Source organism: Lygodium microphyllum, chromosome 18 (genome assembly GCF_053477565.2).
Source record: "Lygodium microphyllum isolate KBCC chromosome 18, Lygodium_microphyllum_v1.1.10, whole genome shotgun sequence".
Classification (NCBI taxonomy): domain Eukaryota; kingdom Viridiplantae; phylum Streptophyta; class Polypodiopsida; order Schizaeales; family Lygodiaceae; genus Lygodium; species Lygodium microphyllum.
In genome coordinates, this window is record NC_141152.1 from 105,184,045 (window position 1) to 105,472,402 (window position 288,358).

A 288,358-nucleotide genomic window follows, 5' to 3' on the forward strand; every position below is an offset into this window, starting at 1 on the left:
GCAGCGTTCACATTATCATAGCTGCGCGACCTCATCACTGTCTGCAGCGCCACTAGTAGACATATCCGTAACCAAGTCCAAGGAGAGTGGTAATGCACGGCCGCCACCTCCTAGATTTCATGAATCATAGCCCACAACAGTAAAACCTAAGGCCCAACAACCTAGATTTCAATGGCAGCCTAAACAGCCGCAACCGCTGCCTAGGAGGCAACGCACTCTTATCCTCATAAAACCAAAAACTCTAAACCTAGGAGGCCAAGAAGCAGCCACAGAAAGTGCCGCATGATCAAGAAAAGATGGGTCTCTAAAGCCCTCTTGCATGTGCAAGGCTACTACGTGGGCAACACCTGGCTGTGGATCCCTAAGGCCCACACGGCCAAAGGCACTACTCATACGCCGCCCTCAAGCTTTATCAACCCAAGTCCCATAAACCCTCCAAACCATAAGCTGCAGTGCTCTCCAAAACCATAGCCATCCGACTCATCCACGCCTAAACCCAAGAGAGTCACACAAGCCTATCGCCCCAAACAACAGACTCTGTCACAAGAGTCATCACCCGACCAAGTCAATCCGACTCCCCAAATCCAACCTGAATGCAACAGTCCGTCCATTGTGGCTGCTCCTAATCCACCCATAATCCAAGCAGCCCAACTCGCAGACTCAAGAACACTCCAACCGCAACTCTTCGTTGTCATAGGCTCTAGTTCTAGCAAACCTCGACCACCCGTCGGCCTTACGCCCTCCTGTGAACGCTAATCTTTTTTAGCAGTGGACGTCGACCTCGATGAGGACATCGAGGATGACGTGGTGGAATGCATTAAATGACTAGACACCACCTTCATGTCGCTAGCACTAAGCTATGACCGCTTGGACTTAGGGCTATTGGAGGAACCCTTTGCAAGTGAAGTTAAAACGATGCCATGCTCTTGGGAGACCTTTGAATTCGCATTCGCAAAAGCTTCTCGCTCCGCTGTTGAATTGCTCAACAACGAGATCTCCAAGGAGCAAGCCATCAAACAGCGCCTCATCACGTCATATGATCAGCGGACCACTTTTGGTATCACTGATCAAGAAATCACAGCATTATCAAAGCTCGCTGATACTAACTCCCCGTTCTTGAGGCATTGGTACACTCTTAGGCTGCAATGGGAAGTTGAAGGGTGCCGCATAATGACCAATGCTGAGCAGCACCGCACTATCAAAACAGCGGAATACGATCCCATATATGTCGCGCCAACCTCGTATAGAGTGTTAACCACTCTTCAGGGCCGACCCATGGAAGAACACATCAAAGGATATCCCTACCTCCACCGCTTGTTGACTGAGGAGGAGTTATACATTGCTAGCCGTATCAACTCTAGTGACTTCCTAACAGATGTTCTTACATACATTACGCAAGTGGGGATTCCACCTTTTGATCTGGACCGCGAAGCTCACTTAGAATGCAACCCCCAGTTCTATGATTGGCTCCTTCACAAGTAACTCCTACACCACCATGCAGAACGCCCTTGCCCTTCTGACCCTAAATCCTAGGAAGGATTCTTCTCAAGCTGGAAGGGGAGGGGGTAAGGTGAATCAAATCAGGTGAATCAAATCAAAATTAGTGAAACACATAAACATATATTATGAAAAACGGATGGGGTAGGAAAAAGGACATGGAAACTTTGAAGTAAAGGGCAAAAAGTCAAAGTTTGAAAAGGAAAATCTACATTGGTTCTTAATGAATTCATTCAAAAAGCATAGAGTTTTTCTTTTTCAGCAATCAGTAAATTACTATGTGGGAAGCACTAATGAAAATTACGGTTTATGACAGGAACATAAAATGTCGCAACAAGATCGTGCTCACCGACTCCCGTTCATGGAGGAGGAAAGAGCGCACTATGGCATATCCCTAGAAAACCGCGCATACAATCAATTGAAGTTTCCAACCATCCGGAACATCAAAGGAGTAGTGTCGAAGGAGGAAGCAGCCAAGAGAGTCGTCGAGCAGTGCAACCTCACCAAGTACCTGGAGAAATTTGCGCAAGAGCCTGACCACATGAAGTGTGTGGAGTTTCTCAGGACATACGACCCTGATCAGGAGTGCGGCACTGTGAAGGTGGGAAGGGGAGAAAATGCTAAACAAGTACAGGTGCACTTGAACCCAGCCTTGGTGGAGAAGGTGTTGGGATTGCAATCGAAGATAGAGAAAAAACAGAAAAGGAATGTCTACACCATGCTGAAAATGAAAAGAGAGGAGGTGCTAACCAATGACAGTATCAGCATCCATGACATCCCTGATGCTGAAGCCACAGGCTACAGGCAAAGCTAGTGCACACGCTCTTCTCCAGCCAGCGCTATAATGCCTTAATGCATCGAATCAGCGTGCCTATGCTAGAGAATGTAGTGGCCCACACCTTAGATGAAGTTGACTGAAATGGGTATGTTCACAAAACCATCGACCAGGCGGCTAAAGCACTGGCTTTGAAAAGTATGCTAGCAAGTGGAGCATTTTTGACCGACTGAAAGAGCATCTTCAAAAGGGGAGCCCCATTGGCCCTTCCTGTGCCTAATAACATTAAGCCAGTTATTCCTAGCTGGACATAAGCCCTACTGGCACACCCAGACCACCTGGTCCTTACGTGACTCATCCACCGAGCGATGCTCTAGTCCACTACGTGGAAGAACCAAACGAGGAAGAAACTTATATATGCCCTTATGTCTCGCATGATGATGAGGGCAACACTGTCCTCATGGATTATCACCCCGTGCCCGTGATGGAATTAGGAAGAGGGTGAGGTAGAGGCCTAGGAGGGCAGATGGAGGATCCAATCACCTGTTGGACTTGTGGTCACCCAGGTCATGTCTCATCATGCTGCCCTGAAAGGGAGCAGTAAAACAGAGACAAGGCTGACCAAAGGTGTGCTGAGTGTTGAGATATCGAGCTCCACTCATGATACGCCAGGGTGACCGTTGTGTATTTATGTCACCGACTTGTCAGTTGCAGACGCGGTTGGTATACCGCCCATGAATAATAGCTACATGATAGCTATCCTTATCTACTCTAGTTCGTGGCTCAGTTAGTATGCCACCTTAGTTAGTTGAGTTTGGTTTGAGACCCATATATAGGGTTCTTCTATTTCTTTGTATAAGAGTTCTTTTGGCTTACACAATTAAGAAGAGGAAAACTGTTTTCAGCCTCCACCCTTGTGTGTATTCCCCCATTGTGCAAGCAAGAAAGCTTCAAGTGAGACTCCTTCCTTCTCTCCCACAATCTTGACATGGTATCAGAGCCTTGTTCGTGGTAAGGAGCTCAAGAAAGCAAGCCAAGCTCACGGTGGTCTGGTAAGAGGAACAATGTTGCTTTCATTTTCTATTTTGGGAGCAGATCTCTGCAGCAGGTAGCACAGCCGGAAATTGCAGGAGTGCATTGTCTCAGGTTGAGACGCCCTTCGCGGTGAAGCAAGAGGGCAGTATATGCTGCGGGAAAGGGCTTTAGCCCTTGGCGACCTTGTTTTTTTGGTTTGAGGCCATTTTGGGGCCTGTTTTGGAGGCGGAAGTTTTCTGCACGCACTCAGGAAAAGGCCCAGTTTTATGCTGTGCAGCCACTGTTCTACAGGTCGGTGAAAAGTTGTTGTAGAAATAGCATCGTATGCTTGTGCGCAGAGACATTGGGAGTTTCAGAATCATCCTTGGTTCCTGTTTATGCAAAATCGTCACTAGGAAGTGACTGTGTGGTCAAATACCACTTTCGCCAATTTTGCAGATTTGCCCTTGTGAGGGTGAAGCTGAGTTTTTGCAGTGACAGAATTTTTTGCAGTGTTCTGTAATGGCGTCTGATTCTCTTTCACAGATTGTAACTGAAAAACTTGACAAGAACAACTTCCAGGCATGGAAGTTTAGAATGACGAATTTCCTTATGGGAAAAGGATATTGGGAATTTGTTGCAGGAAATGAAGAAGAACCAGTTCTTCCTGATGTTCCCAATAAACAGCAAATGCAGGCATTCAAAGCATGGCATGAGAGAGCTAGGAAAGTTATGTACTAGCTGTCTATCAGCATTTCAGACTCTATGATTGTGCATATTCAGGATGCAAGTACGCCAAAGGAGGCATGGGATACTCTGTCAAAGATGTATAGCACAAATACGCAAGCCAGGAAAATGTAGCTCAAGCAAGAGTTGCACAATGTGCAAAGAGAAAATATGAGCATCAATGACTACCACATGAAGGTGAAGAAGATTGCAGATGCACTTGCTTCCATTGGGTCGCCAGTGGAAGATGATGATTTAGTTTCTGTGACCTTGAATGGTCTAGGAAAGGATTATGCACAGTTTCGGACATCCATTTCAGTTCGTGAAAGATTTCCTGATTTTGAGGAGTTGATTGCTCTTCTAATTTCTGAGGAGCAGAGAAATGGTGGTGCATCTTCTTCAGGAGGAACTTCAAAAGAAACTGTCTTCTACTCAAATGCTGGAAGAGGTAGAGACAGAGGTAGAGGAGGCCGATTTGGAGGCCGTGGTAGAAATCAGAATATGCAGCAAACTCAAGAAAACCAGTCCTATGGAGGAGGATGTGGTAACTCTAGAGGCAGGGGGAGCCAAAGAGGTCGTGGTGGATGGCAAAGAGGCCAAAATGCAAACAGTAATGTTGAATGCTACTACTGTGGTAAAATGGGTCATATGGCTAAAGACTGCTATAAAAAGTAGAATGACATCATGAATGGAAAACTGCAACAAGGGAATTATGCATGTTCTAGTAGACAGGGTGATGACAAAAATGAGCACTTGTTTATGGTGCAGCACATGAACAATTCTGTGACAAGTGCAGAAGAAAGCAATGATGTATGGTATGTTGACTCAGGTGCATCAAACCACATGACAGGTCATGCAGAATGGATGGAGGATGCAAGAAAAATGGAAAAACCAGGATTTGTGGAGACTGGTGATGATACTGCACATCCTATTGTGCAGATTGGAAAAATTCCTTTGTCTATGCAGGATGGGAAAAAGAAATACCTCTCCGATGTATTTCATGTCCCGAATATCACCAAGAATCTGGTTTCTGTTGGTCAAATGGTTGAGCAGGGCTTGCAGGTCAGATTTAATCCTCATGGATGCTTTGTTGAGGATATGAAAAATAAAGGTCGCTTGATAGCAAAAGGAAAGAAGAAGGGCAGAATGTTTACATTGGATGCAGACATGTCTGAATTGAGTGCAGCAATGTTTGCACATGGGACCGGTGTAGTTGCAGATATTGATATCTGGGATAAACGCATTGGTCATGTTAATGTACAGCGACTTAAATCAATGCAGGCCCAAAATATTGTTGCAGGATTGCCTAGATTCAAGGTTGCAGAAATGCATAAGGTATGTGAAGCCTGTCAGTTTGGAAAACAGGCAAGGAAACCATTTCCTAGACATGTTCAAGAGAGTAAGAAGCCATTGGAATTAATCCACTCTGATGTGTGGACTACTAAAGCTGCATCTCTTGGAGGCTGTCATTATTTTGTTACTTTTATTGATGACTATAGCAAAAAAGTTTGGGTGTATTTTATGAAAAAGAAAAGTGAAGTTTTTGGGCATTTCAAAACTCTTAAAGCTATGGTTGAAAAAGAAACATGCCTACAAATAAAATGCCTAAGGTCAGATGGAGGGGGAGAGTACCTCTCAAATGAGTTTGCAAGGTTCTTGCAGGAGCATGGCATAAAGCAGCAATATTCATGCAGTCATACCCCATAGCAAAATGGAATTGTAGAAAGAAAAAACAGACATATTGGAGAGGTGTCTCGTGCCATGCTCAATGAAAAAGACCTGCCAGATTTTTATTGGGCTGAAGCAGTTGCTACGGCAGTCTACATAATGAACATGACTCCCACTGCAGCAATACATGGAATGACTCCAGAGGAGAGGTATACTGGTAGGAAACCAGATATTTCTCATTTGAAAATTTTTGGTTGCATTGCCTATGTACATGTGCCAGATGAGTTGAGATCCAAGTTGGATCCAAAAGCTGAGAAGTGCATCTTTATTGGTTACTCTCTGCAGCAAAAAGGGTATAGATGCTATAACCCTTCTACTCGTAAGTTTATAGTGAGCAGAGATGTTGTTTTTGATGAGATGAGTAGCTGGTATAAACCAGTAAATGTGATTGATGATGTAGATGCACAAAATGGTAATGCTGCACAGAATTCACAGTAGCAGTCACAAAATATTAGTGGACCTGGAGCGTCCTCTAGCAGTGGTTCACATTCTTCGCCATGGACAGGCAGATTGAGATCAGGAGAATCTTCTCAAAGTAATGCAGATAGTGGTATGCAGGTATCACGAAAAGGAAAAGAGAAGATTGATCAGCCCATGTTTGATGTGAATGCAGGTCACTCTTATGTGGATGGTGAATCCAGTGGCTCAGAACAAAGCATTGATGATGAGTTGGGTATTCCTTCTATTGTTACACCTGGAGTAAGGAAGACCAGGGATGTTTTGAGAGCACCTGGGAGTGAATCCACTTTGCGCAGGTCTACCAGAGTTAGGTATCCTGTGGATAGGCTGAAATATGATGGATTTACAGCCATTCACTATGCATATATGGTTAAAGTGATACAGGAACCAGAACCGACTTCTTTTGAGGAAGCCATGGGAAAAGAAAAATGGGAGAAAGCCATGGATGAAGAAATGGATGCCTTGGAAGCAAATGCTACATGGGAATTGGTACCTTTGCCTAAAGGTAAGAATGCAATTGGCTGTAAGTGGGTTTATAAGGTGAAGCACAATGCAGATGGTTCTGTGAACAGATACAAGGCAAGATTAGTAGTCAAGGGGTATGCACAAACATATGGCATTGACTATGAAGAAACATTCAGTCCGGTTGCAAGGATGGCAACCGTAAGAGCAGTCATTGCTATGGCTGCATCAAAGGGATGGTCTTTACATCAGATGGATGTAAAGAATGCCTTCTTGCATGGTGATTTGCAAGAAAAGGTCTATATGGAGCAGCCACCAGGTTATGTGCATGCTGTTCATCCTGAGTTTGTTTGCAGGTTGAAGAAAGCCTTGTATGGCTTGAAGCAAGCACCTAGAGCATGGTCTGACAAGATAGGACAGTATCTTGTCACTATTGGCTTTCAGATTTCCAAGGCAGATTTCTCACTCTATGTGAGAAAAACAGAGAAAGGTATTATGCCACTTGTCATTTATGTTGATGATTTGATTATGACAGGTGACAGTGATGAAGATATCCTTCATGTGAAAATGCTATTGAAGCAGAAGTTTGAGATGAAGGATTTGGGAGAGCTGCGTTATTTCTTGGGCATTGAGGTGATTAGATCACCAAGTGGGATACAGCTCTTGCAGAGGCAGTATGGATTGGACATGCTGTCCAAATATGGGATGACAGGCTGTAAGCCTATTTCAGTTCCTTTGGAGCAGAATGTGAAGCTGAGCGCAGATGCAGGTGAGCTTCTGGAAGATCCTACTGTGTACAGACGCATAGTAGGAAGCTTGATTTATATGTCTATTACCAGGCCAGATTTGAGCTATGCTGTTGGATTGGTAAGTCAGTTTATGCAGGCTCCAAGGAAATCGCATTTGGATGCGGCTAGACGCATACTTAGGTATGTGAAGTCCACATTGCAGTATGGACTATTTTATGAGACTGGGGTTCAGATACAGTTGCATGGATACACTGATGCTGATTGGGCTGGTAGCATTTCTGATAGACGATCTACCAGTGGATATGTGTTCTCTTTTGGGAGTGCTGCAGTCACTTGGAGCAGCAAGAAATAGCCTACAGTTGCCTTGTCGAGTACAAAGGCTGAGTACAGGGGTGCAGCAATGGCTGCATGTGAGGTAGCTTGGTTGCATAAGCTACTTTATGATATGCATCAGGTTACAGATGGGCCAGTTGTCATTTATTGTGACAACATGAGTAGTATACACTTGGCAAATAACCCAGTCTATCATGCTAGAACAAAGCACATTGAGGTGCATTATCACTATGTGCGGGAGAGGGTTTTACTAGGTCTTATTGATCTAGTTTATGTTAGCACAGAGGATCAGGTAGCTGACATATTTACGAAGGCATTGGGCGCAGAGAAGCTGCGCAAGTTCAGAGACCTGCTTGGTGTGCAGGAATTGGGATTGAGCTCGAGGGGGAGTGTTGAGATATCGAGCTCCACTCGTGATACGCCAGGGTGACCGTTGTGTATTTATGTCACCGACTTGACAATTGCAGACGCGGTTGGTACACCGCCTATGAATAATAGCTACATGATAGCTATCCTTATCTACTCTAGTTCGTGGCTCAGTTAGTATGCCACCTTAGTTAGTTGAGTTTGGTTTGAGACCCATATATAGGGTTCTTCTATTTCTTTGTATAAGAGTTCTTTTGGCTTACACAATTAAGAAGAGGAAAACTGTTTTCAGCCTCCACCCTTGTGTGTATTCCCCCATTGTGCAAGCAAGAAAGCTTCAAGTGAGACTCCTTCCTTCTCTCCCACAATCTTGACACTGAGTGTGGAATCACTAATCTCTTTGTCGATTGCCCAAAGCGAAAGCCGTCTTCTAGCTCAGCCAACGTACCATCTGTCCCATTGGGACTGTTTGGTGTTGAGAACCTCAATGGGGAGGCTACACCTATCCCATTGTGGATCATGACCCATGCCCATACAAAGTAGGCCGGCATATCAATGCCAGGACCTAGCAACCTTGACGCAGCTTCGATAGGGAAGAAAAGTCGCAGGTGGAAGAAGAAGAGGTCGGAAGCTAAAATCGCACTAAAAACGGAGAGTGCTACAACTTTGCCTTCTGGAAAGAAGGTCTCTGACGTAGAGGCAGAGACTTCAGCCCCTAAGATGGCCAAAAAGGGAAGTGCTAAGGTAGGGGAATACCCGCATCCGAAGCGACAGTTAGAGGCCATAGAAAAAGTGAAGGAATGGGTGAAGGAGGCTCAAGAGCATCTAAAAGACGTTGAGCCCATTATAGAGGACGAGATCGATGATCTCTCCAGCATAAGCATGCCAATCTCACCTCCTCAACCAAGGTCGGGAGAAGCAACTGCACCACAAGCAGTGCCGCTAAGGCCAAGACTTGATGCTACAGGGTCGCAAATCAGTCACGGCCATTGGCCAGGACAATCTAGATTAGGAGAAAGACGAGCACCCAATGATCTCCTGACCAAGTTGGTGACTACCCCTGTAACACTTAGCCTAGGAGATCTGCTTAGGCAGCATCCCACCCTATGGCAAGATCTTAAGTAGTGGGTTGAAGGGTCATGAGAGCAGGTCACGGCAGACCTTCATGACCATGATGTAGAGACGCAAATACTGAGTTTGACGCTGCACTCTATGCCTAAATCCTTACACGTCAATGCCTTCTAGGAAGGTTCCGAGATGCATGCGGTTTTACTGGTTCTAGCCCTAGGCGATACAATGAGAAAGGGAATCGTGGAAATGGGAGCTGGGGTTAGTGTGCTTAGCCACGCGGTGCTTCAGACTTGGGGAAACCCGCCTGTCGAAACTGCTAGGTTTAATGTCACATTGCAAACAGTATGAGAGTCAAGCCATTCGGGGTGCTTAAGAATTGGCCAGTGAAGATCGCAGGTGTCCAATTCTCTATGGACTTTATAATCATGAAGGGAGTGGACTACGATATCCTATTAGGCCGACCATGGATGCGCAATGCTAGAGTCATCGAAGATTGGGGTAACGGCTTGATATTCCTTGGCAATAGAATGGATGCCGTGAGAATAGAGATGGACACTTGGAAGACCTCACCAATCGACTTAGATGCCATCTTTGCTATGCTCAAGGGTAACACCCAGGTCAAGAAGTCCTATGGGCCCTTGACCAAGTATATCCCATGCCCAGAGGACGAGTGGGATTGGATGCACGTCCTTGCTACAATCGACCTGCCGTTCTCAGATCATGAGGCATATGAGCAAGCCATCAAATTAATCGGCAAGTCTAATGACACACCCTCCGTACTAGTCTGCATGATGGAAGGAACCCTTCATGGGAAACCTAAGCCTGTCAACTTCCAAGTCCCAACCAATAAAAGGGAACTCTAGGAGATACTGGAATACTTAACAGACAAGCTAGCTAACAATCTAGCTGCAAACTTCAAACCACTCTAGGATCTCTTAGATGAATCCAAGTGGCAATGGACCAGAGTGCATGACTTAAACCTCATGTATAACTGGGACCTAGTTCCTGACCAACGACAAGAGATATACCAAGCCCTAGGAGACGACGAGCAATCTGATGAAGAGGATTCTAACAACAAATACAAAGACTGCCAATCCTTCAGTGATGAAAGTGAGGGTGAGGTAGATACCATGGAATACGACACTGAAGGACAAGAAATAGAGCAAATACGAGCAGCCTCCAAGCCGCAAAAAAAGAGTATCTTCAGGATAGAGCGAGGAGTCATGCACATGGAATGTGATCGTGCCTGGTTGGAACACGTAGGAGCCATAGACCTTGAGCAAGCAGGCCTAGCCCAGCTAGGAACGACATCAGTGCTTAGGACAGAGTCGCCGTCCAAACTACGCCCACCAGGGGAGACCACCTCTTCTAGCTAGGACAGGGAGTTCGACTTTGAGTTAGAGGTTAGTTCGGATAGTGATCCAGAAGTCCCTAGGCCGCCCATGGCCAGACGAACCAAGGGGAACCCACCCGTCCACATGAGGCGCAGACGATTAAGAAAGAAAAATGCAAAACAACCCAGGGATACACGAACGGAAAAACAACGAAAACCGCAGGACCTCCCTAAATGATTTATGAAATTCAAAGAAGGGGATAGGGTAGTAGTTCTGTTAGGTGCCAAGCATCAATGGCAAACGAGCGAACCGATCGAGGGACCAGCCAAGGTCAAGGAGGTGAACCTAGCCCAGGAAGGGGAAACACCCCCACCAGTCTTCATTGCCGATGACTTGACTGAGAAAGAAAAAACGAGTCTTGTCGCTCTCTTGCGAGAGTACATAGACGTGCCTTAGAAGAGCTTAAGGGGGTAGGTCCAAGTGTCGTGACTCACAACATACCCATGACGCCAGACGCAACACCGGTCAAGCAGCAATCGTACCCTATGAATCCAAAACACGCTCATGCTGTTAAAGAGGAGATTGATAAGCTGATGAGAGCGGGATTCATTTACGAAATTGAACACACAGACTGGGTATTTCCCATAGTCATCGTGATGAAGAAGAATGGAAAAATCCGAGCGTGCATCAATTACAAGAAGGTGAACGCTGGTACTAAGAGGGACAACTATCCATTGCCATACACCAAGCATATACTTGAGAGAGTGGCAGGTAAGGAAGCCTACAGTTTTCTAGACGGCTTCTCAAGGTACAACCAGGTGCAAGTGCATCCTGCGGACATGCACAAGACTGCCTTCGCCACTGAGTGGGGCGTCTTTCCTTACATAATCATGCCCTTCGGGTTGACTAATGCCCCTGCCACCTTCCAATGCCTCATGTGCACCATCTTTAAAGACATGCTTCGCAAGGAGTTGGAAGTATTTGTCGACGACCTCTGTGTCCACTCAACCTAGATTGAACACTTAGACAAACTCCGCGCAGTCTTTGAGCGGTGTCGCTTATATCGTCTCTCCTTGAGCCCCTCAAAGTGCCAGTTTTGGGTAAAGCATGGATGCATCTTAGGGCACGTGGTGTCGAAGAACAACATTGCCACTGACTTCTCGAAAGTTAGGGTTATTGTTGACCTTCCACCCCCAATCAACTACAAGGGAGTTCAATGCTTCCTAGGCCATACGGGGTACTATCAGCGGTTTGTACTGAACTATGCATTGATCGGCAGACCTTTGTACAAGCTGCTGATCGTCTTCGAATGGACTGAGGCATGCCAACGAGCATATGAAGAGTTGAAAAAGGCTCTAACCACAGCACCAATTCTACGAGCCCCAGATTGGACCATTACTTTCCATGTGCTTATCGATGCTTCTAAGTTTCTCGTGGGGGCAGTGTTGTGCCAACCTGGCGAACACAACTTAGACTATCTAGTGAGCTTTGCTAGCAAACAACTCATTGAGATGGAAATGAACTACTCGACGACAGAAAGAGAAGGATTAGCCATGGTGTTTGCTGTGAAAAAATTCCGGCACTATCTATTGGCCACACCTTTTACCTTTTTTGTGGATCATCAAGCCCTGCTCTAACTAGTAAACAAACCTTGCGCTATAGGAGGATGCATAGCTCGGTGGCTCCTTCTACTCTTGGAATTTGACTTCTCCGTGGTTGTACGAAAAGGAAAACATCACTACATGGCTGACCATATGTCATGCATTCCCACGGGAGAAGCCGTTGGACAAGGCATTGTTGACAAATAACCCGATGCCCATCTATTTAACATGTCCAAGAGAGATTTATTCAAGGCTAATCTAATATATTGGGTGGATGACATAGTCCAAGTGCTTGAACACGGACTGCCTGATCGACCAATAGAAAAAGCCCGACTTAGGCGATTAATCCTTAAGATCCAGCTCTATTAGCTGATCGCAGGGCAACTCTATAGGCTGGGGCAAGACGGATTGCTGTGCAGATACGTATGCGAACATGAGATGCATGATGTGCTCTCAGAGGCACATAGCGGCATTGCTGGAGGGCACTTTAGTGGAGATACGACAACACAAAAGGTGTTGCAATCTCAACTGTGGTGGCCCATGCTTTCCCACGATGTAGTGCAATTCGTCAAGCATTGTGACAAGTGCCAACGGACAAAAGTCCCGATTCACAAGGATCAGATGGAGTTGAACCCAGTTATTGCACGAAAACCCTTCAAAAAATGGGGGATTGACTTCATAGGACCCATCAATCCTGCGGCACAGTATTCACAAGCCAAGTACATCATTGTGGCCATGGACTACCTCACGAAATGGGTAGAGGCAAGAGGGACACAAAAAAAGATGCTAGGATGATTGCCAAGTACTTATGGGAGCAAGTGATCTCGCGATTCAGCTGCCCCATCGAACTAGTCAGTGACCAAGGCACACACTTCATCAATGAAGTGATAGCGCATCTCCTATCCACATTTCTCATCATCCATCGAAAATCCTCACCATACTACCCTGAGGCAAACGGTCCGGCTGAATCGACGAATAAGATTCTATCAATGTCCTGACCAAGGTGGTCTCAGCCTCATGCAGCGACTGGAACAACAAGATGATGGCATCTTTGTGGGCTTACCGCACAACTTATAAAACGACTGTCGGTCAAACCCCCTTCAGGCTGACCTATGGAACTGAAGCAGTTCTATCATTAGAATTCTTCATTCCTAGCCTTAGAATAGCACTTCAAGAACGATGGAAAGGGAAGGAGGCATGGATGCAATGCCTGGTCGAACTCGAACGCCTCTCAGAGACTCGCCTTCTAGCCACCCATGCGCTTATATGTGAGAAGGCCCGACGCAAGAGTTGGTTTGACAAGCATGTCAAGTAGCGTGACTTTGAACAGGGTGACTTAGTGCTCCTCTACTAAGTTAAGGGGCATAAGCAGAAAATGAAATTTAGAGGTCTTGGACCTTTCAAAGTTCGTGCGATCATCCCCACAGGCAATGTCGAGCTCGAGACCTTAGACGGTGAGGGCATAGGCTTCTTCAATGGCAGTCATGTCAAGAAGTACTACCCTCCCACCCATCCTTTGCACGAGCCCCCAATGTTAGAACCGCTTGTCAAGATACGAGTGGGCACAATCACTGAGATCGACGATGAGGATGAGGAAGTCCTAGAGCCCGTATACCTCCATATCACGGTCACTGCAAAACAAACATGCGCTTTCAATGCTTTGATCGACGAGGGAGCAGACTTCAATGTCTTAACTCACGATCATTGGACTCAACTTGGCAGACCACCACTTCAATCCACTAATGCAAAATTAAGCTCATATGGGGCCCATTCCTACGCACTTCTCGGCAAGTGCAGAGCCACCATTTCTATCACGAGTCTGAGACCATCCCAATGATTTTTTACGTGTTGCCAAATGCTAAAAACACAAGCACGGAGTTGCTGCTGGGGCAAACTTTCAAAAAGCAGATTCACTGCAATGTTGATTATGAGTCATAGTGCATCCACCTCGCAATAGGCAGCGTTCACATTGTCATAGCTGTGCAACCTCATCACTGTCTGCAACGCCACCGGTAGACATATCCGTAACCAAGTCCAAGGAGGGTGGTAATGCACGGCCGCTACCTCCTAGATTTCATGAATCATAGCCCACAACAGTAAAACCTAAGGCCCAATAGCCTAGATTTCAATGGCAGTCTAAGCAGCCGCAACCGCTGCCTAGGAGGCAACGCACTCTTATCCTCATAAAACCAAAAACTCTAAACCTAGGAGGCCAAGAAGCAGCCACAGAAAGTGCCGCATGATCAAGAAAAGATGGGTCTCTAAAGCCCTCTTGCATGTGCAAGGCTACTACGTGGGCAACACCTGGCTATGGATCCCTAAGGCCCACACGGCCAAAGGCACTACTCATACGCCGCCCTCAAGCTTTATCAACCCAAGTCCCATAAACCCTCCAAACCATAAGCTGCAGTGCTCTCCAAAACCATAGCCATCCGACTCATCCACGCCTAAACCCAAGAGAGTCACACAAGCCTATCGCCCCAAACAACAGACTCTGTCACAAGAGTCATCACCCGACCAAGTCAATCCGACTCCCCAAATCCAACCTGAATGCAACAGTCCGTCCATTGTGGCTGCTCCTAATCCACCCATAATCCAAGCAGCCCAACTCGCAGACTCAAGAACACTCCCAACCGCAACTCTTCGTTGTCACAGGCTCTAGTTCTAGCAAACCTTGACCACCCGTCGGCCTTACGCCCTCCTGTGAACGCTAATCCTTTTTAGCAGTGGCCGTCCACCTCGATGAGGACATCGAGGATGACATGGTGGAATGCATTAAATGACTAGACACCACCTTCATGTCGCTAGCACTAAGCTATGACCGCTTGGACTTAGGACTATTGGAGGAACCCTTTGCAAGTGAAGTTAAAATGATGCCATGCTCTTGGGAGACCTTTGAATTCGCATTCGCAAAAGCTTCTCGCTCCGCTGTTGAATTGCTCAACAACGAGATCTCCAAGGAGCAAGCCATCAAACAACGCCTCATCACGTCATATGATCAGCGGACCACTTTTGGTATCACTGATCAAGAAATCACAGCATTATCAAAGCTCGCTGATATTGACTCCCCGTTCTTGAGGCATTGGTACACTCTTAGGCTGCAATGGGAAGTTGAAGGGTGCCGCATAATGACCAATGCTGAGTAACACCGCACTATCATAACAGCGGAATACGATCCCACATATGTCACGCCAACCTCGTATAGAGTGTTAACCACTCTTCAGGGCCGACCCATGGAAGAACACATCAAAGGACATCCCTACCTCGACCGCTTGTTGACTGAGGAAGAGTTATACATTGCTAGCCGTATCAACTCTAGTGACTTCCTAACAGATGTTCTTACATACATTACGCAAGTAGGGATTCCACCTTTTGATCTGGACCGCGAAGCTCACTTAGAATGCAACCCCCAGTTCTATGATTGGCTCCTTCACGAGTAACTCCTACACCACCATGCAGAATGCCCTTGCCCTTCTGACCCTAAATCCTAGGAAGGATTCTTCTCAAGCTGGAAGGGGAGGGGGTAAGGTGAATCAAATCAGGTGAATCAAATCAAAATTAGTGAAACACATAAACATATATTATGAAAAACGGATGAGGTAGGAAAAAGGACATGGAAACTTTGAAGTAAAGGGCAAAAAGTCAAAGTTTGAAAAGGAAAATCTACATTGGTTCTTAATGAATTCATTCAAAAAGCATAGAGTTTTTCTTTTTCAGCAATCAGCAAATTACTATGTGGGAAGCACTAATGAAATTTACGGTTTATGACAGGAACATAAAATGTCGCAACAAGATCGTGCCCACCGACTCCCGTTCATGGAGGAGGAAAGAGCGCACTATGGCATATCCCTAGAAAACCGCGCCTACAATCAACTGAAGTTTCCAACCATCCGGAACATCGAAGGAGTAGTGTCGAAGGAGGAAGCAGCCAAGAGAGTCGTCGAGCAGTGCAACCTCACCAAGTACCTAGAGAAATTTGCGCAAGAGCCTGACCACACGAAGTGTGTGGAGTTTCTCAGGACATACGACCCTGATCAGGAGTGCGGCACTGTGAAGGTGGGAAGGGGAGAAAATGCTAAACAGGTACAGGTGCACTTGAACCCAGCCTTGGTGGAGAAGGCGTTGGGATTGCAATCGAAAATAGAGAAAAAACAGAAAAGGGATGTCTACACCATGCTGAAAATGAAAAGAGAGGAGGTGCTAACCAATGACGGTATCAGCATCCATGACATCCCTGATGCTGAAGCCACAGGCTACAGGCAAAGCTAGTGCACGCGCTCTTCTCCAGCCAGCGCTACAATGCCTTAATGCATCAAATCAGCGTGCCTGTGCTGGAGAATGTAGTGGCCCACACCTTAGATGAAGTTGACTGAAATGGGTATGTTCACAAAACCATCGACCAGGCGGCTAAAGCACTGGCTTTGGAAAGTATGCTAGCAAGTGGAGAGTCTCCAGTTTCCAATGCCACAGAAAGGACGAAGGCCTCGTCCAAGGCCTCATTTATTGGCTACGGAAGCATTGTGACTACGCTCATCTAGGAGGCAGTAAAGGAGACACAGAATGTAGAAGAAGGAGAAACACCGGATAGGTCACCCCCTCACTAGGACAAAGAAGGGTCCATCGACAGAACCGAGACCAAGGAAGAAGGGGAAGAACAGAAAAGTAAGAAGACGACCAAGAAACCCAAGAAGAAAACAGCCCAAAGGAAGAAAAAGGATGACGAAGGCCGCAAGAAGGAGAAAGAGGACTTGGAAAGGGCGAAAAAAAATCCCTTAAGGAGACCAAGGAGAGGGAGAAGAAGAAGAAACATGAAGAAGAAAAGGAAAAGGAGGAATTATAGAAGGCAAAGAAGGCATCAAAACAGGAGGCTGAGGAGAGAAAAAAGAAGGAAAAGGAAGAAAAAGACAAAAAGGAGAAAGAACATCGAAAAATAGAAGCGGAAAGGCAAAGAAAAGCTGCTGAGGAAGAAGAGGAACTAAGAAGAAAGGAGGAAGAAGACCTGGCTGAGGCTACACATCGGTCTATCGAACAACAAAGCAGGGTAGATGAATTGGGGAATCTGAGCCTGCAAAGAGAAGAAGGGCCTGGTTCTAGCACAAAGGCACCAGAAATCGTGCCGGCCACTGTCATTGAGGGCACGGGCAAAGCCCTAGTTCACCCGATTCCTCCCCTTATGGTGCCTCCCACCGAACCAACCACCATCACCCCCAGCATCCCGACCAGTGCCGATGTTTCGAATTTCATGGCATGGATGCAATACTTCATCAACAAAGAAATGGCCCAGGGACAAAGCACCAAAACTACGGCCATAGGGCAAAAGAGGCCAGCCACTGATGCAGAATCAAGGCAAGACCCTAAATGGCAAAAGGTGGAGGACTCGGCATCACAAATTCACACAAGGATGACACCATCAGCTAACAATGACGAGTACATCGCCAAGCTACTCTCCCAATTGGAGAAAGCTAAGGAGGAACAAAAGATAGCTGTGGCTGAGTTGGCGGCTGAAAAGGAGTCAGTAGTAGCTGCCTTCCAACTCGACAAAACTAGAATGATAGCCATGCAGCAAAGGGAGATCTTGGATCTCAAGCAAGAAGTGAAGGCTAAGGACGATATGGAAGAGCACTAGAGGCAGCTACTAGACAATGAAACATAGGAACTTGTGAAATGCAAAGATAACACAAGCTCCTGATCATGCAGTATGAGGAGCTCATTGCAAAAACTGCCAAAGTCAAAGTGCTTACGAGGCTGAGCTCAATGCCAGGGACGAGGAAAGAAAACAGAACATGGAATAGTAGCAGAACGAGATCGACCGATCAGTTGAACTCCAAAAAAGAAGAACAGAAGAAACTGGTTAGAGAATGGGAAGACCAAGAACAAAGGCTCACGACCCTAGCTCTAAGGCAAGAAGAGAGCCTAGAAGAGATGAACAAGAGAGCAGAGGAGTGGGCCACACAGAATGAAAGAAGGGTGAAGACACTGGCACGGTGCCTTGCTCTGGTGGAAAAAGAGAAGATCATCACTGAGAACAAGGCAGAAGCCGCCCAGGTGGCCTTCACTGTCCAACAAAAGGCCTTCCTCAACACAATCATCGACACCACCCGCCTAGAGGAGGGAGGATCGTTGGAGGTGGCACAAAAGAAGCTTAACATTACACGCAAAGCCCTGTATATAGGACTGCAGATGCCACCCCAACCTGCGGAGGTTAGACTGAGCCTCGAAGAGCAAAGGAAATACCTACTGCTGGCCGGCCTAACCCCCCCAGGAAATAAATGCCATAGGATTTGAAGAGGGAGCATAACAAGGAGATTGGTAGGGGGAGGAAGCAGTGGATTTTGATGCCACCCTCCACGGGCATTACGACTTTCCCATTATCTATAATTCCAATGCCTAGCCCTCCTAGAAGACATGAATGACAGCCAGTCGTCTAAAAGCCAATCAAAAGGCATAGGCCTGATCACACTGAGTAAGTAAGTTGTAGGAAAATAAGATGACAAGAGTACATGCTCTACTGCATCATCATGGGTAACCACATGTACCTCACCACTAGAAAGAGTAGTAACACCTGCGGCATTGCTGACTCTCTGCTCATGTGGAGTTTGTCTTTGTCTCTGCTGCTCTCTAATCCATCTAAAACATTTTCTTTTAACATGCAATCACCCTTTCCTCTCCATCACCTCTCTCCACATCCGCATGAATATGAAAGGATACATGCAAAGCTACCAATTTTTGAGCAAATCCATCCGACCCCCTTCCCCTCCTCATTTAGATGAAGAGAATTAGGCCCTGGCTGTCATTCCAGTACTGTAACTTCAAAAAAGAAAAGAAAAGAAAAGAAAAGTAAAAGCGAAGAAAAGAACAGCATGAAAGGAAAAGCAAGAAAAACACTCTCCACTGACTGGACAACATAGCCCACTTGCAGAAGCACTTACCACCACATAAAGCATGATCACTGCACCTAGGGGTTCTCAAGTTAGGCATGCCCGGTGGCTTTGGTTGGCCGGCTCCACTCCTAACCTCCTAGCCCTTTTGCTCCCCCACTTCACCCTTAGGGCATATCAAGGGTAGGACATACTTAGGGAGGTAACACTCACCTATGGTTAGATGTGTTACCCTAAGCCACTTGCACCGCACCTCCCTTGGCACAAATGGGGTCCTCAAGTGTGGGACATCACCCAGGCTTGCCTGTGGTTAGACCCACCTCCCCATTCCACTAGCACGAGCATAATGCACTGACACAATGAGGTAGGCACTCCCCTTAGGAACAGCACCGCACCTTCTCCTTTCAGGCATCACAAAAAGCAACAAACCACTAACTTCAGAGGCCCCCATCAACCACACAATATCCATTTGGCTTCTCTGACAAAAATCATTTCACAGCTTCCACAAGCACCTGATCTCCAAGTGGCCCTCATCTTTACACCACTTGGCCAATTGCCTGCCAACCTACAACAATACAGAAGTGCCATGGGACTGGCACCTGTCTAGGAGGGGGTAATGTAAACCCCAAGTCCAGATGGTAGAAAAAGGAAGGAAAAAGCAGAAAAAAAACATGGAAAAAGAGCAAAGACACGCAAGCGACCTCCAAAGCTAAGCCGGGGCAAAAAGCGCAATTTTAAATGAAAGGCACCTCAAAAAAGAGGGAGGGAGAGGTTGTTGTTATTGTTGTTTCTTCTTTTCTTTTTTTATTGTTTGTTGTTGTTGTGGTAGTGGTAGTGGTAGTGGTAGTGGTAGTGGTAGTGGTAGTGGTAGTGGTAGTGGTAGTAGTAGTTGTTGTTTAATTTCTTATTTTCTTATTTGTTGTTTTTGTGGTGATAGTGGTAGTGCTAGTGGTAGCGGTAGCGGTAGTGCTAGCGGTAGGGGTAACGGTAGTTGTTGTTTAATTTCTTATTTTCTTGTTTGTTGTTTTTGTGGTAGTGGGGACAACACCTGAAAGCAAGGAGCACAACTAAAGATGATTGTAAAACTGAGGCCAATAAATAGGCTAGCCAAAAAGACCCAAAAATAGGTCGACTCTGCATTAAATGCAACTGATTGGTCAGCAAATTGTCCAACCAACTCTATGACCTACAATCTACCATCACTTGGGACGTGGCACTCCTGTTCAAATCACTGCTTGAGATAACTATTGTACTTACTGATTTTTCGAGGAATGTCTAACTCTAACAACCCCTCTTAGATTCTAGACATGGAAAAAGGGTAAGGGATCTAGAGAGCTATTGAAGTAAAGCTTAAGAAAGTGCCCTGGTAAACAAGTTTGTAAGATTGTCCTCTATCTTGCAATAGATCGGGAAAATGGTCTCATGCAGAATATTCTCCCAAATGAAATGGTATTGGATATCAATATGCTTTTTCTGAGCATGAAGGACAAGATTCCTAGACAAGGCAATGCAACTCTCATTGTTGCACTCAATAACATTAGAATCTCTCTATGGTCAGTCAAGCTTCTCCAAGAGCTTTGCGAAATAGTGCCAACACCCAAGGTAAAGCAAAAACCTATCATGAATATTTGATGATCCACATCGCTAGCCTAATCTAAATCACTCCATGTGGTAAATACCAAGTCTATAGCATCGGTACGAGCTGGATATAGATCCTAAGATTAGGAGTCCCTAGAAAGAATCGCAAAATCCTTTGAGCAGCCTACCAATGCACCAACTTGGGTGCACTAATGAACCTGGCCAATACACCTATAGCATAATATAGGTTAATATGGGTATTAAAAATCTAGATCAAGGCATTAGGAAAAAAATGAACTCACAAATGGGCCCTTAAAAATAATATAGTTTAAGATGTGGGCCTTTTGGATTGTCTAATAGGAATGCTAGATGTTGACATCCATGGAGGATGAATCTTCTCTCTCCAAATCTTGGGTTTTCTATTAAAAAAAGGGATAGTGGGGGATTTAAAAAAAGGGAGAATAAATAGTATACAAATTTTGAGTTTCTCTCACCTCGTATTTTTCCCCTTTTCTTGGAGAATTTTCCATTTCAGTTTTTTTCCTCTCACGAAATCAGTTTGACCCAAAAGTTGAGCTCCCTAATAAGAGTAATTAGGGTTTTGAGTGTTTTGCTTACCTCTACACTTTCTTGTCCATGCAGCTCTAGATTTTGGGAAAAAAACAGGTGCCCATCTCTCTTTGCATTTTCTCTTGTTTACTATTTTTTCAATAGGGTTTGATGTCATTTCTTACCGTTATTGTTGTTTCATTGCAGAGGTTCTTTTGGGCGCGAGAGAGGTGATCATCTCTCTCTCTCTCTCTCTCTCTCTCTCTATTTCTCTCTCCTTTCTTTCCCCCCTGTCTCTATGTGTTGTTTCTCTTTTATGTTGTGTTTTGAATAGAATTTGATGTTGGTTCTAATTGTTGTTTTCTTGCGGAGTTTATTTGGAGCAAGAGGCAAATGTGTTAATTTCTCTCTCTCTCTTTGGTTTTTTTTGCTGATATCTTTTCAATACAACATAATGTTAATTCTAACCCTTTTTGTTTTATTACACAGATTATTTTGGGTGGCATTGCATAAGTGCTCATATCTCTCTCCTTCTCTCTTTCTCTCTCTATGTTTCCTCTTTTCTACTATTTTTTAAGTATACCTTCATGTAAATACTAACTCTTGCTATTATCTTTTTGCAGAGATCAATTTGGGCAAGATTGGATAGGTGCTCATTTCTTTCTCTCTCCTGTGTACTCACACACTCTCTCTTTCTTCCTCTGCATTATCCCTTTTCTATTATGTTTACAATCGGGTTTGATGCTAGTTCTAACTTAAGGGTCAATTGTTGTTGCATCACTTAACACAAGATAGAGCAAATATTCTATAGCTCAATTTATAGGTAAATTTGTCATATTTTGTGGTGCCAAAATTTATTCATTTAATTAGTGACTTTTATGTTTGATAGAATTGATGTTTTCTTATGTCCATCATTTGCATTGGGTTTTGATCAGCAACGATTCAATATTATCTTCAACAGATCAGTAAATTGGCCTTGTTTTGTATTGCTTCTATTCATACAATTATCTAGATATTTTTTGTTAAAAGGGATTCATGCATGTATGTTTTTGTACATGCAGTATTGTACAAGGTTTAGGTGAAGCACATAATTCTTGATCAACTATTTTGATATAGTGAGTGATTCCTTTGTGCTGGATGATATGGATCTACTAGAAGTCGATGGTTCAAAAATCCTCTATTTTATTGGTCCTATGTGTCCAATCGGATCTCCATGCCAATTGGCAATGATCCATGAAACTCTTGTATCATATCATCCATATAACACACAATGTGTTGAGTCTTAGAATATCTCAGGTGTCAATCCAATCTGCATATTAAGATTTGCATGCCATGTGGCTACTATTCTTGTAACAATGAGGGCTGAAATGATGAACGCGTTGCCTCTTACCCATCCAACCTCCAATCCTCACTAAGAGAACTAAAGAGGGGCACCACCTAGCCAAAGGGAGGATGGGCTAGGACATCCCTTTTCTCAAAGAGAATCAAGAGAACCAAGACACAAATTTACAAGAGAGAATATATGTGCTAGACACCATATTGAAATATAAGAGAGAGAGAGATGAGAGGAGAGGGAGACAAGAGGAGAAGAGGTAGAAGAAGCTTGCCATTATGCTACATGGAATGAGAAGATGAGAAGAGAGGGAGATAATAGGAGAAGAGGTAGAGGAAGCTTGCCATTATGCTACATAATAAAAGAACTCACTCATAGCTTACCTCAAAGAGATGAGGATATTCTAGAGTGCTCTCATGGACTTGTCATTGTCCTTCTTCTCCCTTTTCTTCATTCTCCATGGGCTCTTTATATAGCCTCCATGAGGGATTAGATTAAGCTAATCTTCTTGATTAACATAATCCTAGATGATGTATGGCATCTTTGAAAATATGGAGAATAGTGGATGGGACAAGTCCCCACTTGGTCATCATGCAAGAAGCCAAGGGTGGTGGTAGAAAAAATAGAGAAATGGAGCTAGATTACAAGAGGTGGGTGCCCAAAGCACATTATTATAATATATTTACAAGAAGAATAGAGTGGAAAGTTGGTATGGTGAAAGAGAGAAGCAAATTGCATGTAGCCAGCAGTCTGTGCCTTCGTAACTTCAAATCCGTGAGGAATTTGAAAAAAGTTTCTTCTGTAACTTTGTAGACCAGGTCAAACCGATCGGCCATCGCGGGAATTTTCTTGAAATTCACTTTTTCTTGGGAGTTATTGAGATTATAAAAAACGGTTTCCAAAAGCTGCTTTGACTTTAGTCCCCCATATATATATAAATACATATAAGCATGTGACAAAAGGGGTCCATGCTTGTAAGCTTTTGTGCAAGATCCAAGTGACACCATGATGTGGATATTGACTTGTGTGCTAGGGTGAGGTGTCCTCTAATGATGGTGATAGATTCCAAATCTTAGTGATGCAGACGGAGCCCATGTGTAGTTGGAGGCTAGTCCTTTGAAAAATCTATGCATTCACTCAACTCCTAGGTGTAATCCATTTTCATCTTCACTAAGATAACCATCCCTTTTACCCTTTACATTGACATGCCTCCTAAGAACTTGTTCCCCCCATTTGCTAGAGTTATCATAATTGAGAAGCAATGTAGCATACCTAGTGCCTGAAGAGTAAACCCAAAGTGATATGGTAAGCTCTTGATAGGGGCTTTGGCCAAATTTTGTGGTTACAATCCGGGTTGGAAAAAACCCGGATCATTAGCCCTCCCCTTAGGCTAGAGGTATTCATGCCTCTAGCTTGATAATGATGGTTCAATAGAGCAAGGAGAACTGCACCCCCTCATTGGTGGCTCTTCATTGAATGACTGCTCCAAAGTGTTCATATTTCTTTGAAAATAAGGCTTCAGTCGCCATCCATTTACCCTTGTCTTGTGAACCTTCCCATCCATGTCACCTAGCTTATAGCTACCATTTGGATATCTCCTTATGACCATGAATGGCCCTTCCCACTTGAACACAAGTTTAGCATCCTTTCTGTTATCAAAGCGGTTATCATAGCGTAGCACAAGTGATCCTTCCCTTATGTGTTTGCTAGCCAGCTTCTTATTAAAGGTCTTCCTCCTCTCTTCAGCTTGCATGGAATAGTGTTGGACTGCTACTTCTCTATCTAACTCCAGTCTCTCTAGATCCAAGATCCTTTCCTCTAACTTCTTATCTTGATTCTTCTCTTGACTGGCTACTAAAACACGCAAACTGGCCAGTTCCACCTCTATAGGAAGCAAAGCTTCTTGGCCATAGATGAGGTGAAATGGAGTATATCCAAGCGAGGTTCTAAATGAAGTCCTGCAGGCCCAAAGAGCTGCATTCAATTTTTTATCCCAGTGCTTGGGGTGCATGTGTACCTGCTTGGTAATTATCTTACAAATCAGCCCATTCACTTTTTCGACCAAACCATTACACTGTGGATAGTAGGGGGTAGAATGCCTGTGCTTGATTTTTAGCATTTCCATTAGCTCCCCTACTAGGTTTGCCCTAAAACCAGGACCCCGATCAGAGATAATTTCCAAAGGTGTGCCAAACCTGCAACAAATATGTTCAAACACAAATTTTCCCACTTCTTGGGCTGTGATCCTACTAGTTGCTGAAGCCTCTGCCCACCTCGTCATGTAGTCCACACCCATTATGATGTATTCCTTGCCAGATTGAGTTCGTGGGAGTGGCCCTATTGCATCAATCCCCCATTTCTCAAATGGGCCATATGTAGTTATGGGATTTTGTTCCTCATGCACTAGCTTCCTTGGTCCGGCCTTTTGGCAATCGTCACAAGTGCGGCACCAATGTTGCACATCTCGATGTAGACTAGGCCACACAAAACAGGCTTGGAGAATCTTCCTGCTGGTTATTTCTTGAGCAAAATGTCCGCCACAAACCCCTTCATGGCAGCTCTTAATCACATCTATAATCTCCTTTGCTGTTGGCACCCTTCTAAGCACTGCATCCTTTTCTTTGCAATATAACACATCATTTATCAAGCGGTATTTAGTGGCCTTAGTAGCTAGCCACCTTTTCTCACTTTTACTCATATGTGTAGGTGCCTCACCTTGCTCAAGAAAATAAAGCACATCTTGTAGTTGAAACTTACTCTGAAACAAGGGAAGCTTTACTGTAATGATTCCCACCATTACCTCTTTCAATTTTTCAGCTGCTAGAGCATCTGCGTTGCCATTTGTGCGCCTTGGCACAAAATAGATTTGGGCTTTCTGTAGCTTTCTCATGAGAGTTTTAGCTTCCCTCATTTTCACTGCTAAGTTATCATTTTTACAAGCCCAGATTCCTTTCATTTGCTTAACAATTAGCATAGAATCCCCAAAAACATTAAGTCGAGTGACACCATGTGAAAGACACCACCTCAAACCTAAAAGCAAGGCTTGATATTCTGCCTCATTATTAGAATGGACATCCTCCAAGCTAATACCTTCTCCATAAAGTTTGTCACCTTCGGGACTGAACACCACTATTCTTGCTGCCGCTCTGTCTTTAATACGCTTGTAGGCTCCATCAAAGTAGAGGGCATGGGCATTCTCCACCTGTGGCGGCTCCTCAAGAGGAGGAGTCTCCTCTTTTATCTTTCCCTTCTCCTTTTCCTTCTTTTGATGGCATCTATGGGTCAACAAATCAGCTAGGCAAGCTCGAGTAGAATCCTCCACCTTGAAGGTGTAGTCAAACTCTTGGAGTTGTATCACCCACTTAGCGATTCTAGCTGAAACATCCATGTGCTATAAGGCATAGGGAAAATGCTCTTCTGTCGTGATCACTGTGAATGGCCTAGGGAGAAGATAAGGACGAAACTTTCTTATAGCAAACATTAGAGACAAAACCATCACCTCGACCATCTTGTACCCTCGTTCTGATGCTGTCATTACTCTACTAGAAAAGTAAACCGGTCTCATTAGTCCAGTTTTAGCATCCTTTTGTATTAGTGCTGCCCCTAAAGTATCTTTCCCAAAACTCGGATTGACAAAAAACTCCTGATCCCAACAAGGCTGTAAAATTATAGGAAGGGTGCTAAGAGCCTTCTTCACCTCGTGAAAGCACCTTTCGCTTTCGTCACTCCACAGGAGCTCCTCAGAGTGGGTTAACTGTTGCAGTGGAAATATTAATTGGGAGAGGAGATGAATGAACCGCCCCATATATCGCACCTTCTGAATGAAAGAGGTTAGTTGCTTCACAGAAGATGGTGATGGCACCGCCAATAGGGCCTTAACTTTGTTTGGATCTGCTTCAATGCCCCTCTCACTTACGACATGCCCTAACAAAGTTACACTGCTTTCGCCAATGTGACACTTCTCATGGTTTAATTGCCCCCCCATTTATGCAAGGCGGTTGAAAGCTTCATCCACCTTTCCTAGATGTAAAGCCTTAGAACTATAAATACAAAAATCATCAATAAAAACCCTGATGGATTTCCCAAAATATGGCTGGAAGACATAATTCATGAATCGCTGGAAGGTAGCTGGGGCATCTGTTAACCCAAATGGAATTACTTTGTAAGCAAAACAACCCCAAGGTGTAATGAAGGTGGTCTTCTGTTGATCCTCCTCAGCTATTCGGATCTGGAAATAACCTGAATACCCATCACAAACAGTGTATCTCTCATGCCCGGCCACCTCGTTGAGTATTTCATCCTGAAAGGGAAGAGGAAAGTGATCTCTCTTTGTTGCAACATTTAGCGGCTTGTAATCCACACAAATCCTCCATTTTCCATTCTTCTTGGGTATCACCACCACAGCTGAAACCCACTCTGAGTCCCCTATTGGATAGATGAAGCCTGCCTTTAAAAGTCGTTGCACCTCACTGAGTAGAGCGTTTTGTTGAACTACTCCCAATCGTCGTAGTCGTTGCACCACTGGCCGTGCTCCCTCTTTTAGATTAATGTGATGTTGTACTGCTGTCACACCTGTGATGTGTTCATAATCAGAAATAAAAAGTGTAGAGTGTTTTATCACCACTTCCATGTAGGCTGCCTTCTCCTCAACTGATAGATCCTTAGCCAACATTTTTTCTAACCCCTCCTTCTCGACCTTTGGAAGCTGCTGCGGAATTTCACTACTAGAAGGCCCTTTTAATGTAATCCCCATCACTTCTAGAGAGCTTTCTTCCTCCTCATTAGAAGACTCTCCCTCTGTCATAGATGACCAACCCTTGCTGGAACTCCATTCATCAGCGGTGGTCTCTAACACAAGTTCCTCCTGTCGGCCCTCCTTCATGTTGTAGATAGTGCTCTTCCATTTTTTATGCAGCCCCTTTTGTGGCCTTAGCTCTAAAGCCCCTGTCTCCCAATCTTGTCTGGCTTTCATTCCCATTAGCCATGGTCGCCCAAGAATGAGTGGATAGCCATCCCCCTTCACTGGCATCACATACATGTCAAGCTCCAATTGCACTCCACACACCTTTACCTTGACTTTCTTTATAACTCCCAAACAATTTACTACTACATTGTTAGTCATTTTGGCCCCAAATTTAGTAGTTTCATTTACCTCTAATCCCAAACGATGCATCAACTTTTCCGTCATGACACAAATCTCTGCACCTCCATCCACATATGTCTTTGACACTCTCTGTCCATTGATTTCAGCTTCCACTAGAGGCACAATATCTTTCATCTTTCTAGCCTGGATTGCATTCACATGTCTATTCTTCATGGATCTAATGCTTACCATCTTGGACCATTGTCGTCGCACTGTTGGAGATAGATGTAGTAATTGGGGCCATGAAATTTTTGGCCCTTGATTCCTCACATCGGCAAGCAAATCATAAGCTCTAGTACCTTTACCCAGGGAAAAATCATCTTGCTCAATGTGTCGGCGTGAGTGAGCCCTCCTCTTTTTACTGTTGCGTGTCTTTGCAGCCATTGATGACTCTGCCTCCTCTTCCATATTTTCAACCTCCTTTGGTGGTGTAGGTTCCATTCTCTCAATTCTCCGGGCTTTCTTCACCGGCATTGCTTCAACCTCTACTACTTTGGCCTTCCCTTTGACATCACTCTCATCTAAACTAATTATCCTAACATCATGATTCTCTGGCAGTTGGACAGGCAAGGGCGGCACCTCTGCAAGTGGTCGAGGATGCTGGAGAACTTGAACCGGTGGTGGAGGCCTTGGATTTGGTGGAACAAACCTTTCCCTAGGTGGTGTCACTTGTTGTCCCCTCCTTCTTGGTTGGAACCCGTTTCCTGGAAAATGCCTAGGATGAGGGCAAAAGTACATACCATGGCCAGTCTCCCCACAATTATAGCAAACATACTCTCTTTCTTGTCTCCTTGGACCTCGATTACCTTCATTTATGAGGGGAGGGGGCCGCACTCCTTGCACCAAATTTAATGAAAGGCTTTCAAGTTGATTAGTAATGCGTTGTAGGAGCTCTTGCTGTGGTATCTCCGGTTCAGATGGGGCCTCTACTATTTCTCTAGGCCTTGGCATGGTTGGTAAAACCTGTATGGGCTCAACTCCCCCCTTCAACTGGGCTTGATACTTCAATTTTCTATCTTTCTCCCTTGCATAAGTGACTGATTCTTCATAGGATGTGGAAAACTTTCCTTTGACCTTCTCCCTTAGTAGAGGATGGAGTCCGGCTAGAAAACAATCTTTCTTAAGGCAATCAGGTACTCTTTCTCCCTCGACTAAAGAGGCTGTCCATTTATCCCACAATTTTATAAACATGCCTTCATATGCTTGGTACTCCCCTGGTAAGGTTTGGCGAAGATCTAAGAGTTGTCTCCAAATATCTTCAGGTGGCTCTGTATCTTGGTACTTGTGCATGAATGCGGTCTTGAGATCCTCCCAATTATCCCTTGTAGCCTCCGGGAGAGCTTGATACCACACTCGAGCATCACCTTTTAGAACTAAAGAGAAGTCCCGTACTTTGGTTGCTTCATCATCCCGGCCTGTGACTAGGAAGGCCATTTCTAAGTCATCCAAAAAGTCTAGAGCTTTCTCCCCTTTGTGCCCAAAAAAACTTGGAAATGCCATGTTGCCTTAGTAGAGTATGAAGATGAAAACGTCTAGACTTAAGTTGTATTTTATAAGGGGAAGGATGAATGGGTTCACAGATGCATTGATTTCAGCAAGACGTCTAGGCCCCAGTATGCTCCTAATAATGCCTTGGAATCTAAGTTTTGTGCTAGCTACAATATGCACAGTTTGCATAGCAAGTGGATGGATAGGTCCATACAACTCGTTCTGATTCATGAGAAACTATTATAATAGGATAAATACATGTACATTGAAGGATGCATTGTAGTCTAGCATTGGGAAGATTATAGGTTCTGGTGATACAAGAATCTCCCTTAATCTTTCAGCCCCAAAGTACATGACAAGATGCTGCTGGAAGAAAATCTTCCTACTGATGCATACATTAACTCGGATGTTTTGTACAGAGTGGAAGGTGTAGAAATTCGGGCCATTATTATTATTCATGAGTGGAGACTACTTAAGGGAGTAGAGGGAATGCACTTTCTTGAATTATGAAGGATTTTTCCCAGAGTGTTTCTTTTTGGAACCCACCAACTTTGCTATACGGAGAATTTTCTCACCAGTGATTGTTCTTGCCTTGGTGTGTCCATCCTCGGCGACATATATTTCATAAGGTGTGATGGCCACCTTTTCAACCACACCCAACCTTCGAGCTAACAACAGTTGAAGGTAGTCTCCATACTTTGCACTTCTACAAAACTCCACACCGTTCATGCATAGTTGTCCTCCTTTGATATGGATTAGGCCAAAGAGAGAGAGGGATTTGATGATTTGGAGACGAGGACCTCTCGGAAGGGCTTTCACTTTGTTTGCAAAATACTCACCACAATTATGAGAACCTAGCAATTGATGGCAACATAATTTTTTCCGTTGTGAGATAATGGAATTTCTAAAGTGAACACCTTTTACCCGCATGCGTGCCGTCATCCGATAGGCATACTTTCTTTCTTGAGCTTCTTTAGGAGACAATTCTGGGAGTCGTGGACTTCGACCAGCTTCAAAAATAGTTGGTGAAGGCGTTGAGGAAGAGCCACTTGGGCAACTTGTTGTAGAGGATGCACCACCATGTGTTGTATCATTCCACATAAGGAGGTAGAGAATTGTGGTTGAGAATGTCCTCAGTGGGGGCACAAAAAATGAGAGCTGAAATGATGAACGGGTTGCCTCTTACCCATCCAACCTCCAATCCTCACTAAGAGAACTAAAGAGGGGCACCACCTAGCCAAAGGGAGGATGGGCTAGGACATCCCTTTTCTCAAAGAGAATCAAGAAAACCAAGACACAAATTTACAAGAGAGAATATATGTGCTAGACACCATATTGAAATATAAGAGAGAGAGAGATGAGAGGAGAGGCAGACAACAGGAGAAGAGGTAGAAGAAGCTTGCCATTATGCTACATGGAATGAGAAGATGAGAAGAGAGGGAGATAATAGGAGAAGAGGTAGAGGAAGCTTGCCATTATGCTACACAATAAAAGAACTCACTCATAGCTTACCTCAAAGAGATGAGGATATTTTAGAGTGCTCTCATGGACTTGTCATTGTCCTTCTTCTCCCTTTTCTTCATTCTCCATGGGCTCTTTATATAGCCTCCATGAGGTAGCTAATCTTCTTGATTAACATAATCCTAGATGATGTATGGCATCTTTGAAAATATGGAGAATAGTGGATGGGACAAGTCCCCACTTGGTCATCATGCAAGAAGCCAAGGGTGGTGGTAGACAAAATAGAGAAATGGAGCTAGATTACAAGAGGTGGGTGCCCAAAGCACATTATTATAATATATTTACAAGAAGAATAGAGTGGAAAGTTGGTATGGTGAAAGAGAGAAGCAAATTGCATGTAGCCAGCAGTCTGCGCCTTCGTAACTTCAAATCCATGAGGAATTTGAAAAAAGTTTCTTTTGCAACTTTGTAGACCAGGTCAAAACCGATCGGCTATCGCGGGAATTTTCTTGAAATTCGCTTTTTCTTGGGAGTTATTGAGATTATAAAAAACGGTTTCCAAAAGCTGCTTTGACTTTAGTCCCCCATATATATATAAATACATATAAGCATGTGACAAAAGGGGTCCATGCTTGTAAGCTTTTGTGCAAGATCCAAGTGACACCATGATGTGGATATTGACTTGTGTGCTAGGGTGAGGTGTCCTCTAATGATGGTGATAGATTCCAAATCTTAGTGATACAGACGGAGCCCATGTGTAGTTGGAGGCTAGTCCTTTGAAAAATCTATGCATTCACTCAACTCCTAGGTGTAATCCATTTTCATCTTCACTAAGATAACCATCCCTTTTACCCTTTACATTGACATGCCTCCTAAGAACTTGTTCCCCCCATTTGCTAGAGTTATCATAATTGAGAAGCAATGTAGCATACCTAGTGCCTGAAGAGTAAACCCAAAGTGATATGGTAAGCTCTTGATAGGGGCTTTGGCCAAATTTTGTGGTTATAATCCGGGTTGGAAAAAACCCGGATCAACAACTACTCTATAATACCCACGTTTCATACAATGTATTAAGTGAAATCAGACTCCCATTCATTATAATAAAAATTATGTTGGCAAAATTCTCTGTGCATTCTTGTGCTATTCTTTTCATTATATTTCATGTAAATGATATGATTAAAGTGATGCCTTGAAATTGACTCTATACTTTCTATTGATGTCCATATCCACATGTGTTTTGATATTGATGTGCAGACGGTAGGTATCTTCTTTACACGGCTTTCTTCAGCTTCTCCCAGGTAACGGATCCCTCCGCGATCCCTTGGTCCCTGCACCATTGCTTCCACCAAAGCCTGGCTTCGCCGGTGACTTTAGTTTGGCGAGCATAGCCTGATTGTCGGGTCCAGTACCGGCTGCTTCGAAGTAATCCTCCATGGATTCAATCCAAATTTCAGCATCTGCTTGGACGGACCTGCCTCTCCCGTCAAACTCGGGCGGCTTAATCTGCTTGAGAAGAAACTTTTTCTCCTGGATTACAGCAATAATTGAGATAGGAGGCGAATTGGGAACTTGTACTTGGCTCTGTGCCTGGATAAAGGTTTCTTAATGTTATTACACAATAATCGTTATTGATTTATATTATATCTTCAATTCTGCTATCACGTAAGCAATGTAGCTACTTAACTTTTTATCAATTCTCATGCACAATCAGACATTGATAAAAAGAAGTCTTATTGTATTTTTATATGGGCATAGCCCTTTCGAAATACAACATTTCTTGCGATGATAAGCCAACTGTTACATTTAGTTTGGGAAGAACAACGTTGTATTACATTTATCTACAGGAACTGTATAATAGTATGGTTTCGGGTCATGGATCTTCAGGAATCGGTAAGTCATTGGAAGTTCAGGGTATCCTTTTCTTTGGAACTCATTCTTCTCATGGCGCCCCAACACTTTAATCCTGTTGGCGGGGATCACACGGGTTACTTCCGCATATACATATGACTTCATCTCAACCCTCCGACCTCAGATATGTAAAGTTGAGTTTACGTGAGCTTCCACAAAAATGAATAGCTTCACGACTTTCAGGTCTTCCAACCACTTGATCCTCTTTAGGTTGGTTTGTAGATAAGCAAACCGGTGGGTGGCTATATAGTAGATTCCTGAGGCACCCGTCCATCTTCGTTCCATGTACAAAGGTGATGGATTATAGATTTGCTCCAAGATGTTCATCATCTCAACCCTTTGTCGATAATGGGGAGAATGCATTGCAGTCATAAACATGACTCAAAATACTAAGAACTTGTTCCACACTTCGTAATTCTGCAAGACAGCATTGGAAGTAAGAAAATGTTTGAAACATCAACATTTGCTTTACTCCCTCTTATTAAGATTTCATAAAAATAATTCCGTTGTTGGTTGGCTCTGATACCAACTGTAACATGTCCACTTGTATCTTCAGGACACGTCTTAACAGTCCATCAGAAAGGAGGTCTAGAAAGCTCCACCCGGCACTCCCATGGAATGTTATGGGGTTTGCGATCTAGGGCTTTCCACGTCTGCCACATAGCGGAAGTATTCTGGCTGTTCCCACTTAGGAGCGACTTGAATTAGGGTTTTCCTTATTGGTCATTTCCTAACGGCAACTAGCGTTGGACCCAAGCGAACTACTTTACGCAGAAACGCCAAGTCTGAAGCGGATTCACGCTGCACTTGGTTCAAGGAGAATGGGAAACGAGAGAGATGCAAAGCTCAACCTCTCTGCCATAAGGCATAGTCCCATTCCGTTCTCCTAAAACAATGTAAATCGGGCTCAATCATAACTCTAGGTCAACGCTTTTGTTGTTCGTGTTCTTTGACAATCTTCCTGCTATCCACTGTGATTTGAGAAAAGTTCCCAGCCAACCGGGACCACCCATCCATAGGACGGACCTATGGCCCATCCTCCACACTTTCCTCGGGTTGTTTTAGTTATTTAATTACCTAACACGTTAGTTGGACATGTAGCAATCAGCTTCTTTAATTAGCCTGTTAGGCACTGGTTCTTTCACGTAATCATATCACTTGACATAGAAAAACAATATCAGACAAATTCCTTATTAACAGTTATCATATTTATCTTTGAAATAAAAAAATTCCAGCCCGTAGGCTTATCCACAATCTGCCCGAAGGCTATCCAGCAATCCACAGGGATCACTAATCCAAGTTTTCGCCCGTAGACTAGTATGCGGGCCTCGAGATCCAATCCCGAGTCACGTTAGTCTCTTGTGCAGGGCCCGGAAGGTGAGAGATTTATGGCTAGAACCCCCCCGGTACCCAAGCGTCCTCTTGCTCCAAGTAGCGCTCAACGCAGAGACCTCTCACGGCGGGTTCGGTCCACTTTTTCGGCGCGGTCAACAACCCCCTTGGTTAGGGTTAGGCAGGCAGTCGAGGGTAACTGAAGCTGCCGCTCCCTTCAAGCCTTCTACTTGAAGTATAGATATCCATTTATCTTTTAATTCATTGATTAAACAAAGCCAAACAGTGCTCTAAAATCTGTAGCAAGCATAAACATTTCCATTGATCGTATTTGTTGGCAAACCGCTAAGAAATGAATCCTTCCTTTTGAATGCATCCAGCACTAGATCCGAGATGACTTGCAACTTGGCAAGATCCCCTATATCTTGGGTTAGGGCGTACCCTATTAACCCGACTTGGTCAAACCTTAAGTTCATTGGTTATTTCAGTTTATCGGTTGGTCTATTGCTTCCAAGCAATCTTCTTTACTCCAGAAAGATACTAAATTAGGATGATTACTCATCCTCTTGCAAGATAACTTGCGTAAGGGTCTGCCAACCTTATTACGAGAATTTGGCCATTCCCTTGTGATCCAATCACAAGATCATATGACCCCACACTTGTTGCACAAGTGTCGCATTGAATGGAGTCATGAAACAATTTGTTCCTCATTACATTAGGTTGACGTCATTAGACCTAGGGTTCCAAGTTCCATGTTGTAAGATTCTTAGGGACAAACCCTAGTTCACCTTCCAAATATGTTGCACTATCCCTACATTTCGATGAAAGTGGGCAAGTATTTAAGATATAGGAGTTTCAGTTTTAGCAATACGTACAATTAGGTCACGTATTAATTTCCTAGTGAATTTCTTGGAATTTAACTCGTTCTAAACGAGTACTCCGCGGTTTAGGTGTTTTATATTTATGCCAATTTGTTTAACTCTAGAAGATAATTTCTAGATCATTTCCACATGACTCGTTGTCTATGCGTAAATTGATTTTTCAACCCTAATTTATCGATTTGAGGTTTAGGTTAAATTCCAACTAATCTTCCTATAACTTTGCGAACAAAAATTCATGCTAAACAAGCAATCTTTTACTTGATAATTTATGCAATTGACAAACGATAATTTCCTAGAGTTATGCATCGTAAGAATCATTTCATGCCTTGCACTTTCCACGATGATTTGTTGCGAAGAGGATATGGGTTAATAGTGCGATATGCAGTTTATACTTCTAGGCTTAAATGGAGTATACTATTTTAATGGACAATAATCTAATTTTTAATTCATTTAAATGCCTAAAGCTATTTGCTAGAAATGCATTTATACTTTCTTTATTTTGCATGTTTCATTGAAAGTATTAATGACTAAGTTCCTCCGTTGTGAGCATTTAGGACAAAAATATATCATATTTCCAACAATTAACCTTGCATGATTGAATTACAACAATACCAAATAAAAATTAGGAAGGAAAACCTGGGCTTGGGGTGAGATATCCACGTGGATGCCTAGAGACGACCCTCCCGCGGCTGCGCCTTGGACTTTCTTAGGAGGCATCGCAATTGTAGTCTTTCCGTCGTGGAAGTAGCTTTACAACTCCTCTTTGGAATTCCGCCGTCGCTCCCTTTTTGCAATAACTTGCACCGTCCATCGAAAGTAGTTTTAGAAGGCTCCCTCCTTGAAGTAGGGATTTCGGAAGAAGGGGTGTTTCAAAATCTTTTGCGGATAAGACCCATTAAAGCCATGGGAAGGGCTTAATGACCTTGTAAAGACTCGCACAAACGGGGAATAAAAAGATGTGGAATCCCTTACGAGGGCTTTTGGGTGGGAAAGGGAGGTGTCAAAAGGCCCTCAACACTCTCTTTTTCTTTTACGAGTGGGGGGAAAAACAAAGCTCCAAGGGGGTATTTAGCATGGGGAAAGAAAAAGGCTAAAAGGGCCCTTAGGGGGGGATCTATAATCACGGGGAGGCAAAGGACCCTTAAGGTCAAGCTTTTTGAGGGGGGAAAAACCCTAAGGAAGCCTTAAAGAGGAATTTTAAGGGGGGTTTCAATATGCCACAAAGGAAGGGGGCTAAGTAAGGTTTAAACATAGGGGGGGGGTTTCAAGCCCAAAGGAAGGGCTAAGGGGGAGAAGGGGGCTTATGAGGCCCCTTGGAAGCTTCCCCCCAGGAAGCTTCTGAAGCTTCAACGCCATGTGGGAGGGGGGAAGAAGGTATAGCCGACGGGCTTCGTGGCCAGCTGGCGCAGGTTCAGGCCGTGGTGATCAGGCGGACTGGAGCCTGAACGGCGGCGGCTGCTAGCATGGCAGCTCACGGCTCCCCCAGGGCGGACTGGCGGCGACCAACTTGACCTCCCTCCCTCTCTGCAGTGTGACGGCGCACATCGTCTCTACCCGACCTCTCATTTTCCCTTTCAGCCTGCGGCCCCTCAATTATATAGGTAAGGGGGAGGGAATCCTTCCTCCCCTATGTGTCTGCACCATGGCGACTAGTAGCAGCGAGCTCCACCGAGGAGCTTTTTCATGCATTCTATTCCCCTCCCCCTCCAGCACGACATTCGGCTGGGGAGGGGAATAAGGAAAAAAGCCTTGCCATTATCCTAGTAATTTATCAAAATGCTATATTATTATCCCCACTACTTAAAAAAGGGGGGTTCATGTGTGTAGTGTTCGGCATATTACACAAGATGATCTGGAGAAGGTGAGATTTCTAACTATCATATATTTTTATACAACGAAACTTGACGATAGGGTGTGTCGGGTCCCCGGGAGTCTATCAGTGAAATCTTGGCAAAAAATGATGCAGGCAATTGCCTTGTCCGAAGTCTTGCATCTAGGGCCACTTTTTGGGCTTGAAGTCTAGTGTCTCGGGCCACTTTCTGCCTAGAAAGTGGCCCCAGATGCCAGACTTTGAACACGACAGTTGCATTCATCATTTTTGGCCAAGATTTCACCGGTGGACTCTAGGGGAACTGACACACCCTATCGTCAAGTTTCATTTCTTTCTAATAACTCTAAGTTAGTCACAAATATATTGTTTGATTTGACTTTTTCATTCAGTACATATTGTATATAGATGAGTTTGCATCAAGGCAAGGAGAAGCTCAACATGCAGATCGATGAAAGGATTTAGCTCTGAAGGAGTATATTGGCAACCTTGTTGCAGACTTGGTGGTCTTTCATATAAAGTGCTCATGAGGGCAATAAATGATCATGAAAATTCGATCTTTGACCAATTTTGGACCTTTTTGAGTGATACCTGTGACATCTAGCTTGGAGAAGGTGGTGCTAATCAAGCAATGAAAACTTCTTTACTTATTTTGACCAAATGCGTGGTGGAGCAATGTGTGTGCTTGCTACATTATGTGACCTTGCTAAAGTGTCAGATTCGCTTCTCCTAGAGAAAGAGTTGAAGGGGAAGCGCATCATTCTTGAAGCAAAGAAGAAACTTATATTTTCATCAGAAGCTGGCCCCTTCTCTCCACTGATGAAAAAGCCAAGGAACAATTGAGAGTTCTTATTGGCTATCGGCTTTTTGTATGTACCATCACTATTAGCCATCGCATGCATTTTTCTTGATGAATATAAGATATTTTACTTTGTTCCTATAAATAAATATTTATTGAATAAATGTATGGTTCGTGTAGGTGTGACGATAATGTGTGGTACGTGAATGATGCATTCACATACATTAACATAATTCAACATGTAGTACTGCACTTGTGATTATGTAAGTGTGACGATAATGTGCAGTACATGAATGACACATTCATACACGTTAACATAATTTTGCGCGTAGTACTACACTTGTGATTTTGCATAAGCAATAATATAACTTGTATCCATACATATTACTACTTTCAATGTGTTTGTACATTAAATAAAAATTAAGAGTCGTGAGTTTCAAGAAACAAAAAAAACAGCTTTACTCAATTATTTGAATTCAGTACACATATACATTAACATAATTTAACGTGTAGTACTACACTTGTGATTGTGCATAAGCAATAACGTAACTTGTATCCATACGTATTACTACTTTGAATGTGTTTGTATATTAAATAAAAATTAAGAGTCATGCGTTTCAAGAAACAAAACAAAACAAATTTACTCAATTATTAGAATTCAGTACACGTTGCATGAGATATTATGTATATATAAATAAATATTCCAATGTGGTAGAGTATACAAAAATTTTTGGCCTTCCAAGATGCTATGGTGCTATAACACTCATTACAAAACCTTGCATCATTAATCTCATAAGCTATGGAGGAGTCCCCTTTCCGTGTCGAAGCTGAATGATAAAGTTCATGTCTTTATATGTGATTGTGATACGCTTTGCATGGATGGCCGCAAGCTGTGTATCATCAAACAAGTCGATGAGAAACCCCTTTGTAGCTATTTGTAGGGCCTCCATGGTTGAGCAGTCCACCTTCCTTCTCTTCCTACATAAAAATATACTTAGCTTTAGCATAAGAAAGACATCAACATGTACAAGACTTTAAATTATTTTGGGTAGAGAGTCAATAAATTATACCAAATGAAATATTTTGTTCCATATAATTCATTTTGAAAGAAAGTGCCACACTATGGTGTATATCCTGGATGATAACAAATCTAAATAATAAGAAAATTGTTATGTTTTGGAAGTTTTTAATCATTTGTAAGACTTCTTTGAATGTGAAAGCCTTATCATCATTAGTAGATCTTGACATGTTGAATCCATATGGTATTTGTAACGGTGAAGTAATGTGGATCTACCAATTCATTTAAGTCATTCACATCACTATGAATAACTTTGTAATCTATCTCCTATAGTGGAAATTGTGTAATCCATATCCTATAGTGGACATTGTGGATGATAAAAAGAACATATCTCTACATGATTAGGTTGTGCGACATATTGCTCCTTTAGTAATCTACATGATCTCTCTTGTTTTGACCTCTTCAAATGAATCAAGAAATGTAGCTTGTCCTTCATCATTTCTTTTATCTTTGGCTTATTTCTTTAATAAAAAAGAAAAATATTACTCTCTATACACTTTAAATCAATTATATTTCAAGATAAAAAGTATCAATGCTTACTCAATAATGTTAGGAAGAAATCTTTTCACACATTCATAGAATTAGACTCAGGATATTCATGAGTGAATTTATCCCATGAAGAACAACTAAGGTAGTTTGTCATTATCTCTTATATTTTTATAATATCAACTTTATGTCTACAAATAAATGTTTTTTTTTAGTATTTGAAAGAGTAGACTATAAAATAAGATAAATATATTGAAAAGAAAACTTTGTGAGTTTGATTCATTAACCATCTCCTCTAAGGAGTGTTTATTTGCTTTTATCCTAGATAAGGTGGATATAAGTGCCCTCTATGCCTTGAAGAGAGTGCCACTGTAACAACTTCATATCATTAGCCAGCTCTTCAAAGGACATGTCTATCTTCTTAGACTTTCCCTTCAAAATTACATTTGCATCATCTCGAGCCTTCTTTAACTTTTGACCTTTAGTTGCTTATCTTTTCACATGTGAAAGATTTGATGTTGTGCCTATTGTTGATGTGTTGTGTGCTCGATGGTTGGATGACATGGGGTCTCGTGAAGGAGGTACAACAAGGTAGGAGATGGTAGCTTAGAACTTTGAATAGCTTTCTTGAAACTAATCCTCCTCATTCCAATGAAGATCCATATTCAAAAAGCATTGCTTTTCATTAAAAAGTATCATTTTCATGGATGCTTCTTTCTTTCCTTACTTTAGTTAGTTTTCACCAACACTCCACAAGAAGAAAATACATGATACTTCTATCAGATGCAACTTGGACTTGGGTTATAAAGAGGCTAATCTGCGCCCTCGATAGCAATGCACTATACTAGTTATTTGTAGTTATAGCATCATGTGCATTTAGAACATTGACTTTGGGCAAGTAAAGCATAGAACTCCCTATTATGTGGCTTCAGTAGACCAACAAGCACATCTAAATCCATTAGGAATGCCCTGTTGCATAACCTTCGGTGTAAAGGTTCCATCTCTAGTGCATCCTCAAAAGGTCAAAGCTTCAGGAGTTGAAAGTCATGGCATTCACAAGAAACTTTAGAAAGCTTCCCATATAGAAAAAAAAGAGAAATTTTCTAGATACTTATCAAAGTATCTAGAAAAAGTCTCAACTAGTAAATGTGGAACATTTTACAAGACAGTGATATAGTAAAACATTCCTATATAGGAATTTAAAAATTTCCTAGTTTTTGATATAGTAAAATTTTACTATACAAGTAAACTAGTTAGAATGAGTGATATAGTAAATTTTATCTATATAAAAAAACTAGTTACAATCATGCATATAGTGAAAAATTATTCCTATATAGTAAAAAGTTCAAATCAAAATAATTGAAAGAATTAAAGGATATTGTCTTCAGTAATAAAAAGATCAATCTAGGATACAAATATCTTCAATACTCAAAGGTTTATTGTGACTTTTTGTGACAATAATTTTCTCTCTACAAAGTAACCAATCCACAATAGACTTTCTCATGGCTAGCAATGTTTGTTCATTGAAACCTCCTAAAAAACTAGGGTCTCTCTTGATAAGATTATATGTAGACTTTAATGATGTATATAGCTCATCAATGGATCAATATGCTTGAGAGCCTATAGTGCAAGCAAAAAATTAAACTTAAAAAAATAAAATTATATCAAATTACTTTTAAAAAATACAAAGAAGTACCTTAGATTTTTTATTCTTTTTCCCCTTACTATCTTTTTGGTGTTTCTTACTCTGCTTCATTTTCTCACTCATATTATCATAACAAGTTTTTAATTAGATATAATTAATTAATTGCATCTATTAAAACAAATGATTGAGGGATGGTTAAGCATACCTTTTGTACACAAACACTTTTCCGTGTAGTTTCAATCTCCTCAAGATCTTCCAATGTATCTTGAGGAATAGACCGTTCACTACTATATGAACTCTACAATACAAGAAAAATAAAATTCAAAAACAAAATATATTTTCATATATAAGTACACAAAATCAAGAATATTATATAAACAAAATACTCATACATTTGGGATTCCTTGTAGAAGCTCTAAAAAAGTATGATTAGAGTTCAAATAGTCTTGAAACATAGGTTAAGTATTAGAGGAAATAAAATGGAAAAAAAATATAAATCAAATTATACCAACCATTTCATCATCCTTTTTATGTTTGTTGGAAGTAGAGGACTAAATCAAGGGGTGTGCCATCAGTTTGTGATTCCAATTAATACAAGTAGGAAAATTAAAGTTAATATCCAAATTTTATAATTTCAAATATCAAACTATATTAATAAGTAAATGGTGTACATACATGCACTGTGCTATTCTCTAAAAGATACATTGATCTTCCACCATAAGTTGTGGATAGTATATTTTACCATTTGTATCCTAAAATTTTAGAGAAAGTATACTTAATAAAAGGTAAATATATATAAGTAACTTAAACATAAACGATTATAATAATTAATAATAATAATAATTACATTAAAAGATAACACTTAAGATAAAAATTTATAAATCTTACCAAATTTCCTTTCATATCTTGCTCAAAGCTACGATTCTCCTCCTATAAAAAAAACATAATTGTGTCCATTAGTGCTAACTCCATCTATATATAATCTACACTGAGAAAAATTTTGATAATAAATAACTTACCAAAGATATATTCATCTATGGCAACAAATGTTGTCCTTGCTACCATCTCTTCCAACCTCTTCTGCATGCTACCCATTTCCAAAATTTGGCTCTATTTGGAATTTTTGTTGCATGTATTTTGCCATCTTTCCAAAAGACTAACATTTTCGCTTCCACTTCACGGTAGGTTGTACAGTCTTGCTTTTCATGTTGTAAACTATCACACCAAATGCATCTCTTCTTGTATCCTTCTTTGTACGGTCTTTGGGCTGTTGCCCGACCCTTCTCTTCTACCTTAACATCCAACTTTTTAATCTTTGCATAGATTTCTATCAAATTCAGCATCAAATCACATATGCCTTAAGATGATATTTTCCTCTTGAGATGCTTTCTGAGATTTTGAGCAACAGAAAGATAGTACAGATATACATCATCCTTCTTTCAAAGGCAAGTAGCAGTAGGAAACTCAAGGGGTAAAATTTGATCATAGTTTTGATCTATGATCTCTAGAATTCTTTGTTTGTCATCTCTATTATCATGAAACCGCAGATCCTTGCCAAACTCATGGTTCTTGACCCAATTGTACACTTTTCTGTAATTGGCACAATATCTAACATTTTGCGTATCTCTATAGTACTTCAGTAAAAATGGTTTCCCAAACTCATCTTTATATTCTTGCCTAATCTTTTTAGGTGGTCTACAAATTTGGTCATACGTAGGAGTCTTCATCAAAGACACATCTCTTAATTGTATATTATTGATTTGGTTCTGAGGTGATAATTGGACTCATTTACTTTGCATTGAAATTGATTTACCCATGCGTTTGCTCAAAACTATCATTCTTCGATTTCAATTCCTCAATTGTTTTTTGCAAAGTGATAATGGTATGCATAATTGAATTTAGAGTTTGCTGACTTAGGGAGGCCATGAGACAAGCTAAAATTAAATTGAAAAAAAATGTGTCAATATTCAACCAATAAAAATCATTTCATTCTTTATAAAAGGATACAACAAAATCTCTCTCTCTCTCTCTCTCTCTCTCTCTCTCTCTCTCTCTCTCTCATTTCTTTTAATCAACAAGTTTTTAAGTTTTAAAGAAAAATAACGTATAGCAATATAAAATACAATTATACAAACCATAACTTGGGAAGGCAATGAGACGATCTAAAATAAAATTTAAAATTTTATACATTAGTATTAATCAAACAAGAAATTATATCTATATGTTAGTATTCATCAAATAAGAAATCACCTCATCTTTTATAAAAGGATACAACAACTCTCTCTCTCTCTCTCTCTCTCTCTCTCTCTCTCTCTCTCTCTCTCTCTCTCTCTCTCTCTCTCTCTCTCTCTCTCTCTCTCTCTCTCTCTCTCTCTCTCTCTCTCTCTCATATCCACAACCTACACATAATGAAACACAATATGAGCTATAACTACGCAATACTATCCTAATGTACAAAAACAACCATAGATAAAGCATAATAATATGTACAATAGAGTGGTGATCAAACAATTATGTCCACAATGACCAATGCTACCAACATCCATTTGGATGTCAAAGAAAACACGCACAGACTCTCTAAAGCACTCAAGATACTTCATGTGATCTCCACACTACTGGAACATCTATAGAATCTCCAATCGATGATATTACTCTCCTTCCCTTTGTAACAAAGTTTGATAGTAGCATGCTACACAGGTTCCAATCCCTCCATATATCTTCATCAATATCAATCCTCCATATATATCTACTATGATCACACTTCAACCATGACAATTTGCAACTTTTCTCTTCATAATGTACCTCTCTTATCATTGCATGCATGTACTCTCCATCCATTTCATTGTTATTTTTTCTTGCGAACACAATATCATGTTTTTCTAACCAAGGAGGTATGCAACAGACTGCTCCTATTTGTAATAATCTTGTTCTTTGAATTAGATATTTTACCTCATATGCAACAAGTCTATTATCTAAAGGTACAGGAATAAACTTATGCAATAATGAACTCAATGGTCTTATGCAATCCCAAGTAAATGGGAGTCGTTAAGTTTGTAGCACACTCATTCCCATGATGGGATCTACAAGTAAGCACTCTTTGTTTTCTTTTATAGTTATGCATTGCTTGTAATACTCCCCACTAAAAAATGTATGATACTCTCCATCCCATTGAATGGAAAAAAAGGTTGTGAGCCTTGCTTTCCAATGGCCTACACTTTCTAATGTGCTATGAAAAGTGTCTGTTTTTACCACTACATCATCTCCGATCTTGTATATTTCTCCGTTATAAAGAATTCTTCTATATATGGTATCTAGACATCCTTCTAGTGAACACTCTTCAATACAAAGAAATTGTGCAATATATTTTTGTTCTTCTGATGAAAGAGGCCTACGATCTCTTTTCTTTTTTGTGATTAAAACGCCCTTTTCACGTATCATTGTGTGACAAGGATATTTGAAATCATCTCTTTCAAGAAATTTCCATATCTCCTTTGCCTTCTCAATTGAAGAAACCTCTACAATCCCATTATCATGAAATGGATAACAGCAAGGTGACTGGTAATTAGTGAAAGCATAACCATCAGGTAAGACAAGCGATGAGTGTACGTGGATAAGCATTCTTTCATGTGGCAAAAGCCCATCTACTTCCATTTTTAGTAACTTAAATATTGAAGTGAAAAATGTCCTCTTATAATAATTTACGTAAGAGATTTCATTAAAACGATTATTGGTCTTCACTCGTATATATAATGCTACCATTCGCTCAAAGTCACAACACTAGTAGACATCATGTAAACCATGTCTTAATATGTTATCTAATAGTTCTCCATGTCCTGCAACATGTTCTAAGGGAGAAGAAGTAGCACCAAAGGCTTCTTCCTTTTGACTCTCCAAGCAGAAAACAAACTACGTACAACACCCAAACTTTCTTTTGACCAACCAATACCACGACTATAATTATAGAAGGCATGTGCAATAGCAATAAGCAACAAACCTAAATTAGTGATTGTATTTGGTATCTTATCAACTATACTTAAAACAAATGGTAAGCACCATTGGATAAACTTTTGGTTCTCTTCAGCCTTAAAGCTTTCATAGTACTTACTTGGATTGCAAGGCCACCGTCCATGATGAATCAAGGGTGGAGAAAGCTTATAAGACTTCTCACAACAAAAATCTATCACCTTTTTCTTTTCATTGGACATGGCTCCCATGAGTGCTCATATATATTTTTGAAACATATTTAGAGATAACACATGCATCGCATCCTACACTAAGTCTATTGACAAGTTGAAACCATAAAAACCATATAGTTTCCATAGAATAGACTCTCCAAATAACCGTGCGACCTTTATTTTTCATTCCTTTTCAGCTTGTGTAAAAGCCCTCTTTGAACTTGTTAAGGCGTCAATCATTTCACCTATGGACCATTGGGGTGGAGGATATCTTGCTTGATATCAACTACCATCATATAGATAGCATCCTTGGAATGAGGGATTACTAGTATTTAGAGTTGCTTGGGCTTTTTCCCTACGACAAAAGAATTGCCCGCCATCTTTGAAGGATCCTATTTTACATTGTGCGGGATGATCACTCGTGACCATCATCAACATCGATCTAACAACACAAAAGCTTGATTTTCCCATTGGATTATCAAAAATATTTCCTACATGGTAGTTATATGATACTTGTCTACCATTTATGTAAAGATCTTGCAGCTTGCTAATAAGCAGTCTTAAAAAATTTATGTAAAGATCTTGCAGCTCGCTAATAAGTGGTCTTAAAAATTTTTGAAACACATCAGGAGTGTTACAAATAAGTTTAGAGCAACTAAAAGGTATGAACAAAATAGGAAGAAGGCCTAACATAGAACCCTTTCCACCATTAAGGACCTTGATTTCAACCACACCACAATCCTTTTCTGTGGTGCGAGAGGCTTGGAAACGATCCCAGTGTAAAAGAAGTGCTAAGTTTCGAGGATCACCTCTACAGATTTTCTTTTTACATTGGTTAAAATATTGACATTGCTTACAAACAAAATTGTACTCTTGTGTCTCATGGTTAAAACCTTATTCTAGAACTATTTCATTTTTTACACTTGTCACAACATTCAATACATTCATGCTTTAATTTTTTTTTTCGCATCTTTTGTTTGAAAGAACAAAAGACTACATCTTTGGCATAAGAATCTTCCTTGCTAGGTGAAAGAAGCTCAATTTCATGATCATTGTTTTTACTTCCTATGCAATAACTATAGCATTCAGGTTGGACCATGCCAAGACCCTGATACATATAGTCTAGTTGCTCCCAAGATGTAGGGACTCTGACTCCATCAAGGTCTCCATCCCATGTATCAGGTAGTTGCACTAATAGCTTACTTAAACTTGGCTTGCACTCTTCAACTCTTCGATTCCTAACCCTTGGATTACCCATGTCTCCAAATAATAGTTGGAGCATCTTCTCTTGTGTAGTAATTGAGATTTGGTTCTCATCCTAAAGAGCTTCAAGCTTAATTATTTTTTTAATGGTTTGTTGATGTGATGATGACTCATCTATATAAGGATCTATTTGAGGAGACTGGACATGGTCAATAGAAGTACTAGTTGAGTTATTTTCATAACCTAAGGGGGAACTTACACAAGTATTGATAGTTTGATCATTGATTTGTGCTTCTTGCCCTTCATTAGACTCCATGGTATTGGCTTGAAGAAAACTAGTAAGACCAATTTGCATACTTAGTGCATCATATTTGGCCTTTAATTCTTTGTGCCTAAGAAAATTTTGTGGGCCAACACTCCTCCCAACATTACAATATGCACGACAATCACACCACATGCATCATCTATTTGAATCAACTATGCTAGCTTTGTGTTGGACTTGAGATGTTTCTTCATGCCTTTGGCTCTCAAGATGGTCTCCTTGCACATTTGAATCACCTAGTTCACTAGGATGGGATATCCTTAGAGAAGAATGCATAATTCCAAGCATGTCATTTTTCATGTGTCTAAAATAAGTACTACGGTTCACCAATTGCCAACCTTCAGGACTATGTGCACACTTATAATTACATACACACTTTCTTAATGTGCTTGAAGAAAAAGACATATTTGTTGTTTAGGGTAGATGTATTAAGATAATTATCTGATTTTATAGACCAAATGGCGTCCCTCACTTGCGTATCTTGAGTCTTCAATCCAATGTCGATAAAAAAATGAACCCCACAATTATGGCATAAGCGACTGTAAAAAATCCTGCCACGAACATAATTTCATGTTAATAACATAATTTTGAACAGAATACTTAAAAGATTGAACATAACCACAAGAATATGATGTGTCTAAAGATGTCCTGAGCCTAACATTTATATCTTGGACATAAAAGGTGCAAACTGGTGGGCCCCCCAATCTGCCCCTTTTTGTAGGCCAACCTGCACTTTTTTGTGCCTCCGATTTCAGCCTACAAATAGGCTGCCCTTTGATCAATGTGATAGTTAGTTTTCTACTCTCCTGCTAGTTTGAACAAATGTAGTTGTGAGTAGGGAATGCAACAGTATTGATCATGTACAATGAAAAGTAATGTGTGTGAAAGTAAGCTGTAATGTTTTAAGGTTCTACGAGACAGTAATGTTGTAATGCTCTCTGATTGATGGGAGAGCTTATGTCTGAGGGGGATGTACCTGCAGTGACACGAATGTATGTAGTGTGAAAGGCAAGAATACTGCCATGATACTCTGAATGATGGAGTGATTACTTATGTCACAGTGACAGTTTAGGCTACGGCCACATTTTGTGCCTCCGATTTCAGCCTACAAATAGGCTACCCTTTGATCAATCTGATACTCAGTTTTATACTCTCCTACTAGTCTGAACAAATGCAGTCGTGAGCAGGGAATGCAATATGTAGTTAATACTGTAGTGATTGCTTATGTCATAGTGACCGTTTATGCTACAGCCACATTTTGTGTTGCAGACACATTGGCATGTTATGCTACAATGACAGTTTAGTGACGGCTTACTGACTAATCAACAGTGAGTCTATTCCCAGCACAACAGTGAGTTTATTCCCAACAAGGGGGTTGCTAATCAGTCAAATAGGTAGGGGGCTTGCTTGCCTGGCATTGAGTGGATGTCTTAGATTGCTAGATGGAAGAGACTACTGAGAGAGAAACCAGTGGACATGAAAGAAAACAACATCAGATGAATTGGTCGTACGCACTAATTGCCTATAATAGGCTTGATCAAGTTGTTGAGGTTTTAGATTAGGAAACTGCAGGGGCATATTGGTACTATGGAGCTACTTGCATAATTGTTGACTTGGCCTTTCAAGAAATTACTCAAGTATTCTAACAAAGAGTCAAAAAGGCTATGGCACCATAGCATCATGCTATTTGGACTGTAACAAATGAGAGCAACAACTTCCCCAATGTTAATGACAGTTTGGATGGGAGAAAGACACCTATGCAGCAAGTTCATATGCCACCTGACCTTTCAAGAAATCTATTTATAGACAAACATCTACAGAGCATTCATCCCAAACATAAACAAATGAAGGATGTATTTGGGTATCATATGTATCTGCAGTGCTTGCAACTTTGCACTAAACACAGTTTGTATAAGCTTAGCAATGTGCATTTGCAACGAAGGTACACTATGTATGGATATTATTGAGGATGCTAATGTTTACAGCAGTGTTCCATCAGGATGCTAAAGTTTGTATAGGCTCAGTAGTGTTCCATCCTAATGTTCACAGCAAAGATACACTGTGTATGGATATTATTTAGGATGCTTGGTCTCCCTGTCATAATGTCTCCAACATTCTACCTTCTATTCAGTCTCTCCTGGGACAGATCCAAATCCTGCAAGCCCTTCAAATCTAGAAGTTATGGACTATGTTCTTGATAAGCATGTTCTGAAACATGTTTATGGATTCTACTACTCAAGTTTTCTAACAATGAGTCACAAAGGCTATGGCACCATAGAATCATGCTTCTTGGACTGTAACAGATGAGGGCAGCAACTTCCCCAATGCCAATGACTGTCTAGATGGGAGAAAGACACCTATGCAACAAGTTCATATCCCACCTGGCCTTTCAAGAAATCTATTTATAGACAAACATATACAGAACATTCATCCCAAACATAAAAAAATTCAAGGATACATTTGGGGTATCATCTGTAACTGCAGTGCTTGCCACTTTGCACTAAACACAGTTTGTATAGGCTCAGCAGTGTGCATTTATAGCAATGTGCACTCTCCTTGTCATAATGTCTCGAACATTCTCACTTCTATTCAGTCTCTCCTAACAGATCCGAATCCTGCAAGCCCTACAAATCCAAAAGTTGTCTGATTCTACCAGAATGACATTGCCTCCGACAAAAAGAAAGTCAAACATTGTGTTTGTAGGTCATTGGAGTCATAACAAGTCTACAACCTGTAATTCCATTACAGAGATCATGGGGTGCTTGGGAATCATCTTGTGGGAAGCTTTGCCTTAAGCTTTGGAGACTCATGAGGTGCTTGGGAATCATCTTATTCTTGTTTTTGTGGATTCGGGAGGCATGTATGATGCACAACAGTTATTTTGTAGATCAGTTTACCAGAATGATGTAGTATCTTGAAAGCTTGTTACCTACTTGTTCACCTTGAAAGTTTGTAGCAGGTGTCTCTCCAGATGCTGTTACCTACTTGTGCACCTTGAAAGTTTGCAACAACATGAAAGCTTTAGAAATAGGCTGGAGTATGCATACTGAAATGATCAAATTTCAGTATGCATACTGAAATTATAAATTGTGGTAGTCTAGAGCAATTATTTAGCTAGAAGAGTGGTTCCCATCACTAACTATACTGGTGATATTGCTTATTCTTCTAATTTTGATGTGGCCACAATTGATATGAGCATGTGTGGATCATTATTATTTGCTCAATCAAAAAGCAATCCTACATTGGGGCTCACCAAGTCCAGAACTATCAAGAATGTGAAAAATAAAAGATTTTTCAGAATATACACCTAGGCTGCATACTCTAAAAAACAATTTTCCCTCCTCCTACTGCACCTGCTCTAAAAATAGTAGGCAAGTTGCCTACTTTGAGATTTTCTACTCTAAACATCTACTTATCATCACACCCATGCTGCCTCCTCTAAAAATAGTTGTCTGTCCTCCTACTACACCTACTTTGAAAACAATAGGAAGGTTGTCTGCTCTGAACTACTTTGAGGATTTCTTTTCTTTCTGTTCTCTACTCATTCAAATCTATTTTAAACATAAGTATTGGACTACACCTCCTCCTATTGTTAGGATACTTGCTCTAGTACCAATTGGAGCTCTATTGTCTCCATTGTCGCATGGTTCAAGTTGAAGTATCTTCTCCTAATCAAGTCACTATGGGGCAAACATGATTTAGAAACCCATTGGTGTAGCAACCCATGACAATGCCACATCTCAAGATTTCATACCTAACAACTAAGTTTTAGTAGATTCACAAGTGAGGCTTGGTGGATCACAAATAAGAACTCTGATTCTTGTGATAAGATGGAGCTCAACAATTAAGACATTGTATGTACCACCTAGCTTGATCATGATTGTCTTATGTAGGGAAGGCTCTCATAGCATAACAAGGATAATAAGGGATAATAGGTGTGTCCCCCTATAGGTGGTCTGGATCAACTCAAGCTGGAATTGACCATCCCTCTCTCATTGTTGGCCATTACCCTGGTTACAATGCGGGAAACAAGAGTCCTACTTCACTTCTAGTGTCTTATATGATAATCTAGGCTATGGATCTTCAGCCTTCATTAATCTCATTAGATTCACGATGCCAAAATTAGGCCTATCCTGTGCATGCAATTGGTCACTATTGCATGTTTCTTGACTCACAACATACAGAATGTACAAGATAATCAAATAAATAAGGTTTGATGCTAGAAATCTTGAAATCACCCAAATTCTTTAGAATCAAGCAACTACAAAGCTAGATAATAGGAAAAGGTGAAAGAGATAACTTTGATGTAGAAATCCAAAAGCATGGAACCAAACATCACTTACAATCTTTGATCAAATACACTTGATCTTCTAGGAGTGCCACAAAAACTTGAAACGAATGTTGCAGAATTGCACTCGTGTTGTAGCTTTCAGAGAAAAAAATGATATGAATGATTGATTATTTGTTGATTATCGGAGCATTGCCTCAAAAAGTGTCCTTCAATGCTTGATAACAATACTTATACTGAGTAGTTGATGACTACAACACATGCATTCATCCCAGGCAATTGGCGAACAAGGATGAGATTGTGTGCATGCGAGAAGATGGACCTAGTTGTGCGAGGGAGAATGGACAATCAAAATGCATGATGAGATTGTGTGAATATGAGAAGCTGGGACCTGGTTGTGTGCGAGAGAATGGACCTTTCTTGAATCTAATAAAAATTTTCTATTTTCTTGAATCTTGGAGGAACGTTGAGCTCCCATTTAAGAAAATGGCTAATTTTATCTACATATTTCTTTTTTTTCTCTTACATTGCCCAAGGTTTAATGACCTTTTACATGTGTCTTATTAGCTATGCCCAATGCGCATCCTATGTACCTAATCTCTTGCTCCAATTCTGCTACTTGGAAGCCTGGCTCCCTTAGCAACTTTGCTAACTCATTCAATCCTAGGAAAATAAGCTTGCTCATTAGTTTATAAAATCAATTGGTCGAAGCACTAGCCCCATAAGATACCATTTCCCTTAGACTAAATTTTGGCAACTTCATCTTTACGTTTTTGCAAATCTTCTATTCACTAAATATGAGACCAGTTGTATGCCTTGTAACATATGCAAATTCATTAAATCCAAATCAGTAATATAGGGAGAATTTTTCATTATTCCTCTATTCTCACTGCATTTCTTTCAAGCCTAAAAATCATCATGCAATAACAAACATTATAGCATATATACTAGTAGAATCTATTGCTACCTCCGCATAGTACGCCCCCAATAAAAATTTCCCAAAGGAACCTCAATTAGATGATTTTAGACTTGACTACTTAAAGTACTACTCGCCCCTACCAATGCCCATTGACCTTTGAGTTCATGCTTCTATACTACACATCAGTAGCATTTTCTAACATTCCTATATTGCACATCAAAAAATGCAGGTTTGCTTGGGGAGAACTAATAGATACTTGGGCCGCACATATAGCCTGTCTTGCAATCATCAACAGTGCACCATCTCTTCTTCTTACTTTCATTACACCTATGAGGCCATGGGAGAAAGAGAGTCTTGTGATTAGGATGCACACTTGTAGATGGATACATTTAAATTGGAAATTTTACAAATTCATCTCAAGATTTTGAATTTGCAAACCTCAAAGAATCCATCAAGATATATTTTGGACATGCTGTAAGCAAAACATTAAATCAAATCGAGTCAAATTGATATAATCCCTTGATCAATTAAAATGGGATGGTTTCAAAAGAGGTTTAGTACCCCCTACTGAAGATTAAGATACAATACCTAAAATCTTCCTTCTCCTTGTAAAATTGGGACTTGAACAGAACATAGAGGAGGATCTATTGGTAGAATGCATGTCAAGAGATGGAGAGCATTTGTTCTTGCCATACAAAGGATACATGTATTCCCTATTTGCTCTTTTATACCTGGTATCAGCACATGTTTGTCATATTTTAGACATTCCAAGCTCCATTTGCATGGAGCTTATAAATATTTGTTGACTATGAAGCCTAAAGCACAAGAGCCAGTGTGCTAGCATGCCACCCACTTGTGAGCCTATGCTCAAGGAGGACACCTAGCCAACCCTAATCCTAATTGCCCTTCCACATGCACCAAGGGGTCACATGACAATCAAGGTCACAATGCAATTGGCCATACCATCAAGCACCCATATGATTGTCACTTCCCTCAAAATTATAAGAGGTAATTGCACTCTTCCACTTTAACTAAGAGTAGGTGCATATCAATGACATTTGGCCCCCCTCCAATCAATTCGCTAACCTACTTCCTAACTCACATGAAGGAACACCTACTCACTACAACCTTCCAAACTAAATTGGCAATAGTTAAGTGAGTTAGCAGCAATTTAATATTATAAGACGAGGCCCAAACTCCTTACCCTCAAATTTGGACCTACACTTCTAATGATCATTGAAGGTACAAAGTGCAAGCATGTCAAAGTAGAGGTACAACACTAAACATAGTCTTAGCACAAGAAAGATAGGCAAGATGAGCATAGAAGGAAGATTTGAAAAAGAAAGAATGTTGATTAAAAGAGAAATCCAAGAAAAGAGCACACTCTCGGCGTACATGTTGCAAAAGGTTGTCCAAGATGAGCTTATCAAGTACCTTGGTACCAAGCTTTCTGTGAGAAAGGAGAAGCTTGAAGGGAGATGTACAAAGAGGGAAAGCATGCTCGATGAAGTTATTGCCTTGCACTATGGTTCAATACATTTTTAAGATTTGCATGGTGCAAAGAGATGAGAAAGAAATCCAACAAAGGACCAATATCAATGATTGCTATAGAGACATTGTTGATGTACATGTCATATGAGAAATATGACATTGAATAAGATAGTTCTAGTCCCATTTCTAGTCATCAAGCTCAAGTGGCTCTTACACTATCTCCATGGCTTGATATAGGGTAGTTGCAATAGTTGTTGGGTTCTATCTCCATGGCTTGATATAAGGTAGGTGCAAGAATTGTTGGCTCCTATCTCATCAGGTCATACAATTGTCATCTCAAGGCTCCTTTTCACATGCACATCATTGCTATGATTCAACATTATATTAATAATGCATGTATTAATATATGTTGAGATGATCCTTGCTTGATAGGATCATGACTTCTTCCTCAAACAACTTGCTTTCTACTCAAAAGTCTACAACAATAGGCATAATTACTAAGAGACATTGTTTGTATGCATGATCAATTTTGGCAAAGAGAAAAATTTTAAAGTTAGTAATAGTGTACTTACCAATACGAATGATGTACCACACATCCATGATAGTTGTGTGATTTCGCAGTGCTTTAACAAATTTTTAGCTTGGTCGAGCTAAATGAGTTTTCATCTCATCTTGTGAGCTCTACTACCTCTAGGTATAGAAAAATGAGTTCTTATCTCATCTTATGATATTTTCCTAAAGGAGAAGGTTCATCTATATTGTTAGAATATTAAGTAATTCAAAATGTTTTCAACCTCTTGTGATAGACCTTGGAAGGAAGTTATCCAAACCTCCTATCTTGTAAAGCTAAAATTGTTGGTCAATCTAAGTGCCATTGTGATAGTTTTGTGCCATTTCTCTAAATGATATAGCAGTTGAAGAAATATGCAAGACATGAACCTTTTATAAGAACCCAAAATAGTCACACAAAAAAAGGGCAATGTTGCATGTGCACCCTCGTTCCTCTAGAAGTTTTTTATTAACACACACACACATATTTTTAAATGATATACCATTACATAAATTAGTAAGTTTTCCTTTTCTATATGCCTTAACAAAAATACAAAATTTTAAAGGGTAGTCCATTACATAAATTAGTGAGTTTTCCATTGCTTTTGTCTTCACACTTTGATGGTTCATAAAGGAAAGTCATAATACCTAATCTACTAAGATTGTGGTATGAGAAGTTCTAACATGAGCATCGCAAAGCAAGATGGATCAAGAATGGCTTCAAATTGTATGATAGCATGGAGAAATTCAAGACAAAACTTGATTTGCATAAGAAAATCCTCCTTAATTGATATTGAGCTCCACTTACACATGAGTACTATGACAATTATTGAAGTCTACTTGACAACAATTGACATTGATTTAAAAAAAATGTTTGAACATTTCATTTCTAATGTATTTTGATTATGTTGAGAGAGAGAGAGAGAGAGAGAGAGAGAGAGAGAGAGAGAGAGAGAGAGAGAGAGAGTGTGTGTGTGTGTGTGTGTGTGTGTGTGGGTAAATCTATTACATTTGATAGCATTGAATAGGCTCACTTATGAGGTTAACTTAAGTTTTACACAAGCATGAAAATGTTCAAGTGTCATAAAAGAAGGATAACATGCATGCACATGCATATTTAATCATCCACATGCAAAGAAATGAAGGACTGAGATGATGTGCATGTGTGTGTCTTGCATTTAAAAGTTTATGCCTTCTTGCAATGATCAAGATTCTCACCTAAGTTTTACATTTTTCAATTCATATAAAATATATCTCTCTTGCAATACATACAATGTGCATGCACAATTTTTATAAATGACAGTACATACAAATGCATGATTATCAAGATATTAGACATAAACCATGCATGAGAATATGAATAGATGGATATGCAAGAATTGAATTGACAAGTTTGTGTTCTAATAATTTTGCATGTTTCTTATGTTGCTGTAATAAAATCTCCATACTTATTACATCACTCTACAATTCTATACATCCTCCCTTTTGCATTGCAAAATTATGTTTGGTGCAAACAATGGCTACAAGGAAAGATTATTCCATAATTGCCTCTACATGAAATAGCATGTTCTAGATGAAAAACCTGCAAGAGGAGATTGAGAACATAAGCTACACTAATAACTCTCCTATAATTGGCGACATCATAGGTTGAGGTACAATATACTAGCATAACATGCTTGCAACAACTTCTTAGCTTGGTTATATAAACATTATTATTTACTATGACTAAAATTTTATTTGTTTGCTTTGCTATATAGACATTTATTTTACTTTTTAGCTTTATATACATTTATCTAGTAAAATTAAAACCTAGTTTAAATCTAAAATTTCTTACATGGTAACTAGAAAATTTTCATACATTTACTAGCTAAGAGTAACTTTACTAGTTATCGCTTCATTTCTATATAGTAAAATTAAAAACCTAGTTTGAATATGAAAATTCCTACTTGCTAACTGGGAAAATTAGTTCATTTACTAGATGTTTGTCTTTTTACTATCTAGTCTTGTGTCTAAAGTTCCTTGTGATTGATGCTATCAGCAACTCATTGTCTTTTTACTATCTAGTCTTGTGTCTAAAGTTCCTTGTGATATTGATGCTACCATCAGAGTTGCTGATGATGAAGATAATATGCACTACAAGATATAGACCTTATAGCGACGAAAATACAAACAACAAAATTTGCCCCCGTCATCGCAAAAAGCGTCGTTATTGACGACGCCATAGAATCGTCGCTATATGCGTCGGTATATGCGTCGCTATTTACGTCGCAAATGCGACGCATATAGCGACGCAAATAACGACGCATATAGCGACGGTTGCAGACAATTTGCGACGCTGATAGCGACGACAATAGCGACGCGTGCAGTAAATTTGCGACGCAAATAGCGACGATAACAGAGAAAAAAAAAATTTTGTGGCAGGGCAGCTTGAGCCATACAAAATAGTTTCTGCACTGCTGCATACAAAGCGTTTGCAAACAAAAAGAATGTATACTGAAATCATAAAACTGATAGATGAAATAAATACATGATATCGCATAAAATGCGATTTTTACAATCATAAAACAATATCACTAATACATAGAAAATGTCTACATAGATCGGGCGACTAAAAACTAAAGGTATGTGAGCGCTAAGGATCCAAGGGCGAGCTACAAATCGTCGTCCCCCGAAAGCTCTTCCCGCTGTAAAGGAGCATCAAACGGATTCTGCAGAAAAAGAAACAACATATTAATCCACCATACAATAATGCATTCAAATATCTCATGGTAACTACGGACATGAAAGATGAGTGACTTACTGGGCCGCCGCATCTGTACAATCGGTTGATCAATGATCTGAGACCGTGCCTCTCTGCATATCGAGTCTCAAGGCCTTGCGGATCGCGATTTGTAATGGAGTGCTGCAAAGAAAACAAAATGCTAACTGTTAGAAACATGATTGTCAGTACAAATAATATCTCAAAAAAACAAATAAGCAAAACAAAAGAGAAACTTACAAAGTCCTCCAAATATGTCTTGTGGCCGCCACTCCCAAGATGATGTACCGATCCGGCCTCGATTCGTGCCCTCGCCGCCTCCCGCTGCTGACTCCAACGTCCTGGCGAATTTGTAGCCTCCTCCCTCAGTCGGCGCCAGTCATCTGCATCTAACCACTCGGGCTTTGGAGCCCCACTCTTGATTGCCTTGCATGCGTCGGATCGTCTATGTGACATATATGCACGCATGCAATCCATCATCCAGCCCGTAGAGAATCTATCCACTGCGGCTGGCACCGGGAACTCCTCGTGCAAGGATGCTACTATGTACTCCTTGCTCCCCTCCGGTATGTTCCTCCAATGATCCAGGACGTTGTGCCGAAAAACTTGTTGGCACAACTCCCTCATGCGAGCCATCACCCTCCTCCCCTCATCATTCATGATGATGGCTCCTGACCTGCCATCCACTAGGTATCCATAATCCCTAGGAGTGTGCCTCGTATGGGCCCTCTCCCATCTCCGTCCACGCTCCTGGGCATATCCAGGAGACCCCTGAACATCCGGTGTACCGACGGGGGTACCCTCTCCCGGAGTGCCACCCAAAGGGGTGCCACCAAAAGGAGTGCCACCAGAGGGGGTGCCACCAAAAGGAGTGCCACCAAAAGGCGTGACATCTGCCGACGGCTGCGCAAAAGCCGGAGTAACTGGAGTGGACGTCCCCACAGGTGTGACAAATCCTGGAGGTGACCGAGCTCCAACTGAATGACGAGATGGAGACACCGCGTCCGTGTCTCCACAGCAGCACCACCCTGATCCTCCTGCAGTCGCAGTCCCTCCCTCTGGCCCAAGTCGCGAGCGTCGAGATCGTCTGCTCGAAGCTGAAGCATCTGATCGCACTGAAGCATCTGACCGCCGCGAAGATACACGTCCATATTTTTTACTTTGTAGCGGCCCGGGACGAGCAAGCTAAGGATAAGATGTCCTTTCTTCGTAGAAAGCCATGGAGGAATATTGTAGTTGACAAGCACTATAGGCCACACACTGTAAGAAGTCGAGCGCAGACCGAATGGGTTCACACCATCCATGGCGAGACCGAGCCGAAGATTCCTTGGCTCTCGCGCAAAGCTTGGGAAGGTAGAGTCAATGTGGCTCCATGCACACGAATCTGCTGATATTCGTTGCACTCCATCCGTAGACCTATTCTGCACATGCCACGTTGTCAAGCTTGCCATGGCAGACGTGCGAAACATGTGGTTTATGCGGGGGATGAGCGGAAAGTGTCTGAGGACTTTTTGAGGGATGGTCTGCCCTTGCAAGTCCTGTCGATACCTGTGAGCACCACACTTTGGACATGTCTCCATAGTCTCGTATTCATCTCGAAACAATATGCAGTCGTTGATACATGCATGGATGTTATTGTAGTCCATGCCAAGCTTCCGTAAAACATGTCGTGCATCATCACGAGACTCAGGCATGGTGTTTGCAGGTGGCAATATATGATATTTCAATAACCTGAAAAAATCATAAAACACCTTGAAAAATCCAACCATGTTTGCAATAATACTGTTTAAATAAAAAACAATGAAGTCTGTGTGCAAGGTACTTGAATAACTCAGTCACACTCGTATCGCTCCAACCGTATTTTGCTTGCACACTTAAGAGTGCAAGCAATGTCTTCAACCGAGATACTCGGCACCCATCATATAATGGTATGGATGCTTCCTCTCTAAGCGGGTCAGATGTCTCAACATCCATGGGAATCAATGCATCGATCATTGCCTCCATCTCAGGCTCCAAGATTGTAGGCAAGTCGGGAAGGTTGTCTGTCTCCTCTGGCATTGACGATATAGATGGGCCTTGCGAGTGGTCGATTGGCTCCTGCCATTCATCCATCGCACGTCCACGAACTCTTCTAATTGGCCGCAAAGGGTGCACTCCCCCTTGGGTCGAGACATCACCCCCCTGGATACAAAATTTGCCAACAAGACCCAATCTTATTGTGTATGGTTTTCAATTAGCTTGAGAGTACAATGCATGAAAAATGCTAACTTCAAATTACCGTTTGCTGAAAATCTGCAATCGCCTGATCAATGATCTCAGATTGAAACTCGCCAAATCGTCGTACGTGTTCTATAGACAATCAGCGTTTTCGTCTAATTGCCAACTTGCATTGAGAGCAAGGACATGGGACACGCTGATTAAGATACGACTCGCGGTCTTGAACAATAGGACCTTCTTCGTTTGCCATCTTATCTATATTACAGCAAACGAGGCTTAAATGGATAGCTTTATGGAGATGTACGTCAAGTTGCAAGTTGACCATAAACCTTGCATTGTATATAGTAGTCGAGAGATTTTCCGATGTTATATCTCGGCCTTGTATCATGCTCAACGATTTGTTTGTCCCGGTAGATAATTTTTTGTTATATCTCGGCTTTGAGTATAAGTAATCCATTTTAAAATTAATATGCGCCATCTATGAAATTTTATAACTATAGTAATAAAATTTATTTCAACCAATTTTACTCATAGTCATAAGACCTGAGAGAAATTATCCTATACTCAATTTAAGGGTTTCTTCTTCTATAACAATAATTTTGGGTTAATTTTGATGAAGTACGTGGCCGTATGCAAAGCACATTGCATACCATTATCAATACGTATATTATCTTAAATTTCCTTCCCTTCCCTCTCCCTCTCTTTCTCTCCCTCTCCCTCTCTTCCTCTCTTTCTCTCACCCTCTCCCTCACCCTCTCGTTCTCTTTCTCTCCCTCTCTCATTTCCTCCCTCCTCCTCCCTCTCCCTCTCCCTCCCTCTTTCTCCCTCTTTCTCCCTCTCCCTCTCCCTCGCTCCCTCTCCCTCCCCCTCCCTCTTTCTCTCCCTCTCTCATTTCCTTCCCCTCCCCCTCCCTCTCCCTCTCCCTCTCCCTCTCTTTCTCTTTTTCTCCCTCTCCCTCTCTATCTCTCTTTCTCTCTCATTTCCTAAACAAGCAAAAAATAAAGTGATTTAAACATCCTCCAAGCAAAAGGGAGAGGGAGAGATACAATGCACTCTCCCTCTCTTTCTCTTTCTATCCCTCTCTCATTTCCTTCCCCTTCCTCTCCCTCTCACTCTCTTTCTCTCTCATTTCCTCTCCTAAACAAGCAAAAAATAAAGTGATTCAAACATTAAACAAGCAAAAGGGAGAGGGAGGGAGAGAGAGAATGCACTCTCCCTCCTTCTCCCTCTCTTTCTCTCTCTCTCCCTCTCCTATTTCCTCCCCCTCCCTCTCCCTCTCCCTCTATTTCTCTTTCTCTTTCTTTCTCTTTCTTTCCCTCTCCCTCTCTTTCTCTCTTACTCTCTCGTTTCCTCTCCTAAACAAGCAAAGAAGAAAGTAATTTAAACATTAAACAAGCAAAAGGGAGAGAGAGAGAGAGAATGCACTCTCACTCTCTTTCTCTCCCTCTCTCTCCCTCTCCCTCTCCTTCTCTTTCTTTTCCTCTCCTAAACAAACAAAAATAAACGATTAAAACCTTCAACAAGTAAAAGAAAGAGAGAGGGAGACTCACCAATGAGATATGGCGAGCGTGGGCGGCTTCTCTTTGCAACGAGGGCTCCTCCTCTCCTTCGCGAACAACGACGGTGGCGGTGGCGGCGGCGGCGGCAGCAGCAAGTCTCTTCCTCCTCTTCTCTCACAAAGCCTTGGCTCTCTCCCTCGCTGTCGCTCTCGAAAGGCAAAGAAAAGAAAATGAAAACGGCGCTCTGGTTTCGGCCGCGCTTTTTTTCTCTGCGGCGTCGCAATTGGCGTCGCTATATGCGACGCAAATAGCGACGCCAATTGCGTCGCCAATAGCGACGCCTATAGCGACGCCGATATCCGCCGTCGCTAATCGGCGTCCACTACAACACAATGCCGCCATACACGCGTCCATTACACGCGAAAAGTTACGGGCGCGTGTATGGTCGTTTATACTTACAGCAATATCGGGCGCGTGTATACATGCATGTAACAGCGCGTGTATAATTGCATGTGTGGGCGCGTGTATTTGCGCGTTAAGTCTGTCATAATACACGCTCTGTTACACGCGACACAGAGCCTAACTACAGAAATCCATTTCTTTTCAAAACAGAAAACCATTAAGATTTAAAAATGTCATTGTGCATTGCAGTGTTTACAAACCATTACAAAATCCCACTACATGCACTTACAACAACGTAATATATTGAAAAATATATCTTCATATGGTTATTGAAAGACAAAGTATACAATAGAAATGTCATGAATTTGAAACAATACAGTGATGGATTGGTTAGGGTTCGATCTCATCTTCAATAAGATCCATCCTTGCCAAACGATCAACATCAATATCCATTTGATCAATTTGTAAGGCTACGATTAAATTTATTCTACTATCGCTATTTTGCCCATTGATAATGGTACCGATGCCTTGATCATTCTCATCATCATCACCATCATCCTCAATGGAAGGGTCATCCTCATGATCATGAGAAATGGCACGCTCATCCTCATTATCATGATCATCTACATTGGCATGTTCGACATCATCTTCTTTGCGGCTTGCCACATCCTCCATATGCTCCATATCAGTGAATGTATTATACATTACTTTGGAACGTGGTGCAATAGGGATGACATACCACCATTTACTGTCATGCACCATTGGCAGATAGATAACCTGCTCAAATACACATAATTCATTAATTAATTAGCATATCAAAAGTCAAGGGGTGCGTGAGCTTAGATATATATGTACATGAAACACATTTGTAAAAAAATGCATACCTGCTCACATTGTTGTGGCAATACGAGCCTATCTTTCTTTGTTTGCCAAAACTTTGTAGAGTCAATAGTTACATAGCCACTTGCATGGCGTTTTATCGTTGCGTTAGGCCCTTTTTCCACCACGTTCATTTGCCATTTGACATCCAAAACATACACAAAGAAGCGGCGAAAGTCAAGTCTGTATATGTCTTGGATTGTGCCACAATAATCATCAATTTTTCCATTGGCTCCCTCAAAGCTACTAATGACACCGCAATCTTGTGTATTCCTCTTTTCATCTATTCTTTGTGTTCGAAAATGCTTGCCTTCACACCATATAGCATTGAACATAGTGCACTGGACCAAAATATAAGCAATATCTATGTAAGCAATTAATGTGAATAAATATGAAAAGCCAATCACTTACAAAGAATGCAAATTTACATTTGTTCTATGTACCTTTAACATGCATCCTCGTGCATACTCCCATTCTTCCGCCGTGATATGCAGCCCCTCATCTCTCTCTGCTCTCTCCATTTCCTCATGCAACCAATCAACATGAATATCATTCGGAAGTGTTGCTAGATGCTTAGGGTACGCCTTACGAGAGCCATGTTGCCTCCGAAAGAGAGCTCTGTCTGCTTGCCTTTTTGTCTTTGCATCCTCGTATCTTGTAACCCATCTGCTCATCACATCACTATTAAGGATGCAAGTGAAATTAAGATCATCAATCAATGTTCTCTCAATTACTTTGCTCTGTCCTTTTCCTTGAGGCACAATAGACGTCATCCTCAAGTCCTCTTCATTGCTCCATAGTCGCGGCAAAGAGCTATCCACCTGATCAAGAAATTCTGATATATATACAAGAGACTCTTGTATCAACCAACCCTCAGCCATGCTTCCTTCGGGCCTTGCACTTTGCCTCACAAAGTCTTTTAAGGTCTTCATGAAGCACTCTAGGAAGAACATCCAACGGGCATGCACAGTGCCACATAAAGCAATTTCATCCACTAAATGCACAATGAGATGTAGTTGACTTGTGAGAATGGTTCGCGGAAAAGTCTCCTCTACCATACAAACCACCTCCACTGCCATAACACGCGCATCATCCAATGTGGCTGGATCAATTGCTTTGGAACTAACATATCTGAAAAATAAATGCACAGTACGTTATACCTCATGCACATTCATTTTGCAAGGTATAATGAAGGGTGATCTTACATGGGATTTACATACCTCACAAGCTCGCCCATCTTATAAATACATCTTTTCAAACTCCTGTCTGCACAATGGTCGATGCTAGTAGGTAGTATGAACTGCGCACATAAGAGCACATGTATATTTGGGTTAGGGCATTACAAAATTTAATTTCAACCTACAATAATTGGAAAACACTTACTTGGAGCATCTTGTGCCAATCGTGGGACTTCAACCCATGTAGTTGCTCAACCCCTCTTTTCTTAGTGGTTGTAAACGCTCCCTTCAACGATCTCATGCATCCAGTGGGAGTACGCAAAGTGGTGATGGCTTGCTTTACCTGCTTCTCCTCCTTCTTTGATATAATCCAGGGAGCAGGCGGAAGACGAACGTGCCCACCCTCCTCTCGTGGCCAAGCTTGACGCATACGTCCTGCGACCTGCAAGTCCTCCCGTACGCTAACATTGTCTCTTTTACCAATAACATGTTCCCAAATACTAGATCCCACATTCTTGAAGATGTGCATGGGATCAAGAAGATGGTTGATCTTGAGATGGGTCCAATATGGTAGCCGGAAAAAAATGGAGTACCTACACAAGGGATTGCAGACTGTCATCTTTATTCCAACTTTAGAGACTACACAAAACAAGATTGAAAACAATGGAGATGTACCTGTTCATGCCATCTGGAGGAAGAACATTTGAAGACTCCCAAATACGCTTCCAATCTTTTGCACGAAGTGTCTGTGGATGAATGTTCCTCTTACTAGGAGCATATTTAGGGTGATCTGATGGGAGAAATCGATGATGATTATCGAATATGGTCTTACACAAACCATCAGCATACTCATGTACCAATGAAGGGCCACATATAGGACATGCATGTTTACCCGATGTCCTCAAACCTGTTAAAATAAAAAAAAAGTTAGAATAATAAAGTCAATAGTTATAATTGATATAGCTAGTAGTATTAGAGTCGGGAGGTAGTTAGAATTCTTACCAGAACAATCGCTGTATCCTGGAAAGTCATGCATTGTCCACATCAACACTGCTTTTAAGTCGAAGTGTCGAGAGGAGGGAGGCCTACTAATGTCCACTACCGCAACACCTCTCCATAGTTCCTCCAACTCATCAATCAACGGTTCAAGATAAACATCCATATGCTTGACTTTATGTTTCCCTGGAATCAGAAGGGATAACATAAGATGTCCCTTCTTGATCGCCATTGATGGTGGAAGGTTGTAATTCACCAACACAACCGGCCACACGCTGTATGCGGTGCTCTTGAAACCAAACGGATTCACTCCATCCATACCTAGGCCAAGTCTCAAGTTTCTGGGCTCTGTTTTAAAGCTGGGCCACTCATCTTCAATATGCTTCCAAGCAGGAGTGTCTGCAGGAATTCTCCACATGCCATCATCCGATCGATGCGAGGAATGCCATGACATGAGCTCTGCTATGGATTTGCACTTGAACATGTGTTTGATGCGAGGAATTATAGGAAAGTGTCGCAAGACTTTACGAGGTACATCAAAACTCTTCACATCTGTTCTATACCTTGCTTCACCACAAGTGGGACACTGTCGAGCCTCCTTATGCGTCCCACGAAAGAGAATGCAATCATTGATGCATGCATGTATGCGATCATAATCCAATCCTCCAAGAGATGTCACATAGCGCCTCGCTTTGTCTCTTGAGGTGGGTAGTCTATTCCCCTTTGGAAGCATGTTTGATAATAGCCTGCATCCAATATCATCAATTAGCCCATAACCCTAAACCCTATACTGTAAACCAAAAACCACTAACTGAAATTTGCAAGTTACAATGCTTACTTCAATAATGCGTCAAGACTTGCATTGCTCCATCCATAAACTGTTTGTATATTGAGCAGTTCAAGTGAAGCACGTAAAATAGAGAATGTGCACCCTTCAAAAACCGGTGTCGATGAAGCGTTGTAGAGATGCTCTTGTTCCATATCATTGTCGTCCACACCTTTGCGATCATCCCTAAAAAGATTCCGCACCATGTCATCAAACACTTCCTCTTCCACAACTTCGTGGGGTGCAGGGCTATTGTCATCCCTTTCCCACTCATCTCCGACAACAGATCCCGAAGCTCCAGCATCATCTCGTCGACGCTTTGCATGCTCTCGCCGTGCGTATGGCACCATGTTAGGGTGTGGTACTGCATCCTGCTTCAATCACAGTATATATATTACAACGCGCTCCATTAATTTGCACACCATGAGTTATTTTAATACTTTCAATTCACATCTTCTCACCTCTAAACCTGTTTGAATCCATTCTCCATACATCGAGATGTGATTCAATGTAATTCGACGCGCTCGTACAATGCACCCTTGACATCGATTACACGTACACTTGATCCTTTGTGCCAGCCACACGTCGCGATCACGATGACGCATTGTCTCATCCTCACCAGAACTGCTTGAAGAGGATGATGACATGCTATGTCCAAAATAACCAATACAGAAGTAGGATCAGTTTTTAGTGAAATCATACACATCCTATGCACAAAACAATGGATACACAAGAACAATCAGTTTTTAAAAAAAGTATAAACAGGCTCTGTGTCGCGTGTACAGGCGCGTCTACAATGTATTCTACTGCGCTTTTACACGCGCTTTTACACGCACTTTTACACGCGTGCTTTTCGCGTTTACCTACCGTGCGCGCCGCTTTCTTTCTTTCAAAAGCCCTCTTTCAAAACACTTCTTCTTCTTCTTTCTGCGTCGCTTTCTTTCTTTCAAAAGCCCTCTTTCTCCCTCTTGGACTACCCAAAAGAAGCAAAGGGTGCAGACAACACAGAAAGGGAGAGAGAAGCAAGAATCAACGAACTCACTTTTCAAAGACTTTTCAAAGAGGTTGGTTGTCGTTTGTTTGTTTTGGCAAATCTGTCGCTTTCTTTCTTTCCACCCGTGCTATGTGTACTTGAAAGCGACAGAGGATAGAATTCACACACATTGTATATGTGCTTAACTATTTATTTCTTGACAAACGACATCCGTCAAGATAGAGGAAAGAGAGAAGAAGGAACCCTTGTGTATGTGTTTAGTCATTTCTCCCTTGATGGACAATGTCCGTCAAGATAGAGGAAAGAGTTTTTGTTTTTCATGAATTTCGTCACTAATTCGAAATTCTACTAATTCGATGTTTGCTATTGTAAGAGATATGTTTATTTTCTAGAATGGTAGATATATGTTGTAGGTTATATATTGTAGGAGATATATTGAGGAGATATATTGTAGGAGATATGTTTATTTTTTATATGCATGTTTTGCTTGGTTCATTGAGGCGGAATTTCGACGCTTTGCAGATTCTTCATGGATCCAGGCTCTTCCTCCGATCCGTGGGCATACGCCACTTGGATGATGGAGATGATAAACCATTTTGGGCGCCATCCTAATCCAGTGGAGCTGACAGAGTATATGTATGCCCATCCTCCTCCTAGACTCCCAGGTCACACCGCGCCCCCAAGTACACAAGCCTCTCCACTGCCGTCTACGCCTATGAGTCCGGCGAGACGTACCCCTGCGCATACACGCTCACCGAGGAGACACACCCCTGCACGGACACACTCACGCACACCCTCCTCTGTACCGTCACGTGAGGGCTCACGGCCACCATCACGTGCTCCCTCACAGCCACAGTCACGTACACAGTCACGTGCAGCCACCCCTAGTCATGGCTACTCCCGCAGTACAGATGAGAGCCGACGCCGCAGTAGGGAGAGCGGGAGTGGAGGATTATGCGGCGGGTGCTTTGGTGGGGGGGGTAGTAGGGCACGCGGTGAGAGAGGGCATGGAGGGAGGCATGTACGAGGAGACAGTGAGGAGTCGGAGGAGGCGAGAGAGGTGGAGGGAGAGATTTTCTACGATGTTACGGATAGGGGCGGGGTAGTCATGGATGCGAGAGGGAAAGAGGTGATGGAGTATATGCGGGGGGTAGTTTCAAACATGTATAGAAACTGTTTTGTAAAATTTAAAGATCGGGATAGCCGGTTAGTTAGGGAGGTCCTAGATAGTGTACATAGTCGGTACCCCAATCCCCCACGAGCGACATTCTCGGATGTATGGGGAAGGACGCGAATAAGGGAGATCTTAAGTAATAAAAGATCTCACCTTAAGAAACTCACGTACGATGATGGGGTGAATGTAGCTGCGGGTGGCTATCCTTGTGAGAAACCTGCCACTGCCCACAAACGCGAGTGGAAGGAGGCAAAGAAGCGCGCAGAGGGAGGCGTGAAGAGCAGGCAGCATGTGGAGGCACGACGGATCCAGATGGAGACCATTGGATCGTCGCATTTCGGATCTGGCGGCGTCGAGTCGTGGGAGGCAGAGTTCGTAAGTAACTTGCCTCTTTATTTGATTGTTTGCCAAATTCATTGATTCTATGATTGTTTTGATCTTACAAACTATCTTGATTATGTTACAGCGACGGGTTATGGGGAGAGGGCCCACAGCCCACGAGACTGGGTATGCTCGCCGCAATAGCAGACGTGACACGTGGGCCATCTTCAGAAACGAGGGACGTATTACGGATGCGCAGTTTGACGCGGCCATGAGACCATACGGTCGACAGGTACTTGAAAACTCTAAATGAATGATTTCGGTTTATTTAATTGCATATATATGTATACTTACATACGGTATATTTCTTGAACAGGCACAAGCTGCTGATGCTCCTGCCCCTGATGATCCAGCCGCCACTGCTGATGTTCGTGCCACTGCTCCTGGTGGAGGCGAGCACCACTCATCGGAAAATACCGATGCGAGCTCCTCTGATCATGGAGAGAGCACAGGGTCCTCATCATCCTCTGATTAGCTTTCAGAATACTGTAGGATGTGGTTGTACAAAAAAATTTTGTAACTGAAGCCATGGGCTTTTTTGCACCTAGCTCCCTATTTGACTTTGTATATATTTGTTCCTAATTAAAGCCATGGGCTATTTTGACATATGGACTCCCTTGTACACAAATGTATCATGTATTGACAATGTATTGAATCGTGAGTCTTGAGTCGTGTATTAAGTTTTAGATAGTAATATTGAATCGTGTATTCATAGAGAGTGAGTCTTGAAATCTAAATCGCTCTTTTTTTATGGTGCAATGCACCAAAAAAAAAATCCAGAGAGTGCCTTTGGGTGGCTGGATGCTGGAACAGCATCCAGGCACCCAAAAGCACTCTCTGGATTTTTTTTTTCCCTCTGCGATCGCGTGTATAAGCGCGTGTCATCTGTCAAAATCGCGTATATTTGCGCGGATAGTCTGTTAGATTCGCGTGTAAATTCGCAGCAAAACTGCGCAGAACGCGTGTATGGGGTCGTGTATTCGCGCGACTGGCTGTCACTGTACACGCGCTTTTACACGCATGTCTCTGGCCGCGATGATACACGCGCTATTACACGGGCCCGACACTTTTTTTCCCAAGTCATTTTGTGCGGCTAGGAGCGCGGGTATGAGCCCGATCCCTTGTAGTGGTCGCTATTGCCCCATTCCCTTGTAGTGATGACTGGTACGAAGTCGAAACATGAGGCTTCGATGCTTCAATTACTGGTCTGATTCACCTTCTAGACTACTTGCGCTACAGCTCGGTTTGTATAACACATTCGTTCCTGCTAGTTTCTTCTCTGAAGATGGTCTATGACTATTTATAATGACGACTTCTTAGGCTTGATGATGGCCTGTGATTATGCTTCTTCATCAATGTGCGATGTGGGAAAGATCCAGCATCAGCCTTCTTAGTCATCAAGACGCGTGCAATAGTGATATTGACTAGCTGAGTCACAACACAAACAGGTCGTCACCTTGTATAGTGATATCGTTGGCATAACTCCTTAGGAATATTCATTACATTGTCGCCTCCACATCCTAGTACTGGAAAGCCACTATCTATCCTACCCTCATCATCTGCTGTATCTTCAGGCAGCTCGCGCAGCTTGCTAATCGTCATGTAGATAACAGTGGTCGAGGCTGACAGCAGAAGGAGCGTGGAATGTGGTTCGTACAAGAATAATATCAGACCGGAGCTGGAGTGTTTCCTGTATCAAGCATAAATGCGTGGCTATGGATACTTTATCGTGTGTTCTAAACATACGACTGAAATCATCTGTCCGGTGGCACACACGAGTCCATCTGAGCTAAATAATATTTCGATTATTACTATGTGATGTGATGTGATGTTTTGTTGTCTTGTAGGTAGAGCACGGGCGATGGAACAACTTGCCGGCAATTTTGCTACGGTTCTGACTTTTATACAATATCCAGGTTCTGCAACTGTCCTCAAGCCATTCGCCAGGGCCCGGGTGATAGTAGATACCAAAGTCGTAACTGGTGACTCGTGTCTTGGTGCGAGAAAATTTGACACTCGAGACAAATACAAAGGCCGTCGATCCATCTACGTCCAACTTCGATCCAAGCCTAAATTTTCAAGGTTAATATTTCCAACTTAGGGCTGGGTCGCACGAAGGTCAAGCAGGGGGAGTGGGACACTATTTCCTCTGCTACCCCTTGGTCGTGCTGGGGAGATGCAGGGTGAGTGGGGTGTATATCACTCCACACTTACCCTGCCGGGACCTTCAAGGAATAGGGTCCCTAAGATGATACTAGCTGGGTGAAGGCTACTCATGTTTAGCGATTGGATTTTGTGCAGCACCTTGACCCACCTTTCTAGCAACCGAATTAGCAGAACCAATCAGAAATTATGAAAAAATAGAATCGCACCCTGAATGATCCTTAGCAGAGCTATTATTAATTTTGTCGTCCAACAAAATGGCCCTCCAAAAGTGAGGTGCGACCTTCAAAATAGCATGTACGATAGTTAACTCGGTCGCCCCATTGACCCTAGGGCAATGTTCACGAAAAACATTTTTTGTAGCAGACACAAAAACCTTTAACTCAAAATTTTGCAGGGATTTTTGAGTCAAATTACATATACTTTCCATTTTTATAACTAAAAATTTTCAAAAGTTTAAGGTTTTTAACCTTCTTCTTTAAATTTTTAAGGTTTTTAAAAAAATTTGTAATTCAATTTACATTAAACCTTGGTTTTTCATGAATACTGCCCTGGGGCGACCCAACTCTTACAAACAAGGAGAAATTTTATGCAATGAAGGACTAGAGAAGCCGTCTACACATGGTATGTCTTTGCCTTTAAGGCTTTTTACTCACATTAAAGGCATTGAACCTTTAAGGCTCTTTAATCCCATTAAAAGGATTAGTATCACACTAGAAAGGCCACTTGGCTAATCTCCTCCCATGCTAGCCTCAAGGTCCACACAACCACTTGAGGATGACAATGCTTAGGGCATGGCTGCGAGGCTTGGGAGGAATGCAGAGACTATAGAGCTTGATCAGATGTCTATGGGCTAACGGAAAAATTGATCAATAGGAAGGACATTCAAAAGGAGGTGTGTGGAGAGCTCAAGGCATTATCAGAGAGGAACAAGAGTCTGATTCAAGATTAAAAGAAAGTCCTTTATGTCCTTGTTGCCTTCTACCTACAATGATTCAAGAATACTAGGCACATTTGAGCACTTCTACTGTATTCTCCTTTTTCATGGGCTAGATTCATATGGAAAATTAGTTCAGTTGTTGGTTTCTCTCAACATACTCAACAAGGGCTTCATAGTAGCAACACCCTTTCATTGGAAGGGGCTTCTTTCTTTCTCTTCTTTGTTGGTAGAAATGTTAAAATATATCGATAAGAATTACAAAAAAAAGTATGAGGTACAAAGTTGAAGCTTAGAATTTACAAGGTCTCCCAATACATACTGTTTAGTGTTGAGGAGATCTAAGAGGACATTGCTGAGGACATGCTTGTGCTATCTAGTTACAAAATGAGTCCCTTGGTAGGTAAGCTCTATTCACAATTCAACCCAAGTGATAAGCATTTTCTTTCATTCTTTGAACGATCTAGGACATGGAGGAAGTGTGGGATCCACTACCACCTTCACTTTGAGCTCTTCCATTAGGAATCATGGCTTTATTAATCAGCTACATCACTTTTTTCTTTTCATTTTAGCTTGCACTTCTTAAGTCAATTTTCGTGTTAATGTAGTAGGGAGTCTTTCTCTTCCTTAATTTGCATCCACAATTCAAACTGGAAAGAATTTAGAGGTTCTTCTTATATATTCTCAAATTGAGTCTTCCTAGCATTTCAAATGCTTCATAGATATAATCCTTGAACTAGTTCCAAATTACTAATGGTATCCCATAGATTTTTACCAGGAGTACTTCTTTCCAATTAAATCTAGTGGGGTGAACTTTATGAAAAGTTACCTGCAAAAAATCCAATATCCTATTATTAGCCATGTAAATATAAACAGGTGGGGAATATTTTCAGTATCTCATCCACATCTAGAACACAATCCATTCCCAAAACCTATTTAATGTGCTCTGTCATAAGTCCATAACACTTTATGGATTATTAACAATTCTACACAGGGAACTTTTTCTTGATTAGATTTAAGCCATAAGTTTTTGAATCGATAGTCCCATTGTTTACTAGACCAGTCAAGGTGCCATCCTTTATTGAGCTTCTGGTAGAGTATACCACTGGGTAACTCTAGGTTGGGTATGGACAGTAGTGGTTTGTTTGGATACCAACAAAAGCCTCTGAGGCTAAAGCTTAGCTAGAGATTTATTGTTAGTTTCATATGTTGATTCCACTTGTCCATCCTTCCTTTTAGGACCTCAATCTCATGGTCTTTTAGATTAAATATTTCTTTAAGACTAGTGTTGTCCATCCAATCTTTCATGAATATTATTTCATATGTTTTTTGAGTTTTCAATACCCTTTTCAAACATCGTATGGGCAATTTTGTGTTGTGCAAGCTCCACATGTGATACAAAGTTATTGAATCATATTGAGTCTTTCCGGTTCCAGTGAAGAGTGAAGTTTAGATGAGGTGAGAGAGTGAGTAGTTGAGTGAACCTAAACCATGAATGCCAAAGGTTTGATAAGCTAGGAGTAGTCCTTTATTCTTACATTGGCTTTGCTAAAGGCTACAACCAAGGGGCTCAATCCTTTCCACCTAGTGGTCCCTTCAACTTTGAAATGGTTCACACTACTATGAATTAAGAGAGTCCAACTCTCTTCTAGAATATGAAAGCCTCTTACAATCCATTTTGTAGTTATTCTAGTTGCTATCGAATCTAAATTGGATAGGCCTAATCTACCTTTTTGTTTATTCAGAGTGCAAACACTCCATGCAACCTTTGGGTTAATCCTAAATTTTATACTTTCTCCTGATCATAGAAAGTTCCCAGATAGACTGTCTAATTGCTTAAGTCTAGTTATAGAAGGTTTGCAACAAAAGAGGAAGTACAAGGTGGTAGGAATAGTTATCTATATTAATACTACCCTTGGGGGGGAGGGAGGTCCACCTTATAGAACATGTAAGATACCACGTGAGTTCAAAAGAAAGGATACTATGTTTAGTAAAATTTATAGGATTATATTTACAAAATAGGTTTTTTAATTACAATTTGAAAAAGATGTTTAAGCTTAATAAGGAAAAATGGGCCATTTTAAGGCCTTATAGTAGGTAAAGAAATGGTATTTCTTAATATATTTTGAATGTACATTGTATACATGATTTCTTACAAGCGGACCCCTCAGGATACTATCACCCTCTATGCCATGTTGAATTTTTGTCCTTTCTATCTATCTAATTTTTTCTTTTGTTTTTCTAAGACCCATTTCCACCTTTGTTTCAATGTGAGTCCAAATTCCATAGTCATACCGAGTAATGTAAATACATTACCTTCTTCAAGAATTTTACATCCTTCCCTATGTAGCCAATTCAAGAGGGTCCTTTAACTAAGTTTTGATATGTGTCTTGGTTGGCTTAATAATAGAATCAGAAGCAAGAAATAAGATTTTAAGACAATTCCAAAAAGTTTGTATTGAGACTAGTTCATTTTTTACTCTTCCATTTGTATCATCCACAAACTGATTAAGAATCATTTTCTTATTACCTAGTAATTGGATTCTATGAATAATAATTTTGTTCATCTCAGTGTCCATCAACCATCCTAGTGTATCTGTAGTAGTGGCAAACAAAAGAGAGGCTAGAGGGTAGCCTTGTTTGATAGATCTCCTTAATGGAAAGGAGTTTGATAGGTCTTCATGAATCGCAACCCTAGCTAGTAGTGCCATTTCCAAATTGTATGCTATTTGATAAACTTCTTACCTAATGCCATGTGTAAACAAGAGATTGTAAAATAAAATTCCATTCTAATCTATAATAAGATTTATGGATGTCAATTTTAAAGAAGAAAAAGTATTGTTTTGTTCTTTGGGCATGTTTAAATTCTTCCCATAAGTTTATTATCGAATCTAAAATATAACTACCTTTGATGAATCCCTTTTGGTCCATTTTTATCCATTCGTTTAAGTGATTTCATAGTCATCTAGGTAGAGCTTTTGCAAAGACCTTGTATGCTGAGGTCATGCATGTTGAACAGTGCACGAGAAAGACGAGGAACAGAGGAAGAGAGAGGTGAAGAGAGACACAAGACACTGAAAGTGGAACCTCAGAAGTGTGTCAATTGAGCACACATGATAGGAATATATAGAGGGGACCTGGGGCGCTATATATAGACAGACTATATATAGCTAACACCCCCGCTAGCCTATTCATAGGCATCAAAGGAGATGTATAATTACAACATCAACAGAGAAGGAGCTACATCACTCCTGAATTACAACAGCCTATTCAGAGGCATCAAAAGAGCTTTATCACTCCTAAATATACAACATGTAAAATAAGGATAAGCGACGTCACTGCAAAAGATAAAATCTGATCCAAGAAATTCCTTCAACTGAACTTGGATGTAAGCAGTATATCTATCACATCAAAACTTAAAGAAAAACGTTATAGTGACATTAGAACAACACAAGGTCTATAGAGACGGTTCGTGATGCCGCTCTATAGACAACATAACACATGTGGGGCCCCATTAACAGAATATAAATAAAACAATTTGTCATCAGCTGGAATATAGACACTCATCAGCTGGAAATAATATAAACGAAATAATGTGTCATCAGCTGGAATATAGACCCTCATCAACTGGAAAGAATATAAGCAGGTTAATGTGTCATCAGCTGGAATATAGACCCTCATCAGCTGGAAAGAATATAAACGAAATAATGTGTCATCAGTTGGAATATAGACCCTCATCAACTGGAAAGAATATAAACGAAATAATGTGTCATCAGCTGGAATATAGACCCTCATCAGCTGGAAAGAATATAAACAGATCAGGGTAGTCAAAGAGAAGGCACCAAGAATACACTACCTTGTGGCACCAGCAATACCATAGGCCTTTAAGATAGATGAAAAGGTAGCTTGATCCCCCTTTACATCCTTCTTTTGGAATGAGCCAGAAAACCCTGTCCATGTTCAGCATACCCAGCAAGCATCGTGTTCCATGACACTATGTCTTGATAGACCAAATTGTCAAACACATTTCGTGCCTCGTTAAGACACCCACATTTAGCATACATGTCGACTAAGGCATTTCCAGCAATTATAGCATTCCAAGACAAAAGATCTCAAACTTTTAACCTGTCACATGCTTTCAAGGTGCTTGAAAATGTACAAGCACCTCGAGGTACTTGAAAATGTACAAGCACCTGGAAAAACTCCCTTCTCTTGCATTTTGTGAAAGAGTTTAAGAGCAAGCAAGCCATGGCCATGCTTGGCATACCCTGCCAACATTGCATTCCAAGCCAATACATTTTTGTTTGGCAAATACTCGAGCAATCTGTGGGCATCCTCTAAAGCTTCACATTTAGCCAATAAACGTTAGTCAATGAAGAAACATCATACAAATCCACTAGTGAAGATACATACTGAGAGATTCACCGGCAGTCTCAGAGATTTAATCATCCGTTGTCTTCCCTGCAAGAAATCTTCAAGGTGCTTCATGTCCAGAACTGAAGCTTTACGCAGGGTGACCTTAAACTGAATGTTAAAGTCACAACCTACGAGAAGTGCAATGCAATCAGGTGCTCTTGGTAAAGTCCCAGAGTTAAGCAGGATGCGGGGGACGCAGTACCTCCCACGGAGCACAAGATGGTGATGAAGCGCTTGCACCTCAAGTGCACCTAACAGAGGACAGCACTCTTCCTAATGAAAATGACGTCTGTAATTCTGAGCAGAAGGCTGAAAAGCCTGAAAAGATCTTCCACCCGTGTCTTCTTCGCTTACTTCTGAGATTGAAGGCTGAAAAGCCTGAACAAGATCTTCCACCCGTGTCTTCTTCGCTTGCTTCTGAGATTGTGGAACATCAGGAGCCAGAAAAGCTGGATGTTTAGATCAGCACATAGAGCTTCTGCTTCATGTTTAGCCCTGTCAAGTCGCATTTGTCTCTTCAATACCGGCGATTCTCCATCTTGGCAACCAGATGGATGCTGTGAAAGAACAGCAGGCGTATGTGAGAAGGAGAGGTCGATAGCCAACACCTTTCCTCGAAGAAAATCCAAGCTCTCCATGCGAGCCACGGGTCTCAGGATCTCCCAGAACCCTCGCATCTAATTCGAATGTAGACTGTTGAGAGGCTGAACAAGCTAAAGACGACAAGGCGACAATGAAATTTCTGCGCAGCTGGTCGACTGAGGCCACCGACCAGATGGAAGCTAAAGACGAAGCTGTCCTCATGCGTATTGAAGAGCAAACAAATAAAAGCGAAGAAGAAGAGGCTCAACCCCCACAGACCCGGTAAGAAGCGATGCCCTTGGAGGAAACTGGCTGATTTTCTCATAGCCGTCCGGAGGGAACGTGCATCTCTCCGTTTCTGCGAAGCCCCCGACTCGTTCCTGCGAAGAGGAGATTGTACGGGCATCTGTCTGTTTCTGCGAAGCCCCCGACTCATTCCTGTGAAGAGAAGATCGTTTCTTGGATCCTCCAAGCCTGATTTCAGGAACCGGATCAGTCGTCGACTTGTTGGAGGGGTCCTGATCGTTGATGTCCCTCACATAATTTTGGGAACTAGCAACGCTAGTGCTATGGCCGCAGAAGGAGAAGTGCTTGAGCTTCAACTTGAGCTCGACGCAGATATCGATCCCTCCTTCATGTGAGCTCCGTCAGAGAGAAGCGTGGCCTCGGGAGCGTCGGCAGCCCACTGTTGCGTGAGGAACTGCCGGCTGCACGCTTCTCACAACAACGGCGTCATCCGTTAAATCCAGCATTACCTCCATAAACTGCGGATCTCCATCGCTTACCTGCTTCTGGCTTTGGGTGTCACGCTGAATTCCTCCCATCGTCCAAATATAGCGCTTCAGACAGAAGGATTCGTTGTTGCTGCTGTTGCCATGAAGATGGAGGGGGAGGAGTCGTGGCAACAACCTCGTCACGGGGAACGGCATCACGGCTCGGGGAATAATGGCCATAGGAGCATACTGAGGGGTTGGTGATATGCTCTGATACCATGTTGAACAGTGCACGAGGGAGACGAGGAACGGAGGAAGAAAACAGTGCACGAGGGAGACAAGGAACGGAGGAAGAGAGAGGCGAAGAGAGACACAAGACACCGAAAGTGGAACCTCAGAAGTGTGTCAACTGAGCACACATGATAGGAATATATAGAGGGGACCTGGGGCGCTATATATAGACAGACTATATACAGCTAACAATGCATGTTATGGGACTTTAGTTATTGAAGTAGTCTTTGTTATCTCTTTTATGGATTAGTTGTCAAGGAAAGGCCAATATTTCGTAGAATCTTCCCAATTTTCCAATAAAGGTTGAACTTCTTTAAATTCCTTGTAAATTTTGTTTGAAAGACTATCCAGCCCTGGGCTCTTCCTTGTGGCTAGAGAATCTATGGTGTCTGATAATTCCATCAATGTGATCTCACCATCTAGAATTTTTGCTAAGGTCTGAGGTACTTGAGAGCAGAATTTAAACACCCAAGAAGTGCCAAAAGGAGTGGAATGATGCAAATTTTATGCGGGAATTCAAAGCTGATGGAAGCGAAACACGCGGACTCGACAAATTTAAGAGACCATGGAAGACACGAATATAAATTTTGACCGTTACAGTGCTTGGAAATTTCTCATAATTTTTCTAATTGCCGAATTGAAGAAGAGGACTTCTGGGTTGTTCGAGACCTCAAGCTAGATGCGTAGGATTTTTTGGATTGACAATTGGAAAGCTAGACAGTGATGAAGTGGAGATGATATCTAACACTACAAGGATATTACCCAATAGCGACAGGCAGTTTCGATGCAAATTAGTGGTGTCATTAGCGATAGAAATAGTGACAGTACTCAGACAAAAAAAAGAGCCGAAACTCGAGCACGAAATTTTTTCGTGCCGCAAAGAGTGAAAGAGATTGAAATAGATCATGTGTTTGGGAGGGAGAGGGAGGGAAAGAGAGAAAGAGAGAAAAGAAGAGCTTCTCACAATCGTTGCAACTGCCATTCGTGAAGAAGAGGAGGAAGTTCACGAAGAGCAAAGAGGAGCCGCCATCGCGAGAAGAGAAGACGAAAGATCCATCCTCAAGTCTTTGCGCTGAGTGCATTGCTCCCTCTTAGTTTATTCTTGTTCTTTCTCCTTTTCTTTGTTTGTTTTTGTTTTGAGAATGAGGTGCATTGAGGAAGAAAGAGAGGAAATGAGAGAGGGAAAAGAAAAAAGAAAAAGAAAGAAAGAACGAGCGAGAAAGAGAGAGAGAGAGAGAGAGAGAGAGAATAAACATGAAACATAAATAAAGAAAGAGATATCAAATAGAGAGAGAGGGAGGGAGAGAGGAGAATGAATAAGACAACACGAGGGGGTAATGAAAAACAAAGAGAGGGTTTGTTCTTGTTCTTAAATGTTTTCTTTTTTATTTGTTTTTTTACAATGATGTGCATTGAGGGAGAAAGAGAGGAAATGAGAGAGGGAGAAGAAGAAAGAAAAAGGAAGAAAGAATGAGAGTGAGAGGGAATAAACATGAAACATAATAACGAAATAGAGAAATAGAGAGAGAGAGAGGGAGGGAGAGAGAAGAATAAATGAGAAAACACGAGGGAGTGGTGAAAAAAAGAGAGGGTTTGTTCTTGTTCTTTAATTTCTTCTTTTCTTGTTTGTTTTTTCTTTAATGATGTGCATTGAGGGAGAAAGAGAGGAAATGAGATAATAAATGAGAGAGGGCAGAGAATGTGGTGCATTGAGGGAGAACGATAGGAAACGAGAGAGGGAGAAGAAGAAAGGAAAATGAAGAGAGAACGAGAGAGAGAGAGAAAAAAAAAATAAACATGAAAGATAACAAAGAGATGGGAAAAGAGAGAGAGAGGGAGGGAGGGAGAGAGGAGAATGAGTGAGAAAACATCAAGGGGTGGAGAGAAACAAAGAGAGAGGTAACAAAGAGAGAGAGAGAGAGAGAGAGAGAGAGAGAGAGAGAGAGAGAAAGATAGGAAATAAGAGAGGGAGAAGAAGGAAGCGGAAGAGAGAAATGGTCGTCGCGACTGTTGTTCTAAAAGTGTTAAGCAATATATGAAAGGCCGGACGGTGGCAGTAGTAGTAGTAGTAGTAGTAGTAGTAGTAGTAGTAGTAGTAGTAGTAGTAGTAGTAGTAGTAGTAGTAGTAGAGACAGAGAGAGAGAGGTTTTATTAAAGGTACACCTTGGGTGTGTTCGATGCTTCAAAAAGGCGTGGAAGGCTTATGTCTCTAGGCCCGGTAAAGTGAAAGAGGGATTGGACTTGGAGGTGAATGAATGGTTTTGTTGATATGCTTTGTGCTACCTTCTTCTATACTCTGCATATCGAGTCACACACAAAGGAAAAAAGGTGGCGAGGTTTGGTGCAATACCATAGGACCGGGAACACTGCAACATAGAGTAGCTAGTCCCTCGCCCCCATGCATAGCATATTAGACTTTACATACTATAGGCTTGCCCGTAAGGGTGTGGAGAGAAACAAAGAGAGGGGCAACAAAGAAAGAGAGAGAGAGAGAGAGAGAAAATAAGAGAGGGAGAAGAAGAAAGGAAGAGGAAGAGAGAACGAGAAAGAGAGAATAAACATGAAAGACAAAGAAAACATGAAAGAGAAAGGGGAGAGAACATAAAATGAAGAGCGCAAAGAAAGGTGCAAAGAGAGGGCGAGAAACAAAGAAAGGGGAAGAAAACCAAGACTTTAATTGACGTTAATTTTGTTGAGTTACATGAGAAGAAATCCCTTCTCAAACAATTTAAGAAAGAAAAAGAGAATGAGAACAAAAACCAATTGTTTATCATGACGTAGACCAAATGGAAAACGATGAAAGTTGTGATGTTCAAGATTGGGAGGTTTATCTTAATCAACGTGTCCCGTGTCCTTGCTCTTAATGCAAGCTAGCAATTAGACGAAAATGTTAATAGTTGTCCCATGTTCTATACACAATCGACGAAAATGTTGATTGTCTATAGAACATGTATGATTCTTCTGTGAGTTTCAATCGGAGATAATTAATGAGGCGATCTCAAACTTCGAGTAAATTTCAAGAAAAGTGTATATCAATCATGCATTGTATACACAAACTAATTGAATATCATATACAAAAACATTGGATGTGGATGTAAAATTTATTATAGCGAGGTGACGTCTCATCCCAAGGAGGAGTGCACCTATTCCAGCCAGTTAGAAGAGTCGTGGGCATCTAATAGATGGAGTGCCTGAGCCAATCCACCACTTGGAAGGCACTACCCAATCTATACCATCAATACCAGAGGAGACATGCATCCTTTCAGACTTTCCTGCAATCTTGGAGTCTAAGATGGAGGCAATGATTGATACATTGATGCCCATGGATGTCGAGACATCTGATCCGCTTAAAGAGGAAGCATCTATACCATTATATGATGGGTTGTAAGTATCTCGCCTGAAGTGCTGCTTGCATTCCTAAGTGTGCAAGCTAAATATGGGTGGAGCGATGAGAGTATGACTGAGTTGTTCAAGTACGTTCTACATACGCTTCCTTGATTTCTTTTCGGCACCATTATGTAAAAAATCGTGCTTTTTCAAGGGGTTTTATGATTTCTTTTCAGGTTGCTAAAGTATCATACATTATAACTTGGAAATACCATGCTTGAGTCTCCTGATGATGCTCGACATTGGCATGGACTACAATAGCATCCATGCACATGTCAACGATTGCATGCTATTTCGAGGAGAGTATGAGACTATGGAGACATGTCCAAGGTGTGGTGGTCACAGGTATCGACAGGACTTGCAAGGGAAAACCATCCCTCAGAAATTCCTTAGACACTTTCCCTTATCCCCCATATATATCACATGTTTTGTACGTCGGGCTTGGTGAGCTTGACAATGTGGCATCCATAGAATAGATCCACAGATGGAGTTCAAGGAATATCGATGAATTCACACCATGCATGGAGCCACATTGCCTCTACCTTTCCAAGCTTTGCATGAGAGCCAAGGAATCTGCGGCTCGATCTAGCTATGGATGTCTTGAACCCATTCGGTCTCCGCTCAACTTCTTACAATGTGTGGCCTATAGTACTTGTTAACTACAACATCCCACCATGGATTTCTACGAAGAAAGGACACCTGATCCTTAGCTTGCTCGTTCCTGACTGCTATAAAGTTAAGAACATGAATGTCTATCGCCGTCCATTAGTCAATGAGCTTAAGATCTTGTGGGAGGAGGGGGTCACCATGGAGGATATGAGCAAGCACGATGGTCAAGGCCTGTCAATATATGAGTCATTCTCATGTGGACCATGCATGACTTTCCGAGATTCAAGGAGTGCTCAAATAAGTAGGCTTCTATTCTTGTTGTTGGTAATATCTATCATAGCTCGTTCAATTTTTTATTGACAGGATAAAGGGTTGGGACATGTCTGGTTTCCTCGGGTTATCATGCATGTCCATTGTGTAGGCCATGACTGCCGACAGTCAGGAACCATGAAGAATTTGGTATATCAAGGATACACCACTTTCTTGCTGGAAGGTCATGAACTGAGGTCATGAATTGAGGTAAGGTTTTCTTGGATGACCTCCGGCACGAATGAACACCCAAAGCTTGTACAAGCTAAAAATGGTCCATACGGAATCGCATCCAAACCGAATGTGATGGTTCTTAGTTTTTGGTCGCAGCCGAGTGCTGATGCTCACTTGCAACTACCTCATGCTCCTTGGGTTTCTGTCCACTAAGGAAGAGTGTTGATAGTCTCTATTGAGCAGTGAGAATTCTCGAGGGGATGTAGTCCAAAGGTGACCATATGTTTTATAAGTTGCCATATCTAGATTTTATATGTGACAACCAATTAACCGTTTTAATGTACAATAAAAAATATACAATGCTGTGTGGTCACGTGAACAACATTTCCACGTGGAGCGTATCAACAAAATGCGCTCCACAACGGATTGTGATATCATGGAAAAGTTCGAGCAAGAGAGCTGTCGATGATAGCATGGATCCAAACACCATTATAGAAGAGATGGAGTATTTTCGGAACTTACAAAGTATTATCACAGTGCATTACCATAGCTTCTCCATGATCCTATTCGATGAGCAGTGGTTCAAAGTGGTACTAGAAGGAGTTGGGGCAATTGTATACGAGGTCCATTTGGATTTCTCGAAATAGATTCTGAAAAAATATGGATAGATTTGCGTGACACATTTGTATTGCCGGACCATTGTGAACAGGTGCATGAACTCATATTTTTTTTAATTTTATTAGGACATGGTATATATCACAAATGTTAAATCTCTCTTGTATGTGATTTTGAATAGGTAATTTTCTATCCGAACCCGCGACAACCTCAATGGTGGTATGTTGTATCTTCAACTCCCTGAAGTGCGAGACTATATGATGAAAGCAATGTTTCCAGCATAGATGAGGACAATATGCAGATAGAGGGGTCGATATTGTAAGGAGTGGAGACTGCCCAAATCTTGGAGCATATGGAGAAGATAGAATCAGGTAACAATGATGGAAAGATAAGAGGCCAAGAATTCTTTGAGAACGAGGTGGACTTATCCTTTTGTGGTGACCTTTCTATTGACCTTCCAGTGTATGCGGAGTTGTGTCAAGAGATTGACATGGGACCATAGGCTACATCATACTTCGAGCATCCACCTACTCAATTCATTGATGAATCACTTATAAAGGTACTCTAGAATATGCATTTTAAGTAAGATTATTTTTTTAAGAGTTATATTACCGTGCTTTGCTTGAATCTTTATATTGATTATACTAACATCAATTCTTGTTTGTACATGTGACCTTTGTGGATATTTGAACGACACGATGAGTCAAGGGATGAGGGACGAGGAGCTACACGAGATCTTCACGCATATGTCTCTAGATCAGATGACTCAATTCAAAGATATGGTGGACTATGAGCTGTCTTGGACACCATCAAGCTGTTCCATTAGATCTACTTCGGCACGCTTTGATACTTCAGTTTCCAATAGACGAGATCGATGCTCTAGACTTGGGCCAGACGGAGGAGTGGTTTTGGGGGATGCTATGGAGATGTGGATGTTGTGAGCCCGTGATCGCAGCTCGAGATACAGGTGCTACTCCTCACTCTCGTGCAGGTTTGAGAGAGGGTGGCTCATGTTGTTGTTGTGTGAGGTACCAACACGGTGTCTCCATCTCGTCATTCAACTGGAGTTGCATCACCTGTGAGATCTGTCACACCTATGGGTAGGTCTACTCTAGTCACTCCAGCTTTTGCTTAGCCATCCACAGGTGATACTCCTATGGGTGCTACTCCGAGAGATGCCATTCCCGTGGGTACACCAAATGTACAGGGGTCTCCTAGATATGCCAAAGAGTGCGGTCGCAGGTGGGAGAGGACTCATATCCCAGAGGGGTATGGATACCTTATAGATGATAAGCCAGGAGCCATCATCATGAATGATGAGGGGAGGAGGGTGATGGCTTCAAGGAAAAATTTAAGAATTTTTGGAATGTGTGGACTGCTTGAAGCAAAAGTTTTCGTGCTAAACTTAAGCATTTCACCTTTCCATCTCTTGCATTCATTATCTACTTATCTTGTTAAGATTTGTCTCAAGAAAACAAATGATGAGTTGTATTTTCATAACAATAATCTGATATGATAGGTCAAGACAAAGGTAGCAAGCTTCTGTTCACGAAAGAAGAGTAGGTAAAGTACGACCTAATGGTTGAAATAAGGGCCTTCAACCAATTCAAGTTTAGAAACATCATGAACTTGGAAGACGTGATCATGGAAGAATAGGCACTGAAGCAGATTGTCAACCAATGCAACTTGAGTAAGTACATAGAGAAGGTTAGACAAGCTGTGGATTACAGCAAGTACACAATAATCCTACAAACGCTTGATCCTGACAGGAACTCTAGCACTCTAATGGTGAGACAAGGAGAAGAAACCCACATGGTTGAAGTTGAATTGAGCCCTGAAAACTGGTGGAAAGAGCATTGGGCTTGGTCAACAAAATTGACATGCGACCCAAAAGGGATGTCTACAACGTACTGGGAATGGAAAAGGCCCTAGTCTGCTGCACCAAGAACAAGGTCAACATAGCGGACATCCCAGACCCTGAGGTCAAAGGAGGCTACAGGTGAAGATGATCCATGCTCTATTCTCCAATCAAAGGTATAATGCTTTAATGAGACGGATTGGAGTACCATTGTTGGAGAGCCTCGCAGCCACATCCTTAGATGAAGTAAATTTGAATGGCTATGTGCAAAAAACCATTGAAGCATTAGCAAAGGCACTAGCCACATATGCAAGACCAACAGGTGGGGAGTCCCCAACTTCCACAATAGGGAAAGCATGGAAGAAACCATTAGTCATGGCCTCCAACATAGGATTTGGAGGTGTGCTCACTATGATCATTTAGGAGGCCATTAGAAACCTAGAAAACCCCAAAGTAGTGGAAGAGACTCGAGAGCACTCCCCTGCACATGAATCACTAGCTCATTCACCACTAGAGGTGTAGACTCGACTATCCTTCTCCCCACAACAAACCTAGTATATGAGGAAGCAGCAAGGGTGCAAAGAGAAAAAGCTGTGCAAGATACAAGGAAGAGGAAGTAGCTAGAAGAGTTAAAGAAGCTAGAGGATGAGCGAAGGAAGATGTAGGAGGAAGAGAACGAGCAGCTAAAGAAGATTGAAGAAGAATTGTGAAAAGTAGAGGAGGAAAGAGAGAGGAAACAGCTAGAGGAGGAGGAGAGGTTGAAAAAAGAAGATGATAAACAGTTGACCCTAGCCATGAGGCCTTGCCCCCAGTGACTTATTATGATAAATATATATAGGATCTCCAAGGAGAGTTAGAGAATATTAAAGAGAAAAGAAAGGATGCCATGGCTGAGCTCGAGATTGCAAAAGAGTCGTTTGCTGCCTATCAACTCGAGAAGATGAAATAAGTGATTATGTATCAAAGGCAGCTAAATGACCTGAAGAAGGAGTTAGAACCAAAGAAGGAGGTGGAGTTGAGAAAACAAGAAGAAGCCATACAAGAACTCTAGTCCCATTGGAGAAGGTAGAGGATGAAACTAGCTTGGGTAAAGACTTTTCAAGCCTCATGAAAGGACAAAAGGACATGAAAGAGGTCCTTTAGCAACTAAAGAGGATCGCGGATGAGCTCACGAAGGAGCTAAAAAGAGTGAAGAATCAATCTCATGCACAAAACCATGGATAGAGAAGCCAAAAAGAACTACTACTCACAAGGACTTGTAGGAGGTTAAGGCCGAAAAGGAGGAGTCGACCAAAAAGTTGCTACATATAGAGAACCAACTTCTAGAGACTCTCCAAGAGAAAAAAAGACTACAAAAAGAATTGGCCCGCCATAAGTAATACAAAGAAAAAATGCTTGACACCTAGAAAGAAAAAGAACAAGCGATGGCAATGTTATCAAGAGAGCAGGGCAATAGTGAAGAAAGGATGGAGGAGAAGGCCAAAGCCTAGGAAGACAGAAATATTGAAAGGGTTAGAGACATGGCCAAACGCCTAGCTCTAGCTGAAAGTGGACAAATCTTGGTAGAGACATGGCCAGACGCCTAGCTCTAGCTAAAAGTGGACAGATCTTGGTAGAGAGGCAAGGGCCAAAGCAATAGAGGCGGGGCTAGAAGTCCAACAACATGCCTTCCCATTAGGGCCATAAACGCTTCAAAAAATGCACTTTCATTAATCACGAGATTAACGAAAGGACCAAAGAGATTTTTCTACGTGTGAAAGAATATAGTATTCTAGTTTCCTCGTTTTTCGAAAATAGTAGAGTCCACTTCGTGATTCTCTGCTCCTTTTTAGCCAAAATCTCTAAAGTCTGACATGGTTTGGTGGTCCTTTCTGAAATCCTTATTTACTTACAAAATTTGACAAAAGGCATGATAAAGATGTTGTGAAGTTAATAATGACTTTTTTGAAAATCGAGAGCTTTTGACACTCAATATATTTTCATTAGACTTCTTAATATTCCTTTTTAGTTCATTCGCCTTTCTTGATGAGCTTCTTTCTCTACTCATTTTCCTTTCTCAGTGAGCTTTTTTCTCTATGAATTCAATCTAAGTATGCATCTAGAAGGTGCCCTTCTTGTTTAGTAAACTTTTGCATTGTCTATAGCTAAGAAGCTGATAGAATTGAGAGCCCAAAACATTTTGCATGAATGATTAGGTTATCATGATGCAGGCCCTCTCACAAGGGCTCTTACAAGGTGAAAAGAAAAAAACAAGAGGATATAAAATATCCTTGGAAGAGACTTATCATTGCTTTCAAAATTACTCATGAAGGTGGTTTGTCGAAGTGTAACATGTTGACATGGCCAAGGGTATGCACTTGCCTCCAAAAACAAACGTATTTGCCAACAAACACATTCTAAGTCTTCAGTTGATAACATATGTGATAATTTTTTCATTTAAGTAAGTACTAACATTGAATTCTTGGTTGTAGATATATTTTCATCAACAAGTACTAAATGGCAACCTATGGAGAGCTTAAGTGAAACCTTCCATGTGATTTATAATGTGTTTGCAAACATTATCTATGCTGATGACATCGTTAGTTCTTTTAGTGAGAGAAGGGTTTTTATATATTATACATAGTATTTGATTTCCTCTAGAGAAGATACATATGGATATATGAAGGATTTGCCATTGCCAAGTCTTTCATCTCTAAATCGAGAGATTCTTCATAAGGTAACGATGCACAATGTTAAATTCAAAATATGTCAAGATATTCAAAAGTCCATGATAGTTGGAACGATCTCAAGAAGAATACACCTATCATGGTTTATACCCTTGCATATCTTTGTGGCATGCTTCAAAATAGCACATTTACAAAGGACAAAGGTATCTTGGCTAAGTAGAAATTTTGCAAAAGAAGAACTAGATAGTATTATAGGAAGGCTTTGAAAATCTAGAGAGTATGATCGTAAGGGCAATACAATTAGGTGTGTTGTATGTCCCCAATCCTTGTCATTGTGTTATAACATCACACAACAAACTCTTGCTTTGGGCTTTGAATATAGGAGATACAAACTTAAACTAGGCATTTGGATTCCCTTGGATTCTGATATATATTGTATGCCCTTCAAACTTAAGGTGCAAGTTATAGTATATGAAGAAGAAAAGGAGGTAAATGGAGTCTTAAAGATGTAAGCAATATCTTGGAGTTGCTAGTAGATAGTACATCCCCTAGATATAAGTTCAAAGTCAATTGTAAAAAATTTGGAAAAAGAGTTGAACACACACTCTCTCTTGTATGAGTTGCTTTCCTCCCACAATTGTAAGTTTTGAGTCATGAATATGAAAAAATCAATTACATTTACATAGAATTAAAAAAATTTCATTGAATAAAGAGTTACAAAATTGAAGTGATACAAGGGTGCAAAATAACAATGGGGATTCCTTCTAGTTTCCATTTGCATCTATTTATCTTATTTTTCCCTTGTAACTTCTTCGTCACTTTTTTTGCAAAGATATCTACTCTCCTTACAATGGCTTTTCTCTTTGGTTTTTGGAAGAATTTGACTTGGACAAGGGGCCTCTTCTCTTCAAGCTAACAAGGAGATGGATGAGACTCCATAGGTGAAAGTGTTGGCATTTCTTTCTTTTTGGATTTCACCTTACTAGTCTTTTGAGATGAATTTCCCTTGCCCTTACCCTTACTCTTACGTGAGGATTTTTGTGGAGGGGAGTCGGGGTCGATTGGTATGATTACGCTATCCAAAATCAACTTAATACATCGCTCCCTTATCCATTACATATATGAATTGGGGTAATCTTGGCACTGTGAGAAATATTATAATAAGTGGAAAACTCAAAGACAGGTTCCTCAAAAAACAAACAATGTGAAAATTTTTATATTAACTCCATCTATCTTGAGTGTCTTTGAATCTATTGTCCTGCAAACATTTGACATCACTCTCCATCCCAAGAATGCACATCACTTTGCAAGGGTACTTCTTGTTGGAGAAAGCTATATGGTTTTTTAGGATCAGCAATATCCTCATATGTGGTGTCCCAAAAGGTAGCCACAACCCTACTAGCACTACAAATGGAACATGTTACTAAAATAGACAATCAAATAAAATAAACAATAGAGCAAAAAGCAAGCACTGTTATATTCAACGCGCATTTTTGCTTGGCCATGGATACCACTAAGAGAGTTCATGAGGATAATTTCTCTGGTGACTATATTAATATATATGAGGCTCCAATGTCCTCTACAAAGTGAAATGTTAGTAATAAATGAATACAACAAAGAAGTATACATTAACTCATTTGTAAAATTTCATAGCTTTCAACATAAGAAATAAAAAAGTAGTTTGTGATTGAATCAACTGTTTTGAAAAATATTTCTATGTTTGAAACCACATCTTCAAAACAAAGGAGCACTATTGCAACAATGAACAACACCATCATTCCATATACTAAAAATTTTGAGAGCCAAAAAGCCTTACCTTATGCAACAAAAGACTACAGAATCACACAATTGAATATCTTTTTCAACAAGCATGGACTTGTTCTCGTGAGATATACTAAGATAGTACTCTTCCGCAAAAGTGCACGAAACATTGACAACCATTTTCCCATATACCTCCCCCATTCTCTTTAGATTGACAGGGCCAAGGATAGTGATTTCCTCTTGCAAATTTCATCCTCAGACTCTATAACCTTTTGTGGTTTTTCTTACTGGACAAACACTTGTTGGGATGTGGTCTTTGTTGGGTATAAATGTGTCACCTCCTCAATCATTGCCCCTTTTGCTCTCCTGGACAATTTTGATGGAAGGTTAAGGATCTCAAAGATTTTTTTATTTAGTAGTGGGCAAGGGCCTCGATACCTTGTCCAACCAAATTCTACTAACCATACTAGAGTCTTTGTTCATCAAAGTCACCCTATGAGCATGAGAAACAAGAATCTAACAATCATTTATCAATTCAATAACAAATTCTTTATCTATCTCTTGAAAAAAAATAATGGTTGCTAGGTGCCATCTCTTTTGCATGCCAGTGTCAATGGTGGATACCCTTGATAATTTATCAGAAATGTCCTTGACAACTCTAATAAAAGTTGTCTTTGAAATGACATACTGTGTAACTCTTTGTGCCTTCCTTATCTCAGTAAAAAACTTCTGAACATAATAAAATCTGGACCTTCTCTTTCTCTTAGGGTTCTTTGAAGGCTCTCCTCCATGAGGAGAAGAGAATAAACGTTTCCACTTTCAATAAGTTTCTAAAGAAGGCAAGATGAACCATCATAGGCATTATAGAGCTTCAATATCACCCTTATTATGATGAGTACATTAAAATCATTCCAATCTTATGTATGATAGAAGAACACATATTTTAACATTTTTATGATAAAAGATAAAAATGATTTGACTCTTGTAGTAAAAGAGTAATGGTCTAACATGCTCTCAAAATAAATGTTATGGTCTATAGGTGTTAAGACTTGAAATTGATTCTCTCTTCTAGGCTTGAGTCTCAAGAGTTGTCTTCTCTGGTCTCTCATGTGCCTGTTCTTGCATTTCAAATTTGGATGCTCTCTAAGTGGTCCACTCTTCCATGAATACAAGGCAACTCCTCCAAATGATTATAGTTTCCTTCAAACTCATTAGCACTCTTGTAGCTTTATCTTTGCTTCTTTAAACTCGGCTATGTTGCTAAAAAGCTAAGTTTACATATAATACTAAGTAGAATTTCTAATTACAATGTCCACAAAGAAGGATGGCACCATGAATAGATATCAGTCTGCTACTGTGACGTGAGCAAGTCAGGCTGCTGGACTAATCGCAATAATAAAAGCTGAGCCAAAAGCTATCGAGAGAAGAGTGGTTATAGAGGCTTCTACAGGTTACTGAGCAGGGTAACGGTGGTAGAGGAGATTGACTACGCTGATGAAGGGTTGTAGCATGGTGGAGTTTTCCAAGGCTGCTCCATAAACTACAGTCATTGCTGCAGCTGATCTATACAACCCAAGGTTGCGATATTAAGGAGGCTATGTGAGATAGAGAGAGAGTGTGTGTGTGAGATATGGAAAATTCAAAAGAGAAAGGAGGAGGGGGAGGGAGCAATTAAATGATCAGCATGGACGGCTAAATGGAATGTATACATTGACCGTGGTGGAGCTGGAGGTGAAAGCATCGTTTCAATGGTGGGGTTGGAGGTGAAAGCTAATAAGAAAGGTGAAAACATCAATCCATCTCATGCATTTGGTTCAATATTCCCCCCCCTTCCACGTCGATCAAAGAAGAGGGGCCCATACTAATTTTTATCCCTTACCATATATAAATAGAGTTACCCATGTACTCGTGCTTTGGACCTTAACGCCATCAGAGAGCACACAACAATGAATTTTGAAGGAAACAAAAAGATAGTTCATGAGAAAGAATTGAGAGTGAACTGAGAGTAATGGCTAGTTAGCTACTCGCTAGCTATCCCCTCGAGGAGGTTTTCCCTTTGGGGGGGGGAGTCTCCCTTGAGGATGTCACATCATCCCCATCACTTTGAGTGAATAATCATGCATGGATTTAGAGAATGGGGTAGTAAAGATGCCATCAACATCTCTGCCTCTGTTGGATTTAGAGAATGGGGTAGTAAAGATGCTATGGAGACAATGGTTTTTTGCATGCGATAAAGTTTGTAACGTGTCCACTTGTATTTTCAGGACATGTCTTAGCAGTCCATCGGATAGGATGTCTAGAAAGATCCGCCCGGCACTCCCATGGAATGTTACGGGGTTTGCGATCTAGGGATTTTTGCATCTACCACATAGCGGAAGTATTCCGGCCGTTCCCACTTAGGATCGACCTGAATTAGAGCTTTCCTAATTAGTCATTTCCTAATAGCAACTAGCGTTAGACCCAAGCGAGCTACTTTACGCAGAAACACCAGGTCCAAAGCTGATTCACGCTGCACTTGGTTCAAGGAGAATGGGAAATGAGAGGATGCAAAGCTCAACCTCTCTGCCATAAGGCATAGTCCCATTCCGTTCCCCTAAAACAACGTAAATCGGGTTTAAATATAACTCTAGGTCAACGCTCTTGTTGTTCGTGTTCTTTGACGATCTTCCAGCTATCCATCGTGATTTGAGAAAAGTTCCAGGCCAACCGGGACCACCCAACCGTAGGACAGACCTATGGCCCATCCTCCGCACTTTCCTCAGTTGTTTTAGTTATTTAATTACCTAACACATTAGTTGGACATGTAACAACCAGCTTCTTTAATTAACCCATTAGGCATTGGTTTCTTCACGTAATCTTATCACTTGACATAGAAAAACAATATCAGACAAGTTCCTTATTAATAGGTTATCATATTTATCTTTGAAATACAAAGAGTCCAGCCTGTAGGCTTATCCACAATCTGCCCGAAGGCTATACAGCAATCCACAGGGATCACTAATCCAAGATTCCGCTCGTAGACTAGTATGCGGGCCTCAAGATCCAATCCCGAGTCACGTTAGCCTCTTGTGCAGGACTCGGAAGGCGAGGGATTTACGGCCAAAGCCCCCCTGGCACCCAAGCGTCCTCCTGCTCCAAGTAGCGCTCAACGGAGAGACCTCTCGCGGCGGGTCCGGTCCACTTTCCCGGCGCGGTCAACAACCCCCTTGGTTAGGGTCAGGCAAGCAGTCGGGGGTAACTGAAGCTACCTCTCCCTTCAGGACTTCAACCTGAAGTATAGATCTCCATTTATCTTTTAATTGATCATTAACCAAATAAACCCAAACAGTGCTCTAAAATCTATAGCAAGCACAAACATTTCCATTGTTCGTTTTTGTTGGCAAACTGCTAAGGAATGAATCCTTCCTTTCGAATGCATCCAACACTCGATCTAGGATGACTTGCAACTTGGCAAGATTCCCTATATCCTGGGTTAGGGCGTACCCTATTAACCCAACTTGGTCGAACCTTAAGTTCATTGGTTACTTCAGTTTATCGACTGGTCTTTAGTTTCCAATCACTCTTCTTTACTCAAGAAAGACCACTAAATTAGAATGATTATTCATCCTCTTGCAAGATAACTTGCGTAAGGACATGCCAACTTCATTGCGAGAACTTGGCCATCCCCTTGTGATCCAATCAGAAGATCATATAACTCCGCACTTGTTGTGCAAGTGCTGCATCGAACTATGAGACTATGGAGTCACGAAACAATCTGTTTCAGGTTCTTTAGGCTGACGTCATTAGACCTAGGGTTTCCAAGTTTCATCTTTGTAAGATTCTCAGGGACAAACCCTAGTTCACTTTACGATTACAATTCACTGTCCCTACATTTAGTGAATGTGGGCAAGTATTTAAGGTATAGGCATTTCCTGGAATTTAATTTATTCCGAACAAGTATTCTGCGGCTTAGGTGTTTTAGGTTTTATGCCAATTTGGTTAACTCTAGAAGATAATTTTGAGATTACTTCCACATGATTCATTGACTATGTGTAAATTGATTTTTCAACCTTAACTTATCGCTTTGAGGTCAGGCATAGGTTAGGTTAATTTCAACTAATCTTCCCTTTTCTTTGCGAACAAAATTCATGCTAAATAAGTAACCTTTTTCTTGCTAATTTATGCAGTTGACAATGATAATTTCATAGAGTTTATGCATCGTAAGAATCGTTTCATGCTTTGCACTTTCCATGATGATTCATTGCGATATGGATTAATAGTGCAAGATGTAGTTTATACTTCTAGGCTTAACCGAAGTATACTATTTTAATGGATAATAATCTAGTCTTATAATTCATTTCAATGCATAAGCTATTTGCTAGAAATGCGTTTATACTTTCTTAATTTGCATGTTTCATTTAAAAGCATTGATGACTAAGTTCCTTTGTCATGAATAACTAGGACGAAAATATATCCTATTTCTAATAATTAACATTGCATATTTGAATTACAACAATATCAAATAAAAATTAAGAAGGAAAACCTGGGCTTGGGGTGAGATATCCACATGGATGCTGGGAAACGACCCTCCCGCGACTGTGCCTTGGACTTTCTTCGGAGGCATCGCAATTGTAGTCTTTCGGATGTGGAAGTAGCTTTACAACTCCTCTTTGGAATTCCATCGTCGCTCCCTTGCACCGTTCATCAAAAGTAGTTTTAGAAGGCCCCCTCCCTGAAGTAGGGATTTCGGAAGGGGGTGCTTCAAAATTTCTCATGACTAAGACCCATTGAAGCCATGGGGAAGGCTTAATGGCCTTTGTAAACTCGCATGAACGGGGAATAGAAAGGTGTGGAAAAGAAACAAGGTGCGAGAGAGCTCCAAGGGGTATTTTTGCACATCCTTCAAAGCCCAAAGAAAGGGCTTAAGAGATATTAAAAGCACGAGGGGGGTAATAATAGGACCTCTAAATTATTGGGGGGAAAAGGGCCTTAGTTCTCTTGGGGGGGGGAGGGTTTTATAAAGCCCAAGGAAAAAAAGGTGGCTTATAGGGGGTTAAAACCGGGGGGGTGACTCCAAAGTGATGGGAAAAGGGTTTTAGCACAGGGGGTGAGGGTTTTAAAGCCAGGAGAACGGGGGCTAAGAAGCCCCCCCCTTTGGAAGCTTCTATGCTTCTAGAAGATTACGTGGGGGGAGGGGTGATTCCGACAGCGACGACGGCGTGTAGTCAGGCGGCGAGGCCTGCGGGCTGCAGGTAGTGGCACTGGGAGGACAGCCCTCGTCTGGGAAGAATGCTCCTCAAGCCCCCCTCTCTCTCTCACCCACTGCATAGAGTGGTATCGTGGCGGCCTCTCGTTTCATCTTATCCCCCCACAGTAGCAGCATGCGCAGCCTTTCCATCCCTTCGTCCTCCTTTCCTCATGGCAGCAGCGCAGGGTATTTGGTAGCCCTCATTCCTCTCTACCTCCACTTCATGCCAGCGCCCTTCTGGTTAAATAGGGGGGGAGGGAGGATCCTCCCTCTCCTTCGTGTCAGCGTGCATGGTCGTGTTACTCCGCGAGCTCCACCGAGGAGCTTCTGTGTCCTTTCTATTCCCCTCCCCTTCCAACACAACAGTTGGCTGGGGAGGGGAATAATAAAAAAATTTGCATTATCCTTAGGCAATTATCAAAATTGATATATCATTATCCCCATTACCTAAAAGGGGGTTCATGCGGGTAGTGTTTTGGTATATATTACATTCTCTCCCCCTTAGAGGAGTCGAGATGCCCTCATCTCGAGATAAACTGGGGATATTAATGGTTGAGAGTGCCTTCATCTAACCAAGTGGCATCCTCTTCGGGATAATCTTTCCATTGGACGAGGCATTCTCTCAGGGTTTTGGATCTTAATTGTCTCTCCCTAACATCTAAGATCCTATTAGGCCTTAGTTCAAGGACTCCTTGACTAGGCATTACAACTTGTTGATCATCAAGTACATGGTTAGGATTAGGTACATACTTCTTCAATAGGCTGATATGGAATACATTATGAACCTTTAGGAGTTGCACAATAGGTTCTCAGGGAGTTGCACTTGAGGATCTTGTACGGTCCACAATACCTTGGACTTCGCTTCTTGCAATCTCCTAAGGATAGGGAACTCTTTTTAGGGCGTACGCGAATGAAGACCATGTCTCCTTCTTCGAAGACTCTATCTTGACGCTTCAAATCCACATATGCCTTCTGTCTATCCTTGGCCGCTTGGATGTCCTGTCTTATTGACTTTATTTGGTCATCCATCTCTTCCAACATCTACCTTGAAGCCTCAACCCTTAAGGTTGGATCTGAGAAGTTTAGGGGACTTCTGCAGTCATGACCATATAATGCTTAAAAAGGGGTCATCTGAATGCTTTGTTGGTAAGAAGCATTGTAGGCAAATTCAACCAAAGGCAAGTATTGAATCCACCTCTTCGACTCACGACAGCAGTATGCCCTAAGCATATCCTCGATGACTTGATTTACTCGCTATGTTTGGCCATCCGTTTGGGGATGGTAAGCGGTGCTAAAGCACAGTTGAGTCCCAATAGCTTCAAAGATAGCTCTCCAGAAGTGTGACATGAAGAGAGAATCATGATCACTAATGATTCTTCTGGGTAACCCATGTAACTTGAATATCTCCTTGATAAACAATCTTGCAATGTGTGAGGCTTTATTGTTTCTCTTTACTGGAATAAGGTGTGCAACCTTAGTAAGCATGTCAACAACAACCATGATGGAGTTGTATCCTCCCTGGAGTTTGGGTAGGCCTACAACAAAATCCATACTAATGAACTCCCATTTCATTTGGGAAATGTCAAGCGGTTGCAGTTTCCCTGGCATCATGACATGTTCAGCTTTGATACGTTGGCAAGACAAACACTCAGTGACATATTTAAGAACGTCACCTTTGAGCCTCTCCCAATGGTAGCTCTTCCTAACTGCATTAAGAGTCTTGGCATAGCCAGGATGTCCTGCGAAAGGAGAATCATGAGCTTCCCACAATATCTTCTGCTTAAGTGACTGGCTTGCTGGTATACACAACCTTGTTCTATAGTAGACAAGTCCACTATTGATAGAAAATTCATGATACTTACCCTGCAACTTTTTATTCAGATCCTTGATAGAGATCTCCCTTAGCATTGTTTGGTAGGCCGGATCATGGCATGCATCCTCTCTAGCTAACTCAAGTATTGGATTGTTTGGCATAGATACTTTTGTAGCTAAAGATCTAGTTGTTGATGGGTTCTGCAAGATTAGGGAATTAAGGAATGCCTTGCAACTAAGTGCATCGGCAAATACATTCTCTTTTCCTAGTCAGTACTTGATTTCAAAGTCGTATTCCTCCAACACTTCAATCCACCGATGTTGCCTCATGTTGAGCTCGTTTTGGGTAAAGATCCATTTGAGACTCTTATGGTTAGTTACTAGAGTAAATTTGTTACCCAACAGGTAGTGTCTCCAAAGCTTTAGAGCATGGATGATAGCTAACAATTCCAAATCATGTGTAGCATAATTCCTCTCATGACTTTTCAGTTTCCTTGAAGAGTATGCTACCGGATGACCTTCCTGCATGAGCACACACCCCAAGACAAGTATGCTAGCATCAGTTACTACCTTGAACTCTTTATTGAGGTTTGGAAGTTTTAGAATAGGCGCTGATACCAAACTTTGCTTCAATCTGTTGAAGCTATTTTGTTCAGGAGTTGACCATGCAATGGAAGTTTGCTTCTTCAGTAAGTCCGTCAGAGGTGCTGCAATCAAAGCATAGTTTTTGATGAAGACCCTATGGCATCCTATCAATCCCAGAAAGCTGTGTATTTCTTTGATAGATGTTGGTATTGGCCATTCAAGAACATCTTTGACCTTGGCTGGGTCCATTGAGATTCCTTCCGCTAATACTATGAATCCCAAATATTCAATCTGACGTTTGAAGAATGCACACTTCTTCATCTTAGCATACAACTTATGTGACCTCATTGTCTCAAGGACAATCCGAAGTTGGGGTTCATGATCTTCTTTCTGTTTGGAATAGACTAAAGTGTCATCAAAGAAGACAAGCACGAAATCATCAAGATATGGCCTAAAGATATCCTGCATTAACTTGTTGAAGGTGGCAGGTGCATTCGTAAGTCCGAATGACATAACTAGGAACTCGAAGTGCCCATATCTTGTATTGAAAGCTATCTTTGGGATATCTTCTTCCTTGATCCTTATTTGATAGTAACCCGACCTGAGATCAATCTTGGAGAAGATCTTTGCACCCTGAAGACGATCAAGAAGCTCATCTATTCTAGGAATAGGGTACTTGTTTTTGATCGTTGATTGATTCAACCCTCGGTAATCAATACATAGTCGAAGTGTCCCATCTTTCTTTTTCTGGAATAATACTCGAGCTCCCCATGGTGAACTGCTAGGATGGATATAGCCTTGTTCTACCAATTGCTTGAGTTGTTCCTTCAGCTCAATTGCTTCTGGTATGGATATTCTATAAGGTCTCTTTGCAATTGGCACAGCTCCTGGTACTAACCTAATCTCATGATCCACTTCTCTTTGAGGCGGGAGTTCCGTCAACTCTTCAGGGAATACGTCTACATATTCCTTTAGCCAAGAAGGTCCTTCATGAGACTCTTGCTTTTGATCTAGCTTGTTGAGTTTGATCAAGTAGACAGGTAATCCTTTTCTGACTCCTTTTATGATCCGAGATACTTTGGCCAATTGGATTCTTGGCACTCCAGCCTCACCTTGAGTTGTGACTAATTCCCTTTCAGAGTTTCGAAAGGAAACTTGACCCTTTCCACAGTGAATGTGGGCATCATTAGGCTTAAGCCAGTCCATCCCGAGTAGACACTCATGAATACCTAAATTCATGACTCTGAATTTGACTGAAGTCTTCTTTCCTCCCAGAAAGAATTCCACCTTAGCAGTTTGTCTGGTACAAGTAACCTCACCACCATTCGCCAATTCCACAAGCAGGGTAGGTGCTTCTACTGTGGCTATTCCTAATCTTTTTGCACATGCTGGTAAGATAAAGGAATGAGTACTGCCACAATCAATCAAGGTCTTGAAACTTTTACCTTGATAGTCCGACGGTGTTTGAATCACCAAAAACTGGCGATTCAGTCCTTTCTTGTGTAGAGCGGCATGGACTATCGCCCTTTCGAACTCTAGTTCCATGGTCAGATATTATTCTTCTTCTTCTTTGCACATTTTCCTATTGTCAACACACGCGGTTCTTCCTCTGCCTCGTGTAGCGGCTCCTTGACCACGGCCCGTTCCTTGGAAAGGTGCTTGGCGATGTCCTCCACCGAGCTTGGGACATTGCTCTTGAAGTGACCGGGCTCGTTGCAGTGGAAACAATGGAGGTTTCGGCCATTCCTTTGAGTAGGAACAAAGTTGTTGACATTGTTCATCCTCGCTTTCTTTCTTTGTCCCTGATTATGACCTTGAACTCTCTTTGTCTGAGGTCTGAATGCTCCTCTGTTCGGGTCACTATAAGACCAAGTTTTGTTACCCCTTGGTCTAGACTGTACCTCCTAAATTATAGGCACCGCTTGAATGAGTGTGTCCTGAAGATCTGATGGACACATAGATTCGAGACGGGTATTTACTGGTGGATTTAAACCCGCACAAAATTTGTACACCTGCTGTGCCATGTCCATCTGCGGCGCATACTTAAGAAGTGAGACAAATTTAGAATAGTATGCATCAAGCATGAGCCCCAGCTGTTTTAGCTTGTAGAACAGTATGCATCAAGCATGAGCCCCAGCTGTTTTAGCTCGTAGAACTCATTCATTTTTTGCATACTTCCGCTATGTGGCAGATGTGGAAAGCCCTAGATCGCAAACCCCGTAACATTCCATGGGAGTGTCGGGCGGAGCTTTCTAGATACCCTTTCCGATGGACTACTAAGACATGTCCTGAAGATACAAATGGACACGTTACAAAGTTTGACACAATATCGAAATTTGGCTCCTTCTTTGCAGCCATTATGAGCTAGAAAGGAGTGACGCCACCAAGATATACGTCCAATCTGTCAAGATTGTGGGAGAGAAGGAAGGAGTCTCACTTGTAGCTTTCTTTCTTGCACAATGGGGGAATACACACAAGGGTGGAGGCTGAAAACAGTTTTCCTCTCCTTAGTTGTGTAAGCCAAAAGAACTCTTATACAAAGAAATAGAAGAACCCTATATATGGGTCTCAAACCAAACTCAGCTAACTAAGGTGGCATACTAACTGAGCCACGAACTAGAGTAGATAAGGGTAGCTATCATGTAGCTATTATTCATGGGCGGTGTACCAACCGCATTTGCAACTAACACGTCGGTGACATAAATGCACAACGGTCACCCTGGCATATCACGAGTGGAGCTCGATATCTCAACACTCCCCCTCGAGCTCAATCCCAATTCCTGCACACCAAGCAGGTCTCTGAACTTGCGCAGCTTCTCTGCGCCCAATGCCTTCGTAAATATGTCAGCTACCTGATCCTCTGTGCTGACATAAACTAGATCAATAAGACCTAGTAAAACCCTCTCCCGCACATAGTGATAATGCACCTCAATGTGCTTTGTTCTAGCATGATAGACTGGGTTATTTGCCAAGTGTATACTACTCATATTGTCATAATAAATGACAACTGGCCCATCTGTAGACTGATGCATATCATAAAGTAGCTTATGCAACCAAGCTACCTCACATGCAGCCATTGCTGCACCCCTGTACTCGGCCTCTGTGCTCGACAAGGCAACTGTAGGCTGTTTCTTGCTGCTCCAAGTGACTGCAGCACTCCCAAAAGAGAACACATATCCACTGGTAGATCGTCTATCAGAAATGCTACCAGCCCAATCAGCATCAGTGTATCCATGCAACTGTATCTGAACCCCAGTCTCATAAAATAGTCCATACTGTAATGTGGACTTCACATACCTGAGTATGCGTCTAGCCGCATCCAAATGCGGTTTCCTTGGAGCCTGCATAAACTGACTTACCAATCCAATAGCATAGCTCAAATCTGGCCTGGTAATAGTCATATAAATCAAGCTTCCTACTATGCGTCTGTACATAGTAGGGTCTTCCAGAAGCTCACCTGCATCTGCGCTTAGCTTCACATTCTGCTCCAAAGGAACTGAAATAGGCTTACAGCCTGTCATCCCATATTTGGACAGCATGTCCAATCCATACTGCCTCTGCAAGAGCTGTATCCCACTTGGTGATCTAATCACCTCAATGCCCAAGAAATAACGCAGCTCTCCCAAATCCTTCATCTCAAACTTCTGCTTCAATAGCATTTTCACATGAAGGATATCTTCATCACTGTCACCTGTCATAATCAAATCATCAACATAAATGACAAGTAGCATAATACCGTTCTCTGTTTTTCTCACATAAAGTGAGAAATCTGCCTTGGAAATCTGAAAGCCAATAGTGACAAGATACTGTCCTATCTTGTCAGACCATGCTCTAGGTGCTTGCTTCAAGCCATACAAAGCTTTCTTCAACCTGCAAACAAACTCAGGATGAACAGCATGCACATAACCTGGTGGCTGCTCCATATAGACCTCTTCTTGCAAATCACCATGCAAGAAGGCATTCTTTACATCCATCTGATGTAAAGACCATCCCTTTGATGCAGCCATAGCAATGACTGCTCTTACGGTTGCCATCCTTGCAACCGGACTGAATGTTTCTTCATAGTCAATGCCATATGTTTGTGCATACCCCTTGACTACTAATCTTGCCTTGTATCTGTTCACAGAACCATCAGCATTGTGCTTCACCTTATAAACCCACTTACAGCCAATTGCATTCTTACCTTTAGGCAAAGGTACCAATTCCCATGTAGCATTTGCTTCCAAGGCATCCATTTCTTCATCCATGGCTTTCTCCCATTTTTCTTTTCCCATGGCTTGCTCAAAAGAAGTGGGTTCTGGTTCCTGTATCACCTTGACCATATATGCATAGTGAATGGCTGTAAATTCATCATATTTCAGCCTATCCACAGGATACCTAACTCTGGTAGACCTGCGCAAAGTGGGTTCACTCCCAGGTGCTCTCAAAACATCCCTGGTCTTCCTTACTCCAGGTGTAACAATAGAGGGGATACCCAACTCATCATCAATGCTCTGTTCTGAGCCACTGGATTCACCATCCACATAAGAGTGACCTGCATTCACATCAAACATGGGCTGATCAACCTTCTCTTTTCCTTTTCGTGATACCTGCATACCACTATCTGCATTGCTTTGAGAAGATTCTCTTGATCTCAATCTGCCTGTCCATGGAGAAGAATGTGAACCACTGCTAGAAGACGCTCCAGGTCCACTAATATTTTGTGACTGCTGCTGTGAATTCTGTGCAGCATTACCATTTTGTGCATCTACATCATCAATCACATTTACTGGTTTATACCAGCTACTCATCTCATCAAAAACAACATCTCTGCTCACTGTAAACTTACGAATAGAAGGGTTATAGCATCTATACCCTTTTTGCTACAGAGAGTAACCAATAAAGATGCACTTCTCAGCTTTTGGATCCAACTTGGATCTCAACTCATCTGGCACATGTACATAGGCAATGCAACCAAAAATTTTCAAATGAGAAATATCTGGTTTCCTACCAGTATACCTCTCCTCTGGAGTCATTCCATGTATTGCTGCAGTGGGAATCCTGTTCATTATGTAGACTGCTGTAGCAACTGCTTCAGCCCAATAAAAATCTGGCAGGTCTTTTTCATTGAGCATGGCACGAGACACCTCTCTAATATGTCTGTTTTTTCTTTCTGCAATTCCATTTTGCTGTGGGGTATGACTGCATGAATATTGCTGCTTTATGCCATGCTCCTGCAAGAACCTTGCAAACTCATTTGAGAGGTACTCTCCCCCTCCATCTGACCTTAGGCATTTTATTTGTAGACCTGTTTCATTTTCAACCATAGCTTTAAGAGTTTTGAAATGCCCAAAAACTTCACTTTTCTTTTTCATAAAATACATCCAAACTTTTCTGCTATAGTCATCAATAAAAGTGACAAAATAATGACAGCCTCCAAGAGATGCAGCTTTAGTAGTCCACATATCAGAGTAGATTAATTCCAATGGCTTCTTACTCTCTTGAACATGTCTAGGAAATGGTTTCCTTGCCTGTTTTCCAAACTGACAGGCTTCACATACCTTATGCATTTCTGCAACCTTGAATCTAGGCAATCCTGCAACAATATTTTGGGCCTGCATTGATTTAAGTCGCTGTACATTAACATGACCAATGCGTTTATGCCAGATATCAATATCTGCAACTACACCGATCCCATGTGCAAACATTGCTGCACTCAATTCAGACATGTCTACATCCAACGTAAACATTCTGCCCTTCTTCTTTCCTTTTGCTATCAAGCGACCTTTATTTTTCATATCCTCAACAAAGCATCCATGAGGATTAAATCTGACTTGCAAGCCCTGTTCAACCATTTGACCAACAGAAACTAGATTCTTGGTGATATTGGGGACATGAAATACATCGGACAGGTATTTCTTTTTCCCATCCTTCATAGACAAAGGAATTTTTCCAATCTGCACAATCGGATGTGCAGTATCATCACCAGTCTCCACAAATCCTGGTTTTTCCATTTTCCTTGCATCCTCCATCCATTCTGCATGACCTGTCATGTGGTTTGATGCACCTGAGTCAACATACCACACATCGTTGCTTTCTTCTGCATTTGTCACAGAATTGTTCATGTGCTGCACCATAAACAAATGCTCATTTCTGTCATCACCCTGTCTACTAGAAGATGCATAATTTCCTTGTTGCAGTCTTCCATTCATGATGTCATTCTGCTTTTTATAGCAGTCTTTAGCCATATGACCCATTTTACCACAATAGTAGCATTCAACATTACTGTTTGCATTTTGGCCTCTTTGCCATCCACCACGACCTCTTTGGCTCCCCCTGCCTCTAGAGTTACCACGTCCTCCTCCATAGGACTGGTTTTCTTGAGTTTGCTGCATATTCTAATTTCTACCATGGCCTCCAAATCGGCCTCCTCTACCTCTGCCTCTACCTCTTCCAGCATTTGAGTAGAAGACAGTTTCTTTTGAAGTTCCTCCTGAAGAAGATGCACCACCATTTCTCTGCTCCTCAGAAATTAGAAGAGCAATCAACTCCTCAAAATCAGGAAATCTTTCACGGACGGAAATGGATGTCCAAAACTGCGCATAATCCTTTCCTAGACCATTCAAGGTCACAGAAACTAAATCATCATCTTCCACTGGCAACCCAATGGAAGCAAGTGCATTTGCAATCTTCTTCACCTTCATGTGGTAGTCATTGATGCTCATATTTTCTCTTTGCACATTGTGCAACTCTTGCTTGAGCTGCATTTTCCTGGCTTGCGTATTTGTGCTATACATCTTTGACAGAGTATCCCATGCCTCCTTTGGCGTACTTGCATCCTGAATATGCACAATCATAGAGTCTGAAATGCTGATAGACAGCCAGTACATAACTTTCCTGGCTCTCTCATGCCATGCTTTGAATGCCTGCATTTGCTGTTGATTGGGAACATCAGGAAGAACTGGTTCTTCTTCATTTCCTGCAACAAATTCCCAATATCCTTTTCCCATAAGGAAATTCGTCATTCTAAACTTCCATGCTTGGAAGTTGTTCTTGTCAAGCTTTTCAGTGACAATCTGTGAGAGAGAATCAGACGCCATTACAGAACACTGCGAAAAATTCTGTCACTGCAAAAACTCAGCTTCACCCTCACAAGGGCAAATCTGCAAAACTGGCGAAAGTGGTATTTGACCACACAGTCACTTCCTAGTGACGATTTTGCATAAACAGGAACCAAGGATGATTCTGTAACTCCCAATGTCTCTGTGCACAAGCATACGATGCAATTTCTACAGAAACTTTTCACCGACCTCTAGAACAGTGGCTGCACAGCATAAAACTGGGCCTTTTCCTGAGTGCGTGCAGAAAACTTCCGCCTCCAAAACTGTCAAGAATCGCGTGGTGGAGGGAGTTGCTCAAGATGCTGCGCCGAACACACACAGAATGCACAAGGAGAAGCTCACTCAAGAGACAAGAAGAGAGATGGAGGCCAAAAACGTTTTCTTGCTGGTTTCTTCTTCTTCTTCCACACACTTTACAATGTACACAAAGTATAGATAAGATACAACATAAAAGGAAAGTGGCCTACTAAGTCAAACAATGCATAACCGACTACACTAGTCGACTGGCGCTATAACTATGCCAGCTGTAAATAGGTGTAACAACCTGAATATAATAAGTAATGAGTCAGTGGCCATGTGAGATGCATAATGACCACCGACGTGCTAAGTGTAGACGTGTGGACCCATCTAACCAGGCGGTCCATCATCAATGTCCGCATGTGTTGAGCTTGTCATCTCAACACTCCCCCTCAAGCTCAACTGCATCTCTGCAACTCCAAGTAAGCTTCGAAACTTTTGAAGCTTCTCTGTACCCACTGCCTTCGTGAAGATATCAGCTATCTGATCCTGTGTGCTGACATACACCAAGTCAATCTCACCTGCTAGTACCTTCTCTCTCACAAAGTGGTAGTGTACCTCAATATGTTTTGTCCTGGCATGGAACACAGGGTTCCTAGCCAACTGTATACTGCTCATGTTGTCACAATAAATGACAACTTGACCTTCCACCTGCACATCCAAATCAGCCAATAGCTTTTGCAGCCATACTACCTCACATGCTGCAACAGCAGCACCTCTATACTCAGCCTCTGTACTCGACAAAGCAACTGTAGATTGCTTTTTGCTGCTCCATGCAACTGCTGCACTACCAAGAGAGAACATGTATTCGCTGGTAGATCTTCTATCAGACATACTACCAGCCCAATCTGCATCTGTGTATCCAAACACCTGTACCTCTGTACCTGCCTCATAGAAAAGTCCATAATGTAATGTGGACTTCACATATCTCAATATGCGTCTGACTGCATCCAAATGTGGCTTTCTAGGTACTTGCATAAACTGACTCACAAGACCAACAGCGTAGCTCAAGTCTGGCCTTGTAATGGTCATGTAGATCAAACTCCCCACTATCCTCCTGAACATAGTAGGGTCTTCTATCTCATCCCCAACATCAGCACTCAGCTTAACATTCTGCTCCAACGGGACTGAAAGTGGTTTGCATGCAGTCATACCATACTTGGACAACATATCCAAGCCATACTGTCTTTGGGACAGCCATATACCATCATCACATCTGATCATCTCAATGCCAAGGAAGTACCTTAGCTCACCTAAATCCTTCATCTCAAACTTCATCTTCAAACAACCCTTGACTTCAGCAATTCCACTATCACTATCACCTGTAATAATCAAGTCATCCACATAGATGACTATGATGACCAAACCTGCATCTCCCTTTCTCACATAAAGTGAGTGATCAGCATCAGAAACATAAAAGCCAATATTGACAAGATACTCTCTAATCTTGTCAGACCATGCTCTAGGTTCCTGCTTGAGCCCATAAAGTGCCTTCTTCAACCTACACACATACGTGGGATGCTCTAAATCTTCATAACCTGCTGGCTGATCCATATACACTTCTTCCTGCAAATCACCATGCAAGAAGGCATTCTTTACATCCATTTGCTGCAACCTCCAACCTTTGGCTGCTGCCAAAGCAATCACACATCTGACAGTTGCCATCCTAGCAACTGGACTGAAGGTCTCATCATAATCTATGCCATATGTCTGCGCATAGCCTTTTGCAACCAGCCTAGCTTTGTACCTGCTAATAGAACCATCTGCATTGTGCTTAATCTTATAAACCCACTTACATCCAATAGCTTTCTTTCCCTTTGGCAATGATACTAGATCCCAAGTCTTATTGGCCTCTAATGCAACCATCTCCTCATCCATTGCTGCATCCCAATGAGCATGACCAACAGCCTCCTCAAAACATGTGGGCTCAACATCCTCAACTAGTTTCACCATATAAGCATAATGGTGAGCTGCATAACCTTCAAAACCAAATCTTTTAACAGGGTATCTCACCCTGCTAGACCTGCGTACCACTGGATCACTCAATGGAGTCTTTGCATTAACGCGTGCTCTCTGCACACCTGGAGTCCTCACTGAAGGAATGCCAAGCTCATCATCCAAGCTCTCTGAGCCACTGGAGTCTCCATCAAGAACCGCATCAATGCCTTCTGACACTTTATTCTTTCCTTTGTCTTTACCTGTAGTGCTACTAGATGCACCCGAAGATGTAGAGGTACTCCTTAGTCTCCCAGACCAAGGACTACCAGATGATGTCTCTGGTCCACTAAGAATCCGTGATTCTTGCCTTTCAGCCTGCACATGAGTGTCATGATCATCATCAACATCCAATGCATCACCACTCGATGCATACCAACTGCTCATTTCATCAAAGATGACATCCCTGCTCACTCTGAACTTACATGTGACAGGGTTGTAACAGCGATACCCTTTCTGCTCCAAAGAGTATCCAATAAAGACACACTTTTCAGCCTTTGGATCCAATTTCTTCCGCAACTCATCTGGCACATGAACATACGCAATGCAGCCAAATACTTTCAAGTGTGAAACATCAGGCTTCTTACCTGTAAAACATTCTTCGGGGGTCATACCATGAACTGCAGCTGTGGGAGTTCTGTTCATAATATAAACAGTAGTATGAACAGCCTCAGACCAAAAATGCTTAGGCATATTCTTTTCAGCCATCAAGGCGCGTGTAACTTCTGCAATATGCCTGTTTTTCCTTTCTGCAACCCCATTTTGCTGCGGGGTATACCTGCATGTGAACTGTCTCTTTATCCCATGAGACCTCAGAAAATCACTGAACTCATTTGAGAGGTACTCTCCCCCTCCATCTGACCTCAAGCACTTTACTTTCAAGCCTGTTTCTCTTTCAACTGCAGCCTTGAAAGTTCTAAAGTGCTCAAAAGCTTCACTCTTTTCCTTCATAAAATATACCCACAGCTTTCTAGAACAATCATCAATGAATGTGACAAAGTATGAACTACCTCCAAGAGATACATTTTGTGTAGGCCCCCAAATGTCTGTATGCACAACATCAAGGATATTCCTGCTTACATCTCTGTCATGTGAAAAGGGTTGTCTTGCCTGCTTACCAAACTGACATGCTTCACATACCTTCTGAAATTCTGCAACTTTAAATGTAGGCAAACCTGTGACCAACCCTTTGGACTGCATTAATTTCAGCCTTTGTACATTTGCATGTCCAATGCGTTTGTGCCAAATTTCAATGTCTGCAACAACACCTTTTCCTTTGGCATACATAGGAGCATTCATAGTAGGAATTCCAACATCTAGAGTGAATATACGTCCAACTCTACTTCCCTTTGCTACCAATCTGCACTTGTCATTGAAGTCTTCTACAAAGCAGCCCTTTGCATTAAATCTGACTTGCAGCCCTTGCTCTACCATTTGACCGACTGACACCAAGTTCTTTGTAATAGATGGCACATGTAATACATCTGAAAGACTCTTTGTCTTACCATCATGCAAGGACAAGGGAACTTTTCCAATGTGTGAAATTGGGTGGCATGAGTCATCACCCGTCTGCACATAACCTGCATTCTGCAAATCCTGCATCTCTCCAAACCATTCCGCATGGCTGGTCATATGATTGGATGCACCTGAATCAACATACCAAACATCTTCATGTGTTCCCTTTTCTGTAACAGCATTCAACATATGCTGCATAACGAACAAACGTTCATTTTTGTCTTCATTCTGTCGTGAAGACGATGCATAGTTTCCTTGCTGCAACTTACCACTGTGGATATCATCTCTCTTAGCATAACATTGGGCTGCAATATGACCTGTTTTGCCACAGTAGTGGCACACAATACCAGAGTTGTTAGAACCTCTGTTCTGCCATCCACCTCTTCCTCTAAAGCTCCCCCTGCCTGTAAAGTTACCACGACCTCCTGAAACCTGCATATCGCCAAATTGCTGATTCAATCTGTTTTGCTGGTTGTCACTACCACGGCCTGTACCACGGCCTCTTGAAGAGAACCTGCCACGTCCCCTTCCAGAACTGGAGTAGAAAGCCTGGACCTGTTCACCACTTCTTTCAGATGTCTCACTCTGCATGTTGATTTCTTCAGTGATCATTAGAGAGACCAACTCATCGAAATCTGGAAATGGCTTTCTAACATATACAGAAGTTACAAAAGACTTCCAAGCCTTTTCATTGTTAAGTCCACCCAAGGTAGACGACACCAAATCATCATCATCGGGCATTGCATCAATCGCTGCCAATGCATCTGCAACGCTTCTTACCTTCAGTGCATACTCATTGATAGACATCTTCCCTTTCTTTAATGTATTCAACTCTTGCTTGAGTTGAATCTTTCGTGCCTTTGTATTTACAGAAAACATACTTTCAAGTATGGTCCAAGCTGCATATGAATTCTCTGCATTTCTAATGTGTCCCAGCATATTATTGTCAATTACTGCAGACAACCAATACATGACCTTTTTATCCTTTGCATTCCATTCTTTCCGTGCCTTTGTCTCTTCTGCAGTTGGAGGATCACTCATCTCCGGCTCCTTTTCTTCACCTGAAACGAACTCATAGAGGCCTTTTCCAATAAGGAAGTTCGTGACACGAAACTTCCATGATGGGTAGTTGTTCTTGTCAAGCTTCTCAATGATGGGGCTTCCACTGTTCTCTGCCATTATCACAAAATTAATACCAAACAGCAAGCAAATCTTCTGCAACCCTTGACCTGTAGTGCACAGCAATATACCAGACAGCCTTTTTCACTGTCTACTCAACAATACATGCAATCTGTAACCAGTTTGCAGATAAACCTTGTGTTTACAAACTGGTAATCACCTTTGAACTTACAGATCTGAAATCTGTAACCTGCGCACCCACGTTCGGTCAATAGAGTCAAAGTCACAGCGTACCCTGAAACTGATGTTTACAACCTTGCGACTCTAAAACGGGCCCTGAAACGGCCTTAGATGCCCAAAATAACTGCAGAATACACAGTGCTCTTCGCGCACACCAAATCTCACTGCAATCTGAGATTTTTGCTCTGCCCTGCTTCCGGTGCCTCCACAGGCACTATCCAAGAGAAAGAGTTGAAGGATGGGAGAGCTTCTTACCCGTGGCTTGCTTGCTCGAACCTTGCTTCTTCTCCTTTGCTTCAACCTTCGAAATCAGCCTCTCTCAATGGCGCGGCTCTGATACCATGTCAAGAATCGCGTGGTGGAGGGAGTTGCTCAAGATGCTGCGCCGAACACACACAGAATGCACAAGGAGAAGCTCACTCAAGAGACAAGAAGAGAGATGGAGGCCAAAAACGTTTTCTTGCTGGTTTCTTCTTCTTCTTCCACACACTTTACAATGTACACAAAGTATAGATAAGATACAACATAAAAGGAAAGTGGCCTACTAAGTCAAACAATGCATAACCGACTACACTAGTCGACTGGCGCTATAACTATGCCAGCTGTAAATAGGTGTAACAACCTGAATATAATAAGTAATGAGTCAGTGGCCATGTGAGATGCATAATGACCACCGACGTGCTAAGTGTAGATGTGTGGACCCATCTAACCAGGCGGTCCATCATCAATGTCCGCATGTGTTGAGCTTGTTATCTCAACAAAAACAGGTCCCGAAATGGCCTCAAATAAAAAAAATAAGGCCGCCAAGGGCTAAAGCCCGCTCCCGCAGCATATACTACCCTCTTGCTTCACCGCGAAGGGCGTCTCAACCTGAGACAATGCACTCCTGCACTTTCCGGCTGTGCTACCTGCAGAGATCTGCTCCCAAAACAGAAAATGAAAGCAACACTGCTCCTCTTACCAGAACACCGCGAGCTTGGCTTGCTTTCTTGAGCTCCTTACCACGAACAAGGCTCTGATACCATGTCAAGATTGTGGGAGAGAAGGAAGGAGTCTCACTTGTAGCTTTCTTGCTTGCACAATGGGGGAATACACACAAGGGTGGAGGCTGAAAACAGTTTTCCTCTCCTTAGTTGTGTAAGCCAAAAGAACTCTTATACAAAGAAATAGAAGAACCCTATATATGGGTCTCAAACCAAACTCAGCTAACTAAGGTGGCATACTAACTGAGCCACGAACTAGAGTAGATAAGGGTAGCTATCATGTAGCTATTATTCATGGGCGGTGTACCAACCGCATTTGCAACTAACACGTCGGTGACATAAATGCACAACGGTCACCCTGGCATATCACGAGTGGAGCTCGATATCTCAACACAATCAAGAAGAATTACTAAGCGCAATGACTGCAGGTGGCCTACAGAGCAATCCTAAAAGACCTGCTATACAGGATGAATAACTTCGCAAGGCTGTCGCACATTTTATTAGGACATGGGGTTAACAACAACATAAAAAATAGCAAGTTGCGTAACGGACGAGAATGGAGTACTCATTAGATAGTGCCTCCTATAGAAGGGAATTAACAAGTTAATAAAATAAGCCAAGATAAAATCGTCTTGAGTAGCCAACAAAGCACCCTTGCTCCCAGCACTGCACAAATGAACGGCGGTAGAAATCGAACTTCTATAGAGAGCTTTCTTAGTATGGAGGAAAGAAAGGTAGAGAAAGAGGAGAGGGCGCACCCTAGAAAGAAGCTCAAGCCAACATCCATGCTCCTCCCTAGTCCAGCAATGTCGAACCAGATGGAGGAGAATTAGGTATTCTTGTCACTATTGAAGTTGATAGACTATTAGCTTGGAATCAGGTACTTAGTTCCATTGCTCTAATTGCTCTATGTCATGGACCAAGGCCGCCTATTGAATTTCTTTAAAAAATGATTAAAAATAATTGGTAATTAGTAGGATGCAAAGTTCGATCTATACAATATCTCTCGAGTAACTACGTAATCTTCCTATTGAAAGATGAGCAAATGGTTCTCGCCTGATTAAGTTATGGATAGTGGATATTCAGAAATGCCCCCTTGACACTATTTAAGTGGACTAATGAATTCATTCCCTTAGGCCCAAAACCATCTAAGATCCTTGTGTGGATAGAACTACCCAATCTGCCATATAACCCACAGTCTCTTAAAGGCCTAGTTGCCCCACTTGGCAAACTACTAGATAAGTGTTATGGGAGCACTAGACTATGCTCAAGAGACTAGACTAGATGCAAGATTTGTTACAAGAATTCTGATTCAAGATAATCCCATGTAGGGGCATAAGATACAATGATAGCTTAATAAGATACGGAAAATCCCACAACCCGGGACTATAGTAGGTATAGACAACAGGACCCGGTAGGATATATAAAGGATCCCACAACCCGGGACCATAGGTATGGATACAAGATATGAGAATTACAAGATCTCCCTTCGCCGATGAGCAAGATACAAGACAGTACTAAACAAGATTTCATACTATGAGATAACAAGGTGACAATACAACATGAGTATAATGGAAGACAAGACAAGACTAGATACCATGACTAGACAAGAACTCAAAGTTACTTAGAGGTCTCGACTCCTTGAGCTCCCAAGACTGGCATTGGCAAGACAACTGAGGATCTCTATGGTGAGCCTCTCCTTTTATAGGTGTTGGAGGGTGGCTAAAGAACTTCTAGAATGCTCCATGATGATATCATCGATGATGCAAGCAATGACATGGTATATCTTTTAGAGGATTCTATGATGACATGGCAAGGGTGGGTTTGGATTGCTGGCTTAAGGATGTCATATTAAGGGTACATTCGCATGTGGTGTGGATTCATATGGCATAAGCAAGAATCAATCCATACATTTGATCATGGCATGTCTGTGATATCAACCCCTCCTCTACCAACGAGTTCCATGAGGAGTAGCTTGGTGGTTTGGTCCAACTTTCATTGGATTCCTCTTGTGAAATTGTTTAATTTTGAGAGGTGCTATTTGGAGATATTCTGCAAGTTCCCAATTGTGATCATTGATGTCATATCCTTTTTAGTGAACAAGGTATTCCAATCAACCTCGGGAGATTCTTGAAATTAAGACATGCTCGACCTCAAATTCTTCATGATCTTCAATCTAGATAAGTGGTGGGGGATTATATCTCTCTCCCCTCAGTGGTGAGCTATGGTATGGCTTGAGTAAGCAAACATGGAAGATTGGGTGGATGTTCATGCTGTTGGAGAGTTGGAGACGGTAAGAAACTGGGTTGATTTGGGTTATGATAGTGAAGGGCCCAAATCTCTAGTGGTCCAGCTTGGTGGAGGACATTGGGGATCCCAATCACTGAAGATGTTATCTAGGAATCCATTTAATCTGAAAATGTATCTGGAAGAGTCTAGCACTACAACAAAAAGGGCTCTTAGATGCACTTTTAGACGCGATTTTTGAATTGAGAGAAAATCCTACGGGCACGTCTACCTGCCCGTCTATTTGCACGTCTACAAACTCGTGTCTATAGTCGCATGTATGAAAAAATTTACACGCAAAAATAGACGCGCATATACACGCGTGAATACAAGCACATAAAAAAACCAAAATTGTTATTTATTTAATTTCTTTTGTACGTCTACCAACGCGTCTATATGGCAAATTAGACAGGCATATAGACACGCCCATAGATGCGCTTTTACAAGCGCCCATAGACGCGAACGCAAAACAAAAAATTCTCCTTTTTTAAAAAATATATTTAATTTCTTTTTTTAAATTTGAATTATCTAGCGCGTGTATAAGCACGTGTACTCTACATTTTAGATGCGCTTATAAATGCGCGTTTTCTACAATTTAGATGCGCAGATAGATGCGCAAAACATAACTGAAAAAAAAACTAGAGAGCATATGGCTTTGCAACCACATGCTCTCTGGTTTTTTTTCCCCCTCCCATACATCAAATTGTGCATTTGGGAAAAACACAATGAATCTGAAAGCATGAGAATTGAAAACAAAAATCCATTTATTCGTTATAGATAAAACACATTTACATGGGGAGTTTATGGCTACTAGCATCGCTATACCCCTCCTTGCTATGCTCCACATCCGGGTTCGCCTACACACACAAAAGATCAAGGTTGCTTACATACACATTGTGGAGAAAAAGTTACAATTAGCTATACTTTTAATAGGAAAGTAAGAAAAACATACCTCCTCTAGCTGTCGAATCCTCATAGCCCAGTTGTATTGCTCCTTAGTGAGAACCTCCTCATAGAAGTGAAGCCATGTGGCTGCGCGGTTATGGCCTCGATGGTAACCTACCTCTCTAGGAGTAGGTATCCCACCAATTATAGTAGTCTGTAAAACAATTATGATATATACAAACAATTATGAGACACAATGTATTCGAACAAATTATATAAAGAATTGAAAGAAATATAAATTTTAAAAAACTAAAAATAAAAATATACTTATAAACTCTGCCTCCCACGACTCTCTGCCGCCCGATCCGTAATGCAACGATTCCATGATTTCCATTTGGATGTGTCGCACCTCTGTGTGCTAGCGACTCTTCACTTTCTCTGCTGCTTTCTTCTTGGCTTTCTTCCACTCTACGCGGTGGCACATAGGTGGTTGGCTATAGGCTCCATGCCCCTCCTCCTATCTCCGCAGTGACTCCTTGGCGCATGTCATGAGGTGGGATCTTTTATTGTAAAGCAAATCCCTCACTTTTGTGCGTCCCCAATCATCCGAGAATCGCTGACCCTCAGGATTTTGGTACCTCCTATGGACTGCCCTCAACACTTCCTGCCACAAGCCGCTTTTCTGATTCTTGAAGTAAACGAAACAATCTTTATACGTCGCATGCACGATGCTCCTCATGTACGCCATTACATCCCTTCCTTCATTATCATGGAAGATGCCACCAGTATCTGTAACTCTATAGTACTGGCGTACTGGCTCCTCTACGTGATCTTCTGGTGAGGGTGATCGCTCGCCACCTCCTAGGCAACCCCCACACAAGCCTCGTCCTCCCCCTCGACTCTCCCTCCTCCCTCTCTTTCAACTACCCTCATCCTCGTTGGATGCACATGCTTCTGCAAATGCACGTGCATCGGCTGACGCTTGTGCTTCAGCCGATGCATGTACATGTCCTGCATGTGGAGTATTTGCAATTGGAGTTTGGATATTTGGTGTTTGGGAAGTAGTGCCAAACAAAGACGTTAGAGGCGTTCTAGACATGATGATGAACACCTTGTCTGCTGTGGGAGAGCGGCCAAGGTGTCTGGTCATCTCTCCCATGAAGTCTTCCTTACTAGGAAAATCTCCAAAAAATGCATTGACCCCTCTACCGAACAAGCCCAATGTAACATTCATGCGATCCAAATCCGGGTCATTGCTAGATGAATTAGGATGAACCAGGATGTGAGTATATATAATCATGTCTAAAATGCAGGATAGATGTGCTCTCAGACGCATTCCTAAAGTCAACCCTTTGGTCAGAGCGCGTGTACATCCGCATCTGAGATGCAGTATAGACACGCTATCAGATGCGATTCCTGAGTCAATACTTCTGGTGCACGTGTATCCTCGCGTGTGGAATGCAGAATACACGTGCCTGGAGACGCGACTTTGAAGTCAAAGCTTTTGGGCAAGCGCGTGTATTCTCGAGTCTCACATGTAGGATACACGCGTTTGGAGACGCGACTCTGAAGTCAAAGCTTCTTCTGTGCAGAGCGCGTGTATTCTCGCGTCTCAGACACAGAATACACGTGCTATGAGACGCGACCGCAGACGCAAGGACAGCAAACATAGCTTCGCGTCTATCTCTGCATCTGTACTGAAATGTAGACGCGTTGGTAAACGCGCTCAGTCGGCTGATTTCAGTCCGACAACTGTCATTCATGATTTATTTGTGCTATACAAAATGCAATCATAGATCCTAATACACAGAGAGAGAGAGAGAGAGAGAGAGAGAGAGAGAGGACTCACCTTGGGTGTTTGGTGTGGCGGGTGGTGGCGCTTCTTCCTTCTCCTTCTTCCTCTCCTTGGTGAGTTACTCTCCCTTGATGCTTGCTTGCTACTTGTTGTCTCCTCCCTTTGCTTCTTCTTCCTCTTGTTCTCCTCTCTCTTGTTCTCTCTTTCTTCCTCTCCTTGGCTTTCCTTTTTCCTCTCTTGTCTCTTTGAAGTCAAAGAAGAGGTGAGTCATGAGGAGATGAGGTATGAAAAGACTCCATGTCGGCTAAACTCGAGCTTTAGAACGTGCAAAAAATGTAGGAAAGGAAAGGTGCAGTTTGAAAAGAAATGATTCAAGTATATTTTGAATTTTGACGTTTGTGTCTATTTTCGTGTGTATATGCGCGTCTAAGTTTACGTAAACATGCTTATAGACGAGAAGTTAGACGCGCAAATAGATGCAGATTTAGACACATAGGTAAATGCAGATATAGACGCACATTTGGCTTTTATCATGAATTTTTATTTTTGAGATAAGTTTTGATGGTAAGTTCTTGTCATAAGTTTTAATGTATTTATGATAAGTTTTGTGTATTTAAAATTGAGATCTTAGAATAATTAATAAGCCAGCTTGAAGTTTTTATGTAAACATATGAATGACAAATATTTTGATGTTGTCATGAATTAGGTTTAATCATGTCGTCCTCATCACCTAGTGCGGTGCATGCTGATGAGTCAACGAGCACATCCTCAAGTGAGGATGAAACATTGCATCTTCATAATCGAGATGCATGGCTACGACAAAAAATTAAATGCATGTGTGATCGTTGTCGAGGGTGTATTTTTCGAGCATGTCGAGTTGCAATGTCACACCTTAGCATGTATGGAGAATGGGACCGAGAAAAATCACCGGTATTCATTGTTTTTTTTAAACACTAAGATTGCTAGTCTATGTTACTCAATATATATCAACATACATGAAACTCCCTTTTTTGGTTGAGCACGATGCGGTGCCACATCCTCAGATGCTCCCTCCCGGGCATTGAGAGGCTGCAAAACGTCGACGCGAGGAGGCAGAGTCTTCAAGAAGAGTGGAGATTGATGACCATGATAGTAGCCCTCATGAAATGCCCTATCAAGCTGTAGAGGATGAGATTTTGGACAACATGGTACACCATCTATTTTCGCAACCGGTTGAGGGAGAAGGTCACTCTACGAAGCTTGATGATCCACTATACATAGCGTCATCTACTCTATTGTATGAAGGTTGTACGTACTTTGTTCTTCGTGCGTCCCTCGAGATACTTAACTTGCAAACAATTTATGGATGGAGTAATGTTAGTTTGAATGCGTTGTTGAAGTAGGTATCAATTCAGTTTGGCTTATGAATCATAATATTAATTGTTCTATTTTGAAATCAGACACAAATATATGTTGGTGGTTTCTTAACTCACTTTTAAAAATATATGTAGGTTATTATCACAAATGCTTCTAAAAGGAAACAAATTGCCAACTAAGAGAGAGTAAGCAAGACATTACTTGACATCTCTGGGAGGCCTCGATTATGTCAAGATCCATGCATGTGTCAATGATTGTGTCTTATTTTGTGGCATTCATGAGTTTGCATGAGAGTGTCCTGTTTGTGGTGAATCAAGATACGAAGTGGAGATGAAGTCAATGGATGTGCCTCGTAAGGTTTTGCGACATTTTTCGATTGTTCCACGTATTCAACTTATGTTCAAGTGTAAGTCTATTGGAAAGCTCATGTCATGGCATGCTAGTCATCGTTCAAGTGATGGAAAATGGAGGATCCCTGAAAACACATCGGCATGGAAACATATAGATAATTTGTGGCCCGTTTTCAAAGAAGATCCAATAAATTTGAGATTTGGTTTAGGTATGGATGGAATCAATCCATTTGGCCTCAAAAGCACATCATACAGTTTATGGCCAGTGGTATTGGTGAACTATAATATTCCTTCATCCATGGCAATTAAAAAGGGACATGTAATGTTGTCCCTTCTGATTCTTGGAAAGCACAAGGTAAAAAAAATGGACATTTACTTAGGGCCTTTGATTGAAGAGTTAGAAATGTTATGGGAAGGTATTGAGGCGCAAGATACAAGTGCATCTGCATCCTCTAGAGATTTCACGTTGAAGGCCATGTTGTTGTGGACCATGCATGACTTTCCAGGATAGGGAGAGTGTTCAAGTACATGTATATAACTCTATATTTGAAATTCAAGACTTGAATCAATTTCATTTTAATAATTCACTTGTTTGTTCAGGTTTAACCACATCAGGATATCATGCATGTCGTATTTGCGGTTCCTCTCTAGTTTCCTCTAGGCCGGCACGTTTAAAGAAGGTTATCTACGACAATCATCATCGATTTCTTCCTGTTGACCATCCCAAATATGTTCTCCCTACTAATGGAATGACTCCATAATCTCTAACTATTCGAGATTGGAAGGAGAGATGGATTAATGCCGACAGCCACCCTCCACTCGTCGGTAAGAAGTGTATTTCTCTCGATTGACTTTAAAGTATTTAGCATGATGAATTGTTTACATTTCATATTGTTTGTTTGTTAGGTTCTCTATATTTTTTCGTCTTTCGTATTGGACTGAACTCAAGATCAGTCACCTGTTGGACCCCATGCACATATTCAAAAATGTTGTATCTACATTATGGGATCACTTAATAGGGGCTCTTGATTCAGTCAATGTAAGGGAGGATTTACGTAACATTGGTCACATGAGACAAGCCTGGCCACGCATTGGACCCAGAGGAAAGATTGAGCTACCCCATGCACCTCGGATGTTGTCAAAGAACGAGGAAAAAATAGTGAAGGAACAAATATGTAGCTTTCGAACACCCACAGGATGTATGAGATGTCTCAAGGGAGCCTTCATAAAAAAGAGGTGTGGAGAAACTATCTGGTTTGAAGTCCCAAAATTGGCACAAAATGATTCAAGTAAGGGTATCTCTAACCATGAATATAGTAATTAGTGGAGTAACTATGTGTAAACTTTGGGGTATGATGAATTTTTCCTCAACTAATCATTTGATCTATGAATATTGTTTACATTCAGTTCATACTTCCTACTAGCATATCCCATTGTGTATCCAAATATGTACGTGATATCATTTACAAGATGGGAGAGCTTGTGAGGTGTGTATACATTGTATTTTTTCATTATATATCTTTGAATTTCTACACAAAAATAAACAATTGTCAAATACATCCTGACAGATACGTGAGCTCGAAGGAAATTGATCCAAACACATTGCAAGATGCTCGAGTATTATCTGTTGAGGTGGTTTGTTTGGTGGAGAAAATTTTTCCTCGATCCATTTTGATTACTCAATTACATTTTCTTGTACATTTGATTGATGAGATCGCACTTTGTGGGGCAGTTCATGCAAGGTGGATGTTTTTTCTTGAGAATTTCATGAAAACCTTGAAAGATTTTGTGAGGCAAAAAGCACGGCTTGAGGAAAGCATGGCTGAGGGTTGGTTAGTGCAATCATCCCTTGTTTATATATCTGAATATCTTGCTGAAGTGGACCCCTCTCAACCACGACTATGGAAAGATGATGAAGACTTGAGGATGACCTCTATAATACCTCAAGGAAAAGGAATGAGTAAAGTGCTAACAAAAGAAGAACTTCGTAAGTTAAATAGTTTTTGTGTGCTCAATAGTGATGTAATGAGCAAATCGTGACACTATATAATGAAGCAAGGGCAAGAAAAAAAAGCGAAAGACAAGCATTTCGCACCAGATATGGACGTAATGTCTCATTTCCAGATTATCTAAATGCGCTCCCATGTCATATTGATATAGATTGGTTACATGAGGAAATGGAGAGAATGGAAAAAGAGGAGGAAATTAATATATCTCAAGAAGAGTGGGAATACGTACAAGGTTACTTATAAAAGGTGAGACATACTATCAATTAATTTGTTTCTATAAGTTATATTTTATATAAAAAATTGACATGTTTGATCTTAATCCTTTACTACTAGTGCACATTATTCAATGCTATTTGGTGTGAGGGTAAACATCTTCGAACTCAACGTATCGATGAAAAGAGAAATACCCAAGATTGTGGTGTCCTTGCTCACTTCAAGGATGCCAATGGTACCATGGAAGGTTATTGTGGCTTGATCCAAGATATTTTGAAGCTTGAATTCAGACGATTCTTTATATATGTACTGGATGTGAAGTGGTTTAAAGAAGTGGTAACAAATGGTGAGCATTGCACAATCAGACGTCATCCAAGTGGTTTTGTAATCATTGACTCTACAAAATTTCACCAAAACAAGAATGACACATTAGTGCTACCTCAACAATGCGAGCAGGTATATATGCAAAAGCTAAATTTTTTATATCTATACATGTGATATATATACACAATATAATAAGTATTTAAGTTTCTTGCTTTTGTTTTTCAAATACAGGTTGTGTATCATCCAATGGTAAACAATAACCGATGGTGGTATGTCATGGACCAAGGCCGCCTATTGAATTTCTTAAAAAAAGGATTAAAAATAAATGGGAATTATTAGGATGCAAAGTTCGATCTATACAATATCTCTCGAGTAACTACGTAATCTTCCTATTAAAAGATGAGCAAATGGTTCTCGCCTGATTAAGTTATGGATAGTGGATCTTTAGAAATGCCCCCTTGACACTATTTAAGTGGACTAATGAATTCATTCCCTTAGGCCCAAAATCATCTAAGATCCTTGTGTGGATAGAACTACCCAATCTGCCATATAACCCACAGTCTCTTAAAGGCCTAGTTGCCCCACTTGGCAAACTACTAGATAAGTCATGTTATGGGAGCACTAGACTATGCTCAAGAGACTAGACTAGATGCAAGATTTGTTACAAGAATTCTGATTCAAGATAATCCCATGTGGGGGCATAAGATACAATGATAGCTTAATAAGATACGGAAAATCCCACAACCCGGGACTATAGTAGGTATAGACAACATGACCCGGTAGGATATATAAAGGATCCCACAACCCGAGACCATAGGTATGGATACAAGATATGAGAATTACAAGATCTCCCTTCGGGGATGAGCAAGATACAAGACAATACTAGACAAGATTTCATACTATGAGATAACAAGGTGACAATACAACATGAGTATAATGGAAGACAAGACAAGACTAGATACCATGACTAGACAAGAACTCAAAGTTACTTAGAGGTCTCGACTCCTTGAGCTCCCAAGACTGGCATTGGCAAGACAACTGAGGATCTCTATGGTGAGCCTCTCCTTTTATAGGTGTTGGAGGGTGGCTAAAGAACTTCTAGAATCTTCCATGATGATATCATTGATGATGCAAGCGATGACATGGCATATATTTTAGAGGATTCTATGATGACATGGCAAGGATGGGTTTGGATTGCTAGCTTAAGGATGTCATATTAAGGGTACATTCACATGTGGTTTGGATTCATATGGCATAAGCGAGAATCAATCCATACATTTGATCATGGCATGTCTGTGATATCACCCCCTCCTCTACCAATGAGTTCCATGAGGAGTAGCTTGGTGGTTTGGTCTAACTTTCATTGGATTCCTCTCATGAAATTATTTAATTTTGAGAGGTGCTATTTGGAGATATTCTGCAAGTTCCCAAGTGTGGTCATTGATGTCATATCCTTTTTAGTGAACAAGGTATTCAAATTGACCTCGGGAGATTCTTGAAATTAAGACATGTTCGACCTCAAATTCTTCATGATCTTCAATCTAGATAAGTGGTGGGGGATTATATCTGTCTCCCCTCAGTGGTGAGCTATGGTATGGCTTGAGTAAGCAAACATGGAAGAGTGGGTGGATGTTCATGCTGTTGGAGAGTTGGAGACGGTAAGCAACTGGGTTTATTTGGGTTATGATAGTGAAGGGCCCAAATCTCTAGTGGTCCGGCTTGGTGGAGGACATTGGGGATCCCAATCACTGATGATGTTATCTGGGAGTCCATATAATCTGAAAATGTATCTGGAAGAGTCTAGCACGGTAGCTGCACCTATGATGGTCTTGGTGGTAGGGATGAAATGTGCCTTTTTGGCAAAACTATCTACTGAGTATCTACCACAACAAGAATAGAGTCATATTTGTCTGATTTGGGAAGATTTGTTATGAAATCCATGGACAAAGAAGATCATCATCGCGAGGGTTGTAGGAGGCCATGTGGTTTGTGATAAGGCATCTTGACCCTATTGGAGGTATGAAATGAGTTTATATATTCCTTATCTTCTTTCCACATCTAGGGCTACCAAAAATCTCTTGAAATAAGCTCTAAGGTCTTATTAACTCTAAAGTGTCCTACTTAGCTGATGTCATGACGTTGTTGGAGTACATGGGATCTTGGCTTTCCTTGAGGGATGTAAAGTAGATCCTTATAGTATAACAATCCATTAGTTTCTTGAAATGCACAAACTTCATTTCCTTTTCCCTCTTGATTTTTTCATGTTGACATTATTGGCCAAATCATCATGTGGTAGGGCTTCATGGATTAAATGGATCAAGGTAGGGTCGTCTTAGTGACAACTAGAGATGGCTACTAGCAGGAGGTGCTCTAGATTGAGAAGTATTGCACATTGTTGATCAAAAGTTTCTTCTCCCTTCTTAGGTACAAGGTAGGATCTTCTTGATAGGATCTTCTTGATAAAGCATCTGATTAGCATTATTGGTGTCCTGGGCAATACGTTGTCATCGCATTAAGGGTTGAAGGTCTACCACCGGGGCTTTAGTACAGAAGTGGACTTTAGGATTCAAGGTTCAAGAAGGGAAAATAGATTGGGGTTTAATAAGATCCGGGATTTAGAAATGATTTAGGTACGGAAGAAGAGTTCAAGCTTTTACACTATGTACTTAGCATACATGAATGGAAGAAATAAGTCTATCTTGATTACATCAAATGCCTCTGGTTACATACATCATATCATAAAGGATATTTTCAGATCCTCAATTCATTTATGAATATCAAATGCAAGATCTAATGGCATTTATTTCAAGTACATGGATGGATTTCAACCCTTTGGGACAAGTATTTTGTTGATAGATTCAAATGCATTCAAGATTTGGGCCAAAGATACATGAAATGAATTGAAGAGGCATAATTTTAGCTTCAGCCCTGTTTTAAAACAGAAAATTCCAGCCCATAATCAAGTTCAAAATGAGTGCATAAACTCAAGAAGAAGCACTTCTGATCATTGATGAACAATGTCCTGATGAAAAGAGGTCATTTCCTTTCATTACAATCAAATAAATCCCATGTTTGCTCATAAAAATGGACCATAACAGTGAGCTGCCCTGTTTATGACTAGTTATTTCAGCCCATAACAGCCCGTATGCCTTCAATATCCTCACCCTTTGCTTGCCCCAAAATCACTCAAGTACTTGGGTACAAGTCCGCTTCATTGGACCAAGAATATGGTAGACAAAATGAGAGAAGTCGTGCATAAGAGTAGGGTGAATACTTTTCTCTCAGATTTCCCTCTTTTATAGACTGTTTCAGCATGCATTTTTGTCAAACCAAAGAGGCAGAGAAGTGGAGCTCTCACCATGTTTACATCTTCAGTAGTTGGGCCTGTTGATCTTCAGTTTGCATGCTCCAAATCATGCACCATAGCTCTAGCTCTCTCCAGTTTTCTTCAGATTGTGCAGCCTGCATTTTGCGCCGAAAAATGCGGGCTGCTCCCTGCTTAGCCCCTGGTCACTTTTTGACCTACCCAGGTCACTTGCTGGTCACTTAAGTCTTTTACTCCAGGTCCCATGTGGACCTAGTGGACTTTTGGCAACTTTTGGCATTCTTCTTGGGTTCTGACCATATTTTTGCACCTGTATCAATGTGATTTATCCTGCAGACTATCAATTACTTCTAGTTGACCAAGTTGTAGGTTCCCATAGACTTATTTTTCATAAATATACATGGTATAACTGAAAACTATATGCTAAATACAAAAGAACTTGTGTAACTAAGGTGGTTATTGAATAACAATGTCTGAATTTTGTATGCAAATTTCTCATATAACTCTTAGTGAAGCTCTTTTGTGTTCATAAGATTCCCATAATTTATATTATGAATAGTAAACTCTTTTGACATTCACCCCTTCCTAACCTGCACATCCTCCAGCATGTGCCATTTCATAAGATTACAAGTCAAGGAGGGTTTTCTTCTTCATCTTCATTCTCTAAGTCTTTTTCTTCCTGCATGTCTTCAAGTAGAGGGCTCATATCTAAGTCATCAAGTTCATAAGTTGAAGATTCTCTTCATTTGAAGAGTTTGATTCATTTTCCAGCTATTGGAATCTTAATCATGGTCCCATCCATTTCAGCCAAAGAGTAAGTAGCATTATTATGTACTACTTTTACAACATATGGTCCAAACCATCGCTTGGCTAACTTCCTATGAGCACTATATTGATTGTCCAGACTGCTATCATAGACAAGAACCCAATCATTCTCTTGAATAGCTCTTGGACGGAGTCGATGATGCTTGTCAAACCTCTTCTTATTCTTTAATCTTGCTGTTTTTAGCCTTTCAATGGCTATTTTGACATCTTCTGGCCTTCTTTCAAGTTGCCTTATGCGTAAAGACAGCAATTCTTCTCTATTCATGCCTTCTTCCCAAGGAAAGATACTCCATGTGACAATGGATTCCTCAATAGGCATAACAGGTGGCTGTCCATATATAAGTTTAGCTGGCATATATCCTATCACTGCACTATGGGTAGTTTTATCAGCCCATAATGCGAATGGTAGCATTTTAGGCCATTCCCTCAACTTCCCTTTGCATGATTTTGCTAAATCTTTAAGAATTGGTTGATGACCTCTTTCACTCTTACCATTGCCTTCAGGGTTGTAGGCTGAAGTAAGAGATAGCTTAATTCCTAATTGAGCAAAGAAATGGCGAGCCTCATCGGCATCCAATTCCCCTCTATCAACAGTTACTTTAGCAACACATCCATACCTGCAAAATACTTCTTCAAGTAAAAATCTACAAACAGCATGAGTGGACTTTGTTGTCAAGGCCTTTCCTTCCACTTGATTTGTGAGATCTTCTCTAGCAAGTACTAGATATCTCATGTTCCAAATTCCTGTAGGCATGGTTACTAAATCAATAGCCCATCTATAGTGAATGGATAAAGGATAGGTAGGCTGAAGCCCATCTCTATGCTTTACCATAGAATACATTTGACAAACATGACAAGACTCAACAAAATGCTCAATGTCTTTATACATGTTTTGCCACCAAAATTTCTCTTTTATTTTGGCAAAAGTGCCCCATATGCCTCTATGACCAGCCAATAGGCTTTCATGGAATTCTTGCATGACCTGTCTTTGTGTCTTTTTGTCTCCTAAGACACGAACAGACGCCCTTCCTTTCTTTTTCGTATGCCTCCAAAGGTAACCATCTTTAAGAAAAAAACCATAAGCTTTTCTCTTCATTCTCTTGAATACTTCATTAGTCCAATCTTCCTTCTTTGTCATAGTGCTAAAAAATTGGCCAATTTTTAGCCAATCATCTGCATAATATTCTTCTTTAAGTGTGAACAAACCATGACAAAACATTGAATATGTTGTTTACTAGTTGTCGATTTTCCTTCTTTGGTTGTTTCATCCTTCCTTGCTGATGTAACATTTGTTTTAGTAGCTGAACCTGTTGTACTTGCTGTAATTTTTGTTGTACCAGCATTTTTGACTGTTGAATCAATATTAGATTCAGCTATACTTGCTGTTTTCAAATTTGTACCTGCATTAACAGCATAATTTATAAACTCTGATTCTTCTTCATCCATCATTTCTTCTTTATCCATATATCTAGCACGTGAAAGCATGTCAGCAACTGGATTATCTTTACTTGTAATATGTTTCAGATCAGGATTTAAGGATTTAATATAGGCTATCCATCTTAACATGGCTATGTCAGGAGTGGAACAGTTGGCGATCATGCCTAAGAGTGGAAGGCAATCTGTCTCAACTATAACATGTGCACCCATGAAGTACTCCCTGTCACATTTTGATGCAGTTACTACTCCCCAAAGTTCTCTTTTAATTTGAGCATACCTTCTTTGTCGTTCATTAAGAACCTTTGCTCCAAATCGGATTACATATCTGTTACCTTCAAGGTCGTCTTGACCAACTGCCCATCCTATTCCAATAGAACTTGTGTCCACTGTGAGTATAATGGGCTATCCATTAGAGTAGTTAGCCCTCTTTAAAGTGGGGGCTGAATTCAGCGTCTGAACAGGGAAGATCAAACAGGCATTCCGAAACTTCTGTAGTTCCTCGAATAACCCATCCCTTAATTCAAAAGGCATACATCTCACTTTCTGAAGTACAAGGCGGGTACCTTCCTTTAGAGGAATAGTATGCACAGCTAGACTAGGAGGAATACCCCGAAGTTCATCATAGCTCCAAGCAAAGATGTTGCGAAACTCCTGAATCAGGGACACATAGTCCTCTCTCTCTTTCGAACTGAGCATAGAACCCAATTTGATTGGCCACGAATCATTAGGCGTACCAAGGTTCAGTTCAATAACATCTACGTCTCTTATTCGATCATGAGGCTCTATTGGCTCATTCAAGGTTATCTAATAAATATCCTCTGTAGTGGACCCTTCCTTAGATCCATCGCTTATTGACGTCTCACTATTAGATGGATCATCTACTGTTTTTAGTTCAGTGGACGATAAAGGAGCTCTCTCACTCTGAGGAGACTCAGGATAAGCATCTACTATTAAACGATGGGCACCTTGACCTAGAATCACTCGACCAGCGGACATATTGACTTGACAGTCTGTTCGTAAAATCCAAGGCCTTCCTAGCAAAACTCCATAGCTAGGACGTGCTACAAACCTTATCACCCTAAAGTCTAGATAGCATTCCACACTTGCAACAGTAACGTGAACTTTAGTGATGCAACCTTCCAGTTATCTTAGACTATCATCCGCCATCCTAAGAAGTGTGGAGCCTTCTTTTTGAATTTCGAGACCTAGCTGCTCCATCAAGTTGGAACTTATGATATTGATAGAGGATCCAATGTCCACGATAGTGTGCTCCACTAATATTCCATCCACATATGCTGGAACCCTAGGGCAATGCTTTTCAACATGATCGAACCAATCTTAGCCCACTCTAACTATGCCCAAAGGTTCTACTATATACCCAATACGCAGAATTTTCTTGAATTCCTTGTGTACTCCTGGAGAAAGTTTAATCAATTGCAAGAGATTCACATCTGGTTTGACTTTGCAAAGAGAACTTGCTAGGTCAGAGTCATGGTAGTTAGCCAAAGTTCTCTTCTCGCACGAAACCATTCTTTCCTTTGGTCATTGGACCGTTAGCTTTAGTGCCTCTTTTCTGACTTTTGTCTTCTTTCTTGGCACCTCTCTATTCTTCTCGGGATCTACTTTACCATCAACAACTGGCCTTAGAGGTCCACCTTCCATATTTAGATTCAGGACTCACTTTTCCCTAGCATCCTACTTAGGGTTTCCCTCGACAAGTTTTACAGTTACTTTATCACCCTCTTTAATCTTTTGCCCTCTTGTTATGGCTCCTAGATTAGAATTTTCAACATCATTGACATGTACAGCCTCAATAAGGCTGACTCCACTGCCATGAGGCAACTCCTCTACAACAGGCTTTCCTCATTGCAGTATTTGTCTTGGTACCTCATCTTGTAGGAGATTATTCCCTTGTGGGGGATGGTTAACTGGACCAGGTTGTTTACTTCCTTGTTGGAGAGAACTAATCTTACTCCAATAGGTAGCAGCTAAGTGGCCAGACTTTTAGCAAATATCACATTTGACATCGGGCAATTCCTAGGGAAATGTTGGCCACCACACCACTTACAGCTGAATCTTGAGGGGCCACCCTATTCAAGGCATCGACTCCCTATCAAATTATGTTGCTTCTTAAGGAAATTGACATCCACAGCTATTTGTTGATATTGTTTAGAGATCATATCGGTGTAGTGCTTCATCATGTCATTAACTTCACCAAGGATATTAGAGGCACTCGACTCATAGCCCCGATCGTCAGTTTGTCATCCCATGGGCCTAACCACTTGATTAGGGATTGGCCGCTGACCTACTGGGACAACATTATGATTCATTGTTTGGCCCCCACTATTTAGTGAGGCCGCCTGACTAGCCATGGGCATAGTCATGCTAGGAGGAGCTGGTAACATAGGAAAATTTGGTGTGATACCTCCTCTCCCATTCGCGTTTGACATGGGATCCCCTTGACTCCCATTTGTCAAGGCCAAGTTATTACCATTCCAATTTATCATTGCTGCATAAGCTGCTTGCAAGCGTGACTCTACTCCTTCTGCTTGGGTAATAGCAGTGTCAATGTCAGCCAAAGCAACACTAATCAGTTGCACCTAGATATTAAAATCCAATCCATGTAGGGAATATTGTTACTGGGCAGCCAGTTGGAATGGGGATATAAGTATTTAGTTTATGAAGAACTTGCTTTAGTTTCTTGGCATAGGCCTGGACATTCTCATTTGGCTCTTGTCGTGTTACATTCAAGACATGAAATCAATATTGTCCACCCTTCTCAGGGGAAAACTCTCTATGGAAAGCCATAAAGAATTGGACACTGCTAGTTATGGTTTTGGCTTTGAGACCGTGGTACCATACTTTCGCTCTTCCTTTTAATGTCATGTTAAAGAACATCATTAGGTGTCCTTCATCTTGGATTCAATAATTGAACATGAGTGTTTGAAACTCCTTAATGTGGAGTTCTACATCTTCTTCTGCTAACCCATGGAAAATGGGCAACAATGCTCCTAATGACAGCAAATCCGGTGTCCCTATAGAGATTGTGATAGGTTGTGCCATGGCTACAACCGGATTGACAACAGGAGTTTGTGTAGGTAAAACTACACCCCCAATTGTGGTGGGTTGATTAACTAGAGGTAGGGAAGTACCAGGACTTCCACTTGCACTAGAAGAGCTACTCATAACACTAGGGTTACTAGAAACATTGCTTCTTATGCGCAACGGGCTACTCCGTTGAGGAGAATAATGACTTACGTTCTCCAACCGCCATCTAGCCCTCTTAGCACGTTCTGCTTTTTGTATATCGGTTTGACGGTCCTTGTCAGAGGACATAAACCAACTATTTGGTCCCTAGAAACCCTAGATTCGAGAACTACCACTTGTTGGCAGCTCCAGGAAAATTCACCAATGATGGGACGACCTAAAATGGACGGGCATTGGCTAAGGCACTAGCTGGATCTCATGCACTCAACAGACAACCCCACCACATGGCCTCGCGGGCCAGGAGCGTCTGTCAAGGGATACACTATCCTAAACAATATTCACTGCACGTTTATAGTATGTAATCCAATGAATGTTTCCTTTTCCCATCTCCTCAGAGGGAGATTATACATATATCGGCATTAAATGCAACATATTACACACACAAGGCACCCCACCGACTGATTGCCATGGCCCTACTGTAGCTCTCCTACATCTTGGGGATTAGCCCCTCGATGCATTGCTTCCACACATAAACACATTTGCAACAAACTCCCCTCTTAGTGCCAATATATTTAACGTTCTAGGAATGCACTTATCCTCACTTATCCATCCCCTTTGACCCACCGCCTAGACCTACAGCCAGGTTGCTCACTCTCTCTACGTGGATCAAGTTCTAAAGAAACCAAGTGCTATGCATCCAGGAGCTTGTAATTGATACCATTTAACGATGCTTGATGAAAATGTGTATATGATTAAGTGCTCAAACAATTGGAAAAATAGCCTTGTGTATTGTGCAAATCCATTCTTTTCATGTTTCCATACACTAACGGGTAATCCTCATTATACACTCATAGACACATCCATAATTTTTCATAATTTTTCTCGTATGTTCCCTATTTTTTTCCCTTTTAAAAAGTATTTTTCTCTATTTTTCCTTATTTTTAAATTTATTATCAATAAAAATTAAAGAAAATTAGCATTATTTTAGAGCTATGGCTCTTGAGTCCTTAAATAGCAAACATGTAGATTTTATTGGTATTTTGTTTCATGCTTTTCTGATCTTAATGTAATGTGTCCACCTGTTCACTTGCAGGATATGTCTTAGCAACCTATCGAGAAGAGAGTCTAGAAAGCGCCGTCGGGCACTCCCACGGAATGTCACGGGGTTTGCGATCTAGGTTTTTCCAAGTTTGCCACGAAGCGGAAGCATTCCGGCCATTCCCACTTAGGACCGGACCTGAATCAGGGTTTTCCTAGTGGTCAACTTCCTAGAACGGTAGCTAGCGTCGAACCCCAGGCAAACTACTTTACGCAGAAACATCAAGGTCGAAGCGGATTCATGCTGCACTTGGTTCAAGGAGAATGGGAAATGAGAGGGATGCAAGCTCGACGTCTATGCCCGTAAGGCATAGTCCCATTCCGTTCCCCTAAAATAGCATAAATCGGGACTCTAGTATCCTAAATTCTAGGTCATCATTCTTTGCTGTCAATTTTCTTCGAGAAAAGTTCCCGGACAACCGGGACCACCCATCGGTAGGACGGACCCATGGCCACATCCACCGCACTTTCCTCGGGGTTGCTTTAGTTGTCTAACTACTTATCACATTTAGTCTGACATACAAAAACAGCTTCCTTAATTAGCCAATTAATCATTGGTTCCTTCACGTAATCTTAGCACTCACATAGAAAAACAATGCCAAACAAGTTCCTTTTCAACAATTGATCTTATTTATCAGTCTTTGATATACATCATATAATCCAGCCTGTAGGCTAATCCATAATCCACCCGAAGGCAATCCATAATCTGCCCGAAGGAAATCCAACAATCCTCAGAGATTACTAATCCAAGTTTCTGCCCATAGACTAGTATGCGGGCCTCGAGATCCAATCGCAAGTCAAGTTGGCCTCTTGTGCAGGACATGGAGGCAAGGAATTTACAGCCAGAACTCCCCTGGCATCCAAGCATCCTCCTACTCCAAGTAGTACCCATGTAGAGACCTCTCGCGGTGGGTTTGGTCCACGTTCCCGGCGCGGCTAACAACCCCCTTGGTTAGGGTCAGGTAGACAGTCAGGGGTAACTGAAGCTGCCTCTCCCTCCAAGCCTTCAACCTGAAGCATTAATTATCTTTCCATCTTTAGTTCCTTGAGCAAAGAAGTACAAACAGTGCTCCTAACTTATACAAACACAATCAATCCAGTGGTTGTTTGTTTGGCCAACTGCTAAGGTGTGAATCCTCCTCTCTGAATGCATCCAGCATTCGATCCGGGATCAATTGCAACTTGGCAAGATCCCCAAGGGTTTGTTTATTTACCCTTTTATCCTTGGGTTAGGGTTTATACCCTATCAACCCAAATTAGCAAACACCTTAGGTTCCTTAAACTAAGACAATAAATCCTGGGCAACCTCGTCGCCCCAACTTGATTGGTCCATTGCTTGCTAGGCAATACATAACTTCCCTAACTAGGAAAATCGGTCCAAAGAAGGGCGATGTAGCAGGATGTCTACTCATCCTCTTGCAAATTAGGCTTGCACTAGAACCTGCCAACCTTATTCCAAGGAGTGGCAAATCTATCTTATGATTTGAACACAAAGCCATGCGATGCTACAACTTGTTATACGAGACAAGTGTGGGATCATTTCTCCCATCAAACGGCATTTCTTGGTCAAGAATTACACTTGATCAAGATGTAGAATTTGGGAGTCCTCTTGACCCAACTAACCTTACTAGGCGACAATGTTTGGCCCTAGGGTTTCTAATCTCAATCGAAAGTCTAGTATTAGGTCATTCAATCCTTAGGGTAAAAACCCTAGATCGTTATTGTATGGGCGTCCAATTAACCTTAACATTCCGTGAATATGGTAGGACCTTGGGATTGAAAGATTTGGCTTGGCATCTGAAGTGAGATACTAGGCAGAACTTTTAACGTGACTAAACCCTACCTAGCACTTTGAAGTGTTCATCGTATCAACTAGTTATGCTTTTACGAATCCCTTGAGGGTTATACCATTACAAGTGATCTACCTAAAACGATCTAATTGTCTTACGACAAGAGTGATCTTTGCTTAGAAGGGATGCAAATACTTTTCCTAAGAGACGCAAATAAATAAATTCAAGATGCAACATTCCATGCAAGTATGCGAATCATAGACTTTTACTTCTATGTAACTATAAGGTTTGCAATGACCATTTCTTTTCCTTGCTAAAATCATAATGATTGACAATTTGGGGGATAACTTGCATAAAACCTACATAGATTTACGTCAAAAACTTTGTCTACAAACCTTTCGTTTAATGCAATTGAATTTTAGGCTTTAATATGACATGCAACCTTTTCTAGACACAACTTGGATAAATGAAGTTCACGCATGACGAATATCATAAGACTAATGTTGACTTAATCCGTTCTACGGCACTTAATCTGTCTTAAAATGCAAGCATCTTCGCATGCACAGGCAAGTTCATGGTTTCATTTCCATGCAATGCGACTACTTGGACAACATCCAATGGACGACAACGATTATCTCATACGAATCCACAAGTAGAAAATTACTACCTAAGTGCCATATGCGCTTATCTTTTTTGTGGCCAATCAAGGATGCATTTAAACAATTCCATCTTTTTGAACCTACCCAATATGCGCTTAGGATTTGCAACTTGGAAATGCAAGCAAACCTAAATGCAGGACATGCACTAACTCTTGTAAATCATCCAAGAAGATAAACTTCCCAAATGTATTTTAACTTCACTACATGAATTAGAGGCATGCATATATGCGTTCTTCCCATGAAAATTAAACGTGCCTAATGTATTGCTTTAATGCGGAATTATTCTTTTAAGAACCTAGGCATGAGGACTCACAGGGATGTCCACGCGTGTGCTCGGGGTAGAAACTCCCACGTGTGTGCCTCTCGCCATTTTCTTGGGAGCCATGGACGATGTAGATACTTTGTTCAGCAACTTTCCCTGGGTTACTTTCGCGTATCGATCCTTCTCTGCGCGGGATCTTCTATTCTGCACGGGACATGGCCCTTACAGAATGTGGTTTTATGCAAAACCCGTAATGGTGAGGATGAACAAGGCTTATAGAAGCCTTGTTTTTAGAAGCTTCTAAGAAGCTTCTATGCTTCTGAGGTACAGGGATGACGTGGGAGGAGGAAATGATTGGGAAGGGGGGGAAAATGACGACAAAGATGATGATTACGAGGGTGCTGATGATGGCGATGGAGTGGGGTTAGCGGTAGCAGGCGGCCACACGGCGTGGAGGAGGCGACCTGGGGCAGTACGGCTGCTATCTTCTCTCTCTTCGTGCCTCCCTCCCAAGCTCCAAGGGGGAGGTCTTATAGGTAGAGGGGGGGATATAGCCTCCCAGGTGGATGGCTTGCATGCCTCCCCTCCCTCATGCCTCTCCACACTATGCCATTTCTCTCACACTCCCTCTCCCCCGGCCATGCATTGGCTGAGGGGAGGGGGTAATTAATAAAAAAGTTTTGCACCAAAATTACCCATTATCCATTTACCTTTCCCGTAGAGAGTGTTCTCGTGCGGCCTTATGGTCTTTTAGCCTCGGCCTTATTTGCACAACGCAGTTGGATTTTATTATCACGCACGTGAGGTAAGCATTTAACTGCCAACATTTTATGATGTGGGAGATCACTTTGGGGTGCCTTACTATGCGGGGTGTGTGGGGTTTAAGGTTGACTTAATATTTCGAGCGGAAATATTACATTCTCTCCCCCTTAGAGGAATCAGGATGTTCTCATCTCGAGAAGAGCTGGGGGTATTGTTGGTTGAGAGTACTTTCATCCATCCAAGTTGCATCCTCTTCAGGATAATCTTTCCACTGGATGAGGCATTCTCTCAAGGTTCTAGATTTCAAATGCCTCTCCCTAACATCTAAGATCCTATCAGGCCGTGGGTCAAGGACTCCTTGGCTAGGCATTAGAACTTGTTGATCATCAAACATATGACTAGGGTTAGGCACATACTTTTTCAATAGACTGATATATGGAATACATTATGAACCTTTAGGTTCTCAGGGAGTTGCAGTCTATAAGCACTAGGCCCTAGGCACTTGAGGATCTTGTAAGGTCCACAATACCTTGGACTTAGCTTCTTGCATTCGCCTAAGGATAGGGAACTCTTCTTTGGACATATGCGAATGAAGACCATATCTCCTTCAGTGAAGGATACGTCTTGACGTTTCAAATCCGTGTAAGACTTTTGTCTATCCTTGGCGGCTTGGATGTCCTGTCTTATTGACTTGATTTGGTCATCCATATTTTCCAGCATCTGCTTTGAAGCTTCAACCCTCAAGGTTGGATCCGAGAAGTTTAAAGGACTTCGACAATCATGCCCATACAATGCTTGAAAAGGGGTCATCTGAATGCTTTGTTGGTAGAAAGCATTATAGGCAAACTCAACCAGTGGCAAATATTGAATCCACTTTTTGGGTTCTCGGCAACAATGTGCCCTTAGCATATCTTCAAGGACTTGGTTGACTCGCTCCGTTTGACCATCGATTTGGGGATGGTAAGCTGTATTGAAACAAAGTTGAGTCCCAATGGCCTTGAAGATAGCTCTCCAGAAGTGTGATGTGAAGAGAGAGTCACGATCACTAATGATTCTTCAGGACAACCCATGCAGTTTGAATATCTCCTTGATAAATAACCTTGCAATGTCTAAGGCTTTATAGTTTGTCTTAACAGGAATAAGATGTGCAACCTTGGTGAGCATATCCACCATAACCATAATGGAGTTGTATCCTCCCTGAACTTGGGGTAGGCCAACAACAAGTCCATACTAATGAATTCCCATTTCATTTGGGGAATGTCAAGTGGTTGCAACTTCCCTAGCATTTTGACATGTTTGGCCTTAATGCATTGACAAGACAAACATTCAGTGACATATTTGAGAACGTCACCTTTAAGGCTCTCCCAATAATAGCTCTTTCTGACTGCATTGAGGGTCTTAGCATAGCCAGGATGTCCTGAAAAAGGGGATTCATGAGCTTCCCAAAGTATTTTCAACTTGAGTGACTAGTTTGCCGGTATACATAATCTCATTCTATAGTAGACAAGTCCACTATTGATAAAGAATTCTAGATACTTCGCTTGTAGATTCGTGTCTGATCCTTGATGGGGATCTCCCTTAGCAATTTCTAATAGGTTGGATCATAGAATGCCTCTTCTCTAGCTAGCTCAAGTATTGGGTTGTTTGGCATGGATACCTTAAAAGCTAGGGATCTGGCTGTTGATGGATCTTGCAAGATCAGAGAATTCAAAAATGCCTTGCGACTGAGTGCATCAGCAACTACATTCTCCTTTCCAGGCCAGTATTTGATTTCAAAATCACATTCCTCCAGCACTTCAATCCATCATCGTTGCCTCATGTTGAGCTCATTCTGGGTAAAGATCCATTTCAGACTTTTATGATCCGTCACTAGGGTAAACTTGTTACCCATCAAGTAGTGTCTCCAAAGCTTGAGAGCATGGATGACAGCTAAGAGCTCCAGATGGTGGGTAGCATAATTCCTCTCATGGCTCTTCAATTTCCTTGAAGAGTATGCTACAAGATGACCTTCTTGCATAAGCACACATCCTAGGGCAAGTGTGCTAGCATCAGTTATCACTTCAAACTCCTTACCAAGGTCCGGAAGTTTTAGGATAGGTGTTGACACCAAGCTTTGCTTTAGTTTATCAAAGCTAGATTGTTTAGCAGTAGACCATACAATTGATGTTTGCTTCTTTAGTAGATCCGTCAGTGGCACTGCAATCAAGGCATAGTTTTCGATAAAGACCCTGTACCATCCTGTCAATCTAAGAAAACTACGTATTTCTTTGACATTTGTTGGCGTTGGCCACTCCAAAACGTCTCTGACCTTGGCTGGGTCTACTGAAATTTCTTCCACTGAAACAATAAATCCAAGATATTCAATCTGTCGCTTGAAAAATGCACACTTCTTCCTTTTGGCATAAAGCTTGTGTTCCCTCATTGTTTCAAGAACAATGCGGAGCTGGGGTTCATGATCTTCTTCCTGTTTGGAATAGACTAAGGTATCGTTAAAGAAGACGAGTATGAAGTCATCAAGATATGGCCTAAAGATATCCTGCATTAACCTCTGTTGAAGGTAGCATGAGCATTTATTAGCCCGAATGACATGACTAGGAACTCAAAGTGTCCATATCTTGTGCTGAATGTCGTCTGTGGGATATCTTCTTCCTTGATCCTTATCTGATAATATCGAGACCTGAGATCAATCTTGGAGAAGATCTTCGCACCTTGAAGACGGTCAAGAAGTTCATCTATTCTTGGAATGGAGTGTGTTGTGCTCTGGTAAACCGCTCCAACGATCTAGAGCGCAGTTTTCCAGCTTCCCAAGCCTCTGGAGAGATGCCAAACACATCAGGCCCCTCTGAAAGCCTTAGGATGTTCAAAAGCTGACTGAGTTCCTCCTTGCTGTCAGCTGATTGAGTTCCTTCCTCCTTGCTGTCAGCTGATTGAGTTCCTTTTGATGTCCTATCCATCGACTTTGAAGCTCAACGAGGAGTCACGATTCAATACGCGAAAACGCGCCGAATCTGGCATTCTAGGAGAGGAGGGGGACAAATCCGAGGGGATAAAGCATTGCTTCTCCCCAGCTTCAGCTTGACGGGAGAAGATGGCTTTGACAAGAAAGCCATGGTTGGCACACTGCCACCAGGCTTGAACGTGGTCATGAACGGGATCGCCCTCCTGGGGGCCTTCATCGGGCATATTTTCTTCGGCTGGCTGGGCGACAAGCTGGGCCGCAAGGGGGTCTACAGCATCACAGCCATGCTCATGAACTTCAGCTCCATTGGCTCGAGCCTCTCCTTGTTGTGTATAGAGTGGCGTCGCAAACCGTCTCTATAGACCTTGTGTTGTTCTAATGTTACTGTAACGTTTTTTCTTTAAGTTTTGATGTGACAGTTATACTACTTACATCCCAAGTTCAGTTGAAGGAATTTCTTGGAGATTTTATCTTTTGCAGTGCTATCGCTTATCCTTATTTTACATATTGTATATTTAGGAGTGATAAAGCTCTTTTGATGCCTCTGAATAGGCTGTTGTAATTCAGGAGTGATGTAGCTCCCTTGATGCCTATGAATAGGCTCTTGTAAGTTCAAATTTGTAATTTTATATTTTGAATATTAATCTAACGATAGGCCTATATAGAGCTGTGAGTTTTTTCCTTGAGCCCCCAAGGGTTTTTTCATCCATAGTAAGGGACCTTTATTTGAGCGGGGGTGTTAGCTATATATAGTCTGTCTATATATAGTGCCCCAGCTATATATAGTGTTAGCTATATATAGTCTATCTATATATAGCGCCCCAAGTCCCCTCTATATATTCCTATCATGTGCGCTATAACTAAACATGCAATAGTTTTCATTGAGATTGCACAACAATAACTGTAATTTGCAATTTGTATTTGTAACCTAACAAATACTTCAAATCTTATAAATTCAAAATATGTATGCCCAAAAACTATTATCATGACCACTTGCATGTCCAGAACAGAGGTCGAAATGACCTTAAATGGTAAAAATAACAGTAGGGCTGTTGTCTTCCTCGCAGTTTTCAACATATAGAAGCCTTGTTTTTAGAAGCTTCTATGCTTCTGAGGTATAGGGATGACGTGGGAGGAGGAAATGATTGGGAAGGGGAGGAAAGAGGACGACAAAGATGACGAATACGAGGGTGTTGATGATGGCGATGGAGTGGGGTTGGCGGCAGTAGCGTGGCAGCAAGCAGCCACGCGGCGTGGAGGCGGCGACCTGGGGCAGCACCGCTGCTATCTTCTCTCTCTTCGTGCCTCCCTCCCAAGCTCCAAGGGGGAGGTCTTATAGGTAGGGGGCGGGGGGGAGAGATAGCCTCCCACGTGGATGGCTTGCATGCCTCTCCTCCCTCATGCCTCTCCACACTACGCCATTTCTCTCACACTCCCTCTCCCCCTGCCATGCATCAGCTAAGGGGAGGGGGTAATTAATAAAAAAGATTTGCACCAAAATTACCCATTATCCATTTACATTTCCCGTAGAGAGTGTTCTCGTGCAGCCTTGCAGTCTTTTAGCCTCGGCCTTATTTGCACATCGTGGTTGGGTTTTATTATCACGCACGTGGGGTAAGCATTTAACTGCCAACATTTTACGATGTGGGAGATCACTTTGGGGTGCCTTATTGTGCAGGGTGTGTAGGGTTTAAGGTCAACTTAATATTTCGAGCGAAAATATTACAGTTAAGCCCAAAAACCCCATTTTTACTCTAAAAACCATGCTTTTGGATTTTTTTTCATTTTTTCCTACACTATAAGCACATATTTTCTAATTTTTTTATTATGAAAGACTAAAACCAACAGCAAACAACATGTCCATCAATGTTCAGCCCATATGAACATTGCTAACCTCATCAAATGCGGAAAAAGATCCATTTGCTTTGTAAAAATGTCATTATCGTGTATTTTCTATTATTTCGGGTTTTGAAACTTGTTGCGGGTCTACGAATCAGGGCAGGTTCGATGCTCAGCCCACCTCCACACTGCCATCTTTAGCCCACCTTCAATTTGGAAGGAATCCGGTACCACGCCGAACGAGCATTTACCAACCCGGCTTCATTCTTCTTCACGCAAGAATTACCCCTTACAAGAGAGAGAGGGAGGAGAGAGAAAGACTGATATATGATCTCCACAAACGGAGAGCCATTCGAGGAGCGGATTGGAGCGATGGAGAGAAAAGATAAGGTCTAGATGAGCCATCCAGTCAGTTGGGGGGTTGCTTTTGGGTGCCATAGCCCCCCCTCTCCATCAATCGTGGATATGGCACCTCCATCCCTAATTTACATCGAAACCCCCCCCCTCAAATTTTTTTTTTTAAGGCGCCTCCTTTAGGGAGCCCCCAAAGGTCATGCCTTTTGGCTCTTGGTAAGTCCCATTCACACTTGGTCTTTAGTCTTGGCCTCTTGGGTGCTCCTGTTTCCTCATCCAATGTCCGTTTGGAAGTCTAAAAAATCCTAGGCGTCCATCTTGAAGTCCTCCACTATCGGGCATCTCCCAGGGTCTTGACTGACATGCCAAAAAATTGTCAAAATTCACCAGCTGTCGTCAAGTGGGTCTTTTAAGTCTTTTATGGAAATTACCACTCAAAATCATATTGATTGCCACAGTCACCTTCAACGAAGTCTATTTTTCCCCTGAAATGCAAAATTTTTGGCTATTTTTAAGCACTTATCAACATCAAAAATCATCTGTTAGACCATCTCACAGCAAGCTCTGCAGCGAGTCCAACACCCTGGCCATGTGTACCAACTGATACTGCAGGCTATCCAACTGGCTATGCACGAGCATGTGGCTTCTCCTGGAATATAACCATGCGTATCTCTACCACCTTCTCAGGCTACCTATGCATATTGTCTTCATGGAAGACTACATCATGGTTGCGAATAACTTTCCGCACTTTCGGATCCCAGAGGCGGTAACCCATCTTGCTTGCATCCCCATAGCCAAGGAAAATGCATTTGACACTCTTAGGATCCAACTTAGTACGCTTGTTTTTGGGCACATGGCAGAATGCCTCACATCCAAAGACATGTAGATGCTCATAAGATGGAGGTTTTGCAGTCCATACCTCCTCTGGAACCTAGAAATCCAAACCACTAGAAGGTGATGTATTTATGACATGCACAGTTGTACTGACTGCCTCAGCCCAAAAGCTTTGTGGTAAGATTACATGGCTAAGCATACTGTGTACACACTCATGGATGGTTCTATTCATCCGCTTAGTCAAACCATTCTGGGGTGGGTACAGGGGGCAATTAATTGACACTTAATACCACTCTCGTCACATAGTTTCTCAAAAGCACGTGACACATATTCTCCCCCATTGTCAGTCCTAAGGCATTTCAGCCTATGCCTAGTCTGATTTTCAACAAATGCAAGCCATCTCTGAAATATAGCCAAGACATCGAACTTAAGCTTAATGGGGTAAGCCTAGACTTTATGCAAAAAATCGTCACAATGAACGTCACAAAATACTTTGCACCACCCAAAGACTAGCATGGGCCCACAGACATGCGAATGTATCAATGCCACAGGCTCACTCGTGCGTGTCTTACCAGACTTCTTATGTGTATCCCTAGTTTTTCTGCCATAAAGATAATGCTCACATGAATCAAAACATCCGTAGTCAAGGGGTAGTTAATACCGCAAACCAAAAAGCATTTTCATTCCCTTCAAGGACATATGGCCCAAACGGGCATGCCAAAGAGATACATGTGGGATGGAACCCACTTACAAAACATGGTTAACAAAGGACCCATCAACTACAAGAGGATAGAGGCTGCCAGCTTTGGCACCTCTAGTAAGCACAAGTCTGCCACGGATGATCTTCCAAGAAAAATCCCCAAATGAAACATGAAACCCAACATCATCAAGCTACCCTACAGACATAAGAGTGCGAGCCGGCACTGCACATACATAGAGTGAACATCGGTCAACGACATAACATTACAAGAACTAGCTGCAAGTATGTACTCCTCATTGGAGTCATCAGTCTGTATGACATTTATCTCCTCAATTGTTACACTGGATTTCACAGGCATAATGCTGCGATCAGAGGACTTTTCCTATACTTTGTCTTTCCCCTTCTCTTTGCGCTTCTCATTATGCAACTCATGACATTGTGGGTGTATATGACCCTTTTTGCCGATGATGACATGTCACATTAGCATTTCTTCCATGAGACTGGCTGTGTGACTTATCACGCAACTTAGACCTAGAATTTTGTGAGTCTCTACCATAGCCATTCCCATGATCATTCTTGCCATTACCATCTCTACCTCTAATAGTCAAAGCATGTGCGCGGGTACATGGCATACATCCTGTAACAGAAAAGTACTGCCAGTAGAGAACTGTAGCTGTACATCCCCAATTCCAACAATAGCAAGTTACCTATCATCACCCGAGTAAATTAAACTAGAGATAGTGCAGTAGGAGTGGAACCACTCACGGCATGGTGTAACATGAAATGAAGTACCAGAATCCAAAAGCCAGTACTGCGCATACATAGAGTGAACATCGTCAACGACATAGCATCACAAGAACTAGTTGCAAGTATGTACTCCTCATCGAAGTCATCAGTCTGCATGACATTTATCTCCTCGATTTTCACACTGGATTTCACAGGCACAATGCTACAATCAGAGGATTTTTCTTGTACTTTGTCTTTCCCCTTCTCTTTGCACTTCTCATTGCACAACTCATGACACTATGGACGTATATGACCCTTTTTGCCGCAATGATGATATGTCACATTAGCATTTCTCCCACGAGACTAGCTGCGTGACTTACTACACAACTTAGACCTAGACTTCTGTGAGTCTCTACCACTATCATTCCCACAATCATTCTTGCCATTACCATCTGTACCTCTAATAGTCAAAGCATGTAACATATGAGAGACATCCAAGTTCTTATGGTTGATCTTTTCCTACAGAAGAGCACTCTCTACATCAAGAAAGTTCAAAATAGTAGCAAGAATACATAAGGTAGTGTGGAATACATCCCTTGAATCACCTAGAGTCCCAAGCAAAAACAATGGAGTAACCTCATCATTAAAGGTAATACCTTGCGAAGTCAATTTCTTGAGAATAGCATGGAACTAGCTCAAATGAACAGACATTGTCATATTCTCCTTCATGCGTATGTCCATAAGTTGCCTCAGCCAATACATCTGACTTGCTAGACTTTTCTTGTCATAGAGGTTCTTAATTTTATCCCAAAGCTGCTAAGCACTCTGTGCTTCCTCAACCACATTGTAATGCACCTGTTCAATGAGAGACAGCATGCAGCTGGACTTGCATAACTCATCAAGCTCATCCTATTCGTCATCAATCATAGCTTCAGGCTACTCGCTATGCATCCTTAATAGCTTTATCTGCAATTTTTGCACCAACACGTACCAAACTTGGCTCTTCCAATAGGCATAATTTGTACCATCAAGCTTAGTAATGTTGAAGATAGCATTGTCAGTGTGGAAGAAGAACCCATAATGTAGTCCAGAACAATGCAAAAAGTTCAAAATTGCTTGCTCTTTTCTGTTGTAAACAACCAAAAATACCACCAAAACGAAGGCAAAATGACCACAAACTAATAGCTAATGATGCTGCCCACCAAAAGTATTAGTCCATATAAAATTGCTTGCTGTAATAAATTAGAGGTAGGTACAATGAGAGAAAACTGTAGCAAAATCAAGGCACCAAGTCAAGCACTGACTGTCAAAGCATAACCAGCATCAAGCGGGCATGAATTAGCATATGACAGTCATATGGACATTGAGCAAACACCCAAGCATGTCAAATGAATCCATCAATAAGCCGGCAAACCCCTTGTGTAATAGGGAAAAGTGTACACAACACTAGCAAGATCTAACACAAAGAGGTGTATGCTTAGGGATTGTGAAGCCCAAATCATTCCAAGTATATGTATGCATACCACGGCATATCAACCATGCAACATCCAAGTGAAGAATATCCTAGTCTCAAAAGACTCAAAGCTCAATAGCATTAACCACGTCAATGTCTGTCAAACATCCAATGATGCTCGCACTAGCACAAAAGCTATATGGATCAAGCCAAGAAGCTCAAGAAGGGCATATGAGAGCACCAGTGATGAAAGATCCAAGACTAGACGTCAATAAGGCATCATGAGCATATAAGCTCTGTAGCCTCCAATTAGAGCATTCATAGACATCAATTGTATCCCAAATACAAATCTAAAAATCCAAGGAATATCCCAAGTAAGTTTCCAAAATCCAGAGCAAGCCAAGACAAGGCAGCAATCGGCTCCAAATAATGTAAGTAGCATGTAGTAGTAGCATAGGCTAAGCATGTCAAGACCGGTTAGACATAGGTAACATACATACCATATGTACATCCAAGACAAAGCATCAAATGCATTCTAAAGTCAAGATCAAGCTCAAATGAAGATCCAGAACGAAAGACAAGCTTGATGCCGTACCCCAAAGGTCAATACTTCAACACATATCCCAAAGACATAGCCCGAAACCAATAGGCATAACCAAACTAGAGGTAAAATAAACTATCAAGCAAGGTAGCATAAATCTAAACCAACAATGAAGTGTTTGCATCTAAATCAAGACTCAATAGCTCTCAAATAGCAAATCCAAGCATAAACCATGATGACCAAGCATCAACACATCCAACAGGACACCTGAATGTCAACAAAGAGTATTATGCATAAGTCGTCCCTGATAAAACCTTATTTCCCAAATAATGTATAGCAGTAAATCAGTGCATAAATCGAGCTATGGAAGCTCAAAACAAGTCCCAAAGCATCTCAAAACATTGGGCAAACATCCCCAAAGTATCTAGGCATCAAATACAAGGCCTCGGGAGCATCACATAAACTAAGAGCATGACATTTTCTTGTTGTAAATCAACTCAGATCTGTTGAAAAAATATTGTGATAATAATTTGGCAGATCTAACATCACCATCATGTCCGGAGCATGTCAAAACCCCAAGTTAGACTCTTACCTTGCCTAAATCGGGTTTCGGATGCTCAAGATATGAGAAAAAATGGGATTTTTGAGCCAAATTTTGAAATAGACGTAAAAAAAACGTGAGCTAACTGTAGGGCCTGCTAGTTATGCTGAGGAAAAGGGGGAAAATGGGGGCATACAAGGTGCCTAATGAAGCCAAGGAACACCTACAAAGAGTTTATGAGGGCCGAGAAGATGCAGGAGATGAAATCTTGCCTCGGGGGGAAGAAGCCATGGCTAGCATTGAAGCTCCAAGCTCTAGGTCTTCAATCTAGGCTGAAGTAATGCCTAGCCAAGCTCCATGATCAAGCTCTAATCCAAAGCTCTGATACCAGTTGAAAGGTGAGAAGGATCAAAGCTTGCTTGGAAGTGAGCTATGGCGGAGAGCAAGAGCAAGAAGAGAGAGAGACACAAATGGGGAACTCCAACATTCACAATGTGTGATTGGGCATTCCTTTATTCAAACTGTCACTAAAGGAATAAAGAATAAAGTTACGGTCATGGGCGCTCGCCACCTGCAATGTGTAGTGGCGGGTACTGTCAGCGTGGTAATACACGGGCGACTAGGCAGAGGCTCCTTTACCCCCAATAAGAGCATCTTTAATGTATTTTTTCTTTATAAAAGCAATCATTTTACCCACTTTAGCATAAAGATACATCTAAACTTAAGCTCGCTCTCATGCCTTACCATTATCATACATTCACAAATACAAATGTAACTCCACTACTAAAGTATAAGACTGACCAAGGATAAGGGCTCCTTAGGCCCACTAGCTAACCCCCATTTGCATAAATAGCAAGGGGTGTTCGATGAATATGATGATAAATGATCCTATGCGTCCATGACAAAATAGGAAGGTGGTCAATTGCTACTTGACTTATAACCCAAAATAGCCATCGATGGCCAAAATAGGATGTGTCAACAAGACCCAAAAGTAGTCTTAGGCTAATGTTAGAAGGTAAATGTAAGAGCTCACCCAGACCACAATTGAAAAAGACATCTTCAACAAAAGCATAATTGGCCATAAAATCTGCAAATTGATTCCACTGGCAAGGAACTAGTTGACAAGTCATCATCTCGAAAATATGTAGCATATCCAAGAATGCATGATGGTATATCCATAGGATGGGATCATGCACACTATAGGTCCCATTCAACTCGTTGATCACTAACTGTGAGGTTACCTTTCACCAATAACCAACGGATACCACCACATCAGGCTATATTCAACCCCATAATCAAGGCCTTGTATTTTTCCATATTATTAGTAAAAGAGTGTCCTAAATATAATTCCATTTTCATAAAACACCATATTGGAGAATATAGGAATTTTCCATAAGTTTGGGACATGTGGTCAAATCTTTGGATTTGTCATAAATTAAACACCATAACTCCAAATCAAGCGCTCTATAGCTCAATAGATTCCATTTTTCAAGCAGTTTCCAATGATAGGTCACATCATATGGTTTTGAGAAACTTATGGGCATGTTATCTGGGTGCCACCTTTTTAGTATTCAAAAAATGGAAATTGGGAGATTCACAACCTCACTAATATTCTATTATAACAACCCTATGTGTTGGGGATCTTTAATGACCACACCAATGCTCGCATTCTTAGCGCGCCCTCTAGAAGCTCCGTTAAAATACAAAGTATAGACCCAATCTTCATTTATAGGCAATGACATACTGGTAAGCTCACTCATACTTATGATAATCAAAGTTAAGCCAAGAGAGAGGATATATAATAGGTACAATCCCTCCTTCCTTACTGAACTCAATAGGAATGCTAGTCAAAATTATATGATAGTGGTGCCAGTAGATCTTAATATCCCACATGAAAGATCCATCTTGCCACTCAATAACCTGATAACCTTTACTCCACCTAATCACTTGACCTTGGTGGTAACATTGCTTTAAATATGGATGCTCAAGATAAGGAATGATTCTTCCCACAACTGATTTTCTTGGTACTTATTATAAGTTGAAGTTGAATCATGAAGGACTTGCACAGGCACCAAGTTTAACATCAGTCCTTACCCATAATAAGGCTTCAACTTATTAAAGTTAACTTTATTTTTAAACTCTACCCCCTAAAAATTTTCTAAAAGGGTTGTAGAGCCATTCTTTCCTATATTGACAATTTTATATGGCCCATCCCATTTGGGTTCTAGTTTACCAAAAAATAGCTCATGACGAGCATCATAGTACATCACCAACAAACCCTTCAAAAATGTATATTTCTTAGCTTGAAGGCCATGAAGTGCTTTCATTCTATTCTACCCTACTTGCTGATGTGATAAAATCTTGCAATTGAATTTCATCAAGATGCACAAGAGAAAGAAATCTTTCCTAAAATGGTTTGCCCATCCAATGAGTGATTGAGAGCAAATCGCACAGTGGGTAGCTCTATTTGCAATGATGGTAAGACATACTCTTCCCCATATACGAGCTTAAAGTATGTATGGCATGTAGCTCTCTTAAATGTCATATTGTAATCCCAAGACCACCACATGTAATTTCTTATCCCAATCTTACTTACTTCCAGACACTATCTTGGATAAGATCCCTACAAGCTGTTTATTTTTACTCTCAACTTGACCATTTGCTTATGGATTACCTGGAGTATTTTTACTGTGTTTAATATTCAGAGCTTCAGTCAAGACTACTATAATCCTTAAGTGGACCAAAATGGCAAATAGTCTCCTCCATAATAAAACTAGTTGTCTCCTTAGCATTATCCTTCATCATTGCCCGAGCTTCAGACCACTTTGTAAAGTACTCTGTCGCTACAATAATATAACGCTTCCGCATAGTCAAAGGGTATATTGATCCAAAAAAATTGATACCCTATTTTTCAAAGGGTAACATAACTAAAATTGGCATCTTGTCTTTGACAGACATCACAACGCTTAACATAGCTGAAAGCATCCCAAAAAATCAATAACCACCAATATCTAGTACTACGGAGAGCTTTCTAGGTGATAAGTCGTTCAGCAAAATGTTCTCCACATGCTGAATCATGGCATTCCTCAAGAACAAATGGTATTTCATGAAGTACTACACATTGGTGATAAATCTCGTCCACACCTTTTCAATACAAGATACCCAATATAGTCAAAAAGTGTAGTCTTTACTACTTAATCTTTCTCTTTTCAGACTTTGATAGCGCAGCCTCAAATCCCCCTGTAGATAGAGAAATGGCACCAGCTATGGAGAAGACAGAAATAAGAAAGTGACAAGGTGTGAGCTGAAGCAAGAGAGCAGAGTGTCCTTGCTAAACTAAAAAGATACAATGAAAGTACAACCAATGTTTAGGTTAGGCTTAGCCATACTTTTTCAAGTCTTCCGCTGCACATTTCCTCCTTTCATTTACTTCCATTTCATCTCACCCTCACAACATCAAAAGCATCTCAATATGAAACATCTAGTATGTAGATTTCTTTCTTGATCCTTTCATGCTTGGTTTTATTCCATTTAGGACTAACACTAAAGGTCCTACATGGGCTAAAGGTTTTTTTTTCAGTTTTTAACTTGGCGAGCAAAATAGGCTCAAAAATTTCTCTATGATACTAGTCGACCCTCTACTACATAGCCAAACCACCCCTGGGCCTCGCGGCTAGGAGCATCTAAGGGGTATACTACCCTAACCTCTAATATAGAACATTATGTTTGTATGGATTGCTCATGGATTATAATCCAATGGTAAACCCTTTCCACACTTGTCAAAGGAAATCCATGCACATATCAGTGTAATAAATTATGTAAGCATAGACAAAGGGAGCACCCCTCTTGGCTGATTGTCACAACCCCACTGGGGCTCTCCTACACCTTGAGAATTGGCCCCAAGATATGACACCCATACATAGAACACATATGATACGTGCTCCACTCTTTTAATCAATTGTTCAAGGATATATAAAATATTCCTCACTGCACACTCCCCAAAGAAACGAACTACTAGCCCTACAACTTAGGGTACCTCACCTCCTCAATGTGGATCATTGTTCACGAAGGAAATTGCTATGCATCCAAGATGATACCATGTGTAATGCAATTGTGTATGATTCGTAGTGCTTTAAAAAAACAAAATTCATCAACAACTAGCATTCTGAAGGAATACAAATATTTTTTTCATGTCTTTACTCTAAACCTAATTGTTGCACTGCATAAGGCTAGTCTTGAGGAGTAGCGTGCTCGTACTACTAGATCCTCTTAATTTTCAAAAGCATGTGTTCTATATACCATGCATTAGAAAGAAATTTAGAACTCATTGTGTTCTCATAAAGATAGGGCTCAAACAAGGATCACCCTAATGCCTCAGCCTTATCATGCATTCACAAACACAAATGTGATTTTTTTCTATTTTTCATATGTAAAAAACCTATTTTTAAATATTTTTATTTTTTTCTCTATTTATTTATTGATAAATATCAATATTTTTTTATTTACTAATTGGGCATATTGAGAATTATTTTCATATCACATTTCATTCCATAAGAACACCATATACACAACAAAACCCCATACAACTTTTCACTGAGCTATGAGTAGTCCGGTCAGCCATAATGCAAAAGGTAGCATTTTAGGCCATTCTTTGATCTTTCCTCTACAAGACTTTGCTAGAGCTTTGAGAATAGGTTGATGACCTCTCTCACTCTTTCCATTGCCTTCAAGGTTGTAGAATGATGTTAAAGCCAACTTAATATCTAATTGAGTAAAGAAGTTGCATGCCTCATCAATATCCAACTCTCTTCATGCCTTATTCGCAACCCAACCAAGGGTCTTTTAATCTCTAATTCCAACCAAGCTCAGTTAACACACATGGCAACACATGATTCTTCGTTTAGACTTTGAAGATGCCGTCTAGATACATGCGATCCTTCCAATTTTCTTAGTGCAGTTCTATGCAGGATTTCCCAATCAACCTTAATCATCATACACATTGTGTGTTTAGTATAGTTGTACCTCCTAAACGACTTTTATCTTTCTTTATTTCCGGCAATGAGTACTTATTTCCAATGCACAGGATCACATGTGACTTGCGTATATGAAGTCTAGGGTTTTGCCTAACATTGCAAGTGCATCTCATGAACAGAAATTAACATTTCATGTGTTTTCGTTAACCATGATTGTGAAATGTGAATTCTAAATGACTACTCATGCACTGAACTGGTTAAAAATCTATCATTTTATGTGAAGTAAGGCGATAACCTTATCATTTTATGTGAGTAAAAGCTATCATTTCATGCTTAAAATCTTATGTGAATTCCAAACTCTACCATTTTGCGCATGCATCTTAGTACTTAGAGTAAACAGAACCCTAAGACTCATTCTTGTTCCATGTACGTCATCAATCCCTTCATCCCTTCCACGAGAAATAATTCCTAATTAATTTTAAAGCTTAGAACCTGGGCTTGATTTGTGTGTGCTGCGTTGGTCATTCCGCTTGCCCCTCCAGCATTATCGGTGGCTTGGGTGCCTACGCAATTTGAAGACTTCAAATATGTGTTGACTTTGAAAAGCTCAATTCGAAGACAAAGAAGGATCATTTCCCTATCCCTTTTACCAACCAACTGTTGGACACAGTGGCAGGCCATAAGATCTATTCCCTCTTGGATGGATTCAATGGATATAACCAAGTCCAAATCGCTGAAGAGGACCAATCAAAATAACCTTCACCATAGAATGGGGGACCTATGCCTATAGAGTGATGCCATTTGGGCTCTATAATGCTCCTACCACCTTCCAAGGAGTAATGATGGCTACCTTCCAGAATCATTTGTATGATTTCATTGAGGTGTATCTTGATGACTTTTGTGTCTATAGTTTGATCCATGAGCCCTAGGGACACCTAGAGCAATGTTTTGACAGATGCCGAGAGTATGGGATTTCTCTAAACCCAGACAAATGTGTCTTCGGCATCTCATCACGAGTTCTGCTGGGCCATATTGTCTCTGCACAAGGGATTGCAACAGACTCGATGAAGATTGAGAAGATTGCCACCTTGGTAGTACTAACAAACCTCAAGCAATTGAGAGGATTTCTTGGCCATGTGGGCTACTACAGAAGATTTATTGCACATTTTGCAACCAAGGCATCCCCTCTACACAAGCTCCTAAGGAAAGATGCGGATTTCATTTGGACTGATGACTGTGAAGAGGCCTTTAATACCCTAAAACAATGCCTTATCAAAGCACCTATCTTGCAGCCTCCTGACCAGACGAAGGAGTTCCATGTGCACACAGATGCATCAGTTGAAGGGCTAGGTGATGTCCTATGTCAAAAGGGCCCCTCTAAATTAGATCAACCCATTTATTATGCAAGCCGAAAGGTCACTGATAGGGAATGGAACTACACAGTGAGACAGAGCTTGAGTGCTTGGCAATGGTGTTTGCACTAGAGAAGTTTCGACACTATTTATTGTCAATGCATTTTAAGTTCTACGTGGATCATGAAGCCCTTCCTTCTTGATGAACAAAGTAGATGTTGAAGGACAACTGATGAGATAGTTGCTTCTATTCCAAGAGTTGGATTTTGAAGAGGTCACTAAGCCTGGCCATTCCCATGTCCTAGACGATCATTTATCACAGACCCCTCAAATAGAAGAAGAGGAACAAGATGATCCAAACCTTCCTGATGCTTCCTTGTTTCTATTTGAAACAGTTATTTCATGGTATGCAGACATAGCCAACCTCCTGGCAACTCAACAATATCCTCCTGGCATCTCAAGCCATGAGAAGAAGAAGCTTCTGTTTGAATTAGCCCCCTACACTTTGCTAGGTGGTGCACTGTACAAGAGAGGCAAAGATGAAGTATTGCGAAGATGTGTTACAGGGGATGAGATCGGCATAGTATTGAAAGCATGCCATGACGAACCATGTGGTGGACACTTCACAGGGGAAGCGATAGCCAGGAAGGCTCTGTTAGCAGAATACTGGTGGCTGACCCTCCACAAGGATGCATATGATTATTGCAAGAGATGTGATGCTTGTCAGTGAATGGGGAAACCCACCAAAATAAGTGCCATGCCACTACAACCCATTCTTCTCCTGTAGCTGTTCGAAAAGTGGGGGATTGATTTTGTGAGTCCCATTGATCCACCTACTAGATGGAAGTAGAACAGATACATCTTAGTATGTACGGATTATGTCAAAAAGTGGTGTGAAGCTAAAGCCCTGAAGCGGGACGATGGTAACAATGTAGCCTTGTTCATGTACAAGAATATTATCACCCGTTTTGGTAGTCCCCTCGAGCTCGTAAGCGACAGAGGTACTCATTTCCTTAACAAGATCATGGAGGAGCCTAGAGCCAATGGCCAAGTTGTCACCAATCACATCCTTTGCTTGATTTTGACAAGAACGATTACCGCACATCGTTGTGACTGGGATGATCGACTTACGGAGGCCCTCTGGGCATACAAAACCTCCCATAAGGCAGCTACAGGATAGATCTCTTTCCAGCTAGTGTATGGTACAGAAGCCGTCTTTCCTGTTGAATTGAAATTGCTCTCTTTGCGAATGGCAGTTAAAGAATGCTTGGGAGATGATGAGTCACTACAACGCCGTCTCCTGCACTTGGAATGCTTGTATGAGATACGACGGGTGGCCCTACAGTGCATGGAAACCACTCAAGCGCGACGCAAAGCCTATCATGAGAGTTTCATCAAGCACAAGGAGTTCAAAGTAGGTAATCTTGTCCTAGCCTATGATTTAAGGTTTGGCAAGTTTCCTGGCAAGCTTCAACAATGGTGGATGGGCCCGTACAAGGTACTTGCTGTCAATCCTAATGGCTCTATTCAAGTGTAGACAGTTGATGCCTCTAATGATCCTTTTCTGATCAATGGCTATCGTCTGAAGATGTACTTCCCTCCCTGGGGATCTTGACAATCACAATCGACCTACCCTTCCCCTTTTAGGCATCGCACTATCCTTCTCTGTGCTTCTGATAGCCCTTATGATTCTCCTCATGAGGCGGTTTCATTTTGCTAACCCCTTGTAGATACATCTCCACCGGACCTTGTTCTCTTCTTATCTGATCCAACAACGGTAGCGAGGTTGGTCCTGGCACATGGTATTTCTACCATTCTCTTTCTTCATGAAAAAAAAAAGAAAAAGAAAAAAGAAAAAAAAACAAACTGTTATGGGAGAAAAGAAAGAAATTCCGTGTCATAACAGGCCTCGTTCCAAGAAAATGTGGAAACACCCTTGGGCGGGAACCTGATTGTGGAAAAGGTGGTCACGCCCCGCAGTTCAGGATAGTTGGCTCATCAGCAGACCCTTTTCAATAACTAATTTGAGGCCACCTTCCTTGGTGCGCTATCTCTGCAATATCAGTCTGTCTGCCCTTCTTAACAAATGACTTTTCTTACAAATCCTTAAAGTACGAGACTTGTTGGCTACCTCCCTTGGTACGCCTCATCTTCAAGATCCTGATGATAACAACAGCCAACATGATCTTCATCACGAACCCCTTGAGTGATGTGAGCTTTCATCCTAACAGGATGGGGATGTGAGTATGGGCTGCCCTCTGTATCTATCAGAGAGTGAGACAGAGGGTGGAGTGAGTGACCAGTCTTTCCCTTCAAATCAAATGAGAGGTGAGATGGTTGAACGGAGTGTTGCACGCACGGGATGGGCCTCTCAATGCACAACGCACGATTTGTTCCTGTGCACTACACCATAAGGCTCCCTAGCCTTCCTTCTTGCACTGTATGCTGACATAGGGCGGGATGCACTGTTGCACTATCAAATGAGCACAAGGCATACAACCTCTGCACAAGTGACAGTGAGGATTACATCAATGGGTTTCACGAATTGGGCTGCCCTCTGTATCTTTCAACAGAGAGTGAGACAGAGGGTGGGCTGACTGTGACTAGTGTTTCTTCAATCAATTATCGAGAGGTGAGGATTAAGGGACATTACAACCATTGGAGTCAAGTACATTCCCGTTTTCCTTTGCACCCACAGGATGGGTCTCTGCCATCAACACATGACATGCCACTCTGTTCTGTACACTGCACTGCAAGGCTCCCTGGCCTTCCTGCTTGCACCTATGCCAAATGGGGTTGGACACACTGATGCACCATCAATTGTGCACCCTGGCGTACTCTTTCTACACCACCCCCTTGTCGATTCCTAAACTGGCTGTGAGATCTGGGTTCCATCATTATTTCCTTGATTGATGTTAGTAATGGGGCAAGTGATTGTTCTTTCATTCTATTTGAGTGATTGTGAGTTGAGTGCCATATCCCTCGTCATCGACGAATTTCCTACGATTCCTTCAACGAGCTACCTCCATGGGTGCTGCCTCGTGGTCCCTGCCATGAAGCACGAAGGATGTGTGCTATGAAGACACCTTGTTACCTCCTGCAGAGCCGACAATGACACAAGATGCAACCTCGATAGTCGACATTCCTCCTGGACAAGTTTTTCTAACCCTACACCTTTTGTTTCTCTGTGACGGTCATGTCTTAAGTGTGGAGACGTTTGTGGTTCGTCTGATGTGTGGTACTAGGTCCTTGATGTTTAGTTTACCCTTCCTACTAAGGTTTTAAGTGTGGGGACACGTCCCTGCGTGTCTATGTTGCATACCCCCATGCATATAACCCGCTATGATCATGCATCTATGCCATGACTTCATTTTACCCTGATGGGGTCCCTTCCCCACTCCTCCATTCTATTTCACCTTATCCTCAGGGCTATTTCTTGAACGTTTGCCCTTATCCTTTGTTTTGTGATTTTTCCATATATGAATGCACCCTATGTTCACTGAGAATCACATCTAACCTTACCGCCCTGTATGTCCCTTCGAAATGCCCATTTTTCCTTTTTCCCAACCCTTGTTCCGATAGATGGTTCTAAAGTTATTAAATTTTGAAGCAATTCCCGTTAATTGGACGAGTTTTCATGTGAATGCATCTTTATTGCTTTGAAACCCTGATATGATGTGCCAGTTTTGTCCTACCCATTCCTCCTGACATTTTTCCTTTTTACTCCCTATCATTCCGATGCACGGTTGGTCCGCTATTAATTTTTGCGGGTTTTTAGGCCCTTTTTGTACCTATTTTTCACATTTTTCCATGTGAACCTGCTCTATTATCATCGGACTTCAAGTTAACTTGACAGCTGTGTCCTGTCAACCTTTCTCCCACTTTTTCCTTTTTCCTCTCCCCTCTTCTGCCTGTGGAATTTTTAGTTATTAATTTTTTCGAGTGTTTTCAGGTTTTTTTTTTGTATTTTTCCCATGTAAACCCTTCCTAATTTCCCCCAAACTGAGTTTTGATATGTCAACCCTGTGAATCTCTTTCTTCCAAACATTTTTCCTGTTTCTTGCACTTCGTTCCGGCAATTGGTTCTTCCCATATTAATTTCGAAGTCCATTTTTGGGTCTGTTTTTGGGGTTTCTCCCATGTGAACGCGTCCTATCTCGATTGGAACTGTGTTTTGCCATGACAAACTTGTTGGACACATTATTCTGCAGATTTTTCATATTTACAATTTTTCGATCCGACGCGCGGATTTTCCGGTATGAATACACGTATGTGTTTTTGGGTTTGTTTCTTGCGTTTTTTCCATGAGAACACCCTAATTTTGGCCCGGAACTAGTGTCGCATTTTTTTATCATCTTCCTCTTGTCTCCCGTCACATATTTCCTTTTAACGATTTTTCGATCCAACGTACAGTTTGAGTTTTATTAATTTTTCTTCCTCTTTTGCTGTGTGGCTACGTTTCTCGTGTCGCGCGTGAACGCGCCTGTTTTTGGTTTTACGCGACTCGGGATGTCCTCGTGGCGTCTATGGCTCCCGCTTCACGTCCTTGCCCCGTTTGATCCCGCCGATGCAAATTTTTTTACTCCCGCCCCGCGCATGCACGCGGGCCAGGGGTGCGCTCTTTTTCCTACACCCATAACCAATTTATCTTTTAAAAAAAACAAAAAAAAAACAAACTACCAAACAATAAACACCATGAAAAACATAAAAAACACACACGCATAAACAAACACTTTAAAAAAACAAAAAAATAAATTAAAATAATTATAAAATAAACTTTAAAAAAACATAAAATTCATTTTAAAAAAATACCCACCTACACCCAACCATACATTTTTTTAAAAAAAAGAAGCGAAAAAACAACAAACAAAAAAAACACACCCAAAAAAAGAAAAAAAAAACAAAAAATAAAGAAAAATATATAAAAATTTAAAAATATTTCCAAAAAAATTTCAAACATTTTCATAGATCCCCTTGCCCCTTTTGCCAATAATTTCTCAATAGAAACTGCTTTTATAAATGGCCAAATTATTATTTGAAGTCAAGATCTTAAAATTCAATACTTCACCTCATGAAAATTCATTTTAAATTCCAAAAATTAGCTGAAAATTCATGGATAAATTACAATACTTTGTTGAAACTTGTTGGATTGCTGAAATTTCACCCTTACACTTCACAACATACTCACGTGTTCTATATCCCCTTTTAATTATTAAAAAAAAAGAAAAAGAAAAAGAAAAATAAAATAAACAAAACAAAACCAAACACTATACAAAATACAAACACACCTAAAATAAAACTTTTAAAAAAAAGAAAAAAGAAAAATATTTAAAAAAACCAAAATAATACAAAAACACTAAGATGCTTTATTTTTTCCAATCAGTGGGGTTTGTTTTTTTTACTAGATTCCTTGCATTTGGGGACTACTACGTGCACCTTGAGTCTCTTGCATACACATCTCTACCAGATATTTATTTTTTAGCTTCATTTATTTTCATTATCCGTTAACCACAATTAATTTCTAAAATGAACTATATTCACGTTGAGAGCGGAATTTAGGTGACGGGAAGTGCTTAAAAATAGCAAAAAATTATGAATATCAAGGGAAAAATATTCACTGTCAAAGGCGGCGGCTCGATCTAGGACGATTTTAAGCGCCAAAGTGCTTTAAAGGTGCCCGAGCGACACTTGTTGATTTTTCATAATTTTTTAGACAGTCGTGCGGGTTGACACGAGCTACTGGCCAATGCGGGATGCTAAGCCGGACGCCCAGGATTTTTCAGAGCTCGATTCCGAGTCCGGACGGGGAAATGGCCAAGAAACCGGTCAAGATACGAAGAGGTGGACAAAATTTGACCAAAATGGGCAAGTGACCCTTGGGAGCCCAATTTTAAATGTAGCATGAAAGTTTGATGTAGGAGATGGAAAAAAAGCGTGGAGAGAAGGCATGGACAGGAGGCGCCGAAATTTGCGCTTCATGGATGATGGTGCTCCCTCCTGCCTGCAAACAACCATGCCAACTGATCACTGCCCCTCATTCCCTCCTGGATGCCAATCATTTCGCCGCCCTTCGCCCGTCAAATGATGCTCTCTTTGAAGATCTCTGATTTCAATCTTTCTCTCTCCTCCCTCTCTCTCTTTTAAGGGGGAATTCATGTGGGAAGAAGAAGAAAGAAGAAAGAATGATGGAGGCTTGTCTGCATGGATCGGATTGCTCCACGGGCTGGAAATGGTGATTGGTGATTGTGCTGGACATGAAGTGCTGCTAATTTTCAGATTTGCAGCCATGGACATGAAACCCGAAACACGCAAATAAGCGGTAATTCAAAATTTTCAAAGGAAATTTGAGATTTTATGGCTTTTGATTGATAAAATGTTGTTCATGTGAGCTAAAAATTGTGTATGTTGCTGTTTTCCATGAGTTCTTGCTGGTCATAATCAGAAAATCAGGAAAATATGCATCTTGTGATTCAAAATAATACATTGAAACACGTTAAACATGGAAAATCAAGGGGAAATGATGGGTTTTTGGCATAAAAATGGGAAAGTAAATAGGAACACCAACTAAACTTTCATTTTTCTGCAAGAAGGAACTAAGGGCCACAGCCCATAACCTGTTTTGAATTTTTAGTAATTAAATAATGCAGGAAATAAGGGAAAATACAAGAAAACGGTGGAAAAACCCTAAAAAATAGGGGAAAAATATATTTTGGGTTTCGAAAAATAAGGATAAATAAGAGCAATGTTTGTGAATGTTTGTGGGGACTGAAGCATGAGGATTTGCCTCAGTTCAACCCCACCTTCTTGTTCTAGTGTGTCTTTTTCCGTTTTTTTCAATGCAATATTTACACGGGAAAGGGTAGAGGAGTTGAAATATGTCTAAATTCCGTGTGAGATGATGGAAAAGTTGCTGATTTCTATGCATAGCATTTAGGACGGATGATAATTAAAATTAAGAGCTTAGTAGCACGAGGATCACCTCGGTGCTAGGCCCATGCAACAAAGCACGAACGGTAGTTGGAAACCATTAAAAGAATGGTTTTGCACTTGTGCACGATACTGTTTTGCTAAATGTTTGAGCACTAGGCATCCACCAAATGCATATAGCATGAAAAGAATTTAAAAAATATCAGTGACCAACTCCTGGACATACATTGCAATTGGTTTATTGGAACCTGACCTACGTTGAGAGGCAGTGAGGTACCCATGTTGTAGGCTAGTCGTGGGGTCAAGGGGAAAGCAAGTGAGGAGAAAATGGTACACTCCTGGACACGCTTATTTGGTACCTTGAGTGGATTTTGTGCGAAATGTTTAGATGTTGAGCGACGCATCGAGGGGCCAATCCCCAAGGTGTATGTGATTCGAGCCTTTTGGCTATGTGAAAGGGACTCCCTTTGAGGAGTAATATTGGGTTAGGATTAGTTGGACTACAACGTATTACAAACGCAATGGTTAGGAAGGCAGAGATTTTGATAGACGCTCCTGGCCGCGAGGCCGAGGGGTTGTCTTCTGCGTAGTGACGAGGCCCGGCTAGTGCATGAGCCAGTGCCGGCTCGTTTTTAGGTCCATCAGTGGTGCGTCTGTCGGGAGCCGCTTAAAAGTGGCGGTTCTCGAATCCTGGTTGTTTAGGGACCAACTAGCAGTTTATGCCAAAGGATACTGAGATTGATCCGTTATTTATTGATAAGCATCGTCTAGCAGAAATCCAAAAGCAAGAGAGAGACGAAAGAGCTAGGCGACATGCTAAAATTTTTAGGAGATATTCCCCTAAGCGTAGCGGTGCTGAACCCTTACGAGGGAGTGGATCTAGTGGTCTTGGGGCCACAAGCAGTAAGTTGGGAGAAGGTGGAAGCACTAGTGCTTCCCTTCCTTCTATAAGCCAGTCCACGTCAAGTACGGGAGGTGTAACCCCACCGTCCCCTATTCCTAGTGCAAATCCAATCCTCGTCATGGCGCAGCCTATTGCAATTCCAGCAGGGATGACGGATTTGCCGGCTCTAGGTTACCCGCTACCCATTTTTAATGGGTTAGTTGAGGAAGATGCGGAACTCCACATTAGGGAGTTTCAAAAGCTGATGTTTAACTGTCGCATTCAAGAGGAAGGACATTTAATGATGTTCTTCAATATGACTCTCAAAGGAAGAGCCGCTATATGGTATCATGGTTTAGAAGCCGGAACCATATTGAACATTGATGCATTTTATGGAGCTTTTCGAAGGGAGTTTGCCCCTGAAAGGGGTGGGCAATATTGGTTGCGTGTACTTAACGTGACCCGCCAAGAACCACACGAGGATATTCGTGCTTATGCGAAGAAGATAAAAGAGGTTTTCCGTAAGTTGGACACCTCTATTCCTATCCCCGCAGCTGCCCAATTACAATATTTCCTACATGGTTTGGACTTTAATATCCAATTACAGTTGAGTAGTGTCCCCTTGGGGGATATAGATACTGCCATTACACGAGCACAAGAGGTGGAATCCCGACTACAAGCAGCCTATGCTTCTCGAGGCAATTCGAATATGGGTTTAGTATTGGGAAACAATATGGCAATGGCCAATGGCAGTAGTGGTCAAGGGATAGCGATGGCTAACCCTAATGGGAGAGGGAACATGATACAGAATATCCCTTTATTACCAGCTCCCCTTAGCATGTCGATGCCTACGGGCAGTCAGATGGCTCCAAGTGGTGGAGGCCAGGCAGTCAATTCTAACACCATGCCTGTGACTCAACAACCAGTGCCTAATCGAATTGTTAGGCCGATGGAACGACATGGTAATGACCAAGGCTATGAGTCGAGTGCTTCCAATGTTCTTGGCGAGGTTAAGGACATGATGAAGCATTATACCCACATGATTACGGAGCAGTATCGACAAATAGCCGTTGATGTCAACTTCCTTAAAAAACAACAAAATTTGATAGGAAGTAGATACCCAGAGGAGGGTGCACCTTCGAGGTTTAGTTGCAAATGGTGTGGCGGGCAGCACTATCCAAGAAATTGCCCAAATGTTAAGTGCGACATTTGTGGAAAATCTGGCCATTTAGCAGCTACTTGCTGGAGTAAGATCAGTTCCCTCCAGCAAGGAAGTCGGCAACCAGGGCCTGTTAATCATCGTGCCCAAGGAAATGATTCCCAGCAAGAGGACGGGCCTAAACAAATACTTCAACGACCAAAGACTACAGTGGAGGAGCTATCAAGTGGTAGTGGGGTTAGTTTGATTGAGGCTGTAAGCGTTAATGATGCTGAAACCTCTAATCTGCGAGCTGTCCTTACAAGAGGTCAAAAGGGTAGAGAGGCCGACAAGGATAAGCCTGTCGACGGAAACCCTGAACAAGGCGACAAAGGAACACAAGTTTTGGATCTTGCCATGGAAGGGGGACCTTTGAAGCCCGTAGAGAGTAAAGCCAATAAGGAACCATCAAAGAAGAAGGTGAAAGTTAAGAAAGAGGCAATAAAGCCGGTTCCGCGACCTAAGGAGCGGATGGTTTGGCGTGAAAAGCGAGCTCTATCGAACTATCATGAATTCGATTTGGCGAGCTCTCTTTGTGAAGTCAAGCCGGATGTGAATCTTTTACAGCTTATTAAGCTTTCCCCAGGAGTAGGCAAGGAATTTAGAAAGATTTTACGTACCGGGTATATCGTAGAACCTTTGGGTATTGCGCGAGTTGGTGATGACTGGTTCGAGCATGTTGAGAAGCATTGCCCAAGGGTTGCAGCCTATGTCGATGGGATATTAGTAGATTATGCCATTGTCGACACGGGATCATCTGTTAACATTATGAGTTCTGAACTGATGGAAAGGTTGGGTCTTGCGATTCAGAAAGATACCTCCACAATTCTCAGAATGGCAGATGATAGTTTGAGACAGCCAGAAGGCTGCATTACTAAGGTCCATGTCACTGTTGCAAATGTAGAATGCCTGTTGGACTTTAGGGTGATTCGTTTTGCAGGCCGTCCAAGTTACCAAGTATTACTCGGACGACCTTGGATCTTGCAAGTGGACTGCCAAGTGGATATACCCGCCGGTCGACTAATATTCGGCAGAGGTGCCCAGCGTGTGGTGGTTGATGCTTATTCTGAGTCCCCGCAGAGTGAGAGAGCTCCTCTATCTTCTACAGAATTGGAGACATTAGAAGATTTATCTGGCAGTGAGACATCATCGAGTGATGAGTCCAAAGAGGGATCCACCACGGAAGACATCTATCAGATCACTTTGAATGAGCCGATAGAGGGCCAAGATCGTATAAGAGATGCAGATGTTATCGAGCTAGACCTTGGTACGCCTGATGATTTGCGGCCAATCAAATTAGGTTCTATGCTCAGCTCAGCAGAAAGGGAGGACTATGTGGCCTTGATCCAGGAATTCCGTGATATCTTTGCCTGGAGTTATGATGAGTTGAGAGGCATCCCTCCTAGTCTTGTTGTTCATACAATTCCGTTGAAAGAGGGCAGTCGTCCTGTACGGCAGAAAGTAAGGCGTATGCCTTTCGAACTGAGGGACGACCTGTTTGAAGAGTTACAGAAGCTTCGAAAAGCAGGTTTGATTTTTCCTGTGCAACACACGGAATGGTGTTCGCCAGTTGTGATTAGAAAGAAGAAGAATAATCAAATCCGTTTATGTGTAGACTTTAGAGAGCTGAATAAGCAGACAGTTAAGGACTACTACCCATTGCCATTTATTGACCAGATTTTGGATCAATTAGCGGGTAGGGAGATATATTCGTTTATGGATTGCTTTGCAGGATACAACCAAATGGCAATTGCAGAAGAGGACAAATTGAAAACAACTTTTATTACTGTATTCGGTACTTTTGCGTACCATGTGATGGCCTTTGGTTTATGCAATGCGCCTGGTTCGTGGCAACGAACAGCAGATAAGACATTCGGTGACATATCCCCTGAAGAGTTGAAGGTGTTTATTGATGACTTAGGGGTTGCCACCGTGAGAGAAAGGCAGTTGATCATTCTAAGAAAATGCTTTGAGCGCTGTAGACAATTTTGCATCGCCCTAAACCCACGGAAGTGTGTTTTTGGAGTACCTTATGGGCTATTGCTGGGTCATGTGGTCAGTTCGGTAGGAATTGCGACAGACCCCGAGAAGGTTAAAGTTATAGTTGCCATGGGTCCACCACGTACTCCTAAAGAAGTTCATAGCTTTCTGTCTTCGGTTGGTTACTATCGTAGATTCATCAACGCCTTAGCAGAAAGAACGTTGCCGCTTACAAATTTATTGTCCTTTAGCTGTTCATTTGTATGGGGTGACCCTTGTAAGGTAGCATTCGGGGATGTGAAGCAAGAGCTAGCAAGAGCGCCCGTTTTAAAAGCACCTAAAAGAGGTGAGGTGTTCTATATATTCTCAGCAGCCACCATGTATAGTATCAGCTGCTGTTTAGCCCAAATTTGGGAAGAGAAGTGGTACCACCCGATTGCTTTTGCTAGCCGGAAGCTGGGGGTATCCGAAATCAACTATACTTACATGGAGAAATTGTGTCTAGCGATGGTCTTTGGGACCAAGAAATTCAGGCATTATATTCTCTATGAGAAAGTTGTGCTTTATACGAAGGCGGAGGGACTTCGATTATTGATGAATAAGCTACAGCCGCCTGATCGTTTAGCGAAGTGGTTAATCACTTTGCAGGAATTTGATTATGAAATCAGGAGTAAGCCACCAAGGTTACAAGGCATCGTGGAATGTCTTGTGGACTTTGGGGAGCCGAAAGAATCTGTGGCTGAAGGTAGTGACATGGAGTTGTTATTTAAAATAGATACGGCATCTATTCCCTCCTGGTACGCTGCAATAACGCATTATTTATCAACAGGAGAGGCGGGATCCGAATTATCTAAAGCTGAGAGAAGGAAAATTAAGCAGCAAGCGTTAAAGTTTGCTTTGATCGTAGGTACATTATATCGGCAAGGGGTTGATGATATCTATCGCCGGTGTGTGATGCCTGACGAGGTGCCATTCATTTTGGAAGAGTGCCATGATTCTGCTTGCGGTGGCCATTTTGCTGGACGGATTACAGCACAAAAGGCTTTAAGAGCAGGTTATTGGTGGCCTGCCATCTTCCAGGATGCGTTTGCATATGTTAAGAGATGCAATATTTGTCAACGACATGATAGTCGAGAGAATAGGAAACGACCACTCACCCCTATTATGGCGATACTTCCATTTGAGAAGTGGGGAATAGACTTTGTGGGTCCTATTACTCCGTCGTCGACTACACAAAAGAGGTACATCATTGTAGCAACCGACTACTTCACGAAGTGGTCAGAAGCACGTGCAACAAGGAAAGATGATGCTAAAGAAACTGCTAGTTTCCTTTTAGAGCAGATAATATGCCGGTTTGGTCCGCTGAAAGAATTAGTGTCAGACCGGGGACCCATTTCCTGAATAAGGTGATCAAAGGTTTGACAGAGTTGTGGCACATCAAGCATAACAAGACAACCCCCTATAACCCGCAAGCCAATGGGCAAGTTGAAAGCACCAACAAGCAGCTTGTGGGCATCCTATCCAAAATTGTGTCGGAAAAGAAACGGGATTGGGATAAAAAGTTATACGTGGCAGTGTGGGCTTATAATACGACCTTCAAACGAGCCACTGGCCAAACCCCGTTCAAGTTAGTATATGGGAAAGAGTGTGTCTTGCCTTTAGAGATTGAGCTGCCAACTATTCGGTTTGCCATCAATCATTCTTTGAGCAATGAAGACGCACTTTTTGAGCGCTTGACGACACTGGCACATTTAGATGAGCTTAAGTTGCAGAGCTTATTGCACCAAGAAGTGGCGAAGCGTCGAATGAAGCAGCTACACGACCTCAAAGCCAAGAAATACACCTTCAAGAAAGGACATCTTGTTCTATATTATGACGCACGACGTGAATTATTTCCAGGCAAGCTAGAGCCCAAATGGGATGGGCCCTACAGGATCGTTAGAATAGGAAAGAATAAATCCACAGTTTTGTTACTGACCTTGAGGGGATCGAATTTAAAAATAAGGTTAATCTTAATAAGATTAAACCTTATTATTTCTGATTGCACTAATACTATGACTGCCTTGCAGGTCTAGGAGAGATCGATCAAATATCTGCAAGGAAATCGTGATAGAGGTTGATGGGTCACTTGAGAAGTGATCTAGGGTTTGTCCCTAAGAATCTTTCGCTAAAAAGATGGAACTTGGAACCCTAGGACTAACAACCTCAGTCTAATGTAATCAGGAACAGATTATTTCGTGACTCCATTTGATGAGTAGAATAGTCCCATAGTTCGATGCGACACTTGTGCAACAAGTGTAGAGTCATATGATCTTGTGATTGGATCACAAGGGAATGACTAATTCTCGGAATGAGGTTGGCAGTTTCTTACGCAAGTTATCTTGTAAGAGGATGAATAATCGTCCTAATATATCTTTCTGGGGTAAAGATAATTTCTTGGAGCAAAGGACAAACCAATAAATTGGAAAAACATATGAACTTAAGGTATTGACCAAGTCGGGTTAATAGGGTACGGCCCTAACCCAGGATATAGGGGAACTTGCCAAGTTGCAAGTCATCCCCGTTCGAGTGCTGGATACATTCGAAAAGAAGGATTCACTCCTTAGCAGTTGGCCAACAATAAACGACCAATGGAAATGTTTGTGCTTGTTACAAATTTAAGAGCACTATTTTGCCTTGTTTGATCAATGAATTAAAGGATAAATGGATATCTAATGATTCAGGTTGAAGCCGTGAAGGGAGAGTCTGCTTCAGTTACCTCCGACTGCCTGCCTGACCCTAGCGAAGGGGGTTGTTAACCACGCCAGGAAGGTGGACCGAACCCGCCGCGAGAGGTCTCTCCGTTGAGCGCTACTTGGAGCAGGAGGACGCTTGGGTGCCAGGGGGACTCTGGCCGTAAATCCCTCGCCTTTCGGGCCCTTCACAAGAGGCTAACATGACTCGGATTGGATCTCGAGGCCCGTATACTAGTCTACGGGCGGAATCTTGGATTAGTGATCCCTCTAGATTGCTGGATAGCCTTCGAGCGGATTGTGGATAAGCCTACGGACTGGACTTTTTGTATTTCAAAGATAAATATGATAATTTGTTAACAAGGAACTTGTTTGACATTGTTTTTCTATGTCAAAGTGATATGATTACGTGAAAGAACTAGTGCCTAACAGGCTAATTAAAGAAGCTTATTGATACATGTCCAACTAAATGTGTTAGGTAATTAAATAACTAAAACAACTTGAGGAAAGTGCGGTGGATGTGGCCATAGGTCCATCCTATGGATGGGTGGTCCCGGTTGGCCGGGAACTTTTCTCAAATCACGATGGACAGCCAAAAGATCATCAAAGAATACGAACAACAAAAGTGTTGAGCTGGAGTTATAATTAATCCCGATTTACGTTGTTTTAGGGGAACGGAATGGGACTATGCCTTATGGCAGAGAGGTTGAGCTTCGCATCCCTCTTGTTTCCCATTCTTCTTGAACCAAGTGCAGTGTGAATCCGCTTCGGACATGGCATTTCTGCATAAAGTAGTTCGCTTGGGTTCAACGCTAGTTGCCGTTAGAAAATGACCAATAAGCAAAACCCTAATGCAGGTTGGTCCTAAGTGGGAACGGCCAGAATACTTCCGCTACGTGGGAGATGTGGAAAGCCCTAGATTGCAAACCCCGTAACATTCCATGGGAGTGCCGAGCGGAGCTTTCTAGACACCCTTTCCGATGGACTGCCAAGATGTGTCATGAAGATAATAGGTGGACACGTTACAGTTGGTATCAGAGTGAACCAACAAGGAATTGTTTTTATGAAATCTTAATAAGATAAAGTAAAGAAAATGTTGTTGTCCAAACATTTCCTTACTTTTAATGCTATCTTGCAGAATTACAAAGCGTGGAACAAGTTCTTAGTGTTCTGAGTCATGTTTATGACTGCGATGCATTCCCCTGATTATCGACAAAGGGTTGAGATTATGAACATCCTAGAGCAAATCTATAATCCATCACATTTGTACATGGAACGAAGATAGACGAGTGCCTCAGGAATCTACTATATAGCTGCGTACCGGTTTGCTTACCTACAGACCAACCTAAAGAGGATCATGTGGTTGGAAGACCTGAAAGTCGTGAAGCTGTTCATTTTTGTGGAAGCTCACGTAAATTCAACGTTACATATTTGAGGTCGGAGGGTGAAATTGAACTCATATGTATATGAGGAAGTGACTCATGTAATCCCCGCGGACGACAGGATTAAAGTGTTGGGGCGCCATGAGAAGAATGGGTTCCAAAGGAAAGGATACCCTGAACTTTCAATGACTTACTGATTCCTGAAGATCCATGACCCGAAACCATACTATTATACAGTTCCTGTAGATAAATGTAATATAACATTATTCTCCCCAAACTAAATGTAACAGTTGGCTTATCATCGCAAGAAATGTTGTATTCCAAAAGGGCTATGCCCATATACATACAATAAGACTTCTTTTTATCAATGTCTGTTCCATCGTTGAGAATTGATAAGAAGTTAAGTGGTTAGTTTGCTTGGGTAATAGCGGAATTGGAGATGTAATATAAATCAATAAACGATTATCGTGTAATAATGTTAAGAAACCTTTCTCTAGGCACAACCCCAGGTACAGGTTCCCAGTTCGCCTCCTACAACAAGTACTGCTGTGATCCAGGAGAAGAAGTTTCTTCTCAAGTAGATTAAGCCACCCGAATTTGATGGGAGAGGTAGGTCCATTCAAGCAGATGCTGAAATTTGGATTGAATCCATGGAGGATTACTTTGAAGCAGCCGGTACTGCACCCGCCAATCAGGCTATGCTCGACAAGCTGAAGCTCACTGGCGAAGCCAGGCTTTGGTGAAAGCAATGGTGCAAGGATCAAGGGATCGCGGAAGGATCCGTTACCTGGGAGAAGCTGAAGAAAGCTGTGTAGGGAAGATACTTACCACCTACATATCGCACGCAGATACTTACTCTTGATGCATACTATTCTAAATTCGTCTCACTTTTAAAGTATGCACCACAGATGGACATGACACAGCAGGTGTCAAAATTTTGTGCTGGTTTAAATCCACCAATAAATACCCATCTCGAATCTATGCGTCCATTAGATCTTCAGGACGCTCTCATTCCAGCTACGTCTATAATTCAGGAGGTGTAGGCTAGACCAAGGGGTAACAAAACTTGGTCTTATAGTGACCCGAACAGAGGATAATTCAGGCCTCAAATGAAGAGAGTTCAAGGTCAGAATCAGGGACAAAGAAAGAAAGCAAGAACTAACAATGTCAACAACTTTGTTTCTACTCCAAGCAATGGCCGAAACCTCCATTGTTTCCATTGCAATGAGCCCGGTCATTTCAAGAGGCAATGTCCCAAGCTTGGAGGAGGACATCACCAAGCATCTTTCCAAGGAACGGGCTGTGGTCAAGGAGCCACTACCCAAGGCAGAGGAATAACCGCCTGCATTGCCAATAGGCCAATGTGCGAACAAGAAGAAGATCCGACTATGGAAGCAGAGTTTGAAAGGGCGACAGTCCATGCCGCTCTACACAAGAAAGGCCCGAATCGCCAGTTCTTGGTGATTCAGACACCGTCGGACTATCAAGGTAAAGGTTTCAGGACCTTGATTGATTGTGGGAATACACATTCATTTATCTCACCAGCTTGTGCAAAAAGATTAGGAATAGCCACAGTAGAAACACCTACCTTGCTTGTGGAATTGGCAAATGGTCGTGAGGTTACTTGTACCAAGCAAACTGCTAAGGTGGAATTCTTTGTGGGAGGAAAGAAGACTTTGGTCAAATTCAGAGTCATGAATTTAGGTATCCATGAGTGTCTACTTGGAAGGGATTGGCTTAAGCCTAACGACACCCACATTCATTGTGGGAAGGGCCAAGTTTCCCTTCGAAACTCTGAAAGGGAATTAGTTACAACTCAAGGTGAGGCTGGAAATCCAAAAATTCAATTGGCCAAAGCATCTCGAATCATAAAAGGAGTCAGAAAAGGATTACATGTCTACTTGATTAAGCTCAACAAGTTAGATCAGAAGCAAGAGTCTAGTGAAGGACCTTCTTGGCTAAAGGAATACGCGGATGTATTTCCTGAAGAGTTGACAGAACTCCCGCCTCAAAGAGAGGTGGATCATGAGATTAAGCTAGTACCTGGAGCTGCGCCAATTGCAAAGAGACCTTATAGAATGTCCATACCAGAAGCAATTGAGCTGAAGGAACAACTCAAGCAACTGCCAGATCAAGGCTACATCCGTCCTAGTAGTTCACCATGGGGAGCTCCAGTACTATTCTAGAAAAAGAAAGATGGAACACTTCGACTATGTATTGATTACAGAGGATTGAATCAATCAATGGTCAAGAACAAGTACCCTATTCCTAGAATAGATGAGCTTCTTGATCGTCTTCAGGGTGCAAAGATCTTCTCCAAGATTGATCTCAGGTCAGGTTACTATTAGATAAGGATCAAGGAAGAAGATATCCCAAAGACAGCCTTCAACACAAGATATGGGCACTTTGAGTTCCTAGTTATGTCATTCAGGCTTACGAATGCACCTGCCACCTTCAACAGGTTAGTGTAGGATATTTTTAGGCCATATCTTGATGACTTCGTGCTCGTCTTCTTCGAGGACACTTTAGTCTATTCTAAATAGGAATAAGATCATGAACCCCAACTTCGAATTGTCCTTGAGATGATGAGGTCACATAAGCTGTATGCTAAGATGAAGAAGTGTGCATTCTTCAAACATCAGATTGAATATCTGGGTTTCATCGTATTAGTGGAAGGAATCTCAGTGGATCCAGAGATTTTCTCGAATGGCCAATACCAACAACTGTCAAAGAAATATGCAGCTTTCTTGGATTGACAGGATGGTATAGGGTCTTCATAAAAAACTATGCTTTGATTGCAGCACCTCTGATGGACTTACTGAAAAAGCAAACATCCATTGCATGGTCAACTCCCGAACAAACTAGCTTCGACAGATTGAAGCAAATTTTGTTATCAGCACCATTCTTAAAGCTTCTAGACCTCAATAAGGAGTTTGAGGTAGTAACTGATGCTAGCGCACTTGGCTTAGGATGTGTGCTCATGCAGGAAGGTTATCCTGTAGCATACTCCTCAAGGAAATTGAAGAGTCATATGAGAAGAATTATGCTACGCATGATTCCGAATTGCTAGCTGTCATCCATGCTCTAAAGCTTTGGAGGGACTACCTGTTGGGTAACAAGTTTACCCTAGTGACTGATCATAAGAGTCTCAAGTGGATCTTTACCCAGAACGAGCTCAACATGAGGCAATGTCGGTGGATTGAAGTGCTGGAAGAGTATGACTTTGAAATCAAGTACCGACCAGGGAAAGAGAATGTAGTTGCCGATGCACTCAGTTTCAAGGCATTCCTTAATTCCCTAATCTTGCAGAATCCATCAACAGCTAGATCTCTAGCTACAAAAGTATCTATGCCAAACAATCCAGTACTTGAGTTAGCTATAGAGGAAGCATGCCATGATCCAGCCTATCAAAAGATGCTAAGGGAAATCTCTATCAAGGATTAGAACCAAAAGCTGAAGGCTAAGTATCATGAATTCTCTATCAATAGTGGACTTGTCTACTATAGAATGAGGCTGTGTATACCGGCAAGTCAGTCACTTAAGCAGAAGATATTGTGGGAAGCTCATGATTCCCCTTTCTCAGGACATCCTGGCTATGCTAAGACTCTCAATGCAGTTAGGAAGAGCTACCATTGGGAGAGGCTTAAAGGTGATGTTCTCAAATATGTCACTGATTGTTTGTCTTGTCAATGTATCAAAGCCGAACATGTCAAGATGCCAGGGAAGCTGCAACCGCTTGACATTCCCCAAATGAAATGGAAATTCATCAGTATGGATTTTGTTGTTGGCCTACCCCAAGTCTAGGGAGGATACAACTCCATCATGGTTGTGGTTGACATGCTGACTAAGGTTGCACATCTTATTCCAATAAAGACAAACTATGAAGCTTCAGACATTGCAAGATTGTTCATCAAGGAGATATTCAAGCTACATGGACTATGAAGGATAATCGTTAGTGATCATGATTCTCTCTTCACATCACACTTCTGGAGAGCCATCTTTGAAGCCATTGGAACTCAACTCTATTTTAGCACAGCTTACCATCCACAAACAGATGGCCAAACAGAGCGAGTAAATCAAGTCATCAAGGATATGCTTAGGGCATACTGTTGTCTTGAGCCGAAAAGGTGGATTCAATACTTGCCTTTGGTTGAATTTTCCTACAATGCTTCTTACCAACAAAGCATTCAGATGACCCCTTTCCAAGCATTGTATGGTCATGATTGTCGAAGTCCCCTAAACTTCTTAGATCCAACCTTAAGGGTTGAAGCTTCAAGGCAGATGTTGGAAGAGATGGATGACCAAATAAAGTCAATAAGACAGGACATGCAAGCTGCCAAGGATAGACAGAAGGCATACGGGGATTTGAAGCGTCAAGATAGAGTCTTCGAAGAAGGAGCCATGGTCTTCATTCGCGTACGCCCTAAGAAGAGTTTCCTATCCTTAGGAGATTTCAAGAAGCTAAGCCCAAGGTATTGTGGACCGTACAAGATCCTCAAGTGCCTAGGACCTAATGCTTATAAACTGCAACTCCTTGAGAACCTAAATGTTCATAATGTATTCCATATCAACATATTGAAGAGGTATGTACCTAATCCTAACCATGTACTTGATGACCAACAAGTTGTAATGCCTAGTCAAGGAGTCCTTGAACTAAGGCTTGACAGGATCTTAGATGTTTGGGAGATACAACTGAGATTCAAAACCTTGAGAGAATGCCTCATCCAGTAGAAACACTATCCCGAAGAGGATGCCACTTGGATAGATGAAAGCACTCTCAACTATCAATATCCCCAGCTTATCTCGAGATGAGGACATCTCGATTCCTCCAAGGGGGAGAGAATGTAACATCCCAAAGGCACGCGTGAACTGCCTCAATAAAAGATAATGGAATTGGATAAATGACAAAAAAAAAATTCCCCTTATTCCCCCCAGCCGATTGTTGAGCTGGAGGGGGAGGGGAATAGAAGGAGTGACTAAGCTCCTCGGTGGAAATTGCAGGGCAGAAGCGGCCATGCCCGCTGCCGCGTAGGGGAGGGAGGAAGCTCTCCCTCTCCCTATAAAACTCGTTAGCTATGGGGAGGCATTGGAAGGGAAGCCTGAGGGATCGCCGTCAAATTGCAGGGAGGGAGAGAGTGAGACTCTCAGTGTGTGAAAAAAAAGAGAGGGGATCCTGCTGTAAATTGGGGACAGTGAGAAATCGGTCGTCGCCAGGCTGAAGGGAGAGAGGGGATTCTAAGAAGGGTAGACTACGCCAGCTGTCGCCATTGAACAAGATAGGGAGGAGGGAAGGAATACTCTAAGCCACCGCCGTGAGGTAGTCGTAACAAGGAGGAAGACGCTGCCTGTGCCGAGGGACTGATCGTGAAGCAGCTGAGGCAGAAGGAGGACGTCGCCATTTCAGTCGCCGTCGTCTTGTCCACGTGTTTCCCCCCACAAAAGCTTCAAGAAGCTTCTTGAGGCTTCTAAAGGCTCTTCCAAAGCCCCCTTCCCATGGGGTTTTTTTTTCCTCCACGAGATTTCTTAAAATCACTTAAGTCCCCTTTCCTATGAGGCCTTCATAAGGCCTTCCCTTGTGGGTTTTTATATAACCCCCGGAGTTTAGGCCCTTCCCAAGCTTGCTTTACAACCCTTCTCTTGTTGGAATTTACACCTTAGGCCGGGTTTTCAAAGCTCTCCCCTTAGAACTTCCACAAACCCATTTGAATACCTTTCCGTGGATTTTTTTTCCCTCCTCACAAGTTATCTTAAAAGTCCTTCCTAGGGACTATTATAAACCCTTTCTAAAGGGGTCTCTATAACCCCGAATTTAAGCACCCTTTCCCCCCTTTTGCATACCACAAAGCTATTTTCTTTTTCCCCTTTCCGTGTTGTTTGTATCCCTGGAGCTTCCACGAAAGGAAGGGGAAATTCATAAGCTTGGTTCCAAAAGACAGTGAAATTGGGCAAAGAAAGCCGAATCTGTATAGGGAGTTTTCGCGTGCGAAGGAGACGAGCCAAGATCATAGCTCTGTGACCAAGTCAAGAAGATCAAATATGCGATGGCTCCTAGGAAAGCCCAAGGCGCAACCGCAGGAGGATCATCTCCTAGCATCCACGTGGACATCTCACCACAAGTCTAGGTTTTTTTCTTCCTAATTTTTACGTCGTTATAATTCAATTTGGCGTAGATGATTTTTGGAAATAGTATGCATTTTTCGTCTTAAATGCTTTATAAAAATTAGCTCACGACCGAGGAATTTAGTCATTAGTATTTTCAATAAAACGAACAAAATAAAGAGAGCATAAATGCATTTCTAGCAAGTAGTTAAGTATAAACTGCATGTCGCATTATTAAGCCATATCTTCTTCGCAATGAGTCATCATGGGAAGTGCTAAGAATCCATAGGAAAGTGCAAGGCATGGAATGATTCCTAAGTTGCATAAACTAGTCAATTATCGTTTTTCAACTGCATAATTATTAGTAAAAGGTTGCTTGTTTAGCATGAAGCTTGTTCGCAAGTTATAGGATGATTGATTGGAATTAGGTTATAACCTAACCTATGCTTGATCTTAAATTGATAAGTTAGGGTTGAAAATTGATTTACACGTAGACAATGAGTCATGTGTTTATGGAGATGATAACGTAATTATCTTCATGAATTAAACAAATTGGCATTAAACTAAACACCTAAACCCGCGGAGTACTCGTTCTAGAAAGAGTTAATTTAATTCCAAAGAATTCACTAGGATTTAATACATGACCTAGTCGCACGTATTACAAAAATTGAAACTCCTATACCCTAAATACTTGCCCACATTCACTGAATGTAGGGACAACGGAACATACTTGAGAAGTGATCTAGGGTTTGTCCCTAAGAATCTTTTGCTAAAAAGATGGAACTCCTAGGACTAACAACGTCAGCCTAGTGTAATCAGGAACATATTGTTTTGTGACTCCATTTGATGAGTAGAATAGTCCCATAGTTCGATTCGACACTTGTGCAACAAGTGCAAAGTCATATGATCTTGTGATTGGATCACAAGGGAATGACCAATTCTCGGAATGAGGTTGGCAGTTTCTTATGCAAGTTATCTTGTAAGAGGGTAAATAATTGTCCTAATATATCTTTCTGGGGTAAAGATAATTGCTTGGAGCAAAGGACAAACCAATAAATTGGAATAACATATGAACTTAAGGTATTGACCAAGTCAGGTTAATAGGGTACGGCCCTAACCCAGGATATAGGGGATCTTTCCAGGTTGCAAGTCATTCCGGTTCGAGTGCTGGATACATTTGAAAAGAAGGATTCACTCCTTAGCAGTTGGCCAACAATAAACGACCAATGGAAATGTTTGTGCTTGTTGCAAATTTAAGAGCACTGTTTTGCCTTGTTTGATCAATGAATTAAAGGATAAGTGGATATCTAATGCTTCAGGTTGAAGCCCTGAAGGGTCTCTTTCCCTATTAGCTTTAATGATTTTTCTCTCTTTTTCTCTCTCGTCTCTCTCTCACTCATTTTTTCTTCTCGCTCCTCTCCCTCTCTCATTTACCTTTCTCTCTTTCTCTCCCTCTCTTATTTCCTGTCCCTTCTTCACCTTGACCCTCTCTTTTTCTCTTTCTCTATTAGTTTTAATAAATTTTTCTCTTTATCTCTCTCCTCTCCCTCTCTCATTTTTTTCTCTCTTCCTCTCCCTCTCTCATTTCCTCTCCCTCCCTCGCCCTCACCCTCACCCATACCCTCTCTTGCTCTATTTGCCTATTATGTTTAACATCTTATCTCTTTTTCTCTCTCCTCTCATTCTCTCTTTTTTCTCTCTCCTTTCCCTCTCTCATTTCCCTATTATGTTTTTGTCTCTCCCCCCTCTCCCTCTCCCTCTCTCATTCCCTCTCCCTCTCCCTCTCTCATTTTCTCTCTCTTCCTCCCCCTCCCTCTCTCATTTCCTCTCCCCTCCCTCTTCCTCTCTTTAATTTCCCTCTCTTTCTCCCTTTCCCTCTCCTTCATTTCTTCTCCCTCTCTCATTACATACAAATTATATAAAATATAACTAAAAAAGAGAGAGAATACACTCTCCCTCTCTCATTCCCTCTCTTTCTCTCTCATTTCCTCCCCCTCCATCTCCTATTTTCTCCCTCTCCCTCTCTTTAATTTCACTCTCTTTCTCCCTCTCCCTCTCCCTCATTTCTTCTCCCTCTCACATTATATACAAATTATACAAAAATTAAATAAATAAGAGAGAGAATACACTCTCCCTCTCTCTCGTTCTCTCATTTCATCCCCCTCCCTCTTCCATTTCCTCCCTCTCACTCTCCCTTCCTCCTCCCCCTCTCCCTCCCTCCCCCATTTCCTCCCTCTCCCTCTCTTTCTCTCTCATTTCCTCTCCCTCTCTCAATATATATACACAATTTATGAACTCTCCCTCCCTCTCCTTCTCTCATTTCCTCCCCATCCCTCTCCCTCTCCCTCTCCCTCTCTTTCTCTTTCTCTTTCTCTCCCTCTCTCATTTCCTCCCCCCTCCCCCTCCCTCTCTTTCTCTTTCTCTTTCTCTTTCTCCCTCTCTCTTGTTCTCTCATTTCATCCCCCTCCCTCTTCCATTCCCTCCCTCCCCCTCCCTCTGCCTCTCTTTCTCTCTCATTTCCTCTCCCTCTCTCAATATATATACACAAATTATAAAAGCAAAAGGGAGAGGGAGAGGGAGAGAGAGAATGCACTCTCCCTCCCTCTCCCTCTCTCATTTCCTCCCTCTCCCTCTCCCTCTCCCTTTCGCTCTCCCTCTCCCTCTCTTTCTCTTTCTCTCCCTCTCTCATTTCCTCCCCCTACCTCTCCCTCTCTTTCTCTTTCTCTCCCTGTCTCTTTCTCTTTCTCTCCCTCCCTCTCCCTCTCCCTCTCTTTCTCTCTCATTTCCTCTCCTAAACAAGAAAAATAGAAAGAGAATTAAACCCTAAACAAGCAAAAGGAGAGAATGGACTCACCGATGAGATATGGCGAGGGTTTGGCGGCTCCTCTTTGTGATGAAGGCTCCTCCTCTCCTTCGTGAACGATGGCGGCAAGCCTTCTTCCTCTCCCTCTCTCATGACGGTCGCTCTCTCTCTCGCTCTCCCTCTCAAAATGATCGACGAAAATGCGTGAAATGAACCCGTGCTCAAATAGCGACGCAAATAGCGACGCCGCTACCTGCGTCGCTACCCGCCGTCGCTATAGGTTTAAATCCTTGTAGTGATTGACTCTTTTTGCACATGGTTACATTGACTCCTCTATCTATGAGGCAAAGCCTCCTTTGTTCCCCTAAAATTATGCAAAGTCAAGGTTCTAACTAGTTCTATATGGTTAATATCCCCTATACTATAATGCATCAAAATGTAGAGAAACTTGCAACTTACCAAGTCCACCGTGTCTTAGGACAGATTTGTCTAGAATCTCTCCATCTCGCTTCCCTCAATTGGATAGGTTTAGTTATCTAATTATTTGACACATTTATATTAAACAAATAAAATTAGCTTCCTTAATTAGTTTTTTTTGTCATCACAATGTTTCTTGATGTAACTTGTTGAAAATGATTCAAATTATGATCTATTATCAATCCTATTCGGGGTTGGGCTAGATACAAACAGCAACTCTAGGTCTCTAAGGCAAGACTTAGAGAGCTCAAGGGATTAGGAAACCCCAAGAAAAAGTAAAGGCCACTACTTTTATACTTGTTGGGAAGAAGGTTGGGTTATCAATCAACGTATCACAACACATAAATAGTGAAACCAATCCTTTGAAATATAACTTCTTTATTTATTAGAGAATCTTGTAAAAATGTATTTCTTTTACCCCCATATGGAAGAATGACCATAAGGCCTCTATTTTACCAAGATGTCCATTCCTAACTAGTATCCAAGCCCTAACGAAGTCCAACATCATGAGCCATGTAGGGGCTTGAACGATTTCTAGGAGCCTAAGAGTTTACTGGCTAGAGGCTCCTTGCCACCCTCAACTCCTACCCAAGGATCCTCTACAAAGCAACCTCTCTTCATTGGAATTGGTGCAATCTCTTCGAGGTGGAAAAAACAATCAGAGATTTGTAGTAGCTAGCATTGGGGAAGGTCTAGCACACTTTCCTTTTATCCTATTGTAAATGTGGTACATTAGGATTTTGATTAATTCAATCAAACTTCCTCTAACACATTATTAGTGAGTTTGGGAATCTTCCGATTCCCATTTTTTGAATACTAAAAAGGTGGCACTCGGATAACATGCCCATAAGTTTCTCAAAACCATATTATGTGACCTATCATTGGAAAGAGCTTGAAAAATGGAATCTATTGCGCTATAGAGCACTTGATTTGAAGTTATGGTGTTCAAGTGATGACAAATCCAAAGATTTGACCACATGTCCCAGTCTTATGGGAATTTTCCATATTCCCCAATATGGTGTTCTCAGTGCATCAAGTAAACTTATATGTACTATTTATAAGCACAAGTGAATTTACAAAAAAAACTATTTCTACACAATAGGGAGGCAATCAGAGTAAGGTTTTAATATAATTAAAAAAATTTCCAACTTGATCTCATTTCTTCAAGTTGGATTTTTTCTAGTTTTCCTTTCAATTTTACTAAGATCCCTTTGACATCACAATTCTAAATTGTCTTTTTCATTGGATCTCTTCTTGGTTTTTATTAAAATTTCCAACATGTTTTGACCTTTGCTTACAATCTTCCTCAAGCTAAACCTTTGTTGAAAGCTGGTTGATTTACCTTATTATGAGTCTGCACTATTTTTCTAGGCTTCTATGTATTATGATATGGTAAAAAATTGTCTTAATTTGTGAAGCTAAGTTGGAAACCTTGGAATCTTTATTTGTATCTTGAAAGCTACGTAAGTTAGTAAAGTGAGTATTTTCCTAGGAATTTTAGCATTCTATTTTCTCTAAAGGGGATCATATAGCATTAGAACAAAAAATGCTTCAAAAAAGACACTTGTAAGAAACTCATTAAGTTGTTAATTAGTTGAGATTTTGGAAGAATGAAACTACTAAATTTGTTTTCTTAGATGTGATTAATAAGAGAATATTTAATTCATTAAAGGGATCAACCATTAATTGCTCTCATCTTTTGATTTATGACAGGTTCACCTTTTCAGCCGTTTTTATCTTGAAACTTGTGATGATTTGTATTTTCAAGATATATCCACCAAAATCACGTTTGTCTGCTTTAGCATATTCTTTTCACACAGCAGCCACTCTTTTGCCATTCTCTTCTTTATGTTCATGACTTTCTTATCACTGTGAGATTTATTTCTGGTTGGTCTACTAAAATGTTTAGTAATACCTCTTCAAGTTATAGAGATGTGAGCACATGCAAGTACAAACTTACCATCGAATCAAATCCAATTTATACATCTCGGAGAAGTATACCATCATCAAGTACTAACAGATGAGATGGAGGCTAACAAATTGCAAACAAAAGGAAAGAAACATATAGATTTGTGGATGGTTTGAAATATTTATCCCAAGGATCCTTCCATAGGTAAATCTCCTAATTTTTTTAAAACTCATGACTATGTAAGGTATGTTGGGAAAGGCTATAATGGGATGCTTGGATATTGTACACGGTAATGCTCTACATCTTGTACAAACATGGCTCAAATGAACAAAATGAGAAAAGCATTATTAATTGCACATGCAAGCATTTCTAAGCTTACAAGTAAGATTGAAATTTTGAAAAATGATAATAAGTTGTTACAAGACAAGCTTACACACTTGAAGGAAACTCCAATAGGATTTAGAGAGAGAAAGAGACCATTAAAAAATATAACTAGCTTATGTGAGAGAGTAGACAAAATAAGACTAAATCTTACAAAGATATATGTCTGTAACATATCGGGCATTAATATTCAAGAGAGTGAGGAGAGAATCGGTCTTTTGAAAGAGACCATGAATAAGAATGATATTTTGAGGATTCTTAAGTCACCTCAAAATGTGGATTTGAGCAGCTAAACTCTCAAAGAATTGGTAAAGGATTTAAAGGACACAGTAAAATCAAACAAAATTGTAGAGACATGTGATATTGTGGGTATTAGTAAAAAAGGTTATCATGCTATTTATAGATTATGGTTAAAAAATCTTAAATGTAATAGAATAATAACTGCATTTGGGTTGCCTCGAGACCTTGTAGTATCTATTGCAAGGACTATTTATGAATCATAAGATTCCACATGTTTTTGGAGAATAAATTCATATTGAAGTGTCTATGCCATATAAAAAGATAAAAAGAAAATATAGTTTTAAATACAATGCATTTGACAATATATGGGTTGATCTAAGAACAATGCAGATTGTAATGGTTCACATGTATAGACTCATAATAGAGAAATGTCACGGTGCTTTGAAGTTTTCCTTAAATTTAGATGAAGCACTGATTCAAAAATGACAAAAGATGCAAAGAGTTAGCATTTGTATCATGAATAGGGTATTGGACTACAATAATTGTGGGGGTCAAGCACCAATGCATAAGTTCCAATCTGAGATGGAGATTTGGTGGGTTGGTATAGTTCAAGTACCAATTGACAATAATCAAACATTGAAATAGTTATTCACTCATATAGGTATTCCAAACATTATCTCAAAGTGAAGGAGAAATGTTGGTGGTTGATCGGGTTAGTAATTTTGATGTGGAATAGTACATGAGTGCTACCTTAAAAACTATCAAGTGTATCTGTAGAATATGTAATGGAAAAAATATCCTTGTAATTATTGCATGAAAAGTGTTGAGTCTAAAGATTGGAGCAACTTGTGCTTTGCAAGAAGAGCCCCAACTAGAGACTCTATAGATGTGAGTAAATTTAAAAACAAATAAGACATATGGGATCCCATTCTTTCAATTCCTCTTAGATTATTTTATATATGTACTTTGTATGCAAAGATTAGAATAATTAAAAAAACTTCTCAGATTGCATCTCAGCTATGCATACTTGATTAAGCCCTTATCTTTATTGGATGAGTATATTGATAAATGTGAAGCATTGCTCTCCAAAATGGATTTTCATGAATATCAAATTCCTTATTAAAGGATCCAACACATTCAAGGAAAATAAAAGACGTCTTACTTAATGTTTTAATGGGAGGCTAAAAAGCCAAACATGTTTTAGGAAATTGTATATAAAAATAGGTGCGCATTACTTGAAAGCATTCGAGAGAGCTGTGTGGGATAATGACAAATGTTATAAGTACACTGGAACTTGCATTTCTAAGGATGGAGATTTGGATATAGGTCAATGTCTTTCTAAAGATCATCAAGCAATAAAAGACCGTATACACATATCTAGAAGAGTTCAAATGTTAGATTATAAATCTTGTTCAAGCAATAAATGAGGCATGGGGAGAAAAGGATATCACATTTTATTTTGTAAGAGATAATATTTAATCCAAGTTTTTTAAAATCAAATTTTCAATGGTGTAAAAATGGTGCGCAGATCGGTGGCAGTATGCTCACGTAGTGAATCCCGGAAGGTCCCCAAGAACAATGAACTCTACCTTTTTGCACAAAAAACAATGTAAAAAGCATGAACGACAAGAGCAAGAGACCAATTGGGTTCAATCTCCCCCCATGCCTTGTGTGAGCGCTTCAGAAAGCATGTATTTTATGTATATTTCCATCTTCATGCTCAATAATAGCCCAATTTACAAAAATATGACAAGCTTTTAGCTTTTGAGTTTGCTTTTACAAAAATAGGAAATAAAGCTAATGGACGGTGCCCATGGAGTCTGGCATGCCCAACACAATGTCCCAAATAGAAATAACATATCCGTGCGCATAGGCGCATACAAAATAATAATCAATAATCGATGCCTCAATAGACATGACAAAATATAGGCGTGGCGCCTATCAAAATATAATCCATAGATCGAATACTCGCTAGACTCCAATGCTTTCCTCCCCCACTGCTGCTATCTCTACACATCAACTGAAGCATTCACAATCGTTAGTAAAATAATACAATTAAACCAACAAAAGTGAATACGTAGCAGTCTTCAGCTACATAAATCAATCAACTCGTTAGAAATAAATCCTAACCTTAATTTATTATGAGTGCGCACTCTAAACTCATAAACGTTTATTAATTTAATATGCATTTTGCGGAATCACCCACTATGGAATCACGCATGTATACACTAAATTAATGAAACGCCCGAAAAGGACAGGCGTCCCCATCAACTTCTCGCACAAAGAATCCACTTTGTGTATGAGCCCCGGTCATCAAAGTTTACGGAATCCACCGTAAAACCTCACGAAATCCACCGTGGAATATGCCTCCTGGCATCATACCCCCAGGGTGGGATAGCAATTGACCTCAATTGCTATTAGCTCAATGTGGAGCTAACAGAGTGGGGAAAGCATTTAAGTCTCTAGTGTGCATCCATTGTGCTTCCTCTACAGGATGGTTCTTAAATTTTACTAAATATCTAGAATACCTTCGGCCAGTTCTAGTGGTCATAAAGTCAGTGTCCATGATAGCTTCTGGTTCAAGTATTTCAGTCTCTTCCTCTAATAAAGGTGGGTTTTCATAAATAGGGTGGACAGGTAATTGGCCTCTAAATGGTCTCAATAAACTAATGTGAAATGTATTGTGAATTTTCCAATGAGATGGTAATTCTAACTTGAATGCATTATCATTAATTTTATGAATGATTCTAAATGGTCCATAGAATCTGGGAGCTAGTTTGACAACTGGATGTCTATCTACACTTTGCAGTCTACGTTTTTCTATTCTCAGCCAAACATAATCATCAACTTTGAAATTCATGGCTTGTCTTTTCTTATTGGCTTGTTTGGTATATGATTGCTGGGCTTTAGCAATTATATCTTTAACCTCATCAAAAATACTGTTATGCATACTAGCAATATCATCAGCACTCTGAATTCTATTAGACAAAGATGCAACAGGTGTAGATAATCTATATCCATAAATGACTTCAAACGGTGCTTTCTTTGTAGATGTGTGCGGTGTATTGTTATATGCAAACTGTAATAAATGCAAATGAGTGTCCCATGTCTGAGGTTTAGAGATAGTATATGCACGTAAAAGATCTAGAATGGTGCTGTTTGTGGCTTCTGTTTGTCCATTAGTTTCTGGATGAAATGCAGATGAGAAATCAATCTTTGTGCCTAGATTAGCAAATAGGATAATCCAAAAATTGTTACAAAATCTAGAATCACGATCTGAAATGATAACTTTTGGCAATCCATGGTTAGTAAAAACAGTTTTCAAAAATAACTGTGCTGCTTGTGATGCTGTTAAAGTTTTCTTACAGGGAATGAAATATGCTTGCTTACTAAATCTATCTACAACTGTCCAAATCATGTCATGGTTAGATTTAGTATTTGGTAAACCAGTAATGAAATCCATAGAAATTTGTTCCCAAGGTTTAGATGGAATAGACAAAGGCATGAGTAATCCATACTGTTTACCATGATGTCTCTTAACTCTTTGACAAATCAAACATTCAGAAACGAAATTAGATACATCTGCATCCATATGCGGCCAATAAAAATCTTCAGTTAACATACGTAATGTAGATATGATACCTCTATGACCTTGATATGGGAGAGAATGAATTTCATTCAAAATAAAAGATCGGAATGGAATAGTTACACACAGTCTCTTTTCATAAAACATAAATCCATCATTATATGACAATGAATCAACAGGAATGAAATTATTTTGAACTAATTTATTCCAATCAGAATGAAAAGTAATGTCCGGGTGATATGTATCTTTCATAGCAATCAAAGAATCAAAAGATATGACAGAAATATTATGAATTTCAGGTCTTCTACTCAATGCATCAGCAACTACATTTTCTTTTCCAGGTTGGTATTGAATGATAGGATGAAAACTTTGAATAAAGGAAGCCCATTTTATATGTCGGTCAGAGATTTGGGGTTGGCTAAGTAAATGTCTAATACTTTGCTGGTCAGTCTTTATCATAAATTCTGAACCCATTAAGTAGTGTTTCCACTGTCTTAATGCTTGTACAACTGCTAATAGTTCTTTGTCATATGTGGAATATTTCAGCTCAGAGGGTTTCAGCTTACAACTAGAATATGCTATAGGATGATTGTCTTGCATTAGTACGGCTCCTATTCCTGATCCGCTAGCATCAGTCACAACTAGAAAGAATGGTCTATTAAAGTCAGGCAACTGTAAAACAGGGGCATTGGTTAATGCATGTTTCAGTAAGTCAAAGGATTTCTGTTGAGTTTCAGTCCATTGATAAATAATTCCTTTCTTGAGAAGTTTTGTTAATGGTAAAGCAAGTAATGAAAAATTACATACAAACTTCCTATAGAAACTAGCAAGACCAAGGAATGAGCGTAACTCATGCACGTTTTTAGGAACAGGCCAATGCAATATTGCATCAATTTTCTTAGGATCAACTTTAATTCCTTTAGATGATACAATATGACCTAAATAGTCAATTTCTGTCTTAAAGAATTCACTCTTTTCAGGATTTGCAAACAGATGATTTTCTTTCAATAATTGAAAAACTAATGACAAATGCTCATAATGCTCTTTCTCATTTTGACTAAACACCAAAATATCATCAAAGAAAACAATCACACAATACTGATATTTCAGAAAGATACGGTTCATCATTCTACTAAAGGTAGCAGGTGCATTAGTCAATCCGAATGGCATGACTAAGAATTCGTAATGACCAAACTGTGTTCTGAATGCAGTCTTAAATATGTCAGATTTATCTAGCCTCACCTGATGATATCCAGACTTAAGGTCAATTTTACTAAATATAGAAGATCCTTACAGTTTGTCCATAAGGTCATCAACTCTAGGTCTAGGATACCTATTCTTTACAGTGATCTTATTTAAAGCTCGATAGTCAATACATATACGATAGGTATTATTCTTTTTCTTGACTAAAAGTACAGGAGCACTGAATGGAGAACTGCTAGGTCGAATTAAACTTCTATTTAGTAATTCTTCAACTTGACTCTGGATTTCTTTTTGCTCTATCTGATTGTGCCTATATGGTGCTTTGTAAGGTGGTTGTGTGCCAGGAATCAAATCAATTTTATGGTCTTCTGGACGTGAAGGAGGTAAACCTGGTGGTAGGTCTTCTGCAAAACAATCCTTAAAATACGCAAGAAATTCCTTATGCCTAGGGTGCATATGATTTTCCTTTGCTTGCAATTCATTCACCCAAATGAGATATGATTTACTACTCTTGCGTAATGCACGTTTTGCTTGAGTATGCGAAAGCAGTGGAAAAACATTAAATACATGCATACCATATAATGTAATAGATTTTCCTTGAAAATTAATATTCATTGTGTGTGTGGAATAATCTATATCTGGGTTATGCTGGTGTCGCCAAGGCATACCTAAAATAATGTCACTCGACTGTAATGGAACAACTAAGAAATTTCTTTTTTCAGTGTATGAACCAATTTGAATTTCTAAATCTTGCACTTCCTGTGTACCATTATACCTAGTGCCTAAAAATGCAGCTTTTATGCGATAATGCATAGGTACAGTCTGTAATTTCAATTCCTTTACCAATTTTGCTGAAATTAAATCATGAGTACTACCGTCATCATGCAAAATAGTCTTTTCCTTTCCATGCACCAAACATTTCATAGTCAATAATGAATGTGGAGTAGGCATACCTGGTTAAGTGTTGGAAATAGTAGTAGTGTCGTCCTCATTTTCAGTGAAATCAGGCATATCCTCATCTTCGTCTTCGTCCATGGCTCCAAGATAGTTGATATGAGCTGGTGACTTCTTTGAATGACAATTTGCTGCGAGATGTCCAGGCTGGTGACATTTATAGCATACTATTGGCTTGGCTTTGGTTACATTATTTGCAATGGCGGGAAGTCTAGGTACATTTGGATTTGGCTGTGGAATAGGCTTAGGATTTGGATTGACATTGGATGGTAATGCAGGTGGTTTAGCCCAATTCTTGCGGAAAGATGATGAAGAGAAACGACCTGGATTAAATCTTCTAAAATTGGAATTGAATTGTTTAGATCCATAATTACCATTGGCTTGGAATTGCTGTGGCCGTCTGTCTCTACCGCGTAGCTTATCTTCAGTGTCGTGAGCTAGTGAGATGGCGTCTTCAAGGGTAGCAGGCTTGAACATGTTCACTTCAGCGTAGTAATGTCCAAGAAGTCCAGACATATACTTCCGCTTATGTGTCGTCTCTGGTACGTCTTCAAGCATGCGTAGCTATAGGAGTGCATTCCAAAAACGCTCTGTATACTGAGGTATAGGCTCACGATCCCGTTGTTGAAGTAGATCCCATTGCTTGTTAGCCTTCTCATGAAATTGCGGTGGAAGGAAATTCTGCATGAACTTCTTCTTGAAATCTTCCCAAGTAGCAGGACATTCTATGCTCTTGCATACTACAGTCCACCAAAGTGATGCTCTGTCTACCAAATGATTAGTAACACACTTGATTTTATTTTTTTTTGGATAGGTTTCCTCATGGAAATAGTCATCAAACTGACTAATGAATGATAAAACAGTCTTTCCTTCTCGTATGCCATTGAAAGTGCAAAATTTGAAACTTCGTTTACTTATCTTTGATTCCTTGCGAATGGTTTGAGCTTCAAGAGTGGCGTCGATGGTACGTCGAATCAAATCTTCAGCTTGAGGTTCTTCTTTGTCGGTAGACGCTCTTTGTAATTTTGTCAATTGCGCTTGCAATGCTTGCCTATCCCTTCATTCTTCTTCCAATTGCATCATGATTAGGTCCATCTTTTGCTCCATGGTAGGCTCAGGTAGGTCGTCTTCAGCCATAGGATCATCCATATGTGGTTCCGTCATCCTGTAAAACTCAAAAGACCTTTCTCACTCAAAATCAGGTTAGCGGGATGAGTGTAGCTCAAATTCGGGGTTACAAGGCTATGTGTTTTTTTGGGTATTTCTTTCTCAATTTTCAAAAAATATGCGATATTTCCTTCTTCGTATGCTGAAAATACTTCAGCAAACCTGCGTATGGGTAGAATACCTTCCAACGAACAACTTTGCAGTTCGGAGTTTGTGCGCAGGAACAGTCCTTCTAGGAGTTTTGAGCACAAGTCAGTTCTGACTCTAGTTGACTAGTCTGACTTGCAGAGTTGCAGACTTAGGCGACTTGCAGAGTTACAGACTTAGCCGACTTAGTGAACTTGTAGGACTTGATCACGATTGACTTGCAGAACTTGATTTCTGGAGTGCAGGACCCGGAGTTTGTTGACTTGCTTGTCTTGTCTAACTTGATTAAGGCTTAATGTCTTAAGCTTAATAGCTTAAACTTAGGGGGGGCTAATCTTTGAAGAAAATCGGCGCAGATCGTGAAGGAAGGGGCAGTCGTTTTTCCACGCCGCGAAATTTTCGGACGTCTTCTTACAGCTCGATGACAATTTTTGTGAAGCTTGTAAAGTTCCTTAAGCTTTTAAGCTTTAATACTAAGCTTTTGAAGAAGATAGATATGGAGCTTCTTACTGTATATCCACGACTTGTTTATGGAGATGAGGGAGTGGTCCTCCGCCTGTACAGCCTGGTCCTTCACGATCTGATAGCAGAAACAGGGGTTCTTGATCGCCAGAAGTCTGCCTGTATCGACGGTTCGCGACGAGATTGACTGTAGAGCCCGATCATTCCAGGAGCTCCCCCTTCGCACGAGATGGGTAGCGATTGGAAGCTCTTGATCTCAGCTCCGCTCTGATACCAGTGGTGCGCAGATCGGTCGCAGTATGCTCACGTAGTGAATCCCGGAAGGTCCCCAAGAACAATGAACTCTACCTTTTTGCACAAAAAACAATGTAAAAAGCATGAACGACAAGAGCAAGAGACCAATTGGGTTCAATCTCCCCCCATGCCTTGTGTGAGCGCTTCAGAAAGCATGTATTTTATGTATATTTCCATCTTCATGCTCAATAATAGCCCAATTTACAAAAATATGACAAGCTTTTAGCTTTTGAGTTTGCTTTTACAAAAATAGGAAATAAAGCTAATGGACGGTGCCCATGGAGTCTGGCATGCCCAACACAATGTCCCAAATAGAAATAACATATCCGTGCGCATAGGCACATACAAAATAATAATCAATAATCGATGCCTCAATAGACATGACAAAATATAGGCGTGGCGCCTATCAAAATATAATCCATAGATCGAATACTCGCTAGACTCCAATGCTTTCCTCCCCCACTGCTGCTATCTCTACACATCAACTGAAGCATTCACAATCGTTAGTAAAATAATACAATTAAATCAACAAAAGTGAATACCTAGCAGTCTTCAGCTACATAAATAAATCAACTGGTTAGAAATAAATCCTAACCTTAATTTATTATGAGTGCGCACTCTAAACTCATAAACGTTTATTAATTTAATATGCATTTTGCGGAATCACCCGCTATGGAATCACCCATGTACACACTAAATTAATGAAATGCCCGAAAAGGAGAGGCGTCCCCATCAACTTCTCGCACAAAGAATCCACTTTGTGTATGAGCCCCGGTCATCAAAGTTTACAGAATCCACCGTAAAACCTCACGGAATCCACCGTGGAATATGCCTCCTGGCATCAAAAAATGATTGTTACTCTCTTGTATTTGTAGCATATCCTACATATCCATGGGCCTTACTTTGTAGAGGAGCAAGGCCCCCTAGCAACTTATAGCAACCAAGGCATGGAAAAATCTCACTATTAAGCATGTACAAGTTTTTTTTGAAACACAAGACATGGAGGAGGACTTACAAAAAGCAATACTCTTGAGAAGCTATTCAAATTGGTTTTTTCAACAATAGCTTCAAAGAATGAATACTAAAGATGACAATGAAACTTAAGAATTTCTAGTATTTTTGAAGATAGAAAAGTACAAAGTTGGGTCTCAAGAGTCTTTACATCTTCCTCCTCCTCGAGTATATTTCCTCTATAACATAGAAATTTCCTTCTCTTGTAGCCAACTATGGATTTTATATCAATTAAATTTGTTGCCAAAGAATAAGATGAGAGGGCCAAAAAGTATATTTCTCTAGAAGTGGAGAAACCAAGACCATAATCAATAATCCTAATTATTGTTTTGTTCTCCAAAAACATCACCTTGTATGCATTATATTGTAACCCAGAGAAACCAAATAGCCTTATAAGTGCCTTAATACATAGTATAAGCCATGTTGCTTCCTCTGAGAAGATGTTATGGAATACTAAGGAAACGTGGAGATCAATCCTTGCCAAGTAATGGCCAAATTTAACATCTTTGAATGACCTAGCACTAGCTTTCCTCCTTTCCAAGAAGTTTTCAAAATATTCAATCGCCAATTGCAAAAAAGATGAATGTTAAATGAAAGTTGAAATCAAACATATTAATATGTCTTATAAAATTTGACATAATAGTACAAATTGATTTTCATCATTCTCTAGTTGATTTGTGGAAGTTCTAGCCTCAGAGGGGGTGAGGGACACCCTCTTCTTGGAAATCATGGTAATAGTTAGGCATCGGAGTTCCTTTGATCCTATACCTCTTAAGGACTCTTCCTTAGACAATGGGCTCAGTTTTCAACCAGTGGATTCACTTATTGATCCCCCACAATAGGTGAATCTTCCAAAAACTTTAACCAATGGAGAGGGACGAGGCAACATCTAGCCTCCTCCTCGTTGGGCTCATGACACTTGTCTTGATGCAGGGATTGAGGGGATCCCTAAGAAGTGGTAGCTATAGGATGACCTGCGGCATTCTTGGAGGAAGTAAGCACACCACACTGAGCTTGTTTACAGTAATTACTATTTAATGATTCATGTTATTTAGGCTGCTTGGAAGTCCACCTTCATGAAGGAGGCTTTACAACATTATCATTAGCAAAAATTGATGGAGCAGGAGCTCGAGTTAATTGAGATAAATGGCACTTGGTATCTTGTGTTGAATCCTTCTCATAAAAAGATCATTGGCATCAAATGGGTCTTCAACACCAAGTACCGTAGTGATGGCACATTGGACAAGCACAAGTCCCACCTTGTTGCTAAAGTTTTTCGACCACTAAAAGGATATCAAGCCATAGTGACGTTGATTAGTGATGACAAATAGCAATGATATCGAGATAAAAAAAATGCGGGCCGAAATCCGAGCACGTTTCATTTCGCGCATTCACAAAAGATTTTGAGAGGGAGAGCGAGAGAGAGAGAGAGAGCGACCGTTTTGCTGAGAGGGAGAGAAATAGAGAAAGAAAGCTTCTCACCACCACCACTGCCACCACCACTGTCGCCGTCATTCACGAAGAATAGAAGGAGGTGTACGGAGGGCGAAGAGGAGCTGCCGTCGCGAAGAGAAGCTGTCAAACCCTTCCTCAAGTCTTTACGGTGAGTGCATTCTCTCTCTCTTTTACTTGTTTTTTGTATAATTTGTGTATATTGAGAGAGGGAGAGGAAATGAGAGAGAAAGAGAGGGAGAGGGAGAAGGAGGGAGAGGAAATGAGAGAGGGAGAGGGAGAGGGAGGGGGAGGACATGAGAGAGGGAGATTGAGGGAGAGAGAGAGGAAGAGAGGGGGAGGGAGAGGGAGGAAATGGGAGAGGGAGGGGGAGGAAATGAGAGAGGGAGAGGGAGGGAGAGTGCATTCTCTCTCTCTTTTACTTGTTTTTGTATAATTTGTGTATATTCAGAGAGGGAGAGGGAGAGGGAGGGGGAGGAAATGAGAGAGGGAGGGAGAGAGAGAGAAAGAGAGGGAGAGGGGGAGGAAATGGGAAAGAAGAGGGAGGGAGAGAGAAAGATAGGGGAGGGAGAGGGAGGGAGAGGAAATGAGAGAGGGAGAGGGAGGGAGGGGGAGGGAGAGGGAGGGAGACATTAAACATAATAGGAAAATGAGAGAGAGGGAGACGGAGAGGGAGAGGGAGGAAATGGGAGAGGGAGAGGGAAGGAGAGAGAGAGAAAGGGAGGGAGAGGGAGAGGGGGAGGAAATGGGAAAAGAAGAGGGAGGGAGACATTAAACATAATAGGAAAATGAGAGAGAGGGAGAGGGAGAGGGAGGGAGAGGGAGAGGGAGGGAGAGAGAGATAAAGAGAGGGAGAGGGAGAGGGGGAGGAAATGGGAGAGAAAGAAAGGGGGATGTAGAGGGAGAGGGAGAGGGAGGGAGAGGAAATGAGGGAGGGAGAGGGAGACATTAAACATAATAGGAAAATGAGAGAGGGAGAGGGACATTAAACATAATAGGGAAATGAGAGCGGGAGAGGGAGGGAGAAGAAATAAGAGAGGGAGAGGAAGAGAGCAAAAGGAAATGAGAGAGGGAGAGGAGAGAGAAAAAGAGAGAAAGATGTTAAACATAATAGGGAAAGAGAGAAAGAGAGGGTGAGGGTGAGGGTGAGGGTGAGGGAGGGAGAGGAAATGAGAGAGGGAGAGGAGAGAGAAAAAGAAATGAGAGAGAGAGAGAGGAGAGAGAAAAAATGAGAAAAATCATTAAACCTAATAGGAAAAGAGAAAAAGAGAGGGTGAGGGTGAGGGAGGGAGAGGAAATGAGAGAGGGAGAGAGAGAGAAAAGGAAATGAGAGGGAGAGGAGAGAGAAAAAGAGAAAAAAATCATTAAACCTAATAGGGAAAGAGAGAAAGAGAGGGTGAGGGTGACGAAGGGAGAGGAAATGAGAGAGGGAGAGAAAGAGAGAAAAGGAAATAAGACCTTACAACAAGCTCATCCTAGGCTCATAGGGGTTAGTCTGATCCTCAACAAACCTAAGGGATATATGGCTAGAGAACCCTAGCACACTTGTACCTCCTAGCATAATGTTCTTCCTGGGTGCAAAGAGACCTCTCATACATGGGGCTTGTCCTAGCCTCCACCATGCAAGAATACAATGAAGGCAATCAACCTATCAGTTAGAAAAACATTCATTTTTCATAACATAAATCCAAAAATAACTTTGGATATTCCATAAAAATCAATCTCTTCTTAAAAAGACAAATACAAAAAACTAAAACAGCATCATTCATATGCTTCGCAAAACTAAAACATCATCACCAAAAGATCTCTTAGGAAACTAATCTTCAACTATCAATTTTAATTTAAAAATATAATATAAAATCACTTGCAAGGAAGGACACTCTTTTATCATTAACCCTCTTTCTTTCTTAGAATAGTCTTAGGAACAAATTTCTGCTCTAACAAGCATACATTTGAGCATAATAACTATTTTAAGGTTTATTCCATGAGTAGTAGTAGGAATTTAATGTGCACACTAATGCATCAATAGAAGGGTTAGGTGCAATCTTATGTCAAAGAGGCTACATGCAACCATCAAGCTAGAGATCATGCTTTGGTATCTGTGGAGATCCCAATCTCATGCCCTCATAGAGATTGTAGTGTGCAATAGTGTGGAGAGAAGGTGGGTGAGTTGTAAATGGTAAAGAAAAATTCTATTGATGATGGAGGGAAGATGAGGTGAATCACCAATTCTATTCTTAGTGAGTACAACCTACCCATAGTATGGCATCCATGACCGATTGAAATCAGTAAGACTTTGAAATCCTACCTTGAGTATTATAACTATTGTTTTGTGGTGGATTTTTTTGCCATAATTCAATGTCAATTTGTGCTTGTGTTTTTCATGGTGTGTTAACTATGGGTGTCAAATGCTCTAGTCGGATCTCTCTCTCTTTCTCCTCTCTCTTCTCTCAACCCTTCTCTCTCCCTCAATCTTCCCTCTTTCTCTCTTTCTATACTCTCCCTAAATCCTTCTGTCTCCCCCTATCTCTTTTTTTTCTCTATCTCTCTTTCTATTTCTACCTCTCTCACTTCTCTCCTCTTCTTCTCTAACTTTACTCTCTCCCTAACTCTTGTCTCTCTCTTCATCTCTATATAAGTAGTCGTAGTTGTGGTCGCGGTCATGGTCGTAGTCATGGTCGTGGTCATGGTCAGGGTCATGGTCGTAGTCATGGTCGTGGTCTTCGTAGTCATGGTCATGGTCATCGTAGTCATGGTCGTGGTCATGGTCTTGGTAATAGTCGTAGTCGTAGTCGTGCTCGTAGTCATAGTCATAGTCATAGTCATAGTCATAGTCGTGGTTGTGGCCATGGTCATGGTTGTCGTAGTCGTGGTCATGGTCATGGATCATGGTCGTGGTCATCCTAGTCATAGTCGTGGTCGTGGTCATGGTCGTAGTTGTGGTCGTGTTCATGGTCGTAGTCGTAGTCGTGGTCGTGGTCGTGGTTGTAGTCCTGGTCGTAGTCGTGGTCCTGGTCGTGGTCTTGGTCGTAGCCATAGTTGTAGTCGTGGTCATGGTGGTCGTGGTTGTGGTCATGGTCGTGGTCGTGGTCGTGGTCGTAGTCATGGTCGTGGTCGTGGTCATGGTCATGGTCGTGGTCGTGGTCGTGGTCATGGTCATAGTCGTAGTCGTAGTCATAGTCCTGGTCGTGGTCATAGTCATAACACAGAAAAAGAGAGAGAGATGGAAGGAGAGGAGAACAATTTAAGAAAGAAAAAAATAATGATAACAAAAACAAAATTTTTGTTGTAAAGTAGACAAAATGGAAAACGATGAAGGTCCTATTGTTCAAGATCGCAAGACGTATCTTAATCACCGTGTCCCATGTCCTTGCTCTAAATGCAAGTTGGCAATTAGATGAAAACATCGATTGTCTATAGAACACGTACGACGATTTGGCAAGTTTCAATTTGAGATCATTGATAAGGCAATTGTGAATTTTCAGCAAATGGTAAGAAAAGTTAATATCAATCATGCATTGTACTCGCAAGCTAATTGAATACCATATACAATAAGATTGGGTCTGACTAGCAAATTTTCTATCTAGGGAGGTAACGTCTTGTCCCAAGGAGGAGTGCACTCTTTGTGGCCAATTAGAAGATTTCGTGAGCGTGCCATGGATGGAGTGCATGAGCCAATCCACCACTTGCAAGGCCAATCTATACCGTCAATGCCAGAGGAGATAGGCAGCCTTATAGACCTACCTACAATCTTGGAGTGTGAGATGGAGGCATTGATCGATGCATTGATTCCCATGGATGTTAAGACTTCTGATCCGCTTAGAGAGGAAGCATCCATACCATTATATGATGGGTGCCGAATATCTCGCCTGAAGACATTGCTTGCACTTTTAAGTGTGCAAGAAAAATACGGGTGGAACGATGCAAGTGTGACCGAGTTGTTCAGATACCTTGTACATACGCTTCGTTGATTTCTTTTTGGTGCACTATTATTAAAAAAATTTGTGCTTTTTCAAGATGTTTTATGATTTTTTTCAGGTTATTGAAATATCATATATTACCACCTGCAAATACCATGCCTCAGTCTCATGATGATGCACGACATGTTTTACGAAAGCTTGGCATGGACTACAACACCACAACAGAAACGAGTCATAGACGCGCATGTTAGTCACGCAAAGTCGGGCATGTCTATCATTGCGTCTATATGTGCCTGTAAAAGAGCATGTAAATAGATGCGAATTTTGCGTCTATATATCCTTGTCGAAGGGTTTTCGAAAGCAAAGTCGTGTCCACAAAGGACCTTGACAAATTTCAAGATATAAGATCAATCTAGCGAGATTAGATTAAATTTGAAAGCTCAATTTCAGATAATATGAGACATACAGTCAGGTACACCTGATTGGGAGAGTTTATCTTGCTTGTATATAGATCTGACCACGCCTACACATCTAACAGGTCACAAGTAATGCATATATTATAAGAGCTTCTAGCCACTGAGGAGTGGGATGACCAAGATGGGATCTCAATTCAAGAAGAGATGCAGGTGGTAGTCCCGTTTTTGAAAATACAGCTAATAGTCTTTTCTTCTTTCTTTGTCCTGTGAGAACATCATCAGGTCCTGAGGTCTGTTTTGAAGCCCGTCTAGCACAGCTGTTGCAAAACCAGAGGCATCAAAATGACATAATCTAAAAGTTATTGCACATCGAGGAAGCTTGTGATGATTCATGCCTTCACATTCTCCTATTTTTGCATAAAGGTATGGAGCTTTTACACCGCACACTACAACAGAAACAAGGCATAGACACGCACGTTAGATGCGCAAAGTCAGGCGCGTCTATCAGAGCGTCTATAAATGCGTGTAAACCTACGTGTAAATAGATGCGAATTTTGCATCTATATATCCGTGCAAATAGACACAAATATAAACGCGTTAGCAAACACACAATTATTTAACCACCTAAAATTAGCAATTCACATAATTGAAAAACCAAAGTTAATAATTATTTAACCACCTGAAATTGATTCTTAAGCATGCACATGTGCGCATGATAAAAACCATAGAATTAAGAATACACATTGAATCATTGAATTAAAAAAATAGAGTTAATAATTACTTTTTCATTGCTCTCTAATGAATGGCAGTTCCTCTAGTTGACAAGCCTGACATAAGTAATTAGCGGCAAGCGACAGAAACCTTACAATTAGTAGCAAGCATTGCAATATATATCTCGTAATTTCTCTATGTACTTGAAGATGATAAAAGATACTTCCTTTTTATTATGGAAAATTCAATGCTTGCTTTAAAATTGACTATTGATTCTTGAGTATGCACGTGTGCACATGATAAAAAGCATAGAATTAGGAATAAACATATATTGAATCAATAAGCAAATTAAGTATGTTACAGTGAATGATCCATCTCATCTTCAATGAGATCAGCCCTTGCTAAACTATCTACTTCTAGGTCTATGTTACCAAGAGGTAACGAAACAAATAAGTCTATCCCAGTATCAGATGTGTTGCTATATTGCTCAATAACTTCATCAATATCATCGACAATCACATTATTGTCTTCTTCTGTGTTTCCTTGAACATCATCGCAAGGTTCATCTTGTACTATATCATGCATATCATCCATTATGGTGTCATCATGCACATCATCATTATTTGTTGGATTGTCATATGCTACCTTTGTAAAATTCCGCATGGGGAAAAATATAAATCGGATTTTTGAAATTTTTTTATTCCCCCCCCTTATCCCTCCAGCCGACGGACGAGCTGGAGGGGGGAGGGAAATAGAAGGAGTTGTAAGCTCCTTGGTGGAGCCTATGGAGGGAGGGAGGACATGCATGTCGACACGCAGGAGGAGAAAATCCCCCTCCCTCCACTATATAAAGCATGAGGAGGCGGAGCCGTGAGGAGGAAAAAGGCTGCCATGCTGCATGCTGACTGAGGGAGAGACTGGGCCGTGCTGCCATAAATCCGAGTCGAGGAGAAAGAGGAGTCGCCATCTGTCTCCGCCACATCGCCATTCTTCAACCCCAGTCCGTCGTGAGGAGCCGTGGGCTGCTGCGCCAGTCAGCAGCCGCCTCCCAGCACGTTGCTTGCTTTCGTAGGCCCTGCCACCTGGCCATCACGCCATCAATCCTATTTTCCCCCCCCACGTGGCCTTCCAGAAAGCCTTGGAAGGTTCTAAGGTGGGCCTCCTAAGCCCCTTGTTCTCCCCCCCTCCCGAGGTCTTAAACCCCCCCCCCTCCCGGGGTTTTAAATTCCCCCCCCCCCTCTAAGCCCCTTGTTCTTCCCCCCCTCCCAGGGTTTTAAATTTCCCCCCTAAGGCCCTTGTTCTTCTCCCCCCCCCCCCAAGGTTTTTAAACCCCCTCGTAAGGCATTGTTTCCCCCCCTCTCCCGGTATAATCCACCCCTAAGCCTTGTTTTTTTTTCCTCCGGATTTTAATCTCTCCAAAGCCCTTATTACCCCCGGGTTTAAATTTTCCCCCCCTAAGCCCTTGCCCTTTTCCCCTCCGGATTTTTCTTTAAACTATTCAAGTCACACCCCCTAAAGCTTACTTTGTCCTTAGGCTACTTTGCAGACTTCCATTTTTTGCATAAATTCCTTCACTCACTTTTCAAATCTTTTTGTGCAAGTGCTCTCGTAGCTGAGCTTTGTATTCTTAGTCTTATCAAACAAGCCGGTGTCCACACACTCCCATGTCCTAAAAATCCAAGTCATCATCACGGCCTCGTATGGTACCCCGTAAGGAAGAATATAGCCGTGAGATAAAAGATAGGGAGGGAAGCAGAGGGAATGAAAAGAGGGAGTGAAGGAGGAAGAGTGGGAAAAAGGTAAAAGATAAGGAAGGAGAAGATGGTGGAATTCCAAGAAGAAAAAGGAAACGGCTATCTCACATTCGAACTACGATGCCGCCGAAGAAAGTCCCAGGTGTAGCGGCGGGAGGGTCATCTCCCGGTATCCATGTGGATATCTCCCCTCAAAGCCAGGTTTTTCCTCTTGGTGTTAATTCGGTTTTAAGTCAATCATGCAAAGAAAAATTGTTAAGGAAAGATATATTTGTTCGAGTTATTTTTTAAGGAAGGAGTTAGCCTATGGACGACAATGTATACAAATTAGCTTTCTTCAAATTGCATCAAGCATTATAAAATTATAGGCAAGATTAACCATTTACTATAGTAATATATTCCTAAAGTGTAGAAATTATATCTTGCACCATTAGTCTTATTCCTTTCGCACGAATCATGGTAAAATGGCTAAATTCATGGAAGGTTTCTTCGATGCTCAAATTAGTAGGGAGTTATCTTTGCTAGTTGCACATCTTAGCAAGGCAACTGTTGTTATTTGGCATGAGTTCATCTTTAAAGAAAACGGAAGTTAAATGTTAGGAATTAACAAGTATAAAAATTAGTTATACGAACTCATTTGGAAAGAAAATGCAATGGGAAAATGCTGGATGACACTCTTTCCCCCCCCCCGCTATTTGAGGACTTGGGACTAATAAAGTGTGTATACACCAATTTCACAGCTAGGCCTTTTTGTCCAAAGGAGAAATTGTCACTCTTTGTATCACCTTGGCATTATGCTATATGCCAAATTAAACTGTATTGATTGGGAAAGTTAATTGTCACAAGGATAGTAAAACCGTGACAAGACGATTAAGATTACCTTCCAAAAAATAACTGAACCAATCTAAACATAGAAACATTCATACCCTAAACACTGGACTACTTTCCTTACCGCAGGGACAATAAATTCATAAAGATAAGAAACTAGGGTTCGTCCCTAAGGTTCTTAAATGAAGAAACCCTAGGCCTGACATACGTCAGCTTAAGGAATCTAAACAGATTATTCCATCGCCGGACTTGCGCAACATGTATGAAATCATTTTGTGATCAATTCACAAGGAGAAAAGGGAAAAACCCTCTTCAAGGATGGCAGATCCTTATGCAAGTTATCTTGCAAAAAGACGTAGTTTTTGGATATCCTTCTAAATAAGGAAAGTTGTAAAATAGAAACTAGCATATCTAAAGGTACCTTAGGGTTAACCAAGTTGGGTATACCCTACACCCGAATATAAAGGATCTTTCCAAGTTACAAGACATCTTTAAAACGACTGCTGATACACTCAAAAAGGAAAGAACACTTCTTTAGCAGTTTGCTATACAACTGGGTTGATTAATGGAAATGTTTGTGCTTGCTAGAGATTTTAGGGCTCTGTTTGAATTATGAATTACAAATTAAACAAGTACCTATACTTCAGGTTAAAGGCCTGAAGGGAGAGGCAGCTTCAGTTACCCCCGATTGCCTGCCTGACCCTAACCAAGGGGGGTTGTTGACCGCGCCGGGAACGTGGACCGAACCCGCCGCGAGAGGTCTCTCCGTTGAGTTTTACTTGGAGCAGGAGGACGCTTGGGTGCCAGGGGGGGCTTTGGCCGTAAATCCCTCGCCTTCCGAGTCCTGCACAAGAGGCTAACGTGACTCAGGATTGGATCTCGAGGCCCACATACTAGTTGACGGGCGGAAGCTTGGAATAGTGATCCCTGGAGATTACTGGTTAGCCTTCTGGCAGATTATGGACAAGTCTACGGGCGGAACTTCTTGTAATTCAAAGATAAAATGATGAGATGTTAAAAGAACTTGCTTGATATTGTTTTTATATGTCACGTGATAAGATTACGTGAAGGAACCCGTGCTTAACAAGATTAATTAAAGAAGCTGATTGTTATATGTCAAATTAATGTGTTAGATAATTACATAACTAAAACAAACCGAGGAAAGTGCGGAGGATGGGCCATGGGTCCGTCCTACGGTTGGATGGTCCCGGTTAGCCGGGAACTTTTCTCATAAATCTCGAAAGACAGCGGAATGATCATCATCATCAAAAAGAATAACCAGAACGATGACCTAGAGTTATGTCTTACCCGATTTACGTTGTTTTAGGGGAACGGGATGGGACTATGCCTTATGGGCAGAGAGGTTGAGCTTTGCATCCCTCTCGTTTCCCATTCTCCTTGAACCAAGTGCAGCGTGAATCCGAACCCTAATTCCGGTCGATCCTAAGTGGGAACGGCCAGGATACTTCCGCTACGTGGCAGACGCGGGAAGAACTAGATCGCAAAACCCGTAACATTCCATGGGAGTGCCGAGTGGAGCTTTCTAGACATCCTTTCCGATGGACTGCTAAGACGTGTCCTGGATGATACTAAGGGACACGTTACAGTTGGTATCAGAGCCGACCAACAACGGAATTGTTTTTATGAGATCTCAATAAAATGAAGTAAAGAAATTGTTGCTGTGCAAACATTTCCTCATCTTCAATGCTGTCTTGCAGAACTATGAAGCGTGGAACAAGTTTTTGGTGTTTCGGGTCATGTTTATGATTGCAATGCATTCTCCGCTTTATAGACAAAGAATTGGAATGATGAACATCATGGAGCAGATTTACAATCCATCACCTTTATACATAGAACGAAGATGGACGGGGTCTTCAGGAATCTACTACATAGCTGCCCACCGGTTCGCTTATCTACAGACCAACCTAAAGAGGATCAAGTGGTTGGAAGACTTGAAAGTCGTGAAGCTGTTCATTTTTGTGGAAGCTCACGTAAATTCGACTTTACATATTCAAGGTCGGAGGGTTGAAATGAACTCATATGTATATGAGGAAGTAACCCGTGTAATCCCAGCCGACAGAATTAAAGTGTTGGGCCGCCATGAGAAGTATGGATTCCAACGAAAAGGGTATCCCGAACTTCCAATGAATTATCGATTCCTAAAGATCCATGACCCAAAACCTTACTATTACACAGTTCCTATAGACAAATGCAATACAACGTTGTTCTCCCCAAACTGAATGTAATGATTGAATTATCATCACACGAGACGTTGTATAAGGCTATGCCCATGTAAATATAAATAAGGACTTCTTTTATCAATATTTGGGTGTGCATTAGAGTTGTTAAAAAAGTTAAGTAGCTTCATGATTTACGAGATAGTTGAACTAAAGATAAGCTAACGTCAATTATCATATAATAACGTTAAGAAAACTTTTATCCAGGCATAACCCCAGGTACAGGTTCCAAATTCGCCCCCTACATCAAGTACTGCTGTGACCCAGGAGAAGAAGTTCCTCCTCAAGCAGATAAAGCCACTCGAGTTTGACGGGAGAGGCAGATTCGTCCAGTCTGATGCTGAAATTTGGATTGAATCTATGGAGGATTACTTTGAAGCAACTGGTACTGCACCTACCAATCAGGCCATGCTCGCCAAGTTAAAACTCACCGGCAAAGCTAGACTATGGTGGAAACAATGGTGCAGGGATCAAGGGACTTCAGAGGGGTCCGTTACCTGGGAGAAGTTAAAGAAAGCCGTGCAGGGGAGATATTTGCCACCTGCATATCGTACACAGAAAATGAATGAGTTCTACGAGCTAAAACAGCTAGGACTCACCCTTGACGCATACTACTCTAAATTTGTCTCACTCTTAAAGTATGCGCCACAGATGGACATGACGCAGCAGGTGTCCAAATTTTGTGCAGGCTTAAATCCACCCGTAAATACCCGTCTCGAATCTATGCATCCATCAGATCTTCAGGATGCACTCATTCGAGCGGCGCCTATAATTCAGGAGGTGCAAGCTAGACCAAGGGGTAACAAAACTTGGTCCTATAGTGACCTGAACAGAGGAGCATTCAGACCTCAAGTGAAGAGAGTTCAAGGTCACAATCAGGGACAAAGGAAGAAAGCAAGGACAAATAACGTCAACAACTTTGTTCCTACTCAAAGTAATGGCCGAAACCTCCGATGTTTCCACTGCAACAAACCCGGTCACTTCAAGAGGCAATGTCCCAAGCTCAGCGGGGGACATCGTCAAACGCCTTTCCAAGGTGCAGGCTGAGGTCAAGGAGCCGCCACCCGTGGAAGAGGAAGAACTGCCTGCATTACCAATAGGCAAAGATGCGAAGCAGAAGACGACTATGGAAGCAGAATTCGAAAGAGCGACAGTCCATGCTGCTTTACACAAGAAAGGGCCAAATCGCCAGTTCTCGGTGATTCAAACACCGTCGGACTATCAAGGTAAAGGTTTCAAAACCTTGATTGATTGTGGCAGTACACATTCCTTTATCTCACCATCATGTGCAAAAAGATTAGGAATAGCCACAGTAGAAGCACCTACCCTGCTTGTGGAATTGGCAAACGGTCGTGAGGTAACTTGTACCAGGCAAACTACTAAGGAAGAATTCTTTCTCGGAGGAAAGAAAACCTCAGTCAAATTCAGAGTCATGAATTTAGGTATCCATGAGTGTCTACTCGGGATGGATTGGCTTAAGCCTAATGACGCCCACATCCACTGTGGAAAGGGTCAAGTTTCCTTTCGAAACTCTGAAAGGGAGTTTGTCACAACTCAAGGTGAGGCAGGAGTGCCAAGAATCCAATTAGCCAAAGTATCGCGGATCATAAAAGGAGTCAGAAAAGGATTACCCGTTTACCTGATCAAACTCAACAAGTTAGATCAAAAGCAAGAGTCTCATGAAGGACCTTCTTGGCTAAAGGAATATGCTGACGTATTCCCTGAGGAATTGATTGAACTTCCGCCTCCAAGAGAAGTTGATCATGAAATTAGGCTAGTGCCTGGAGCTGCACCTATTGCAAAGAGACCTTATAGAATGTCCATACCGGAAGCTATTGAGTTGAAGGAACAGCTCAAGCAACTGTTGGATCAGGGTTACATCCGGCCTAGCAACTCATCATGGGGAGCTCCAGTACTATTCCAAAAAAAGAAAGATGGGACACTTCGACTATGTATTGATTACCGAGGGTTGAATCAATCGACAGTCAAGAACAAGTATTCTATTCCTAGAATAGATGAGCTTCGTGATCGTCTTCAAGGTGCCAAGATCTTCTCCAAGATTGATCTCAGGTCAGGTTACTATCAAATAAGGATCAAGGAAGAAGATATTCCAAAAACGGCCTTCAATACAAGATATGGGCACTTTGAGTTCTTGGTTATGTCATTCGGGCTTACAAATGCACCTGCCACCTTCAATAGATTAATGCAGGATATTTTTAGACCATATCTTGATGATTTCGTGCTTGTCTTCTTCGATGACACTCTACTCTATTCTAAACAGGAAGAAGATCATGAACCTCAACTACGGATTATCCTTGAGACAATGAGGTCTCATAAGCTGTATGCAAAAATGAAGAAGTGTGCATTCTTCAAGCGTCAGATTGAATATCTGGGATTCATAGTATCATCAGAGGGAATATCAGTAGACCCAGCCAAAGTCAGGGATGTGCTTGAATGGCCAATACCAGTATTCGTCAAAGAAATACGTAGCTTTCTTGGCTTGACAGGATGGTATAGGGTCTTTATAAAAAACTATGCTTTGATTGCAGCACCTCTTACAGACTTACTAAAGAAGCAGACTTCTATTACATGGTCAACTCCCAAACAAAATAGTTTCGACAAATTGAAGCAAAGTTTGGTATCAGCACCTATTCTAAAACTTCCTGACCTCAATAAAGAGTTTGAGGTAGTAACTGATGCCAGCATTCTTGCCTTGGGGTGTGTACTTATGCAGGAAGGTCATCCAGTAGCATACTCTTCAAGGAAATTGAAGAGTCGTGAAAAGAATTATGCCACGCATGATCTGGAATTATTAGCTGTCATCCATGCTCTAAAGCTTTGGAGACACTACCTGTTGGGTAACAAGTTTACTCTAGTAACCGATCATAAGAGTCTCAAATGGATTTTTACCCAGAACGAGCTCAACATGAGGCAACGTCGGTGGATTGAAGTATTGGAGGAATATGATTTTGAAATCAAGTACCGACCAGGGAAAGAGAATGTAGTTGCCGATGCACTCAGTCGCAAGGCGTTCCTAAATTCCCTAATCTTGCAGAATCCATCAACGGCCAGATATCTGGCTACAAAGGTATCTATGCCAAACAACCCTATACTTGAACTAGCTAGAGAGGAAGCATGCCATGATTTGGCCTACCAAACAATGATAAAAGAAATATCTACCAAGGAGCAGAATCAGAAGTTACAAGCTAAGTATCAGGAATTTTCCATTGATAATGGACTTGTCTACTACAGAACAAGGCTGTGTATACCAATAAGCGAGTCACTTAAGCAGAAGATATTATGGGAAGCTCATGATTCTCCTTTCGCAGGACATCCTGGCTATGCAAAAACTCTTAATGCAGTTAGGAAGAGCTACCACTGGGAGAGGCTCAAAGGTGACGTTCTCAAGTATGTCACTGAATGTTTGTCTTGCCAACGTATCAAGGCCGAACATGTCATGATGCCAGGGAAACTGCAACCGCTTGACATTCCCCAAATGAAATGGGAATTCATCAGTATGGATTTTGTTGTGGGCTTACCCCAAGTCCAAGGAGGATACAATTCCATTATGATTGTGGTTGACATGCTTACCAAGGTTGCACACCTGATTCCAGTAAAGACAAACTATAAAGCCTCCGACATTGCAAGATTGTTTATCAAGGAGATATTCAAGCTACATGGGTTACCTAAAAGAATCATTAGTGATCGAGATTCTCTCTTCACATCCCACTTCTGGAGAGCTATATTTGAAGCTATTGGGACTCAACTCTGTTTTAGCACCGCCTACCGTCCCCAAACGAATGGACAAACAGAGCGAGTGAATCAAATCATTGAGGATATGCTTAGGGCATACTGCTGTCGAGAGCCGAAGAGGTGGATTCAATACTTGCCATTAGTTGAATTTGCCTACAATGCTTCTTACCAGCAGAGCATTCAAATGACCCCTTTCCAGGCATTGTATGGTCATGATTGTCGAAGTCCCCTAAACTTTTCTGATCCAACCCTAAGAGTTGAAGCTTCAAGACAAATATTGGAGGACATGGATGATCAAATAAGGTCAATAAGACAAGACATACAAGCAGCCAAGGATAGACAAAAGGCATATGCAGATTTGAAACGTCAAGAAAGAGTCTTCGAAGAAGGAGACATGGTCTTCATTCGGGTACGTCCTAAAAAGAGTTCTCTATCCCTAGGAGAATGCAAGAAGCTAAGTCCAAGGTATTGTGGGCCGTATAAAATCCTCAAATGCCTAGGACCCAATGCTTATAGATTGCAACTCCCTGAGAACCTAAAGGTTCACAATGTATTCCATATCAGCCTATTAAAAAAATATGTACCCAATCCTAATCATGTACTTCATGACCAACAAATTGTAATGCCTAGTCAAGGAGTCCTTGAACTAAGGCCAGAAAGGATCTTAGATGTTAGCGAAAGACAATTAAGATCTAGAACCTTGAAAGAATGCCTTGTCCAGTGGAAAGATTATCCCGAAGAAGATGCCACTTGGGTAGATGAAGGCACTCTCAACCATCAATATCCCCACTTTATCTCGAGATGAGGACATCTCGATTCCTCCAAGGGGGAGAGAATGTAAAATTCCGCGTGGGGAAAAATATAAATCGGATTTTTGAAATTTTTTTATTCCCCCCCTTATCCCTCCAGCCGACGGACGAGCTGGAGGGGGGAGGGAAATAGAAGGAGTTGTAAGCTCCTTGGTGGAGCCTATGGAGGGAGGGAGGACATGCGTGTCGACACGCAGGAGGAGAAAATCCCCCTCCCTCCACTATATAAAGCATGAGGAGGCGGAGCCGTGAGGAGGAAAAAGGCTGCCGTGCTGCATGCTGACTGAGGGAGAGACTGGGCCGTGCCGCCATAAATCCGAGTCGAGGAGGAAGACGAGTTGCCATCTGTCTCCGCCACATCGCCATTCTTCAACCCCAGTCCGTCATGAGGAGCCGTGGGCTACTGCGCCAGTCAGCAGCCGCCTCCCAGCACGTCGCTTGCTTCGTATCACGCCATCAGTCCTATTTTCCCCCCCACATGGCCTTCCAGAAAGCCTTGGAAGGTTCTAAGGTGGGCCTCCTAAGCCCCTTGTTCTCCCCCCCTCCCGAGGTTTTAAATCCCCCTCCTAAGCCCCTTATTCCCCCCCCTCCCGAGGTTTTAAATCCCCCCCCTAGGGTTTTAAATTCCCCCCCCTCTAAGCCCCTTGTTCTTCCCCCCCCCCTCCCGGGGTTTTAAATTCCCCCCCTAAGGCCCTTGTTCTTCTCCCCCCCCCCCTCCCCCCCGGGTTTTCAAACCCCCCCGTAAGGCATTGTTTCCCCCCCCTCTCCCGGTATAATCCACCCCTAAGCCTTTTTTTTTTTCCTCCGGATTTTAATCTCTCCAAAGCCCTTATTACCCCCGGGTTTAAATTTTCCCCCCCTAAGCTCTTGCCGTTTTCCCCTCCGGATTTTTCTTTAAACTATTCAAGTCACACATCTAAAGCTTACTTTGTCCTTAGGCTACTTTGCAGACTTCCATTTTTTGCATAAATTCCTTCACTCACTTTTCAAATCTTTTTGTGCAAGTGCTCTCGTAGCTGAGCTTTGTATTCTTAGTCTTATCAAACAAGCCGGTGTCCACACACTCCCATGTCCTAAAAATCCAAGTCATCATCACGGCCTCATATGGTACCCCGTAAGGAAGAATATAGCCGTGAGATAAAAGATAGGGAGGGAAGCAGAGGGAGTGAAAAGAGGGAGTGAAGGAGGAAGAGTGGGAAAAAGGTAAAATATAAGGAAGGAGAAGACGGTGGAATTCCAAGAAAAAAAAGGAAAAGGCTATCTCACATTCGAACTACGATGCCGCCGAAGAAAGTCCCAGGTGTAGCGGCGGGAGGGTCATCTCCCGGTATCCATGTGGATATCTCCCCTCAAATCCAGGTTTTTCCTCTTGGTGTTAATTCGGTTTTAAGTCAATCATGCAAAGAAAAATTGTTAAGGAAAGATATATTTGTTCGAGTTATTTTTTAACGAAGGAGTTAGCCTATGGACGATAATGTATACAAATTAGCTTTCTTCAAATTGCATCAAGCATTATAAAATTATAGGCAAGATTAACCATTTACTATAGTAATATATTCCTAAAGTGTAGAAATTATATCTTGCACCATAATTCTTATTCCTTTCGCAACGAATCATGGTAAAATGGCTAAATTCATGGAAGGTTTCTTCGATGCTCAAATTACTAGGGAGTTATCTTTGCTAATTGCACATCTTAGCAAGGCAACTGTTGTTATTTGGCATGAGTTCATCTTTAAAGAAAACAGAAGTTAAATGTTAGGAATTAACAAGTATAAAAATTAGTTATACGAACTCATTTGGAAAGAAAATGCAATGGGAAACCGCTGGATGACACTCTTTCCCCCCTCGCTATTTGAGGACTTGGGACTAATAAAGTGTGTATACACCAATTTCACAGCTAGGCCTTTTTGTCCAAAGGAGAAATTGTCACTCTTTGTATCACCTTGGCATTATGCTATATGCCAAATTAAACTGTATTGATTGGGAAAGTTAATTGTCACAAGGATAGTAAAACCGTGACAAGACGATTAAGATTACCTTCCAAAAGATAACTGAACCAATCTAAAAATAGAAACATTCATACCCTAAACACTGGACTACTTTCCTTACCGCATGGACAATAAATTCATAAAGATAAGAAACTAGGGTTCGTCCCTAAGGTTCTTAAATGAAGAAACCTTAGGCCTGACATACGTCAGCTTAAGGAATCTAAACAGATTATTCCATCGCCGGACTTGCGCAACATGTATGAAATCATTTTGTGATCAATTCACAAGGAGAAAAGGGAAAAACCCTCTTCAAGGACGGCAGATCCTTACGCAAGTTATCTTGCAAAAAGACGTAGTTTTTGGATATCCTTCTAAATAAGGAAAGTTGTAAAATAGAAACTAGCATATCTAAAGGTACCTTAGGGTTAACCAAGTTGGGTATACCCTACACCCGAATATAAAGGATCTTGCCAAGTTACAAGACATCTTGAAAACGACTGCTGATACACTCAAAAAGGAAAGAACACTTCTTTAGCAGTTTGCCATACAACTGGGTTGATTAATGGAAATGTTTGTGCTTGCTAGAGATTTTAGGGCTCTGTTTGAATTATGAATTACAAATTAAACAAGTACCTATACTTCAAGTTAAAGGCCTGAAGGGAGAGGCAGCTTCAGTTACTCCCGACTGCCTGCCTGACCCTAACCAAGGGGGGTTGTTGACCGCGACGGGAACGTGGACCGAACCCGCCGCGAGAGGTCTCTCCGTTGAGTTTTACTTGGAGCAGGAGGACGCTTGGGTGCCAGGGGGGGCTCTGGCCGTAAATCCCTCGCCTTCCGGGTCCTGCACAAGAGGCTAACGCGACTCGGGATTGGATCTCGAGGCCCGCATACTAGTTGACGGGCGGAAGCTTGGAATAGTGATCCCTGGAGATTACTGGTTAGCCTTCTGGCAGATTATGGACAAGTCTACGGGCGGAACTTCTTGTAATTCAAAGATAAAATGATGAGATGTTAAAAGAACTTGCTTGATATTGTTTTTATATGTCACCTGATAAGATTACGTGAAGGAACCCGTGCTTAACAAGATTAATTAAAGAAGCTGATTGTTATATGTCAAATTAATGTGTTAGATAATTACATAACTAAAACAAACCGAGGAAAGTGCGGAGGATGGGCCATCGGTCCGTCCTACGGTTGGGTGGTCCCGGTTAGCCGGGAACTTTTCTCATAAATCTCGAAAGACAGCGGAATGATCATCATCATCAAAAAGAATAATGAGAACGATGACCTAGAGTTACGCCTTACCCAATTTACGTTGTTTTACGGGAATGGGATGGGACTATGCCTTATGGCAGAGAGGTTGAGCTTTGCATCCCTCTCGTTTCCCATTCTCCTTGAACCAAGTGCAGCGTGAATCCGCTTCAGACCTGGCATTTCTGTGTAAAGTAGTTCGCTCGGGTCTGACGCTAGTTGCTGTTAGCTAGTGACCCATTAGGAAAACCCTAATTCCGGACGATCCTAAGTGGGAACGGCCAGGATACTTCTGCTACGTGGCAGACGCGGGAAGAACTAGATCGCAAAACCCGTAACATTCCATGGGAGTGCCGGGTGGAGCTTTCTAGACATCCTTTCCGATGGACTGATAAGACGTGTCCTGGATGATACTAGGGGACACGTTACAACCTCCATGTCGGTAATATTACCATATATTGGTTTTGAACGATTAGATATAGGGATGACATACCACCATCGGTTATTGTTTACCATTGGATGATACACAACCTGTATTTGAAAAAAAAAACAAAAAACTTAAGTACTTATTATAATGTGTATATGTATCACATGTATACATATAAAACAATTAGCCTTTGCATATATACCTGCTCGCATTGTTGAGGTAGTACTAATGTGTCATTCTTGTTTTGGTGAAATTTTGTAGAGTCAATTATTACAAAACCACTTGGATGACGTCTAATTATGCAATGCTCACCATTTGTTACCACTTCTTTAAACCACTTCACATCCAGTACATATATAAAGAATCGTCTGAAGTCAAGCTCTAGAATATCTTGGATCAAGCCACAATAACCTTCCATGGTACCATTGGCAGCCTCGAAGTGAGCAAGGACACCACAATCTTGGGTATTTCTCTTTTCATCTATACGTTGAGTTCGAAGATATTTACCCTCACACCAAAGTGCATTGAATAATGTGCAGTACTAGTAAAAGATAAAAGATCAAACATGTCAATTATTTATATAAAGTAAAACTTATAGAAACAAATTAATTGATAGTAAACAAGGGATGATTGCACTAACCAACCCTCAACCATGCTTCCTTCAGGCCATGCTTTTTGTCTCACAAAATCTTTCAAGGTTTTCATGAAGGGCTCAAGAAAAAACATCCACCTTACATGAACTGCCCCACAAAGTGCGATCTCATCAATCAAATGTTCGAGTAAATGTAATTGAGTAGTCAAAATGGATCGAGGAAAAATTTCCTCCACCAAACAAACCACCTCAATAGATAATACTCGAGCATCTTGCAATGTGTTTGGATCAATTTCCTTCGAGCTCACGTATCTGTCAAGATGTATTTGAGAATTGTTTATTTTTGTGTAGAAATTCAAAGATATATAATGAAAAAATACAATGTATACACACCTCACAAGCTCTCCCATCTTGTAAATGATATCACGTACATCTTTGGAGGCACAATGGGATATGCTAGTAGGAAGTACAAACTGAATGTAAACAATATTCATAGATGCAAATGATTAGTTGAGGAAAAAGTCATCATACCCCAAATTTTACACATAGTTACGCCACTAATTACTATATTCATGGTTAGAGATACCCTTACTTGAATCATTTTGTGCCAATCGTTGGACTTCAAACCAGATAGTTGCTCCACACCTCTTTTCTTTTTCTTTATGAAGGCTCCCTTGAGACATCTCATACATCCTGTGGGTGTTCGAAAGCTATATTTGTTCCTTTACTATTTTTTCCTCGTTCTCTCTTAGTTGGCAATTTGTTTCCTTTTGGAAGCATTTGTGATAATAACCTACATATATTTTAAAAGTGAGTTAAAAAACCACCAACATATATTTCTGTCTGATTTCAAAATAGAATTAACAATTAATATTATGATTCATATATAAGCCAAACTGAATTGATACCTACTTCAATAACGCATCCAAACTGACATTATTGCATCCATAAATTGTTTTCAAGTTAAGTATCTCGAGGGACGCACGAAGAACGGAGTATATACAACCTTCATAGAATGGAGTAGATGATGCTACATATAGTGGATCATCTGGCTTCGTAGAGTGACCTTCTCCCTGAACCGGTTGCGAAAATAGATAGTGTACCATGTTGTCCAAAATCTCATCCTCTACAACTTGATGGGGCATTTTATGAGGGCTACTATCATGTTCGTCAGTCTCTACTATTCTTGAAGACTCTGCCTCCTCGCGTCGATGTTTTGGAGCCTCTCGACGCCCGGGAGGGAGCATTTGACGATGTGGCACCGCATCCTGCTCAACCACAAAAGGGAGTTTCATGTACGTTGATATATAATTCCCGTAACATAGACATGCAATCTTAGTGGTAAAAAAAACTATGAATACCGGTGATTTTTCTCGGTCCCATTCTCCATATAAGCTGAGGTGTGACATTGCAATTTGACGTGCTTGGAAAATACACCCTCGACAACGATCACACATGCATTTAATTTTTCGTCGTAGCCATGCATCTCGATTATGAAGACGCAATGTTTCATCCTCACTTGAGGATGTGCTCATTGACTCACCAGCTTGTACTGCACTAGGTGATGACGACGTCGACATGATTAAACCTAATTCATGACAACATCAAAATATTTGTCATTCATATGTTTACATAAGATCTCAATTTTAAATACACAAAAATCATCATAAATACATTAAAACTTATGATAAGAATTCACTATCAAAACTTATCTTAAAAACAAAAAATTATGATAAATCCCAAATGCGCGTCTATATCCGTGTATAACTACGCGTCTATACTCGCATCTATCTGAAAAATAGACGCACATATACACATGAAAATAGACGCACACGTCAAAATTCAAACCATACTTAAATCATTTCTTTTCAAACTGCGCCTTTCCTTTCCTGCGTTTTTTGCGGTTCTGAAGCTTGAGTTTAGAGGACATGCAGTCTCTTCATGCCTCACCTAGTCTCTTCATGCCTCACCTCCTCATGACTCGCCTCTTCTTTCATTTCAAACACACAATAAGGGAAAAAGGAAAGCCAAGGAGAGGAAGAAAGAGAGAACAAGAAAGAGGAGAACAAGAAGAAGCAGCAAGCAAGCAAACAAGCATCAAGGGAGGGTAACTTACCAAGGAGAGGAAGAAGGAGAAGGAGAAGCGCCACCCCCCGCCACACCAAACACCCAAGGTGAGTCTCTCTCTCTCTCTCTCTCTCTCTCTCTCTCTCTCTCTCTCTTTCTTTGTTTCTCTCTTCCTCTCTCTGCTCCATCTGTGTATTTAGGATTTGTGATTCCATTATGTATTGCATTATGTAAATCGTCAATGGCTGTCGTCGGCCTAAAATCGTCCGACCAAGCGCGTCTGCTAGCGCATCTACGTCTCAGTGTAGACGCGAACATAGACGCGCAAAAATGTTTCCTCTCAGAGCATCTGAGAGCGCGTCTTAGAGTGCGTGTGCTGGCGAGTGTGCTCTGCAATGTACACGCGATGATACACGCGCTGCACAGAAGGTTGACCTGCAGTCTACACGCGATTATAGACGCGCATTGACATGGGATGCACGTCTGGAAGCGCGTATGTGTTGCATGTTAGATGCGCAAATAGACGTGCTAGACAGAAGATGAACTCTAGAGCGCGTCTGAGAGCGTGTCTAACCTATGATGTAGACGTGGGGATACACGCACCAGGTCTCCCAGTTCTAATATTAAACAATATATTTTTGCAATGATGAATGTGACCAATCCCATTTTGTGTTTATCAGTTTTCTTGTTTAAGAGAAGCATTAGCACTTAAGTGTTATGCTTAATGTCTAAAGAAAGCTCTTTGAAAATGTAAGTAATATATGATTTTTTGTATGCAAATAAATTTGTCTTTTTCTTGTGTTTTCTTTGCAGATGTCGTATCCTGGTTCATCTAGCAATGACCCAGATGTGGATCACATGAATGATACATTGGCCTCCTTTGGCAGGGGGTCAATGCATTTTTTGGAGGTTTTCCTAGTAGGGAAGACTTCATGGGAGAGATGACCAGACACCTTGGCCGCTCTCCCACAGCGGACGAGGTGTTCAGTGTCATGTCTGGGATGCCTCTGGCGTCTTTGCCTAGCACTACTTCCCAGACTCCACATACAGGTACTCCATATGCAGGTACTCCATTTGTAGGTACTCCACGTGCATCGGCTGAAGCACAAGCATCTGCAGAAGCATGTGCATCTGCAGAAGCTCGTGCGTCCAGCGAGGCAGAGGGCAGTCGACAGAGAGGGAGGAGGGAGAGTCGAGGGGGAGGACAAGGGTTGTGTGGGGGTTTCCTAGGAGGTGGCAAGCGATCACCCTCACCAGGAGATCATGTAGAGGAGGTTGTACGCCATTACTATAGAGTTACAGATGCCGGTGGCATCTTTCATGATGATGAGGGAAGGGATGTAATGGCGTACATGAGGAGTGTCGTGCATGCGACGTATAAAGATTGTTTCATTGCCTTCAAAAATCAGAAAAGCGGCTTGTGGCAGGAGGTGTTGAGGGCAGTCCATAGGAGGTACCCAAATCCTGAGGGTCAGCGATTCTCGGATGATTGGGGATGTACAAAAGTGAGGGATATGCTTCACAAGAAAAGATCCCACCTCATGACACGGGCCACGGACTCACTACGGAGACTGGAGGAGGGGTGTGGAGCCTACAGCCAACCAGCTATGTGCCACCGCGTAGAGTGGAAGAAAGCCAAGAAGAAAGCAAGAGTCGCCAGCATGCAGAGGCGTGACCGATCCAAATGGAAATAATGGGATCGTCGCATTATGGATCGGGCGGCAGAGAGTCGTGGGAGGCAGAGTTTGTAAGTATATTTTGATTTCTAGTTCTTTTAAATTTATATTTCTTTAAATTCTTTATATATTTTAGTCTAATATATTGTGTCGTCTAATTGTTTGTATATCTCTAAATGTTTTGCAGACTACCATCATTGGTAGGACACCTACCCCTAGAGAGGTAGGTTACCATCGAGGCCATAACCACGCAGCGACATGGCTTCACTTTTATGAGGAGGGTCTCATCACTGAGGACCAATACAATCGGGCCATGAGGATTCGACAGTCAGAGGAGGTATGTTTTTCTTACTTTCCTATTAAAAGTATAACTAATTATAACTTTTTCTCCACCTTGTCTATGTAAGCAACCCTGATCTTTTATGTGTGTAGGCGAACTAGGATGTGGAGCACAGCGAGGAGGGGGATAGCGACACTAGTAGCCATGGTGGTACTAGCGAGGATGTTTCCTCTTCAGATTCGTAGAGGAGCACCATACCTCCTCATGAGGCCTTCTTTTCTTGTATATGTATGATATCTCTTTGAGCCTATTGCTTGCGGCCACGCTTTAGGTCGCAAGCAGTCAAAACTTCCCTTATAAATGCTTTGATATATAATGAATACATGGACTTTTACTTTCAATTCTCGTGCCCGTAAGATACATTGTCTTTTTCCCAAATACACAATTTGATGTATGGGAGGGGGGGAAAAAAAACCAGAGAGCATGTGCAACCACATGCTCTCTGGTTTTTTTTTTCCAGTTTTGTTTTGCGCGTCTATCTGCGCGTCTATAATGCAGACTACACGCGCTTATACACGCGCTGCATAATTCAAATTAAAAAAGAAAATTAAATATCTTTTTTAAAAAGATGACATTTTTTGTTTTCCGTTCGCGTCTATCAATGCTTGTAAAAGCGCGTCTACCAGCATGTCTATATGCGCGTGTATATGTGCATCTATTGCGCGTCTATTTTTGCGTGTAAATTCGTCGATACATGCAATTATAGACGCGGAATGATAGACGTGCAAATAGACGGGCGGATAGACGCGCCCGTAAGTTTTTCTCTGTATTCAAAAATCGCATCTAAATGTACGTCTATGAGGCCTTTTTGTTGTAGTGGCATATACCGCATACTTCTGTTTGAGAATATGTTTCTAAATTTTCAGCAATCTTCTGTGCTTTCCTTTTGCTTTTTCTCCCCAACAATATGAAATCCAAGTTCAAGGAGAAACTGAATCAACTCCACATTGTTGATCCCTTTGTCCTAAAAATCGCAGCAGCAGAGATGTATTCTCGAACAATTTTCCACAGTTGGTAATTTGTATCCATTAACAGGAATTGAAAGCTTTCTTTTGTTAATTTTGCAACTTCAGTACCTCTGGATAAAAGACCAACACGTTGAAATGTAGCAATATGACTGGGTAGCGGTTCTCTTGGAGGCCCTCAACTTCTCGCTTTGATCGTTGTTGTGCCCAATAGTCGAAAAAAAAATCACGGAGAAAGAAACCCCCAAAACCAGGATTCGGATGCTCACTGAATGGAAAAGCCGTTTCACGGCTCTACTTACTTGCTTTTTTCCCCTTTTCATAGCATACCACACACAGTTTTTACATACCGAAAAGCGGCCTTCTCCCAATTGAGCGACTCCAGCAGACCTCAAACTTCCTCAATCACATCGGTCGTATCTCTGATTATCACCCACCTCTCTGGCCTCAATAAATGGTCCATCTCCACAACAACAGCGGTGATGCACCTCTTTTTCAGTCTGCTGAACAAGTGATCAGCATGAAGGAGATCGTAAGTTCTGGGATAGGAGCTGAAAGACTCGCACCAATCATGGTACATTCCAAATAGACCACGGTTAAAAATTATCGGCAGTGTATCTGCTGAATCGAACTCTACAACATTCATCACCCACAGAGGTCGTGGTTTTAGTGCCGTTGCAAATCCCCCATATACAGCCCTCATGTCCATCACATTCTTGATTTTCTTCCAATCGATTCCCAATCCTGTAATGTAAGACTTCTGGATAACACGCTACCAATGCTTGTAATCAGACTGAAAATCAGCTGGTGCTGCTTTGCCATATACTCCCTTCAGACCTTCCAACCATGTTGGAGTTGCCTTGAGCCGCTCCGGCCACTCCAGGTTTCTTAGGTACACTACTGTGATCATCCAAATTTTGCAGAGAGTCAAGGGCATTCCACATTTGTGCATCAACATACACATTCATTAGTGTTGTATGACCAGAAGTATCAGTAGGATCCAGTTTAACAATTTCATCATAGTAGTCATGACCTAACTTCACATCACCATAAGTTCTGCTTGCACTCAACAAAGACATCCAAGAAATAGCACCAGGTGCACTAGGCATACTTAGCATAACATCTTCAGCTTCAATCAAGCAACTTGCTCGACTTAAAAGGTCAATCAAACAATGCATGTTTTCCACATTAGGTGTAACACCTTGGTCTTCTCTCATCAACTTAATGCATCTGCAGCCTTCTGCCAACTGTCTCGCATGGCTACAAGCAACAAGGATGTTGGTGAATATGGTTTCTACTGGCTTTAACCCCTTTTGTTGCATCTCCTCTAGACAACACCACACTAACCTGAAGTCACCACTCCATGCATACCATGCAATCAGTGCACCCCAAGTGACTACATTTTGAGTTGATAAGCTATCAAAAGCTTTATGAGCACCATTTAGGCTTCCACATTGGGCATATATCTCAACAAGGGTGCTTACAAAAATAGGATCCAATTGGAGCCCATCAATAACAAGTTGATTGTGCATCTCTCTCCCTATTTTCAAGGCTCCTGCATTACCACAAACTTTCAAAAGGCACATGACTGTAGCTATTATCAAATAAGAAAAGCCCTTTGCCTTCAACAATGTCTCCCAATAGCATATTGGAGTTGTTTACCCATCACATAGATGTGCACATATCTCCAACTGTACAACCAAACCAAATTCTCAACCTCATTTAAAGATGATTGGCTTTCTCATACCATGTGATTGGCTATAATATGCTGCAAACCCATGTCAGAAGAGGTTTAGAAACCATGATTAACTCAGCTCGTATCATACATTTAGCACTTGATTTTGAAAAGCATCCAAACTTGATAAAAATGCCAAGGGAGTAAAATGTGGATATCCATTCCTTCTTTTCACCCGGGAATTGGAAGCCAAGAAAAACCATAGAAGACATCGCATGCCCACCATTGTTGAAGGAGGATCTATCAAGTGCAACCCCAGCTGAAAGGAAAGGCAGCAAAAGACCCCTCTCTCTACTATACTTCCCACGCAGAACAAAAATGCAAACACAATGACTAAGTATGTACAAAGTAACAAATGTCACACACACAAATTTTTGGTGGATTTCACACCTCCGATGTGCAGCAATACAACACCGCGTAGATAAACGCGAACATAGACACGAATATAGACGTGTAATTATTAAACCACCTAAAATTAGACTTAATATAATAAAAATACCAAAGTTAATAATTATTTTTGCATTGCTCTCTAATGAATGGCAGTTCCTCCAATTGAAAAGCTTGATATAATTAATTAGCGATAAGCGACACAAACCTTATTATACAATTAGCACACACACACACACACACACACACACACACACACACACACACACACACACACACACACGATATATATATATATATATATATATATATATATATATATATATATATATATATATATATATATATATATATATATATATATATATATATATATATATATATATATATATATTACAACACACACACACACACAGAATGATCCATCTCATCTTCAATGAGATCAGCCCTTGCTAAACTATCTACTTCTAGGTCTATGTTACCAAGACGTAACGAAACAAATAAGTTTATCCCACTATCAGATGTATTGCTATATTGCTCAATAACTTCATCATCATCAACCACATTATTGTCCTCTTCTGTGTTTCCTTGAACATCCTCGTGAGGTTCATCTTGTACTATATCAGGCATATCATCCATTATGATGTCATCATGTACATTTTCATTAATTGTTGGATTATCATCTGCTATCTCTATGTCCGTAATATTACCATATATTGGTTTTGAACGATTAGATATAGGGATGACATACCACCATCGGTTATTGTTTACCATTGGATGATACACAACTTGTATTTGAAAAACGAAAGCAAGAAATTTAAATACTTATTATATTGTGTATATGTATCACATGCATAAATATAAAAAAATTAGCTTTTACATATATACCTGCTTGCATTGTTGAGGTAGTACTAATGTGTCATTCTTGTTTTGGGGAAATTTTGTAGAGTCAATGATTACAAAACCACTTAGATGACGTCTGATTGTGCAATGCTCACCATTTGTTACCACTTGTTTAAACCACTTCATATCCAGTACATATATAAAGAATCGTCTAAAGTCAAGCTTCAGAATATCTTGGATCAAGCCACAATAACCTTCCATGGTACCACTAGCATCCTCAAAGTTAGCAAGGACACCACAATCTTGGGTATTTCTCTTTTCATCTATACGTTGAGTTTGAATATGTTTACCCTCACACCAAATAGCATTGAATAATGTGCACTAGTAGTAAAAGATTAAGATCAAACATGTCAATTTATTATATAAAATATAACTAGAAACGAATTAATTGTTAGTATGTCTCACCTTTGATAAGCAACCTCGTGCGTATTCCCACTCTTCTTGAGATATATTAATTTCCTTCTCTTTTTCCATTCTCTCCATTTACTCATGTAACCAATCTATATCAATATGACATGGGAGCGCATTTAGATGATCTAGAAATGAGACATTACGTCCATATCTGGTGTGAAATGCTTGTCTTTCGTTTTTTTTTATTGCCCTTGCTTCATTATATAGTGTCACCCATTTGCTCATTACATCACTATTGAGTACACAAAAACCATTTAACTTACAAAGTTCTTCTTTTGTTAGCACTTTACTCATTCGTTTTCCTTGAGGCTTTTTGCTTCACAAAATCTTTCAAGGTTTTCATGAAGCGCTCAAGAAAAAACATCCACCTTGCATGAACTGCCCCAAAAAGTGCGATCTTATTAATCAAATGTACGAGTAAATGTAATTGAGTAGTCAAAATGGAGCGATGAAAAATTTCCTCCACCAAACAAACCACCTCAACAGATAATACTCGAGCATCTTGCAATGTGTTTGGATCAATTTCCTTCGAGCTCACATATCTGTCAGCAGGATGTATTTGACAATTGTTTATTTTTGTGTAGAAATTCAAAGAGGTTCACCACATGATGTATGCAATATAAAATGAAAAAATACAATGTATACACACCTCACAAGCTCTCCCATTTTGTAAATGATATCACGTACATCTTTGGATACACAATGGGATATGCTAGTAGGAAGTACGAACTGAATGTAAATAATATTCATAGATCAAATGATTAGTTGAGGAAAAATTCATTATATCCCAAAGTTTACACATAGTTACTCCACTAATTACTATATTCATGGTTAGAGATACCCTTACTTGAATCATTTTGTGCCAATCATGGGACTTCAAACCAGATAGTTGCTCCACACCTCTTTTCTTTTTCTTTATGAAGGCGCCCTTAAGACATCTCATACATCCTGTGGGTGTTTGAAAGCTGCATATCTGTTCCTTCACTATTTTTTCCTCGTTCTTTGACAGCATCCAAGGTGCATGGGGTAGCTCAATCTTTCCTCTCAGTCCAATGCGTGGCCAGGCTCGTCTCATGTGACCAATGTTATGTAAATCCTCCCTTACATTGACTAAATCACGAGCCCCTATCAAGTGATCCCATAATGTAGATACAACATTTTTGAATATGTGTATGGGGTCCAATAGGTGATTGATCTTGAGTTCAGACCAATACGAAAGACGAAACAATATAGAGAACCTAATAAACAAATAATATATTATGTAAACAATTCATCATGCTAAATACTTTAAAGTCAATCGAGAGAAATATACTTCTTACCGACTCATGCCGAGTGGAGGGTGGCTGTTGGCATTAATCCATCTCTCCTTCCAATCTCGAATGCTTAGAGATTGTGGAGTCATTCCATTAGTAGGGAGAACATATTTGGGATGGTCAATAGGAAGAAATCGATGATGATTGTCATAGATAACCTTCCTTAAATGTGCTAGCCTAGACGAAACTAGAGAGGGACCGCAAATAGGATATGCATGATATCTTGATGTGGTTAAACCGGAACAAACAAGTGAATTAATAACATGGATTTGATTCAAGTCTTGAATTTCAAATATAGAGTTATATACATGTACTTGAACACTCTCCATATCTTGGAAAGTCATGCATGGTCCACAACAACATGGCCTTCAAAGTGAAATCTCTAGAGGATGTAGATGTGCTTGTATCTTGCACCTCAATATCTTCCCATAACATTTCTAACTCTTCAATCAAAGGCTCTAAGTAAATGTCCATGTTTTTTACCTTGTGCTTTCCAGGAATCAGAAGGGAAAACATTACATATCCCTTTTTAATTGCCATGGATGGAGGAATATTATAGTTCACCAATACCACTGGCCATACACTGTATGATGTGCTTTTGATGCCAAATGGATTGATTCCATCCATACCTAAACCAAATCTCAAATTTCTTGGCTCTTCTTTGAAAATGCGCCACAAATTGTCTATATGTTGCTATGCCGCTGTGTCTATAGGGATCCTCCATTTTCCGTCACTTGAACGATGACTAGCATGCCATGACATGAGCTTTCCAATAGACTTACACTTGAACATAAGTTCAATACGTGGAATAATAAAAAAATGTCGCAAAACCTTACGAGGCATATCCATTGAATTCATCTCCACTTCGTATCTTGATACACCATAAACACGACACTCTCGTGCGAACTCATGAATCCCACAAAATAAGACACAATCATTGGCACATGCATGGATCTTGACATAATCGAGGCCTCATAGAGATGACAAATAATGTCTTGCTTGCTCTCTCTTAGTTGGAAATTTGTTTTCTTTTGGAAGAATTTGTGATAATAACCTACATATATTTTTAAAAGTGAGTTAAAAAACCACAAACATATATTTGTGTCTGATTTCAAAATAGAACAATTAATATTATGGTTCATAAGCCAAACTGAATTGATACCTACTTCAATAACGCATTCAAACTGAAATTACTCCATCCATAAATTATTTGCAAGTTAAGTATCTCGAGGGACACACGAAGAATGGAGTACATACAACCTTCATACAACAGAGTAGATGACGCTACGTATAGTGGGTCGTCTGGCTTCGTCAAGTGACCTTCTCCCCAAACCGGTTGCGAAAATAGATCGTGTACCATGTTGTCCAAAATCTCATCCTTTACAACTTGATGGGGCATTTCATGAGGGCTACTATCATGGTTATCAATCTCCACTCTTCTTGAAGACTCTGCCTCCTCGTGTCGATGTTTTGTAGCCTCTCGACGCCCGAGAGGGAGCATCTGAGGATGTGGCACCGCATCCTACTCAACCACAAAAGGGAGTTACATGTACGTTGATATATATTTCAAACATAGACTAGCAATCTTAGCGTTAAAAACAATGAATACCATTGATTTTTCTCGGTCCCATTCTCCATACATGCTGAGGTGTGACATTGTAACTCAACGTGCTCGAAAAATACACCCTTGACAACGATCACACATGCATTTAATTTTTCATCGTAGCCATGCATCTCGATTATGAAGACGTAATGTTTCATCCTCACTTGAGGATGTTGTCATTGACTCATTAGCATGCACCGCACTAGGTGATGACGATGACATGATTAAACCTAACTCATGACAACATCAAATTTGTTATTAATATGTTTACATAAAAACTTCAAGGCATATTAATTATTCTAAGATATTCAATTTTAAATACATAAAACTTATCATAAATACATAAAAACTTATGATGAAAACTTACTATCAAAACTTATCTTAAATACAAAAACTTATGATAAAAACGCAAGCACGACTAAATACGCATCTATGTCTATGTCTATCTGCACATCTAAATACGCGTCTATTAGCATGTTTACGTAAAATTAGATGCGTATATATACACAGAAATAGATGCAAACGTCAAAATTCAAAAAAGACAGCTAAAGAGAAGAAAGCCAAGGAGAGGAAGAAAGAGAGAACAAAAGAGAGGAGAACAAGAGGAACAAGAGGCAAAGAGAGGAGACAACAAGTAGCAAGCATCAAGGAGAACAACTCACCAAGGAGAGGAAGAAGGGGAAGGAAGCAGTGCCACCACCCGTCCACAACAAAGACCCAAGGTGAGTCCTCTCTCTTTCTCTCTCTCTCTTTTTCCCTCCCTCCCTCCCTCTCTCTTTCTGTATTAGGATCTTTCTTTCTATAAATTTGAAGCTTTTATATCACAAAAAAATCATGGCGGTTGTCGACCTGAGACTGGCCGACTTAGTGTATCTTACAACGCGTGTAGATTCCAAAGCAGACACAGATATAGACACGTAGCTGTGTTTTCTATTATCGCATCTACAGGCGCATCTCTAAGCGTGTCTACTCTGAATGATAGACGCGAGTATACACGCGCCATGCTCAGTTTTTTCCATGGTGGTACCGCATCTCTGAGCGTCTCTATTTTGCATACTAGACACGAGAATACACGCACTTTGCTCAGAAAACAAAGGCTTTGACTTCAGGGAAGCGTCTGAGAGCGCGTCTATTTTGCATCTTAGACGTAAATATACACGCGCCAACTCTGATAAAAAAGACAAGATTTTATTTTTGGAATTGTACAAACATATTACATAATAGTATAGTTTACACAATATTGCAGTTTAGCAAATTTGTCTTATTCCTATGTTTTGTTTGCAGATGTCGCATCTTGGTTCATCTAGAAATGACCCAGATTTGGAGCGCATGAATGATACATTGGTCTTGTTCAACAGAGGGGTCAATGCTTTTTTTGGAGGTTTTCCTAGTAAGGAAGACTTCATGGAAGAGATGACTAGACACCTTGGCCGCTCTCCCACAGTAGACGAGGAGTTCAACGTCATGTCTGGAACACCTCTAACATCGGTCGCAGATAGCTCACGTGGTGAATCCCGGAAGGTCCCCAAGAACAAAGAACTCTACCTTTTTGCACAAAAACCCATTTAAAAGCATGCACGACAAGAGGCAAGAGACAAATTGGGTTCAATCTCCCCCATGCCTTGTGTGAGCGCTTCACAAAGCATGTATTTAATGTATATTTCCAATCTTCATGCTCAATAATAGCCCAATTACAAAAATATGACAAGCTTTTTAGCTTTTGAGTTTGCTTTCTACAAAAATAGGAAAATAAAGCTAATGGACGGTGCCCATAGTGTCTGGCACGCCCAATCTCAATGTCCAAATAGAAATAACATATCCAGGCGCATAAGCGCATACAAAATAATAATAAATAATCGATGTCTCAATAGACATAACAAAATATAGGCGTGGCGCCTATCAAAATCTAGTCCAAAAGTCAAAAACCCGCTAGACTCCAATGCTTTCCTCCGCCACTGCTACTATCTCTACACATCAACTGAAGCATTCACATTCGTTAGTAAAATAACACAATTAAACCGACAAAAGTGAATACCTAGCAGTCTTCAGCTACATAAATAAATCAACTGGTTAGAAATAAATCCTAACCTTAATTTATTACGAGTGCGCACTCTAAACTCATAAACGTTTATTAATTTAATATGCATTTTGCGGAATCACCCGCTATGGAATCACCCATGTACACACTAAATTAATGAAACGCCCGAAAAGGACAGGCGTCCCCATCAACTTCTCGCACAAAGAATCCTCTTTGCGTATGAGCCCCGGTCAACTAAGTTTATGGAATCCACCGTAAAACCTCACGGAATCCACCGTGGAATATGCCTCCTGGCATCATATTTTTTGGTGCACAGATCGGACGCAGATAGCTCACGTGGTGAATCCCGGAAGGTCCCCAAGAACAAAGTACTCTACCTTTTTGCACAAAAACTCATGTAAAAGCATGCACGACCAGAGGCAAGAGACAAATTGGGTTCAATCTCCCCCATGCCTTGTGTGAGCGCTTCACAAAGCATGTATTTAATGTATATTTCCAATCTTCATGCTCAATAATAGCCCAATTACAAAAATATGACAAGCTTTTTAGCTTTTGAGTTTGCTTTCTACAAAAATAGGAAAATAAAGCTAATGGACGGTGCCCATAGTGTCTGGCACGCCCAATCTCAATGTCCAAATAGAAATAACATATCCAGGCGCATAAGCGCATACAAAATAATAATAAATAATCGATGTCTCAATAGACATAACAAAATATAGGCGTGGCGCCTATCAAAATCTAGTCCAAAAGTCGAAAACCCGCTAGACTCCAATGCTTTCCTCCGCCACTGCTGCTATCTCTACACATCAACTGAAGCATTCACAATCGTTAGTAAAATAACACAATTAAACCGACAAAAGTGAATACTTAGCAGTCTTCAGCTACATAAATAAATCAACTGGTTAGAAATAAATCCTAACCTTAATTTATTAGGAGTGCGCACTCTAAACTCATAAACGTTTATTAATTTAATATGCATTTTGCGGAATCACCCGCTATGGAATCACCCATGTACACACTAAATTAATGAAACGCCCGAAAAGGACAGGCGTCCCCATCAACCTCTCGCACAAAGAATCCTCTTTGCGTATGAGCCCCGGTCAACTAAGTTTACGGAATCCACCGTAAAACCTCACGGAATCCACCGTGGAATATGCCTCCTGGCATCATACCCACTCTGTTAGCTCCACATTGAGCTAATAGCAATTGAGGTCAATTGCTATCCCACCCCAGGGGTATGATGCCAGGAGGCATATTCCACGGTGGATTCCGTGAGGTTTTACGGTGGATTCCGTAAACTTAGTTGACCGGGGCTCATACGCAAAGAGGATTCTTTGTGCGAGAAGTTGATGTGGACGCCTGTCCTTTTCGGGTGTTTCATTAATTTAGTGTGTACATGGGTGATTCCATAGCGGGTGATTCCGCAAAATGCATATTAAATTAATAAACGTTTATGAGTTTAGAGTGCGCACTCGTAATAAATTAAGGTTAGGATTTATTTCTAACCAGTTGATTTATTTATGTAGCTGAAGACTGCTAGGTATTCACTTTTGTCGGTTTAATTGTGTTATTTTACTAACGATTGTGAATGCTTCAGTTGATGTGTAGAGATAGCAGCAGTGGCGGAGGAAAGCATTGGAGTCTAGCGGTTTTTCGACTTTTGGACTAGATTTTGATAGGCGCCACGCCTATATTTTGTTATGTCTATTGAGACATCGATTATTTATTATTATTTTGTATGCGCTTATGCGCCTGGATATGTTATTTCTATTTGGACATTGAGATTGGGCGTGCCAGACACTATGGGCACCGTCCATTAGCTTTATTTTCCTATTTTTGTAGAAAGCAAACTCAAAAGCCAAAAAGCTTGTCATATTTTTGTAATTGGGCTATTATTGAGCATGAAGATTGGAAATATACATTAAATACATGCTTTGTGAAGCGCTCACACAAGGCATGGGGGAGATTGAACCCAATTTGTCTCTTGCCTCTTGTCGTGCATGCTTTTACATGGGTTTTTGTGCAAAAAGGTAGAGTTCTTTGTTCTTGGGGACCTTCCGGGATTCACCACGTGAGCTATCTGCGACCGATCTGCGCACCACGATGCTCCAGACTTGGGCCAGAGGGAGGGACTGCTTCAAGATCAGGGGGATGCTGCACAGATACGAAGGTAGTGAGCCCACGGTCAGCACGAGATACAGGTATGACTCCACGCTCTCATGGCGGTTCCAGGGAGCATGGCTCAGGGTCAGGTGGATGCTGTGGAGGCACCGACACGGTGTCTCCATCTCTTCGTTCTGCTGGAGTTGCGTCATCTCCACGATTTGTCACACTTGTGGGGATGTCTACTCCTGTTACTCTGACTTTTGCTCAGCCGTCTGCAGGTGGCATCCCTATGGGTGCCACTCCGACAGATATTATCACGATTGGTACATCGGATGCACAGGGGTCTCCTGGATATGCCCAGGAGCATGGACGCAGGTGGGAGAGGACCCATCTTAGGCATACCCCAAGGGGATATGCCTATCTAGTCAATGATAGGTCAGGAGCCATAATCATGAATGATGAGGGGAGGAGAGTGATGGCTCGCATGAGAGAGCTGTGCCAACAAGTTTTTCGGCACAATGTGTTAGATCATTGGAAGAACATACCAGAGGGGAGCAAGGACTACATAGTAGCATCCTTATATGAGGAGTTTTCAGTTCCAACCTCAGTAGATAGATTTTCTACGGGCTGGATGATGGATTGCATGCGTGCATATATGTCACACAGACGATCAGACACATGCAAGGCACTCAAGAGTGGGGCTGCAACGCCCGAGTGGCTAGACACAGACGACTGGCGCCGACTAAGGGAGGAGGCTACAGATTCTTCAGGACGTTGGAGTCAACAGCATGAGGCAGTGAGGACAGGACTAGAGGCCGGAGTGGTCCATCATCTTAGAAGTGGTGGCCACAGGACATATCTGGAGGACTTTGTAAGTTTTTTTTTGTTTTTCTTGTTTATTTTTTTGAAATATTCTTTGTACTGACAATTATGTTTCTAACAGTTAGTATTTTGTTTTCTTTGCAACACTCCATTACAAATTGCAACCTGATCGGCCTTGAGACTCGATATGCAGAGAGGCACGGTCTTACTGCATTGATCGGCCCATTGTATAGATGCGGCGACCCTCGAAGTCACTCATCTTTCTTGTTCGTAGTTACCATGTTTAATTAGAATGCATTATTGTATGGTGGACTGATGTGTTGTTGTTTCTTTTTTTGCAGAGTCCATTCGATACTCCTTTGTGGCGGGACGAGCTTTCAGATGGCGAGGATATGTAGCTCACCCTTGGATCGCTGAAGCTCACACACCTTTCTTTTTTGGTCGCTTGATTTGTGTAGACATTTTCTATGTAGTAGTGATATCTTGTCATGATTGTACCAGTCACTTTCATTATGCGATCGTGTATTTATTTCATGTATCAGTGTTATGATTTCAGTATACTTTTTTTTTGTTTACACGAGCATTGAACACAATGCAGAAACTATTTTGTATGGCCCAAATAAAGCACACAGTGCTATATGTGGCAAGGCAACGTGCTGCCCTACCACAAATTTTTTTTTCCCTATTACCGTCACTATTAGTGTCGCAGATTTACTGCTCACATCATTATTGGCATCGTTCATAGCATCCGTCAGAGTGTCGGTATCAGCGTCGACGCTGATACCGACTATTCTATGGTGTCACCAATAATGACGCTTTTTGCGATGACGGGATAAATTTTGTTATTTACATTTTTGTCGCTTTTAATGTCGTTATAAGGCCTATATCTTGTAGTGCACAATGCTTAGGCATTGATTTCCATGATATTTTTGCCCCTACAACTCGGATGTCTACTATTCGCATAGTTCTTGCCTTGGCTAGCCAAAGAAGATAGCCAATCTATCAGTTGGATGTGAAGTTTGCCTTCATGAATGGGGAGTTAAAGGAGGAGATCTATGTTACACAGCCTCTAGGCTTCGGTTCTTCAAATGGTAAGGTGCATAGGTTGAGGAAGGCTATTTATGGCCTTAAGCAGGCTCCTTGTGTTCGGAATGAGAAGATTGACTTGTTCCTCCAAGAGAAATTTTGATATCATCATTCCAAAGATTACCCCCAATTTTATGTATATACCTCAAGTGGAGGTCATGTGTTGTTTTTCCTTTATGTGGAGGACTTGATTGTGATAAGTGACCATACTTAGATGGTCAAGCAGACAAAGGAAACACTTGATGAGAAGTTTGAGATATGATATGTAAATTTTTTTGCTTCTTTCTAGGTCGTGAGATCTATCAAACTCCGAGGGCGATCTTTATTTCCGAGTAGTGGTATGTCCAAGAGCTCTTGACTATGGTGAGATGGAGGAATGCAAGTCACTTATGACTCCTATGGACTTGAATTGGAAGGCTATAGCTCATTCCAATTCTCCTTTGGTGGATGCTACTTGTTATAAGTAGTTGATTGGCTCCATTAGAAGAAAAATGAACTCACAAATGGGCTTTTTAGTCCCCCCTCTCTCCTCCTTAAAACAAGGAAAAGAGGAGAGAAGAATAGTAAAATAATCCTCTTCTCTCTCCAATTTTGCAATCTCATTTTACCTTTTTTATATTATCTACAAGGATATACTCAGATTCCTTCTCTCTCCTCATTCAAGAAGTCTTTTTCAACCAAATTTTATATTAAAAAAGGAGTTAGTTACGAGAGTGTAGTGCTTCATTTTCAATGCGATGTTGATTTCTCAATTATCAATCGATCCATAATTTTGGTGTGGGATAATGTTTAAAATACTAAGCTATATCGGAATACAACAAAACTTTGTGCACTCATTAGGTGGCCAAGAATCCTTTTTTTAAAATTAAATGCTTGCAAAAAAGTTACGAATTTATGATCAAACAATGGACAATGCGTATGAAGCTATGTTAATCTAGTTTTAGGGTTTAAATGAGTAAAAGTTTATTCTTCTTCTCATTTTCACATCTTTCTCTCTTTGCTTCCTCCATTCTCACACCCCCAACCTCTGTCTCTTCTCCATCTTGCCCTCCTGGAGCTTGCATGGTATGCACACCAAGCAAGCATATCACCGTTTCAGCCTCGAGAAGACCTCACGCCAAGGCCCCGCCACGTGGAGCACAAGATGGAGCCTCCTCTAGTGCAACAACATGTGCTCCCCATAGAGCACAAGGATCACCACAAAAGAAGAGGAGATGGAAACCGGACATTGTCACCCTTCAAGAGATAAGGAGAATCCAACGTGGATACGATCTTCTCATTCTGAAAAGTTCTTTTCATAAGGCTCTTCGAGAAGTCATTCAAGACTTGGAGCTGAAAGGTATGGAAAGATTTTGGGTGCGAGTGCACGATGGCCCACTAAGAGCTATATTAACTATCCACCTCAATTCCAATTCAAGAGTTACTTTGAGATGATCACCATAGGATACTAGGATGAAGTTGAGAAGAAAAGATTCTACGCACATGCAATTGACACAAATATAGAGAACATCTTCAAGTATCTAGCTATCAGGATGGTGGCAAGTCTATGGTAAACTCATATATCATCAACAAGAACAACAATTGCATACACTAATCAGAAAGGAAGGAATTATATTGTTGTGGAGAAGAATGACCTTCAAGTGGCATTTATTAAAATGCGAATTCTAATTTGAGGAATGAGGATCAAGAAAGTAGGTACAAATGTCATAGTAAATATTAAGAAGGTCATGCATGCATCTAAGAAGTGCATGCCTTCTCTATCTAATGAACCACAAGAACTTACAAAGCTCCAACTTAGACTCTTACCTTGCCTGAATCGGGTCCTGAATGCTCGAGATATGATATAAAGAGTGATTTTTGGGCCAGATTTTGAAATAGGCACAAAAAAAACGTGAGCTGGCTGGGGGGGTCTGCTGTCCCACATGTCAAACATGGGGCCCAAAGGGGGCACAAATGGGGGCCAAAGAAGGCCTACACCAAGCCTCAGCAAGCCTTGATAGGCTGGAAGCAAGATCCAGGTGAAGGAAGCTCCAAGAGGTGTGAGGTATGGCTGCCTACAACCTGTGAAAACCTTGTTTACCTAGACCTATGGACTGAAGTAAAACTCTAAAATACTGAAGCAATACCTCAATGTCAATGCCTTGATGGTGCCTCAATAGGCCGGGAAGAAGCTCGGGAAGTCGGTAGTGATGGGAGCTCAAGAGAATGAGCTATGGCTGTTGGGAAAGAGACCCAATGTGAGTGGGGATTCAATGGGAAGCTGAGAATGCCACGAGCCAAGCTCAAGAACAAGTGATAGAGTGACGTTGAGTAAATTTGGGCAGAAGATAAGATGATGTGATTGTTCTTCACTATCCAAATATTGTATAAATGTGTTTCATCATCCTCGACCAATTCTTGCTGCGAGAAAGAAAGAGAGTATATTTTGGGATAGAATAGAAGATAAGATTAAAGACTTGTTAGGGGTTGATTACAAGATAACATTAGAGGCTGATTAGGGGTTAACTAGGATCTATCATGATTGAAATAAAGAGAAAGAGTGAAGATTCAATTAGATAAAGAAGAATATAGATATAGTGAATCAAAAGGGTATAATTGTGTGAGTTGAATGTTAATCCAATGTAAAATTGTCATATATTTTTCTTTATAAAATGCAGGTGCAGGATGTACCAAGAGAAAGAGAGATATTCACTTCCAACTAGAGGATAAATAAGCCCCATTATTTAAAAGAATTGTGAAAAGGTGTGATGAAATAAGTTATAGGATGCAATAAGAAAAAAATGCATGGAAAGAAATGTTGATCTTTGGGTTGATGGGTGTATTTATCCACCTAATCCACCAACTCAAATGCCACCACAATTTAATGGGCTTACATTATTTGTAAAGTTTTTTTGTGAAGGCAATGAAGGATTTTATGGATACCCATGTAAACTTGTGACACAAGGATTAGTAGGGATTCATTAAGCATGAACAAATATGTAGACAAGATTACGAGGATAAGTACAGTCTTTGATGGAAAAAGATATATTGTTGAATAAGAAGGATAGGAAAAATCAGAGCCTACAATAGGCAATGTCTATCATTGAAGATGCTATGCATACTACACAAGCATAGAATATAGAGTTACAATCTAAAATTATAGAGTTGGAGAAGGAGAATAAAAACGTAAAGAGAAAGCTCATAAAAGCTTTGGATATTGGGCCAACTTTAAAAACCAAAGCATATCAACACATTCGATTAGTTAAACCAATTCACCAATTAATCAAAGGAAGTGGACAATATCATAGACAAATATATGCTCAATCTACTATAATGAGGAGTATGTTTTCTCATGTAGAGAACAAAACTACTACTAAAGTCCTTAGCAAGGACATGGTCAATAATGTATTGGAAAATCGTAAATTCAATGATATTGTGGATGGTATCACAAGTGAACATCTTAGGGACGTAAGACACCATTTTACTACTGCACATGCTCAGGGATTATGTGACAAGGTGGGAATGAGTTCTAAGTCCTATAGTATGCTTTATCAACAATTGGATTGTTATGAAGTGGAACATGTGGAAAATCTACCAAATCAAACATCTCAACTATTAAATACAAACATTATAATACATAAGAGGATTTGAATAACTCAATAGATTGAGAAAAATAAGAGAAAAACACACAATTGGGCCCAACCTCCCCCATGGCAAAAGCCATGCTTTCTCATTTTTAATTATATATTATAGTTTTACATGGATATTCATATTTATATCTTATATATAATTACAAAGAAAGTATAAATGTTAAGTGAAATACAGAGTTTTGAGAGTCAAGTGGTATCTTTAACATGCTACAGTTGTGGTAGAAAATTCTGTGCTCTGAATCTTGACGTTTTGACAACACCATCGCGTCAAAAGCAAGCCAAAACCCCCAAGATAACTCTTGAAGCTCTGAATTCCAATTCCGCATGAGGGAGAAATGAAAAAACTCAGTTTTCACCATTTTCTCTTGTTTTACGCATGATCCTGTTGCTTTTATAAAGAAAGCTGGAAAAGCCTTCTAAACTTAACCACATTAAGAAAAAAGCAAGGTATTCCATAAAGAAAGCTTATTTCAATAAAACCATATCTTAAATCTCATATTCTAAAATAATCCATATTAAAAACAAATCAATTAATAGTACTAAGGACAATTATCTAATTATTACTAAAGAAATTTAAACTTATAACTTACAAATAGATTAATAATTTTAAAAATATAATATCATATAAATACATAATATTATATATTATACTTAAGATAACTAATCACAATTATAAAATTTACACTTGGATTTACACTAACGCCTAGTGCTACATAAAGCCACCGCTACCTGCTCTACACATCAAGTGACACTTTCACAATTGTTTATAAATTAAAAAAAAACAATATTGAATACCTAGCAGTCTTTAGCTACAAATCAACTTCTCACACAAGGAATCCACCTTGTGTATGAGCCTCCGACAAATACACATAATTTTACGGAATCCACCGAAAAACCTTACGAAATCCACCGTGGATATATACCTCTAGTTTTACAGAATCCATCAAAAAACCTCACGGAATTCACTGTGGAATATGCCTCCTGGCATCATGGATACAAGTTTTAAGTAGGTCTTTAAGTAGGACTTTAAAACTAAGCAAGTAGTGCCTTTGCCAAAACTATTTCATATGAAGAAGGCTTGAAAACAATTAAATGAGAAAGTCTTAGAATAGATTGGTAAGCCTACACATCTGGAATACATACACATATTGAAGTATGGTTCCAAAGAAGTTACCTTTGTATTGAATGTATCCAACAACTTTATATCAAATATATGTAGGGTGCATGTGGCTATGGTCTCGGGTAGTTCTACAATATGTCTATGGAAGAATGTAGAGGCAGTTCTCCTCAAACTTGACAAGAGTGAGATTATCAAGGGATAAAAACTTCAACATGTAAATATATGCTTAAGAACACTAAAAGATATAGGCCTTATACTGACGTTAAAAGCGATGAAAGTGTTCATAAAAAAATTTGCTCCCGTCGTTGCAAAAAAAATTGTTATTGTGGCGATGCCATTGAACAGTCGGTATTAGTGTTATTATCAGCATTGCTATTTACATCAGTATCATTGTCGAAAATGCGATGATGATACCGATGCAAATGGTGATGTTGATAACAACACTTTGCGATGCTAAAAAAGATGCGTGTAGTAAATTTGCAACGCTAATCGCGACGGTAACAAGGGAAAAAAAAAATTGTGGCAGGGCAGCTAGGTACCTTGCCACATATAGCACTATGTGCTTTATTTGGGCCATACAAAATAGTTTCAGTAATGTGTACAATGCTCATATAAATAAATGCAAAGTGTACTTAAATCATAACACTGATACATGAAATAAATACATGATCCCGTAATGAAAGCGACCGGTACAAATATGGCAAGATACTACTACTACATAGAAAATGTCTACACAAATCACGTGACCAAAAAAGAAGAGTATGTGAGCTCTAGGGATCGAAGGGCAAACTATAGATCCTCGCCATTTGAAACCTCGTCCCACTGCAAAGGAGCATCGAACGGACTCTGCAAAAAAAAGAAACAACTACACATTAGTCCACCATACAATGATGCATTTTAATTAAACTTAGTAACTACAGACAAGAAAGGTGAGTGACTTAGAGGGCCGCCGCATCCACACAATCGGTCGATCAATGCAGTGAGACCGTGCCTCTCTGCATATCGAGTCTCAAGGCCAGTGGGATTGCGGTTTGTAATGGAGTGCTACAAAGAAAATAGAATACAACTGTTAGAAACACAATTGTCAGTACAAAGGATATTGTAAAAAAATAAGCAAGGAGAATAAAAGAAAAACTTACAAAGTTCTCCAGATATGTCTTGTGGCCGCCTCACGATGATGGACTACTTGGGCCTCTAGTCGTGCCCTCGCCACCTCGTGTTGTTATCTCCAACATCTTGGAGAATTTGTAGACTCCTCCCTGAGTCCCTGCCAGTCGTCCACGTCTAGCCACTTGGGCTTTGAAGCCCCACTCTTGAGTGCCTTGCATGTGTCCGATCGTCTATGTGACATGTATGCATGCATGCACTCCATCCAATATGTGGAAAACCCGTGTGCTACGGCTGGTACCAAAAACTCCTCATGCAAGGATACTACTACATAGTCCTTGCTCCCCTCCGATATGTTCTTCCAATGATCCAAGACGTTGTACCAAAAAACTTGTTGACACAACTCTCTCATATGAGCCATCACCCTCCTCCCCTCATCATTCATGATGATGGCTCTTGTCCTATCATCTACAAGGTAGGCATACCCCTTTGAGGTATGTCTAAGATGGGTCCTCTTCTACTTGCGACCACGCTCCTGGGCATATCCAGGAGACTCCTATACATCTAGTGTACCTACGGGGGTAGTATCTCTTGGCGTAGCACCTATAAGGCTGCCACGTACAGGATGGCTGAGCAAAAGCTGGATTGACTCGAGTAGACGTCCCCACAGGTGTGAAAAATCCTACGGGTGGCGCAACTCTAGTAGAACAATGAGATGGAGACATTGTGTCGATACCTCCACAACAACCACCCAAGCCACGCTCTCTCGAACCGCCACGAGAGCGAGGAATAGCACTTGTATCTCGAGCCAACCGCAAGCTCACTGCATCTAGATCCCCGCAGCATTCCCCTCAACCACTCCCTCCGTCTGGCCCAAGTCTGAAGCATCGACCTCGTCTGCTAGAAACTAAAGCATCAGAGGGTGCCAAAGTAGATATAATAGAATGGCCTGATGGTGTCCGAGACAGCTCCTGGTTTGCCATATCTCTAAATCTCGCCATCTGATCTGGAGACATACGCTTGAAGATCTCTTGTATCTCCTCGTTGCTCATCCCTCAACTCATCCTCTTGATCTAAATATCCACAAAGGTCACCTGCACATACAAAAATTGATGTTAGCATAATCAATATAAATCATACAAAGCACGGTAATATAAATATTTAAAAAATAATTACTTAAAATACATATCTTATGTACCCTTATAAGCGATTCGTCAATGAATTGAGTAGGTGGATGCTCCAAGTATGAGGTACCCTATGGTCCCATGTCAATCCCCTTACACAACTCTGCATACACTGGAAGGTCGATAGACATGTCACCACAAAAGGATGAGTCCATCTCTTTCTCAAAGAATTCTTGGACTCTTGTATTTCCATCATTGTTACTCGATGCTGGCTCCTCTACATGATCCAAGCTTTCGGTGGCCTCCACCCCTTGCAATATCGACCTCTCTATTTGCATATTGTCCTCATCTATGCTTGCAACATCGCTTTGATCATATACTCTCGCACTTCGGGGAGCTGGATGTATAATGTACCACCATCGAGGTTGTCAGGGGTTTGGATAGAAAATTGCATGTTCACAATCACGTACAAGAGAGATTTAACTACTGTGACATGTACCATGTTGTAATACAATTAAAAAACACATGAGTTCATGCATATGTTCACAATGGGCCGACAACACAAACGTGTCACGTAAATCCGTCCATTTTTTTTCGGAATCTATTTCGAGAAATATAGATTGACCTCATCGAACTATTGCTCCAGCTCCTTCAAGTACCACTTTGAACCACTACACATCGACTAGGATCATGGAGAAGCTACGGTAATCCACTGTGACAATACTTTGCAAGTTCCCAAAATACAACATCTCATCTATAACCGTGTTTGGATCCATTGTTCGTCATCTGCTCAGTTCCTCGAACCTTGCCATGATACCATAATCTCTTGTGGAGCGCATTTTGTCAATATGCTCCATGTAAAAATGTCGTCCGCGTGATCATGCCACACTATATATTTTGTACTGTACATTGAAACACTCAATTAGTTGTTGCATATAAAATATAGATACAACAAACCCTAAACACGTCATCACCTTTGGACTACATTCCCTTGAGAATTCCCATTGCCCAATTTTACAATAAGCATGCTTTAGCTTTTGTGTTTGCTTTTGTCCAAGTAAAGAATAAAGCGGTTGGACAGCCCAAGAGTTGCAAATATGTTACTGATGTTTTTTCTCCGTGAAGACATCTATAATAACCAAATAGAAAAGTTACCTATCAACATATGTATAATTTGCAAAGGTTCTCTTCAAATGAAATGAAAATTAAATGGAGCAATCAAAAGAAAAAAACATTGTACCTATATTTCTTTTCACAAAGAAGCCTAGAGATGTTGAACAAGAAGTTGACTTATAACAAGACCATTGTTTCTTCACTGACAAATTCCTAGAGTACAAAAACAAAAGAAATATCCGGTTAAAGCATACATATAACTTACATAAGCTTTGTCCAAATGAGTTGAAATTTAACCATGGAGCAATAGAAAAAAATGACAATATACCTATGGCCCTCTTTGCAAAGAAGCCCAAAGATGTTGAAGAAGTTGAGTTTTTAAAAAACCATTGTTCTTTACCCTCGGAGATTCTTGGAGTACAAAAAGAAAAGCTCGTGATGCATATAACTTGCATACATTTTGTCCAAATGAGATAAAATTTAACTATGGAGCAATAAAAAAACAAGACAACATATCTGTAACTTTATTTACAGAGAAATCCTAAGATGTTGAAGAATAAGTTAAGTGTTCAAAAGATCATTGTTCTTGAATGTGAAAGACTCCTAGAGTACCAAAACAAAAAAAATTACCACTACAACATAAAGACCCAATAACGATATCTAAAGCAATGGAATTATTCATGGAAAAAATTACCCCCGTCTCATCGCTATTCGCATCGCTAGTAGCGATGCGATCGATTCGTCGCTATTTGTGTCACTATTAGCGTCACTAATTATGTTAGTGACACAAATACTCACGCTAATAGCAATGCTAATAGCGACACTAATAGCGACATAAATAGCGACGCTAATAGCGATGGTTGTAGAGTAAATTTCCGATGCAAATAGCGATGGTTACAGAGGGAAAAAAATTAGGTGGCAGGGCATGCAGCCCTGCCACCCTTCTAGCTATATGCACTAAATATTCTTGCATAATTCATTTGCCAATGTCACCTACACCTAATGTCTAAAAATTGTGTATCAAATTTTCAAAAATAAACTAAATCCTTTGATTGCAAAAGCTAGATATAATCAATTTGAAAAGGTATTTCGCAAGGAGCTTTTTCATCACTTGCTTAGGCCCGAGAAGAAAAAGAGCTTGTGATTGCAAAAGCTAGATATAATCAATTCAAAAAAGTATTAGTCAAGGAGCTTTTTTATCACTTGTTAAGCCCAAGAAGAAGAGCTTCACTTCAAGCTTTCATTATAGTCAAGACCTTGAGGTATGAATAAGTCCCATTGATCATCTGCTCAGTCCAGCTTATTCCAAACTTGTTCAAGTCTTTTTGGGGGAGCATTTGGACATTTTTAAGAGTTATACCATGGTATTGAAGCTAGAAACACTTATATAGGGAGTGGTAGTGTCTCTAAGCTCTAGTACTTCTTCCTTCTTGTTTTCACCTACGTCTAAGTCATCTATTATCTCTTCTTTCTTGTCTTCACCCTCAATCTCAATAGATGGAGGTGTTTTAAGATAAAAATAATCAAGCTCATCCTTCCCCTTCTCAAACTCCATTTATTGAGCTCACACTAGTTGTACTCCAAGTAGATTCCTGAAACAAACAAATTTCTCTTTACCAAGTGATTTGGTAAAGATATTTGCTACCTGGTCTTCTGTCTTCACATGAAGTAGATCAAGCTATCCTGCACGTATCATTTCTGTGATGAAATTGTAGTGAACCTCTATGTGTTTGGATCTAGCATGATAGACGGGGTTGCTAGCTAGCATCCATATATACCTCAAGTTGTGTACATAACCCTCACGTTGCTCCATATATACCTCTTCAAGCAAATCACCATTCAGGAATGCATTTTTTACATCGATTTGCCATAATTTTTAGCCCTTAGAAGCTGCTAATGTAATGACTATTCTCACCATTTCCATCTTGGCAAACCGAGCTGAAAGTGTCCTCATAATCTAGGCCATATTGCTCTGCATATCCCTTTGCAACCAGTCGGGCTTTATATCTTTCCAACGAACCATTTGACTTGCATTTCTCTTTGTAAACCCATTTGCTTAAAGACTTTGAGTACCTCATCCTTGTACTTCCGAATGTACAGCCATGTGTATTAGTTGAAATCATCTATCCAACTGACACTAGATTTTTGCAAATTCTCTTCTGCCATCTGTCCAACCGACAATAGATTCTTGGTAATAGAAGGTACATATAGTATATCATGTAGGCTCTTCTTTTTGCCATCATAGCTGCAGCAGTCTACCTTCGTACTGGTGGGCCATCCCGTACTCGTGCCCAAAATATTTCCATCCCTTTCAGTTCCAAATCTTGCATGACTTCCCAAACAACCTTAAGAAAATATCTTTTTGGGATAAGAAGCTCCTATCCGTGTTGGATTCTCCTTATCTCCTGAAGGGCGATAGTGCTCGGTTTCCATGTCCTCTTTTTCTCTGGTGGTCGTTGTGCTCTATGGGGAGCACCTGTTGCTACACTAGAGGAGGCTCCATCTAGTGCTCCAAGTGGTGGACTTTGACATGAGGCCTTCCCATGGCCGAGAAACAAGGACATGCTTGCTTGGTGCCTGCCATGCAAGCTCGAGGAGGGCAAGATGAAGAAGAGACAGAGGTTGGGGGTGTGAGAATGAAGGAAGCAAAGAAAGTAAGATGTGAAAATGAGAAGAAGAATGAACTTTCAACCCATTTAGACCCCAAAACTAGGTTAATGTAGCTTCATATGCACTGTCCATCGTGTGATCGTAAATCCATAAGCTTTTATCCCAATGCGACAAAACTTCACACACGCACTCGTTAGGTGGCCAAGAGCCCAATTTTTCTTTTTGGGAAAAAAAAAGGCGTACAAGCCCCTAGTTCAAAGTTTGGCATCTAAAGAATCCTTTCGCGCTTCTCTCCTGCTTCTCCTTCACGGGTTCCCTCCTTCTCCTTTGTAGTTGTCCCCTCTCTTTTAGTGATGCAATGGCAATGGTAGTGGCAGTGGCAGCCTCTCTCTCTCTCTCTCTCTCTCTCAATATCCCTTGTGTTGATATTTCTCCATTCTTCTCTATATACATCTCTTTATCAACCAAAAGAAAGAGAGAAGTAAAGAAAAGAGAAAAAAAGAGAGAAGAGAGAATGCACTTATCTCAAAGCTTGAAGAAGAATTCTTTCGCACTTCTCTCCTTCTTCTTCTTCTCCTTCACGGGTTCCCTCCTTTTTCTTTGCAGTTGTCCCCTCTCTTTTTGTGGTGGATTGGCGGTGGCAGCGGCCTCTCTCTCTCTCTCTCTCTCTCTCAATCTCCCTTGTATACATTGATCTCTCTCACTTCTTCTCTCTATACACTCTTTATCAACAAAAAGAAAGAGAGAAGTAAAGAAAAGAGAAAAACAAAGAGAGAAGAGATAATGCACTTACCTCAAAGCTTGAAGAAGAATCCCTTTGCACTTTTCTCTTTTTTTTTCTCCATCGCGAGTTCCTTCTTTCTCCTTTACACTTGTCTCCTCCCTCTTCATGGATGGCGCTAGTGGTGGCAGCCTCTCTCTCTCTCTCTCTCTCTCTCTTGCTTGTTTACAAACCTGTAAAATGCCATGCTCGGGTTTCGATACTTTTTTATGAAGCCCCTCTCTCTCCCGTTTTTTATTTCTCTCCATCTCTCTCTTACTTCCCCTCCTTTCTTCTCTCTACTTCTCTCCCTCCTTCCCTCCCCACTCTCACTCAACTCATCTCATTGCAAAGACAATCAAATATAGAAAATAAAAAGCTTAAAAAACAAAGATATTGAAAGAAATGTCATCCCACCTCTCTTTATCTCTCTCTTCCCCCTCTCCCTTTACTTTTCTTTCTTAATCTTCTCTCTCATTCTCTCATTTTTTTCTTATTTCTCTCTCCCTCTCTCTCTCCCTCTCTATTTTTTCTCTCTATCTCTCTTTCTCCCTCTCTCTCTCTCTTCTTTTCACTCTCCTTCCTCTCTTTACCTCACCCTTCTTTTCTACCTCCTTCTTCTCTCTTCCTTCCCTCTCCCTCTCTATTTCTCTCCCCCTCTCTTTCTCTCTCTATTTCCCTTTCTTTGTTTCCTCTCTCTTTGTTTCTCCCCCCTCTCTCTCTCGTTGTTTCTCTCACTCGTCCTCCTCTCTCCCTCCTGTAACGTGTCCACTAGGATCATCTAGGACACGTCTTAGCAGTCCATCGGAAAGGATGTCTAGAAAACTCCGCCCGGCACTCCCATGGAATGTTACGGGTTTTGCAATCTAGGTCTTCCCGTGTCTGCCCCGTAGCGGAAGTATCCTGGCCGTTCCCACTTAGGATCGACCTGAATTTGGGTTTTCCTGTTTGGTCATTAGCTAGCAGCAACTAGCGTCAGACCCGAGCGAACTACTTTACGCAGAAACGCCAGGTCCGAAGCGGATTCACGCTGCACTTGGTTCAAGGAGAATGGGAAACGAGAGGGATGCAATGCTCAACCTCTCTGCCATAAGGCATACTCCCATTTCGTTCCCCTAAAACAGCGTGAATCAGGTAACAGGTAAATCTAAGTCATCCTTCTCGTTATTTGCTCGGCGATGATGATCATCCCTCTGTTCGTTGAAGATTTTTGAGAAAAGTTCCCGGCTAACCGGGACCACCCATCCATAGGACGGACCCATGGTCCATCCTCCGCACTTTCCTTGGTTTGTTTTAGTTATGTAATTACCTACCACATTAATTGGACATATAACAACCAGCTTCTTTGATTAGCCCTGTTAAGCACTGGTTCCTTCACGTAATCTTATCACAGGACATAAAGAAAACAATGTCAAACAACTTCTTTATTATCATTTTATCCTTTTATCTTTGAAATACAAGGAGTTCCGCCCGTAGGCTTGATCATAATCCGCCCGAAGGCTATCCAGTAATCCTCCAGGGATCACTATTCCAAGCTTCTACCCGTAGACTAGTATGCGGGCCTCGAGATCCAATCCCGAGTCACGTTAGCCTCTTGTGCAGGGCCCGGAAGGCGAGGGATTTACGGCCAGAGCCCCCTCTGGCACCCAAGCGTCCTCCTGCTCCAAGTAGAACTCAACGGAGAGACCTCTCACGGCGGGTTCGGTCCACGTTCCCGGCACGGTTAACAACCCCCTTGGTTAGGGTCAGGCAGGCAGTCGGGGGTAACTGAAGCTGCCTCTCCCTTCAGGCCTTCAACCTGAAGTATTTAGATATCGTTTCATCCTTTAGTTCATTGAGCAAACAATGCAAACAGTGCTTTCTAAACTGTTACAAGCACAATCAATTCCAGTGGTCGTTTATTTGGCCATCTGTTAAAAAGTGAATCTTTCTCTCCGAATGCATCCAACATTCGATCTGGGATCAAATTGCGACTTGGCAAGATCCCCAAGGGTTTGTTTGTTCCCCCTTTTATCCTTGGGTTAGGGCCATACCCTGTTAACCCAACTTAACCAATACCTTAAGTAATAGTAAATCCTGGCGACCATGTCGCTTCAATTTATTGATTGGTCATTTGCTTCCAGGCAAATACCTAACTCTCCTTTTACTTGGCAATTATTCCCCAAGAAAGGTGATGTAACAGGATGATTACTCATCCTCTTGTAAGTTAAATTTGCGCAATAACTTGCCAACCTCATTTCAAGAAATGACAAAACTCTCTTGTGGACAAGTCACAAGTCTATGCGATGTTGCAACTTTTTGCACATGTGTTGCATCTATTTCACGGGGTCATTTCACCCATTGAATGGCATTTTCTGGTCACGGAATTACCTCCAGCCGAGTAGCAGGGTTTAGGGTGTCTTCTTACCCAACCCATTCCTAATTATATTGGGCCACGATCCTAGGAATTTCCAACTCAGTCGGAGTTTCATCATCTGAACGAGTGATCCCTAGGATAGAAACCTTAGATCGTTTTATGCATGAGCATCCAATTGACTCAACATTTCGTGAATGTGGGTATGATCTTTGGGTTTGAGGGTTTTGACTTGGCAACAAGTAGAAAACTTGGCCGAATCCTTAACGTGCTAATCCCTAGCTAGTGCTTGGGGTATTTATCGTATTGGCTGAACCATGCCCATATGAATCCCTTGTGGGTTAGGTGATTTAGACAACTCAAAATACTTGTCTTGCGACAAGGATGAACCTTTCCTAGGGATAATAAACTAGATCTAAAGGAGGAAAATAGTTACAACTACACCAATACATGTAAACATGCGATTCATTGCTTCTACGCATCACATGGTTCACAATAACCCTATCTTTCCTTGGTAAAGTAAAAATGCCTGATAATCTGGATACTAACTTTCCTAGGTCCTACTAGGACTTACATCAATTAATCATGCCTACTACCTTGTTATCTATACTTTAGAATCTCATGCTTTGTTTAAACCCTGCAATCCTTCCCAAATGCAACATTTGATGAATGAATTTTTCCGCATGATGACTATGCAACACGCAACTTTCCCCTAGCTACAATGTAGTTAATGAAGTTCATACCAAACTAAAGCTAGTGTTAACTTATTCCATGTTACATGCTACTTGCAAGTCCATAAGATCATTTTCGTACTCTTCTATTTCTTTTCGGATAATATCTTATGGGTGTTAACTCCTCCTTATGAATCATTACAAGGAAGATGTTGCCTAAAATGCGGCACACGCTTATTCCTACCATGTTTAGTAACCAAATGCACTTATCAATTTCACTTCTTTGCCCTATATGTTTAGACTCATTACTTTGATAATGTTCCAAAATATCAACATGCAGCTAGTCTTCTAAGGCGGACAACTCTGGACTTGCAACCGTTTCGAATTCATGATATGCATCAACCTTATCTAATGTTTAAAGAGATAATTTATCAAATGTATTTTTAACGCTGCCACAATGCATAAAATGCGTTCTTCCTTATGGAATTAAGCGTGCCTAAATATTTCTTTATGCGAGAATAAACTAAAAAAAAACCTGGACTTGTGGGCTCGGGGAGATGTCCACTTGTAGGCTCGGAGATGAACCTCCCGCAGGCGCACCTTGTGATCTTTTTGGGGCCATCGTGGGCGTGGTCTCGGCTTCTGGTTAGCCTTTGCGGTCTACGAATTGACTTGCCTTGGCATGCAACCTCCCGACCTTTGCCTTTTTCCCTCGTACGCAGAAGATTCCTTTACGAGATTTTGGATAAATGGTGCTTGCGGAAGAGAGGGCTTTATGAGTTCTTTAGGGAAAACCCGGGTTGGCACGGAATTGATTCACGGATGGCTTGTGGGCTTTGAAGTCTTTTTGCGAAAAGCCTTTTACGAAGGGTCTTGTGGGAGGTCTTTATGGGCTTCACCTTCTCCTCTTCAAAGTCCCGGGGAGGGGGGGGTATGAATGGGTCTATGGGGGATGTAGTGGGAAGGGGGCTTAAGGAAGCCCCCTCCTTAGAAGCTTCTTAAGAAGCTTCTAAGAAGCTTCTGAGCTTCTGCAGCGACGTCGAGGGGGGGGGGTCGTAATCCAGCGGGCGGCGGCGGACTGAGGTGGCCTGGCGGTCTGGGGCGGCAGCTATGGCGGCTGGCAGCTGGCGGCTGGCGGACTGGGGCGGCAGCGTGGCGGCTCCACGACGGCGACCTCCTCCTTCTCACAGCCCGCCCTCCTCCCTCCCTGACTCCCTGGGGAGGGGGGGGGTTTTTATAGGCCTTGGGGGGGGGAAAGAGGGCCTCCACACACGTGGAGGACTCCTCCTCGTGCAATCCGACTCACTCCTCCTTGGCCATTCCTCCCCACACTCCCTCTCCTCCAGCCATGCATCGGCTGGGGGAAAAGGGATAATAATTAAAAAAAATTGCCTAAAAATCTCCAAATTGCCCCTTCAAAAAAAGGGTGTTCCCTCGCGGCTTTTACGGTCTTCAACCTCAGCCTCTTATTTACAATGCGGAGGCCTCATTTTTTGAGCGTGCATGGTATGGATTAAGCTACCAATAATACGATGTAGGGGATAACCTTGCACAGGATTTACACGACGTGCGGGAAGTCAATATTTACGGTACGCAGTGTGCGGAAATATTACATTCTCTCCCCCTTGGAAGAATCGAGATGTCCTCATCTCGAGATAAACTGGGGATATTGAAGATTGAGAGAGCTTTCATCCATCCAGGTAGCATCCTCTTCCGGATAATCTTTCCACTGGACGAGGCATTCTTTCAAGATTCTAGATCTTAACTGTCTCTCTCTGACATCTAAAATCTTTTCCGGTCTTAGTTCAAGGACTCCTTGACTAGGCATTACAATTTGTTGGTCATCAAGTACATGATTTGGGTTGGGTACATATCTTTTTAAGAGACTAATATGGAATACATTGTGAACTTTTAGGTTATCTGGAAGTTGCAATTTATAAGCATTGGGTCCTAGGGATTTGAGGATTTTATACGGTCCACAATACCTTGGACTTAGCTTGTTGCATTCACCTAGAGATAGAGAACTCTTTTTCGGCCGTACACGAATGAAGACCATGTCTCCTTCTCCGAAGACCCTCTCTTGGCGTTTCAAATCCGCATATGCCTTTTGTCTATCTTTGGCTGCTTGTATGTCTTGTCTTATTGACCTTATTTGGTCATCCATGTCCTCCAACATTTGTCTTGAAGCTTCCACCCTTAGGGTAGGATCAGAAAAATTTAGGGGACTTCGACAATCATGACCATACAATGCCTGAAAAGGCGTCATTTGAATGCTCTGCTGGTAAGAAGCATTGTAAGCAAATTCTACTAACGGCAAGTATTGAATCCACCTCTTCGGCTCCCGACAGCAGTAAGCCCTAAGCATATCCTCAATGATTTGATTTACTCGCTCTGTTTGTCCATCCGTTTGGGGATGGTAGGCAGTGCTAAAACAGAGTTGAGTTCCAATAGCTTCAAAGATAGCTCTCCAAAAGTGTGAAGTGAAAAGAGAATCTCGATCGCTAATGATCCTTCTAGGTAACCCATGTAGCTTGAATATTTCTTTGATAAACACTCTAGCAATGTCGGAGGCTTTATAGTTTGTCTTTACTGGAATCAGGTGTGCAACCTTAGTAAGCATGTCAACTACAACCATAATGGAGTTGTATCCTCCTTGGACTTGGGGTAAGCCCACCACAAAATCCATACTGATGAATTCCCATTTCATTTGGGGAATGTCAAGTGGTTGCAATTTTCCTGGCATCATGACATGTTCAGCCTTGATACGTTGGCAAGACAAACATTCAGTGACATATTTGAGAACGTCACCTTTGAGCCTCTCCCAATGATAGCTCTTCCTAACTGCATTAAGAGTTTTTGCATAGCCAGGATGTCCTGCGAAAGGGGAGTCATGAGCTTCCCATAATATCTTTTGCTTAAGTGACTAGCTTGTTGGTATACATAACCTTGTTCTGTAATAAACAAGTCCATTATCAGTGGAAAATTCCCGATACTTAGCTTGTGACTTCAGATTCTGCTCTTTGGTAGCTATTTCTTTTATCATGGTTTGGTAGGCCAAATCATGGCATGCCTCCTCCCTAGCTAGTTCGAGTATAGGGTTGCTTGGCATAGATACCTTTGTAGCCAGAGATCTGGCCGTTGATGGATTCTGCAAGATTAGGGAGTTTAGGAATGCCTTGCGACTGAGTGCATCGGCAACTACATTCTCTTTCCCTGGTCGATACTTGATTTCAAAATCATACTCCTCCAATACTTCGATCCATCGACGTTGCCTCATGTTGAGCTCGTTCTGGGTAAAAATCCATTTGAGACTCTTATGATCTGTTACTAGAGTAAACTTGTTACCCAACAGGTAGTGTCTCCAAAGCTTTAGAGCATGGATGACAGCTAATAACTCCAGATCATGCGTGGCATAATTCTTTTCATGACTCTTCAATTTCCTTGAAGAATATGCTACGGGATGACCTTCCTGCATGAGTACACATCCCAAGGCAAGAATGCTGGCATCAGTTACTACCTCGAACTCCTTATTGAGGTCGGGAAGTTTCAGAATAGGTGCTGATACCAAACATTGCTTCAATTGGTCGAAGCTATTTTGCTCGGAAGTTGACCATGTAATAGAAGTCTGCTTCTTTAGTAAGTCGGTAAGAGGTGCTGCAATCAAAGCATAGTTTTTGATAAAGACCCTATACCATCCTGTCAAGCCAAGAAAACTGCGTATTTCTTTGACGGATACTGGTATTTACCTTTTTTATATTATCTACAAGGATATACTCAGATTCCTTCTCTCTCCTCATTCAAGAAGTCTTTTTCAACCAAATTTTATATTAAAAAAGGAGTTAGTTACGAGAGTGTAGTGCTTCATTTTCAATGCGATGTTGATTTCTCAATTATCAATCGATCCATAATTTTGGTGTGGGATAATGTTTAAAATACTAAGCTATATCGGAATACAACAAAACTTTGTGCACTCATTAGGTGGCCAAGAATCCTTTTTTTAAAATTAAATGCTTGCAAAAAAGTTACGAATTTATGATCAAACAATGGACAATGCGTATGAAGCTATGTTAATCTAGTTTTAGGGTTTAAATGAGTAAAAGTTTATTCTTCTTCTCATTTTCACATCTTTCTCTCTTTGCTTCCTCCATTCTCACACCCCCAACCTCTGTCTCTTCTCCATCTTGCCCTCCTGGAGCTTGCATGGTATGCACACCAAGCAAGCATATCACCGTTTCAGCCTCGAGAAGACCTCACGCCAAGGCCCCGCCACGTGGAGCACAAGATGGAGCCTCCTCTAGTGCAACAACATGTGCTCCCCATAGAGCACAAGGATCACCACAAAAGAAGAGGAGATGGAAACCGGACATTGTCACCCTTCAAGAGATAAGGAGAATCCAACGTGGATACGATCTTCTCATTCTGAAAAGTTCTTTTCATAAGGCTCTTCGAGAAGTCATTCAAGACTTGGAGCTGAAAGGTATGGAAAGATTTTGGGTGCGAGTGCACGATGGCCCACTAAGAGCTATATTAACTATCCACCTCAATTCCAATTCAAGAGTTACTTTGAGATGATCACCATAGGATACTAGGATGAAGTTGAGAAGAAAAGATTCTACGCACATGCAATTGACACAAATATAGAGAACATCTTCAAGTATCTAGCTATCAGGATGGTGGCAAGTCTATGGTAAACTCATATATCATCAACAAGAACAACAATTGCATACACTAATTAGAAAGGAAGGAATTATATTGTTGTGGAGAAGAATGACCTTCAAGTGGCATTTATTAAAATGCGAATTCTAATTTGCGGAATGAGGATCAAGAAAGTAGGTACAAATGTCATAGTAAATATTAAGAAGGTCATGCATGCATCTAAGAAGTGCATGCCTTCTCTATCTAATGAACCACAAGAACTTACAAAGCTCCAACTTAGACTCTTACCTTGCCTGAATCGGGTCCTGAATGCTCGAGATATGATATAAAGAGTGATTTTTGGGCCAGATTTTGAAATAGGCACAAAAAAAACGTGAGCTGGCTGGGGGGGTCTGCTGTCCCACATGTCAAACATGGGGCCCAAAGGGGGCACAAATGGGGGCCAAAGAAGGCCTACACCAAGCCTCAGCAAGCCTTGATAGGCTGGAAGCAAGATCCAGGTGAAGGAAGCTCCAAGAGGTGTGAGCTATGGCTGCCTACAACCTGTGAAAACCTTGTTTACCTAGACCTATGGACTGAAGTAAAACTCTAAAATACTGAAGCAATACCTCAATGTCAATGCCTTGATGGTGCCTCAATAGGCCGGGAAGAAGCTCGGGAAGTCGGTAGTGATGGGAGCTCAAGAGAATGAGCTATGGCTGTTGGGAAAGAGACCCAATGTGAGTGGGGATTCAATGGGAAGCTGAGAATGCCACGAGCCAAGCTCAAGAACAAGTGATAGAGTGACGTTGAGTAAATTTGGGCAGAAGATAAGATGATGTGATTGTTCTTCACTATCCAAATATTGTATAAATGTGTTTCATCATCCTCGACCAATTCTTGCTGCGAGAAAGAAAGAGAGTATATTTTGGGATAGAATAGAAGATAAGATTAAAGACTTGTTAGGGGTTGATTACAAGATAACATTAGAGGCTGATTAGGGGTTAACTAGGATCTATCATGATTGAAATAAAGAGAAAGAGTGAAGATTCAATTAGATAAAGAAGAATATAGATATAGTGAATCAAAAGGGTATAATTGTGTGAGTTGAATGTTAATCCAATGTAAAATTGTCATATATTTTTCTTTATAAAATGCAGGTGCAGGATGTACCAAGAGAAAGAGAGATATTCACTTCCAACTAGAGGATAAATAAGCCCCATTATTTAAAAGAATTGTGAAAAGGTGTGATGAAATAAGTTATAGGATGCAATAAGAAAAAAATGCATGGAAAGAAATGTTGATCTTTGGGTTGATGGGTGTATTTATCCACCTAATCCACCAACTCAAATGCCACCACAATTTAATGGGCTTACATTATTTGTAAAGTTTTTTTGTGAAGGCAATGAAGGATTTTATGGATACCCATGTAAACTTGTGACACAAGGATTAGTAGGGATTCATTAAGCATGAACAAATATGTAGACAAGATTACGAGGATAAGTACAGTCTTTGATGGAAAAAGATATATTGTTGAATAAGAAGGATAGGAAAAATCAGAGCCTACAATAGGCAATGTCTATCATTGAAGATGCTATGCATACTACACAAGCATAGAATATAGAGTTACAATCTAAAATTATAGAGTTGGAGAAGGAGAATAAAAACGTAAAGAGAAAGCTCATAAAAGCTTTGGATATTGGGCCAACTTTAAAAACCAAAGCATATCAACACATTCGATTAGTTAAACCAATTCACCAATTAATCAAAGGAAGTGGACAATATCATAGACAAATATATGCTCAATCTACTATAATGAGGAGTATGTTTTCTCATGTAGAGAACAAAACTACTACTAAAGTCCTTAGCAAGGACATGGTCAATAATGTATTGGAAAATCGTAAATTCAATGATATTGTGGATGGTATCACAAGTGAACATCTTAGGGACGTAAGACACCATTTTACTACTGCACATGCTCAGGGATTATGTGACAAGGTGGGAATGAGTTCTAAGTCCTATAGTATGCTTTATCAACAATTGGATTGTTATGAAGTGGAACATGTGGAAAATCTACCAAATCAAACATCTCAACTATTAAATACAAACATTATAATACATAAGAGGATTTGAATAACTCAATAGATTGAGAAAAATAAGAGAAAAACACACAATTGGGCCCAACCTCCCCCATGGCAAAAGCCATGCTTTCTCATTTTTAATTATATATTATAGTTTTACATGGATATTCATATTTATATCTTATATATAATTACAAAGAAAGTATAAATGTTAAGTGAAATACAGAGTTTTGAGAGTCAAGTGGTATCTTTAACATGCTACAGTTGTGGTAGAAAATTCTGTGCTCTGAATCTTGACGTTTTGACAACACCATCGCGTCAAAAGCAAGCCAAAACCCCCAAGATAACTCTTGAAGCTCTGAATTCCAATTCCGCATGAGGGAGAAATGAAAAAACTCAGTTTTCACCATTTTCTCTTGTTTTACGCATGATCCTGTTGCTTTTATAAAGAAAGCTGGAAAAGCCTTCTAAACTTAACCACATTAAGAAAAAAGCAAGGTATTCCATAAAGAAAGCTTATTTCAATAAAACCATATCTTAAATCTCATATTCTAAAATAATCCATATTAAAAACAAATCAATTAATAGTACTAAGGACAATTATCTAATTATTACTAAAGAAATTTAAACTTATAACTTACAAATAGATTAATAATTTTAAAAATATAATATCATATAAATACATAATATTATATATTATACTTAAGATAACTAATCACAATTATAAAATTTACACTTGGATTTACACTAACGCCTAGTGCTACATAAAGCCACCGCTACCTGCTCTACACATCAAGTGACACTTTCACAATTGTTTATAAATTTAAAAAAAACAATATTGAATACCTAGCAGTCTTTAGCTACAAATCAACTTCTCACACAAGGAATCCACCTTGTGTATGAGCCTCCGACAAATACACATAATTTTACGGAATCCACCGAAAAACCTTACGAAATCCACCGTGGATATATACCTCTAGTTTTACAGAATCCATCAAAAAAACTCACGGAATTCACTGTGGAATATGCCTCCTGGCGTCATGGATACAAGTTTTAAGTAGGTCTTTAAGTAGGACTTTAAAACTAAGCAAGTAGTGCCTTTGCCAAAACTATTTCATATGAAGAAGGCTTGAAAACAATTAAATGAGAAAGTCTTAGAATAGATTGGTAAGCCTACACATCTGGAATACATACACATATTGAAGTATGGTTCCAAAGAAGTTACCTTTGTATTGAATGTATCCAACAACTTTATATCAAATATATGTAGGGTGCATGTGGCTATGGTCTCGGGTAGTTCTACAATATGTCTATGGAAGAATGTAGAGGCAGTTCTCCTCAAACTTGACAAGAGTGAGATTATCAAGGGATAAAAACTTCAACATGTAAATATATGCTTAAGAACACTAAAAGATATAGGCCTTATACTGACGTTAAAAGCGATGAAAGTGTTCATAAAAAAATTTGCTCCCGTCGTTGCAAAAAAAATTGTTATTGTGGCGATGCCATTGAACAGTCGGTATTAGTGTTATTATCAGCATTGCTATTTACATCAGTATCATTGTCGAAAATGCGATGATGATACCGATGCAAATGGTGATGTTGATAACAACACTTTGCGATGCTAAAAAAGATGCGTATAGTAAATTTGCAATGCTAATCGCGACGGTAACAAGGGAAAAAAAAAATTGTGGCAGGGCAGCTAGGTACCTTGCCACATATAGCACTATGTGCTTTATTTGGGCCATACAAAATAGTTTCAGTAATGTGTACAATGCTCATATAAATAAATGCAAAGTGTACTTAAATCATAACACTGATACATGAAATAAATACATGATCCCGTAATGAAAGCGACCGGTACAAATATGGCAAGATACTACTACTACATAGAAAATGTCTACACAAATCACGTGACCAAAAAAGAAGAGTATGTGAGCTCTAGGGATCGAAGGGCAAACTATAGATCCTCGCCATTTGAAACCTCGTCCCACTGCAAAGGAGCATCGAACGGACTCTGCAAAAAAAAGAAACAACTACACATTAGTCCACCATACAATGATGCATTTTAATTAAACTTAGTAACTACAGACAAGAAAGGTGAGTGACTTAGAGGGCCGCCGCATCCACACAATCGGTCGATCAATGCAGTGAGACCGTGCCTCTCTGCATATCGAGTCTCAAGGCCAGTGGGATTGCGGTTTGTAATGGAGTGCTACAAAGAAAATAGAATACAACTGTTAGAAACACAATTGTCAGTACAAAGGATATTGTAAAAAAATAAGCAAGGAGAATAAAAGAAAAACTTACAAAGTTCTCCAGATATGTCTTGTGGCCGCCTCACGATGATGGACTACTTGGGCCTCTAGTCGTGCCCTCGCCACCTCGTGTTGTTATCTCCAACATCTTGGAGAATTTGTAGACTCCTCCCTGAGTCCCTGCCAGTCGTCCACGTCTAGCCACTTGGGCTTTGAAGCCCCACTCTTGAGTGCCTTGCATGTGTCCGATCGTCTATGTGACATGTATGCATGCATGCACTCCATCCAATATGTGGAAAACCCGTGTGCTACGGCTGGTACCAAAAACTCCTCATGCAAGGATACTACTACATAGTCCTTGCTCCCCTCCGATATGTTCTTCCAATGATCCAAGACGTCGTACCAAAAAACTTGTTGACACAACTCTCTCATATGAGCCATCACCCTCCTCCCCTCATCATTCATGATGATGGCTCTTGTCCTATCATCTACAAGGTAGGCATACCCCTTTGAGGTATGTCTAAGATGGGTCCTCTTCTACTTGCGACCACGCTCCTGGGCATATCCAGGAGACTCCTATACATCTAGTGTACCTACGGGGGTAGTATCTCTTGGCGTAGCACCCATAAGGCTGCCATGTACAGGATGGCTGAGCAAAAGCTGGATTGACTCGAGTAGACGTCCCCACAGGTGTGAAAAATCCTACGGGTGGCGCATTTCTAGTAGAACAATGAGATGGAGACATTGTGTCGATACCTCCACAACAACCACCCAAGCCACGCTCTCTCGAACCGCCACGAGAGCGAGGAATAGCACTTGTATCTCGAGCCAACCGCAAGCTCACTGCATCTAGATCCCCGCAGCATTCCCCTCAACCACTCCCTCCGTCTGGCCCAAGTCTGAAGCATCGACCTCGTCTGCTAGAAACTAAAGCATCAGAGGGTGCCAAAGTAGATATAATAGAATGGCCTGATGGTGTCCGAGACAGCTCCTGGTTTGCCATATCTCTAAATCTCGCCATCTGATCTGGAGACATACGCTTGAAGATCTCCTGTATCTCCTCGTTGCTCATCCCTCAACTCATCCTCTTGATCTAAATATCCACAAAGGTCACCTACACATACAAAAATTGATGTTAGCATAATCAATATAAATCATACAAAGCACGGTAATATAAATATTTAAAAAATAATTACTTAAAATACATATCTTATGTACCCTTATAAGCGATTCGTCAATGAATTGAGTAGGTGGATGCTCCAAGTATGAGGTACCCTATGGTCCCATGTCAATCCCCTTACACAACTCTGCATACACTGGAAGGTCGATAGACATGTCACCACAAAAGGATGAGTCCATCTCTTTCTCAAAGAATTCTTGGACTCTTGTATTTCCATCATTGTTACTCGATGCTGGCTCCTCTACATGATCCAAGCTTTCGGTGGCCTCCACCCCTTGCAATATCGACCTCTCTATTTGCATATTGTCCTCATCTATGCTTGCAACATCGCTTTGATCATATACTCTCGCACTTCGGGGAGCTGGATGTATAATGTACCACCATCGAGGTTGTCAGGGGTTTGGATAGAAAATTGCATGTTCACAATCACGTACAAGAGAGATTTAACTACTGTGACATGTACCATGTTGTAATACAATTAAAAAACACATGAGTTCATGCATATGTTCACAATGGGCCGACAACACAAACGTGTCACGTAAATCCGTCCATTTTTTTTCGGAATCTATTTCGAGAAATATAGATTGACCTCATCGAACTATTGCTCCAGCTCCTTCAAGTACCACTTTGAACCACTACACATCGACTAGGATCATGGAGAAGCTACGGTAATCCACTGTGACAATACTTTGCAAGTTCCCAAAATACAACATCTCATCTATAACCGTGTTTGGATCCATTGTTCGTCATCTGCTCAGTTCCTCGAACCTTGCCATGATACCATAATCTCTTGTGGAGCGCATTTTGTCAATATGCTCCATGTAAAAATGTCGTCCGCGTGATCATGCCACACTATATATTTTGTACTGTACATTGAAACACTCAATTAGTTGTTGCATATAAAATATAGATACAACAAACCCTAAACACGTCATCACCTTTGGACTACATTCCCTTGAGAATTCCCATTGCCCAATTTTACAATAAGCATGCTTTAGCTTTTGTGTTTGCTTTTGTCCAAGTAAAGAATAAAGCGGTTGGACAGCCCAAGAGTTGCAAATATGTTACTGATGTTTTTTCTCCGTGAAGACATCTATAATAACCAAATAGAAAAGTTACCTATCAACATATGTATAATTTGCAAAGGTTCTCTTCAAATGAAATGAAAATTAAATGGAGCAATCAAAAGAAAAAAACATTGTACCTATATTTCTTTTCACAAAGAAGCCTAGAGATGTTGAACAAGAAGTTGACTTATAACAAGACCATTGTTTCTTCACTGACAAATTCCTAGAGTACAAAAACAAAAGAAATATCCGGTTAAAGCATACATATAACTTACATAAGCTTTGTCCAAATGAGTTGAAATTTAACCATGGAGCAATAGAAAAAAATGACAATATACCTATGGCCCTCTTTGCAAAGAAGCCCAAAGATGTTGAAGAAGTTGAGTTTTTAAAAAACCATTGTTCTTTACCCTCGGAGATTCTTGGAGTACAAAAAGAAAAGCTCGTGATGCATATAACTTGCATACATTTTGTCCAAATGAGATAAAATTTAACTATGGAGCAATAAAAAAACAAGACAACATATCTGTAACTTTATTTACAGAGAAATCCTAAGATGTTGAAGAATAAGTTAAGTGTTCAAAAGATCATTGTTCTTGAATGTGAAAGACTCCTAGAGTACCAAAACAAAAAAAATTACCACTACAACATAAAGACCCAATAACGATATCTAAAGCAATGGAATTATTCATGGAAAAAATTACCCCCGTCTCATCGCTATTCGCATCGCTAGTAGCGATGCGATCGATTCGTCGCTATTTGTGTCACTATTAGCGTCACTAATTATGTTAGTGACACAAATACTCACGCTAATAGCAATGCTAATAGCGACACTAATAGCGACATAAATAGCGACGCTAATAGCGATGGTTGTAGAGTAAATTTCCGATGCAAATAGCGATGGTTACAGAGGGAAAAAAATTAGGTGGCAGGGCATGCAGCCCTGCCACCCTTCTAGCTATATGCACTAAATATTCTTGCATAATTCATTTGCCAATGTCACCTACACCTAATGTCTAAAAATTGTGTATCAAATTTTCAAAAATAAACTAAATCCTTTGATTGCAAAAGCTAGATATAATCAATTTGAAAAGGTATTTCGCAAGGAGCTTTTTCATCACTTGCTTAGGCCCGAGAAGAAAAAGAGCTTGTGATTGCAAAAGCTAGATATAATCAATTCAAAAAAGTATTAGTCAAGGAGCTTTTTTATCACTTGTTAAGCCCAAGAAGAAGAGCTTCACTTCAAGCTTTCATTATAGTCAAGACCTTGAGGTATGAATAAGTCCCATTGATCATCTGCTCAGTCCAGCTTATTCCAAACTTGTTCAAGTCTTTTTGGGGGAGCATTTGGACATTTTTAAGAGTTATACCATGGTATTGAAGCTAGAAACACTTATATAGGGAGTGGTAGTGTCTCTAAGCTCTAGTACTTCTTCCTTCTTGTTTTCACCTACGTCTAAGTCATCTATTATCTCTTCTTTCTTGTCTTCACCCTCAATCTCAATAGATGGAGGTGTTTTAAGATAAAAATAATCAAGCTCATCCTTCCCCTTCTCAAACTCCATTTATTGAGCTCACACTAGTTGTACTCCAAGTAGATTCCTGAAACAAACAAATTTCTCTTTACCAAGTGATTTGGTAAAGATATTTGCTACCTGGTCTTCTGTCTTCACATGAAGTAGATCAAGCTATCCTGCACGTATCATTTCTGTGATGAAATTGTAGTGAACCTCTATGTGTTTGGATCTAGCATGATAGACGGGGTTGCTAGCTAGCATCCATATATACCTCAAGTTGTGTACATAACCCTCACGTTGCTCCATATATACCTCTTCAAGCAAATCACCATTCAGGAATGCATTTTTTACATCGATTTGCCATAATTTTTAGCCCTTAGAAGCTGCTAATGTAATGACTATTCTCACCATTTCCATCTTGGCAAACCGAGCTGAAAGTGTCCTCATAATCTAGGCCATATTGCTCTGCATATCCCTTTGCAACCAGTCGGGCTTTATATCTTTCCAACGAACCATTTGACTTGCATTTCTCTTTGTAAACCCATTTGCTTAAAGACTTTGAGTACCTCATCCTTGTACTTCCGAATGTACAGCCATGTGTATTAGTTGAAATCATCTATCCAACTGACACTAGATTTTTGCAAATTCTCTTCTGCCATCTGTCCAACCGACAATAGATTCTTGGTAATAGAAGGTACATATAGTATATCATGTAGGCTCTTCTTTCTGCCATCATAGCTGTAGCAGTCTACCTTCGTACTGGTGGGCCATCCCGTACTCGTGCCCAAAATATTTCCATCCCTTTCAGTTCCAAATCTTGCATGACTTCCCAAACAACCTTAAGAAAATATCTTTTTGGGATAAGAAGCTCCTATCCGTGTTGGATTCTCCTTATCTCCTGAAGGGCGATAGTGCTCGGTTTCCATGTCCTCTTTTTCTCTGGTGGTCGTTGTGCTCTATGGGGAGCACCTGTTGCTACACTAGAGGAGGCTCCATCTAGTGCTCCAAGTGGTGGACTTTGACATGAGGCCTTCCCATGGCCGAGAAACAAGGACATGCTTGCTTGGTGCCTGCCATGCAAGCTCGAGGAGGGCAAGATGAAGAAGAGACAGAGGTTGGGGGTGTGAGAATGAAGGAAGCAAAGAAAGTAAGATGTGAAAATGAGAAGAAGAATGAACTTTCAACCCATTTAGACCCCAAAACTAGGTTAATGTAGCTTCATATGCACTGTCCATCGTGTGATCGTAAATCCATAAGCTTTTATCCCAATGCGACAAAACTTCACACACGCACTCGTTAGGTGGCCAAGAGCCCAATTTTTCTTTTTGGGAAAAAAAAAGGCGTACAAGCCCCTAGTTCAAAGTTTGGCATCTAAAGAATCCTTTCGCGCTTCTCTCCTGCTTCTCCTTCACGGGTTCCCTCCTTCTCCTTTGTAGTTGTCCCCTCTCTTTTAGTGATGCAATGGCAATGGTAGTGGCAGTGGCAGCCTCTCTCTCTCTCTCTCTCTCTCTCAATATCCCTTGTGTTGATATTTCTCCATTCTTCTCTATATACATCTCTTTATCAACCAAAAGAAAGAGAGAAGTAAAGAAAAGAGAAAAAAAGAGAGAAGAGAGAATGCACTTATCTCAAAGCTTGAAGAAGAATTCTTTCGCACTTCTCTCCTTCTTCTTCTTCTCCTTCACGGGTTCCCTCCTTTTTCTTTGCAGTTGTCCCCTCTCTTTTTGTGGTGGATTGGCGGTGGCAGCGGCCTCTCTCTCTCTCTCTCTCTCTCTCAATCTCCCTTGTATACATTGATCTCTCTCACTTCTTCTCTCTATACACTCTTTATCAACAAAAAGAAAGAGAGAAGTAAAGAAAAGAGAAAAACAAAGAGAGAAGAGATAATGCACTTACCTCAAAGCTTGAAGAAGAATCCCTTTGCACTTTTCTCTTTTTTTTTCTCCATCGCGAGTTCCTTCTTTCTCCTTTACACTTGTCTCCTCCCTCTTCATGGATGGCGCTAGTGGTGGCAGCCTCTCTCTCTCTCTCTCTCTCTCTCTTGCTTGTTTACAAACCTGTAAAATGCCATGCTCGGGTTTCGATACTTTTTTATGAAGCCCCTCTCTCTCCCGTTTTTTATTTCTCTCCATCTCTCTCTTACTTCCCCTCCTTTCTTCTCTCTACTTCTCTCCCTCCTTCCCTCCCCACTCTCACTCAACTCATCTCATTGCAAAGACAATCAAATATAGAAAATAAAAAGCTTAAAAAACAAAGATATTGAAAGAAATGTCATCCCACCTCTCTTTATCTCTCTCTTCCCCCTCTCCCTTTACTTTTCTTTCTTAATCTTCTCTCTCATTCTCTCATTTTTTTCTTATTTCTCTCTCCCTCTCTCTCTCCCTCTCTATTTTTTCTCTCTATCTCTCTTTCTCCCTCTCTCTCTCTCTTCTTTTCACTCTCCTTCCTCTCTTTACCTCACCCTTCTTTTCTACCTCCTTCTTCTCTCTTCCTTCCCTCTCCCTCTCTATTTCTCTCCCCCTCTCTTTCTCTCTCTATTTCCCTTTCTTTGTTTCCTCTCTCTTTGTTTCTCCCCCCTCTCTCTCTCGTTGTTTCTCTCACTCGTCCTCCTCTCTCCCTCCTGTAACGTGTCCACTAGGATCATCTAGGACACGTCTTAGCAGTCCATCGGAAAGGATGTCTAGAAAACTCCGCCCGGCACTCCCATGGAATGTTACGGGTTTTGCAATCTAGGTCTTCCCGTGTCTGCCCCGTAGCGGAAGTATCCTGGCCGTTCCCACTTAGGATCGACCTGAATTTGGGTTTTCCTGTTTGGTCATTAGCTAGCAGCAACTAGCGTCAGACCCGAGCGAACTACTTTACGCAGAAACGCCAGGTCCGAAGCGGATTCACGCTGCACTTGGTTCAAGGAGAATGGGAAACGAGAGGGATGCAATGCTCAACCTCTCTGCCATAAGGCATAGTCCCATTTCGTTCCCCTAAAACAGCGTGAATCAGGTAACAGGTAAATCTAAGTCATCCTTCTCGTTATTTGCTCGGCGATGATGATCATCCCTCTGTTCGTTGAAGATTTTTGAGAAAAGTTCCCGGCTAACCGGGACCACCCATCCATAGGACGGACCCATGGTCCATCCTCCGCACTTTCCTTGGTTTGTTTTAGTTATGTAATTACCTACCACATTAATTGGACATATAACAACCAGCTTCTTTGATTAGCCCTGTTAAGCACTGGTTCCTTCACGTAATCTTATCACAGGACATAAAGAAAACAATGTCAAACAACTTCTTTATTATCATTTTATCCTTTTATCTTTGAAATACAAGGAGTTCCGCCCGTAGGCTTGATCATAATCCGCCCGAAGGCTATCCAGTAATCCTCCAGGGATCACTATTCCAAGCTTCTGCCCGTAGACTAGTATGCGGGCCTCGAGATCCAATCCCGAGTCACGTTAGCCTCTTGTGCAGGGCCCGGAAGGCGAGGGATTTACGGCCAGAGCCCCCTCTGGCACCCAAGCGTCCTCCTGCTCCAAGTAGAACTCAACGGAGAGACCTCTCACGGCGGGTTCGGTCCACGTTCCCGGCACGGTTAACAACCCCCTTGGTTAGGGTCAGGCAGGCAGTCGGGGGTAACTGAAGCTGCCTCTCCCTTCAGGCCTTCAACCTGAAGTATTTAGATATCGTTTCATCCTTTAGTTCATTGAGCAAACAATGCAAACAGTGCTTTCTAAACTGTTACAAGCACAATCAATTCCAGTGGTCGTTTATTTGGCCATCTGTTAAAAAGTGAATCTTTCTCTCCGAATGCATCCAACATTCGATCTGGGATCAAATTGCGACTTGGCAAGATCCCCAAGGGTTTTTTTGTTCCCCCTTTTATCCTTGGGTTAGGGCCATACCCTATTAACCCAACTTAACCAATACCTTAAGTAATAGTAAATCCTGGCGACCATGTCGCTTCAATTTATTGATTGGTCATTTGCTTCCAGGCAAATACCTAACTCTCCTTTTACTTGGCAATTATTCCCCAAGAAAGGTGATGTAACAGGATGATTACTCATCCTCTTGTAAGTTAAATTTGCGCAATAACTTGCCAACCTCATTTCAAGAAATGACAAAACTCTCTTGTGGACAAGTCACAAGTCTATGCGATGTTGCAAAAAGCATCAACTGAAGCATTTACAATCGTTAGTAAAATAATACAATTAAACCGACAAAAGTGAATACCTAGCAGTCTTCAGCTACATAAATAAATCAACTGGTTAGAAATAAATCCTAACCTTAATTTATTACGAGTGCGCACTCTAAACTCATAAACGTTTATTAATTTAATATGCATTTTGCGGAATCACCCGCTATGGAATCACCCATGTACACACTAAATTAATGAAACGCCCGAAAAGGACAGGCGTCCCCATCAACTTCTCGCACAAAGAATCCACTTTGTGTATGAGCCCCGGTCATCTAAGTTTACGGAATCCATCGTAAAACCTCACGGAATCCACTGTGGAATATGCCTCCTGGCATCATACCCCCGGGGTGGGATAGCAATTGACCTCAATTGCTATTAGCTCAATGTGGAGCTAACAGAGTGGGGAAAGTATTTAAGTCTCTAGCGTGCATCCATTGTGCTTCCTCTACAGGATGGTTCTTAAATTTTACTAGATATCTAGAATACCTTCGGCCAGTTCTAGTGGTCATGTAGTCAGTGTCTATGATGGCTTCTGGTTCAAGTATTTCAGTCTCTTCCTCTAGTAAAGGTGGGTTTTCATAAACAGGATGGATAGGTAATTGGCCTCTAAATGGTCTTAATAAACTAATGTGAAATGTATTGTGAATTTTCTAATGAGATGGTAATTCTAATTTGAATGCATTATCATTAATCTTATGAATGATTCTAAATGGTCCATAGAATCTAGGAGCTAATTTGACAACTGGATGTCTATCTACACTTTGCAGTCTACGTTTTTCTATTCTCAGCCAAACATAATCATCAACTTTGAAATTCATGGCTTGTCTTTTCTTGTTGGCTTGTTTGGTATATGATTGTTGGGCTTTAGCAATCATATCCTTAACCTCATCAAAAATACTATTATGCATACTAGCAATATCATCAACACTCTGAATTTTATTAGACAAAGATGCAACAGGTGTAGATAATCTATATCCATAAATGACTTCAAAAGGTGCTTTCTTTGTAGATGTGTGCGGTGTATTGTTGTATGCAAACTGTAATAAATGCAAATGAGTGTCCCATGTCTGAGGTTTAGAGATAGTATATGCACGTAAAAGATCTAGAATAGTGCTGTTTGTGGCTTCTGTTTGTCCATTAGTTTCTGGATGAAATGCAGATGAGAAATCAATCTTTGTGCCTAGATTAGCAAACAGGGTAATCCAAAAATTGTTACAAAATCTAGAATCACGATCTGAAATAATCACTTTTGGCAATCCATGGTTAGTAAAAACAGTTTTCAAAAATAATTGTGCTGCTTGTGATGCTGTTAAAGTTTTCTTACATGGAATGAAATATGCTTGCTTACTAAATCTATCTACAACTGTCCAAATCATATCATGGTTAGATTTAGTATTTGGTAAACCAGTAATGAAATCCATAGAAATATGTTCCCAAGGTTTAGATGGAATAGACAAAGGCATTAGTAATCCATACTGTTTACCATGATGTCTCTTTATTCTTTGACAAATCAAACATTCAGAAACGAAATTAGATACATCTGCATCCATATGTGGCCAATAAAAATCTTCAGTTAACATATGTAATGTAGATATGATACCTCTATGACCTTGATATGGGGGACAATGAATTTCATTCAAAACAAAAGATCGGAATGGAATAGTAACACACAGTCTCTTTTCATAAAACATAAATCCATCATTATATGACAATGAATCAACAGGAATGAAATTATTTTGAACTAATTTATTCCAATCAGAATGAAAAGTAATATCCTGGTGATATGTATCTTTCATAGCAATCAAAGAATCAAAAGATATGACAGAAATATTATGAATTGCAAGTCTTCTACTCAATGCATCAGCAACTACATTTTCTTTTCCAGGTTGGTATTGAATGATAGGATGAAAACTTTGAATAAAGGAAACCCATTTGATATGACGGTCAGAAATTTGGGGTTGGCTAAGTAAATGTCTAATGCTTTGCTATTCAGCCTTTATCATGAATTCTAAACCCATTAAGTAGTGTTTCCACTGTCTTAATGCTTGTACAACTGCTAATAGTTCTTTGTCATAAGTGGAATATTTCAGCTCAGAGGGTTTCAGCTTAGAACTAGAATATGCTATTGGATGATTGTCTTGCATTAGTATGGCTCCTATTCCTGATCCGCTAGCATCGGTCACAACTAGAAAGAATGGTCTATTAAAGTCAGGAAATTGTAAAACAGGGGCATTGGTTAATGCACGTTTCAGTAAGTCAAAGGATTTCTGCTGATTTTCAGTCCATTGATAAACAATGCCTTTCTTGAGAAGTTTTGTTAATGGTAAAGCAATTAATGAAAAATTACGTACAAACTTCCTATAGAAACTAGCAAGACCAAGGAATGAGCGTAACTCATGCACGTTTTTAGGAGCAGGCCAATGCAATATTGCGTCAATATTCTTAGGATCAACTTTAATTCCTTCAGATGATACAATATGACCTAAATACTCAATTTCTGTCTTAAAGAATTCACTCTTTTCAGGATTTGCAAACAATTGATTTTCTTTCAGTAATTGAAAAACTATTGACAAATGCTCATAATGCTCTTTCTCATTTTGACTAAACACCAAAATATCATCAAAGAAAACAATCACACAGTACTGATATTTCAAAAAGATACGGTTCATCATTCTACTGAAAGTGGCAGGTGCATTAGTCAATCCGAATGGCATGACTAAGAATTCGTAATGGCCAAACTGTGTTCTAAATGCAGTCTTAAATATGTCAGATTTATCTAGCCTCACCTGATGATATCCAAACTTAAGGTCAATTTTACTAAATATAGAAGATCCTTGCAGTTTGTCCATAAGGTCATCAACTCTAGGTATAGGATACCTATTCTTTACAGTGATCTTATTTAAAGCTCGGTAGTCAATACACATACGATAGGTATTATTCTTTTTCTTGACTAAAAGTACAGGTGCACCGAATGGAGAACTGCTAGGTCGAATTAAGCCTCTATTTAGTAATTCTTCAACTTGACTCTGGATTTCTTTTTGCTCTATCTGATTGTGCCTATATGGTGCTTTGCAAGGTGGTTGTTTGCCAGGGATTAAATCAATCTTATGGTCTTCTGGACGTGAAGGTGGTAAACCTGGTGGTAGGTCTTCTGCAAAACAGTCCTTAAAATATGCAAGAAATTCCTTATGCCTAGGGTGCATATGATTTTCCTTTGCTTGCAATTCATTCACCCAAATGAGATATGATTTACTACTCTTGCGTAATGCATGTTTTGCTTGAGTATGCGAAAGCAGTGGAAAAACATTAGATGCATGCATACCATATAATGTAATAGATTTTCCTTGAAAATTAATATTCATTGTGTGTGTGGAATAATCTATATTTGGATTATGCTGGTGTCGCCAAGGCATTCCTAAAATAATGTCACTCGACTGTAATGGAACAACTAAGAAATTTCTTCTTTCAATGTATGAACCAATTTGAATCTCTAAATCTTGTACTTCTTGTGTACCATTATACCTAGTGCCTAAAAATGCAGCTTTTATACGATAATGCATAAGTACAGTCTGTAATTTCAATTCCTTTACCAATTTTGCTGAAATAAAGTCATGAGTACTACCGTCATCATGCAAGATAGTCTTTTCCTTTCCATGCACCAAACATTTCATAGTCAATAATGAATGTGGAGTAGGCATACCTGGTAAAGTGTCGGAAGTAGTAGTAGTGTCGTCCTCATCTTCAGTGAAATCAGGCATATCCTCATGCTCGTCTTCGTCCATAGGATAATCCATATGTGGTTCCGTCATCCTGTAAAACTCAAAAGAACTTTCTCACTCAAAATCAAATTAGCGGGATGAGCGTAGCTCAAATTCGGGGTTACAAGGCTATGTGTTTTTGGGTATTTCTTCTTTCAATTTTCAAAAAATCTGCGATATTTCCTTCTTCGTTTGCTGAAAATACTTCAGCGGACCTGTGGATGGGTAGAATACCTTGCCACGAACAACTTTGCAGTTCAGAGTTTTTACGCAGGAACAGCCCTTCTAGGAGTTTTGAGCACTAGTCAGTTCTGACTCCAGTTGACTAGTCTGACTTGCAGAGTTGCAGACTTAGCCGACTTGCAGAGTTGCAGACTTGCAGAACTTAGGCCGACTTGATGAACTTGTAGGACTTGATTCCAGCCGACTTGCAAGACTTGACTTCGGAGGTGCAGGACCCAGAGTTTATGAACTTACTTGTCTTGTGTGACTTGCAGAAGCTTAGAGTCTTAAGCTTAATAGCTTAAGCTTAAGCTTAAGAGAGGCAGCACGGCGCAATTCGTAGGGAGGGGCCGTTTTTTCTTCACGGCGAAAAACGCGGAGACATCCTCTTGTACCACGGCGAGAAATTTGAAGCTTCAAGCTTCTTTTAAAGCTTATAAGCTTAACAATTAAGCTTTGAAAAAGTTGGTTTATGGAGTTTGCTCACTGGTTTTTGAAGACTTGATGAAGGAGATGAATGCGTGGTCCTCCGCTTGTACAGCCTAGTCCTTCGCGATCTGAGAGTAGAAACAGGGGTTCTTGATCGCCAGAAGTCTGCCTGTATCGACGGTTCGCGACGAGATTGACTGTAGAGCCCGATCGTTCCAGAAGCTCCGCCTTCGCTCAAGATGGGTAGCGATTGGAAGCTCTTGATCTCAGCTCCGCTCTGATACCACTGGTGCGCAGAACGGTCGTAGTATGCTCACGTAGTGAATCCCGGAAGGTCCCCAAGAACAATGAACTTTACCCTTTTGCACAAAAAACAATGTAAAAGCATGAACGACAAGAAGCAAGAGACCAATTGGGTTCAATCTCCCCCCATGCCTTGTGTGAGCGCTTCACAAAGCATGTACTTTATGTATATTTCCATCTTCATGCTCAATAATAGCCCAATTTACAAAAATATGACAAACTTTTAGCTTTTGAGTTTGCTTTCTACAAAAATAGGAAATAAAGCTAATGGACGGTGCCCATAGAGTCTGGCACGCCCAACACAATGTCCCAAATAGAAATAACATATCCGTGCGCATAGGCGCATACAAAATAATAATCAATAATCAATGCCTTAATAGACATAATAAAATATAGGCGTGGTGCCTATCAAAATATAATCCATAAGTCGAATACTCGCAAGACTCCAATGCTTTCCTCCGCCACTGCTGCTATCTCTACACATCAACTGAAGCATTCACAATCGTTAGTAAAATAATACAATTAAACCGACAAAAGTGAATACCTAGCAGTCTTCAGCTACATAAATAAATCAACTGGTTAGAAATAAATCCTAACCTTAATTTATTACGAGTGCGCACTCTAAACTCATAAACGTTTATTAATTTAATATGCATTTTGCGGAATCACCCGCTATGGAATCACCCATGTACACACTAAATATTAACGCCCGAAAAGGACAGGCGTCCCCATCAACTTCTCCCACAAAGAATCCACTTTGTATATGAGCCCCGGTCATCTAAGTTTACGGAATCCACCGTAAAACCTCACGGAATCCACCGTGACACGGAATCCACCGTGGAATATGCCTCCTGGCATCAACGACCTAGTGAATACTTGATTCAATGAGATAAAATATAGATATTACTAGCGAGAACGGAGGTCTACTCACCTGAGCACTCTCCCAATCTCGGAAAGTCATGTATCGTCCACATGAGAATGGCTTGAATGTTGGCTGACCGCCGACCATCGTGCCTACTCATATCTTGCACAGTGACCCTCTCCTCCCACAAAATCTTAAGCTCATCGACTAATGGACGAAGATACACGTCCATATTTTTTACTTTGTAGCGGCCTGGGACGAGCAAGCTAAGGATGAGATGTCCTTTCTTCGTAGAAATCCATGGAGGGATATTGTAGTTGACAAGCACTATAGGCCACACACTCTAAGAAGTTGAGCGCAGACCGAATGGGTTCACACCATCCATTGCGAGACCGAGCCGAAGATTCCTTGGCTCTCGCGCAAAGCCTGGGAAGATAGAGTCAATGTGTCTCCATGCACGTGAATCCGCTGATATTCGTTGAACTCCATCTGTGGACCTATTCTGCACATGCCACGTTGTCAAGCTTGCCATGCCAGATGTACGAAACATGTGGTTTATGCGGGGGATGAGCGGAAAGTGTCTGAGAACTTTCTGAGGGATGGTTTGCCCTTGGAAGTCCTGTCGATACCTGTGAGCACCACACTTTGGACATGTCTCCATATTTTCGTATTCATCTCGAAACAGTATGCAGTCGTTGATACATGCATGGATGTTATTGTAGTCCATGCCAAGCTTCCGTAAAACATGCCGTGCATCATCACGAGACTCAGGCATGGTATTTGCAGTTGGTAATATATGATATTTAAATAACCTGAAAAAAATTATAAAACACCTTGAAAAAGCACAAATGTTTGTAATAATAGTGTCAAAAAAAAAAATCAATGAAGCCTATGTGCAAGGTACCTGAATAACTTGGTCATACTCATATCGCTCCACCCGTATTTTGCTTGCACACTCTTGGTCTTTATACAAGACAATTGCTGCTATAATGATTGAACCACATCCATTTTGATAGCACCATATGCAATCATACCAACCATAAATGTATAAAAACTAGATATAAGAGAACATGCTTCCTCAAGGCTATGTGGAACATACCCTACAATCAATGACATAGCATCTCCATGCTTCATACAATCCAATTTTTGAGACATGGTCTCCATCTTCACTTTAGAAAATCAAACCTTCTTTCGCAGGCCTCTTATTACAACATCCTCATGAACCACATTGTGTTAAGCATCACCATTTAACCATTTAGAAAAATCCAAAGGTATAGTACTACTAATAGCATCACCATGTGGTACATCATGTAAGGGGAATCCCATATTCAATGGAGCAACTGACTTGTTTCCATGATCATTTTCACTATCTAGTGAAGCATTAGAGTGACCTAAATCTCTCTCATATATATCCACAAGGATACCATCCACTAGTTTCTTTCTCTATAAGGCATTAGGCTTCTCACCTTTTTGTGTGTCCCATAGAGATGAATGAATGGTCTTGGACATACAACCTCCAATGTGCATGCAAAGCCACCAACATCAATCCAATCCGACTCTTTTGCTATTGTTTCTTGATAGTAGGCACATGCACCTCCTACATAAGCTTTTCATGAAGAGTTCCTAGCCAATTAGAAATAGCTACATTTTCAGATAGCCTTGTTATCTATGCATACCTTATTCCCCATACATACCATGCTTTCCATACATGTCATGTTGTGAATTGAATCCATGCTACCCATCATTCCCATATTAGCCATTAATACCATGATATCCATGATGGGGCTGAGTTAGATAAGTCCCATTGGGGCTCTTAGGGAGAGTGGGTGAGGTTTGTGGCCAGTGTGGGGTGGGGGCCTCACAAGGAGATTGGTTGCATGGATGATAGGAGAGCTCAAGAGAGGACTCATCCTAACTTTGGGAGACTCACAAATCTCAAATGTGAAAAGCCTCATGGCCAAACATCTTGCATGGATTGCATACATGTCAAGTGCCAGACATGGATATCTTGATCATTGAAAGTGTATTATATCAAGGGTTATCTCATCTAGAATGGGAGGACCATGGAGTTTACTTGCACTTACATACAAGTATCAAGCTCTGATTCACTAGGAGGTATGCAAAGCTTTCCATACATTGCATTGTGCACCCCTTAAGGGTCTTAAGTGATAAGGGAGGGTCACTTCTCTTTTGCTTACCACCTCACCTAACATCGACCTTTTTCCTTGGGCTAGAGTATACATGGTAGATATTTTTAATTATTCAACTAACATGAGATGCACTAGAAAATAAACATTGAGCCTTTTCATGAGTTGCAAGGATTGAATAAGGGCTTGGGTAGGGGACTTACCTTAATAGTCGAGTGACTTACTAGCTGCCACTGATCCTTTTAGAATGTCTTATTATTTACTTGGGATAAACTCAACATACACATACATTAGAAGAAATATGGACTCTCTCTTTTTTGCCACTTAAGGAGTGAATAAACAAATATAGGCCTAATCAATGAGATGTAAGATATGCTCAATGCCCCACCCTCATAAGGTGCCACCAATGATCCATGGCTCTCAAAGTTGTAAGGCCCCCATTATGAGGAGAAGCCATATGTGAGCCTAGATATTGGTTGAGTCGTGAGTTTTATGTTCTCAAATGAGGTCTATGTGACCGGATGGAAAAAATGTGATCATTATCGGTCTAACCTTTGGGTTAGACTAAGTAGTTAAGATGGTAGCAACTCCATGCACATTGTATCAAGTTGCAAGATAAGGGAGTTATAAGGGGCCCTAGCCAACAGTAAAGGGATTTTTCCTTGGAATAGCGATGAGGAGTTTCAGGACATGATGGCACGCATGTCTCCAAACCAGCTCGCAAGATTCAGAGAGATGGCAGACTAGGAGCTGTCTCCTTCTTTGTCAGGGTGCTCTGCTAGATCTACTTCAGCGCGATCAGATGCTTCAGCTTCGAGCAGACAATCTCGACGCTCACGACTTGGGCTAGAGAGAGGGACTGCATCGGGATCAAGGGGATGCTGCTGTGGAGACACGGATGTGGTGTCTCCATCTCGTCGTTCAGCTGGAGCTGCGTCACCTCCAGGATTTGTCACACCTGTGGGGACGTCTACTCTAGTTACTCCGGCTTTTGTGCAGCCGTCAGCAAGTGGCACCCCTTTTGGTGGCACCCCTTTGAGTGCCACTCCGAGAGAGGTTACCCCCATCGGTACACCGGATGTAGAGGGGTCTCCTGGATATGCCCAGGAGCGTGGACGGAGATGGGAGAGGACCCATCTTAGGTAGACTCCTAGGGGTTATGGATATCTGGTTGATAGTAGGTCAGGAGCCATCATCATGAATGATGAGGGGAGGAGGGTGATGACTCGCATGAGAGAGTTGTGCCAACAAGTTTTTCGGCACAACGTCCCGGATCATTGGAAGAACATACCGGAGGGGAGGAAGGACTACATAGTAGCATCCTTGCACAAGGAGTTTCTGGTGCCAGCCGCAGTAGATAGATTCTCTACGGGCTAGATGATGGATTGCATGCGTGCATACATGTCACATAGACGATCCGACACACGCAAGGCAATCAAGAGTGGGGCTGCAAAGCCCGAGTGGTTAGATGCAGACGACTGGCGCCAACTGAGGGAGGAGGCTACAGATTCGCCAGGACGTTAGAGTCAGCAGCGCGAGGCGACGAGGGCACGACTCGAGGCCGGGGTGGTCCATCATCTTGGGAGTGGCGGCCACAGGACATATTTGGAGGACTTTGTAAGTTTCTCTTTTGTTTTGCTTGTTTGTTTTTTTGAAATATTCTTTGTACTGACAATCATGTTTCTAACAGTTAGCATTTTGTTTTCTTTGCAGCACTCCATTACAAATCGCGATCCACAAGGCCTTGAGACTCGATATGCAGAGAGGCACGGTCTCAATGCATTGATCGACCGATTGTATAGACGCGGCGGCCCTGTAAGTCACTCATCTTTCTTGTCCGTAGTTACCATGAGATATTTGAATGCATTATTGTATGGTGGATTGATGTGTTATTTCTTTTTATGCAGAATCCGTTCGATGGTCCTTTGCGGTAGGACGAGCTTTCGGGGGACGAGGATTTGTAGCTCGCCCTTGGATCCTTGGAGCTCACACACCTTTATTTTTTAGTCGCCTGATCTATGTAGACATTTTCTATGTATTAGTGATATCCTGTCATGATTGTACCAATCGCTTTTTATGCGATCATGTATTTATTTTATGTATAAGTTTTATGATTTCAGTATACATTATTTTTGTTTGCAAGCGCTTTGTATACAATAGTGCAGAAACTATTTTGTATGGCTCTCATACAACACACAGTGCTATATGTGGCAGGACAGCTTGCTGCCCTGCCACAAAATTTTTTTTTCCCTGTTACTGTCGCTATTTGTGTTGCAAATTTACTGCTCGCATCGCTATTTCCGTCGCTATATGCATCGCAGATTTACTGGTTGCGTCCCTATTGGCGTCGCTATATGCGTCGCATATAGCGACGTTTCTATGGCGTCGTCAATAATTATGCTTTTTGCGACGACGGGGGAAAATTTTGTTGTTTGTATTTTCGTCGCTTTAAAGTCGGTATAAGGTCTATATCTTGTAGTGTTAGGGAGTGTACAAACACTATGCAAGATAAGTTTCATAATGATATTGATTTTGTAGCACAAGAGAATACTAAAAACCAAGAGGATTATCTTAGATGCACGGTTGAAACCTTTGTTTAAGGTTGAGAAGAACCTTTTGAATGATTTAGAGTTTGAATTAGAAGGTTCTAATTTTATGCAGACATATATGGCTACTATGAAGAATACATTGGTTAGAATTATGCATGATCAATAGGTTTCCATTGCTGGGAGAATGTCTCAGATAATATCGCGGCCAATGGCACTTGTGCAATGGTCATTTATTTATGAAAACTTGGAAGCATTGATTCATGGGAAGGATGTTCTCAAGAGAATCTTGAAGGAATGTAGGTTGAGTATGATAGATTTTTGGGCATGATTACCTAGTTGCAAAGTGTCGAGCAGCATGGCAAGTTGAAATTGAGTCCTCAAATTATTTTTAATATTGTGAAGGCTAATGTCACTAAAGTTTTGCATCATATCATTTTTAATAAGTTAAGATATGTGAGCTTACATCTAATAGGATTCATAATGTTGATGTTCTACATTTTATATCACGAGCAGCATGTACAAAGAGTAGTCTATCACTGATTCTCATTATGCGCATGAGCCTCACACCCCATGGAGTCTCTTGTACTACTATTAGAATTTCTTTTTTGCATCATACTTTTTCTATGTATACCTCTATTTTCTAATTCTCATTATGTGCATGAGCCTCACACCCCATGGAGTCTCTTGTACTACTATTAGACTTTCTTTTTTACATCATACTTTAGCTATGTATACCTCTATTTTGTAATTTTATTTTGAGGGGATTATGCAACCATTATAGAGGGCTCTAAGTATCATACTAGAGAGGCTCTACTTATTATTATTCATCGTAGCTTACTTCATGGTGTACGACTATGAGTAAACGACTATGAGTAAAGCATAATTTTTGTCATTAGGTACGCTAGTTTTGGAGAAGACATTTGACACCATGACATGCAAGGGTTTGAATCATGGTTGTACCATCCATCCGCTGGGTTGTGCCAAGCATTAGCCATGGTTTGATGCATTATGCTTACCCTTAGCATGGTTAGAACCTTAGTCGACATAGTAGTTCTATGTGTGAATTATTCTTTAGATGCCTCACAAAGTTGTGTGTCTCATGAAGTATAGTTATGTAGGTAGTTTTCAACATGACTTGAACAGGTATCTATGTTATTATATCTCATTTTTAATCAGTTGTGATACTCATGAATTGTTGTATGATGGATTTTCATGATAATGTATGAGATTTCACAATTGGTGCCATGTTTCTCTATGTCTCTATATATTTTCAATATATTCTCTAATCTGCGTTTCTAATTTGTTGATTATTAGTGTTGTATGTATTCTTATGTCTCAATATTATTAGTTTATGAGTTGCCTCATGTATTATTATATATTTTATACACTACCTATTGTAGTGAGAAATATTTTCATATGAGGCTCTACAGTCCTATTATGCATTTTTCATAGATTAGAGGCTGTAACAAATGCAATTGAATTGGATGCAATATACATAAGAAAATATTGTACAAATGAGAATTTTTAGCAAGGTTATGGACAACCATGCATCCCATTGAGGTCAGTCCCATATGGGGTGGTTTTAGAGGCAACCTCATGCCTAGTAGTGGTGCACAGATTGGATGTTGTACATGTGCGTAGAGAATTCCACAAGGTCCCCAAGAACAAAGAACTCTAAAAACCTTCATAATTTCAACTACAAAGAAAAAGTAGATTTGCATGACATGAGACAAAAGAGACAAATTGGATGCAGGCTCGTATACAAGGTGAATTCCTTGTGCGAGAAGTTAATGGGGACGCTTGTCCTTTTCGGGCGTCAGATTAATTTAATGTGCACGTGGGTGATTCCGTAAAATGCAAATTAAATTAATGGATGTTTATGAGATTAGAGTGTACACTTGAATTAAATTAAAGTTAGGACAAAGGAGTTCCAACCTATTTAATTATTTTGTAGCTGATGACTGTTAGGTATTCACTTTTTTGGGTTTTATTTAATTATTTTCTAACAATTGTGAATGCTTTGATGTGTAGAGCAGGTGGCGACGGCATGAATCCAAATGCCTAGAAGAATTACTTATTTTTATGGGTGCGCTCCTTATTACTAAAGTGCATGGCACCAAAATTTATCTAAGTGCACTTTATTTATTAAAGTGCTTAACAAAACATTTATTAACTTGTATGCCTATAGGCACTCGATTAAATATTTCACTATTTGATATTTGTATTTGGGAATAGCCCATCCAAACGCCTTACTTTACATTTGGGCGAATGCAAAAGCAAAAGCAAAAGCATGCTATTTGTATAGTGGGCTATTTTTTAAACAAATCTATAAATACATACCTTATAAAGTGCTCACACAAGGCATAGGGGGAGATTGCACCCAATTTGTCTCTTTTGTCTCATGTTATGCAAATCTACTTTTGCTTTGTACTTGAGATTATGAAGGTTTTTTGTAGAGTTTTTTATTCTTGGAGCCCTTCTGGCATACACTATGTACTATCATTGATGCACATATCGGATGTTATACGCGTGCATAGAGAATATCGGAAGGTCCCCAAGAACAAAGAACTCTATAAACCTTCATAATTTCAAGTACAAAGCAAAAGCAAATTTGCAGGACATGAGACAAAAGAGACGAATTGGGTTCAATCTCCTCCTATGCCTTCTGTGAGCGCTTCACAAGGCATGTATTTATAGATTTATTTATCTTGAAGCTAAAAAATAGCCTACTATACAAATAGCATTCTTTTTCTTTTGCGTTTGTGTTTGCCCAAATATAAAGTAAGGCATTTGGATGTCCAAAAGTCCGAGTTGTATCCAAATATAAATATCAAATAGTAAAGTATTTAATTGAGTGCCTATGCACATACAAGATAATAAATATTTTGTTAAGTACTTTAATAAATAAGTGCTCTTAAATAAATATTAGCGCCATGCCTTTGGTGATAAGGTGTGCACCCATAAAAAATAGTAATTCTTGTAGGCATTTGGATTCACGCCATCGCCCGGTGCTACCCAACACCATCGCCACCTGCTCTACACACAACTGAAGAATTCACAATTGTTAGAATATAAATAAATAAAACCCAACAAAAGTGAATAGCTAGCAGTCTTCAACTACAAAATAATTAAATAGGTTGGAACTCTATCCTAACCTTAATGTAACTCGAGTACGAACTCTAAACTCATACACGTCCATTAATTTAATTTGTATTTTATGGAATCACCCACTGTGGAATTACCCATGTGCACATTAAATTAATATGATGCCCAAAAGTCCCTATCAGCTTCTCGCACAAGGAATCCACCTTGTGTAGGAGCCCCGACAATAAATAGTTTTATGAAATCCACCGTTGTCATGGCATCCACCGTGAAATATACCTCCTGGTATCAAGTGGCAACCCCAAAATACCTACTCAATCCCCCTTCCACGTTGAAAGAAAACATGGTACTTTTGGGATAGCACTTGGATCCCATGGTGAGAGTAAATGTGTTGAAAATAGACCTCGAATTGTCTAAGTGATCAAAAGTTCACCTCCCCAGATGTTATGAAGGAGTGGACATAAAAAAGGCATATGTTTTAAATATGGTGATAAGCACACAACAGATCATGCTTCAAAATGCCCCTACAAGATAATAAAGGTCAAAGCACATAGCATGTATGTAATGGAAAATTGAAACAATGATTAGGAGAATTTATATGTTGAAAATAAGGGGTATACAAAGGATTTAGACTAGGAGTAGTTCTATGGTCCAGAGGATGGGTTTTCCATTGACCAATGTAGTTATCCATCTTATGCTTTTTATTTGATTACCTCGAGTACACTCTAGATGGCTACCACTTCCCTTTGCTCCATCTCCATGGATGCATGGAGTAGCATTAGGAGCCTTAGTATACTACAAGATACAAGCCTCATACTGACATTCAAAGCGACAAAAATATTCACCAAAAAAATTACCCCTGTCATCGCTAATTACGTCGGTATTAGCGACGCCATAGAAGTGTCACTATCGACGTCGCTATTTGTGTCACTATTTGTATCGCTATTTGTGTTGCATATGATGCAATAACGACATAAATAGTGACACTTTGCGACGATTTTGCAATGCAAACTGCAATGATAATAACAATGTCTGCAGTAAATTTGTGACACTAATAGTGACGGTTACAAAGAAAAAAAAGGGTTTACAGTAAAGTGTACAATGGTCATCAAAATGAAGGCAAAGTGTACTTGAATCCACATGACTTATACATAAAATAAAAACAAGATTGCTTTATGAAAGCGCTCATGGAATCATGGCAAGATACAAAGGATGATAATAACATAGTGCATAGAAAATATCTACATAAATCACATGACCAAAAAAGAAGAGGATGTGCACTCCATGGATCCAAGTGCAAGCTATAGAACCTCACCATCCAGAAGCTCGTCATACTCTACAAAGCAGCATCAAACGAACCCTGCAAAAAAAGAGACAACTACACATCAATCCACCATATAATAATGCATTGTAATTAAAATTAGTAACTACGGATAAGAAAGATAAGTGACTTACTGGGCCGTCGCATGCATACAATCTATCAATCAATGCAGTGAGACCGTGTCTCTCTGCATATTAAGTCTCTAGGCCAGTGGGATCGCAGCTTGTAATGGAGTGCTGCAAAGAAATCAAAATACAACTATTAGAAACACGATTGTCAATACAAGCAATATTGGAAAAAAATAAGCAAGAAGAACAAAAGAAAAACTTACAAAGTTGTCCAGATAAATCCTGTGGTTGGACGGCACTCCCAAGATGATGGACCACTCGTGCCTCTAATCGTGTCCTTGTTGCCTCGTGCTACTATCTCCAACGTCCTTGAGAATCTATAGCCTCCTCCCTCAGTCCGCGTCAATCGTCTGCGTCTAGCTACTCGGGCTTTGAGACCCCACTCTCAAGTGCCTTGCGTGTGCTCGATGCTCTGTGTGACATGTCCACATGCATGCACTTCATCATCTAGCCTATCGAAAACCTATCTACTACGATTGGTATCGAAAACTCCTCATGCAAGGATGCTATTATGTACTCCTTGCTCCCCTTTGGTATGTTCTTCCAATGATCCAAGATGTTGTGCTGAAAAACTTGTTGGCACAACTCTCTAATATGAGACATCACCCTTCTCCCCTCATCATTCATGATGACGGCTCATGTTGTATCATCTACAAGGTATCCATACCCCTCAGAGGTATATCTAAGGTGTGTCATCTCCCACCTACAACAACACTCCTAGGCATATCCAGGAGACCCTTATACATATGGTGTACCCATGAGGGTGGTATCTCTCAGAGTAGCATCCATAGGGGTGCCAGACAGCTATGAGCAAAAGCTGGAGTGACTAGAGTAGATGTCTCCACAAGTGTGACAAATCCCACAGGTGATGCAACTCTAGTAGAATGATGAGACTGAGTCACTTCCTCGGTATCTCCACAACAACCACTTGAGCCACCCTCTCTCAAACGTGCATGAGAGCGAGGAGTAGCACCTCCATATTCTTGACTTTGTAGTGGCCAAGATTGAGCAAGCTAAGGATCAGGTGTCCTTTCTTCGTAGAAATCTATGGTGGGATATTGTAGTTAACAAGGACTACAGGCCACACACTGTAAAAAGTTGAGCGGAGATCGAATGGGTTCATGCCATCCATAGCAAGACTGAGATGAAGATTCCTTGGATCTTGTTCAAAGCTTGGAAAGATAGAGTCAATGTGGCTCCATGCGCGTGAATCCGCTGATAATTGTTGGACACTATCTATGGATCTATTCTGCGCGCATGCCATGTTGTCAAGCTCACCAAGCTTGACGTACGAAACATGTAATGTATACAGGGGATAAGTGAAAAGTTTCTAAGAACTTTATGAGGGATGGTTTACCCTTGTAAGTCTTGTTGATACCTGTGAGTACCACACTTTGGACATGTCTCCAAAGTCTCGTACTCTCCTCGAAATAGCATGCAATCATTGATGTATAGATGCTTCCTTCTCTTAGTAGATCAGATATCTTGGCATCCATGGGCATCAATGCATTGATCATTGTCTCCATCTTAGGCTCCAAGATTGTAGAAAAGTTTGAAAGGATGCTTGTCTCCTCAGGTATTGACGGTATAGACTAGGTAGTGCCTTCCAAGTGGTGGATTGGCTCAGGCACTCCATCCACAATAGGTGTACTCCTTGGGATGAGACATCATCTCCTTGTAATAAAAGCGTCGTACGTGTTCTATTAACAATCAATGTTCTCGCATAATTTTTAGCTTACATTGAGAGCAAGGATATGAGAGATGTTAATTAAGATAAGTCTTGTGATCTTGAACATCACAACCTTCATCCTTTTTCATTTGGTCTATGTTACGACAAACAATTTGTTTTTGTTCTCATTCTCATTTTCTTTCTTCAATTGTTTGAGAAGGAATCTCTCTCTTATTTTCTATCTTTCTTTCTCTTCCTCTCTTTCTTTATTGCCCCTGTTTTTTTCTCTCCATCCCCTTGTGGGTGGGCCTACAGTATGTAAAGTCTAATACATTATGCATGGGGGTGAGGGACTAGCTACCCTACGTCGCATCCTGTGGTATTGCACCAGACCTCGCCACCGTTTTTCCTTTGTGTGTGACTCGATATGCAGAGCATAGGAGGAGGTAGCCCAAAGCATGTCAAGAAAACCATCCATTCACCTTCAAGTCCAATCTCTCTTTCGCTTTACCGGGCCTAGAGACACAGGGCTTCTACGCCTTCCCAAAAAGCATCAAACACACCCAAGGTGCATCTTTAACAAAACCTCTCTCTCTTTCTCTCTCTCTACCACTACCACTACATCATCCATTATCCTACCTTTCATATATTTAGAATACAAGAGTATAGCAGATGCGATGGCCATTTCTCTCTTCCTCTTCCTTTTTTCTTCTCCTGACCCCATTTCCTATCTTTCTTTCTCTCTCTCTCTCTTTCTTTGTTTCCCCTCTCTTTGTTTCTCTCCACCTCCTTATGTTTTCTCACTCATTCTCCTCTCTCCCTCCCTCTCTCTCTCTCTCTCTTTCCCCATTACTTTGTTATCTTTCATATTTCTTCTCTCTCTCTCTCTCTCTCTCTCTCTCTCTCTCTCTCTCTCTCTCTCTCTCTCTCTCTCTCTCTCTCTCTCTCTCTCTCTCTCGTTCTCTCTTTCTTTTCCTTTCTTCTTCTTCCTCTCTCATTTCCTATCCTTCTCCCTCAATGCACCACAATCTCTGCCCTCTCTCATTTCTTATCTTATTTTCTCTCTTTCTTCCCCTCAATGCACATCATTGTAAAAAAGAGCAAACAAAAAAAGAAAAAATTAAAGAACAAGAACAAACCATCTCTTTGTTTTTCTCTATCCCCTTGTGATTTCCCATTCATTCTCCCTTTTCCCTCTCTCTCTCTCTTGTTATGTTTCATGTTTATTCCCTCTCTCTCTCGTTATTTCTTCCTTTTTCTTTCTTCTTCTCCCCCTCTCATTTCCTCTCTTTTCCCCTCTCAATGCACCTCATTCTCAACAAAAAAAAACAAAAGAAAATGAGAAAGAACAAGAACAAACCAAGAGGAAGCAATGCACTCACCACAAAAAGGCCCAAGGATGGATTCTTCATGTCCTCTTCACAATGGCGGCTTCTCTTCACCCTTCGTGCACTTCCTCCTCTTCTTTGCAAATGGCAATGACGGTGGTGATAAGCTCTCCTTCTCTCTCTTTCTCCCCCTATCCCTCCCAAATGCACAATCTATTTCCGTCTCTCTTTCACTCTTTGCAGCAAAATGCTGCTCTCGAGTTTTCGCTCGTTTTTTTTGTCTACGTAGTGTTGCTATTTGTGACATAAATAGTGACGTCGCTAATTTGCATCAGAACTACCCGTTGCTATTCCAATATATCCTTGTAGTGGCACTCTATGCTTTCGAGGTAGTATTAATGGAAAATATATATTTATCATTCTAGATAGTGCTAGTACACAGAGTTTTATCAATACATTAGGCATTGATTGGTTAAAATGCACCAGTATCGAATTATAGTATCCCCTTGAAATTTCAAGTAGAAAATTCTAAAGAAGAACACATGTGTGCTCCAAAGTTCTCCTATACGTGGCTAAAAATATGTGGCATTAGTTGATCTAACTGCATTAGACATGGATCCTATTGATGTTGTCTTGGGTTGTGACTAGATAAAACATTTGGGTAAATTTTCTATGGAATTTTCTCAATTCCACATGGAGTTCATGATGCACGGACCACTCATTCACTTAGAGGAAGTTCAAAATAAATCTATTTTTTAGCTAATTATTGTAGAGAAACTCAAAACGGAGTTTAAGAAATGCTCACAGATATTTGTCTTACACTTGAATATGAAAAATTTAGATCAATCCTCCAAAGTATCTAAAAATTCAACCTTGAAAACCCTACTAGAGGAGTATGATGATTTATTTTAGGTGCATGTATCCCTCCCCCCTAAGAGGAAAGTGGACCACCCACTTAATCAAGAGCTCCATTTCAAGCCAGTGAACAAGCCACCTTATAGAATCTCCAAGTCTCGATATGATGTTGCAAAACAAGTCAAAGATTTACTTGAGATAGAGTTTAATAAATCGAGTTCCTCATCTTATGCATCTCTATCCCTCTTAGTAAAGAAAAAATATTATTCTTTTCGCATGTGCATTGACTAAAGGGACTTAAATAAGATCACTTTCAAAAACTAGTATCTTGTCCCAACGATTGATGACTCATTGGATGAGTTGAAATGGGCATGGTATTTACTAAGATTGATCCACAATTTAGCTATCATCAAATATACATGAGAGATGGTGATGAGATCAAAACAGCTTCCAAGACTGCTCGTGGGCTTTATCATTTTCTACTAATAGCTTTTCAATTGAATAATGCCCACATCACATTTCAAAGCCTTATGAATAGAATCTTATATCCCTTCTTGTTCAATTGTATACTCATTTTCTTTGATGACATTATCATTTTTACAATAAATCATAAGAGGAGCACTTGGCATATGTTAGAAGGGTATTTTATGGCTTAGGAGAATATAGACCATTTGCTAAGGAAAGTAAGTGCATCTTTATGTAGACATCAGTGGAGTACTTAGGACACATTATTAGTGAGAATGGTATATAGGTTGGCCCTAAAGGGGTGCAATGTGTGAAGAGCTAGCCCATACCATCTAACACTACCTCATCAGGTAGTTTCCTTGGTCTCTCTTCATTTTATAGATACTTCATTAATAATTATGACATCTTTGTAGTCTCTTTGATTGATCAGTTAAAGAAGGAATTATTCGTTTGGAAAGCAATTGTTGATCACAACTTTAACTAGTTGAAGGAAATGCTTACTTCAACCCCCATCCTCATATACCTTGACTTCTCAAAAGAGCTCATGATTAAGTATGACGCTTATGGTTGATGTATTGGTGTTGTATTGTTGCAAGAGCGTGGTATGATTGCTTTTGTGAGCCATATGCCTCATGAAAATGAGATACAAATGAATGTTTATGACCAAGAGATGTTGGCCATCCTCTATGTTGTTATGAAATGGCACCATTACTTATATGATAGCCGATTTAGAGTGAAGAACAACCATGGATTCCTCCACTACTTCTTGACTCAATATACTTTGACTCCTAAACAAAGGAGATGAGTGCAAACTTTGCTAAATTATGATTCTGACATCTCTCACACTAGGGATAAAGATAATATAGCAACCGATTCACCACCATGGATGTCGACATGCAAAGTGTCTTTCATTTCAGAGTTGCATAGAGATTGGATTGAGGAGCTTTAGGGAAATTATTTGTTGAATGAGGAATTTAGCCAAATATTTTAGAAATTATAGTATGGGATAATGGATAAAAACTCCCAATATGAGCTCAGAAATGGCCTTATCTAGTCCAATAGCAAGACTATCATCCCCCACACTTCTCCCTTCATACGAAAGATAATGAAAGAGATGCTTCCTTACCCCACTACTGGTCATTTTGGTGTTTTCCAAACATATGATATGATTACCAAGAGATTTCACTAGAAGGGCCTATGGAGGCACTACAAGAGAAAGGCCCTATAGACGCGCATTGTACATACGAAAAAGCGGGCGCGTTTATAAGTGCGTGTATCAGCGCATCTATTCACGCTAGTATACAGAACGCATCTATATATCTGCATTTATAAACCCGCCTATAGATGCAAAAATAAACGCACATATTTTTCATTTCTCATAAAGTCCCTGAATATGACCAAACCTCTTAACAGCTAGTATTTGTTTGAATACATTACCAACTTTACTTCTTTCTGAGTATTACAAATATACATCCAATCATTCAAAGCTAATTATATATGTGTGATTTCATGCCCTATATACATCCAATCATGCCCTATACAAATGTGATTGGATAGGGCATGATTGGATGTATATACGATATAATTACACCTGGATCATAAGGACATGATATACATGTATATATGACATGATATACATGTATAGGGTATACATGTATATCATCCAATCATTCAAAGCTAATTATACATGTGTGATTTCATGCCCTATATACATCCAATCATGCCCTATACAAATGTGATTGGATAGGGCATGATTGGATGTATATACGACATAATTACACATGGATCATAAGGACATGATATACATGTATAGGATCATAAGGACATGATATACATGTATATACGACATGATATACATGTATAGGGCATACATGTATAGGACATGATATACATTACCAACTTTCTTCTTTCTGATTATTACGAATATACATCCAATCATTCAAAGCTAATTATATATATGTGATTTCATGGACTATATACATCCAATCATGCCCTATACAAATGTGATTGGATAGGGCATGATGATTGGATGTATATACGGCATAATTATCAGAGAAGTGATTGATATATGCACATGTTGCATCTATTGTGCACTTAACCTAGCCATGGCTAAAACTTATAGATCAAAGGTTGACTTGTGCATTTGCAATATATATATATATATATATATGTATGTATATAGAGAGAGAAAGAGAGAGAACTGATCAATACACTCACATGTCTCATTTGTTGTGCACATAACCTAGCCATGCATAAACTTATAGATCAAAGCTTAATCGGTGATTCAAGGGAGTACCCTCACTTTTTAGGATAGTCCCTTGATTCTCATTATTCTTGAGGAATATACATCACAATCAATACAATCAAAGCAAAAGCAAGACATGCATGCCAATTCATAGCATGAGTAGATTGATGTAAATCAACTGGTTTGTGCATGTGCAAGCTATTCCAATCATGTCAAGGTACACTTATAGCTCACATATAATTTTAGATAAGGTGGACCACATGTAGCCAACGTGCACATGTCCTCTTTTTATCATCTTTAGCCAGTGTGTCCACTTGTTGGTGACTAAAATAGATCACTGTAAGGATACTTTGCAATACCAACAAGCCAACTACAAATCTCTTATCTATGAAATGTATAAGTAAATTAACTTGGTTAATTTGATGAGGTCAAGTTTTCCTTCCATGGACAGTGTGGTTGGCTATCTACTTCAAGGTTATGGGAACTTGCAGAAGTCAATGGAGCATCCTAAAAATGACGATACTCTAATTACTATATCAAGTCACTTCATGTACATATCTTTGATTGATTGATGGATAATATGCCTTTCTCTATCTCTTTCATATACACCTTCATTGCATTATCTCTCTCTAGCTAAAAACCATTCGTGCTTTATCCACCTATTGATACTTGCATGCAATTGCTAGTGGGATGGTCTAGTAATTCACCACATATGTGCCAATTGACTTGCCAATGTGTTATCTCTTATCCTCAAGCTTTGTTATATATGTCACCACATAGGTTAATTGATTTGCTAGTGTACCATCTCTTATCTCAAGATTTTCTATATATTTCACCGGTATTCTCAATCAAAAACATCATATCAAGAATATCTTGCATTAATCAAGCAGATTGGTCAACCCAACATAAATGAAATTGTATGAATAGCAATGTAGATCAAGATCTTAGCTTAAATCAATGACACCTTTTTGCACAATATAAACTGTTAGAGTTTAACTACAATATATAATGTCTACAAATAAGAAAGAGGCTTGATTTGTTGGACCACTATGCACATACAATCTATATATGTCATATTCCCTAGATGTATGCATTGATACTTACAACATGGAGGCAAACATTTTAACATTGAAAGACTAGGAAAGTCATGTCATGTTGATGCAAAAACAACCAAAAGCTAGCATCTAATCAGTTTAATTGTTCCTGTGCGTCTGTCAGTGCGTGTAATAGGTATTATCTGTGCATATATACGCGCAATTACACGCCCTTACAGACGCGCTACGCAAATATAATTTTTTTTTTTAAAAGTTGTGGCTTTCTTTTCAAACCTGTGCTTTCCTGCGTTTTTGGTGCATTTTCTGCAGTTCGAGCTCGACATCACTACTCATGTCTATCTATCACTTCATGAAGACAATGAGGGAAGGAAATAAGAGTAAAAAGAGGACAGGAGGAAAGAAGAGCCAAAGAGTAATGAACAAGAGCCAAACAGCAAGGAAGAGAAGAAGATTCAAGCAACTTACCAAGGGAAGGGAAAAGGAGGACAAGGAGCTTGCAACCTAGCCGCCACCCGTCGGAACAAGCAAAGAAGGTGAGTTCTTCTTCTCTCTCTCAATCTTGTTTTCTTTCTCTGTCTGTTTGTCTCTCTCTCTCTCTCTCTCTCTCTCTCTCTCTTTACATGCTATAGTCTGTCATCTATGGAGGATTTTTGGCACGTTTTTTAACCAAGTTTGAAAAGAAATGGTCCTACTGTGTGCGTCTGTTCAGCGCGTCCACATGACAGTGTAGACGCAGGTATAGACACGGAAATAGACACGCTGACAGACGTGCACAGAGACGCAGATATAGACACAACATGTAATATGTTTTATCTGCACAGGGTAATACGATTTTTCTTGTGTAGATGTGGAATCCTGGATCCTCCAACACTGATCCTGAGTTGGAACGCATGAACAACACCTTAACGGAGTTTTCTAGAGGTGTTAGTAGCTTTTTTGGAGGTTTTTCAAACAAGGAGAAATTCATGGGGGAGATGACCAATTATCTTGGTCGCCCTCCTAGTTCAGAGGAGGTTTTCAGTGTGATGTTTGGGACACCTATCACATCTTTGCCTAGCACTACCACACAAACACCAAACCTTGGCACACCTCTACTAACAGGTACTCTATGCACTATGCATACACATAGATCAGCTGATGCACAGGGATCAGCTGAGGTACATGGATTGGCCGAAGCACATGCATCGAGTGAGGTAGAGGGTAGTGCCCGTCAAGGGAGGAGGGAGAGTCGTGCGGGAGGACGAGGAGGTCGAGGGCTTTATGGGGGTTGACTAGGAGGTGGCTCTCGATCACCCTCACAGGGAAATGAGAGAGGTGAGCCTCCACAAATGTACTACTCTATCACTGATGTTGGTGGTATCTTGCATGACTCTGAGGGGAGGGAAGTAATAGCCTACTTGAGGACTATCATGCATGCCACATACAAAGATTGCATGATTCCCTTCAAGCACCAAAAAAATGGTTTGTGGCAAGAGGTGCTGCGGGTAGTACATAGAAGGTACCCTAATCCCGAGAATTCACAATTCTTAGATGATTGGGGATGGTCAAAGGTGAGAGACACGCTTCATAACAAGAGGTCTCACCTTATGATGCGCGCCAAGAAGTCACTGCGGAGACAAGAGTAAGGGCACCCTGGATATGGCCAACCATCCAATTGCCACCGCAGGGAGTGGAAAGAGGCCAAGAAGAGAGCAGCGGAGAAAATGACAAGTCACCAGCATGCAGAGGCGTGGCGTATCCAGATGGCAACCATGGGATCGTCGCATTATGGATCGGGTGGCAAGGAGTCATGGGAGGCTGAGTTTGTAAGTATTATTTGATTCCTTTTTTTAAATTAAATTTTGTAATTTGTTTCACTTCATTATGTAGTGTGTTCTAATACATTGTATGTTCAAATTGTTTTGTAGTATCATATCGTTGGTAAGATGTTTACTCCTAGAGAGGTAGGCTACCATCGAGGTCATAACTGGACATCCACTTGACAGCATTTCTACGAGGAGGGACTCATCACAGAGGAGCAATATAATCGTGCCATGAGGATTCCACCATCAGAAGAGGTATGTTTTATTTTTTTACATGAAAAGTATAGGTAACTCTAATTTATTGTTTGTAATGGTATTTATATACCTTAATCCTTTGTGTAGGCGAACACTGATGTAGTTAAGGATAGCGAAGGGGGGACTAGCAGTAGCGGTGACGGCAATGGCAGTGGCACAGGCAGCGGTGGTGGTAGCGATGATGATGCCTCTTCTGAGGAGATGTAGAGGAGCCCCATGCATGCATGCCTCCCCTTGGCTTGTAATTTTCATTTTTGATATGTATTACTTTCAGCTAGTGCTTGCGACCATGACCATGCTTGAGGTCAGAAGCACTAGAACTCATCATGTAAAAATGTTTCATCTATATATATATGAAATTTCGTGTTCTATACACATTGTTTTGTTTTCAGTACAAAAATCTTTGAAATAATCTTTCTCTGTTTTTCCTAAGCATACAATTTGATGTTGATGGGGGGAAAAAAACCAGAGAGCATGTGGCTTTGCAAGCCACATGCTCTCTGGTTTTTTTTTTCATACCTCTGTTTTGCGCATCTATCAGCGTGTCTAAATTGCAGGATAAACGCATGTCTATTCTCGTCAAAAACTTGCAGAGTAAACGCTTTTTTAGACGCGTAGATACATGCATGTATAGACGCACAATATCAATATATCCACTTTTTTATAAATATGATTATATATTTATGTAGCGCGTCAATACGGGCATCTATATACGCGTCTACATGGGCGTGTAACTCTGACCATAAGTGTGCTTTTAGACGCGAAATTGTAGACGCAGTAGTAGACGCGGTAATAAACGCGGCCGACATTTTTTATCACAGTTCAAATATTGCGTCTACAAGTGCGTCTATGGAGCCTTTTTGTTGTAGTGAGGGATATCAAGGACTTTGTAGCCAATTGTGTTACGTGTCACAAAACAAAAAGAGTATGCTTAGACCCGTTGATCTCTTGCAACCCCTACCTATTCCTAAAGGAAAATGGAAACACATCACTATGGATTTCATTTAATGACGTATTTGTCAACAAGAAAGGATGAAATAGTATCTATGTGGTAGTTGATTGCCTTACTAGTACTTGATCCTAGCTAAGACCTAGTACATTGCCTCTCACGTTACCACTCAATTTAAGAAGCATGTATTTAAGTTGCATCTAGTATTTGGGTTTCTTCTTTCATGGCATTATACAAGTATGAGGTTCCACTCCCTACGGTCTTGTTCAATGATAAGATTAACCCCCAAAGTAAAGAGGAGTTAGAGTGCATGCAAGCCCTACTTCAGCAATACAAAGTGAATCTTTAAAAGGCTCAATACCACATGAAGATTTATGTTGAGGAAAAAAGATGGCATTTTTAATTCCAAGAGGGAGAGCTAGTCCCCTTGAAAGTGCCTAAGTCATGTTACTCCACTCTTAAGGAGGGTAGCAACAATAACACACTGACCCACCGTTTCTATAGCCCCTAGTGGATCCTCAAGAGAGTTGGTGACTTGGATTACCAATTAGAGCTCTCCCCATCATCAAGATTCACAATGTGTTTCCTGTCAACTAACTAAAGCCCTTCATTAGCACCTCAGTGGACTATATGAAAGAGCTACCTCCCATAGATGAAGAAGGCATCATTCAGTATATCCCTGAGGCAATCATTGGGCAGCCAGATAAACACTTGAGATCTCAATCCATCAAAAGTTACCTCATCAAATGGAAACAACTACCCTAAGAAGAAGCCTCTTGGCACCCAATCACCATCGTGGAAGAGTTTCTTTATGTCCAAGAGGCCCAATGGGTTAAAGACTAGCTGGATATGCCCTATTTTGAACCCACCATACTTGCAAACTACACATTGTTTTAGAACAATTATGTATCTATATTAATTATAGCCATGTGCTTCCTACATACACTAAAATTGCTCTTCATAAGCTCCATTTCAACATGTGCAACACTCCATTTGGAGCAACCCATCAAAAGTAATGATATATTTACCTTGTTAGGCTTGTGGTGGATAGCATGCTATCCATAGTCTTCACCAAATCTTCTCATTGTAATGCAAATGAAAGTAGTACTCTTCACTCCCACTCCTTCGCCACCTTGGCAAGTCCCTTTAGTAATCTTCTATTTTTTAGGGAAAGAACTTTTAGGGTTAGGATGGAATGTAATAAGTGGGATATACGAGAACTAGGGGTTACATACCCACTCGCACTAACCAGGATATAAAAGGTATAAGATACCAAGTTTAGGGCATCCAAACATAATCAAGAACTCACTATTCACCTTCTCCTTCAGCTTCCATGGCTTCTTTACTTCTTCTCTCTTTCATGTCTTTCTCTCTCCTCTTCTAGTATTTCTCTCTCTTATTCCTCTATTTCTCTCTCTCTTTCTCATTCTTCTCTCTCCTCTCAGCCTCATTCATTACATTTGGGATAAAAATAAATCTAAGTTATTAATGTGGCACTTTTGGAAGAGTAGTGGTCCCTTCTTAGAGAATGAAATGATTTAGAGGGCCTTTAATGTAGACAATGAGTATTTTAGTTTCAATATGATTGGGTATCTTTTAAGAAAAAAAACCTAATTTTTATGAATATTTTTTGAAAGTCATTCTTAGGGAAAAACATAAATCGGAATCACTAATGTGGCAATTTTTGAAGAGTGGTGGTCCCAACTTGGAGGATGAAAAGAGCTAGTTACCAAAGTGAAAAGAAAGAGAGTCCCCCCTCCTTTCTAGGTAGGATCTACCAAAAAATGGGTGGATTCTAGGAATGTAGGAGAGACAGGGGACAAAAGCACATGCAATGATGACCATTGAAGAGAGACTAATCCAAGCCCGGGGAGTTCACATATAAGAAATCATCTATATAACATGTGTTCAAAGGATATTAAAAAATATCCTTTCTTTACATGCTATAAGGCCTTAAAATGACCCCTTTTACGTTATTAAACTTATGTTTTTTTTTCAAATTGTAATTAAAAAACCCCTTTTGCAAATATAATCATGTGAGTTTTACTAAATATAATAATCTTTCTTTTGAACTCACATCTTACATATTCTATAAGGTGGACTCCCCGTGAATCCAAGGTCAATCCAAGGTTAAGGATTCTTAATCAATTTCTTAAGAGGCCCTTTTTTAGTCCATATTCCCCCTAGGATTGTTGTATATATATTGGAAATTGTATCTAACAATAGATTATGATTTGGAGGAAGCCCATTGACTATGTCTATGAAAAAACTGGTATAAACCATAGACATACCACCTCCTAGTATCCCAATCTAATGGTACAAATAAGTGGATCAACAATAAGTTCATCTTGATGATCACAACAAACATGAAAGTATACGAGGCTACTTGGGACCTATAGCTCCTAGGGGTTTTGTGAGTTTACAAGGTTTATATAGAGCAAGGGACTCAATTCTCTCCGTATTACTTGCTCTATCATAAGGATATCAAAGTGGGAATACATGTACTCAAAGTGCTAATGAAGCACTTTAAGGAGAGAACAAGTGGCAAGAAAGGCTAAATAGCCTATAAAATATGTGATTTGATCACTTGCAAATATAAATATACTCCAACAACATGCTAGAGAATGATCAAAAGGTTGCCAATGAGAAAGCTAAGAAATAAGAAAATTTTAAGATATGATCTTCTATTGAGATATAACAATGATTTAGATAATACTTTTCAAAACAAAATCCATTTGAAATTCATGCAAAGTACCATTCAACTTTCATTAAGAATTCTTGAATGATACTTATAAATTGAAATGTGTTGATTGAACACTCCACAAAGGTAAGGGTAAATGGCCATAGACTTAATAATTATTTTCCTTAATTCATGGCCCTAGTGCCAGATAACATGGAAAACGAAGGCACAAGTGGTGTTTGCAAGGACTTAGGGGGATTACAATATTTTCAATTTTTTTGATGCTACTAAGCATAATTATGCTACTAAGTACAATTATACTCTAGGACTTAGTGGGGATTATAGTATTCACAATTTTTTAAATGCTAGTAACCATAAATATGCTATAGTAGTTAGTGGGGAGCATGTGGGGTTAACTATATGTACATTCCTTTTATCATGTGCATTCAGGCCTATTTATATTTCTAAATTCTCCTCCAACCAAACATAACCCTTTTCTATTTAGTTTGTAAATAATCCTTTTATATAGCATCCTTTTTGTATATAAAAACGTGTAAAAGTGATATTTTAAAAGCCCCTTATGTTGCACCCCATGTGGTACACACATATATTTATGAGTGACCCCCCAAGGCAGGAAGGGTTAAACATGTTGTATCCTTTTTGCTAGCCAAAGAAAAGATTTTTGTAATAGACATTGTACACTCAAGGTTTCTAGAAATAGAAAAGGTATTTTGGATAAGAAAATTTACAAAATTTAAAGGAATTATTTAGATGTGGTATCCGTTTTTTGTCAAGGTGTTTCTCCATCAAAACCCTAGCATCAAGAAGTGCTAAAGAAATTGATTTACCTCAAGTGAAACAACAAATTTTTCAATGCTTGGAAGCATTGAAAAGAGAAGACTTGCAAAATAAGGTATGGATCTATGTGCATGAGTTACGGTGGTAAAACTTTTACAACAATGATAGTTACAATACAAGCTAGGACATTGGGTTATGTATATGCATCTTTTGTGGAGGTTGTAAAGAATATAGTTGATTTACCATATGATCTCATGAGCTTAGTATATTAGAGATTAGTTTGTAATATACCTTAGCAAAGCTATACCCAAGGATCATCGGGCAAATGAGGAGAGATGACTATGGCCATGGCTATAGACTGATTGAGCATCGATTCAATCCCCACTATAAAAATAAGCAAAATTATCTATCATCTTGATGTATTGGAGTCAATACCGAATTGGAAGGTATAGAGAAGCCTCACCGAGTGGAATGATGAGTTGATGCTTTGTATGTATGATAAATGCCAATGGCCTTTTAAGTAGTCGAATCCTACAAATTATCTCAAAAATCTATATAATATGTGTCAGCAACTTGGTTTGGGTCATAAGGATGGGCTGCCATAATGAATCTATACAACATGCCTCAAAAACTTAGTTTGGGTCATAAGGATGGGTTGCCATAATGAATGGTCATCTCTACCTTTCCCTTTTCAAGTACAATGATAAAAAAAGCCTTCTTTCTCTTCATTTATTATCTTCATTTCAAACCATAGTCAAATGAAATCATTTAGAAGCATTCTCTGAAAGAAATAAATACTCAAAGGAGGAGATGTCAATCCTATGAAGGTTTGCAAGTATGGTTTAAAGGACGTTGTGCTTCATAAGACTATACTTTGGGGCTTAATCAAAGGATGTTTATTTCTTTGTTCATTGTTTTTTATGGGTCCAGTTAATCATATTTTGCGAGTAAAGGAGGAGATGAGTGCTTTAACCTCAACTTGCAACTTATGATGGTGATTTAAGAAAATGAAGTTTAACATTTCTATAACATGTGATCCTATGGAAGGACAACTTTCCCATTTGTAAAAATAAGCTTATGTTCTATGTTGTGTGTTCAGAACCATGGTTTTCTACCTATAGCCTAGAACACCTCCCACAAACATAGTCTATAAACAAAAAAAGGTTGTGACATTATATGTGCAAGGATGGCACTTTAATACATATGTGGAAGATTCATGCTCAAGAAAACCTTAAGCGATCAACGTGTATGTGCAAAACCATATATTTCTCTTTTCACATGAATGCAAGTCCACATAATAATGTGGCATGGCAAAGCCATGGTATAGAGCCCACTCACCTCATCCTACCCCAATAGACATATAGTCACAAAGGTGAGCCTAATCGTGCTTGACTAACCAAAAAAGAACTGAAAATATTTGATTTTAAGATTTTATCATTACTTTATATCTTTGTCCCTCACTATGACACAACTATGGGGGCACCAAGGCCAACCTTTGCTACTAACCAGTATAAAGGTTTCCATGAATTCTTTTGAGTATCATTATGTAAATTTTTTTATATTTTTATATGTTATCTATCTATTAGAAAATATTTGCTATATATTAATAATTTGTTATTTTCACTATTTTTTGTGTGCTTTGGCTATTACAAGGTTTCTACAATGTATTAGACTACTACTAATGCAAGCTCTTTGGTCTCCTAAATACTCTAGCATTCATAGTTGATGCATAGACATGATCCTCATGCTTCCATCTTACCCACCCCTTCTCTCATATGAATCGATTTTTATGGCTCTATAGGTAGGAGAGAGAAATATTTCATTTTAGAGAGAGAGAGACACACTGAAAAATCCAAATTTAATATACTTTATATCATCATGCAAGAGTGGTATTATCGTGTAGAGGGTAAAGAGTAGGCTATATTTCCATATTCACATGTTTGATTTAGTGTAGCATAAGAGGAGAATAAGGAAATATCATCTCAATTTTTTTCTTTCATGTTGTTCATCCCTCCATTCCTCTTCTTTCTCATGCCATTTCCCTTTTTTTGGGATATCTTCTTTAGTCTTATAGTCATATCTTTTGAAGGTTGGCCAAAATTAGCCTATTTGAATGTCCTAAAGGATGTCCCATCTCTATCCCCATTTAAAAATGTGCTTTATCATGAGTTTTTGTTCCAAATGTGAAATCTCGTGAAAATATCATGGTTGGATACTCCACCACTATTGTCAAGGTTGACTTTATGTGTGTAACCACATCATGCTTTAAAATGCTTCATGCCTTACACCTTGAAGACCTTGTAAAATGGGCTTCCTTTTTGAGTCTTCTTTCTTCATTTTACACTCCTAATGAGTTTCCAAACTTCAAATGCACATTAACTCATAGAGTACCTCAAAATTTCTCTTTAGAATCTTCTAATACTTCCATCTCTCTAGAGATAAAATGGCCTCCTACCTCAAGGGGTTCACTATATGTATATCCTTGATATCACATGCATTCAAGGCTTAATTATAAATATTATTCTATGAATTTTCCTAAAATAAGATATACTTGTTTCCTATTCAATGTATAAGTAACCCCTTTATATGGATTTCTTTTGTATGTAAAAAACTAGAAGAATGGTATTTAAAATATCCCTTATGTTGAACCCACATGATTATCACATATATTTATGAGTGATCCCTTGAGCCCTAATACTCCTTATCCAACTACTCACGCTTCCGTAGGGATTATCATGCATTCTTTTTTAGTGCCTTATGTGCATCAGATCAACAACCAAATATATATGACTGTATGTGCTTGACCTTTCACCTAGTGAAGAATTGATTGGAAGGAAATGGTTATACAAACTTCATACATATAAAGCTAAGTATGTATTACTTGGAGTTCTCAAGAAACTACTTCTAGTTATCTAATATGTTTGGTTGAAACGCATGCTAATATCACTCATGCATATGTGATATAAGCCTCTTCTTCTTATTCAACATAAGAACAACACTAGTATCCTCATCCAATAAGTAGGAGTAGCATGGTGGAAGCACTCTAGTATGGGCTCCATTGAGCCTAGGAGTATACCATGAAGCACATGTAGGAATACCCTCTAGAAGGTATATCCCCAAGAGTTGCAGCTACAGATAGTTGAGAAAATGTGGGGGACTCAGGGGAAGTAGTGGCTATGGGCCTTACCAATATAAAAGACCCTATCATACTTGATCAATGATGAGAAGGAGTCATAACATCAGCATCCCTCCAATATACACTAGATCCACTATCCTTTATAATCCCAACCAAAGTGACGAGTACCAACAAGTTAAGGGATCGTAGCATCCACATCTCCACAACACCCTTGGAGCCAACCTTACTACTAGAGTGAGGAGTTACATTAGGATGAGGAATTATAGCATTTTTGTCTCTACCATATTCATTATATCCACCAACTCTGTACCACTAGAGTGAGGTATGCCTAATAACCCATTAGCTCCACCACCAAAGTGAGTCATGTCCAACTACTAGCTCCACCACCAAAGCAAGGCATACCAAACACCTCTATACCCATAGCTAGAGGGTTAGTTGCAGATGTTAGAGATTGCCATATCTAAGCATATCAAGGAAAATATGAGGAGGATAAACTAAATAAACATGCATACACTCCCTCTTTGGAATGGATTATCTGATCAGGAGATATATGTGGGAATATGGCCTTGAGCTCCTCATCTACATATTATTCACTCATGATTCCCTTGCAATCAAGTGTGATGACCTATACAAAGAAAATGAAAATTAGTTATTCCAACGTGTGGAGGAAATACAATTAGAATAAAAAGTATGTGGTAAAAAAGAATTATAACAAAAAGCTCTCATAAACACAATCTCCTCTAAATCTTCATAACTTCTTATTAGCATAGATGAACATACACCAAAAGATTTATGTAGTCATCTCCCTAGAAAGAGAAACCCCTCGTACATTCAAGCTATCCGAGGGTGCTACATTGACAATATATAACTAGCAAGGTTGTTGTGTGTTAGAATAGAAGATCATTTGTGTTGGACAATCAAGAACCAATCATCACTAAATGGCTCTTGACGTTTGAAGCTATGTAAGAAAAAGAACTCTCACTTGCTCCTAGTGTTTCAACAAGATGAACGTGTACCACCAATCATTCCACTTCTTCTTAGAATCTATCTCCAAGAATCTAAAGGGCCCTTGCTGAATAGTGGCTGCCACTCCTTCCAAGAAAACTTTGAACCACCACATAATAAATATAATTATGGAAAATCTATGATAGTCCATTAAAATCATACTTGACAAGGTGTTAATGTACTCCATCTTTTCCACTACAATGTTTTCAAAACTACATCATCATGAGACCAAAGTTTCATGATTTTGGCAAGCAAGATGTGGCATCTCAATGTTCCTAGAACTCCAAAAGTGTTAGTAAATCTTAATACACATGATCTAGTAATATTCTCAACAATGGTAAGGTAAATTCATTGTGTACCTGAACAACTTTGTTACATTTGCATCACTCCATCCATACTTGTATACTCAAGAGAGCAAGAAGTATCTTTAAACAAAAATCAAGCATTCATTATACAATAGTATGGAGGCCTTGTTTTTCAATGGATCTAAAGACAAATAATCCATGGGAAGCTATTCCTCGATTTCCACCTCCATATTAGGCTCTAGTATATGTGAGACCTATCTGGCCAATCCCCAATTTCATCTCCTATCGGTATACTAGGGAAAGGAAGTCTCATGAGGTTATCTACTTAGGGGATCCTTGTATCGTACATCCACTAGCTTTTCTCATTCAAGACAATACATGTACTAGTTACAATGTAATGTCATTGCCCTACACAAATTTGTAAAGAAAGACAATGCATTGGTAGACTAAATTTATTATGTATATTGCAAATAATGATTGTATTCAATGTGAAATCCATCTAAAACACATAAATTTTACTACCACTACCTTGTAGCATACAATTGATTGATGATTTTTTTATTGAAACTCTATGTGGCATTGCACATGATCTCTAAGCAAATGACTCTTCATATGAATTTCCCACTTACATTGATTGCATGGATGGGACATCTTGATTAAGATATATCTCCTAATCACCAATATCTTCGTTCTCAACACTACTCACTTTTGCTATAGTTTAGGTAAGGTCAAAATTTTCATTCCTCTAGTACTCTCTTACTTTATCTCCTACTCTCTCCCTAAATTTCTCTTTTATCTACTCTCTCTCTCTCTCTCTCTCTCTCTCTCTCTCTCTCTCTCTCTCTCTCTCTCTCGCACACGCACGTGCACACCCACGCGCATGCCCATGCACACGCACATGCACACACACACACACACACACACACACACACACACCCCTTTAATATCTATTTCTCTATGTCTATCTACCTTACTCACAATCTCTTTCTCTCTTATCTAATCTCTCTCTTTTGCTCTCTCTCTCTCTCACTCTCTCATATTCTCATTATCATTTTTTCTCTCTTATCTAATCTCTCTCTTTTGCTCTCTCTCTCTCTCTCACTCTCTCATATTCTCATTATCATTTTTTCTTTATCTATCTATTACTTTCTCTTATGCTTTCTCTCTTTTACTTTCTCCTGCTCTTATTGTGTGTGTGTGTGTGTGTGCGATCCTTACTGTAAGGAGGGGATATGGAGAGGAGAGAGAAAATATGTTGAAGAGCAAGAAATAGGAGAGAAGACTAGAAGAAGAGTGAGAAATGGCAAGAAGCCATGAAAGCTACAAAAAATCTTGAGAAGACAAAACATAAGGAACTTTTCATCGTTTCTTGTATAGGAAAAGAAAGGAAATTTACTACTTGATGGTCTTCAAGGGCATCATCGTGCTCCTGGCCTTTTGCTTTCAGCCTTGCTCATTTTCTAATGTTGTTGCAGCTCATGTGCTTAGGTAGTATTGTATATACCCTAGTCTTGGACATGATGTAGTGTAGTCTTTGTGAAATAATTTTCAAAACCGGACTAGATTGTGAGGGAAAGCCCAATCGTGCATTCGCTTTGGGCATCCCTTAGGATGGGCCATGTCAAGTTTTCAAAGCCCTTGTACTTGAAAGTAGGAGACAAAAGATTTTTGGGCGCACAAATTAAGATGGTCAGTTTTCCCACCCACATACACATTCTTAGAAAAACCTCCATATGACAAGTCAACTACATGCCCTATATGAAAACCGTGTAAAACCTTGCTAAGTTAATCTATTCAAGAAGGAAATATTCCAAGGCCAATGTGAACATTTTGTTGAAATTATTTAAATGATGCTTTCATGAATAAACATAGCTATGGTTGTCAATACATAGAAGACATCGTATGATCTTAACTTCATCTAAATCATGATTGATGAGTAGGTTAAAAGAGATAGATTAGTGACTTGTCTAATCTCACTTTCTCTGACAATTTATTCATTAAGCAACCTCTAATGCAAAACAAACATATGAGCACACACACTCTAAGAGAAGCAATGTATAGCCTACTTACCTATATTCTCATTCTCATTATCATAATCGCAAATCGTGGGGTTTGAGCTTATTTAGGCTACTTTTGGATTTTGTTTAGAAATACAAAAAAAGAACAACATGGGATAGCTCTTCTTCATGCAACTAGGACGTTAGCTTAATGGATTTGTGCACCAAGTATCTTATTTTATCTTCATGAGGAATACCACCACCTTTATCTCCCCCTCAAACAGTGGCCTATTAAGGAAGTCATTGGCTCAAGAAAGACATGTAACATCTTAGCTATTATTCCTTCCTTATTGTGTTGCAACCTATCTATAGGATATTGAACTCTACTAGGTGAAGTTCTATTCCCCTTTTGCTTTTGTAAGTAATTATTGATGTAGTACAAGAACTAGCTTCCAATGCTCTCATTGTACTCCTTCACATTTCTTACAAGGGCTGATTGCACCTTCAATCTTGATATAGAACAATTGCAAACACCAAAACACCCTATCATTGAAATAGAGGTGATCAAGCCTAGTTTTCCCTTGATGACTCATTAGAGTGTAGATTTTTCCATGTTAGTTTCCAAAGAATACTACTTGTGTCAACATCTCATATGTTAGATCAAAACATCAAGCAAAGTTACCATATTAGAATCACCTACAAATATGGCTTCCATATCAAGTTCCAGTTGAACCATCTTAAGCCAATACCATGAAATGGGGCATTCAAAAGAACAACCCACATATGTAAAAGGGAATTTAGGAAAAGGGGCATTCAAAAGAACAACCACACCTATAAAAGGATGGGGAAAACTCACAATAGGGCACTATAAATAGAGCTATAAATAGAGACCTCATGAGAGAAAGTAACCTTCTCTCTAGAGAAACCCTAATATGACTTGCATTTAAGTGAGCACAAGCACAAAACCTAATAGCCCAATATGATCCAATATGGAAAAATGAGAGTTTCTAGAGAGGAAACATGCTTGCTTGAGAACAAATTGAGTCAAAATATCAAGACCATGAGTATGTGTGGACCACAATGAGCTGCATAATGCTAACACCCTCTCTTAGATCATGCGTGGAAAATACACAAATTTATACAATGATGCAATGATATGGGAAATATCCTTAGAGTTCCACCATCCGCTAGC